This window comes from Podarcis cretensis, assembly GCF_951804945.1.
Source record: "Podarcis cretensis genome assembly, chromosome: 1".
Taxonomy (NCBI): Eukaryota; Metazoa; Chordata; class Lepidosauria; order Squamata; family Lacertidae; genus Podarcis; species Podarcis cretensis.
In genome coordinates this window covers 90,468,091-90,756,448 of record NC_137170.1, presented here as the reverse complement: position 1 = coordinate 90,756,448, position 288,358 = coordinate 90,468,091, and the positions used below count along the sequence as shown (strand labels likewise).

At 42.5% G+C, this 288,358-nt stretch overlaps 1 protein-coding gene and 1 long non-coding RNA gene across 16 annotated transcripts; one reads left to right on the top strand and one right to left on the bottom strand.

The window, feature by feature from the left end:
* Positions 1-170,023: 170,023 nt before the first annotated feature.
* On the bottom strand, positions 170,024-287,799 carry BIN1 (bridging integrator 1). Of its 15 annotated transcripts, XM_079968871.1 has the most exons (21): positions 287,559-287,798; positions 239,672-239,752; positions 231,709-231,763; positions 230,395-230,489; positions 228,692-228,787; positions 222,709-222,816; positions 220,067-220,159; positions 214,452-214,537; positions 214,143-214,218; positions 211,682-211,764; positions 206,877-206,921; positions 204,664-204,814; positions 199,128-199,256; positions 194,674-194,784; positions 193,346-193,369; positions 190,564-190,683; positions 187,203-187,322; positions 182,438-182,539; positions 181,316-181,426; positions 180,530-180,631; positions 170,024-178,921 (listed from the first exon to the last, which is right to left on the bottom strand). In XM_079968871.1, exons 1-21 carry the CDS (start codon positions 287,637-287,639, stop codon positions 178,814-178,816), a joined length of 1,977 nt encoding a protein of 658 aa, XP_079824997.1. In that variant the 5' UTR covers positions 287,640-287,798; the 3' UTR covers positions 170,024-178,813. The 15 variants fall into 15 exon arrangements, with proteins under 15 accessions (XP_079824997.1, XP_079825005.1, XP_079825006.1 ...); XM_079968879.1 differs by lacking the exon at positions 206,877-206,921 and having other exon boundaries at positions 287,559-287,799; XM_079968880.1 differs by lacking the exons at positions 193,346-193,369; positions 194,674-194,784 and adding an exon at positions 197,773-197,853 and having other exon boundaries at positions 287,559-287,797.
* Positions 199,265-203,035, top strand: LOC307212506. Its single transcript, XR_013837021.1, has 2 exons — positions 199,265-200,751; positions 200,798-203,035. It is a non-coding gene; the product is annotated as an uncharacterized lncRNA (long non-coding RNA).
* Positions 287,800-288,358: the final 559 nt, after the last annotated feature.

Here is a 288,358-nt window from a genome sequence, read left to right as displayed (position 1 = left end):
GCTGTTAAATCAAAGCTGAACTCCATGTAAGAGGTCACTTCTGCTGCCAGTTAAAGATAAGTAGGATTAATTTTGTTAGAGGCCAGCTGCTGCAAATCAGTTAAAATTTCTTGCTTCTGCTAAAATTATTATTTTTTCCTCTGATCTTGTCCCATGTCATTCAGCTTATCTTGTCATCTTGCTCAGCATCTTTTGCAAGGGTGAAGAAACTGTGGCCCTCCAGGTGTTACTGGGGTACAACTCCCATAATCCATTGGCCATGCTGGCTGGGTCTGATGGCAATGATTTCTGGAAGGTTGCAGATTAGCCTCTCTCTCTCTCTCTCTCTCTCTCTCTCTCTCTCTCTCTCTTTTTCTCTTTCTCTCCCCCCCCCCGTTCTGTTAACTTGCTTCTTGTTTCCTTCTTTTAGTTGGTTTGTGCATAGCCCTAAAAGAATAATTCAAAGACTGCAATAGGACCCAGCAATACTAGATGGGGTTATCTGGATAGAATCACCCCATAAAAGAAAAATAAATGTGCTCTAGGTTCAATATTTTCTGCAATATTTTCTGATGCATGTCCTTTAAAAAATATGTAACTTACATAGCTTTTCAATCTTTAGCACCTATCCATGAAATTCAGAGGGAAAGAATGGGAGGGAACAGTGAGGAGGACAAAAGACCCATCAGGGTCAAAAAGAGAAACCACAGGACTGTAAAAATAAGACGCTTCCTATGGGGGGGGGGGAGAAATGAGGCAATTCTTCATCTAAAACTACAGTGAAATGAAATGCTTTCGGCTGACATATCGGGAGAGTCTTGCTCCTCACTGTAGTATGATGGCTGAATATTTCTGATAGCTAGCACTTTCAAGAATAGCTGATTGTGGTCTGCAAGATGCTCCTGGCCTCCCCACCCCGCACCCCTCAGCATTTTATTTCCATCATTTATTATTTCATACACCTTCAGACACATGACATAATAAATATTAAGAAGATACCACCCTTATTGTTGTTTTGTTAGTGGGTGGAAGGCATGGGGGAGGGGGAGGCTAGTTTCTAATAGCAAAGCTTCAGAAATCAAACTGTGGGTTAAAGAAGCCCAGGTTATGTTTGCCAAGGATTTTTACCAGTCTCCAATGCTTGGTCATTTCTTCAGTCTGGTATTATCATTTTGGGGTGGGGGTACCAGCATTTAGCCTTGTCCAGGGCACAAAATAGCCTGGCTGATTATATGTTTCCTGTGATTGTAGCCTTTGAGCTTGGATAACTGGAGGCAACTTCTCACTTCTCAGGAGAAAGGTATCACTCAGGTAGGAGGTCTTAGCCTCTGACAAAGAAGCTGTGAGTGCAATCTAGGGCTGAACAGAATTTTCTCAAAAGGTATTTTCTTTCTGGTAATTTGTGAGATTTTTCTTTTCATTTCCCTAGAAAAAGGGCACTTTTGTGGCAGCTGCCATCCCTCCAGCCACAAACACACATGCATATGTTAATCCCCCAGAATGACAGTGAGAAGGGACATTGTGGTGGATGTAAAATGGTGGTCAGGCTGTTCCAGTTCATCTGCTGGATTACTTTAAAGGAGGATTAGGCAAATTCACTCAGAACAGAGCTATCAGTGGCTACTAACCAGTAATAGCTATGTTCTGCCTCCATGGTTGCTGAATACTAGTTGCTGGAAATTGTGGGAGGATAGAGTGTTCAGATCCTGCCTGTAGGTTTCCCACTGGGACTAAGTGGGTAATTGACCTGACCCAGAAGGGTTGGGATAAGCAGCCTCATATAACCAAGATGCTTAAGTCTAATTAATGTGTGAAGGGGTTAAGACCATAGAGCAAGCTGTACTGCCAGGCTCAGCTAGGTCACTCCCCCTCACCTTGGGAGGAAGCATCTTTGTTTTCCCATTCTACCATGTGAACTCCTAGAAGCCATCCTTGGTGTTTCTACACAAATAATTTAGAAACTCTCACCACTTTTGAATCGAAGTTTTACAGCCTGTGTTTTGTAGGGGAAAGCACATGAATCTGACTTTGCAATTGTTTCTCAGGTCTTTGAGGCCTTTAGCCATCCAGAGGCGAGCCCCTCTAAAACTTTATCTTTCCAAGAATGTTGTTAACTTTACTAAGGCTGTGACAAATCAAGCTGTGGCTCAAGAAAGTCTTAAAAATCTTAAAAATTATTTTCAGCCTTGCCACGTTGCAGCCCATCATGTTGACTCAGTCACTCAACCTGCATAAGTCACATTGTGTTAAGTTCTTCCCAACCTCACTGCAGTGCCTGGCACTTTGGATCTGCCTTAAGAATGGCAATTCGGCAGACAGATGTGACAGGAGGGCTTAGCTCTTTATCATAACATTTGCTGTGCATCTGTAAGCTCATCATTTGTCAAAGGCTGTGATCTGGTAGTTACCTTGATTATTGCAAAGGGAAAACCTTCCCCTATTCCTGGACTCAAATGACTTGTATTGCTTTTAAATGACTGGATGCTTTGCTGGTGAGGGGAGAAAGGAATGCTTTTATTGCCACCTTTAAGTAGTGGAATTTGTGTGTGTTCCCTGTCTGAATAGCTATAGACGGGAAATCAGCAAGGAAAGAAGGGATTCTTTAAGGTGCTGAAATTGACTGGAGTGGAAAAACTTTTAATCCGTTTCTCTTCAGCAAAGGCCACTGAAAGCAAGAAGGTTCTACAGCTTTCCTTGAACTCAGTTTTATTTTGTGTGGCGTATTTATTTTTTCTTATTTGCCTATGCAAAGAAGTGCAGGTGAGTTGTGTCACCTACTCATCAACCTGACTGAGTTCCAGACAGAGGTAATACCCGGAGAAGGTAGATCTTTGGTGGTGAATATGTTGCCAATTATTGGGGGGGAAATAAGTACTATGTATGAAAGAATAGGAACAGGCAATTTGGCTGAGGTGGCTAATGTAGAAAATATCACATTATATATGTAAAAAGGGCGGAACACCAGATAAGTGCAAAGATCTATTAAAACCTTGGCATAAATTTATTTTTATTGGCATAATGAAACAAAGTATACTAACACAGGACAAACTGCCTTGGAGTTTATTTAACAAGAAAGCATGATGAAGGCAATGATCAAAATGAATAATTCATGTAAGAACAATAGATCGTGCATAAATGGAATTTGTTGTAATACGCTATGGAGTATTTGCAATGGCTGTCATTTTCTTGTTTCTTATTTACACTAATTTAAATCCTTCCTTTGTTTCTCTTCTCAACAAATGTGCTCCAGCTCTGGAACTTCTTCCACATAAGTAGCTACATCACTGATGACCTTACATTATCTAACAAAGACCTTTCTGTTCTTCCAAACCATTGAGGGGCTTGGTCAATTAGCTCTGATCTTAGTATTATTCCCTGCTACCTCCTTCTAGTTTTATGATGTTTTCATTGTGTTTATCCTTTTAAAAACCTGCTGCATAGGCTTATCCATCATCTATTATCTTAGTGCTAAGCAGTGCAGCACTAAGATCACAGATAAACTCATCTTCTATCTTAGCACTGTGGTGCTTATGCTAAAGATTAGACATACCAAAGAAAACAGATCTCTGTGCCAGACATCATAAGACATCAGATGGCCAATAGCTAGACACGGTTTGCCCAAAATGGCCTCATGGGACAAATACTGAGTCTACGATGGAGGGGCTCACAGCATTAACAACCCAAGAGAGTCTTGCTTCTCCCATAGCCACAGCCTTGGATTCCACCAGAAATCAGGCATGGCTCTGCAAGTTTCAGCCTGCAGCCTTCCTTCCAGCTGCTAGCTTACACATACCTCAACCCTCAACTCTGGCCTTTGCCTTTCTAACTAAGGGCAAGTTGAGGGAGCAGGGCCCACCCATTTTCAGTCTGGCACAAAGCCACTTCCTTTGTCACCTTAATGGCCCATATTTGGAGGGCAATTACATCACTCAGAAGCTAACCCGGCTATTCCAGGAATTGAACCCATGCTGGGTCTTGGAATTAGAAGAGGGTTCAGGCATATAGCCTACTCTCCCAAACTCATAACATTATTGTATTGTGCTTGTGGCAGGAAAGCCTCAGAAAATTGTTGAGTGAGTTGATGCGATGCCATGGAACATTTGTGGATAACCTAACATCTCAAGGAAGTTTAAACACAAGAACAGATAGGGTGGTGAAGGAAGAGAATGTTCAAGTGGGCTTGAAACACCACACAAAACAGGAATGGGACAACTAGATGGGGCCAACTGGGAAAGAGTGGGAAGGCATCACAGAAGGTAAAGAAGTCAAGGGGCAAATAAATGACTAGAATATGAAGGAATGGATAGCTGGAGGAGACTATTAAGTAGGACAACATCTCCTACCAGTTAGTGCTGAACTGGGAAAAGTTTCACCTATATCAGGCTGCTACTAAATGAGACAATCATAGAACCCAGAAACTGAAGGATGATGTGGAGGTGAAGCTGATTGAAGAAACATGTCAATTCTTTGATTGAAAGCTTCTAGTTTGTTTTACTTTATAGTTTACATAACAACATGCCAATTTACTGCATACAGACCTTTAAAGATGTGACTTCAAGTAAATATTGCTTGTAGACATCGTAACTAAAACATTTATTTCTGTTCTCAGTAAGAAATTCAATTCCCACAGCTTATTCAGTTTAATGAGACATTCGACTGGATAGTATAGTAGAAATATTTTTTTTGCAGACTATTTCTTTTTAAAACTCCACACAGTCAAAATCCCAATATGTAAAAACTCTTATTTTGACAAAATTCAGACCTCAGATGGGCACATACATACAAACTCTCTCAAAGCTCAAAAGTCAATGATCTGATTTCAAAAATAAGAGTGCAAAAATTCTCTTTCTGCTTCTGCATTTGAAATTTTGTTTTCTCAGTACTGTATAAATTTTTCTCTTGGAAACAGTACAACTCTATAGGAAACTTTGTCACAGTTTACAATAGTTTCTTCCCAAATGCATCTCAGTCATTGGTAGTAACAGTGTTTCCTCCAGAACTGAAAGTAAATGCTCAGAAGAAGAAGAAACATTCTATTATTCCAGAGGCAACATATACCCTACAAGAGCATGAGTAATGTCAACATCTTGTAGCTTGCCAGCTACCATATCTTATTCTAGTGATGTGTGGACAGTGGACTAGGAGGACTTAAATGTTCCCGGTAAATTAGAGTATTGAAGTTCAAGGTAACAGCTGTGGAAGAAGCTGCTGCGGTAACAGGTAGTTGTTACACAGGAAGTGGAATGCAAACCAAGGGAAGCAAATTGGTGCTGGGGAACCACTCAGAAGAAAAAGGTATAATAAGTAAAATTAAGCGGCAAGCAGGCAGCTTTTGTGAGGGTCCTTTGCGGGAGTCACAAAATCCCTGAAGTAGCCTGTGATCATAAATATTTAGCCACAAACATGAACCGCAGGATGGCAGGGATGTACCTAGGCTACCTATAGCTTAGCTAGAAAGCATGCATGCACAAGAGAAGCCCAAGTGATTTGATATGTGATTTTATTGCTGCAGTGCTGCACACGTCAAAGATAGACACTTTCAAAACTTCACAATGAGTTGTCTCATCAGAAGTAGGAACATGTGAACATAAAACCTAGCTCAGTATGTTCATTTCTTTTATTCTTGATTGACTTTATATCCAGCTTTCCAGGGTTTCAGATGGGGGTCTCTCCCAGCCCCACCTGGAGATGCCAGGGATTGAACCTGGAACCTTCCGCTTGAGCTCTACGAATGAGCCATGTCGACCCTTCCCAAACTGCTGTAGTGAAACCAGAAAGGAAAGTGGTTGTGATTGTATGTGTGCAGTTCTCCCTCTCATTCTCTCCCTCTTTCTATAATATCTTTAGATCCTGACCTTTGTAATTGAAAAGTAAGAGTTTAACAACTGCAAACCATTTTATAGCAGGTTTTATAAAAACTAAATTATAAATTAAGCAATAAATAGAAAATTAGATATAAAAATATTAAAATTTATCAATATTAAAAGTATATGAAGATGTACTGCCAGCATAAATCTAAATGCTGGAACTAATATCTAGAAACTCTCCCTCAAGCATTGGCGACCCTTAGCAGGATAGGGGTTTTGAAGCTGGGCTGTAATTGTGGAGAACATCTCTCTATGCACCTTAACCCAGAAATTAGATATTGTAAATGGGGATTTCTCCACAGACCTTAGAGCTCATGGTGGGGTTAAGGGATGAGGGAGAGAGGCAATTAGAAATATGGAAAGCCAGGATTATGCCAGGTCAGGCCATTTGCTCATTTAGCCCAGCATTAAGATAAAAAGGTAAAGGACCCCTGGAAGGTTACGTCCAGTCAAAGGCAACTATGGGGTTGCGGTGCTCATCTCGCTTTCAGGCCGAGGGAGCTGGCATTTGTCTGTAGACCGCTTTCTGGGTCATGTGGCCAGCATGACTAAACCGCATCTGGCACAACAGAACAACGTGAGAGAAACCAGAACACAGGGAAACATCGTTTACCTTCCCACTACCTTCCCACCTATTTATCTACTTGCACTGGTATGCTTTTGAACTGCTAGGATGGCAGGAGCTGGGACAGAGCAAAGGGAGCTCACTCTGTCATGGGGATTCGAACCACCAACTTTCTGATCGGCAAGCCCAAGAGGCTTGGTGGTTTCGACCACAGTGCCACTCGTGTCCCTTTACCTTAGCCCATCATTATTTACTACTCTCACAGGCAGGTTTCTTCCAGGGTCTCAGTCAGACTTCACATCACATGAGGACTTTCACATCACCTGCTACCTGATCCTTTGTAATTGGAGATACCAGGGACTGGGATATTCTGCATGCAAAGCATTTGCTCTACCATTTACACAGAATATTGACATGGGCCGCCTTTCTCTGGAATTTCCTAGCTTTTTGAGTGGTATCCTATTTGAGGTGGCCCATACATGCATGTTCTCCTCTGGATTACCTCAGCATCCAGTGGTGACCAGCATGTATGAATGGACACCCACACAGAGAGCTGTCCTGCTTTCCATGAGGTCAGGTCACACTTGTGATTCATCAAGTATAAGATGATTGAACAGAGAGAAATAAGTGTTATATATGCATGTAGGAACCAGCCCTTTAATTCTCCTTGTTGAACTATAAAGAGAGGAAACTTCTATCCCAAGTGAGTCTTTGTCCTTTCCTGGGGGAATATATTAAGATCAAATGAAATTCTTTCATGGGCAAATATACAGTAGAGTGAAATACTTAAAATGAAAGAAAGTTTTTCTAATCTCTTTATGACAGTGTGTTATATTTTGCAGAAGAGGCTGTTTAATAACAATGCAAAGCAAATTTGATGGGAAATGCTTTTTAGCATTAAATTAACTTTTCAACAAAATTTTAGCAATTTTAATCCAGCAGAGGAAAAGCAAAATCATTCATTATTTTATTAAATTTAATTAATTTACTAAACTCCTCATGGTTCATTGAATTCAATCCTGTATCTTGCGATCTTTCCTGGGTCCATTAAGCTCATGGGGTTCAACTTCATCTCTTCAAACTCATAAAAACCTCATCAAAATGGAAATAAAATGCAATTTTGAACTTGCTAATGAAGGGAAAAATGTTAACTTTCCAGCACGGTTGAATTAATGGATTATCTTTGCCAGCCCACTTTAAAGAGGAACTTCTGCATTTGGGGCAAACTTATAAAATGCTGGATAATTATACAAAAGCCATTTTCTGGACCGGTAATTGTCACTGCCTTTCATCTCCCATGATTTAGGATATTTATATAGGAAAGGCTGTATCTCCCAACTGAATATTCCTTCTGCATTTAGTCTAGAATGGGGAACATCCTTTCCTCAACAGCATCACATAGTTTTCTGCTATTGTGATTTAACTAGTATTTTTCAGATATCAAGGCACTACAGATGGTAGTTGGGTGGGGGGGACATGTTTTCATTCTGGTACTTGATCAGTTAAATAGCATATGCAATCTTTTGTCATCTCTACATAAGAACATAAGAAGGCCATGGTAGATCAGTTAAAGCATCCATCTAGTTTATCTCCCCCTTTCCCACAGGGGCCAACCAGATTATTTCAGGAAGCCTGTAAGTGAGTATCATAGCACTTATGGGTTTTCAACAGAGAGGAGGGCAAGGAGGACAATTGCCCTTGCCCTGGAATCCTAAATGTATTTTCTTATTTGTTTTGATATACACACCCAGCTAGTCAACAAGAGATTTAAAGCAATCATTCCTATTGAAAATGGCTGCCAGACTTGGACTCAGGGCTGGGCTATCCACGAGGCCAGGTAAAGTTCTTGCCTCAGGGTGGCAGGCTAGGAGAGGCAGCAGAGTTTTCTCCTGTGTTTGTTGGCCACCTTCTCCTCATATGCTGCACACACACCCAAACTCACACCCACACCCCTTGCCTGCCCATCCACTCATTCACTGCCTTCTCCTCCAATGTGTACCTGCCCACCAACTCATATGCTCACTGCCTCCTCCTCCTTTGCTACATGCATGTACAAATGCTTGCCGATGCCTCCATTCATGTGCACAGTCACCTTCTCCACTATCACATAATGTTCCTTCCTTGTGGGGCTCCATTTTGAAAATTCTGCCCTTACAACTTTGCCCAGCCCCCAAGGGACAAAATCAGGCTTCCTCAGCCTCAGCAACTCAGATGAGTGATGCCTGCAAATGTTAAAAGATCTGGAAAGCCTAGAAATGCAATGATAATATAAGCAAATGAGTTGTGGTTCCTTTTAGTTCTCAAGCGATGAGCTTGGGGATGCCGCTGAACTCAGCATGATAATGGCTGGCTGGCTTTCAGTCTAATTCCTAATGTTCCCTAGCAAAAATTATGCATTTAAAAATTGCACACTGAGTTTCCTGATGAGTCACCACAACTCATACATACTCATCTGGTATATATGTAAGTATAGGGAAGTGGTGTCTTGCCTCAATCAACATTACTTTACACTCACGTAACTTGAACTTCATTTGGCATTTTATGGCCCATTCACCCACTTTGGAGAGACTCTACAATTTTGTTCAGTGCCAGGTAGGAGAACAAATGTAGTCAGACAAATGACTACATCAGTGAGTAACCATGGAGTCCTGAATTTATTCACCAAGAGAAGGTGATGGCTACTTCCTGTTGTCACCACTCTATAAAATGCACATGTATTCTATGAGCATCAATGGGTACTACACATGATGTTTATGCTCTGCCTCCATGGTTGGAGACAGTATGCTTCTGAGTACCAGTGGCTAGAAAATGCAGGTGGGAAAAATGCTGTTATGGTTGGGTTCTGCTTGAGGATTCCCCACAGACATTTCATTGGCCAGTATGAGAACAGGATGCTGGACCAGATCACTGACCTGATCCAACAAGGTCTTCTTATGTTCTTAGCACTCACAAGGCAGAGGTCCACACTGCAGTCGTTTGTGAGAGATTTTGCCTTCAGATAAACAATCAAGCACATGGGGACTTGTCACTCTGTATAGAGAAATGGAAGAGGAGAATGTGGACTATTTGCCACATATATGCATGCTACTAAATAAGAAAACAGTTGTCATAAAGTGTTATTAGTGCCATTTCTTACCTCACAGAACCTGTGTAATTGTTATTCCTTCATGGCTTTCTCCGATGCCCGACTTATACTGCAGGAAAGGGAGCAAATTGTCTTGCACTAAGCTGAATTGAAGCTCAAGAATCTTCCGAATGCACAGTGCAAATATAGAGAGCAACCCAGCCCATCAGTCCCTTTCAAACACTCAGTATCTGTGGATACTGAACATGGATCTATTTGGATGTCTGTAGTGAGCCTTTGCAGAGTTTCCCACCCTGCACGGAGGACTGCAACCACACCATACATTTGTACCATGCCACTCCCCCACCCCTCAAAAATCCTGGGAACTGACATTTTGTTAAGGGTGTGGGGACTTGTAACTCTGTGAGGGGTAAACCACAGTTCCCCAAATCATTTGGGGGAATTCATGTGCTTTAAATGTGGTGTGCACACAGCATAGAGATCTATGAATATAGCATTGTGCATGGGGGTCTTTTTCAAATAGTTGAATTAAGATGGGTAGGTTGTGGGTGGCAGCTTATCATTGCTACACACCCAAACACCCAAATGTACGTTCAATGTCCATGGACACTGCACACCTGAAAAGATCTAGACTTAAGTACTGTATTTTTCGCTCTATAACACGCACCCAACCATAACACGCACGTAGTTTTTAGAGGAGGAAAATCCGTAGGCATGCCACCCGTAGGCATTCCCTCCATAACACACACAGACATTTCCCCTTACTTTCTAGAAGGAAAAAAGTGAGTGTTATGGTGCAAAAAATACGGTATTTTTTAAAGAGGCTGAAATCTATAGAATACAAAAGTGCTTAATTTGGGCTAGATTGTGACCTCATTTATTTACAGGAAGGGATTGGGAAGTGTTACAGATGTCTGTGTGTATCTATGTATCTTCACCTATCTTTCCTCCTGTTCTTCTGGCAACAAAAATATGTGTTCTCACATGCTCTAGGATAGATTTTCCATTATCTCTTAAAAGCTTCCTTTCTACAAGTGGCTTCTTCTTCCTCTCTTTAGCACGCACAAAAGAGGCGGAGGGTAAACTGATTTCTCTCCTGCTTCATAGCCCAGTGTGATGTAAATGCTAAGTCCAATTTTGGATGACTAAATATTCTCTTTGCCCTTTCACATTTACCTTTGCTTCCTAAAATATCATGAAATACCAGCCTAAGGACAAACCAAGCCTTCTACGGTAGCTCTCTCCATCTGAGTCCTTGTATATTTATTGAGGGCAGTCGAGTGCAATTTGGGGATCATAACTCTGCCAGCAATGAAAGTGCTCACTTCTGCCTCTATGGCTCCTCCCGGAGCCTCACACAAAGTCTTTTTCATCCAAACCTTAAAGAATTTCCAAGCAGAGTGATATAGCCTGTGTACTGGTAGTGCGTACACCTGGAGCACAAGCAATCATTGCTACCTGAGATCCAGAACCAAGGACATTTTTACTCCACAGACCTAAAACTAATTTGACAGCCATTCTTTCTTTTCGGAGAACCTTGAAAACTGTAATTCTATGAGAGCTAAGGCCTGGGATTGCTGCCTGAGGAGCTTTGGTATTCTCTAAACTGCCGTTCCCAGGAGTTTCTCTTTCTGAGACAATTAAAGGGGTATAAAACATACCAGCATTAGTGTAAATATGATAATGTACAATTTTCTGTGTTTACACTGTTACTGGACCAGTCTTGTTTCTAAGCAATGCAACAGAAATAGAAAGCAGGACACTTAAAGCAGCCTCGTTAAAACTTTATTTTCAGGTACTGTATTTTTCGCTCTATAACACGCACCAGACCATAACACGCACCTAGTTTTTAGAGGAGGAAAACAAGAAAAAAAATATTCTAAACAAAATAGTGGATATATGCTTTTTGTGGTTCATGCTGTGGCCACAGACATGTGATCTGACAGTGAGTTTGGAGTAGCCCAATGCAAAAATCCTGAGGATCCATGTGGATCCATGCTTTGTAACCACGGAGGAGGGAAGGAAGGGGAACCATGGATCCTCTGCTCACCACCGCAGCAGATCCTCCCCACCACCCGCAGGCATTCGCTCCATAACACGCACAGACATTTCCCCTTACTTTCTAGGAGGAAAAAAGTAAGTGTTATGGTGCAAAAAGTACGGTAATTTTGTTGCTGCTAGGTCACCCAAACCCCATTAGATGATAAGCTTCTCACATCTTATATTACCTTCTATAGACAAATCCCATGTTAAAATGATGAAAAGCACCAGAGCTGAAACAAAATCTTCCACATATTCAAAATTTTACAGCTTTACTTTTGCTATTAATGATTGAAGTGTGTGTGTGTGTGTGTGTATGTAATGTAAGAAGTTTACATTTTTAAAAAGTAAGGCTGCATTCCTACTAGGGTTGCCATATTTCTAGAAGTAAAATGAAACTCAAACACTATTTTCTCCTGTTAAATCACAGATATGTCCAGGAATTTCTGGACGTATGGCAACCCTATAACCTATGCACACTTAACATGGAAGTAAGTACCACTGAATTCAATGATGCATACTGAGTAAAAACAAACAGTAAACTTACTACACTAAGTCTAGTAGAAGAGTGTTAGAATTGAGATAATCTTTGCCCCCCCCCCCATGAGGTCCAGTGCCGAGGACCTTCTGGCAGTTCCCTCGCTACAAGAAGCCAAGTTACAGGGAACCAGGCAGAGGGCCTTCTCGGTTGTGGCACCTGCCCTGTGGAATGCCCTTCCACCAGATGTCAAAGAGAAAAATAACTACCAAACTTTTAGAAGACATCTGAAGGCAGCCCTGTTTAGGGATTCTTTTAATGTTTAATAGGTTATTGTATTTTAGTGTTTTGTTGGAAGCTGCCCAGAGTGGCTGGGGAAACCCAGCCAGATGGGCGGGGTATAAATAATAATAAATTATTATTATTATTATTATTATTATTATTATTATTATTATTATTATTATTACATCTCTTAAAAAGCATTTGCCTATGAAAGTTAAGGATGCTGTTTTATACAGCTGAACTATTGTAACAATTATAATCTAAAATACATGGTTGTCTGGCATGGTTTTTGACAATCCAATGATGCACACTCACTTTATCCTTACCAAGGTTCAAGAGAGCCACTGCCAGATAGAGGAGACAAGGATGTTCTCAACACAACTGGGGACCCTGTGGTCCTCTGGAGGTTGCTGGACTTCAGCTTCCATCAGCCCCAGCCATACTGCCAACCGTCAGGGATAATGGGGTCCAACAATACCTGGCGGTTCATCTATTCCCCTTCCCTGGTCTAGATGGAACAGTGATCTGACTCTGTGTAAGCCTGCTTGTTAGCACAGTAGAACCTCAAAGCCCCAGCTTTCCAAAATGTCTAGATTTCCAGTTTCACTCTGTCCTCCATGTACTTCTGTGTCAGCTTAACCTTTATCTACATAGTCTTATTGTTTATCTGAACTTCTGATTACCCCAGGCCATTAAGATGAATGAATTTATACTACATTGTATTCCTGCTGCCAAGCAGGAGAGCGAAGGTCACAGATCAGCACAATTTACTATGAGGATGTCTCTTTATGGCAATACAAATGGATGGCGTTCAGAGGACACTGCAACTTCATTTCTTCTCGTTTGTATAGAGGTCACAGCTCTGCTTTTCATAGCATTCCAGGAGCTATTTCTTTGGGAAAGGATGAAGACTATAGGGAAAACTTTGGCACCTACTTTGCAGCATTGCTGCATTCCACAAAGTCAAATGGGGGGAAAGGAAAGAGGATAAAATTATCCATCAGATGAGTTCCTTAAAATGAGTAGTTAAAAGATTAAGGCTCAAATGCAGCACAGTATTAGGTGTGCTTAAGCCACTGATTTGAATCCCTCGAGGCTTAACTAAACTGTGAGTTGTTCTTATCTGAATTTAATAAAATGTATAGACTGTTTGAGTGTAAAAAAACCTCAAAGTGGTTGAACCCCAGGGAAGTCACTTTGATGCTGCTAACATAGTGGCTTGACTTCACCCCTGGAGGTGCACTCCATTGTCTCTTGAGACAGATGCATAAAGTGATACCTTGGGTTAAGTACTTAATTCATTCCGGAGGTACATTGTTAACCTGAAACCATTCTTAACCTGAGGTACCAGTTTAGCTAATGGGGGCCTCCTGCTGCTGCCGCCCCACAATTTCTGTTCTCATCCTGAGGTAAAGTTCTTAACTCAAGGTACTACTTCCAGGTTAGTGGAGTCTGTAACCTGAAGCGTTTGTAACCCGAAGCGTTTGTAACCTGAGGTACCATTGTACATCCAGGGCTGGTGTATGGCAAACATGTGATAAAATAGTCATCTCTCTCCACCCATCAAATCAGCTTCTCAAGTAATCTACTGTTGGGTGATTCATTGTCCATATGCATCAGGGATGAGAAACCTGTGGCCCTCCAGATATTGCTCATCATCCTTCACTTTGGGCCATGCTAGCTGAGGCTGATGGAGGTTGGAGTCTAATTACATCTGGAGGGTCACAGGTTCCTCATCCCTGATACACATCCACAGTTTCAGAAATAAAACTCTTCTACCATTCAGTCTCAGCATTAGACTTTCCATTGCCCAACATCCTCATACTATAACCAGGGTGAGACATATCAGATCCCAAGAATTATCGCTGGCTGCCATTACCTCCCTTAACTAACTAAAAATAATGTTCTCCAATACCTGGCCAGCAAATTATGCCTGCTGCACCTGGGACAGGTGTCACTTGAAAAATAATTTCCCCTTGGCATTGCATCTGCTATTTATTGCAAGCACTGGCTATAGTGAACATTTCAGCCAAGTTAATTTGAACTGTGCCTTGATGTACTGTCGTTTTAAGACCATGACTATAAGGATAAGGGAAATCATTCTGGCAAGTGTATTATGCTGGTTAAAATGAATTACTCTAAATCATCATCCCTTAAGTTGTAGCTCCACAGTGTGTGAATATGTAATTTTATTCTTAGAGCATTGGGTAGTCAATGCTAGGGACTAGCCCAAATTGGGGAAATAAACCCTTCACTAAGAACTCCAATTCCCATGAATTTTCAACAATATTTTTCATACAATATTGCAGTGGCTGTTAGATGCTCCAACTCAGATGAAGAGCCATGGTTCAATAATGTGAGGAAGGCAACTAGTTTGTGCATGTTCTGCTTAGACTTGCAAGCAGCTGACAGAAATGGGGATTGGCAGATGAAGCTCCCCGCAGGAATCTTGTCAGGACTCAACCAGCCAGGTAGAGACATGGCCTTATCCACACTTAACTTTCCTCTGCACTTTCCAGGCATGGTTGATACTTTAAAGCTCCGCGTCTGAGCATTCTCTTCTTTTCCTCCAAAGCTTTCCCAGCAAAAACCTGCTCTTTACTGTCAAATCAGAGCAAACAGCAATCCATGGGAAACCTAAACTGTCATTTGCCATGCTTCAGCTTTAAAGAGTGGGTTTTCATGGAGAAAGCTCAGGGGGGAGGGCAGATACAAAACTTTAAAGCATGAGCCTGTGCCTGAAAAGAGCAGGGCAAAGGGTCAGTGTGGATAAGCCCAAAGAGAACAGGATAGGTGAGTCTGAACAGACAGACATATTATTAATGATTCTATTCTCACTGAGTAAGATATTGAAGAACAGTGATGCAGAATTAAAGAGACATATACCCAGTGTTGTTTTTTCTGGCAGTATGAGCGCGTATGCAGTACCAGCACATTTTATCCCCCAAATTTTGTGATGCCTGCAACAGGGCAAGGCTTCAAGCGCCTGCCTGTCCAGTACACACACCAGTGATGTGCTGTCAGTGGACTAGGGAGACAAGATTAGTCCCCTAAATGTTCCCCTAACGCCTCCTTCCCAAAGTTTGGGAAGCTTCTGCCCAGCTTAGGGAGGTGCAATGTTGACACACGTGCCCCCCCCCAATTGCCCTCACAAGCTGGCAACTCTGGCTCTAACTCTTCCCTTATGAAAAAATTCAGTGCACACCTCTGACACACACTGTCTTCCCACCCTTTGGTGGGCAGTGGTGGGCAGGGCCCAGAGCTTTTGGTGGCCATGGGAGGAGGGAAAAACAAGAAGCCTGGGGTGCAGTAGGTTGGGGTAGGGGTGGATGCAGCTTCTGTGAGCTTGTATGGCCAGGCGGCAGCACAGGCACAGTGCACCCCAGCCACTGTAAGGGTACAGGACAGGGCCGCAGCTGGCTGTTGGGCTCATTGGGAGGTGGACATTTCGGGGGATCTTACAATGTCCCCCCATGTGAAAAGTGGCAGCAGAAGGCAGATTGCCATGAACCTGGTGAGTACTGCCACCTTATTTTCCCCTAGAGGGACTGCATATACCTACATACCAAATGGTCCTTGTTTCTGACCCAATAGGACTCTTATGTTTTTAGGTACACAAGTAGTTAAAGACCACATCTTTTTAAAGGGACTTTTCTTATTCGGTTTATGGTGGTACCATTTATTTGTAAAGCCTTTTCCATTTTGGGCTTGCTTGTGGCCTACACTGGCGGAAACCGAATTATGTGGGTTAAAGTCATGGAATAGTGGATTCCATGTAGTCTAGAATCCAGACTAACCCGAACAGAATCTTTTAGAATGTTATGGACTCTCCTTCCTTGAAGGTTTTAAAGCAGAGGTTAGATGGCCATCGGTCATGGATGCTTCAGCTGAGATTCCTACATTGCAAAGATTGGACCAAACAACCCTCAGGGTCCCTTCCAGTTCTATGATTCTATGTGAATGTACTAGCTGGAAATTCAAACATTACTTTTTCAATATTTAAACAGCATATTTTTTACTTGGAGTTGTGCTTTTGAAATCATCAGGGTTTTGGTTCTTTCCAAAGGAAGTATTATTATTTGGTTGTCTTGTGCACTGCTTCCATTTTACCAATCAGCACTCAAATAGGATGCACTTTACACCCTCTGCTCTAATGGATTGTGCACACATTTATGTTTTTATGGCATTTAACTTGAAGTGCATTCATTTTACTCTAAGGCAGTGGCCAACTGTCCTCACATTGTGCTAGCTGTTACCCTCTTGTAGCACACAAAGGAGTAAAATATAACATTTGCCGAGTGCTAAGACGACTCCATCTCCCCAGAAATTTTAATGTGCCTTAGAGTTATGAAAGTTTTTGGTTGGGCTGCTTAACTAAATGTCAGTTTAAATGCGGTGTAGATTATGATGTATGGCGATGGTGATTTAGTCACTTTTTACAGAAAGAGAAAAAGCACAAGAATAAAACCAAAACAAGCAAAGACCCCAAAATGCTCTCCAATGATATGATATGATATGATATGTTTCAAATACAAATGTTTTACTATCTTGATATCTTTTAGATGCAGTATTTCTAATACATACACACTTTCCAACAATGCCTTCAGGGTTAATGCTGCATCTCTATTTCCTTGTGTGTGTGTGTGTGTGTGTGTGTGTGTGTGTGTGCGCACATGTGCCCACACACACAAAAAAAAATTCTCATTAAACAACCTGTCCAGTGCTAAAATATTTATGTATGGAGATGACACTGTTCTCCAGCTTCCAGCTAATGATGTTTGCTTCCATTTCCAAAACCCTCTCTGTTGAAATGACATGTATGATTGCCTAGCTTAATACTATTCATCTCTCTCCATCTTAATAAAAATTTGCCAAGCATTCTCTCCCTCAGAGCTTTAATCCTGCTAATATCTTTAATACGCTCGACCCATCATCTCAACTTGCTGATTCTGCTTTGGGCTTAAATTTGTTCTCCAGATGCTTAGGAAAAACAAAAACCCACCACCCGCTTTTCAAGTCAAGCAAGCTCCTGCTTAAACATCAAATAGCAACAATGCTGCTCTTAACTCCAAGGGGTGGGGCTGAGCTGGAGTTGCAGCTATTGTGCTTAAACATCAAATAGCAACAATGCTGCTCTTAACTCCAAGGGGTGGGGCTGAGCTGGAGTTGCAGCTATTGTGCTTTTTGTCTGTTATTTTATGCACACTGAATCTCTTCTGTAAGGCATCAGTGACTATCCTTTGCAATTGAATCACTGAAGTAATTATTCTGATGCAATTCTAGCAAAGACTATGACTGTAATCCTACGCACACTTGGTAGGACTTACCTCCATTGACCTTCGTAGGACTTGCATCTGAGTAAACGCACAGAGGCTGTAAGAGCTGCTTCTTGATTAACTTTTTGTGGTTTGATGTCAGTTGAAAAGGATCCAAAGATATCAATCCCTTGTTGCTTTCTTCTGGAAATGAGCATCCCTTTTGTAGTTGCCATTGTCACAAGAAAAGCAAGTTTACAAGATCCTTTGCAGAGTTACAGAAACATTCTCACATGAATCTAGGTACAGTGGTACCTCCAGTTTTGAACTTAATGCGTTCCGGAGGTCTGTTCTGAACCTGAAACCATTCTTAACATGAGGCGCGCTTTTGCTAATGGGGCCTGTAACCACCACGGCACTTCCGCTCGCATCCTGGGGCAAAGTTCACTACCAGGAGCATCTACTTCCGGGTTAGCGGCGCTCGTTACATGAAGCGTTCGTAAGGAGGACGGTATGTAACCCAAGGTTCCACTGTAATGTGCTAGATCAGCAAAGTTCAACTGCTTTCAAGTGGAAGCAGATACTCTTTCTCCTAACTTCTCAAAGGCCAGAGCTTTCTTCTGTAAAGTCACTATTCTCACAAAGGAAGAGTAGGGTGTGTGCCTCAAACAAGAATCCAAGAGCATCGAGCGAAACCGTGGACACAAATCACGTGTGCTTGTTGTTTTCCATAAGCATGTCCGACAAGAATCCTCTTGACAGCACTCATTCTGAATGATGCCAATATTTCCATTGAACAAACAGCCATAATTGTTGTGCCAGCATCAGGGCGAGTCTAGAGAGAAGCAGCTGAAGGGATAAAAATGGGAGCTGAAGAAACGTCAAAAAAAAAAAAAAAGTGAAGTAAATCCACAGAGATAGGATTTCTGGGTCTGAAAATGAAACCAAACACAACAACAACCTTGCCACATCAAGGCTGTTCTGCGAAGATGCCATCGAAGAGCAACAGCCCAGATGAAAAAGTGTCAAAGGCAACTCTGTGGAGAGGCTGTGTCACTGCTACGGCAGCCATGTCAAAGCTGAGGGAAATCAGGCAAGATACAATGTGCTCCCTGTGGAACCTTCAAGTGCTTATGTGTGAATTGGGGTGGGGTGGGGGGAATCTATCAAGCCTGGTGAAGCTTAATCAGTCTTTGATGAGCAGAAAATAACATTAACCCAGCTGTAAGTAAAAATGAATTCCCTTTTTAAACTTCACTTACAAAAAGCTTTTGGGGACGGAACAGGGGTTTTTGATAGAAGATGTTTTGTTTTCCAAAACTCTTTTAGAGGGCTACCACCTGTGGCATATGATGCAAAACCACAGAGCCTAGGGCTTGCTGATCAGAAGGTCAGCGGTTTGAATCCCCGCAATGGGGTGAGCTTCCATTGCTCGGTCCAAGCTCCTGCCAACCTAGCAGTTCGAAAGCACGTCAAAGTGCAAGTAGATAAATAGGTACCGCTCCGGCGGGAAGGTAAGTGGCGTATTCGTGCACTGCTTGGTTCGCCAGAAGCAGCTTAGTCATGCTGGCCACATGACCCGGAAGCTGTCTGCAGACAAATGTCTGCTCCCTCGGCCTATAGAACAAGAGGAGCGCCGCAACCCCAGAGTTGTCCGCAAATGGACTTAACGATCAGGGGTCCCTTTACCTTTTACCTTTTATAGACAGATTGGACAAAGGGTTCCCATTTTGATACTTGTTTTAAATAGAGAAAGAGAAGTGGTATCCTCTAAGTTTCCCACTGCTTTATGTTTCAGATTGGACAGGTTTTGTAGCCACATTTAGTCATTCTCTATCCACTGATATCATGCCAGGGGAACAGCACAGATGGCTCCATTTGGGTCCTATCCCTCCTGCATATTCCTTTTGTTGTTCTTGTGGCCACACACACACACACACACACACACACACTAAAGCTGATCTATGTCTGCCATTGAGTGCCTGCTGTATTCAAATAGGCCTTTCCTGTGATTTAGAGCCCTAACAATTGCATGGGGTTTAGACAAGTGAATAGGGTTCCTGGGTTATCTCTTTCAGAGCCCTCCAAGTTCCTCCCCTCCCTACAGATGGATGTAACTATCTTTATCAGTCTGCAAAGCAATGCAAGGTCTTTTGTATGGATGGGCAAATGGTCAATTTAAGTTTTGCTCCTTCTCTTATCTTTTTTCAGTCCTAAATTCAGTTCTCTACATTGCCATAGCGACTTGTGAGAGCATTTTGTGAAATGATTTTTGTGAGAATTTCTCATAAGGCACACATTTCTGCATGCAGCTTGACTAAGATACACATCTGTGTAAGCAATTTTCCCCAATGTATTTTTGCATGTTATTTTTACCAATCTTTACATTTTCATGCACATCTTCATGGGTGCTAGTGTGTGTGTGTGTGTGTGTGTGTGCGCGCGCGCACACACACACACACACAAACATATACACATTGTCGGAGAATTGCATCATAAAATTTGTGAAGGACAAATTTCAAATGATAATTTTGCAGGTGTTTTCTTATTAAAATGCAAACAAAATGGATTTTCTCTTCCATCAGTGTCTTGACAGCATCAGGAATTCTTCTTCGAGAAATGAAATAGAAGAATGCTCCTTTCTCCCATCAATTTCTGTAGTTTCATACATTCCTCAAAAAAAGAAATCAGAAAAATGAATGGAGGCAGGCATTTACTTTGCTTTTCATTCATTTTAGAAAAGAATGCACACACCTTCTTTTGTCCCGAGAGTTTTCAATGAAGAAGCATAAAAATATTTCCAGATATTTGTTTATTTATTTCCATCGATAGATTGCTTCCTATAAAACATCTTGAAGCTATTTAGCTATAAAAACATAAACAATTAAAACAACATTTAGAAACAATTCCAAACTCAATGCAGATACAAGCTGATATAAAAGAGCTCTCTCAAAATGTATGGCCAATCAGACCAACTCATGTTACTGTCCTTTGGGTTTTGATTGCAAAGCATCCTCTCAGGCCAATCCACATTTAGTCTGACCTGGGGGTAAGATTCTATTGTTTCCTCCTTATGAACCAGATATGTCTTTAGGCCAGAACAAGCCAGAATTGTCAATCGAGTCGCCAAGATTTATTTATTTATTAAGTATAGCATCCAATGTCCCATTTTTAGTCATGATCATCTGAGCCTTCAAGGATAATACAAAAGCCACACTCAAATTATTTATTATTTTGGAGCTGTTTTCCCACCTTTCAACAGCTTTTAGTTGTACAGTGGTACCTCGTGTTAAGTACTTAATTCATTCCGGAGGTCCGTTCTTAACCTGAAACTGTTCTTAACCTGAAACACCACTTTAGCTAACGGGGCCTCCTGCTGCTGCTGCATCGCTGGAGCACGATTTCTGTTCTCATCCTAAAGCAAAGTTCTTAACCTGAGGTACTATTTCTGGGTTAGCGGAGTCTGTAACCTGAAGCGTATGTAACCTGAAGCGTATGTAACCCGAGGTACCACTGTATGTGGTATTTAATTGAGGCAAGCCTGGAGAGAAAGTAAGAGAGATTAACCAGATTGTAAAAATTGTCAGAAACAATAGGATTTAGGTTGATTTGATTACATATGCAATGGACCAAGCACATGCAGCCACAGGGGACTTTGATGTGGCCACCGAGGTGCAGAAGTGAAGAAAGAAATATGATAGGGAATTGAATAAAGCTATGTAAGGAAGGGGATAATGACATCTGCTAAATATGCAACATTTTGATAATTTAGCATTTGGCATTTCAATTGTAACTCCCCTATTTGTGACGTGAGAAGAATCAACCAATGAATGATGTATGGAGCTTCAAACAGAACCATTGTCAGCAAACAAACAAAGCACAAAGTGAATGAGGAATGAAGTAAAGAAATGTTTCATTTCTAAATGCAGAACATCTGCTTCTGGAAACTTCAAAACATTTCCAGCCCAATTTCAGTATGAAACGGATATAATATGTTCGAGCGGTGCACGTCATACTGCTTAATCCATTAAGAGTTCTTTGATAAACTAAATCCAGTTTGCTTCTAGGAAACTTTCTGCTTTAGTCACAGTATCAGGATAGAATCGAGAATAACAGAATAAAAAGAACTCAAAAGTGCATCGCACCTTTAATTTCTTTGTTTTCACAAACAAAGATCATGACTAATTTAGCATAAAATAAATACAGTGAGATTATCTCTCTTATGATGAGTTTACATATAGAAATCAAGCATCCAAAGAAAAAAGAAAAGAAAAAGACACCCAAGGAAGAAAAGAAAAAGAACTCACCCCTTTGTCCAATTCAACACAATAGAAATGAGAATAAATTCCTCTTCCAACAAGCTTAAAACTGTCCCAAAACATTTGATGCTTGAGGCAAAGGAAAGGATGGTACCCTCCCCTCCCCCAGTTCCATGTGCAGAAAAATTGATTGGCGTGGCAATTCAATCACTGGCAATGGAAGGGCATGAGGGGTGCATGACATAGCTTTGATCTCCAATGGAGGGGAATGACCACAATATTCAGGAGAAATAGCCAGAAGGTTTGCTGCTGCTGCCCCCCAGCATCTGCCATTGGAGGTAGTTGCTTCACTCGAGGACTGCTGCTGCTCCAAACACTGGGCTACACAATGGGAACTGGGGAAGTGCCTCTTTTTGCCTCTTTAACACAGCTGGAGGTGGAGTGATACTTTGTACGCCATGGGGAAAGAACAGTGCAGAGCGCAGCAGTTTTGCAACTCCTCTCTCTCTTTCCCACTCCATTGCAATGGTAGCTAATCTTCCAGTTGGAAAGTGGCAAATTTTATAAACATGTATCTTTATGGAAGGATTAGGTCATGCATGAAGACAATGACCATTTGTTTCTCCCTAACGCCTAAAGGTTTCCCCACCCGTCATTAAGATCTGTTCCAAAAATGTTCAGTGAAAAAGCATCATGGAAGTCATTTTTGTAGGCAGTGTTTCTGTGGGGTGGGGGATTAATGTGGGAACTGATGAATTCCCTAATGTGGAAACTCAAGAATTTAGATACCCCTCCTCACAAATCTACATACATAAAATTATTGTTCCACCACTGAGCACATTACAGCAGAAATTTTATTAGCCAGGAAACTCCAGCAGAATTCACCTTTGATTTTGCCTGCTTCTTGACAGTCTCCTTCCAAACGCTCCAGCTTTCGTGGGCCTCCTTGGTCTGTGTGAAGATGAGGCAAGGCATCAAAGCTCCTGCCACAGTTTAATTACATTTGCAAAGCATTTAGACCCATGCTGGCAACAAAGCTTTGAAGACTGGCATTTTAATTTTACCCCTAAACTTCCTATGAAACTTGGCATTTAGCATGAATATTTTGGCAGGATTCAAAGCCGATCATCTCACCAGGAGGTTCATGAGACATAATCTCTTAATTTACCCTCCTATCATGTTCTCTGGTATTAAAAAGTCTTTGCTTGGGACACAGCAGAGCATTTAAGCATGTGCTCAAGTTCAACTTGTGTCACTAAAAAAGATGCTTTGACTTTACAAATAATTTTGTCTGTGTGCTTGGTGCAAAACAATGTGTTTTGCTCTCTCATTTTGAAAAGATGTTCTTTTTCAAGCATCTGCCTCCAGGAACAAAGTCAGGCTGGGGACTTCTTTTGGATGTGGAAAGTGCTATGATTCAGCCATCATTGCTCCTGGGGTATACATTCATTTTCCTGCCCACTCTCATCTGACCAAAGGTGCTATGTAGATCATATGAGCGGTATTTCAAAGGGGTAGCCATTATAATATGCTGCAACAAAGCAAACTTGGGGCACCTCAGAAACAGGTTTATTGTGTCATAAGCTAGAGTGGAGGAGAGTCCATTTCATCATTGATTTGAAATAGTATCATCATCTAGATCACTCCTCCTTAAAGTGCTGTTGTGAGGATTACTGAAAAGGGCTTATAAAACTTTCTGCTCTCTGAAAACTGTTGTCAGTCTCCAGTTTTATAGCAAGGCTATTGTTTAACATTGCTCTGAGCTGTTTAACAACAACATTATGTATTTTTTTTACAGATGATCCAGTTTATTAATCTGAAGGGTTCTTTCCAGGAGGAAATGGTACCCCAAGATGCATTAGGCCAGGCATCCCCCAAACTGGGCCCTCCAGCTGTTTTGGGAGTACAACTCCTATCATCCCTAGCTAACAGGACCAGTGGCCAGGGATTGTGGGAATTGTAGTCCCAAAACAGCTGGAGAGCCAAGTTTGGCCATCACTGCATTCGGCTATTGCCACTGTGGGTAGAAGAAGGCAGTAGCACCATGGTGACCCGGTGAAGTAGGATATGGGATAGCATCCTAAAGCAAGAGACTCATTGAGACTTCTTAGGAATGTGTTCTGTTTATTTTGCAGCCCAAGGAAGGCGAAGCCACAAATTTCACTGTTTCTATTTCCGGAATGCCAAGCAAGTACAGTCACATTGACAAATGCAACCTCTTTCTAATTGGCACCACTGGAACAGAATCTATCATTGTATTTGTGCTTCATGCCCTTTCACCCTAAGCAACATCAGCAAATGTGATTTTCTGCTCACCAGTTTAATAAGCGTGGCCTGCCTTGGCAAGGTTGTTTCTCCTCTGCTGTGTTTCAAGTCGCATTCTTACATTGCAGTATAGACCAGACAGGATGGGCATATCTTCATCCAATGTTCATTAGTGGATTTGTTATCCCACACCAAACCCCAATTCACTAAAGCTGTTATCTGTGCATGTGCTATTATCTGTGGATGTGCAAATGGCTGTCTGAAATGTGCTCACTATGGATTAAGTTTTCAATTCAGATGGAAGCTAGTTTGAGGAGAAGCACATCAGACTGGAATATTTCTCAAGAAACTGCAGGATACAGATGAAGTGTGGCATATGTGGTTTAAAACACTGGTGGTGGGAGTGTGCTAGAGCTGGAGTCAGTGGTAATGCGTACACAGCCTGCTTTAAGCAGTCACCTATGGACATGAGGGCAGGCCTCAGCCTTTAAGTCTTTCTGCTACATTAAAAGGATTTTAAAGTGGTTTTATTACAGCAGCTCCAACGCTGAGCCTGCTTCTTTTCAGGCTGGCAAGAAATAAATGCCATTTCCTGGATGGCTTTTTCCCCTTCGGCAATTTATGAAACTGCAAAACTAGAGATTTTAATAAAAACACCCCAAGTGCTAAAGAAAACTCTGGGTGGCTCATATTTTTCCCCCATGGAAATGTAGCTGCATCTGACACAGCCCCTTCGGGAGCAACTCAAATTGCAACCTCCATGCTATATTGCATTTACGCCTCTAATGGATCCTAAATGAGTATTTGCCAGCAAGCCTATTATGTGTCCATCATTCTCCAGCTTTGCCTCCTAGCATACATGCTGCTCCTCTCTTTCTTGTGACTTTCTGCCTCCCTCTGTAACTCTTCTTTCCGCCCCCCATTTCATTCACCTGGCAATCTCACACTGCATGGGAAAACAGCAGTTCTGCATGCTGATTGGGTGACTCATCCAACTTCTCTCTCAGAATGGGAAACCCTGGAGAATCAACTTCATGGGTTCTTAGTGGTTGAAGCCATAAGAGATTTCCCCACCCAAACCCAATGTATTATTCATGGGGCTGTAGAATCGGGGGGGGGGGGGGAGGTTTAGTATGCATGCATGGAAATAATGAATGTTGACATCAGAACAAAACTCCACACCATGATTAATCACTGGAGAATATCATGCAAGCCCTGTGTAGGCATTTATCTGAGAGCATGCAGGTAAGAATGGGGAGGGGACAAGGCAGGCATGCAAGCCCCACCACACAATGCATGGAGAGGGAAGGTCTAAATGTCTGAAGGGGGATTCTGAGCATATTCAGTGGCGTTATCAGGGTTGTGAGGAGGATTCTAACTGCACTCCCGAAACCTGATTAGACTCTCCCTTCCGGAAGGTATGAAGTGGAACAAGCCCACACAGGGACATTGGTGGTGGGGCTTGCATGTGCCCAACTGCCCTCTCCCTACTTTTATCCCACATGCTTTCAGACAAACAACTCATGATAGGGTAGGGGACGCCCTCCTACAAAACCACTCAGGTTCTCCCTAGAGTAGCAGCTTATTTTCATCCCTGTGGGCAAATCATTTTTTACCAATATGTAGAGTTATAATGCTAATAGGATAAAAGGTTAGGTGAAAGTTAACCGTGACAGTTATGCTCTGCCTCCACGGTCAGAGGCAGAAATGATTCTGAAGACCACTTATGGCTGTGCTCAAGTCTTGCTTATGGGTTTCCCACCAATTTCTGGTTGCTCACTGAGAACCTGATGCTGGACTAGATGGGACCAGCAGGCTCTTCTTATGCTTTTATGATAGCAATATGTCATCTAATATAGAGCTGCCTTTGAAGATGATCTAGAAACCTCAGCTGGTGCAAAATATGGCAGTGAGGGTGTTAACTGGAGCACATCATGCTGATCCTTTCTTATCTGCATCAGCTTCTGATGTTTCCAGGCTCCATTCAAGAGACTAGCTTTGACCTAGAGAGCCTTATTCAGTTTGAAACCTTGATACTTAATGGAGCATCTCCTCCTGCGCTTGGTAAGCAAACCATAAGGTCATCTACAAAGGCCCTTCTCCATAAGCTGTCTCAATGTGAAATTCAGAGAGACATCACAGGAGAAAGCTGCTTTTTTATCGGTTGTCACCCCACTCCTCAGCTACAGAATGCTCTCCTGGGAAAATTTGCCTGGTGCCCACATTACTGTCTTTTTCAAGACCAGGTTAACAGCTTTTCAAAACTGATTTTAGATCCCTAGAGCTTTAACGTATGTATCTGATGGCAGTTTTGATTCTGTGCTGGTTGTGTTTTTATGCTGGATGTCTCTTGTTTCTTGCAGTTTTATAGTACAGGGGTGTTTTTGTTACATTTCTATTGTCTTTTTATTTGCACAATGCCTAGAGAAATTTATTTTATAAGGCATCTCTCATAAATATGATAAATAAATAAACACACATCCCAACAACACTGATATTCTCTTTTCCACATGTAAGAAGCCATCTTTTGTTTGATTCAGATTGCCTATATTCATGTTTGTATAGGTAGAAAAAACAGCTGCTTTTGTTCCTCCAAAATTCAATCATGGTTTCACAAATCTGTGCCAAGATTCAAACTTGGGGAGAAATGCCCAGCTCCCTTGTTCTTGTGCCTTTTAAACGCCTACATGGAAATTTCACAGAAATAGTTTGTAATGCTGCTCTGAATAGAGCCCTGAGCGATTATTAAAGTAATCCATCTTAATTAGACTGAATAACCATGACTGGCCTAACATAATAATGCTTCATTTACAATTTCCATTCCTTGAGTAAAGGCTGCATACCTCCCTTTTGCAAACCAGTCATTCTTCAAAATGTGTATTCCCCCCTCCTTTACTATCTTTCTCAACACTTTTGTGACTGTGCAGCAGTTTTCAAAATGAAAGGATGCCTTCCTGTCCTGTTTAAGGTAGTTCTAAAGGCTTTGTGTGGTTGGTCTCCTTCCCATCATGCCTCAAACTTCGCAGAAGAGGGGTGAACAGGACAGGGTCAGGCAAAGAACAAGGCCCAAGCTGCAGCCATCAAACGAAAGCTAGTATGGTGTGATGTCAGACTGCATCCTAGGAGACCAGTGTTCAAAACCCCACTCAGCCACAATGCCCCCTGGGTGACCTTGGACCAATCATCTCAGCCTAATAATTCACAGGGTGGTTGTGAGACTAAAATGGAGAGGGAGGAAGAAACACGTCTGCTTTCATGTACTCCTTTGAGGAAAGGTGGAATGGCAGATGAAGAACCAATCCCCCAGCCCAGGCTGGAAAACTATTTGGAAACTCTGGTGCAGCCATAGGAAGTTTTTCAAGTCACAGATTTAATTCGTAACACTAGAATCTGTCAGGAACCATGTGCACCGTGTGTGTGTGTGTGTGTGTCCTAGGCAAGGAGTTGGGGCCAAGTAGGAGATTATTAACCACTTTCAGACCGACATCTACAGCTGGTTCCCAGTTTAAATATTTAAAAAATCTGCCCCCCCCCCTGTAGTCAACAGCTGCCACCACCCAAACAATTAATTCATAATTCATCCAATCCTTTCTACCCTTTAGGCATTTGGGGAAGTTTCAGTTCCTATCACATAAAACCAAACCATCAATTTACCAGCAACATTTAGTGCAGCAGAGCACTTAAGCTCACAGTTTTCAACCATAGGCACATTAATGCAATTGATAAAGATAAATTTATTATTAGGAAATAATATCACTTGGAACTGAATGTACAAGGATAGAGGACACACAAAGTTGTTTTGTTCCATGATTTCACCCATAGTACACTTAGGTGGTTTTCAAACATTCATATTCAGAGCTGAGGCTAAATTAACTCCAACTCACCTATGTGTCTTCCTTTTACAAAAAAGCCTAACCCATCAGTTCCATTTCTCCTGGGGACATGAATCCATCAACATCATACAATGTGACAAAGGCAGGGTCTGATTGGTGAAAAGCCAATCACAGAGTGTATACTAACAAGAGGTTCCATTCTTCATGCTAATAATTTGAATCTACATGTTTAATTCTTAGGTAGAACATGAAGGAGAGAATTTATATTTCACACCTTTGACCAGGAATTTAGGAAATCACCTAGAGCAATTCAGAGTACTTAATTGGGATTAGGTGGCAGATGAAAGGGGAAAAGTGAATAGATTTTTCCATATAAGCAATGGTCTTTAAAAAAGAGAGAGAACAGTCTGTCACAACTGAATTCCCAAAATGTGGGACTCATTGAAAATAGAAGTTAGGCAGGTTCATGAGGTGTTCTTAAAGGATGCTTTTACAGTTATTTCTGTGGGGTCCAAGATCATGGAATATGTGGATTTAAGTGACTAGAATTCGTTCCAAAAGGGGCCATGTGTACATCTCTGTGCACATTTGATACTTTCGTTTTTGCTAGTAGCCCCTCACATCTAATGGAGTGTGGAGTCAGAAGATCATCCCAGTTTCACAAGCAGCTTTTCAAAAGGCAGAAAGTGTAGCTATTTGAAATCTGGCTGGGGGGAGAATACTGCATGTACAGCTATTTGAAGAGCAGGAAAGAGTCAGGGTGGATTAGCTAGGGATGAGGAAGGTGCTACAAACCAAAAGCATAACCAGTGAGATGGTTAGAGCCACAGGTGATGGCTACTCTTCACTCTACTCTTCTATGGCAGCACACACTGCCAATCAGAATACATTCTGCATTTATGACCTCTGATATTCTGTTAAACTCCTCTCTGTATATTGTTCTACATATTCACAAATAATTCTTAGTCTGCTATGGTTTGCATTTATTGACTTCCAAGAGGCAGTCCCAAATAACAGCCATCTTGACATGTATTGCAAAACTCATATCTGGTCAATATTACACCATTGTCAATACTGATGTGAGTTGGGGGAAGGTGGTTAGGCTGTATGATTCTCGGGTCCTTTCTAATTCTTGGATCCAGCAAGGGAGGATTCCATTCTTGAACTAGGCAGGCCAGAGCCATAATGGCCCCTAAGCATAGTATAAGAAAGAAAATGGCATTGTACCAGAGGGCAAATGGATGAGTCCTTTGCCGCACCTGGCTAGTAGTGAGAAGGTCAATAGCAGAGAGTTGTGTGAGAGCTGAGCTAGAAATAGGAAGAAGCCTGAGTGTGAGAGCCATGCTTAATTTCTGATTAAACCCAAGGGCGTGGCTATGAAAGAAGCAATACCTTCTGGGGTGCTGATGCTGTGAGCCCCTCCATCATAGACTCAGGCTGTATATAGGTGTAAATAAACCATATATCATAAGGACACCACTGTCTCCACTCTCACTCATTCCAAGGAATCTGAACCCGGGGTAGGTGCCTAGAATCTTTGGAATCTTGCACTGCTCAGAAAGAGGGATGGTGTGCAAAAAATACTTTTGAAAGCCCAGATTTTTGCACTTCTGTGCTCTCATCAAGTTCCCCCTTCCCTCTGCCTTGGATTGTTCCATTAACTAACTCCGTTTGCAGGTCACCACTACTGGGTTTATGGATGGAGAGATATGCAACAATTGAAATAATTATGCCTCAATCTACGTACATTCAGAGACTGACACGAAATCCATTGAAACTTTTGAGGATGTCCCATAGTAATAACATGCTTCATTAGAAATGGGGAAACTTTCCCTAACAAATTGTTTCGGGAAATTATTGTGAGCCAAGGAACACAATCTGATCTGAAAGTGGAATGGCTCTTACTGAATAATGAACTGGACCACTTGTGCTAATGTGGATATTCTGATTAATAGGCAATCAATTTTAATACCCTATTGAGTCTTAGTTTTTGAATTCTTGCCTCATTTATGTTCAAAAAGGCTGTGGTGAAGCCTAAACGTAGAGCAACATTTCCCAAGATTAAAGCTTAATTAAGTCAATTACTCTTCTCCTGCAGTCCCACAGAAGAAAAGGTTAAGGTAAATTTAAATAGGCCACCTTGATCTCCACATTATTCACTGAGTCATTGACATATGGAAGTTGTGGCAATCTGTGGTCTTAAATACAGCCTGGGTATTATCCTCATCTTGGCCTGACTTTTCTGAAATCAGATGAATTACTTCAGCATCAGCAAGCCTGTAATTATAGCTACCCATGTGTTTTGATCTGTAATTCAACCGGGCATGGATTTACAATAGAAATCTCAAGAACTGTACTACTCAAGGCACAAATCAGGAGACATTTTTAATTATTAACAGAATCTATAGCACTTTTCAAGGACAAAAGTCTTTTGAGGAGGTCATTGGTGGAGCACATGTCTTTTTCACAGGAGGTTCCAGCATCTCCACTGAGGGGGAGCAGGCTAGTGAAGCAGTAGTAAGAGGACTGGAAAAGACCTCCACTTGAGCCATCTCCAAACAGAGAATACCGTAATGAGCTAGGCCAGGGGTCAGCAACCCACGGCTCCGGAGCTGCATGTGGCTCTTTTACACCTTTGCCGCGGCTCCAGGGCGGATACTAGCGAGGGGAGGAGGCGCATTGTGCGCCCCAACACTCCCCACTGTGGCGGGTGCTGTACTGGCTGTGACGTCGCATGGGGGCAGTGCATGCGTTAGTCACGCTCCGTTCCGACATCACCTTCCCGCCCGCTGTCAGATCGCGGCTCCGGAGATATATTTGTTTTAAATGTCGCAATGGTTTTGCCGCTCCCAGTTTTATTTTCTTCGGAAATGGGTCCAAGTGGCTCTTTTTGTCTTAAAGGTTGCAGACCCCTGAGCTAGGCGGACCAATGGCCAGACTCAATATGAGGCAGAGAGAGAGAGGGAGGGAGGGAGAGGGAGAGGGAGAGAGAATGAATTTTGGAGAGGGACCATAGCTCAATGGCAGAGCACATACGGAACATAAAAAGAACCCTGCTGGATTAGGCCAGTGGCCCAATGTAGCCCAGCATCCTGTTCTCACAGTAGCCAATCACTTGCCTTTGGAAAACCAGCAAACAGGACCTGAACTCAATAGCACTATTCCCACTCATCATTCCCAGCAACTGGAAATCAGACAAATACTGCCTCTAGCAGTGGAGGCAGAACATAGACAGCATGGTTAGCTGATAACCTTATCCTCCATGAATTTGTCTTATCCTCTTTTAAAGCCATCTCAGTTGGTGGCCACCACTGCCTTCTGTGTGAGTGACTTCCATAATTTAACTATGTGCTGTGTGGAGAAGTACTTTGCCTGTCCTGAATCTTCCAACTTTCAACTTTTTGCGAGACGGAGAAAAATATTGTCGACCCCCATGTATTGCCTCAGGAAGCACTCCTGTCCCATTGTCCCCATTAAAGGCATGCTTTGACTTTGCTGCATACTGCCAATATATGTGCACATACCCATCTTTTGAAATGTGGCCACTGACCTCCTGAAATCTGAAGGAATGTAAACTCAGCAGAGGAAGTAGATCTGACAAACATTCTGCACCACAGCACAGAACCTACTAATGGTCCACTTGAAGGCCGAGGCTTTTGGTAGAAAAACTGACTTCTCTTCTCCCCTCCCTCAAACTTCTACTTCTAGCTTACTGTATATATATAAAAAATTGAGCTGAGAAGCAGAGTCACAGGATACTGATCATGTCTACTTTGACTTTTAGTTCACATAATAATCAGCATAATGATGTCTTTGGTCATAACTCATTGGTGCCCTAAGAATACAAAATTTATTTTTCAGTGTGGCTGCTCCACCACAAGGGAAACAATTTGCGCACTATGCAAAGAATCCCGTATTTCAGCATTCCACTGCAAACCCATGTTTAGATCCTGCCTGCTTAACAGAATGTCTTGTAATGTGGAGAACCTCAAGGCTACTTTACACAAATATGTGTGATTTGCTCCTAGGTGGTAAGAGGAATTGAGAGCGGGGGCTGGGTTAGTAAGCCAGGGATTTTTCTCTGGCTCAGATTTTAATTCATGACCTCATAGTGCTCACTTCTTTGAGGTGAGCATTATGAGCCCCTAAAGCTCATATCTGCTCCTGAGATCAGTATAATCTTTGTTGCCATTTCTCTTCATAACTAGACTGATAACATCAACGGATGACTTGCATGTATAAATGAATTGCCACGTAAACGTACTGCACTGAAAAGTGTTGCACTTCTGATGAAGTGAGCTGAAAGGAAACTTGCCAGTGGAGTCCATGTACACATTCAGCTAGCAGTCATAAGGTGTAAAGATATAGTATAGGCTATTCACGTGTTCACAGACATTTTCACAGTCACGAAGACTTCTTGTGTTTGAGGAAGTAGGATTACGCCACCATAAATGTGCTGGTCTTTACACTGTCATGCGATTTAATAAATCCGTTTTCAGATAATTTGTTTACTATTGAGATATTGCAAAATAATAGTGAGTAAAACACTCCAAGTACAGGGAGATACATGAACCTCTACATGCAAATGAATGCTGTGGAAAAACAGCCTCCCGCCCCCTTCAGACTGCAGCTCCCATTGGCCATGCTGGCTGAGGCTGATGGGAGACACTGTCACCATATCCTCATTCATTCCACACACACACACACCCCCTAACAGCCCTTAAATATCCAGGCTATGGAAGATCCACCAAAATGACGTGGCCATAAAAATGTATCTCTCTCGTCACAAATCCCACAGTTTAAGCAGCCATTAAAACCAATGATCCATGATTTGACTACTCAGCTCTACTTCTAGAAGAATTATAGGGTGGGTGTGGAAAGGAGGGGGGAGAAATAAAAAGATATACTTTGAGAAAGCAACAAAAACTGATTTCCTGTAGCATTCTTAATGACAGGTCAAGATCTCCCAGCAATCTCCCTATCTGCCCTGCAGGGATTGTCAGCCATCAAAGTAGTAATGAAGGCAAAAGCTTGTTTTGGAGAGAGAAATGGGAGGAGAAAGAATGAGCACATGCATTAGCAACAGCTCAGTGGCCATGTGGAAATGTGTCAGTCATTGTCAGGAGCAGGAGAGATTAAAAAGGAGTGAAAGGAATAGTTGCAAATAGGGAAGTAGGAAAACAACAATTGGAGCATCATGGTAGGTGGCAAATTGCTGGACCTGAAACTTAAGATCATTCTAGGCAGATCTACATCAGGGTCACCAACATGGTGCCCCTGGATACACATATCCCTACAAAGGCCTTCCTTAGTGCCCAAAGGAATGTTAAAGGTAAAGGTAAAGGTACCCCTGCCCGTACGGGCCAGTCTTGACAGACTCTGGGGTTGTGCGGCCATCTCACTTAAGAGGCCAGGGGCCAGCGCTGTCCGGAGACACTTCCGGGTCACGTGGCCAGCGTGACATCGCTGCTCTGGCGAGCCAGAGCCGCACACGGAAACGCCGTTTACCTTCCCGCTGGTAAGCGGTCCCTATTTATCTACTTGCACCCGGAGGTGCTTTCGAACTGCTAGGTTGGCAGGCGCTGGGACCGAGCAGCGGGAGCGCACCCCGCCGCAGGGATTCGAACCGCCGACCTTTCGATCGGCAAGTCCTAGGCGCTGAGGCTTTAACCCACAGCGCCACCTGCGTTTATTTAAAATGTTACTGTTTATTTATATGCTACCTTTCAGTCAAAGGACATTGCAATAAACCCTTGTAATAAAATTATTCCTTGCAATAAACCATTCATTCATTCATTCATTCATTCTCCCTTTTCTATCAATCTATCCTTACCATGGATTTAAAAATATATATTTATTTTAATAATTGGGTGATGAATACACATTGTGTTCTTTGTAGATGCTTCACACTGGTAGAACAAATGGGAACTGTTCTCTTTGTCACAACAGCCTTACTGCTTAAAAAGTCTCTCATTTTTCCAGATATTTTCCTCCTGCAAATCCCATTACATTGTCATTTATTGATACCAGAATAGGACTGTTGATAACCTTACTAAGCTTACAGCAACGAAAAACTGGATTTAGGCAACAGTGGCTCCCACAGTGGGGGAAATATACAACAATAGCCTCTTGGTAGTAGTGTTGTGGCTACTTACCAGGAGGGGGAGGGACAAAGTGGCGGCCAGGTCGGGGCTGCTCAGGTGCTTGGGGGGGGGTGTGTGTGCCAGATTGGCTTTCCAGTATCAAATTGCTGGCACTCTTAAAAAAATTCAGCAGATATTAGGGAACTCTGAAGAGATGGGATCCTGTGATCAAAACTATAAGGTCAAATTTAGGATTCAGAGAAGTAAAGCACAAGATGCTATTGTGAAATGAAATCTATGCGAGTTTAGGTTTTAAATGATAAAGGTTAAGCAATCTAGAACTAAATTACATCACATTTATATCATATGTAAATTATATTCAAATTGTATTCAAGGTTATTTATGGTAGCAGAAATATGCATGCCAATTTTGTATTAGCGTTACTGGGGTGTTTTGCTTTTTTTTAAAAAAAAACTTTTTATAAAAATATGTCAAACTAAATGCTCATACCCGTTTCCATATTTCCATATTTTTTTCAAACTAGAATATCAAAGCCTGTTAAATTATTTGACTGAAAATTTCTTCAGTGTATTTTTCATTTCAAGAATTTGAACTTCATAACGTTGCTCCTACAGCATTAGCTGGGGACATATTTGCCCCTCCTTTGTGCGTTCCTTGGGGGTCAGAATAAGGGCACATCCTTTTGGGGTACATGATGGCATAGGAGGTGGAGGGTGCCTAATTTAAGATTGGGTCACCTTACTCTCACCCTCTTTGCAGTGTGGTGCAAATGCACCAGCAGAGCCAATCTGGTGCTCCCACTGGTGCATTTGCGCAAAGCCAACCTCTCTCCATCACAGTATGTAGCAGTGATGCAGTCAGGTGAGCACTGCTGCCCCACCCACTCTGTCATCCACTACTGCAGGTAGGGATGGGCTGCAGTGAGAATGGAACCTTTGGCTATGTTTATGCCAAGTAGATAATGAAGGGTGCAGACTGACTTTTTGCAGGGCTGTGCCTTAAGACAAGGTGGTATCATCCAAATCAAGACAAGAGGACTCTCTCGCTCTCCATGTCTCTTCTATGTCTTTGAATGCAGGTTCCTGCCCACATTAGTTGGATGCACGTTTAACTTGCAGCAAATTATTGTTTGCTAATAAATAAACTTGTCTGATGTCATCGCCCTGGTGGTGTCAGCTCCCTGCTGACTTTACTGACTTTACTCTGCTAAGAGGTTGTGTTCAGTGAGCCTTAAGTCCACTAAGGGTGCCAACCTCGGGTGGAATAGCTGGCAAGCAATTACCAATTAGAAATATACAACTAAACATAAATTGACTTTGCATATTTGATAAGAAGTCAATTGAAACAAATCTATAAGAAAGATTTTTGAGGTCTACCTAAAAATCAGACTTCACATTTTTATTTTGATCCACAGCGTTTTGGGTTTTCTTGCATCGATATAATTCCCTGCAACAACCTGTGAAATCTTCAGGAGGCGACAATTGCTTAATCTTTGCACCCAAAAAGAGAGTGGCCACTTCTCTTCAACCAGTATCTTTATTCCTGCTTACAAGTTTTAATTTCATCCTTTTGCCTGACAAGTCAGGAATGGATTATAAGTGATGGATGGGGATGAGGGAAAGCAATGACCCCAGCAGATAGACGGCGTGAGAAGTAAAAACAAGATAGCAGAGTCTGGGTGTATTGGCACGTTTTTGCTTCAAAAGCAAATAAAAGACCTTTGAGCTGGACTACAGTCAGAAACTCCAACAACTAACAGTGATTAAAAAGACAACAGGAAAGAATCTGGGGTGATCAAACTTTCTAACAAGCAGGTTACATCTTAGTTATATTCTCATTGGGTTTTGGGTGGAAACAGGAATTGCTGTCATAGGAAACACAGTCAGCCTGCCATCAAGCTCATTGGATGGCTTAAAGATTGCATGCTCCTTTCTGTTCTTGTATTCAGTGAGCATGCATTTTATTCTAACTGCTTGCATGTGATAACAAACACAGAATTAGTCCCAGTTCATGCATTTGCCAGGGACTTGGCTAAAACAGTATAGTAAGTGATAAGTAAACAGCACTTCCCCGTACAGATGTATGAAGTGGTCCACAGGGGTTTGTCACACAGAAGTCTGGTCCACACTATTTCTCTCCATCAGAAAAAGAAGAGGAGAGAAGCAAATAAGAGTTATACAAACTGGGCTTCTGTATTATCAGAGTATCATGTGGAGTGGCCTCATTCACACAAAACAATATCTGTATTTAAGGAACATTCAGGTTACATTACTGTGATGCTACTGTAAACCTACTCTGAAACTTTCAGAATGCAGTACAGTACTGGGAACTGCTGCTATGAGTAGCAAGTCTTTGACTAGTTCCTGCTCCCCCCCTCCCCGGGTAATTAAAAGCGCTGGTTCTGACCTATGAAGTTTTAAATGGCTTGAGTCTGCTCTTATATGAACTTGCCCTTACTTTATGATAGTTTTCTGAGGTTCAGATCTGGGTGCCTCCACATTCAGACATTTGGCAGGTGGAGTGTAGAGACAGGGTCTTTTCTGTAGTGTTGCCCCTGTTATGCAGCACCCCCAACTCTCAGAGGCTGTTTTATTTTCTAAGCTTCTCATGGAAAAGTTCTTTTGATTGCTCTAGTGCTTTTAGAATAGACTTATAAATGATTAAATGGGCCAGTAGGAATGCCAATATAGTGGCTCTTTGGCTTGTCTCAATGACTTTGTTATTAACCAACAGCATCATCTTAACTATGTCCACTCAGAAGTAAGTACTCACACTGAATTGGGCCAAAAAAATGAGAGGCACAAATACAAGATGGGTGACACCTGGCTTGAGAGCAGTACATGTGAAAAGGATCTAGGAGTCTTGGTTGACCACAAACTTGACATGAGCCAACAGTGTGACGCAGCAGCTAAAAAAGCCAGTGCAATTCTGGGCTACATCAATAGGAGTATAGCATCTAGATCAAGGGAAGTAATAGTGCCACTGTATTCTGCTCTGGTCAGACCTCACCTGGAGTACTGTGTCCAGTTCTGGGCACCACAGTTCAAGAAGGACACTGACAAATTGGAACGTGTCCAGAGGAGGGCAACCAAAATGGTCAAAGGCCTGGAAACGATGCCTTATGAGGAACGGCTAAGGGAGCTGGGCATGTTTAGCCTGGAGAAGAGGAGGTTAAGGGGTGATATGATAGCCATGTTCAAATATATAAAAGGATGTCACATAGAGGAGGGAGAAAGGTTGTTTTCTGCTGCTCCAGAGAAGCGGACACGGAGCAATGGTTCCAAACTACAAGAAAGAAGATTCCACCTAAACATTAGGAAGAACTTCCTGACAGTAAGAGCTGTTCAACAGTGGAATTTGCTGCCAAGGAGTGTGGTGGAGTCTCCTTCTTTGGAGGTCTTTAAGCAGAGGCTTGACAACCATATGTCAGGAGTTCTCTGATGGTGTTTCCTGCTTGGCAGGGGGTTGGACTCGATGGCCCTTGTGGTCTCTTCCAACTCTATGATTCTATGATTCTATGAATTCAATGTGGGGCTTACTTCCAGGTAGGTGAAGTTAGGATTGCATGCCTCATGACAAATGCTCTGAAAATACACTGCTGCTTCCCCACCCCAGTCTTGCTGGAAATATTGCCCTCCCCACTCATGAAATCCTCTTGCCTCCACCTACGTTCACCTTAAATAGTACCTCTGGGCATCCATCCATATATCTCATCTCATCTAGTCTACAGGGACAGTACTTTATGCTTTTACCAAGCAACCCAATAAACTCACTCTCCTTCCAAGTCCAATCTATCAGAGGAGAACAAAACAAAGAATCCAACCTTCTCATCAGGCTGCATGACCAGGCCACTTGAGGGTGATGATAAATAATTGACATTTGAGCACATAACAAGGAATGTCACCAGTGCCCGTCAAGCCATAGACATTCCAGAAACATTTCCAAGCTGCCCTAAAGCTATAAAAATAAAACAAGGCCCTGTCTCAGCAGCTCAGAATGACAGACACACGACAGACAGACACAAAGGGCTGTCTTAAAGTGTCTGGTTACCAGGTAAGGAGTTCACCTTGGCTCACTCCTTCGCAATGGGCAAAATATTTCTAGTTAAGATGTCCAAGAATGGATTCTCATGACCACCAACACTTTTACCCCATTACACTTTGAAGATCTCAAAAGGCTTAAAATGTCAGTGTCACATGTCATTGAACACACACCAGCTTACCATATAGATTCCCACAGAAAGAATAGCAAAATATGAGTAGAGTATGAAAGAGGTATGGGTGGGTGTTAAAACCAATATTCTAAACAGGGTTTCCTTCCAACTGATCAGAAAGGAAGTGAGAAGAAAAGGAAGTAGAATAGATTAAGGTGGCCAGATGCAAGGGGAAAGCATGCCTACACATTTACTGGTTGAGCAAAATTTACTGGTTGAATTTCAGCCACTGTAGCCTGTGTTACAGGTGCTAAAGTCCTGTCATCTTTTGTATCAGGCCACCCTGAAAGAGTTTGACTTGCTGTTGCATCTTTAAGAAGCAGATTGATCTGCAAAAATCAGCAAATGAAACCTTCACAATACATGGATAACTAATGTCTGCAAATAGTGCTGCTGTTCAAAGCACAGCAGCTAAGATCAAATGAAAAGCTGGCAACTCTAACTCTAAAATGCTCTCTTGCTTATCCTTTTAAGGAAATGTGACTTCTATAAACTACTTATACCCAAGCTTCACAACCACTGTATGAGAGAAACCGCTGCAGCACAACACTGAGTGCCTTTGGCCATTCTACACAACGTTTGAGGTAGGGAAAGATGAGGAAGCAGTAGTGTGGCCAGATGCAAAAAAGGGGGAAGTCTCCTGCACCTTTAAGAGTTGCAGAAGAGAGGGAAATTCAGAGGTGCAGCTTATGTGACTACACCTGATAGATTTCCCTGCCCTAGACAAATGTTAAAGGTGCAGGAGCACTTTTTCACCAGGCCACAAGTGGTGTTTCATTTTCTATCACTTGTTTCTATCACTTGGTACGCAGGCTGAGACCCTACCTGCCTGCGGACTGTCTCGCCAGAGTGGTGCATGCTCTAGTTATCTCCCACTTGGACTACTGCAATGCGCTCTACGTGGGGCTACCTTTGAAGGTGACTCGGAAACTACAACTAATCCAGAATGCGGCAGCTAGACTGGTGACTGGGGGCGGCCGCCGAGACCACATAACACCGGTCTTGAAAGACCTACATTGGCTCCCAGTACGTTTCCGAGCACAATTCAAAGTGCTGGTGTTGACCTTTAAAGCCCTAAACGGCCTCGGCCCAGTATACCTGAAGGAGCGTCTCCACCTCCATCGTTCTGCCTGGACGAGGTCCAGTGCCGAGGGCCTTCTGGCGGTTCCCTCATTGCGAGAAGCAAAGCTACAGGGAACCAGGCAGAGGGCCTTCTCGGTCGTGGCGCCTGCCCTGTGGAACGCCCTCCCATCAGATGTCAAAGCAATAAATAACTACCTGACATTCAGAAGACATCTTAAGGCAGCCCTGTTCAGGGAAGTTTTTAATCTGTGATATTTTAGTGTATTTTTGGTTTTTATGGAAGCCGCCCAGAGTGGGGTACAGATGGGCGGGGTACAAATAATAAATTATTATTATTATTATTATTATTATTATTATTATTATTATTATTTAAAATATCTAAACCTCCATGTGCCCTCCCATGGGAAAAAGATGTGGAGACAGCCAGCATCACATCTACATGTAGACAGGAACATGCCCTGAACTCCTGGCCTACAAGGCAGTCAATCAGTGTGTGAAGTCCCCAGTCCAGGGTCAATCCACACGTTGAAAGTCCAAAGTCCCACAGAGATCCTGGAGTACCTAAGCAGAGGTCCATCAACATAAACAGCAGAGCAGACACAGCCCTTCAGCTCTGCTTCCCTTTTGTACTCTGCCTGCTGATTGCAGCATCTGGGCTTGAGGAGGCATGTGACCCTCACCTGTTCCAATCCTACTTCAGCTGATGAACCACAGCCCTCCTCCCAGAGCTAGTGAGTCCCACCTGGCCAGCTAGGGAGCTGGGCTGTTGAACCTTGCCTGCCTCAACCTCCTGGAGTGTCCCGTCCACTCCAGGAGAGCCTCAGAGTCCGCTTTGTTCATGGGCCCCTGGGTGACTGGCCCTGGTGATGGGTTCTGCTGCTCTGGTTCCTGTACACTGAGCCCCACCCCCTTGTCACCATCACTCTATGAGTATTTCCTACACCAACCTCTCCTTCTCCACCCCCAACTTGCCCCAGTGTGTCCCCTCGCCAGAATCCTCTTCCTCCTCCCTGTTGTCCTGCCAGTTTATGACAGCAAAGCTTTGAGCGTTTGACATAAGCCAGGGACATAAGGCACCATTATGGTGCTTTCTGGAGGTTGTCAGTCCACAGTTCCCATCATCCCTTCACCATTGACCATGCAGGCAGGGGCTGATGGGAGTTGTAGTCCAACATCTGCAGGGTACAATATTGTCTAGCCCTGGCATGGGCAATAGAAGAAACAGGACCTGCAGACATGCTTCCTCTGTCTCTTCTTGTTTGGAACATTCAAAAGGGATCCCCTCATGAGGAACGAATGCACAGAGGAGGGTTTCAAGGCTGTGTGTTATAGTCACACACTGCTGTCCCAGCTCACTGATGCCACACTCCTCCAATGAATGTCCATTTGGTGTTCATCAGAAAATGTCTTCTGTGCATAAAGATGTAGGTGTCTAGAGTTCCTGAAAGGAACCCTGATTATTAATGCTAATTATTATTATGGCCCTTTAGATTTTTTTTATCTGGCCCAGTGGTGTTTGTCCTTGTCTACCTTAGAGGAGAGGCACAGTGCATTGGCCAGCAGTGCCCCCAATGCCACCTTGATGAGTCTCAGCAAAAACTAGCGTAGCAGGTAGTAAGCTATGACAAAAGTCACAGCTCTGTAGTGTTTCTGTGCTCCTTGCTCTCAAGAAAAAATATTTTTGAGAGAACCTTTTAGGAGACTGAAGCATCTCTTTCCAAACGCTGCACTGCCCTCTGCAGGACATTTGGCCACCATGCAGGCCACGTTAGAAATGGCAAACAGATCTGGCTCCTAGAAACATAAATACTCGGCAGTGGCCTTTAACTCTTCAATGCTTAGCTGGAAACGTTTTTGTTTCAGATTTACAACAGAGCCATTCTTAATACAATGGCTATCTCCAAGGCACTTCTTCAGATGACAGCTCCCTACCCCCGCTTCTTGTTTTCCTCTCTTCTGATTTAAAGCTGTCCTCACCAGCCAAATTCAGGATCACCCCTTCCTAAGATGAGATAGAATAAGACAAGGAAGAGGGGAGAAAAACAAGGCTGAGTTATGGTGTGCAGGCTGCCTCCCTGCGACCCTGTGCCAAGGACACTGGATAATTACTCTGGATGGTTTTTTGACTATGGCTGCTTGCTAGGAACATTTCGTTCACTCAAAATTGTTTGTGGTTTATCTTGTTAATTAATTTCTGGGCCAAGCAGGATCCCCTGCATTTATGCACATGTACATGAGCTACTCTCTATATGTATTTGAGAGTCCTGGAAGTCCTACTCCCTACCTTGAAGGCCTTTGCCCACCTGTCCTGGAAGGGAGGGTTCTGACTGACTCTGACTACAAAAGCTGAGGCTTTTTTCTGGGGCTGCAGTGTTGTTTGGGGGGCTGTTGCTGTTGGTTTTTCTATCTTTATTTTAGATTTTGTTGTGATTTATGTGGAAATTGTTCGGTTTGGCTTTGTATTTTTTAATGTTTAATTTATGGTGTATGACTACTTTGGTTATGTTGTAGTTATGTATTTTTTCATGCTGTAAGCCACTCCTGTCAACCTAGCAGTTCGAAAGCACATCAAAGTGCAAGTAGATAAATAGGTACCGCTCCAGCAGGAAGGTAAACGGCATTTCTGTGAGCTGCTCTGGTTCGCCAGAAGTGGCTTAGTCATGCTGGCCACATGACCCGGAAGCTGTACGCCGGCTCCCTTGGCCAATAAAGCGAGATGAGCGCCGCAACCCCAGAGTCGGTCACGACTGGACCTAATGGTCAGGGGTCCCTTTACCTTTACCTTTAAGCCACCTTGAGCATGATTTGAACTGTGGAAAGGCAGCTTACAAATAAAATTATGGATGTATTTAGGTATGTCTCGGTCTTCAGTTTTATTTTCCCTATATAATCCTCGGATATACCAATACATCATCAGATCTCATTCTCAAAATATTGATCATAGTCTACATTCTACATTTAGCTGCATACAAAATCAGGATGCATAAATTAATGAATTTAGAAACCTGTCTGTCCTTGATTTCAGAAGGTTGAGTTTGGAAGGCACACGGTTACTGAGAAAATCTAACATTTGGTACCATATACATGAAAGCTTGCTTAGTAGTTGTAGTAGCAGCAGTAATAATTATTAGCTCCAGTAGTTCTTAAATACACATCCAGTTAAAGTATATGAATAGCAGACTTTGATCATTTTTGGAAGCTGGATCACTCACGGGTTGGACAAAGACAGCATGAGGCACATCAGATGGAAGCTGAAACTGCAATTCATTCTTGGACCAGGTGTGGAACCTATATATGTTGTTGGACTCCAAACTCTTGTAAGCCAAGGCCATTGACCATGCTGACTGGGGCTGAGTAGGGAACACAGTGCTACTGAAAAGTAATCTGGAAAAGATACAGGAGTTCAGACTAAATATCCTCCCCATAGTAGCTGCTGTCCAGAGAATGAGAACTTCCTCACAATAAAAAACATGAATAATGAGCCTCTGGGTAACCTAAGGGGACATTTTTTTTAATACTCCCCAGAACTTTCAACATACCTAATGCAAGTAAACACCCTTGTTCAGTTATGAATTAATTTTAGGAAAGTAACAATAAGGCATACTCCAGCAATTATCTTTCGCCAGTCATTGGATTAAATTTGAATTTACATTTCCTGGAAACCATCTCACCTTTCCCCAGGTAGGATGCCTTACTTAACTGGTTGTGAGTTCTGATTGGCCAAAGGTTCCTCATGACTTCTCTGCATTTCTACAGGAGGATAACTGAATTGTGATTCCTGTTGACACCTCACTACTTTTGCCTTTTGTCACTGAATGTAATTTCCATCCTGCCCTATAGTTAAGGAGATCACTCACTTTGCTTCAGAGCTAATTGCCGTCAGAAAGCTCCTTTCCTCTCAACTCCCACTTTGTTCAGTCCTGTGGGTGTTGTACTTTCTGGACAGCTCCACGCCACTCTTCTTCAAGCCTGCTCCAAGCCCACAGGTGCCTATGAGAGAAAGACAATTTCTTCACAGCTAGCTAGGTTCCTGATCTTTGTTTCCTCACTCCCTGTTGCTTAGCTCAGAATTAGTCAGGATCCTTGTGGGAAGCACAAGCCAGTGCAATCGGAAATGGAAACATTTTCTATTTTTGTGACTTTATTAGGAAGATGCCAAGAAAGCATGGATGGTGAGCAGACGTAGCTCAAGACAAGCCTACGTTCAGTTACAGCTTCATTGCTTGAGCCCAAAAAGCTGTTTTCTGGATGTTCACATGTTCAGTGTCAATGATAGCGAAGAGGCTTTCCTCACCATAGAATTCATGCCCAAGCTCTGCTAGAAATTCCAGATCCTAATTTTGCTGTCTCTGAACCCTCACAGTAGACCAAAACCCAGGCATTTGGATCCAAGCTTTTCTCCCCAGTGGAAGGCAACCTCTCCACCTATCTCTGTCTCTAATAAGAACTCCTTAAGCTTGCATTCCAGGCAATATTGTTTTGGGCATAATTTGTATAATTTGTATAATTTGCATAATTTGTAATCCCTAACCAACTTGCTATTTTATCTTTTTGTTATTGGCCCTTCAAGTAGCTAACTGGAGAGCTGATTGTACCTTTCTGCAGGGAGCTCCTGATTTCTGCTTGCTGTAGGTTGGGAAGCTGATTTTTGATCTGATGTTTATCTCATCTGGATGGCCTTGCAGTCTCTTTCAGCTATATGAATCCATAAGTGCAAGTTATTAGAAATCTTGATCCTCCCAATTCATCATATATCTCCCTCGGTGATCATGTCAACAGAACCCTCCATAACAGCACTTATCCGAACTTTTGATTGTTTTAGCTGGCCCCTAGGCTATTTGGATAAATTTTGTTATGCTGCATATGATATTGCTCGACAATATACAATTTCTCTGTCTTCCTCCATGCATACAGATTTTGATTTATAAGGCAATCTTGTGAATGGGAGAGGCAGGGGTGGGGGATTTGAGAGGTGTTGATGTAGCAGCGGAATGTGAAATCCAGAGCACAATCACATTTTCTTTCCCTCCTTTCTTTCATTCATCTCTGCTCAAGCTCCCACAGCACAAGATATCCACTGCTCATGGGGGAGCCAGAAGGCTGGGTGTTTTGGTCCCAGCAAATCTCAGCAAAGCAGATGAGAGAATAACACTTTGCTTTGCTGCTTTATAGTCTCCATAAGGAAACACATAATTCAGCCTTCCTACCCAGTGGAGTGCTGATGAGATTTATTGGAAATGCAAGCCATCTTTATGAACACACTGGGAGCCAAATGTATGGCTGTGAATTCATTTGCTGGGGGATACTCAAAGAAGAAGAAGAAAAAGGAGATAAATATCAAACATGTTGCGGAGGGGGGGGGATCAGATGTCTGAAGCCACAAAATGTACATAAATAAAGCATACAGCAAAATTGTTATGTCCTTCAGGTCCCTTCCAATGCTTGTCTGCGTTACAGAATCCCTACTGATAGCTTAGGATTTCAGGCATATTATCAGCTAATCTTCGTGAAGATCAGTCATAAGGATATTTCAGAACACGCACATGCCAACAAAGTTTCCCACTGGGCACTGTGGCATTCAGCAGAGGCAAAACTCATAGTTAAATGGCAGTTTCAAAAACAAAGGAAATTTTAGGCCAGTGGTTTGTAGCTCTCCATGACTGTGCCACTGAATAGGCAAATAAAAATGGGTGTTTTACTGCTGTGTAACACAGGAGTAAGTGGCTTATTCTAAATCCCCATTTCCCCCCATTTACAGCAGAACTCACTTACAACATCTCTGCTTAATTTGAGCACCCTAGAAATACAGGAACAGAGAAAGCTACCTTAAACAGAGTCAAGCCATTGGTCTGTCTATCCAGCTAAGTACTGCCTATACTGACCAGTAACAGTTCTCCAGTTTCAGACCGGCATCTCTCCCAGATCTACCTAGAAATGTCATGGAAAGCAGATGCTCTACCACTGAACAATGGACCTTCTTCATACATTCTTAAACTTCCACACACAACCAAGGTCAGTATCACTTATGTCTTCTTGTATTGAGGGGCAGCCGCTCAGTCGGGATGCCTATGCATCTCCATATTGACCCTTGATGGTTCTGCAGTGTGAGATGATGCACTGAATGTTGCCCATTTAAAGAGAGGAAGAAGGAACAAATATGAGGGCAGAGATGTTCCATGCCAATATGAAGACTGCAATTTGAAGGCTGCATCTGAAGGCTGTATCTTGCAACAGAGTGCCTTGGAATGGGTGGTAACTGCTTAACAGTGTTGTATTAACATCCTCACCTTTGCTCCTGAAAGTCACATGGATGCAGTTTACAGCAAACCCAGTGAACTCATGGATTTACCCATACTGTCAACCCAGAAGCACTGTTGCATGGCAGTCTTCTGGTGGCAATTGTACTGGTTCAAAACTGTGCAAGGAATAGATATTTCTGTTGCCTACAATAGCATACCAGTTAAAATCAGTCCATTCTGTTCTTAACAATGATTTATTGCTGTCAGGAGGCATGGCTAAGTAATCACCTATTCTCTAACTGCTTTATTTATGTTGTTAAGTAGTTGTCTCTTTTCTGCACTTCTAGGAATACTGTCTTCTTCCATGGCACCAGTAGACAAACTACTGTATCTAGGAGCAAATAACATTCTTCAAATAGTCATACATACAAACAATTACTATTCATTTAGCCATTTGCTTCTTACAGTGGGCCAATTTGTTGCATGTTAAAGGAGTGGGTTCTATTCTCTTTCCCAACTGTGTAGCTCTTTTGTGAGATTTAAAGCAGTGCTTTTCTTTACGTTGCAGCAGAAATGATGCAAGTATCATGTGCCTGCTGTAAAACATCCATGCAAGAAAGCAAGCTGCCTCCAGTGTCAGGTTTATCTATTTTATGCATAGACTAATCAAAGCTGGATGACTAGCTTTGCCCTTGATGATACAGCAATGGGAACCAAAGAAATTAGGTCCTCTTCTTTGCAGCTATTTGGGAACAGAGCACATGGGGAATTGAGAATATAGTGGCTGCTCTGCTACATTTTACATACTTCCTTCAAGTGCCTGATGGTGGAAACACATAAAGTTATTTGAGTGATGTGAAGGAGATGAATGCAAGCCCATTGGCCTTACTTCCACCACCACATCCCCATGCAGTTTAGAAACTTGGAAGATCAGGGTTTTAAATCACGTAGCGAGTCACCATGAGCGCAAGAGATTTCACACTGCAGATGTTTCCTTTCTGCTTGCTGTAGAAAGTGATAAAGCTGGCAATGGTGGCAAGAAGGAGGGGCTGGGGTCAACAGTATCATCCCTACTCTCTCCTCAAGTGGTGGTAATCGCGTCAAGGGACAAAATGACTGAAGGGGACTTACTGAAGATGGTTTGACAGAACTGACTTCACCCACAGTATATATCAGGGGTAGTCATCATGATTATCTCCCAGCTCTTATCAGCCCAAGCCAGCATGGCAAAGGTGAGGGCCAAGATGATGGGAGTTATACTCCAACAATATCTGGAGGGTACGACATTGAATACTCCTGGTCTTATGTCCTGTTTTCATCTCTGTTCAAGTACTATAAGGAGCACTTACAAGAACAACATAGTGATGAACATGTGCACACCATGATTCAAAACAACTCTGCTTCAGTTCTCAAGAAAGTAAATTATTAATATAATATTCCCCACCCATCTGGCTGGGTTTCCCCAGCTACTCTGGATGGCTTACAGCACATATAAAAACATTAAAATGCAGTAGTCTGGATTCAGCTCAGAGTAAACCCAGTGAATTGTATTCTACCAATAAGTTCCACCAGTGCAAGAATTTCCACTTGCATGACAGAGCTCCCCCAGCCTTTTCTCCCCCTGTTCATCCCCCAATCTGCTACATATGGTTGGGGAAAACCCTAGAACAAATTTAGGGGGCATAGGGCAGAGGAGAGGGAAAGAACAAGCAGAAATCTTAGCACTACATTGGATTCCACCTACTGACATTAATAGACATGACGGATGTAGGTCCATTAATAATTTCAATCAAGGAAGACTAGCATTTGATTCAATCCATTGTCTGCTTACAGCCTTAAGTCACAAAGATTACGTAGCAAGGCTGTGAACATAAATGAAATATTTGGGCAGCTAGGAAAAGAACCCAGTTCCTTTTATTCTACAACGGTCAGGTATCTGTAATACCAAAGCCACCCTTCCTTATTTTTCTTGAAAATTTGAAATGCTATAACATTTCTCAACATGTGCAGTTCCAAAGTAATTCTAGCCCTCTCCCAGGATCCTGAATACCATTAATGGAACCCTTTCCCTCCCCCCCCCTTCACCCTCCCTGTATTTTCTCCCTTACAGAAGCCAGACAATTGTCTAGCCTTGCAAACTTCTGCATTAAAACTTGTTTCCAGCCCTCCTAGAAAATTTCCATTTCCATTGAAGTTCAGGATCTATTGAGGACCAATTTAGGAAGCAGCCTCATTTTGACAGTGTCAACATCTGAAGAAAAATCTCTACTTTTCCTGGGAGGAAAAAAAACCCCAAACCGTTACAAGCAAAATTCATTTATCCGGGCTCTTGTTGTTTGGCTTGTCAAAAGCTGGAAATAAACATCACACTGGTGTAAAGACCATTATGCTGGTGTTTCAATAGTGCAATTTGTAGTGGTAAGGTGATACTGAAACATCGCTTAATGGATTGCTTGATGGACTACTTTTCCGGGTTGTCATTGGTTGGTTGGTTGGTTGGTTGGTTTGTTTGTTTGTTTGTTTGTTTGTTTGTTTGTTTGTTTAGAGTGTTTTACCCTGCTCTTCAGCCAAGAAAGGCTCTCAGAGTGGCTTACATAAATTAAAACAAAGCAGTCCAGGTCCACAGGGCTGCAATCTAAAATTATATGACACACAAGGGAAAGGGGACAGGGACGGAAGAGGAATAAAGCAAACTCGGGTGCAGTTCTGAAATAGGAGTTCTCATAATGACCAGCTGACATAGAAACAGCTCAGTGGCCAGAGCATTTGGTGGAGTCTCTGGTCAAAGAATGGAATGTCCTTGCCTCCCATCTCTCCCACTGAGGTAACCTGGTGGAATGGATTGCTCTTTCCATGGTGTGTCACATCATATTAAAAACACAAAATACCACAAATTATAGAATTATAATGTAAAATGCAACACATCTAAAAATATGATGGGTTATATCCAACTAAATCATACTCAGGGTGCCTTCAGACATGAGGGTTGTTATCGTAGTTTGTCTGCTATAGCTTCTGCCCCAATTTCTAATGTTCTTTTTACACTGTGTTAACTGTTGTGTTATGGAATTGCGGCTTTCTGATCGATATATGACTGTGCTGCACTAAATTCAAGTCACACCAGTGGTCTTGGAGTGACATGGCAGTGAACACCATTGGATCCTTTATGCCAAAGCATGCTTCTGTTCTCTCATGATTCACCCACGAAAATGACAGCAAATAACACCAAAATTTCAACACATGGAAAGAGCCATGAAAACCAAGGGGAAATTACAACACAAAATTCCCATGATATTTGAGCTTAAAGGGGATGCTTTTTGTGTGTGGAAGAAATTAGCACAGAACATCCATTAAATTCCACTAAATTTCTAGAAATAGCTTTTACGTGATGTGAAAGATCACATAAAATGCAGAAATCGTTTGGTAAGGAAACATCTGGAACATGGGGTGAAATCTGTCTGAATGCAGTCATTAGTCCTTTGAAAATAATGGACACGAGTAAGTTAACTCCATTGGTTTCAGTTGGTCTACTCTGAGTATGGCTTGGGTGGACACAATCCAATAACAACAGCTGAAAAGAATAGCAGTAGTAATAGACTTACAGAGTAACAAACCAGATAGCAGCAGGCAGAGTAAAATGCACTATATCAGAATAGAAGAATGGTGATGAGTCAAACCTTTGGAAAGTGTTGAATATTTCAGGGCCAGCTGTACCACTAGTCAGAGTAAAGTGGGTGCCTCAGGCAGCTGATTGGGGTGACATGAAAGGGCAACAAACTTGAATTTATTTATAATTATTTTATTTTTACCACTGAGGGAGGGTTTTCTGCTTCAGATGCCAGAATAACTTGATATATCTTGAGTACTGTATACCTTGTCTTGGGAAGGGATACCATTTGCCGTTCTGCCTCAGGCAGAAAAATGTATTGGACTGGTGCCAAAGCCGCTCCCGACCTAAGGAGGGGGGGTTGCGGGCTCATGCCCCCATCTACATTTTCACGGGGCTGACTCCAGCCCCGCGGGACTCAGGGATTCCCCACTCCGAGCAGTAACCCCTTGGGGAGCACCTAGGGATGTGCATCTCGGGGGCTCCCCCTGTTGGTGCTTAACCCTTCCCGGTTAGACCGGATAGTCTGTTAGGGCCAATGCCTAAAGCCAATACCACTCTTACCTGTAATCAATAAAGTTATGGCCATTTTCGCCCATTAACCTAAATTCTGGTGTCTGGTGTCTTTATTTACTCCATCTGTGGGAGGGGGCGGGAATTGCCACGCAAAATGTTAGGACAAAGACTTTTGGCAGGATTAGCCTAACCAGCCCCGACAGCAAAGCCTTGTGCTACAACTTCCACTTGTGCAATGGGGATTTCCCCCTTCCCCCCTGCACCCCCCCAAAAAAATGGCTTGCGGGATCAACAGAACCTCCAGAACAACATGGGGGGCAGAGGGGGGATTGTTCTATCTGGCAAGCTGCAATACTTGCACAGACAGAAGGACTGGAAGAGTGTGATGTTGAATTCCAACCTTTGAGCTAGATGCAAAAGGGAGGAAAAAATCACCCAAACACTGTAATTTCCAAAACTGACATTGCAAATGCAAATTTTAAGTCCTATGCTTCAACACATTAATACAATTCTGAAAAACAATATTTCCCTCTACATATTGCCACATACCAAAAAAAAAATGTTCCATTTGGAGAAATAGCAAGCTAGCTGTTAATTTCCCCAAAGAAAATAAGTTATTATGAATGTTTCAGTCTTCCTGCAGTTCCTCGCACTTGAATTTAGAGCTGTCAAATCAGCAGACACATTCCAGAGAAGGGAGATTTAGAGAAAGAAAAGCAGGGATTTAATATCACATTAAGGAGCTATTTACCCAAACAGTGAGATGGCTTCTTAAAATTGACAGGAAGCACCTCGTCACTATAAATACACAACCTGTTATATTTGTCTGCCCTCTAAGCCTATGTGACTTTTGAGTAGGCTTGGGGGAGAAATCTGGTTCAGTTTGTATTAAAGGTGATCCTGCCACTTCTGTCTAAACAATATATGAAACGAAATGCAGCCCTGCTTTGAAATCCACACACTTCCCCACATTTTGCAATATCGTTCTCCAATTAATGAAATGCTACACTAGTGTATGGATATGTTTATGCACAGGTGAGCATGAAGGTGCATACATTCATGAAAATCATGCAAGTCATTTGGAGAAATGGCTGTGCAAAAGTGGGTATATCTTGCAAAATTGCATACAAATATGTGTGTGTTAAGAGAAATTGTCACTATAATGTTGGTGAATTTTCACAAAGAAGTTCTTTTATGCATTTTATGTTTTTAAAATTGCAAACCAATGTGGAGAACTGAACTTAAGACGGGAAACGGAGAGAAACAAAAATGGGCATATTCAACCTCCTTACAGTGGTAGAAGAAGAAGAGAAGAAGAGTTTGGATTTGATATCCCGCTTTATCACTACCCGAAGGAGTCTCAAAGCGGCTCACAATCTCCTTTCCCTTCCTCCCCCACAACAAACACTCTGTGAGGTGAGTGGGGCTGAGATACTTCAAAGAATTGTGACTGGCCCAAGGTCACCCAGCAGCTGCATGTGGAAGAGCGGAGACGCGAACCCGGTTCCCCAGATTACGAGTCTATCACTCTTAACCACTACACCACACTTAACCTCAGGTTAAGTACTTAATTCGTTCCGGAGGTCTGTACTTAACCTGAAACTGTTCTTAACCTGAAGCACCACTTTAGCTAATGGGGTCTCCTGCTGCCGCCGCTCCGCCGGAGCACGATTTCTGTTCTCATCCTGAAGCAAAGTTCTTAACCTGAAGCACTATTTCTGGGTTAGCGGAGTCTGTAACCTGAAGCGTATGTAACCTGAAGCGTATGTAACCTGAGGTACCACTGTACTTCTAAGAGCCAGAACAGAAGCGTCTGAGTTTCTCAATTATTCTTATTGTAAAGAGTCCCTGAAATGCTTCCTAAACCTAGGGAGCACAGTACTGTCAACAGTGTAAGGGAGACTGGAGTATTACTATTTGTAAGTCTGTGGCTTGGCTGAGACTATGCACAAATGCCGCTTGGTGTTTACAAACTGATGATTACAGTCTAATTGGAAATAGATTTCTCTCTCTCAGATGCATCTTATGTTTCTTCTTTACAGCACCTGCAATAAACATGTCATTGGCAGGTTCAGCCAATACATCTCTTTCACCGACTCTGCAACACTTTGCTTTTTGCATGGTTTATCTTTCTTTCTTTTTTTCTGTGGGGACAAACAGGATGCTGTTGTGTGCCTGAGATGCCAAATGGAACGTCTGGCAAAGGTATTCCTTTTGGAAATGGTACTTGAGGGAAAGTCCCTTTCCCTTCCCTTCCTCGTCCCTGTTATTGGAAGTTCAGATGATCCATTACCTTCTACTGAGCAGGTAAAAGGAGTTGATAGAAGTACTATAACAGGTAAGCCAATAAATAATGTGTACATTCCTTTAGGGCACTATGAAAGTTTCACCGCTTAGAACGTCCAAATCCATCTTGTATATCTCATGCAATCTTTCAGATGAGGTGCCTCTTAAACCAAGAGCTGAAGGGCTTAGAATCCCTTAAAATAACTTCCCAGATGCCAGCCGCAGCATGCTGGCTGAAGTCCAGTTCAGCCTTCAGGTGCAAACATCTTCCTGCATCGCCTTTGCTGTCGTATGTCATCCTTACCTCGACTCTGTTTAAGAGCTTGAGGCTTAGTCATGCTGGATATCCTGGAAACACTTTAAAATCACCAAGTATATTGCAGAATAGGTCTTCTATTACACTTTGAAATGTGAAATCACTTTAAGAAAGAAAGAAAAGACTATAAGGGCCAAAAGCAACCTTGCCTCATAAGGCAGGAGTCCAGTCTCTTGTTCATTTTGGTTATTTATTTACTTTCAAGTTCTACAATGGATTTTTTGAAGTGTGGCACCCAGAATTGCACACAGTATTTCAGTAGTTTCAATGTTTCTTGTTATGCCTGCAAAAGTCTTTCAAAAGGCAATCTGTGTCATTAAGAGCACCCCATAATTTGAGCACCGTATAACACAATACAGTGGTACCTCGGGTTAAGTACTTAATTCATTTAGCTAATGGGGCCTCCCGCTGCCGCTGCACCACCAGAGCACAATTTCTGTTCTTATCCTGAAGCAAAGTTCTTAACCTGAGGTACTATTTCTGGGTTAGCGGAGTCTGTAACCTGAAGCGTATGTAACCTGAAGCGTATGTAACCTGAGGTACCACTGTACACATTCAATAGCATATGTTACTTCTGTTATTAGGAAGAGAGCACACCCAACTGAATCTGTGTATAGTTCTTCAGCTAAAGTGTTAAACCGCATATATATTACTTTGGGTTTGCAGCTAGAAAAAACATTCTGTCACTGCCAGCTTTTTTTCTGAGTCTAATTTATCAAATCTGGTGTTTCTTCAGCTTCTCATGTTCTGTACCTCTGTTCCTGATCCTCCACCTCAGCACTCTCTTCCACATCCCAGCATGTGTTTCTGTTACTACTAAACAAGTTCATTTTCAAAAGGTCCCATGATGCCGGGCTTCTTTCTCAAATGGCCATGCCAGAGCAAGGTGTATGTCCTAGCAAATCAGCAGGCGGTAAATGAAACAGGGTAAAAATAAATAAATCTATTTCTGTATTTCTGATCAGCAGTCACAGTGTTGACTGCTTTCATATATATAAAGCAGGCATGCATGTGTGACAAGACTCATTATCCATAAATCACTGGTTTGACTATCATTAATTTTCCCTGGTTACAAAGCTACAACAGGTTTCTGCACCCTCATTAGCTCAGCGCTGACACAAGCCGGAAGAAATACCACCTGCTGCGCTTCAAGGGACCTGCTGCATCTTTGAATCAGAGACTTTCTTTCTTAAAGTCATGTAGAGCAATGATGCTTGTTTATATTGTGTTCTTACTCAAAAGATCAAGCTGTCATGTGTCGCACTGGGATGTATTGATTTTGCACTTTTGTAAAAAGCACAGCACCTCCTTCCTTCTAACTTTTATTTTAAGCTTTAGAATTAGGCAAATGCCAGCAATTCATGAAGAAAGTATAAGACTCTTTCATTAAAATCATACTCCAAACAACCTGACCCATTTGCATAATCTCTAAAAGAAGTGATTTCATGTTGTCTGTGTTCTCCATTTGACTTGTCTACTGGGAAACCCATGCTCATCTGCTATGGATGGAGAAGGGGATTGTGGGCATGTTTTAATCAAGGGCTCGTGCAGGACACCAGGCCAAGAGTTGGGTCTCACCATTCCTCCTAGAAGAAACACAAAACATCCCTGCATCTTCAAAGTGCAGAATGGAATTAATAGCATTGGGCCATCTTTTCAGGTGAATTTGTGTCCTGAGCCTGTCCCATAACACAACAACAGTAGCTCTTACTTGATAGTAAGAAATACATCTTTATTTAGGCTAATAATGGTACAGGCTCAGCAGCAAGGTCCAGAAGTTGAGCAAAGCAAGAGAGGAAGAACTGAATAGAAGTGATGAAGATGTCCCAACGGTTGCCAAGCTTTTAAGAATGAGACAGGGCAAGCTCACTGGCAAAATAGTCTTACCCTATGAGATTGCCACATGTGCAAATGTGTGTTCCATCAGGCCTGGTGCATCTAATTCCACCTAGGGAGGCAGTGCCTACTTCTCAGTGGCAGCACAGTGTCTTTTCTCTCTGACCCCAGCTCCTCCACCAGCTCTTGCTGCTCAGCCCTTCCCATTGGACTGGTCAAAGTCTTCCCTGCTCCCCAATAAGGCTCTCTGCAGAGGACTAGGAAGGCAGAGAGTTGTGTGTGCCACAGAGCCAATCCTGCACCTCCTAAACTAGTCCTCTGCCCTCAGGCGTGGTGGAGAATTTTGCCTGTTGCCAAAGGCAGATTCAACTCTCTCTCTTTTATGTACCAATGGATTATTCTGATTATCAATGGGAGCTGACTTTCTCTTCCCCCCTTCTTTTTGCAATAATAAATCAACAACACCATTGCAACACACGCGCACACATGATTAAAAAGAAAATGTGGTTAACCACCCTATCATTTACAATCCAATTCATATGAAATACATCTAACTTTAAAACAGGCAATTCGTTCGCAGCTACGGCTATAGCGCTGAAGAGAAATCACATCCACTTCCCTCCTATCTTCTTCCAGAAGCAGTTGCCAGATGGCGCTGTGACACACATTTCCTAGTATTGATGATAAAATGATGGATGCTCCCTCTGCTACCTACGGAGTACATGAAGACTTATATTAGCCCAAAATGAATAGCACCGTGTCAGCTGAGGGCAAGTATTTATTTCTAGTAAGTTGCCGTTATTTTCTGCCATGTTGTCATATTATCTGCAGGGCCAGCAGCTACCTGTCTAATAGGTGAATCACTGTGTCTACTGCACTCTGTGAGTTGAGTTATACCTCTTGGGCTTGGGCTCACTCCTCCTACTGTTCTTACTGATCACACTTCGCATCAAATATTTCTAACACCTGGGCCTGGAGCTTCCTGTCACTTTTCATTTCACATCATCATTTGCATCTGTGAAGCACAAACGGCAAAGCTGCTGAGGGCAATGGAGAAACCCCCGCCTGGTATAGGCAGAGATTCACCACAGCTGCCATCTTTCTGAACACTGCCATCAGGGCTGAAAGGGGTCCCTCACACAGTCCAGTTCCTTGCCCTAACCCTGTAAGCTGCTTTCACTGCTAGTACAATACAGCACATTGGAAAGCTCATACGTGAATCATGTTCCTGGGCTTGAAACAATATCCCAATGATGTACTGAATTTCTTGAAGATTTAGTTTGGTCTGTCCTTTTAAGCAAACCAGTCTGGTTCACACTTCCTAGACCAATACAGTGGTAAAAAGGTAAAAGGTAAAGGTACCCCTGCCCGTACGGGCCAGTCTTGACAGACTCTGGGGTTGTGCGCCCATCTCACTTAAGAGGCCAGGGGCCAGCGCTGTCCGAAGACACTTCCGGGTCACATGGCCAGCGTGACATCGCTGCTCTGGCGAGCCAGAGCCGCACACGGAAACGCCGTTTACCTTCCCGCTGGTAAGCGGTCCCTATTTATCTACTTGCACCTGGAGGTGCTTTCGAACTGCTAGGTTGGCAGGCGCTGGGACCGAGCAGCGGGAGCGCACCCCGCCGCAGGGATTCGAACCGCCGACCTTTCGATCGGCAAGTCCTAGGCGCTGAGGCTTTAACCCACCGGGTTAACTACTTAATTCGTTCTGGAGGTCCGTTCTTAACCTGAAACTGTTCTTAACCTGAAGCACCACTTTAGCTAATGGGGCCTCCTGCTGCTGCCGCACCACTGGAGCACAATTTCCGTTCTCATCCTGAAGCAAAGTTCTTAACCTGAAGCACTATTTCTGGGTTAGCAGAGTCTGTAACCTGAAGCGTATGTAACCTGAAGCGTATGTAACCCGAGGTACCACTGTACAGGGATCGGAATGCAGTCATCATTCAGTTTTTGCACTTCTTTGACTTTTGCAACCAAGTTCTGAACTTAAAAATCCCTACCAAAATGCATATTAAAATGTATAATCTTCTTTGAAAGCCATCCAAGTTGGTGGTCATTACTATGGGAGCAAGTTCCATAGGTTAGCTGTGCACTATGTGAAGAAGTATTAATATTCCAGCATTCAGCTTCCCTGGATGAACCTTTCCACTGATCTGGAATGGCCTTTCTTACAGTCTTAAAAGCAGAGTGTTGTTGATTTTTCTTTCATAGAGGCACACATCTGAAGCAGAGAAGTATTGAAGCCTTTCTCTTGCAATTCCAATTTACACTGCGGTTCCTCTCCCCCAGAACTTGCTTTGGCCCCCACAGCATTCCAAAGCCTCTGGGTTTTCCTTTCCACTGAAGGGAAAGTTCAGTGAGTAATTTGAAGGGAGGAAAAGATGGGTGGTACAGAAATCATCAAGCATCAAGCATAAAGAATAAGGTTACCAGATCTGGTAACCTTAATAAAGCAGCCCCCCCCCCCCACTTCTGGCTCAAAATTTTCCCCTCCCAGAGTTGTTTTGCTCTACAAAAAGCAGATTCAGGAAACATATTCACATGCAAAGTGCACAAGCAGCTAGCTAACATGTCGTCTTAGATAGAATAAACACTGCTGTCTGCCTGACCTTGAAACTTGAGAAATTCCCAATCTCCTCTATAGCTGACAGGAAATACAAGAAAGAAGAAGCAGGTTTCTACTTCCCTTGTCATCTTTAAAGTGACTATCCATTTGATGGGTGTCACGTTTTCGTCTCCCTAGCTAAATCTCGGTGTTTGCGGGGAGTGAACTCAGTGAGCAAAACTAGTTTGCCTAGTGTAAATAAGAAGAAAGGGGGCATCACACGAAGTGTGTGTTTTCGAACGGGAGAATACAGGGTGAGGATATAAAGGAAGAAGGAGCTGAAAGTGAATTGCAATACTGGGGGAAATGGATCAGAGATTACTTCTTTCAAGGGACTCATCTAGGTAACTGTAAAGCATGCTCCGGCACAGCGGCTTCCTGTTGTAGCAGCTCTCCTAAATAAGAGTCCTTTACAAGTGGCTGTGGGAGAATATATACACGTGACATATATGAACATAAGAACATAAGACGGGCCTTGTTGGATCACACCCAAAGTCCCAGTGGTTTAAAACTCAACAGCGGCCAAGCAAATGTCACAAACAAGCAAAGTCACAAACAAGATAGGAAGGCAGCAGTCCTCTGTTGCTTGCCTCAAGCCATCGCATAGGTATACTGGTCCTAACCAAGGAGGTTCAACCTAGTTATTGTGGCAGATAAATAGAGGTTATCCTTCATCAACTTTATTGAATCGTTTTTCAAGCTGTCAAAGCTTGGTGATTCTCCCTAACCCTGGTGGTTGTGCGACACAAGAACCCATCATTAATTTCAAAAGGTCAGGGAAGATGGCCCAAGAGATGTCATTTTCTGTGGCAGACCCCCACCCATGAACACAGAGTTGCACCAGGCATCTTCTTTATGTCATACGCTGTCTTCCATTATATGCTGGAAACACACCTCTTTGCCCTAGCCTTTGACATCATGTGGACCTACCATACCCTTGTGACTGTAATTTATCTTAAACTGTTTTTACTACCATGTTTTAAATTGTTGTCGCCTATCCTGGTACCTTATGGTGATAAATTGAAATCTCAGGATGTCGATTGCATGAATCATACCCTACTGCATTGTGGGAAGTATGAGCAAGCAAGGGATCAACTGATCAAAACCTTACTAGCAAATTTACCAGGAAAATCTGAAGCCTCCCATATTAAATACAATCTGGAGGATAGGTCACATGATATTACACTGACAATGGTAAAGTTTCTTTCGAAGGTCACAAGAAACAAAGACCATCATGCTCTAGACATAACAAAATGACTACCTCGGTCTCTTTCGCCTGTTGTTTGGTTGTCTTAACTGTATCTTGTTTTGAAACTGTTTTGTGGGTCTATGGACCACAATAAAGATATATACTAATTCCTGAAATTGAAATCATCATCATCCTTTCATTAGCTCCTTTTGGACTAACAAAAATGGAGTTCAAACATTAAGTATCAGTCAGTTTCCTTGCCATTCTGACCTACTTTAACCTGGTGCAGGGGAAGTTTTTATCTGTTTTGCTTTTTGAAGAATGCATCCTTTCTTTAATGGCATTAAGTCAAAACTATGGTAACCTTGCCAAATGCACCTTGTGTACTGCTCATTCCACCTTGCTTGTGTCTGTTCAAAACATGTAGGATCAAGGACAACGTTCAGTTTCTCAGAAATAAACAGCCACCAACTCTTCAGATCCCTTGACCTTCAGCTTCTTTCAGTGTTCTCTTGGAGTTTTCCTCATCCTGTGAGAGAGTTTTTTATTGACAAAAAAGAAGGCAATGCTGCCGAGTTTATCTTCTCCATTCCACAAATGGCACCTTCCGTCTCGGGCAGAGTTTCGTTGTTGGTTTAATTTCCTTCACTTGGGTTCTCATGTTTAGCATACAAAGAGACATTATAGATTCCCTGTCAAACAACGGAACCCACTCCAGATTTGCTTTACTGTTGTGTCAATCACTTTTAAGGAGGTGGGAGGAAATCAGGAAACAAACACTCATTGTATTTGGGCCCAATAGAAATGAATGCCCTGGCCGCATTTATTTAGCAGCAGTTATTCCTCGACCCCCACTGATGACTTTGAAAGTACAAAACACAATGTGCCATATCTTGTATTGATTTTGACTGCTAAATGTTTTATGACGAGAAGTTGCCCAGCATGAATTCTGAATAGGAGATCAATAGGATGCTTAAGATATCGTGCAATGTCTGCCTAATTAACATGCTTCCTGTTCCTTTTTCTCGGACTGCTAGCCAGTTTTCATGTGTATCTGATGAGCACCATCACTTGCTGACCTTCTATTATTATCTTCTAGATTATAGGTTCAAATTCTTATTTTTCTTATTTTATAACTCTTATTATATCAGGTAAGCGGTTCCCAAAAACTTTCTGCAAATTTAGTATATGGGTCTCTTTTAAAATTTGATCTGGTAGAATATGAAACTCTCAAGCGGAGAGGGGAAATGTGTTGAATATTTAGTGAAAGTATGGCCTACAACACAAAATTGTGTGAAATGTTCGGTGTTCCAGCCCACCCGCCATACTTTCACTCAGGAGAGTTCATCAGTCATCTCCCTGCAGGCACTGTTTTTGGTTTCTCCATTACATTTGTTTCTAAAGATTTATTGCATTTCTGCAAGCCCTTGTGCTCTCCCAAACCTGATGATACTCTCTAGTTAAGGATACTCTCTAGTTAATATTTGAATGTGAAGATAGCCCATGAAACTGCAATGTGGCACCATTAAGGCAAGTACATAATTGATTTTTTGGCTGTTTGGTCTGGGGTAATTTAATGGCGTGGGACGCAGGTGGCGCTGTGGGTTAAAGCCTCAGTGCCTAGGACTTGCCGATCGAAAGGTCGGCAGTTCGAATCCCTGCGGCAGGGTGCGCTCCTGCTGCTCGGTCCCAGCGCCTGCCAACCTAGCAGTTCGAAAGCACCTCCGGGTGCAAGTAGATAAATAGGGACCGCTTACCAGCGGGAAGGTAAACGGCGTTTCCATGTGCGGCTCTGGCTCTGGCTCTGGCTCTGGCTCTGGCCAGAGCAGCGATGTCACGCTGGCCACGTGACCCGGAAGTGTCTCCGGACAGCGCTGGCCCTTGGCCTCTTGAGTGAGATGGGCGCACAACCCCAGAGTCTGTCAAGACTGGCCCGTACGGGCAGGGGTACCTTTACCTTTACCTTTAATTTAATGGCTGAGAGAATAATTGTATCTAGAAAAGGTCTAGACTACAGATTTTCAATCTAGCTTGAATCCTGAAAATAGGTAGAGTTTTATTTGGTCGGGGTGGGGGTGGCTTCATGGCCAGGAGGGCAAATGAGAATCGATCTCACTGACATAATCAAACCAACAAACACTATTACATTGAAATGTCACTTTATACTACTGGTGAGCATGGACTAATTCATCTGCTGAGCATGTGCAGAAAGGCTTTCCCTTACCATTGAGCAACTGCAACCTGTCTCAAGATGTGTAGAGCTGGTTACTGTTCTTTTTTAGAAATTTACATTGTAATCCTATGCACACTTATCCATTTAACTTAATGGGACTTTTCTCTGAATAGACATGCATAGAATTGTGCTGTTAAGCAACTTACACAATTGTTGGCAGCAGTTGTTGGGGTTCGGGTAGGTGTATCTCACCTTTATTTCAGCAACTCTGTTACGCTGAAAGAATATATGATTCAGTGTTATTATACAGAGAGAGAATACGAATACACACACACACACACACACACACACACACACACACACGAGTCATGCTGTGCTGAAACCCCCATGGAACACAAACAACAGAATTAAGCCTTTCTTGAGTCATCTCTCCAACTCTCCAAACAAATAAGGGTTTATGCAAAATGAAATGATACTTTTTCAACAGCAGGGAGATCTCCTGTAGCAAAAAGGCAGGAAACAACTGACTAGAGATTTAGATAATTTAATTCTCTTTCCTCTATCACTGTCTCCATGGAATCACTTCTGTCTCTCTTTTGAAACCTGAGTCTGAACATAAAAATGAAAGGTGCCTGCATGAGATATTTCCCTTCACAGCAGCTCCAAAGATCTCTGATTAGTCCTTATTAGGTTGACCGCAGCAGAGGAAAGTCCCTGTGTTCAGGGCTGGCCTCCAGTTTCATAATTTTATCATGATTCTGATTATTTCAGACATTTTGCTCAGGTGCTGAAATAATGAAAATCTTGCCTGTTGAGCTGCTAGCTGTCAAAAGGGGGGGGGGACATGCCAGCAGGACTACCTTGGTCTACTCTTTCACTGACCCAGAAACAAGATATTAATTTTAAAATCAACAACCATCACCTTTTGTGCAATTGTGAACCAATCTCATCATTAAGTCAGGAAGAAAAGGGGTTTTACATTTTTAATACTTAGGTTTCAAATTAGATAACTTTACAAAACAGAATGACAGTATAAATTATTCTGATCATAATTCCTATGCGTAACTGTTTGTACAGTTCAGGTATAAACTCAGGGTGGATTCTCGGATAACCTTCTCTCACACACACTCTCTGAACCCCAACCAATTATTTTTTCCAGTGACTGAACGCAGATTAAGATGATCTGCTAACTTCAAGATTTTGCACAGTTTAGCCAAATAATATGTCCAAGATGCTCGCCTTATGTTAGACTCTTCAGATGAATCCTTTGGCTTCTTTCCCATTACTCCATGACAGTGTCCAAGCATAATTTCTTCATGTCCGGTACCAACATTTAATAAGCACATACATACAAACACACGCAAACACTATGTTTTGAAAAACTGGAGGATTTGTTATTTTCTTTTAATTCTCTTGGTTTACACTGCTTTCATTTCCAGCTGCCTAATTTGTATTTATAGCCAGACATGGCATGTCAAATGCCCTTTAGCTACTTTTCTGTGTCCCCAAGTGTCTAGAGTCAGCTCTTCAATGTGCTTTCATAAACAGAGGCCGAACTCATTTGCTCACACATATTTTTGGACCTCATAAAAACCTATCAGTATCACTGGCTCCCACTATCCATGGATATGCTTCTGCCAATCAGCTACCACACGCTGTTGGCTCTTTGTGCCTATGTATTGGAAATGCAAGATGGAACTCTGGGACTTGTAAATTTATTTCACATAAGGAGGCACACATCTGACACCATACTATGGACCCTACAGCTTCCTATATGTGTTTCCTTTCTCTGTGGTCTAAAAGAGAATCTGAGTCAGCACAACTTCTGACTAGGTTGGTTCAATCAATCCCCATTACATGTAGAGAGGGCAAGAAGACCATAACTCCTGCTTCCAATGTCACACACCTCCACTAGTCCTGTCCCAATACCGAACCACATAGGGATCATGCCTACAGTCACTCTGAAACTTTCCCTTGGCAATATAGGACTCACTCAGTTCTACACTGAGTTCATCTATGTTGTAAGGACCTATTGGCCAATGCCTGTGCCATCAGTAGGAATCAGTGACAAACTTCCGCATTCCATGCTCATGTACTTATGAAATCATATTTTTTTAAAAAAATTAAAAATATCTGATTGAAAAGCTGAACACTCACTGTTGTATTACTGCTTTGGAAAGCTGCTTCTCAATTATAAATAATAATTTCTAAAACCTAGTGAGCACCTATAAAGCTGCATGCCCTCTAATCTCAATATCAGTGATGTGACACTCTTTTTTCTATATGGTTTGAAGCTATGCACTTCATTTCAATAGCACTGGTGTTCACTTATGCTACTGTTGTTTTTAAATGGTGATCCCTTTGTGCCTCTTCAAATATGTCCCTTGCTTTAAGCCTACATACACTCCAACATTTCTCTGATGAAAATTGAGACTTCCCATTCCATAATGATATTTTTAGTATTTATACTCTACACATCTTACTGTTTTACCCCAGCCACCCTGGGCAGCTTCCAACATATGCAAAAACATAATACAGTCGTACTTTGGAAGCCGAACACCTTGCGAGTCGAACATTTTGGCTCCTGAATGCCACAAACCCGAAAGTGAGTGTTCTGGTTTGCGAACATTCTTTGGAAGCTGAATGCCCGACGTGGCTTCTGTGGCTTCTGGTGGCTTGCAGGAAGCTCCTGCAGCCAATCGAAAGCTGCGCCTTGGTTGTTGAACGTTTTGGAAGTCGAACAGACTTCTGGAACAGATTCCATTTGGCTTCTAAGGTGTGACTATAAAACATTACACATTTTTTAAAAAACCTCCCCTATACAGGATTGCCTTCAGATGGCTCATGGGTCGGAAAACTCCATACCCTCCAAAAATTCTTCAGTGAAAATAGGGACATCCTAAGGAAAAGTGGGACATTCCAGGATCAAATCAGAAACCAGGACAGCTTTTCTAAATCAGGGACGTCTCTGGAAAATCGGGACACTTGGAGGGTATGAACCAACCTGCACCCCCACATCAAGAAGACTCTTACATCATTGTCCTAACTCTCATTCAGCTAGTTATGTTTCCTGCTAAGAGTTTCCCCATTATCTAGAAGCACCCTGAGGGTGGAAAGGGGGGGGGCAGCAAGTGACCAGTAACTGAATCAATTCCTAGCACTATCCATTGGCGTAAATGAAAAGGAAAAATAGCTGTCAGCACAGAGAAGCGGAAGCAAGATAAGGTAGCAAAATTCAACAATCTTCCAAGGCTTATAGAGCAGCAGAGCACTGCAATGACATCCTGTATATTTGCGCTGCAGGAGGCTTATTTGTGATTAAAGCACCCCAGTTTCTTTGTAACAACTGCAGATTATATTGCATGTGTCAGAGAGACAGGGAGAGGAAGCCAGCCTGCTACTACCACCTTTCCACTGTAGGGTTCTTCCCTCAAACAACATTTGTCACCATATGGGTGCCTTCAGTTCAGCATAATTTCAGCATGATGGAGACTGGCAAGAAGACTGGAGAAAGGGATGCCGTTGCATACTGTGAGCCTAAATTCCCACTCTTTCCTCTCTTGTATGTTAATCATCCTCAAGTGTAAGACAGAATTCCTTGCCGCTAAACAAATCGCGGGAGAAAGCTTGTAAACGCTCTCCTCTTCTTAGAAAGAAGCTCAGCTGCCACCCGCTGTGCATAATCCCAAATGGCCCACTCATCTACACTACAAAGAGCTTTGGCCATCAGTTAAATAAAATAATAAAGAATAAAGAACATGGCCTGTCTTCCCTTTCAGGAAGGGATAATGCTGCAGCCCAACATGGATCTCTCACTGTTGCTTCAAGTCCTGCTCGGTCACTGTGTTGTAAACCTTAATATGTGCCTTAATCTCTCCTCAGGGGTCTTTCTTCAGAGCCGGCAAATGTCAAGAGGCAATGGTGCATCTGGGCTGGATTTCTAAACCTCTTGTGTACATTTAATGACACCGCATTGGGGTTGTCCAGTCCCCATTCATTTTTGTATGGGTTGGTTCCAAATTATACAGGAGGATTCCAGAGCTGCTGCTCAACAGATTGCTCTCCCATTTATTGTTGGTGTGTCAGAAAGACAAACAGATGTTACATCATTTCAAAGCTGCTTTACTTCGCTGTGCTGAACTTCATTGTATTCTTAATTGTGTAAAATCTCATCTTAATGAGTAACTGGAAAAGCCAAATAAATGGTTTGCGGTTTCAGAATATAAAATATGTCAAATGAACCCAACTGAATGTGAAGTTAAAGCAGTGGTGGGGACCATGAATTTGCTTTTTAAAAAACTTTGATAACATTCCCTATCTAATTTACTGCTGGTTTCACTGAGTTTAATAAGCATTACAATGTAGCAGATATCACTATGGTGCCCTGGCTTATTTAAAATTGAATAAAATAACATGGAGTCAACTTCAAAGTTACTTTTACAGGAATTGTTAATTAGTCTTATTTTGTCTGCAAAGAAAAATAAATGTCAACTAAAGCTGATTAAAACCTGCCACTCACATCTGCTGAAGTTTTTTGGGGTTTTTTAATGGAGGAGAATTGCTTTATTGAGCCAGTGTGATATAGTGGTTAAGAGCGGTAAACTCGTAATCTGGTGAACCGGGTTCGCTTCCCTGCTCCTCCACATGCAGCTGCTGGGTGACCTTGGGCTAGTCACACTTCTCTGAAGTCTCTCAGCCTCACTCACCTCACAGAGTGTTTGTTGTGGGAGAGGAAGGGAAAGGAGATTGTTAGCCGCTTTGAGACTCCTTAAGGGGAGTGAAAGGTGGATATCAAGTCCAAACTCCTCCTCCTCCTCCTCTTCTTCTTCTTCTTCTTCTTCATTGAACTTCTTCATCTTTTATTGCCTCACTAATGTTAATAAACTTTAGGTAAGCCCAGGCAATATATAAACTTTGTGATCTAAACATGTAAAATAAAAAAGAATGGGTGGGAAATGGGCACAGCATTCTATATCTTGTGGGTTGTAAAATGATGGAACCATTCTTGTGAATGCTTCAATGCACATCAACATGATGACTCAAAACATCATGAAGAGCCTTCTGAATGAAGTGTTGCACCAAGATGTGGAGAAATGCTAACTGGGCATCTGCAGACATACTAAAACCCACTGTAACTGATAATCTGGATCTCAATAAATAAAGGTTATGTAAATCTCCCTTCAGAATCTGATGAAACAGGCAAAACCTCTCCTCTGGGGAAAGTCCCATTGATGTGTTAGCATCAATCCAATGCTCTATCTCCATGGGAACTTGGCAGTCCGTCTGTACCCATCCGTTTCAAGGCTCCCATGGAACTTGAGCTCAAACACTTCCATGAGAGTTATGACTTTGGCTTGAAAAACAGCAGCAATGCTAATTAGGCACTGATACTGATAACACACATTCCCTGACTGACAAGCTCAGTACAAGGGAACAGCACCACACACATATCTCATTAACATTCCCCTCACCCAAGAGCCATGTCATTCTCAGCTAGTAATTATTTAGGTAAAGCGCCTTCAGAAAGGTTTAGCTTGAGCACCATGTCATCATTTATGAAAGAACCAAACTTTTCCTCCCTGGAAGTCAGACATAATTTATCAGACAAGCTATTTATCTTTTAATCTAAATTCTAACCAGCCTTTCCTTTAGTTCATTTACTCCTTTTATCATTTCTTATCTGTGCTCCAAACTGAAAATTCATAAAGCCCAGGAATTCTGTTTCAACTTGCACATTGTGCCTCACTGACAAGCAGAGATGATCAGATATTCTGCAAATTTCAAGTTTTAAATTTTGATGAGATTTCTACAGCACTAAACTTAAGAAGGAAATTTCATGGCATCACTTTTTTTGTTTTGTTTTATATCTTCTTTTGTGTTTATATTCCTTTTTAACCAAAACTTACCCCCCCCAAAAAAAAACCCCTTTATATGCAAACAAAGTTTGATCATCATTATAAAGACTAACTTATATTGCAAAAAAGAAAAAGGAACATTAAAGAGAAAGCTAGAGACAAATGGTTTGCAGCACAATGTTTCATCTTTGCCACTCAACTACACCTCATAGATAATTCAAACTTAGGTCTAGAATAACAAGAAAGCCATCACTACCACCATGAATTGCAATCCTGTACACCAGCAAAGGGAGGGATGACCTGTGGCTATCCAGTTGTTGTACTGAAGCTCTGATCCATCCCAGCCAATGTGGTAAATGGTCAGGCAATGCTGGTCCTTCCATTAGGGAGAGGGAAACAGCAGATTTTTATAGTCATAAAAAGCAGCAAGTTCTGTTGTTGATGATGTTGTTGTATTTTAAGAGCCCAAGAGGGAAAGTCAGTGCTGGTGGATTTTTCTGTCCTTAATATCCATAAATAACTTGGCTGGACTTATGTATCATGACTTGATGGGGTGGGAGCACTATTTGCTGCACCATCACAGGCAGCAAAATAACTTGGGCCTCCCCTGTGATCAGGGATGATGGGAGTTGTAGCCAGTAACATATAGGGGACACAGACTCCCCACTCCTGCTATATAACCTCCTGGGAGTAGATCCCACTGAATTCAGTGGGGCTTACTTGAATGTAAGGACTGCACTGTAAAAGTCAGACACAAAATTTTGCACTTTACCTGAATTTAAAATGTCGGATTACCTTGGGAGAGGTGATTAATTCTATCTGACGGGCTCTGGCTTCCTATAACACTCTTGGTGCCTGGCTGTCAAAGAATAAAGCAGGAGGACTATAGGTCTGGAAATCCTGTTTTCCTTATCTTCAATATCCTCAAACCAATGTGGATACAAATGTCAACTTGCATTTGCAAAGCATGCAGTTTAAGATAAATGTGGTGGTTTAAAAAAATAAAATAAAACACTCTTTGTCAAACTCTCCAGGTTGCTGTTCACTAGAGTAAAATGTTATTTTGTCATCTCTTGAAATATCCTTACAGAGGATAAGGAAGGAGGAGGGGGCAAGGAGATCATTTCCTTTCTTTTGCCTGATAATTTTTATTTATTTCATTTCAAAAAAAGAGTTACAAACAAAACCCCGACACCCTGAGGGTCCAGGGAAGGATATTTACATTAGATCACCACTGAGGGTGGAAATGAAAACAAGGAATCCAACTGAGAAAGCAGTTGAAAGAAAACCTATTTTAGAAAACAGGGAGATGGAAGACTATCAGGAAGGCAGTATCAGGAGGGGAGAAAGGAATAGGCCACTTGTAGCTGATTGAGAAAGCCTGAGTGGGCCAGTGGTGAAACACATGTTGGATAGGGGAATACTTTTTTTTTCCTTTTTCAAAATCATACCTGTTTTTCTGCTACCCAACCCCAAGAACATTGCACAAGACAGGAGCCCCTCAGCTTTCATCTAGAAAGCAATGTAGGCTTTTCCCTTGGTGTTTTTAAAATCAATTCACAAAGGATAATATCTCAGCCAGGGCAATTTGTCCTACCATAATGTTGTGGAATTCTGGGTGAATGGGTGGCAAGAGCCCTTCTTCTCCAGTGGAGTTTTTTGATCCTGTTGCACAAAAACTGTACAGACCTCTAGGATCATAGCATAATATAATCTCTTGAAATAAGAAACTGCTGGTGCCAATTACAGGATAAGTAGTTAAAGTGCAAAGATCTTAGGGATACTTAAATGTATGGGATGCTGGGATTTGGGAATGAATTTGAGACTTCTGGAAAGAAAATGGTCTCCCAAGTGCAGTATGAATACCTTCCTGTATCCCAAAGCTATTGGTGATATCTGCCATAATTTTCATTCACTGCGGATATTTAAAAATGAGATTTGCTTGGGATTCATCCTAGAAGAAGAAGAACACAATTGGATGGTAGTGAAATAAGTAGTCATGTAACTGGAGCAGGGTGTTAAACTGGAGTGGGCGTAACTTGGATGGGGACCTTGCCCTGAGTTTTAGTAGGGATAAATAGGCAGATACATTTTTTGCAGTTTCTCACTGGTTGTGTCCTGGAAGCCAAAGTGCATTCAGATTTACTGGATGTTGTTTGTTAAAGGTAAATGGACCCCTTACTATTAGGTTCAGTCACAGATGACTCTGGGGTTACGGCACTCATCTTGCTTTATTGGCCAAGGGAGCCGGCGTACAGCTTCTGGGTCATGTGGCCAGCATGACTAAGCTGTTTCTGGCGAACCAGAACAGTGCACAGAAACGCCATTTACCTTCCCATCGGAGCGCTAACTATTAATCTACTTGCACTTTGATGTGCTTTTGAACTACTAGGTTGGCAGGAGCAGGGACCAAGCAATGGGAGCTCACCCTGTCACAGGGATTCGAATCTCCGACCTTCTGATTGGCAAGCCCTAGGCTCTGTGGTTTAACCCACAGCACCACCCGCGTCCCTTACAGTGCCACAGGAAAGAGAAATTGGGTTGCATGTGGTGCTGACTGGACAGCAATAGCCAGCAAAGATTTGGCTGAAGAGATACAGTCTGACTAGTAGGAACTAGAGCTTTGAGCAACAGTACCCATAAGGGTCCACAGTCGTTCTTAAACTCACACCAAATGTTACCAAACACTTCCCAAAGGCAGAGTCATCTCTATCATTGGCAGGATGAGGCAGATACCATATTTTTCCGTGTATAAGACTAGTCCCCCCCTAAAAAATAATGTCAAAAATTAGGAGGTGTCTTATACACAGATACATCTCCCCCCTTTTCTTAAATCTGAGTCCCCCAAAATAGGGGGCGTCTTATACATGGGGGCATCTTATAGACGGAAAATTATGGTACCTCAGACAGCAGATGCTGATGTAAGAGCAGCAGGAGACATCTCATGTGATCCTCCTGAACCCCCAACCATTCTTGCCTTCTGGAGAACAGCTGAGGGTGCCATGCAGCCTGTTCTGCATCCCATAAACCTGCTGCCTTCAGGACTGGTGGAGGATGCTGTCCCATTGCCAGTGCTGAAGTGAGATTCAGCTGCTAGTCCAGTCAACTTCTATATAAGGAATAAGGAAGGTAGCACTATCTTGTCCTTCACCTCAGACAGCAAAACTGCTTTGGCTAGCCCTGTCCAAAAGACAGGTAATTCAACATTTATACTTTTAACAACACCTGTTACTTATAATTGCTAACCTTGCTCAGGAATTCTAAAAAATACAAATGCAGTTTTGAAATCAGGGGTTAAAATCAATGCCGTATTGAAAGGCTCTGCCCTCCATCTTGATTCAAAATGGTGTCCCGCTGAATCCAAATGTAAACAAAAACCTGCTTCTTGATCGCATGCAAAATTTGGCTGCAATATCTTAAGAGGTGTCCAAATGCACAGCAAACAGAAAACTCTCCAAAATATAAAGTATATACATTCTTCACTTTTGCCATGTACATTTGAGACTGTGATCCACCCATGATCCAACCAGAAATACAAGAGGAATGGAACAGGTCACCTCAGCTTAGGCGGCAAGCGTACCTTTTCTACAAAGCACAAGGACAGTGACAACCTTAGCTAGCATATCTAGGAAGAGGTGTTACAAACAACTGCATTGAGGCATCCACCTTTCCATCAGGCAAGCCGTTCATTTCATCTACAGGTTAAGAGTCTTGGCAACAGTTCCAAAGAGGCTCCTGCTGCTGGTCTCTCTGTAAATAAATGGGAGACTTGTGTTTCCATGGTGATGGGGCCTTTTTCTACCTCCATAAGCAGCAACACATGCTAACAAATTAAATGCTAAAAATACCAAAGAGAATAGGAGAGCAAAAGGTTCCATTTTCATTCCCCGTCTCAGGCTAATTTAAATGCATTGACGCTACCCAAGAGGGAAGCGGGTCTTTCAAGTTCAAAGATTTCTAACTGAACTAATAAAAGAAAACACAGGGACTTCATAGCAGAATGAGGCGTGCAGGGCTTGTTGATGCAAGGTTGTGCCTGAAAGAGCTAACGAAGTACCTGGATGCATAGTAATTGTCATTCTTATTTTAAGTGCATGGCTTGGTCCCTTTTTCTCCATCAAACAGGACCCAGCCAGGGGGATGGGATTTCCAAATATAGCTGTGGCCCTGGTTCAGTTTCTTCAAGTGAAGCTGTGAGTAAGCGTTAGATGAGGCAAAGTTTCAAATGAAAGCCTAACTGGCTACCTCTGAGGAGTGTTCTCAGCAAGCAAAGTGATTTACAGGCCAGAAGGCTGGCACCTGAATGTGATAACAGGTTTCCCCACAACAAACTGGCTGAGATTATAAAGCTGCATCACATTGTAATATGTCAGCCGTTGAGACCATAATCCCCCAGTTATGTCCCCCAATTCCCACAGCAGCTGGCAGTTTCAGGGAAATCCGTGTACAAGGTCATTTCCCTTGTGAGGAGACAACTTGAGAAACTTAAGACGCCTTTTGTAATAAACTGTTTATTTATAAATGTTGAGTTTGAAGAGCTGCAAGAACTCATAGGCCTATTGGAGGCAGTTTCTGAAGCAGCATCCATCCTCAAAAGCAACAGCAGCTCTTACAAGTAGGCCTAGATCAAGACATCTTGCTGCCTGAAGCAGAGTAAAATGGCATCCTCCATTCCCCAACACTCATCATGCAAAGTACACAAGGTATTTAGGCACCTGAAGTACTAAAACCCAAAAGCACCACTCTCTTTCTCTCCCTGCCAGAAACAATGCAACATTATTAAATGGAATAACTAACACTTTTGTTGCCCTTTCATAACATCCCAGTCTGCTGCCTAATGTTAGGCCCTGCTTGCCAGACAGCTGCAATCAAACTTATTTCTCTTTGAGTTGGAGAACGCATTTATGGCACTGCGTGGGAGCTGCTCGGAATGACCTCCACAGGGCTTCATATTCCCATCACAGCCACATCACATCTGTCATTGTGGAACCATCACAGAGAATTTCTGTATCAGTGTTGCCCCCTCCATGCCACATTCCATAGCTGTAGCAGGGCTTTGTCATCTCATGGAAGCTTTTACCAGCAGCCTATGTGACTCTGTGTTCCATTTATTTTTACCATATAAAAGCTGCCTCTTCCTCCCACAACCCCTCTCTTGTGCCCCTCACACACTTACACATCACTGGCTTCAGCCCCCAATCTGGCAGGCTGGCCTGACCTGCACTCCTAGATCGTTCTGATTTCCCCTTCATCTGCGGTTAATGGCAAAGCTAGTCAAGAACCATGCATGGACCAAACTACACAGTCCATGCATTTATGTGTAACTTTAATAATAAATAAATGAGAAGACAACACAGGCAGGCTTCAATCTTGAGTGGAAGGCTGATGAGGGAAAGGATTTATTAATCTTTCCCCTCAGGCTATTATTGGCCCAAAATCACAATCGTTTTCCTCACCATCTGTCCCCATGCCCCCCCCACACACACTATGAAGAGGGGAAAGGGTAGTTTTTAGCTGCTGGCAATAGCCATTTTTGAACAAGAAATTCCCAGACTGGGTGATCTGGGGAGCCCCATTCTCTTAGTCACCTGTGCTATCATGGTTGCCGTACCAATCTAACTATGTAAACTGAAACCCTGTGATACCTATAGTGTTGTTCCTGAAGGAACAACTTTCCGTCTTTAAAAAATAAACCATTCTGGGATGACAGCCACGAATGTGGTCTCTAGGTACACAAAAATTGTACAAAAACAAGAATCTTGTAGTGCCTTAAAAATGCACGTATTTGTTAAGACACAAGTTTGCATCAAATGCATGAAGTGTTCACCTGAGTTACAGGTAAATACATACACAGTGAGGTGGGGTTGTAAGCAGTGAGGTCCAGTGACGTCAGAAAGAAATGATATGCAGAAAGTACAGTGATCATTACATTATTAATATTAATCCAAAGGGTAGCCCTTCTCTTTTCTCAGAGAATAGAATTTTGCCTTCTTGATAAAGAGAATGTGTTTAAATACAGCTCCTAAGGAGCCAGAAAGTATAGTTTTTAATCAATGAGAGAGTTTATGAATGGGAATTATTGCTCAGTGTATGGGGGATTTATTCAATACAGACTTTACCCTTGTCATTTCAATTACACAAAGTAATTACATAATCCCCACCTGATAGCATAAAGAGAAAGGCTTAAAATGGAAACTGACATTTCATACTTACGATAACTACCGGTAATAAGGGCCATGTTTCATGGAATGGTAATCATAGCAGCTCCTGTTGCTTCTTCATGAAATGTTGTTTACTCCAGATGAAATGGCCTGGAGATGCCTCACAATATGTGGGATATTTATCATATGTGAATCAGCAACTGCTATCACAACCCAGCATGCATGCATGCAACAAACTATGAGGATTATATCACACAGACCATCATGTACAAAATAGCTCATGGGTTTAAATAAGGCCAATTTGTGATCACGTGAAATAGTACTAAGAATCATTTGAAGACTGGGTGACAGAGGCAGCCGGTCCACAAAGTGGACTGAAGCAGCTGCCTCAGGTTGTGAAATCCCATAGGGTGATGCCCCTATGGGCACCCTGCCACCACCACTGGGGTTGCACAGCGGTGACTTCCAGCGAGATCTCGCAGGATCTAGCAGAATTCCTGTGAGTGCCCTGTGAAATCTCACGAGATCTCACCAGATCTGCAATAGTTGTTTCTGCAAGTCAAAATGTTCATTAGTACAGGACAGGTAAGTGTGTGGAAACAATGTTTGAGGAGTGCATATGCTTGAACCATATTGAGAATGTCTTTCTTTTAAACCTCATTAAATTGCTTTTGCAGCCAGTATTTGAGCATTTAACTGTCCTACATTGCCACAGCAGATAGAAAGTTGAAACTGACACATACGTAGTAGAAGGCACTCTAGTTGCTAGAAAGTCAGGAAACAAGACATGGGTAGCTTTCTTTCTCAAAAGTTTGTCTCATAACAATGGCAGGTGCCCTGCACAGAACAACCCATTTGGCTACAGAGGTGCCTACCATCACACACCAAAATCAGCCTCAACAGAAGGGGAATTGATTTGTAGTAGCAGCTAGGACTATGCGATAGTTGCAGCTGCTGCTGGTGCTGCACCTCAAGGTTTCCCAGAACACGAGAAGCTTAAAAGGGAATCCTCTTCTCCCCTTTCCATAGAGAAATACTAGCAGGAGGACCTTGTGCATGCTGCAGCTGCAGCCATTGAGCTGCCAGTGTAGAGTGGCCATCTATGCATCTCAAGAAGAAGAGGAAGAGGAAGAAATACATCACCAAAAATTAGAACAGAAGAGGACAAGTTTTGCATAAAATTTGGACATACGTCTGTATCTGCACATTAGAATTTAGAAATAATTGATCTAATGTAAATGGATCACCTCACCACAGTGGGGAATACTGTGACTTGTGTCTGCTGTTCAAGTGCTAACTGTTGATAGGCAAAGTCCCTGTTCTCCCTACTTGTGGTGGTTCTCTTTCTCTAAACTAGACTTTGATTAGACAGCCATTCAAACAGAGGACTCCTTCAAACAAAAGACTGCCCTCTTCTGCCACTATGGAACATAGTGTAACCCAGTTCCTTAACCCAGTAAGTACTGAGACTAGTACATACTTAGTAGCCTTGGCTGCTGTGAGGCTCTTCTGGACACATAAGTACTCAGAATATGACATTTCAGGCATGGTGGTTTATTCCAACTCTACACATACACACACACACATATTTTTATGGGGGTTGGGAGTTTATATGGATATTAGTGGTTGGCTAGGAGAAGCTCACATATTAGCATCTTCTTGCATTTCAAGCATTCCCCTTCCTGACATCATGCTGAAGACCTTACTACAGGGACTTACTTGAAAGAGAAGGTTTATTTCAATTACAGTTTAAGCTGAGCTCTAATAAACCTCTTTTACTAATCTTGTCCTCCCTTTTTGTTCAAGTTCAGTATCTTCAATTAGATTTAATGAGGCCTATTCCATACAACTTTAAAATATCCCAGGATTGTTAAAAGCACATTTATTTGAGCTCTAATAGGAGACAAATCCACTTTTCCTGTAAATGTCTGAAAGTAACCCAAGCGTTAACTGTATGAATGTATATTTAATGATATAGTAACTTATTTTTACTGACATTGAAAATGCCAACATCTCTCATTCAACAGTTTTTGCCCATGGTTATCATTAGGAGAGCTGTTTGCTTTAACCTAATTGAAATCAACAACTTAACATTTATCTTCATTTAAAAGCAAGTAGAACTGCTAAGATACTTAATGTTCAACCATAAATCTCCCTTTATGTCCTCTGTCGTGGTCCCTTCAGGTGGAACCTGAAAGTCTATTGGCTTTTATGTGATACTGGAGGATACCAGTAGATGGCAATGTGTAAAACAATATTAATCTCTTCTGTTGAATGCTTTGGATTCTGTGATTTCCTAAAAATCCAGGGGCAGAAAGGGGTGTATTTATACGTTTCCCATTGTTTGTGTAGAGAGAAAGTAATAAAAAGCTGCTGCAGTAGCTCCAACTTGCAATAAAAGGAACACACAGAACAGTGTGATCTACTTCCATCATAGGCTGTTTACAAGCATGGAATGATTACCCACCCACACCTCTCTTTATTTTTTAACCGGAATATCCTTCCCTTTTTTACTTCCCTCTCTTTATCACCATTGTCCTCTACTTTCATGAAAGTTTGGAGTTGATCTATTTCAGGTTGTTTAAAACTGACTAGAGGGAAGGTTAAACTAGTGGCGGAGAGGAAGAGGGATGACTCACAAACACACTTTAAATGTTCTCCGAAGGGATTGATTTAACTATAAAAGCAAAAGATGGGGCAGCTATTGAACCAGCTAAAGGGGCTGGGGAAGGGACAGGAACCAAAAATGTTGAACTTATGTTTGACTCCTTCAGCACTGAGACAGAGCTCACAGCCTGTAAGAAAGTACTTTTATTCTATTTATAAAGGTGCCTGAGGTATTATTTATAATATAGAGTCAGATTAAAAATGGCTGCTCAATTTATCATCCCTGCAACTCATTGCAGAGCAGTGCAAGACACAGATTAGAGGGAATAGCTTGATGAACAGGACCCTCCTTAGATGAAAGTGATGAAGCAAATTTAGTCTGCAAAGTAAAATATGTAAATCTGACCACCAACAATATCAATTGATTGTTTTGTTCATTCAGTGGAGGTTAGCTGCATTCACCTTTGTCACTGCACAGTGTCTGGCTTCACTCATCGTTCCTTTTTCAATTGTGTTTTATTTTGAGGTGTCTTGCCCATTTTGCAGGTACATTAAACTCCGTTCTCTGCACCAGGTGATGCTGCAAATCACATTCTTTGACATTTCAAGATTGTGTGTGTGTGTGTGTGTTTAAGACACAATCTGTGGCAGGTTAAGAAAAAGAGAATTATATGTGAGACAGATGAGCAAACAAATTTCTATTCCTATGGGACGGTGGTTGCTCTCAAAGCCCATCTTTTGCAGCCCAAATATATAGAAAATTCAGGTAGAGGCATACACAGAGGAAAATGCAGTCTCTGAAAATAGATATATAGAATGGAAAATTAACATACCCAGTTCTAACCCTTTGGATCCTTTCCCCAGATTCCTGAAGTTGGTTGGGTTTTGCTTGAGGCATAGGCAGTGGTGGATCTTGGGTTTGGGGTGTCCCTGAGCAAGAGATTTATCTGGGGCTTCTTAAGTGTATGAAAGCAAGCATAACATTTCACTTAATTCTATATATGAAGTAAATACAATCATTAACCTTTGAATAGAAAAACAACTTGCATTCACTCCGTGGATTATACCAGCCGCCCAACATTTGTTACTTGATACTTACCATTGTGTAGATTTTTGCCCCTTAATGTATCTGTTTGAATCAAACAATAGCTGTCTTCTTGAGATATGTGAACTGCCTATTTTGCATGGTCTGGAGTTAACAAGGTCGGCAAACTACGGCCCACAGGCCAGATCCGGCTCAATTGCCCTTTGGATCCAGCCCGCAAATGGTTCTGCAATCACCGCTTGGACCAGCGCGATCACAACTTTTTTTCAATTTTTTTTGGGCGCCATTTCTGTGATTTTTTCCTCTCCCTCCCTCACTGTGGTGGCACCACCTCCCTCCCTCTTCCTGGCTTCTCCCCGCCCTGTGGAGGAGGGGGCTGGGCTTTGATAGGAAGCCTCGCCACCCTCACCCACCAGCCTCTCCCCATGGCCGTGCTGTGGGCTGGAGCTTGGCGTGCCTGCTGGCCCTGCGCCTGGCGCCCAGGAAAGCTGGCCCAAAAAGGAGAGGCACTGCCACTGCCACTGGCTCCCAAACGCAGCCAGAGCGGTGGAAGAGGTAGGCAGGGGGAGGGGAGAGGCTGGAGGAGAGGGGGGGAGAGAAGCCCCCTTCACCGTGTGCGCATGCGCTCCCGTGTGCGCAGTCCAGCCTGCCACTAGGTCTGGGGGACAGTGCACCAGCCCCCTCCCAAAAAAAATTGCTGATCCCTGTTCTAGCAGAAATATTGTCGTGTGTGCCATCCTGGGCCTAATGAATTTCTATTTTTTCCCCTCTATCATCCAAATAACTATCACATTGTTGTTGATTCAACTAGTTGTGTCTCCTAAATTTCATCTTTGGGACCACATTTCCATTGAACAATTTCAGGCAGCCAAACACCTGCATGTTGTCCTTGTGAATTGGGGGCTATGGTTTCCTTTTTTTGTGTAACGAAAGTGCATTTCTCTAAAGCAGCTTGCTGCTTGCCAAGTCTGATTGTCTTGCTGTGTTGGTTTTTCTCTTTGTTTCCGCTGTATTTACCAAACAAGACTTTTTCTTTGGACAAGTCAATAAAGTACTGTCCCGAGTCCAGCAGATTTATAGGAATAATAATCTCAATGTGAAATAGAAGTGCAGCTTTCAAATATTTTATCTCATTCCTATTGTTCTACTCTCAGTCATTGCCTTCCCTTAACTACCAATCAGTTTCTTTGCAAATGCACCAAAATCTTCCTTTTGTTATTCAAGTGGTTTTAAGGAGCAACCAAAATAGTGCTGTTTATAGCTGAACTCATGTGTATTGTATATCTCTGTATTAATGGCTCCTCATGTTCCTGGCCATTTAATCTGTCTTGCAAGATAGCTGTCCTTTCACCAATATCCTTTCATGCAGCCATGGAGAACCTGTAATAGAAGACCTCTGCAAGGTCTCAGACCCAGTTGTTCCAAAGCAACTTATGCAGCCTTTTTTTCCTAGAAAACTGTTTTAGAAAGAAAAATGTCCTATTTTTACAGTTTAAGTAGTTACTTGTAAGTGCAAATAAGGATTAAACTAAATAAATCTAGATAAATTAATCGAGATATACGTATTCAAGACTGTTCCCCTAACCAAGACAATATTAAATATGGTTGATATCAATATCAAATTATATCAGCCATTGTTGTTGTTGTTGTTGTTGTTCTGGCCATCTTTTCTGACCCTACTATACTCCATGTGACATACAATTTGCCACTGTGCCCTTGGACCAGTTGATGGACCTCTCAACAACATCCTTTATTAACAGATGGATGAAGTCATTTAGGGCTTCCCTTCACTCCCTGTTTTTGGAACTTATTAAAGAGGAAGAGAAAGCATGTGAGTAAGGCGGGAGGAAAGAGATCACTGTCTCCCTGCAAAGAGGCCAGCATGCCTGCAATGAAGAGTGTTAGTCACATTGTTAAGAACACTCCAGGAAACACTTTGACACTGAGTGATGCTGACAGCTGCTCAAAAGAAATTTAGACCATACATCAACTGGTGCCTTGTATGATAGGTAGGTATTGGCAAAGTCCATTTGTGAATTAATTGCAAAGCAATTGAATGCAGGACATTTCTAATTTACAATGTTTTTCTTCCAGCTTGTTACATTGTAAAAAAAACAACTTTAAATTCAAGAAGGGGAACCCTGTACCTCACGGCTTTTTCCTCCCTTTCTCCTGGCCCAAGTCACACAACGATCTTTACCCCTTTTTCTGAGCATATGTAATTAACCCTTGGAGGGAGTGGGAAAAGAAAACTGGACTGATTTTAAAATAATGACATTGTGGTTACAGTGTTCTCTCCCCCAGCAATGTTGCCTCTATCAAACGCTGCCGCAGAGGGCGTTGAGATGCATAACTAGGCCTCCCAATGTTTTCATTTTTTATTCTAGAGCATGTGTAGCAAGTCAGCACTGGTCCATCCATGAGGCAAGGTGAGGTAACTGCCTCAGGCAGCAGGATCCAGAGAGGCAGCAGATCCCGATGTAGAATTTATTCCCCCCCCCCCTGTACCTGCTCACTGCCGTGGCTCCCACCATTTTGCCTCGCCAGAATTCCCCATATGATGTATCTTGTGCCACTGAACCAATCACGCAACATTCATTGCCTACTAATAAATCTACAACACTTAAAATATAAATCTGGGGACATTAAATGAAATCTGGGGACATTCTGGGGAAGGATTTTGTCCAGGAACAAATTTGTAAATCCAGGGACTGTCCCCGGGAAATGGGGATGTCTGGTAACCATAATTTACACCCCTCCCATCTGATTGGGTTGCCCCAGCCACTCTGAGTGGCTTCCAACCTATATAAAAGCATAATAAAATATTAAACATTTTAAAACTTCCCCATGCAGGGTTGCCTTCAGATGTATTCTAAAGGTTCCATAGTTACTTAGCTCACTGATTCAGGGGGAAAGCAGGACATTCCAGAATCAGATCAGAAATCGGGATGGCTTCTGTAAATCTGGGACTGTCCCTGGGAAATAAGGACACTTGGAGTGTCTGTGATTCACCTCAGGTGCCAAAATGTCTTGAGTTGGCCCTGTGGCTAGTCCCAAATTTGAGCAGGGCAGCAGCTAAACAGCAGCTTTGGGGAGGGGGTTAAAACACTCTCTCCCTAAACTCTTCCACTCTGACTAGGTTCAGAGCCCTCTGTCACTGCTTTGAAATAACTCCTTTGAATTACAACTACAGGACAGCCAGTCACAGTCACAGATCTCCCACAGATGTGCTGTTTGGCCCTGAGCGATGCTTTTGCTACCATGCTGCTTCTATGAAATCCTTGGTCTTTGGGTTGGCTGTTAAATAACTGAGTGGCAGGCTGGTACTGCAGAACTGATTGAATATAAAAGTCAGTGCAGAGTGACACAGCAGAAGCCTGTATATTTACTACTTGCTGATGGAGGCATTTTAATCAGTGGAACATTGTGAATAGAGGATGCTGGTACTTAAAGAAAGAGTTTCGTGCAGCCTTGAAGGACTTCCCAAAGCATAAAAGCTAAAGACTTTTTAAAAAACAGAACAAGGCTTGGTGTTAGCAAAGGAGAACATCTGGTTCTGTGCACTGATGTGATGCTCCTTTACTGCGATACGCTGGCTTATTGCTTGTTTTATTATTTATTAGATGGAAGCAGATCCTTCTGATTCTTCATCCACAACTGAAACAAAGCCAAAGGGCTTAGCTACATATTGCTTTGCTTGCTCTTCCTTCCAAGTCTGAGCACAAGACTTGACGTAACATACTGGACTGACCATCATTCAACCTCAATGGCCAACAGCCAATGATATCAAGTGGATATCATTCAAAATTCAGTAGAATGTTACATCATATGCATCCTATATCAACATGTTTCAAGGAAAAGAGCGGTGGGAGCACTTTGCCTCTTACAACATCTGCTTAAGTACTAATTACATGAAAAAGCACCTGTTCACATTAGTCTTCAGTGGTGAAGCGAGGAGATTTTAGACCCTGGGTTGTATTCAACATGACACCAAGCAGATAGTTCTGTCAGTGAAAGGATTTCCCCTCAATCTATTCTAGGGGTTCCCCCAACCCTCTGGAGCACGTTTGGAAAGAGCATGCAAAGTGCACATGAGAAATCCTGTTGCTCAAGTGGAAATCCTTGTGCTGGCAGAAGGTATTAGCTGAAGACCACTCCCTGAACTTAGTGGCCTTACAGGGGTGGGGCAGTTTAGATGGCCAAGTGTATTACTTCAGTTGTGAATAACCCAACTGAGAATAAGTTATTTTTCTAGCCATGTTTGAAAACTAGATTGCAAGTTGCCTAGAGAGCGTCCTGGATTTGGCAGTTATTATTAATAAAGCAGTTATTATTTTAGGTAATGGTTTTTATTTTGTTACTTCGTTGCTTTTGTCATTTTAAAAACATTTGTGTAGGAGTCACCAGTGCTGATTTTGTCTAGAGAAAGGTGACCCCCAGATGCAAATTCTAACAAAATGATAACTATCAGCACACTGCTTTTCTGAGCTAGCATTAATAGTAGGAACTGAAACAAAATGTTGCAGTGTATCTTCAAGGTTTCAGCCAACTGGCCATGTCCTCTTCCAGGCTACTCCCCTACCAGTTTTCTGGTTTTCATTTTCACACCTAAACTCATCATTCTGTGACTGCTTGCCATGCTCAGTTCTCTGTATGATGTTGCCTCCTTCACTTTTCTTAAATGTACTTTTGCAAAACATGAGATTCCTCCACAAATGCTAATCCTGCCCTCTAGTTTCTCAGTGGCTTAGTTTTTGAGCTCACTATTGGAGCGAGTGATGGGTTCTATGTTTTGAGAAAATAAACCTTCTTGCTGTGGTTGTTTCTCCTGGTGGCCTACTTCTCAAGTGGAAAAGCCCTCTATGGGCATATCCTAAGGCTACCCACTTTTGCACTCCCTTGAATTGTCTCCCTCTCTATAGAAACCTATTTCACAGTTAATTTGAGAATTGTAATATAGGTGTTGTTACAGTTAATATCAATAGTTGGCACTAGTGATAATAGAGCTATATAAGATGCAGCGAGAGAGAGTAAAGTATCCTGTTAGTCAGCAATCTCAGTGCGTCTCTTCATCTTCCACAGCATTCACAACAGAACATTACAAGAATAATTTTTGTGTAGAGTTTAGTTCTAGAGTTGGCCCTAGCCATCTCTGCCATAGGGACCCCAATCTATTTTTCTCAAAGAAATTCAGCTCTTGAGGAGACACACACACACACACACACACACAGAGAGAGAGAGAGAGAGAGAGAGAGAGGCACCTTCGCTATAGATTATGAAGGTTTTATGACTTTATAAGAAGTCTTTGTTGGTTTATTTGAGTTTTCTGTATGTAATGACTCATTTCTGATTATTAATGGATCAAAGAAAAGCAAGATGCCACTTCACAAAGGAGATGGTGCTACATTGCTTGTTCGTTCAATCCAAAATGTGATCTTTTTCATTAAAAAAGAGTTTCCAATTCTACTCAAGATAGATGATGTGGTTTAAAGTAAGGTAGGTAAATCAGAGGAACAAGATCTTGTGTCATTGGCCTGTTTTAGGGCATTTAGTTCTGCTTTGATAAGAAAAGTGAATTTAAATTAGTGGCCTCCTCCAGCCCCAGTACCACCCACTATGCATTTAAATGTTATTGAAGCAAACTGTGTGCTTAGAGTTACCTAAGATGCCTCCTATGGTATAACCTCATAAGCATGTGCCTATTAATCCTATACCCTCCAAATGCCCCGATTTTCCAGGGACTGCCCCAGAGTTATGAAAGCCACCCTGGCTTCAGATTTGATCCCGGAATGTCCCTATTTCCCCAGCCGGTGCTTACACCACCAAGCTCAGGGAGGAGGGTGAGCTGGCACTTATCCTGAATGGCAGCAGCAGCAAGGGAGCATCCTGTTGCCTCTTCATGGCCTCTCCATGGCCGATGTTGCTGGTCTCCTCCCTTGGGCAGCTCTTAGAAGCTGCTGGAGAGCAGACAAGAAAAGCTGTTAGAAGGATGTTGGAATAATATTATATGATTTTAGCAGGAATGATATAAAGGATTTGGGAATAACTGACTGTTAATTGGTGAAAGGAGGAAAAGTAAAGTTACATTATATTAAGATAATTTACAGCACTAAAATTTTAAAAGAGGGAAAGGATTTGCTGAAATGGATAATTGATCTAGAATACAAAAAAGGGAGGTGTGAGGAGGTCAAGGAAATAAGCTAATGAAAGATAAGTAATGAGAAGATTTGCTGTATTTTTCTTTGCGTTTTTGTTTTTGTTTAATGGATTTTATTTTTCTGTTTTTTCATATTGTGATGTGTTGTTTTGTTTTTGTTTAATGTGGTATTTTTACTTTTTCTTTCTGTAACCTTTAAAATTTTAATAAATATTATTTTTTTTAAAAAAAAGACAAGAAAGAGGAGGCCTAGTCCCATGTGACGTGCCAGTTCTAAGGGGCAAGCAGAGGGCAGGGCTGCCCTGGGTGGGGAAAAAGGGGGAGTGGAGCACAAGGAGTCTTGATTTAAAAAAGCTTTCATCTATGCTTGCCTCTTTCTAACATTTATTTATTGGTATGTTTTTTCTTTCTGTAAATCTACTGTCAGGGAACTGACATCAGAGCGAGAGGTGGAGGCAAGGCTCCAAAACGATGCAGGAGAGGGGACCAGCAGGGGGGAAGGAATTCAGCGTAACACCAGTGGAGAAGAGAAGGAGATGGAGGATTTGGAGACAGGGCTCCAAGACCCTTCACCAGAGACTAGTGGAGAAAGCGCTGACATGCCTCTGCCTTCCCCTTACTTATGCAGACATGTTCCGCGCAGGGAAAGTAGGAGGAGACTTGGCGTCAAACAGCTCTTATGCTGGAAAAGGTTCAAGAAACGCCCACTGACGGATTCTGCAAGCGACTGACCGGCCACGGAGTGTGGGCTGTCAGCCAAGGCATGGTGAACCAAGCAATCTAACTGAAATTGAAGGCAACTTACGTACAAGTAACCCCTTACAACCATTACATCTACCAAAGAATAAAATAAATAAAATAAAATCAGGATTAAGGGGTCTTCTTGGAATGCTGGAGGGCATGTGTGCTGGGCCCCGTTGGTGAAGTGATGGGGGCACGTGCCCTTCTTCTGATTGGAAATGTTCTGCAGAAGGGTGGGGGCAAAAATGAGGTATCAAGGAGTTGGGGGGAGTTAGAAATATCCCTATTTTCATCTGAGGAATGTTGGAGGATATGTAATCCACCTACCTTAAAGAATTATTCAGAAGGTTATTTATGTATGCCACTACTGCGGCTCGTGTTTTGTTAGCCCAAAAATGGAAATTGAGCGAAGTCCCACCTAAAGAGGAATGGCAAATTTAAACTGATGGAATATGCACAGCTTGCGTGCCAAACATACAGAATAAGAGATCAAGAAGAACATATGTTTAAAGAAGACTGGAAAATGTTTACTGAATATATGGAAAATAGTGTTTATTTGAAAACGTGGGCAGCATTAAGATAAATTCAACAGTGTAATAAGTTTTGATAGATGTAATAATGGGATACTGAATGGTTTAGTTTATATAAAATATGCAGGGATTTGTGTTTTGTAAAATGAACCAGGGAAAGAGAAGAATGGAAGTCTTCTAAAGAAGGGGTTATTCTAAAATGTAAAACAGAAAATTTTATTAAAAATATAGAATAATAATAATAAAAAGAATTATTCAGAGCTGGCCTGAAACAAGAGTTGCCGACATGACTGCCAAAGCTGATATAGATTTCATCCCAGAATCCTTGACAACTATGTGATAGCAGCCACCCAGACACTGTGTGCAACGGAAAGCCAAATGGGACATGACACTTGTCATGCTGTTTGCTCTCGTATGCCTCTAAATGCCAATTGATGAGAAGCACCAGTGGGAAGAGTATTGTTGCATTTGTGTCCTGCTTGTGAGTTTCCTACAAGGCATCTAGTTGGCCACTGTGAGAACAGGATGCTGGACTAAATGGACCACTTGGCTGATCCAGCAGAGCTCTTCTTACATTCACAGCTCCACCCCAGAACCAACGTCTTGAAGGCCCTCATCCTTGAGAAAGGGTCACTGTCTCCATCATTCTCCCACCCACCTTGCTATTCATTTTTGAAGAGCAAGGCATTCTAGGAATATGGGCCGGAACCAACAGTTTAGCTGCTTCTTCAAGATGTAAGACTTCCAATGTTTCTCTCAGGAAGTCAGTTCCAGACAACTGGTTTTATATTTTGCTTTAAATCAGAAAATATATGGAGAATGGAGAATAATTAAGGAATATATAAGATTATATTGTACAAACGATACCATCTTAGCAGAACTGGAGTGATACCTGTAAACAAAAATGAATGAAATGAATACTTTGGTGGAATACATGAAAAAGGATATAACGTAAAGCTGTGCAATCAAATCATGATTATATAAACAGTATAATGAGAACGATTGGAAGTTTTATGCATAAATTTTTATTTGATGGATATGATTCTGTATAAATTCTTGGTTCTTTTCCTTTCTTTTTTATCTTTTTATCTTCTTTTTTCTTATTCTTATGTCTTGATGGTTTTTTTTCTGTATTCAATTCTTTTATACTTACCTTCATTGTAAATGATCATTTGCATCTGTATTTTAAACCAATAAAGATTTACCATGAATATATATATATATATATATATATATGTCTTGCAGCCTGCATAATGAACTGATTGGTCGGTCTCTGCTGAATTCGCAAGAGTAACCAATCTGCTTCTATACACTCAAAACAGCAGATTTGTTAAGGATTAAAATAGACAATGAGAAGCATATCAGACATTATGCAGTCTGAGCGGGATCACAATATTCAAGTTGCATTGTAAGCATAAGATTATGCCACCGTCATACTTAAAACAATACAATACTTACAAAGGCAAGCTATCACACACACACACATATGTATTGTATTGCGCCTTCTTAGGGCTGATTTGCACACTCCTGAACAAGCGCCTGTGAACTTAAACAGGCGTCAGCTTGAGCTGAAAGTCTGCTTAGAAATAAGCCTCTCATTCAGTGGTGCTTGCTGCCAAGAACGCATGCCTAGGATTATGCCCTTTGCGAAGGAGAAAAGAGAGTGCTTCAAGGTACAGCAGCTGTGTAAAAGGCAAATTCCACATTAGGGATCATTAGGAAAGGGACTGAAAATAAAGCTGCCCGTGCCATAATGCCATTATCGAAAACTGTGATGGCTGCACTTGGAATATGGTTCTGGTTGCCTCACCTTAAAAAAGATAATGTAGAGTTGGAATAGGGCAAATGAAATGATCACATGCCTGGCTCAACTCCCCTATGGAGAAAGGTTGTATCTGAGGCTTTTTTTAGCTTACAAAGATGAGCAAGGGGAGACATGCTGGAGTGTGTAAGATTGTGCTTAGTGTGGAGAATGTGGATAGAGACACTCTTTTCCCCCTCCCTTTCTCAAAGTACTAGAAGCCAGTGAAGCTGAATTTTGGGGTACTCAGGCCAGGTAACAGTAAGTTCTTCTTCACACAATCCATAAAACTATGGAGCTCATGTCCATACATTGTACTAATGATTGGATGACTTCCAAAGCAGTTTAGACAAATTTATGGAAAACAAGTCTATGCCTACATGGCATGATGGCTAGATACTACCTGTCCTGCCAGAAACAGCGTGGCTCTGAACACTAGCTGCTAGGAATTATGAGAGGGGAGAGTGCTGTCGTGCTCATTTTCTCTGCTTGTAGGTTTTCCACGGGCATCTGATTGGCCACTATGAGAGCAGAATGCTGAACCGGATGAGCCTTTGAACTGATACAGCAGGACTCTTCTTAACATTATGGTTTGATCAAAGATTGTCTGCAGTCTTGGATCCAAAATTGCTCTTACAGTCCAGCATATGTTGATCTCTGGCTGAAATTCATCTCCACCCATACACACAGCCACAAATCATTCTAGACACTTCTTCCGTTTAGGGGACTGGCAAATTCACACAATCTAGGATTTCTGTCCACCTCCTTCCCTTCCCTTCCCTTCTCATCTCTGCAACCACCTACAGAGAGGTAGAAAAATTGTAAGAGTAAAGGTCCCGAGAAGCCAGATTGAGAGTGTCAGGGCATCCAAGTCATCAGGCTTTGTCTGAACAAATGATGCCTGGACACTAAGGAACCTAGCCAGACACCCACTGACTGGCTTTCACCTGCCAGATATGTGCAAACTGACTCAGGATGGCTTCCTGCTGTGTGAAGCTCAGCAGGTAGCTCTGAGAAGTGGAAATTTGTTTATAACATGAGTAACAGAAGGTCAAATTCCAGCATTTCTTGGTTCAGCGGTTTACAGCATTTTCCAGAGGACTGCTGAGAGATGCAACTGGCTCCTGCGTTGCATGTACAGCGTGGGGGGGCAGGGAGGACATTAAAAAATGTATAATTTCCTCCCAACCTAACCCAAAACTCTTAATTGTCTGATGCTCAACATGCCTTGCTGAGAAAATCAGTAGTGCACCAAGCACAGAAATAAATCCCATTGTAGGAACGCAAAGATTGGTGTATATTTGAATGCAAGGTGCTGAAGAAGAAGAAGCAGACCTGGAGAAGGAAGGCAGTGTGTGAAAAATAGCGTGAAAAGTGGAAGGCAAGTTTTTCATATTGCTTTTCACACAATCTCAGAAGCAGAGTTCAGCCTCAAAAATGAGTGGGGAGGGAATTCAGCACAGATCTATTTACCATAACCAGCTAGAGAAACAACTGCTACTAAATGGGACACAGCATTTTTTATACATATAGGTTTGTTTGTTTTTTTAAAAAAAGAAAGTAGTTTGAACATTAAATCACACATTCCTTCTCCGCTCTTGTAAAATGGATGGATGCACCGACAGGTCTCCTTCCTCACCCTCTCAAATAGTTTTATCCTGCATTATGACCATTCCAATGCCCTTGAGAAACAGCATTGCTGTAATGTGCGATAATCCATTATAAACCCTGTATGTAACCACCAGAGCCCAAAGGAGATAGATTGCTCTTATTAACACAACCAAGGGTTCCATTACGCAGAAAGGACTGTAGAAAATGGGGCTTTCGGCATGTCCAGCGAGTGGAACAATTATAATGATTGTGATAAAGCAACAGGGGTAAAAAGAAAAGAAAAAGAACATGATTTCAAGACTACAGTGCTGGCTTAGCAGTAGCGCCAGGAATTTGTTTAATAGTTCCACTCATCACTGAAAGTTTCAATGAAGTTTTGGGAGCAACATTCAGTTGATAAAATTCTCTGGACAGGGTTACCCATCAGTCAATGTTATTGGTTCAAGCACTGGCCTAAATATTGATTGAAAAAATTCCTGGCAAGTTACATTCCCATAGCAATAGTCTATTCACTGACACAGTCCATCAAGACACTCTCCTGCCTATACATTTCCCGGGACAAGGTCCCTGAGGGTACTTGATTCAATCACTTTGCTGAAGAAGCTATGCAAGTCTGGGACTAGTCCATGCCTGGATGGGAGACTGCATGTGTTACACCATTTCAGTTGCCAGGAATGAAAAGAGGCAGGATATATATTGTATCAACAAAACACCCTCCACTGAAGTGAATGAGTGCTGTACAAGATTAAACTGTACCCAAAGTGAGTAGCAGCTTAGTTGCTGGTTGTCACTACAGCTGAAGAGCTCAACAGACATGACTTCATTCTCCCTTGATCCTAATTTTCAGGTAGCAACAGTATAAATCAGTGATGTGACAAAATGTTGATGTGCCTGGTAGAAAAAAAATTGCTTGTCCCCAACTTAAATGTTTTTGCTATATTTCTGTGTTACAGGTAGGAAGACGTGTTGGTCTGCTGTAGTCAAAACAAAATTAAAAAATTCCTTCCTGTAGCACCTTAGAGACCAACTAAGTTTGTTATTGGTATGAGCTTTTGTGTGCAAGGTATCTGAAGAAGTGTGCATACACATGAAAGCTCATACCAATAACAAACTTAGTTGGTCTCTAAGGTGCTACTGGAAGGAATTTTTTTATTATATTTCTATGGACACTTTTCAGGTTTTGAAACCAGAAGATGCAGACAGGCTTCTTGGAGAGGGAAGGCCTGCCACATACATACCCATCGCCTGTCCCTCCTGGCCACACAGAGCAGACAGTGCAAGCCTAGCCCCTTGGACAGCAGTGAGTCCTAGCTTAATTAACTACCAACCCCAAAATCTGGGATACCCTCAAAACAGGTGCCAAAGTTTTGCAATCTTTTTGCCGCAAAAACACGTTTTGCAGCACCCCAGAACTGGAGTAATTGAGACATCACAATGGGGTTCATAGTTAATGCCAAAAAACCCAACATTGTCCGAGAAAATTGGACAATGTTTGGTTTTCGGGTGACCCCATTACCCCAGGTTTGAGTGCCTATTGCTCTGTTTGTGGAGCCCTGCAAAATACGGTGGGTTTGCTGCAAGACACTGCAAGACTTATGCCAAATTTGGAGTGAATCAGACAATGTTGCATTTGGGGGCATTAACTACGAACTCGGGGTTGCTGTATCCATTACTCTGTTTGTGGGGTGCTGCAAAACACAGGTTTTTCTCTGCCAAACACTGCAAAAAAACTGCAAAACTTGACACTGGTTTCAAGGGGATCCTAGATTTTGGGGTTCATAGTCAATGAAACCCTGATACCTAATGCCTCTCTGAGAGAGAATTCATCCCAGCCCTTATTGCTTTCTCTTTGACTTAAAAACAGCCATTCTGCCTGTCTGAAACATTCAGTTTCTGAGCAAAGTGTTTTGAATGTATCATGTGGACCCTTCAGGTTTCTTGACTTTCCGCACTCACTGCCCCTCAGAATGTTTCTTTGTGTATTATTACAAGGTGTTTGTTTGCAGAGCCCTGTCATGCACTGCCAGAAAACTGTTCACAGTCCACTCACTTATTGATTACAAGTAGGAACCCACAATGGCATGTTGCTCAGATTAATTACTTTAGTGCCCTTACACAACCTCTTTTCTCTCACACACTTTCCTGTCACTGTTGCTGGCTCCTTCACTTCCCACTGTGCCCCCTGTTTCATGTTTCTCTCCTTTCTTCCTCCTCTGTACTGTTGCTCTGCTATTTGTTGTGGTCGATAGTTACATTCCTAACCCTACTGACACTCCAAAAAGTCAGCAGAGGCTTTATAGAAGGGACGGGAGAACATTTTCTGCCCAAGGGCCACATTCTCTTCTGGGCAGCCTGACAGGGGCCACATGTCAGCAGTAGGTGGGGCTAGAGGCCCAAGTGGCCAATGAGTGTGAAGTCAACTTTTGCACAGGCGACTAGTTTCTGCGCATCCTTGCACACCTCCTTTTATCCTCAATTCAGGCAAGTGAGAAACGTCATCAGAATTCGAGGACAGTTTCCAGCCAGGCAAAAACATCCAAGGAGGCTGCAAATGATCAATAAAAGGCGTGGTCCAGATAGAGGATGTATGTCTTAGAAGGATGTGTGGCCTGGGGTGGGTTCCAAGGGCCTGATAGAGAAGGCTAGAGCAGGCATAGGCAAACTCCAGCCCTCCAGATGTTTGGAACTACAGTTCCCATCATCCCTGACCACTGGTCCTGTTAGCTAGGGATGATGGGATTTGTAGTCCCAAACATCTGGAGGGCTAGAGTTTGCCTGTGCCTGGGCTAGAGGGCTGCATTTGGCCCCTGGGCCTGAGGCTTCCCACCCCTGCTTTACAAAGTGGAGTTGGATGAAATCATGGACAATATTTTCCAGATTGAGGACCTGGGATAACTCAGTCGGTAGAGCATGAGACTCTGAATCTCAGGGTCATGAGTTCGAGTTCCACATTGGGCAAAATATTCCTGCATTGCAGGGGTTGGACTGGATGACCCTTGTGGCCCCTTCCAACTCTACAATTCTATGGTTCTATGATGATACTTTTTAAAATTACCTGTAGGGGGGCATTTTAATTAATGCTCACTTCCTGCAAGAAGTCAGAGCCATGCACTGTGAGTACTAATAATTAAGAAGGAGAAAAATAGAACATTGTTTCCCCAGATTCATAGGGAAGCTTTATAATGCCAAACTGAGGAGGGGATGGAGGGGATGGTATCAACTGTTTGGTGTTAACTAACAAAGGACTTGATTTTCTAATAAGAAAAGGAAAGCTTCATTGAGAACGAAACAATTTTAAAATGACATTTACTCACAACCCCGCTGTATCCTGTACTGTTTGCACTGGGTAACGTGTGTGTGTTTTCATAGTTTGCTTTTGAAAGCCTCTGCAGATCACTCCTTCCATCATTCTTCATTACCTCACAACAAACCTGGCAGCGTGGGAACCGCTTCAGAAGTACAGAGAGGGTGATTCATATGCCGCTGCCTCTGACTGTGAGAGGAAAGGAGATTCAGTCTGCCAGCTTCTCCAAACAAGATTGGGGGAGGGGGGAAGGTAAAAGCAGCCAAAGCAGTTAGTTCCCTTACAAGTGAACATCAAGACGCTGAGACAGATGAGAAGATGGACAGCTCAGAGACACTGGTCACATCCGCACCACTCATTTAAAGCACATGGGAACTTAAGGGGATGGGAACTGTAGCTCTGTGGAGGGCGAACTACAGTTCCCACGATTCTTTAGGAGCAGCCATGTGGCTATGACACATGAGGGTGTGCCACTGCTGGCCACACGGTCCCTCATATGTGCTACCCTGCTTTCCTCCATGCACCTTTCCTGTCACCGTTAGCGAGGATTGCAAGAGATGCTTTAGTACATTTAACAGAAAGCAGCAAGTTGATTTAAGCTGATCTCGTTGGTTTCCAGATTCATACCAGTGGGTCCTGCTGTGGCTTTTTTTCAGTTAGCTACACTGAAGGAACCGTTCCAGCTAATTCGGTACCTTCTGTCACAGCGCTTGAATGGAAGGAGAGGCAGCATGGCTGACATTCTTCTATACAGCCATTAGGCACAGGGCTAGTGCCTGTGCCCCAGTATCCACAATGAATTGGACAGGCCTAATGGTCTCCATCATTAAGTGTGCAGCATGTTCAGTGTCTGAAGCTCTTCATCTCCTCCTGAGTTCCTCCTTCTTTGCAGGGTCACTTCCACTCCCTTTCATTTAAGCAGGGAGGAAGCTATTCAAATACCTTTCCTCTATGTATGGTACCCATTCATTGATCAACAGCAGTGAACAGCGGTGTAATTAAACCAAAGCAACTGCAGCCATCTAATGTTTGGTGAGCTTTCTTTTCAAGTCAACAGTGGCTCCACAAAGTCAAATATGGCAGAGACTGCCTTCGGATGCATTTTATTTCATTTCATTATTTCACTTTATTTTATTTTATTTCTTCACTTGGATTAAGCAAATGATTCAGCAGAGGAAACACAGCCCAGAATAACTAAGGAGATAGTACAAGAATACTTAGCTAGTTTAGATGTATTCAAGTCTCCAGGGCCAGATGAACTGCATCCAAGAGTATTAAAAGAACTGGCAGATGTGATCTCAGAACCACTGGCAGTCATCTTTGAGAATTCCTGGAGAACAGGCGAAGTTCCGGCAGACTGGAGGAGGGCAAATGTTGTCCCTATTTTCAAAAAGGGGGAAAGAGAGGACCCAAATAATTACCACCCAGTCAGTCTGACATCAATACCAGGGAAGATTCTGGAGCAGATCATTAAGCAAACAGTCTGTGAGCACCTAGAAAGGAATGCTGTGATCACCAATAGTCAGCATGGATTTCTGAAAAATAAGTCATGTCAGACTAACCTGATCTCATTTTTTGACAGAATTACAAGCCTGGTAGATGAAGGGAACGCAGTGGATGTAGCCTACCTTGATTTCAGCAAGGCATTTGACAAGCTGCCCCATGATATTCTTGTAAAGAAGCTGGTAAAATGCGGTCTTGACTATGCTACCACTCAGTGGATTTGTAACTGGCTGACTGACCGAACCCAAAGGGTGCTCATCAATGGTTCCTCTTCATCCTGGAGAAGTGGGGTGCCACAGGGTTCTGTCTTGGGCCCGGTCTTATTCAACATCTTTATCAACAACTTGGATGATGGACTCAAGGGCATCCTGATCAAATTTGCAGATGACACCAAACTGGGAGGGGTGGCTAACACCCCAGAGGACAGGATCACACTTCAAAACGACCTTGACAGATTAGAGAACTGGGCCAAAACAAACAAGATAAATTTTAACAGGGAGAAATGTAAAGTATTGCACTTGGGCAAAAAAAATGAGAGGCACAAATACAAGATGGGTGACACCTGGCTTGAGAGCAGTACATGTGAAAGGGAACTAGGAGTCTTGGTTGACCACAAACTTGACATGAGCCAACAGTGTGACGCGGCAGCTAAAAAAGCCAATGCAATTCTGGGCTGCATCAATAGGAGTATAGCATCTAGATCAAGGGAAGTAATAGTGCCACTGTATTCTGCTCTGGTCAGACCTCATCTGGAGTACTGTGTCCAGTTCTGGGCACCACAGTTCAAGAAGGACACTGACAAACTGGAACGTGTCCAGAGGAGGGCAACCAAAATGGTCAAAGGCCTGGAAACGATGCCTTATGAGGAACAGCTAAGGGAGCTGGGCATGTTTAGCCTGGAGAAGAGGAGGTTAAGGGGTGATATGATAGCCATGTTCAAATATATAAAAGGATGTTACATAGAGGAGGGAGAAAGGTCGTTTTCTGCTGCTCCAGAGAAGCGGACACGGAGCAATGGATCCAAACTACAAGAAAGAAGATTTCACCTAAACATTAGGAAGAACTTCCTGACAGTAAGAGCTGTTCGACAGTGGAATTTGCTGCCAAGGAGTGTGGTGGAGTCTCCTTCTTTGGAGGTCTTTAAGCAGAGGCTTGACAACCATATGTCAGGAGTGCTCTGATGGTGTTTCCTGCTTGGCAGGGGGTTGGACTCGATGGCCCTTGTGGTCTCTTCCAACTCTATGATTCTATGATTCTATGATTCTATGATTCTAAGTAATTGGGTTTAGGGAATTCTGGATCCTTTCATGAGCAGGTTTTCCTGTTCTTTCCGTCTTTCCTTCTTTCCTTCTTTCCTTCCTTCCTTCCTTTTATCACTTTTGGTTATGCCCCAGTTAATCTTAATTGCCCAATTATAATCCCCAACTGACCTTCAGAGTAAACTGTGACCTGCAATTGGCCGGCACCCTCTCCTAATCCTTCTACTAACATAAAACAACCATTTGCAAAAAATTGGATGGTCTTCAAGTGCACACAGTAAGGAAGTGCAATTGGCTTCATGAGCAATTTTATTTACATCGACAGCAGTAGAACTAAATTGAAAGGTCCATTCCTTCATTGACTGGAGCTGCTTCTCGGCTAAGGCCAATAGTCTTTTCAGTTCCAAGAAATCAATTCACCGTGGATTTAGCCCTCTCTGTTATTAACACCACAGTAATACCGGATTTAGATTTACCACTGGACTGAAATGTTGATGTCTCTTTTTGTGTCAGGGTAAAAGCCATCCAAATATTATTATTATTTTTTTAAAAAAATATCATTTTGATTGAGGACATGTATGTGTCTTTGAAGGAAACTTACTGAGTCTAAAGGTGAACAGATCTTAGTCTGGCCTGGGAAGGAACCTTGGGTTCATGGTAAATGAAAGACAAGACAACCTTCTCCCTAGCCAGAGACAGAAGGCCAATCCATTCCACCCTTTGCTTTATAGCAGTTGTGGCTGATGATGGGGTAGTAGCAGTAATGTCACCCTCCCAACACTGATGGCACTGCAGCTTACCTAGATGGGGTGCAGCAAGGCTACACTAGCAGAGCCAATCCAGAGCTCTTACTGGTGTGACCACACAACCCTGACCTTGCTGCCTGGTCCCATTCAAGCCCCTCCCAGGTTACACAGCATCTGTTGTGGCTCCACCACAGCACAGCATATGCTATTGTCTTGTAAGACCTTCTGGTTGTCAGTTCAGGGCAAAACTAGATGTCAATTTAATACTAGACTAAGAGAGCTCTCAGTTTTCACTGGGCCTGCAGCATACTTATAGCAAAGTTTTAACACCAATGGGCAACCAATGGTCCTCCAGATGTTGCTGGATGAGACCTATCAGCTCTGGCTGATGGGAAATGGAGTCCAGCAACACCAAGCAGTGCAGAGGCTCCGCAGCCCTGGTTTAACCTCTATGGCCCCAATGGCAAGCCCAAAAATAATTGGTGCTGTTTAAATTAGCCTCCCCAGGGTCTATTATTTATTTAACCTGCTGTAGATGCTAACTAGACACTAGACTCTCAGTCGCCCTGGCCAGTCATCAGTTTTGTTTTGTCTTAAAACTGTATTGCCGGTTAGAAGCTATTTCTGTGGCTGCATCTCCACGACGCTGTTGATAATTTCCACTCCAGTTGCAAGCAGAAGCAGGTGACGGCTGGAAACAAAAAAGTGCAACTAGTTCTGACAGGAAGGAGGAAAGGAATGATGATACGGGGAGAGAAAGTCACCGTAAGAGCAGTCTGAATGCACAGTTGGAGAAACAGGCTGCGTACACACTAACCCATTTGTAGCACAAAAATGTAGTTTTTCTCAGTCTGAAGTCGTTTGTGCTCATCATCCTCAATATGCTGCTTTCGGTCCAGATTGAATCTAAATCCTGATGTCCGCAGTGGTGGATTTGGTTACGTGATAAGCATGTGAAAACCCTCCCCTTGATTAGGTTTCCCATGCCTTTTTGCTTCCTGAACTTGCAGTAAGTGAAGGAAGTGGTGATTGCAATATTGGTATATGCCCACCAACAACACTGGGCAGTTGTAGCCAGCAGTCCATTGTCTCTCTTGTCACCTGTTTTCAAATGGACATACTACACAGTAATGCAGAATCAATCTTCATTAAGCTTCTATTTTTGGAACGAAACCAAAAATAGGGGCAAAATAATAATAATGCAATAGATCTAGATTGTGTATTGACTATGTGGGGGGGACGGACATATACATATACGCATTCTCCATTGATTCTAGAATTAAAATGCCACATTTATGCAGCCACAAACAGCTCAGAAAGCTAAAAGGTGTGGCTGAGCTCAGTCTTTTGTCAGGATTCTAGCCTTTCAGTAATGATTTCCTTCCCAAAGCTGCACTCTGATTTTGAAGAATCAAAAATCATATGAAAAATATCTGGGGGACTGCATGCAATCCTGAGCACCAGAGGAATCTCTGTGGCACAGAAATTAAACAGTTGGTGCTTGGAAAAGTGCTCTGCTTTGTACCTTACCTGCGCAACTACTTGCTTGAGCCACCTGAGTAGAGTCACCTTGAAGAAGGCCATCACAATATATACTCTCCTGAGTTGAAGATGGTGACTTTATCTGGGCCAGACAGAACTCAAACTCCAGGACTGGCAGGTGCAAATTGACAGCAGCAGATAAAAGGGCTTGATGGCAAGTGACAAAGTCCCTGTTGCCAAATGCTGGCCAGAAAATCTGGAGCACCAGTGAAAGGCAAAGGGGGAGGAAGTAAAAGCCTATGACAAAGTCAAATATGAAGAAACATCCGTTCTTGTTTTCTCAGACCATTCTGCAATCAGTTCTATGCTCAAGTGGTGTGAGTGGGGAAAGGATGCCACCTCACTTCTTTTAAGGCAATTTATAACAATTCTTTTTTCTTTTTTTTCAGATAGCTAAAACCAAGCTTGGCCTAACCCTCTGACTTCCTTTTCCCTTCCATTTGGAAACTCTTCCACTTCCTTTAAAATCATCTTTTCTCCCACTCCCATTTCTCATTGATCCAGCTTTTAATATTTTAGACAATGCTGTATATAATATGTCCTAAACACAGTCATAACGAGAGGTTATTTGTAGTATTTATTGAACAATTGAGCTTTTTGTATCCAGTACAGGAATGATAAAGTGAACAATGCAATGCAATGTGACCATACTCTATTTTGGAATGGATCTGAAAATGCTGGCTATAGAATTGCAAACAGAAGAGAAAGGAGTAATCAAAAGTAAAGAAATTTGGCACAGATCCCCCTCCATTTAGAGCTCATTTACTTAGAGAGTGGAATGCCATGACACTGGAAGAGACAATACAGCACAAAGTGATATTACACTATTATGAGATGTTTTCTCCACCAGGCATCCTTTTTTTCACCCTGAACACTGTCCACATTCTCAAGTCCCCAATGAAATTGGAATGTTAGCAAATATCTTGCTAATTTCACAAGCTTGGGCTTTTCTCCTCTTCAGGAATTTAAAAGAAAAAAAGAGAGGTTCATATGCTCTCCATCAAAACACAGATGAAAAGTCTTTGTCTGTTTCAGCAGCACTGATATTTTTTCACTTTCAAGAGATCATGTATTTAAACACCAGTGCAAATGAGGCATCCATGAAATTCATAATTTTTCCTGGTCAGTGTCAGTTCTGGAGTGGGTGAAGAGAGTTGATTGGAGAAAGAGGGGAACCTATTTTGAGTTCAACAAAGATTCAGCCTACACACACACACACACACACACACACACATACACACACACACACCATATGTGCTCTTCGGAGCTTTTTTTCACCCAGAACTCACCAGAACTCAGTTCCGACACCACTCAGGGGGGCGCCATTGCCATTCTAAGAGAATGAGGGAGGTGTTCAAGGTACCTCATTTTCTAGAAAAATAGCACTGGTGTTATTCCATATTCCATTCCCTCCTATTCTTTGGTCATAGCAAAAGCAGCACAGTGATTGGGGAAAGAAACAAGAGAAAGGAAAGAATGGCTAAATTATGGACAATGAAGAATAAAGGATTGCTGGGGACAGCTCAAACAAGCTCTAGTATTGTTGATTTTAACAGGCCAATTAAAGTCCCTGCAGCATCAAGTACCATTCATTGGGATATAGGAAGAAGGGGGGGTATCTTTAATTCTTTATCCCTTAAAGAAGCATCAACAATGAACTCCTTTCTCTGCTGTCCAATTATGCTATAATTAAACTGAAGCAGCTAGTTGGAGCATCAGCATGAGAGAAAAATGGGCACTGGCAGCAAACAATTGAGCTCAACACAGAATGTCTTTCTTTAGTCTGTAAACTAACACAGACAGACCAGAGTCTTTGGGGAGTCAAGGAACATAATAGATGAAACTCACCAGCTTCCAAAATGAAAACACTATTCCTTCCGCCACCCCTATTTCATCCTTACTTTTTTAAAAAAACAACAACCAACCACATTGTCCACCTATCTGTCTGAACTAGATGACAGAGAATCGAGAGGACAAAGAAGCTGTAATTCTGCCATCTAGAATCTGAAAGCTTGGCTGAATCAGAAAATTTGTAGAACAACCTCTAATCCAGAGAGAGGGACAGGTGGACTGTGATCTGGAGAAGGGATAGCAAACTGATAATCCATGAGCTGGATCTGGCCCTAAGGGCAAATGTTAATCAAGGCGCAATAAAATTTTGCACAGAGCTTTGCTTGTAAGGCTGTGAAGCTTGTGGGCCACACTTTGTAGACTATAACAGTCCTGAGAAATTGAAAATACCATTGTTGACCATCTCTAATCTGGATAAAGTAAAGCTTACATTGATTTATATGCAATGCAGCCTTCCATCAACCTGGGACCCTACAGCTCCCATTAGTTCTAGCCAGTATGGTTCATGTTTGGGAATGATGGGAGTTGTAGTCCAATCATCTGGAGAACATTGAGGAAGACCATAATAGAAAAATTGGGGGTCAGTGGACTCTGGCAGCTGTGGAAAGGAAGGTGAAGCCCATGACTCTCATCACAGCAACCAGCAGGGTGAAAAAGCAGGTCAAAGGAAATCTTGCACACATTTGGATCCACTCCAGGATCCTCAGCATCACTCCCTGGGGTCAAATAAACATAGAATTGTAGAGTTGGAAGGAACCTTGAGGGTCATCAAGTCCATCTGCCTGCAATGCAGGAAACTCAACTAAATCATGCATGATAGGTGGCCATCCAACCTCTACTTAAAAACATCCAAGGAAGGAAGGCATCCACAACCTCTCATGGAAGTCTTACTGTCTTCTGCAAACCAGCCTCAGCAGCATCCTGACTCAGCCAATCCATGACAAGTAGAAGCCATTTTAAGAGGAAAGTGGGCAGGGTGGTCAGGTACCAATATGCAGAGTTTTGGTTTTAATCAGTGCTTTTGTCTATTAAAAATGTTTAGGGGTACTCTCATTTTGACTCAAGAAAATCATTCTTTTATAGTTCAAATTGGGGAAAATAAATACAGTAAATGGACAAAAGTACAAAGATTCACAAAATTTTTAGGGATATGCAGGGATATGTACCCCCAGAAAAAGCACTGGTTTAAATACAAAATGCAGGAATCCTGTGATTTAAGGTACTAATAAAGATCCTGCTTCCTTCTAAGCAATGAGCCATCTTCAAGTTACCATGATGTATGAATAGCAAGCCCTTACCAGGCTACAGATGAGCAGTGATAAATATTTCCCTTATGCAGCTGAAGTTTAAGAAGGTATTCTATTAAAGTGCAAAGAGCAAAGCAAAAGTCCCAGGTATGGTAGTCATGCATCCTCTTTCATAAAGGACAGTTTGAAGGGCTCTCAGAGGCCAGTCATGTATCTGAAGGGCTGCCCAGTCCAGTTCTTAGGAACCCTAAGAGGGGAGAGCTGGAGGGGGTCTTAAAGTTGGCCATCTACTGTTAGCACCTACATGTTAATTAGTGTATGTATATGTATATATTTTCTTTTCTTTTTCTTTCTTTCTTTGGTGATGTGGGTTTTCCCTCTTTTTTTGGCAGGGCATAAGTGACTACTCAAGCTCCCCGCCCCCAGCACATCTTCTTAAATAATAGACTTTTCTGGGAAGATTCACTTTTCTCCATGCTTTCAGTTTTTTGAACTCTGCACTTTGCTCCAAGTCTTTCCACCCAACCAATCAGCAATCCCTAAACAATGCACGGTGAGGACTCTGGCCCTGGCATTCAATTAAAACAGCAGAGGCAAGAAAATTGCCCCTTATTTGCTCCCCCAGGAGAATCTCCTTTGTTGATTGACAGTTTCTCCCATCCTTTCACACTGGAGAGTCCTCAAGGGGTTGGATAATAATGCTGCTGAGAAGCAGCTGTGTGGAAAGTGTGAGAGGCTACACGTTTGCCTTTGCTCCTGTCACACCGTGCATGTTCCAATCAGAAACGTAGCCATCTTCTTCAGAGCTAGAAAGACTTAAGAGTTTTCCACAAATCTGCTGTTTCTCTCAGTCTGCAATGATTATTTTGGTTTTCAGCTGCCTGAAGTGAAGGCAGGTAATGCAAAGATGACTGAGTTTTCAGACTAGTGTAAGAAAACTTTCACTGGTGACAATCGGCACAGTCACTTATAGTTTCAGACCAATGTGAGATGTCTCCTCCACCATCTCTGAACCTGCAGATTTAAAATGAATTTGCATAAACCAATCTCACCCACCCATCAGCTCTTTGTGCTGTAGTTTTTGCACATGCTTCTGGTGTTCCTCTTCCGCTAACTGGCACATGATGCAGTCACATTACCAGTTCCAGCTTTGCCATGCAACAAGGTAAGGTAACCCTACCACAGGCAGTGCCATGAGGGCGGAATGGGTGGAGATAGGAATGGTTGTCTGTGCAGCAACACTTCAGCCTGGGTCCTATCAAAGAGGGTGTTGCCATTTGGGCTTCACTTCACACAGCAAAATTTCATGGTGTGTCCAGCACTGCCCCTTCCTGAATTTAAGCAGGTCAGGGTCTGGTTGTTACCTGGAATGGAGATCATCTGAGAACCCCCAAGCTTGTACCCTTGAGCTTCATGAAAGAAAAATGGCATCTAAATCCAGTAAGTAAGTAACTATTACTTATAAGATAGAAATAGTGCACTTAAATTGTTCAAAGCACCTCACCAGCATAATGCAATATTTCATTATTTTCTAATCCTCATGAGTGGAGGGATCTTTCTAATGAGACTGTAACTTATCCTAAAATGTTTGCAAAAGAGAAATAACATTTTAAGACATGGAGTTGTGTGCAACAAAGTCATTCTGTTTGTGCAAGGGCTTCTGCTTGCACAATGGAGGTTCCCCCATACCCCTATCCGTTTCCCTGTTTGGTGGGTATAAATCCTTTTTTTCAAAGGGGTGCACAAGGAGAGGAGGGGGGAGGGAATTCCTGTTGCACAAGCAGAAACCCTTGCATGAATGAGACAACTTCACTGGGTCCAGATATTATATAGGCACACAAAAGTATGAAGCAGTCTTGTACCTGGCATTCCTCAGGATCACTAAGAAACAAACAAACAAAAAAAGTATAGTTCTTACACTAGTGGTTAAAATCAATGCAGCTTTGAAAGGTTAAGTCAGTAGACTGAATCAAGGTGGTAGATTCAAAATGGCACCCAGTCATATCTGAACATAGATGAAAACCTGCTCCTTGATCTCAGGAACCATCATGCAAAGTTTGGATGTTGTATTTAAGAGATGTCCAAATATAGATCTCCCTTCCTACCACTGCTCTCAAACATTTGGCAGCCATGCATAACACAGTAAGTTGTGAATGAGACCCGATAATGCATCAAGAGGTTTTCCAGATGGTTCTGAGAGGTAGGAAAAGATTTAGATGTGTTTCACATGAGCCCTCATGACATCAGGCTCAGAGTCTCAATACATCAATGTCTCACAGCAGGTGCTGGCTTTGCACAGAGCTGCTGGGATGTATGGGTCTTCTTCAGGCTGCAAATCCAGTTATTTCGCTCCCTTTTGCCACAGCACAGATGCAGGGTTTGTGTTTTGTTTTTGCAAACTCAGCCAGCACAGAATAAATGAGAAATCCCCGAGGGCAGTTGCCATCAGGATGTGCAGCTGTGGTTTCATTTCTGAAAGCCTCTTCCCTATCTACTTCCATCTGCCAAAATGTTGCGGAGCAGGGGGTGAGCAACACTGCAGATCTCCTGCTGGCTCTTGTCCAAGCTGACATCCCCTAGTGCTAAGTCAAGAAACACACGCTACCATACCAGAGCCTTCAGGGCAATAGGCTGTAGATTGCTTGCAAAGAAACTTGAGCTATTGTCAAGTTGTGTGGTGCTACACAAGTCACAGTGGGTGAGCACACACAGGTGGAAACTATGATCAAGCATCAAAAACACGTATGAAGCAGTCTTGTGCCAAGTTAGATTATTTGTCCATGGAGCATGGCATTCTCTGAGTGGCAACGGATCTCCAGAGTCCCAGGGTAAAATCCTTTCCATCACCTGCTACCTGATCATCCTTTTAACTGGAGATGCCATGAGCTTTGCCACTAAGCTATGGTTAGTCTATGAAGTCATAATAAGCAACCATATTTGCAGGGGGGTGTCGTATTCTTTGGAATGTATGAGGATCCTTCATTGTTATTTCTCACATGGGTATTTCATGGGCATACATATTTTATTCTCATCACAAGCTGGGATAAGTTGAGTCAATGCCCCACATTGAGTTTCATGGACAGGGACTGAAGCAGATGTTACGAGCAACACAAAAGGAGTTTTCCAAACCAATAAAACTTCCTGAAAAGCCTTAATGACGAGGCGGGGGACATTTAAAGCACAGATTTTATGGGCTTAGTCATTCCCCCAGCAATCCCCACTGGAATTGCAGTGACGGACTTTGGGCTTTAAAATTTTAAGTGGCACACTGTGTGATGCCAACATTCAGTGTCCTCCCCACCTCTTGCCTTCCATTGTTGTTGCCTCTATGGCACCCTCTCAGCTCAGCACCCAGTGTGAACCAGTCACAAATCCACCTCCAGCAAATGCCTACACCTGATCTCTCTTACCAGGTTGGATCCCAAATCCCAAAGACTGGTTTGAGGAAGAGGCAGCGTCTGGGAATGGAGCTTGCCAGGGGGAGGGCGGGACAGCAGGTAGTAAATGGATCAAGCATTCTTCTCTTCCACCTGTTGATTATCCCATGTTGGTCTCTTTGCCCCCAAATTTTCAGTGAATGTGGAGTTGAAATCCCAACAATGATGAAGAGGCAAAAGACTCTCCCCTTGATCTCCACTGCTGCCACTACCACCAAAAAAAGAAGCCTGCAGGTTAATGCCCCGTCTCCACCCCCACTGCTGCAGCTTCTTGGCTTCCCCTTCCTGGGGTGGGGATTGGAGACAGGCCTTCCTATGTCACCCACCTCCTCTAATAAGGAGAACTCGGCATGGTGTGGGGTTGCTTATTAGAAGAGGTGATTAGGCCATTGCCAGCCATAGTGATCAAACAGCAGGAATGTAAAGGAGGAGGAGTCAGACCCTGACAGCAGTGAGGTATGGGAAACTGGCTGGGTTCAGCTTCTTAAAAGAGGTGCAGTATTTGCCCTATATGTGTTGCCACAAAATTCTAAAATCCTGCCTCATCATATAGCACACACTGTAGTACCACAACTTTTTTCCTTTACCTTACCACAACTCTGAGGCTCCAATCCTAACCCAACTTTCATAGGTGTAAGCCACACCAAAGTCAATAAAACTTACTTCTGAGTAGACATGCTTAGGATGGCACTGTAAGTCCAACTTGTCATTTGCCATTGCCATTCAAGATTTCCCTCTATTGGCTTCACACAGAAAATCCATTATCATCTCTGGGTTGCTTAATTTATGAAATTCGGAATGTCAGTTGTTTCCTGCATCACTGATCTCTCAATGAATAGCTTCAGATCTTTCATAATGCTACAATGTCTGTCTTCAAGTGATGGATAACCCACTATACGCTGAGTAAACTGTGGTCATGATGAAGCGATGGCACTGCTTATTAATGATGTAGCCATCATTCCAGGGATATCAGCTATTGCCATTTGCAAGGAAGGAGGTTTAAAAAAATCTGTTCCCTCTTACTTGAAGGAAATTTTGTAAACAGAGAGAGAGAGAGAGAGAGAGAGAGAGAGAGAGAGAACTAATCCTCTTTCTCTGCAGCTGATCTGCCCCTTACAAACCCAGGAGGGGGCTTCTTCCTCACACCTAATTGCCATCAATCTCTTCTTTTTTAATTATGTTCTGGCAGTGCACTGTTCGGTGCCATCTGATATTGGAACAAAGATTTGGATTTTCTCCCAGCACACTCTGGCAAAATTAAAACTCCCTGTTTTGTATAGCACTAATTTCAAAACACACACACCCAAACTCACTTGCAACTTTGGGGTTGTCAAACTGCAGCCTGACACGGTGTTCAGTGATACCGAATGGCACGGCATGTGTGCATAACATAAGCAGTTATGTGTCACTGATATGTGTCAGGTTGCTTTGCCGTATGCAACAGCGTTGACTGACTAAGCAAAAGAAGCTTGGGAATGGAGACAGCTTTAATTACCATTGCAACCAAACAGGGAGGGGGGAACTGCCATGGCAAATAATAGAACTGTATTTGGGGATGGATTAACTTGTAATCTTATTATTCTGTATCAAAGAGATAGAACAGGCAACCAATATTCACTGTCTCAGGATTCCAGTCAGGCAGTCTACCAGCTATTCACTTATTCTATCTGTCTGCAGTACTTTCCCAGCTTCCCTATGGTTATGACCCTCTACAACAGAGATAGTATAGCAGGAAACAGGTGTGAAGGAAGCAAAGGCTCCACCCAAATTGACCTAGCGGACCAAAGATGGGGGAGTGAAAGAAGTGAACCAGGAATTGTGTGTATCGTCCTATATACATAGAAGTGTAACATTGTTATCACACAGCCCTCACCTGCTTGGATGACCCTAAGTTAGACATGTGCATTAACTTCAGCAGGTCCACTCTGCATAGAACTAACATTGAATACCACCTTTAATCTTCATGCCAATGGAGATCAGGGCTTTTTTCGGTGGGAACTCACTGGAACTGAGTCCTGGCACCTCTCAGGTGGGCACCATTGCCATCATAAGAGAACAAGGGAGATGTTCATGGTGAGTTCCAGCACCTCTTTTTCTAGAAGAATAGCACTGATGGAGATATATTTCAGAGGGGTTAAAGTTAGTTGGGAGAAAATGTTGGGCTCTTCTCTTTTTGCATTCTGAGTACTTCATGCCTATCAAAGGGGAAATAAATCACCTCATTTCATGCACTTTTGTGAAAACCAGCATTAAAATACATTTCTGCCAACAGCCTTCATCAAACAATTCCTCCGCAGAAGTTGAAATAATCTTCCTGACCTGTGGAAGGACATACAGATGATGATGTAATTAATGATGGAATCTCAGTATGACAAGAAAGGGATAGATGGAAACCAATGTTTAATACTGATATTTTTTATATATAATTTTAATTAAATTTTCTGTTTTACAATTTAAAATACTCATTTTACATCCTTAAGATATCAAAGACTTCCCTTCTTCTCTTTCCATGGTTCATTTTACATATCATAAATCTCTGCATATTTTACGAAAAGTATACCAATCAGTATTCCATTATTGCAGCCATCAAAACTTATTTACACAGTTGAATTTATCTTAATGCTGCCAGTGTTTTCAGCTGTACACAATTATCTCCCATGTATTCAATAAACGTTTTCCAATCTTCTTTAAACATATGTTCTTCTTGTTCTCTTATTCTATATGTTAAGTCTGCAAGTGGTGCATATTCCATCAAACTTAAGTTGACATTCTTCTTTGGTTGGGACCTCGCTCATTTTCCATTTTGGGGCTAACAAAACACGGGCCACAGTAGTAACATACATAAATAAACTTTTTTAACAACTGGGAATTTCAGTCTGAATTATCCTCAACAGAAAGGACTCTGGGTTTTTTGGGAAAGTACTTTTAAACATTTTTTTCAATTCGTTATAGATCATTTCCCAATACTCTTTTAACCTTTTACACGTCCAGACGTTTAATACTGATATTTAGTGTGGCATCGCTACACTTTGGAACTTCCTGCCTATTGATATCAGGAAGACCCCTTCACTGTGCTCTTTTCTGTGCCTGCTAAAAACATTTTTGTTTAGACAAGCAAATCCAGATATCTAGAATATTGGTGCGTCTTCAGTTTATAGCTTTTTTCTACTGTTTTAACTCCTTTTACTAATAATTTTATTGCTTTATTGCTTTTATAAACCCACTTGAGGGTTTTTTATTATGAATCTAGTGGTATGAAATAAATAACCATGTGTCTCCAATCAAAAATGCAAGAAGACATTCCACTGATGCTTCAGCATTTATTTGGCTTGAATATTAGATTGTGGAGCAGTGTTCCACATAAAACCAATACAATAAAACACAAAAACAAGGATAAAAGTAGCAGATGAACTATAAAATGGGCTACAAATTGCTAAATAATTTCCATTTAAACCTGGATATTTAGATCCTGATGCTACCACCTTGCTAAAGCTAAGCAGGTCTGATGTAGCCCAGCTTGGGTGGGAGAGGCAGATGGGAGCATCATATGTCATACTGAGTCCCCTCGAGGGAGAAATGTTGGGTATAAATGTACCAAATGAATAATAAATAAATGTTTTTGCCTGGTGCTGAAATGACAGTGTGTTAGCACCAAGGACAGCAACATTTCATAAGTGGTGCACCTCTACTGAGAAGGTCCTCCCTTCTCTCTTAGATATGATCATCAACAGAGAGACCACTGGTAATTATCTTAGAGCCTGGGCTGATTGATATGGGATGTGAGCATCAGCACTAGTTGCCAACTGTATTTGGAGAAGGATTCAATGTGCTAATTTTATCCTAACTGTATTAGGGCTAGGGAAGAGGGAGAAACCTAGTTTGGTTTAAATTTTACTTCAAACCTACCTAATTTGCATTCACCAAAACAATGAAGACAAAATACAGCTGTCCTCCAAAGATAACACTCCCCCCCTCAATTTTATGATACACTTCTCCAACAGCAGCAAAAAGAGTGTATTAGGGAACAGGGTGCAAAAAAATGCATATATTATTTTTTTAAAAATGCATTTGATTAGGGAAATTTACCTCCAAAACTGTGTATACTAAAAGCAACACACACTACTGCTGATGAAATTTCATAAGTATGTTTCTTTTAAAGTTGGAAACTGATAAGGAAATGTGGGGAAACAAAGAAAACTTTAAACTGACAGATTTGTCCATCCTTAATGTTAAGGAGTAACCAAAATGCCACAAAAAAATGAGTTCACAATTCTGTGACATTTTGACTGGCTCTAATAAAAGTATTGCCCTCCTATGGATTTTGGATTTTTCTTTTCCTGTCTTTCTATAAAAGACAATGGATTACTGTACTTTGTGGATGATAGGGCATTTATAAAGTACGTTGTACACCATGGAGACGTGGGGTGGAGAGATTGTGACATATGAAGGATTGTGCTAAAAAAGGGCAATGTTTGTGAGGTGGGAAGGGAAGAGGTTAACAAAAAAAAATTGAGTGTGAGAAATGTCCTTATGAAAGGTCCCTGAGCATGCCTTCTTGGCCCAGAGATAGGGAAGTCATTTTGAATTGTAGCACCACAGATTTCTTTGCATCCACCGGAGTCAGGTCCGAGAAAAGGCGAGAGGGGAATCTAGGCAACTGAGAGCTTCCTCTGTAGGTTTTTTTCTCATTTTTCTTTTCTTTCTATTCTATATAGAATGGAGGGGGGTTATTTTTAGGAAATCTGTCCTCCACCTGGCTCATTTGGATTTCAGAGTCTTTTGGGCGTCTTTCTCCTTCTGATTCTTCCATCATGGTTAAAGGGGTGGCTTACAATGGAACACTGGAAGGTTTGCAAAGGAGTTCAACAGCAGGATCATCTCCCTGAAGCCAGTGATAAAACAACCTTTAACCCCCAATGTCAGGGCACTGGCTGGGCTGCTCAGGTAACAGTGCCTTTTCCATCCTCCTGTCAAGGAAGGCTCCACATGCCTCCCTTACCACTAGGACAGCATCTTCCTTATCACACACCTGCATAAGGTTTCATTTTCTCATATACTGTCTTCTTGTCACCGTGAAGAATTCCTTCACGGTCTTTTCTTCTTTCTTCTATGCTGTTAGCATGGAGATCCTCCACTGAATAGTTCTTTGAAAGCAATCTCAATTTAAAAACACACTCACATTTGCACATAGCCAGTTATGCAACCTTCTTAGACATTGTTAACTTTGGTATCAGGCTCATGGGCATACCTGATGTAACCTGCTTCAGGAAGCAACATTACGGGGGCAGAGGGTACAGGTGATGGCAAGAACTGGTGACTTTTTGTAGTGCTTAGGGGGGCATTATTTGGATTTCAGACAAAGAAACAACTTAGATAGGTATTGACTGACACACTTGGGTGTCTCTTCCATTGGCTGCCGTCAGGGAATGGTCGGAACAGGAAGACTGGTAAGTGTGCACTCAGTCTAATCAGCTTCTCTCTGAAGGGGGGGGGGTGTTTTGCCTCACTTGTCTCCAGCAGTTTCAGGAGGAGAGGGAGAGAGATGCTATACCATTTGAGGAGGAATTGCCTAGTTATGAGATAGTGGAGGAGGAAGGTATGATAGCATAGACGGCAGAGACCTCCCTGGAAAGTATGGGGGATCCTCCGTCTCCACAGGCCCATCAGTCCCTCCGCATCCTAGAACAGAGGAGGCAGAGGGGTGGGACTCCTGGGACTTCCCATTGGCACTCAGGATGTTGTTGGGAGTGGAAGAGGCAGGGCTCAGAGTAGCCAATGTCTTTCTTTGTGTGGAGACATGGATTCTTGTCTTGCAACCAGATGACTGAATAAAAAGGATTATAAAATACAAACTGCTTGTTATTATTGCCTGGAGGGGGAGAAGACTCTCCACGTTTGACAGCCACTTCCTTCTGAAGCAGAGCTGGTGGCAAAGAGTGAGAGTTCTTTGTGATGGTGATATTTATGTGGAACTTTCTGCTCCAAGAGGTTATGTCATCTCTGTTTGTGTTTCACTGGCACAAGATATGGGGGTGGTTATGGCCTTAGAGGGCTTCAGAGGGACTTTAGATGAATTAATGGAGGACAGGTCTATCAACAGCCATTGGAAATTATAGCCACATGGAACCTCTATGTTCAAAGTCAATATATCTGTGAATGGCCACCATTGGAGGGCATGAGCATAATACAGCTGTTTCATACACTGGCTAGCCACTGAGAGAAATTGCATGCCACACAAGATGGATCCTTGGTCTAATCTATCAGGACTCTTCTTTCTGTCTTATGGTGAAGTGGGCAAAAGTAATCCCATCTCCCCAATAGCAATGGAGGCTGTGCATACACCACCACCTTTCACACACCTAGATCATTCTTGTTCTCAATTTGGATCAAAGCTGGATTGGAAGGAAGCACCTCAGAACACAGTATCTCATAATAAACCACAGGATAGATTCATGATATGAACTGTGGTTAGCAATGCTTGCTCACTGCTTCCCAAACCAGTGGAATGAATGCACTGGATGTAGAGTAGATGGGACTGTGTTCACAGATGGAGAAGCTTCCATTATACCCACATCAAACTGATGACCAAATCAGCACAACATCCACCACTCCTCCCATTAGTGTGCTGTACTTGCCTTTGTAGAATCACAGTATTTAATCAATGGATAGTCCACCCACCCAATGAATTTCAATTATTGGTACCAACAAAAGCTTCTACTGATATATAACTAGCCACACCAGAGAGGCATATTTTTTTTGTCATGGCAAGGGGAGAAATAATTAAATTCACCATCTGTCCACCCCCATATGTCCTTAAGCCTGTTCAGCATCCCCCATTGTTATTTATGTAACCAAAAAAGCACATTAATCACATGAATTATTGTTGCACATTTAATTAATAACACATTAAGTTTGGCCCTCAGTCCATCCTGCCCAGAAAGTTCATCTTCAAAGAAGCACATTTGACCCTCTGTTTATCATTAAATCTTTCCAAGTATATAGCTAATCTTCTGCTGTTTTGGATGCTTTTCGGGGGGAGCAGCCAACAGCCTAATTTCTTTGTCTGGTGCTGTGTGTACTTGTGATAACACATATCTTCCTATGATTCCATCTTATCATGCTTCTGCAGAAATTAGCTACCATGTTTGACCTCTGCAAGGCCTCCTTTCCCTAGTATTTTATAGGATAAATGGCATTCATTGTGCATTCTGTGGATTTGTTTTCCACAAGAGGCCTAATGAACATCAAGGAAATTGGTGGCAGTGGAGAGGGGAGTGAACAAGAGGTGGGAAGAAACATTTTAAGTGGTGGAGTTAATTAGATTACATTGGTGTTCTAGCAAAGCAGGAAGATTCTACAAAAGCCTATAATAGAGGCTAATGAGAATTTTATCATGCTTGTTAAACGGGACATTTAATTGTGCAAAGGGGCTGTTGAACGTAATGTAAAAACTGGTTAATAAAAAGAAATCTTAATTGCATACTCAGTCCCATAATGTCTAAGCTGTCCAGTAGAATGGAATAGCCTCAGGACATAGCAGTCAATGCTTTCTTCATTTTTCACTGGCAAATGTGCAATGCGATTAGGGCAGTTAATTTTCTCTGACGGGCATGAAAATTAATGAAGCCTGGTTGATTTACACGGGGGGGGGGGTTGTTGTCATTATTCCAATTGATCCTGGTAGAAGTTAATGGTTGTTATTGCTTATTGGGAAGGTAGCAGACTTTGGTGTGGCTTACCCCCTTCTCTCTCAGGTCATTGACACAGCTGCAGAATAAAGCTCTGTTAGAAAGCTGCAGAGGCAGAGGCAGTGGTTAAAAAATGAGCCAGGAAGGGTCATTACCAAAAAAAAAAAAAAAAGGTATTGGGTTTCTGAAATCCTTAAGAACACTAGTGCAAGGCATTTTTTAGCAGAAAAAGTGCAGGGGAAATCCCACTCAAGTTCTCACAAATTCCTACCGGTGAACTCAAAATTTCATCCCCTGCCCATACCTTTTTAATTCTACTTGCTAAGGGTTGTTGTTGTTGTTTAGTCGTTTAGTTGTGTCCGACTCTTCATGACCCCATGGACCAGAGCACACCAGGCACTCCTATTTTCCACTGCCTCCTGCAGTTTGGTCAAAAGGGTTGTTAGGGAATCCCTATTCCCCCCCCCCCCCCGAGAGCTACAACTCCCAAAGTGGCTTAGCAGTCAGTCCCTCTTCCTAAGGAACTCCGAGAATTGTAGCTCTGTGAGGGGAATGAGATTGCCTAATAACTCTTGGCACCCTTAATGCACTACACTTCCCGTGATTCTATGGGGGGAGTCATAACTGTTTAATGTGGCATGACACTGTATAGGGTTGTATTCAGTCAAGTCCTACTCAGAGTATACCCATTAAAATGAATGGGAGGAATTCAACATCTTGCTCTTCTGGTCATTCCATCAATGCAATGAATGCTTCAGAAAGAATGACACCCCTCTCTCCACCCCCTGTGTGCTCTTCCGGGGATTTTCACAACTCCCACCAAGCTAATTTTGGGGGGAAGGATAAGGAGATAAAGGAAACCTGTTGCACAAGCAGTCCTTGAACAGTGAAGGACTCATTAGTTGAATCCCAAGAACCTAAATGAAGCATATGATCCATTTACATCAGTAGGGCTACTCTGAGTAGGACTAGCATTGACTACCGCCCCATAGGGCAGACGTGGCTTTAGTTGGCTACAACCCGACACATTTTCATGTTCGAGTTCATAGAATCATAGAGTTGGAAGAGACCACAAGGGCCATTGAGTCCAACCCCCTGTTTTCTTTCAGGATGACAGAATTAGTGGTTCCTTAAAATGAGCATAATGATTTTTACACATATGCAGAAACAAATGATGGGATTCATTTCAGCAACTTCACCAAATAATGTTGCTGGCAGTAATTGCAGGCATTTGGGGGTTTCAGAATTCCCCCCACCCTCCAGACAGAAAGAGAAAGCAGGCTTCCTTCATTTGGATCCCAGGCATCGTTCATTACCAATGCAAATACTTTGAAGTCACTTGAAGTACCGGTAAGTACCTCCTTAATTGAAGCCCCAATGTATTTGAAACAGTTGTTATAAACAATAACTTAAGCAGCAGGGGTAATCACAGGATGTTAAAACTAGAGAGATATCAATCCCTCCCCTGGGGCTTGCATGGTGATTTTCGTCTCATGAACCCTTTCCTCAAGTTCAAAAAAAGGAAAAGCCATAAAATTTAAATATGGAAGCTTGCAATCCTGAGGGTGGAGCTTTCATTCCCCTCTACACAAATTCTATTGAAATCTATGGACCTTTAGGGCAAAGGCATAATGGGAAGTGGTTCTTCTGCTTATTGGTGACTGGATCACAGAAAAATATTTCTGTCCTGTGCTAGATCAGCTCCAGTTCACGCAACCATTTGCAGAAGATTTGCATGAAGGTTTGAACTGTGCAAACACTCATAGCATCTGTGGTTTTAATGACCAAAGACACACCAAGATGGCCTTCTGCATCACTCCAATGTTTGGGGAAAGACCATTAGTACAGCATCTGTCTTGCGTGAAGAAGGTTCCAGGTCCAATCCTTGGTGTCTGCAGGTAAAGCTGGGGAAGGCTCCTGCCTGAAAACCCATAAAGCCGCGGGGGGCCACTAGGTGGCGCATTGGAAGATGGCTGACAATAACATCTCTCCGACCCACACGAGGTAATTTGGAGGCTATGATGGGGGTAATTAGCCTCCTTAACCCCCCCAGGATTATGGGGGGGACGGCCCTTGCCTGCTGTGCCCTATACCACCCCCGAATTTGTGGGGGTGGGGGCACTAGGCACAAAGCCCTCCTGTGGGATTTTCGGCACTCCTCGACGCCGTCCCCGATTCACGCCGCTGGTTGCAATGATCTTTAAAAGAAATAATTTGGACATGATTAATTGCACATACATCAAGGAAAAAGGGGAGTAAATACTGCTGACAGAAGAGATCTCTGATAACAAGACAACAATAAAATACGAGAAGAACGTCAAGATACGGTAATGACTGAGGGGGGAGGGGGGGGGAAACCTGCCTCTACCTTTTTATGTGATTTAACAAGAATCCCCCTCCCCTAATGAGTCAGAAATTAAGGACTTAAGCTGTGGATTTAAGGCTGTGTGGAGATAAACTTTCGATCCAAAGCAATGTTTCAAGATGAAGCTGGAAAGCTAAGAGTTTTGGAGTGACGCAGTCAGGAAAAAATGTCGTTCACCATTTTGTGAGGCATTGTGGGAGCTCTTGGGTCTGGGAGGAGAAAGAGAGAAATAGAGTTGTTTACATATCGTGAATCAACTCCTCGGTGGGACTTAAGAGCGACAAATGCCAAAATTTACGATGGATAAAGTGATGTTATCTACGAAGGAGATATATGGAAACCATCTGGACTTAGTGGAGGAACGGGAAATCCACACAGGATTATTACACTTGCTATCGGCTTAAGGAGACTAACAGAAGAGATCGTAAAGGAAAAAGAGAAATTTTACGAACAAGATATGATGTGGCAACACCAAGATAAGACTGGATAGAATTATGAACTTTGTTTGGACTGATTGGGACTGATTTGGACATTAACACAGTAATAAGAAGATGATCTGAATTCCCCTTTGGATCTTGAAGTATGGGTTCCCCCAACAAAATTTAAAAATTTGGCTTTGTAATTCGGAATTTATATGATGTGATTTAATTTGATGTGATTGGCCAGTTAATAAAAATTATAAAAAAAAAAGAAAACCCATAAAGCCGCTGCCAGACAGTGTAAACAACACTGAGCTAAGAGTTTGTTATGTACAGTGGTACCTCGGTTTATGAACTTAGTCCATTCAGGAAGTCCATTCTTAAACCAAAACCATTCTTAAACTGAGATGCACTTTCCCTAATGAGGCCTCCCGCCACTGGTGCCCTTCCACCATTCGGATTCCATTCTTAGACTGAGGTAAAGTTCGCTAAACAGGACACTACTTCCGGTTTTGCGGAGTTCATAAACTGAATCGTTCGTAAGCAGGACTGTTCTTAAACCAAGGTACCACTGTATTCAGTGATCTGTGTTTGCCTGAGCTTGAGTCTGGACTAAGGATTCTGAGCCCCTGTGTTCTGATTCGATACATGATATCCAACCACAGAACATTTCAGGATTTGGGCATCTGCCACTGACCCTTAAACTCTGAGTTATGATTTGCAGCTTGGGAGTTTAGACAGCCAATCACGTTGAGAGTGGGAGTGGCCCAGGCCTTCAGAAATGCATATAAGCAGTTGCTTTGCCCGATGTCCAGTTCTGTTCATTCAATAAAGGTTATTGATGTTATCACTGTGTCTTGCCTCATGGGAATTCATCTACACTTCAGAGTTGTTGCTAGACTGGTGTTAGTAGTCATTAGGCAGCTTCCTCGTGACCTCATGGGCTTCAAATTGTTGCCATATTTCCTGTTGCAAGCAGTTGCAAAATGGACACCTTGTAAAAACTCCACTTAGCAATGAAGAATCAAAGATAACAGGAGTTGAACAAAACTCCACACCCCTTTTAGGTGTTACAGTACCCAAAGCCAGCCAAGTTGTTGTTGTTGTTGTTTTACACCTGAGTGGGAAATCCTACAAGCACTGAGAGCATGGAAGCAATGCCTACAAATGAGCTGGTCCCAGTTCAAATGATCTGATGATCATGCATTTTTAAGTTCCTGTGAACAGACTCTGACTAAAAAAAGACAGCACTGGGTTCCATCCAACACTGTTGCTCTGCTCACACAACAGATGTTTGCTTACCCAATGGAACTTCCCTCTTCTCTCCTCTGCAGTGCTCCACATACTCTCCAAATTTGCTCCATAGAGTTGGGAAAACCTCCAGAGCAGATTTTGGGAGTGCACAGGGAAGGAAGTCCAGTTTTACAAGCGAAACTCTGTGTGCAGTGTTGGATACAGCTGATTGGTCCCTGATCACCACTCCTACTATCAAGATTATCTTATGGGCAGGAGCGGGCATTTATAAGAAAACAAAGGTGTTAACAGCTAAATATCTCTATATATATCTTGGAGATTTTTCCAATACCACTGTACAGGTGTGGAAAATCCAACACCAATCTAAGAAATTGTTGCAAATTATCCATTTAAATGGTTACTGTGTGAGCATTTTTGTCTCCAGTGATGGAATGTTGTGGAATGGAATGTAGCCACTGACACATCACACACACACACACCCCAAAAAAGAGGATACGGGGGGGGGCCGCTAGGGGCGCCTTGGAAGATGGCGGATACTAACATCTATCCAGCTCGCATGAGGTAATTAGAGGCTGATTACGGGGAGTAAATCAGTCTCCCTCATCTCTCCAGGGGGGAGAAATGCAGTTTTCACCCGCTGTTGCCATAAATCACCCCCGAGTTCGGAAGAAGGAGGGGTGAGGCACTGGGTGCACAACCCTCGGCGGGCCTCGGAACTCCTCCGATGCTGCTTCCAGGTGCGAAACTAGTTGAGTTACTTAAAAGGAAAAAAATTGGTGAAAGATAACGCACATGCTTCAAGGAGGTTTTTATCTGCTAACAATTTTACCACTGAAATGAAGAAGACTGAGATGGAAGATTACATCAAAGTACTACAGACACTCTGGTATGTGGAATGGAATGCAACGGAGCTGAAGGGGGGGGGATGACTTTTTATTTTTTTTTTGTTCTATGTGATTAACTAATAACCCTCCCTCTTAGAAGATCCGCCACAGCAACTAATTGGCAAAAAGGGACTAAAAAGGAACCGTGTGGGAATAATATGAACTAAAAGGTTTTACTCTGTAAAGGATTTGGAAAGAAGAAGGGCTCTCTCTGTGACGCAGTAAGAATGGAGATTTGATATGAGACCTGTGTTGCAGGAGGTTTGGTCTTGGGGAGGGCAAGCCGAAGATTTATTATTTTCGATGAGATTGCGAACTGGAAGGGGCAGCCCTCCTGGAAAAAGACTAATTTATGATGCAACAGGTCGGGAAAGTTAAAGAGCAAGCTTTTAGACTGTATTTCATCGGAACGACAAGATGGCGATTGCTTGCTCGAGCGGAAATGTCTGGACTATTGGATGAGAGTGATTTACGAGAGAGCAGTACAAAGCCCACACAGAAATACAAATAAGACTGTTTTTTTCAACCCACTTGCGGAGCAACTCGGAGGTGAATGTAAAGGAAAATGTGTAACGACAAGGACTGAGAAAAGGGGACTGGAAATATCATGCTTAATATGAAAGCAGCAGAAATATTTGAGGATTGGACTCCTGCCGATCAAGAAGCATGGGTACCCCCCCACACAAAAATTTATAATTTGGAAAACAATTGGATTATATGATATGTATTGTTATAATTAGGATTAATTGGTTTGATGTGTTTTATTTGATAATATGAAACTTAATAAAAATTATTTTTTTAAAAAAAGAGGATACAGATTTGCATTAAATTTTCATATGCTAATTTATATGGAGAGATGCAAATTCATAAAAAATATGTTATTAAAATAGAAATGCAATGCATCACATCATAGTGGAGAAGACTGTGACCAGGTGGCCTCTGTGCCCTACCAGTAGGCAGAGTGAGCATCTCAGATGGCAGATGCTGTGGAGCAACAGCAGCAAGGTAAAGGAGGTCAGAGTTCTGCATACTATGTGGTGCACCCTGCATCCTCTAAGCTAGTTTGCTATCCTTAGGTGTGGTGGAGGATACTATTCAGTTGTTAAGTTGGAGGATACTATTCATTTGATAAGTTGATATTCCATAAGTCTGCCAGGGAAGGTTTTCTTGCTCAGATACAGTAAAAATAAAAGTGTATTAGAGGGCTTTCCACACTTCCATTTGCCCCACCACTTTTCCCTGGGGAAACCTGATCTTTAGTGCTGAATCGGAACAAAGGACAATTGAGTTTTCCACAGATTACAGTTTGTTCCAATGTAGCACTAAAGAGTGGGTTTTCTGGGGCAAAGGCAAAACCAGTAGGATTCATGTCTACAAAGAGTAGGAAAAGTAGAAAACCTCTCTGACCCATGCTTTCTAGGCATGGGACAAGCAGAAGTGTGGATGAGACCATAGCATGTCTGTCTTACGTGTGATTTAGCATTCTCCATACCAAAATGCTGTCTACATTGGCTTAGAAAAGTAAAAAATAATAATAATGCAGCAGTCTACATAATCTATAAACTCAACACTGTAATTTAGGATTATTGTTCAAACCCTTTATGGGAAACAGCATGTGTCTCACAGGGATGTAAATGACTCGTCTGAGCTTTCATTTGTTGCTTAACCAGCAATATGCAGCAATATGTGTTGAAAGAGACGAGCAAGTAGAGGCAATCTTGTTTTGCTTTTTAAATTAAGGCAGGGGAGTGCTGGTGTGGTTTGTCCATGGCTTTATTGATTAATTCATCATGCCTTTGTTCGCATTTGATTTGCGGTGATTTCCACCTCTTTGTGGATTAATAAACAGACATGATTGCAAAGAGCCGGGCTCTGACATCCAGTCATTACAGTGCCTCGCCCCTGTGTCATTTTTTAAAATATATTCTTGGCCGCTGTTATTTCCTTGGGCAATTTATCAACTGTCAGTTAACAAAGGTTGCTGTTCAGCTATTTAAGCCAAACACCGCATAACAACAGATTTTTTCCCAAATGCTAATGAATGTGCCACCTATGATGAGATCTAATGGGCTGGATCAAATATAAGACAACGGAGGGAGGAGGAATTCATATGCTTTTATTTCCTACAGATGCTGGAAGACCATCCAGGAAGTTCAGGTTAGTAGCTTTTCCACAATATGGAGGAATAAAACAGCACATGTGTCTGTATGTTCATTGTGGTACAACCTCAAAGCAATTTACAAAAAGAATAAAACAATAAAACTGTCAGTAAAAAAAAAGGTCAGAAACAACTGTTTAAAGCATTCAAAAATAATTAAGATCAACAATAAAGCTGAAAAACAGATTAAAACATATGACAACATTCTACATATCTGGATAGGCTTAACTAAACAAATATGTTTTTAGCAGACGCCAAACAGAGTACAGTGAAGGCACATGCCTGTTGTTAATAGGCAGGGAGTTCCAAAGCCTGAGTGCTGCCACAATAAAATATTGATTTCTCACAAATGTGGAATGAATATTGTATGGCACCTGTAGCGGTGCCAGTTCCTCAGATCAAAGGAGTTGTGTGGCCATATATGGAGTAAAGTGATCTGGCAGGCAAACTGGCCCCAGGCTTCATACACACATACATTTCCAAGCACAATTGGTTGGTGCTGACCTTTAAAGCCCTAAATGGCCTTGGCCCACTGTACCTGAAGGAGTGTCTCCACCCCCATCATTCAATCCGGACACTGAGGTCCAGCGCCGAGGGCCTTCTGGCAGTTTCCTCACTGCGAGAAGCCAAGTTACAGGGAACCAGGCAGAGGGCCTTCTTGGTAGTGGCGACTGCCATGTGGAACACCCTCCCACCAGATGTCAAGGAAATAAACAACTACCTGACTTTTGAAGACACCTGAAGGCAGTCCTGTTTAGGGAAGTATTTAATGTTTGATGCTTTGTTGCTTTATTATTATTATTATTATTATTATTATTATTATTCTATTGGGAGTCGCCCAGAGTGGCTGGGGAAACCCAGCCAGATGGGTGGGGTATAGATTATTATTATTATTACTACTACTACTACACATGCATACTAGAGATAAAAACACAAAGTTCAGAGACACACCAATGATGAGGCCTGTAAGATGTTATATATATCTCTCTCCTTGTGTTCTCTCCTGTACTTTTAAGTAATGTCCAAATGACTCCTTTGACACAAGACAGAGAACTCCAAGAGGCAGGGAGGAGAAATGGCCATTGGATCTGGTGGAATGGTGCTCAGATCAGAAAAAATGGAAGACACTTGCTGCTCCAAATGTATTATTACTTTACCATTTTAAAATCACAAGATTATGAGTGAGAAGCAGGGGTGTGTTTGGGAAATTGACTTTGGCAGGCATGGCATGAGTCTGGACAAGCTACTTATCTATAGCATGTAGAAGAAATAATGGAAGAAGGGTAAGAAGCTTTTGTGATTGTCAGTCTCACAACAGGGTTTTTGCCCTTTCTCTCAGTATGCCCATTGATGGATCACAGCTGAAAATGTGAGCATTCTGGAACCTCTTCTTTGGACGGACACACATAAACACACGCCAAGATTTAAAAAGGAGATGTGACATATTTTTTTCTCTACTTGTAGGAATTATCTGTTTTGGTTGAAGGATTTACATATGAATATGACATTGTATTTTTCAGAATTCATGATTTAATTCCCTGCTATGCAACTGCTCAGACACCATTAGCTACTTGAATATAACTTTATTTAACCAACCACATAGCCATCCTCCCTTAGTGTGCAACTCCATTGTCTTTCTCTTCTAGCCTTCCTGTATAGACATTTACTGCTCTCAAAGTGACAGTCACGCTTTCTAGAACACACACATCTATGGCATTATACCACATGACTACTGCTCTTTTGGAGAGCCACTTACAGAGCAATCCAAAATAATGAAACCCATTAACTGGTGTGAGTCATCTTTAGAACAACTTCGTCATTGTTCACCACTTCCATGAGAGAAAGAAGACAAACTCTGCTAAAACAGTTTAAAAGTCTAAAACCAGCAGTATTTGCACAGCAAATGTGTGTGGATGGTAACCTCTAATAGTTCCTTCACCTGTTCGATATTGACAGTCACAGCCCAGCCCAGCCCAGCCCACAACCTCAGAAATACCCCTTGATTTATTTATGCATACTAATGTTGCATAAAATTATGCCAAGTTCTTTCCCTGGGGGAAAGCCCAAAAATCCCAAAGAAAGGGAAGCAGACGTGAAGAGTATAGGCTCATTAATCCAGTACTGGATGGGCAGACCTTAGCTCAAGTTACTCAAAAAGAGGGTCTGACCACCACCACGTTAAGAAATCATGACACCTTTGCTTGAAAACAATTGCTTGAAAATGTCCTAAATACAATCTGAACAGAAGTTGGGTGGACTCTTTCCTTGTTGGCTTAGAACAGGCCTGCGCCACCTCTGACCACCACCACCCCATGCCAGAAGTAGCCCATCAGCTATATAGTGTGGCCCAGCAGAGGCTCAATATACCTCTTACAGTGCAATCCTATGTATATCTGCTCAGAAGTTATCTCAGTGAGTCCACTGGAGCTTATTCCCAAGAAAGTGTGTATTGGATAAGCTTTAGTTTTGTTGCCTGCCTTTGACTGAGAAAGGAGAAGTGCTGGCAGTAACCTGGTAGGCAGTCACCTGGCCAGTCAGCTGATTGGTAGGTCACACATAGCAACTTGTGCACACCTCATGTAGAGACACACTCATATATCTGCCTTGATTTAAAGACAGGGGTGAGAAATCTGTAGCCCTCCAGGTGTTGTGGACTCCAACTCAAATCACCCCCAGATGATAATGATGATTATGATGATTTATATACCACTCATCCGACTGGGTTGCCCCAGCCAAAGGCATAGGAAGGTCGGGTGGTACCTGGTGGGGAAAATTTATTGTCACACACCCCCTCACACACATACACACATTGATTTATTTATATATATATATATTGCCTGCAAAATTATTTCCTATTTTCTTACAAAGGAATGCGGATTCTGAGCCTCTGATAACAAGTAGGCGACTATGGACAGATACTTAAATCTACAGGATGGATTGTGTTTTGGTTTGTGTTATTTTATTTATATTTATTTTTATTGTTTATTTATTTAATAAATTTTATTTTAAAAAACCTGCAAAGTTGTTTACCAAAACAAAAAACCACAGCAGTAAAATTAACAATCCTACTTTAAAACATACAAAAGCTAAAATAGTAAGATTAAAATTACTTCAACTTCCTAAGCATCTAGGTATGCTTGCCTAAAGAAGAATGCTTTTAGCAGGTGCCCAAAAAAAGTCTAGCAAAGGCACGTGCTTTGTTGAAGTTTCAGCCTTCACAAAATAGGAAAACGGCCAAGTTAACAGCTATTTTCACGGAGGAGGGTCAAGATATTAACTGATATGCATGAAATTTCATATGTAGCTATATAATCCCTAGTGTAGTAAGATAAGACCTTTGGAGCAGGCATTTTCAAAAAAGAAAAAAAAATCTGAACCTCCCTAGTAGGGCAGTAATTGTTCCTTGATAATTTGTCACCCCTCTCCATGATGGCACCTGGGGCAAACTGCCCCCACCCCCCTTTCCTTCACCCCTTGCCCCAGCCACTCTGAGCAGCTCCCCCCAAAATATTAAGAACACAATAAAACACCAACCATTAAAAACGTCCCTGATGGTCATATTATGGGAGTTGTAGTCCAGCAACAACTCTAGGGCTAAAGGTTTTCCAACCCTGATTTAAGCATAATTCAGCTCTCCTGCAAAGCTAGCATTTTCACCAAGTGAGCCAGGCCAAAAGGAGTACATTCTGCCTCCTCTTCCTAAACCACAGGAATTTGCACTCTGTGGCAATAAACAGTGGAACGAATAACCTTTTGTTGAAGGCTAATATTTATTGGTCCAGTGAAGCATTTTACATTGCCTGCCAGTAATGAGCTACCCTGTCATCAATAGTCAATTAACTCTCCACAACTGTAAATCCACTGCAATAACCTAGGGAGTGCAGCATGTGTTTCCCAAGCACACACTTCAGGCAAAAGTTCGAAATTGAAACTAACTAGACGTACACTAAATGCAAATTACTAAGGTTTTCCCCCTTCCATGTTATGGTAGTTTTTTCTTTCTTTCTTTTAAGAAACATGCATTCTATCCCCATGGAATGCACCATTTATAGAGTTTAAAGTTTAATTACTCTTTTTTGCCTTTGGAGCATTGGATAATCAGTCACCTATGAAGAACAGTGTTTAAGAAGGCTTTTTATTCATTTACAACACTCTGAAGCAAAGACTGCTGAAGCACACAAGAAGGGGTGTTTTGATGAGCTCCGGAACTGTTGGTCGGAATTATTTCTTTATTCGCCAACAAGGTTATGATATGCATAATGTATGCTGACAAAGGCATCAATAAAGGAAGGGAAAGGGAAGCTGAGGTGAACTGAGAGACACTCCCAACTGAGGCACTTCATGTCCAGAATAATTTCTGAAGCCAATTTAAGGTGCAGAACCTAGCATATGGTATCCAAGGACTAGTGTCAGGCTCCTGGGGCCTAGGCATTTGTTGTTGTTGTTTAGTCGTTTAGTCGTGTCCGACTCTTCGTGACCCCATGGACCAGAGCACGCCAGGCACTCCTGTCTTCCATTGCTTCCTACAGTTTGGTCAAACTCATGTTCATAGCTTCGAGAACACTGTCCAACCATCTCGTCCTCTGTCGTCCCCTTCTCCTTGTGCCCTCCATCTTTCCCAACATTAGGGTATTTTCCAGGGAGTCTTCTCTTCTCATGAGGTGGCCAAAGTATTGGAGCCTCAGCTTCAGAATCTGTCCTTCCAGTGAGCAACCAGGGCTGATTTCCCTCAGAATGGATAGGTTTGATCTTCTTGCAGTCCATGGGACTCTCAAGAGTCTCCTCCAGCACCATAATTCAAAAGCATAGCCATTGTCAGGCTGTTGCCAAGGCAACACACTTCCATAGGATTAAAGGCCCTTTGCCATGGGCATAGCCAGGATTTTTCGGGGGGGGGCAGACATTTGGTAGGAAGGGCAGAACCTCAGATTTGTATTGACTTTGTCGTGAAGTAGTTATCCTTTGATCAAGTACTGCTGGGTGGGACCCCTCAGGAAGGTGGTAACATTTAGTCTCCCAAAGTGGGAGCATGTGATGGGGCTGGCTAGTTGCCAGCACCCCCCAACCCCTATAAATCTACGAGTTAACCAGTGGGGGGAAAGAGAGAAACCATGCCATGTTTTAGACACACTGTTTGATGTTCTGTAGCTGGTGCCAGAGAAGAAACCAATAAAGCCTGGTAACCCGTTTGGTGCTTGCATGTGATTGATTAGCAGCTTAGAGGGTGGACTCTGGAAAGCAACTCTCTACCTGACAGACTTGTATTGATTTTTATTGATTTAGGGGGGGCAGGTGTCCCCCATGCCCCCCCATGCCCATGCCCATGCCCCTTGCATAGCATTAAGCTTCCTTCTGAGTAAAAATGTTTAGGGCTGCGCCGTGAGCATCTCTGGAGACAGGAAGGCTAGCCACATAGCCTGGCCCATGGAACACCATACTAGAATCCATTGTGTGCTTGCTGCAAAGGAGGGTCTTTTACCATTTATGGTGGCAGGACGAAGGGAGAAACATGCTAAGAGGAAGGCATGTTTGGCAAACCCTCACCGTGATCAACCAGAAGCCTATGTCCCAACGGTGGAAGGATGTGCGGCTCCAGAACTGGTCTCCACAGTCACTTACGGACTCACTGTTACTATGAGTGATTGCCAAATAAGAAGAGGGCTTTCCAGTTAAGCCTTGAGGGAAGGGGCAGTGGGTGAAATCTGAAGCAGAAAACCAAGGCTCCTTCAAAAGAAAAAGATTTTTTTAAAAAAATCCCTCCACTGCAGGCACTAGTAGGTAAAACTGAAGCATGTACTGCTTAATTATCCCATTGAAATCAGTAGGACAAGTATTTGCCTTTGGCTAGATTATACCCCTATTTATTTCTTTTAATGGGCATCAGAAAACGCTCTCCTTTCTGTGGCACAGAATTGACCTCCTGAGGTCAATTATAGTAATCACTAGTTTGCTTAGATTCTAATTGAACAGAGACAAAGCTGCACAACACAAGGTCAAGAGTTCATTAATTAATTGGTTTACTTAAGCACATCCACATGACACTTTCAGAAGCAATCAGCTAATAAAAGCACTCTCCTATGGAGATATATATATCCCTCTGGGGTTATCAGCGATGTCACGCTGGCCATGTGACCCGGAAGTGTCTCCGGACAGCGCTGGCCCCTGGCCTCTTAAGTGAGATGGGCGCACAACCCCAGAGTCTGTCAAGACTGGCCCGTACGGGCAGGGGTACCTTTACCTTTACCTTTTACTGGGGTTATGCAGGTGGTCAGTCTTTTTAACTCGGTTGCAGAGAACAAAGATGGATTGGGTCCCCTCAGAAATGCAAGTTTGTGTCTGCTCCTCAGTTTCGCAGGAATAGGGAGTGGGGAAATTCACTTCTATTTGCATTTTAATATGAATCTACCTAATTCTTACTTCCCAGAACAATATGTGAACTGAAGCAGTTATCCTTTCAAATGCACACCGTTCCAAATTTCATACTGCATTTCTCCAGGAAAAGAATCTACACCCCAAAAAAAGTAAACTAGGGGGAAATGGGCATAAGAATGAACATGTTAATGAAAAATTCAAAATTGTGCCTATTGGGCAATATTGTGCCTATTAAACAACAATGTATACAAACATGTGTATGTTAGGAGAAATGCACACTAAAATCTTGACAAATTTCCTTGAGCACTTTTTATTTTGAGGGGCGGGGAATGCAAACTGATGTGAAAATGTGGTAAACTAAACTTAAGATTGGAAACATGGGGAAATGAGCATGTAGAGAGTGGTGCTCCATGCCAGTTATGGCACTTAACCATTTTTGGATGTTGATTTCTCTCTGAATCTGTCCACTTCCTTCGCTGCCTAAACAGGCTTCAGCCCAGGTTGGTTCTTGTTGGAGGCAGTACAGCCTCTGAATGCCAGTTGCTGGGAATCACAAGCAGGAAGAGTGCTGATGCACTCAGTTCCTTCTTGCAGGCTTCTCATAGATATCTAGCTGGCCACTTTGAAAACAGTGCTTTTATTATTTTTATTGTTGTTGTTGTTGTTGAAGAGTTTGGATTTGATATCCCGCTTTATCACTACCCGAAGGAGTCTCAAAGCGGCTAACAATATCCTTTCCCTTCCTCCCCCACAACAAACACTCTGTGAGGTGAGTGGGGCTGAGAGACTTCAAAGAAGTGTGACTAGCCCAAGGTCACCCAGCAGCTGCATGTGGAGGAGCGGAAACGTGAACCCAGTTCACCAGATTACGAGTCTACCGCTCCTAACCACTACACCACACTGTTGTTAAATTTATATACTACTTACATGCCAAAATCTACTATATATTTTGATAACTGGTTTGTCTATTTGTCCATTTGTCTTTCTCTCTTTTCTCTATAAATTCAGCTGTCACGTGAGATATTGTCACCAATCTCAGCCTGAGAGTTCCCAAGGGTGAAATGGTGGTCTTCATCAATGTTTGGACTTGGGGTGCCATTTTGAATCAAGACAGTGGTCCAAAATGTGACTTTGGTGTGACTGCCTAATTTGGGGCATGATGTGTCCAAACTCTGCAAATTTGGACAGCGGTGGAGATATCATCGCCCAGTTTGGTGTGATGGATTCCAACTGTGCCAATTTGGATGCATGTTGAGATATTGTCACCCAACTTGGCATAAGTTCCCAAAAGGGAGGTGGCGGGCTTCATTTGTGTTTTGTGGATTAGTCAAACCAACCAAACTACACTTAGTTTTTACTTCCCAACGTATTTCATGCAAAAGATCCTCCCAAGAACAATGGGAATTTATTATTGTTTACTGAATTTATTATTGTTTATTTATTAAATGTACAGTATATGCATTCAGCCCAGCATGTAGACCAACTAACCATACAGATTGTTAGAAATCCTCCATCGCCATGTCCCCTATGAAATACCCCCCACCCACCCAGTCTCTGGAGTTCCCAAGCTCTATGGAAGACCTGGAATGCAAATGCTCCAGACTCTGGTGAACTGGAACACATAAATCAGAGACTGAATTCCTTCAACATTTCAGGAACTCATTCTCAACTCAAGGTTTTGTGGTTCCTTCACTGTTTCATCACAAATTCTGAAAGGCATGTATGTGTTCTGTAATATTTTATAGGTTGCGGAAGTGTTTGAGCTCTAGTCCTCTGTTTTATTATGCTGTGAACTTGACATCAAAAATAGCTGTGATGGCTTCACTACTGTGAGGTCTTTTATATAAGTATGAGAGTTAGGAAGGAAGGAGATCAGTGTTCTTATACCGTCGACAAAACTTTATGTGGTCCATTTCCTTCTGATTAAGGAGAGAGAATACTGACAGTAACACATTCAGCTATGATTACTTAAGTATATGTTTTATCTTCTGTCTGTATCATTTTGCTTCTTCAACTGTTTCATATTGAATCTGATCTTTGGTCTTCTGCCTAAAGAAGCAAGCCATTCACTTTTCATTTAACCCAATCACCATTTATTTTTGATCATCCAGAGTCAGGGCAAGGAAACTCCTATGGCTATACATATATCATTTTTAAAAATTATTTTTCTGGGTTCATGATAGAAACACAGTTGTTCTAACTGGTGGGAAAGATGGAAATCATACACGGCAAAGAGCTAACAAAAGCCTATGAGAACAACAGGGTCTGATCAAAGAGGTGCTGTTAAAGCAATACTCAAGGAGTTCTTTTTGCTTTTAAAAATCAAGCATGGGGTGACCTTTAAATCCTTATTTCCTGCAATGTGCTCTTTCTGATAGAAGTTATTACATCTGTCACCCAATAGGAAACAAATAGGACTCTTTCAAAAAGAGTGAGCAACACCTTGATTCCTAGTCTGGAAAATGTACTGCCTTGCACCAGTGCCACAAGGCAAAATGTCCATGTGTGAAACAGGTTTGTTTTTGCGCTTGGATCAAATGCAATAATTGCCGGCCTTTTTTGGCCAGAGGGCCACATTGGCAGGCAGCTTGCAAGGGTCATACAACAGTGGTGTTTTTGGCAAATGTATTTATTCACTTGTGCATGCTGCACATGCAGGACACACACACATAAACTCACAACACAGCACACTCACCAGACATGCAATCTCACATACATGCAGTCAAACATTCATACATGAACCCTCCCACAGACATGTAGAGGCAGGGCCATCTTTAGCATATGCGCTGCTGGGATGCAAAGATCTGCCCAGTGCCCCTAAATTTAGTTTAGCCCCAAATTAACTTTTATTATGCTTATGTCACTATTATCATTTGATAAATAGCGCTCACGCCTTCGCAGCTCCAAAAGGAGTTTTTGTGTGTGTGTGTGTTTTGTTTAAAACCAGCTTTTCTAAAGAAGTCATTGGGAATCAGTGTAAAGACTCCATGCATGTGCTAATGGTCATAAGAAGGTGTCTGAAAGATGAAACGGGTGGGCATTGTGCACATGCGTGGAAGCAACCTTATTTCTAGAGGAGCTGGGAGGGCCCTTGCGAGCATGCATATACGAGTTCTTCTTGGGAAGGTTCTGGAGCCTGTACGCACTCCCATTGCTAGATAGGTGCATTTTCTTTCTGTCTGTCTCTCCCTCTTTCCTGTCAATTTCCCTCCTCCTGGCTTTGGTGAGCGAGACTTTCCAGAGAGCTCTCCCTGCAGCAGCCTTAGCTTAGGTAGTGGCTTCAATTCAGCGCCTGGGTGCCCCACACCATTTGCACCCCAGGGGAAAGACGGCCCTGTGTAGAGGAATAGTAGAACATTCTAGCATTGGCAGTGGGAACCCCCAGCCCAAAGGCCTAATTCAGCCCTGCAGAAATCCATTTTCACCAAGCCTAACATCATATACTTGTAGGGCAAGTAAAAACACACTTGCAAAGAAATTATTGGGAGCCTTGAAATGCACTCCTGATTGTTCCTTAGCAAGTCTGGCTTGCATTTTGCATCTTTGGCATTGGGTGCCAAAAACAAGCGCTGCTGGAATTGGTGGCTGGAGCTAATTCCTGTTGAAAGAGGGATTTCCTTTCATCAGTTCCATAGTTTCTGATCAGAAACTTCAGATTGTAAGCATATCTCTGCCCAAAATGTAGCTTGAAGACAGCGCCAATCAGCTGACCTCAAGCCCTGCTGAAATTAGCTGTGCTGCAAAGGAAAAGGAGTCACCTAAGGTCATGCTGTCAGGTGATTGTCACATGAGCTGTCAAAGTGGCCTGCTGGGGTGGGACAGATACTGCTTCCCACCCCTGCTTTAGTATAAATGTTTTAAATGATTTAAATGTTTTAAATGATTTGTTAACTATGGATTCAAGGCAATGGCTGTGTTTGCTATACCATGTTTATCAATATGAAAATGAGCCAAGACTCCCCCCAGGCTCACACAGTCCTCCTCTCCTTCCCCAGTGTGGCTGGCACAAAGACATTGGAAGCATCTGCTTGAGTTTTGGATTAACCACAGTTTAGCATATCACCCAAACCCTAAAATGAGGCTAATTTTCCTTGATAAAAACAAGTCTGCTTCATCAGCTATGTTTTAAAGTTGACCTATTTCAACAAACCATAATTAATTAGCCACAGCTTTTATGAATTCAGATGATATGGCAAGCTGCAGTTTAAAAAAGCAAAAGCTTCCAGCTTCTTCTTTGTGGCTGCCCCAGTAGAGAACAGTGAGTACAGAGGGCTAGGCTTATTCTCATAACACTAAACTATGGCTACATCCAAACCAGCCCACAGAGAACATGAAAGCATTATGAAAGCATAAATAAAATGTATTCTTTCTTCTTCTTTTAATGTGTTGAGCTGTTGATACAGATTGTAAAGATAAATTTAAGGCAGTATCATTATCGATGTACAAATAAAGAATGTTATTGGAAAGTGTCACATTTGTGCCACGCTGTGAGAGAAAATTGTGAGGTTGTCAGACACCCCCGATTTGAATTTCTATGTGCTGCCATATAAATCGTAATAACCCCCTGAAATCGGTGGTATTAAACTCCAAAAAATGTTGAGCAAGCTGCATTCTAATTCGAATAAATAACAGAGAAGATGAAAGTAATACAACCGAATTCTGAACTGTGTCACTGCGAAGGAAGACAATAGAAGTCCATTTCAAATAATTATGATCGCATTGGTTCCTGTCAGGGTCTCTAATACTGGTTGAGACAGAGTGCTCTCATATACAAGTAAAGTGGTTACTACTAGCAATAATTTATTTTGCACTTTAAAAATTTAGCAAAATGCTCTGTAAGTCTTTATTACCTTTTCCTTCGTAGCTGCCTTGGGAGGTAAGGATGTAAGAAGAGCCCTCTTGGATTAAGCCATAGAGCGTCACTTAGAATCAGCATCCCTCGCCCCACTTGGGATTTCCCGAAACTGGCATTCAGAGGCACACTGCCTCTGACAGGTGAGGGAGAACATAGCCAGCATGGCTAGTAGCCAATAATAGCCTTATATCCTTTATGAAATTGTCAAATATAATAAAATAAAATCTAAGAACAAGGTAGGTTGTTATAATTTACCAGCTATGAACATGAAAGGAAAAGATTTGCCCTTAAGTGCCCACAGGCATTTTAAGGGGAGGGGTAGTGTGAAACCAGTATTTTAACCTTCTCCTCTGTTTAGCCATTTTAGTGCCTTTTGATACTGTTGTTTTTATTAATTGGCGTAATATCCAAACTGGAGTAATGTCCAAATAGGGTCTCCAAAGCCTTAGTCCAACACTCTAACCCAGTGGTTCCCAAACTTTTTTTGACCATGCCCCATCTAAGCATCTCTAAAATCCTGATGCCGCACCCCCACCCCACCCCCCCACCCCCGGTGACATATAATTCTTATTATTCAAAAGGTGAACTCCTATTCATGTGGAGGATGCCTGAAAGGCCATTCACTGTTAATAACTCATTCTCAAATTGCTCCCCTTAAAAATCAAATTGCCCCCTGTGGGGCATGTGCCCCACATTGGGAACCAGGACTCTAACCACTACACCTACCTGGCTTTTTATTAGGCTCTAAGATGGGTAGGCAACCTAAGGCCCAACCTAAGGCCCAATCGCCTTCTAAATCTGACCCGCAGACGGTCCAGGAATCAACGTGTTTTTACATGAATAGAATGTGTCCTTTTATTTAAAATGCATCTCTGGGTTATTTGTGGGGCATAGGAATTCGTTCATATATTTTTTTCAAAATATAGTCTGGCCCACCACATGGTCTGAGGGATGGTAAACTGGTTCACGGCTGGAAAAGGTTGCTGACCCCAGTGGCAGAGCATCATGCACTGGGGGGCGGAGAGCAGGTGGGGCTGGGGCACGTCCTGGGGGCACGCTGCCCACAGGGGCGTGGTGCACATCCTGGAGGTGTGGCATGCCATCCGCAGGGCGTAGAGCTCATCCTGGGGGCAGGACGCGCCGCTTGCGGGGGCGGGGCACCCTGCCGGGATCACGCTGCCGGGGGTGGTGCGCTCCCCCTTCACTCCTCTTCCTCCGCCACTGGCTGACCCCCTGCTCTAAGTGGAGTGGTTTTAGGGTTGCAATGAGCTATAGAGACACGACAAAACAGTGAAAATATCTCACTGATTTGCAAAGTTCTTTGAGGCCCAGTGCAAGTGATGGGGAATATCCCCTCCTGCTCTTTAACTCATGTGTTCCTGTGGAGTTTGGCAAGCAGCTGAAGAAAACTCTCTGCATTTGTACAACCTCATCCTTCTGGAAATCTACCCCAGTACTACCAGACATCCCTTTTCACACTGGCTTTTGTTATTCATTGACAGTTTAGATTCATATCTTCTTAATTTGTTTCTCAAATTGCCATCATTAGACACTTACTCCAGACGCTGAATCAAGTTGTTGACATTATATAGCCTTTTTCCTGCCCTCCTTTAATCTCTGTTTCACTGCTTTTGTATTCTAATAAGGTTGGGTTATTACCCAGAATTTGTGCCCATCATGAATTCCGGCAGATCAGAATGTGTCAAAACAGTTCGTGGCGTTAGGTGCCATCTAATGCTTTTCAGCTGACAGAACATAAATATACAGTTTTCTCATTTCAGTGAGTCCTTTCTAATACCAAAGTTCAGCTTTATGATGGCATTTAACATGCCCTTTTCGCATATGAAGCCATCGTGTTGCGTCTCATCAATCATTGTTTGATTTTGGAACAAGCTGCAAAAACAGGCAGTGCTCTGCACTTCTTTGCAAACTTTAGCAATTATAGTCTTTGTTTTGCTCCGTGTCTAAGTGCAAGGCATTACTGAGGGGCAGCTAACCTTTTGCAAAATTTATACTCGCAGAGCAAAAGAGATTGTGAAAGGAGGCCTGCTTCAACCAAACTTCTTACAAGCCTTCTAAAGTCAAAATACGACAAAGATAAATTAAGATTTTTAAAAAAAATGAAAAGGGGCTAATGGCTGCCATCAAAGCTGAAGGAGCAGTATTATCAACACTCTCTGACAATCTGTGATAAGAATGGCTGGGGAATAAGAAAAATGGCATTAAATCCAATGGAAATCTTAGCAGAAACAAATGTGCACAAATGTTGGGTGCACATATGAATAGAATAATATAATAGTATTTAAGCACAATTTAATGTTATGGTTATTATAGAGGGAACTAAGTTTGTTATTTTATAAGTCAGATTTGACTTTGAAAGGGCTTTGATGTGAAGGTTTCAGCATGTTGCCTTTATATTTCTGATTTCATGAAGTCTAATGAATATGTGTCAGGGCTGCCTCTAGGTCCCAGCTCACAGAGGACCAACGCTAGGCTGTCGTTATGTACAAAAGTCTTTATTGAAGATTAGTTTCCATTTCCAAGCCGTAGCGCGCAGCTCTACGTCTTAAAGCCTAGACCGGCGAAGTACCGTCTGAGTCTCCTCCCCATGACACCAGTTTAAGATCCTAGCCCGGCTCCACCTTTTACGCTGCTCTCTCCTCCTCTGGGTCCTCCTGCCCGCTGGGGCATTGCCCTTTCTGGACTCTTCCGACGCTGAGTCGCTTAGCTCCTCCCCCTCCCTCCTGCGGGCTTTAGGACCCGGTTCCCAATCCTCACTCTCTGCTGTCCTGCGCTCCTGTACATTTGAACTTGCCTCTCGTGCCAACCCAGTGACCTTCCTCCTGACCGTTACACTACTTCTGTCACTGCTTCCCTCTTCCTGGATACTGGCCGGATCTGACCTCCCCTCCGTTGTCTGACTCTCCGATGGAGGTGTGGTCAGCCCTGATCCTTGGGACTCTTCCCCCCCACTCTGCTCTGGTGGGGAAGCTGGTCCTGATTTCCAACTACTGCTCTGGGAGTCCCTGCTGCCCCCTTGCTCCTGGGACGTTCCCCTTGGGAACCCCCTTGCCCTGGCCACTGGCGCCCCCTTCTGTGAATCTTCCGATTCGCTGGAGAGGCTCATGGAATCCCTCGTTCCACTGTCCTCTTCTCCTACGCTCCCCTCGGATTCTTCCCCTTCGCTCTCCATCTCCTCTCTTCCCTGTGCCTCTGCTCCTGAACCCCTGACAATATGATACATGATATATTAATTCAAAGCACAGTGGTTCCCAAACCAGGCTTTCACGTGAACACAAAGCCTACATGATGGCTAAAGCTGAAGGTAATTTTGTCCCTGGGTGTACACACACACATATCATCACTAAGCATCGGCAACATCAAAGCTTTCCTCATTGTAGATCCATCCCCATCAAAGATTTCTTGTGGCCTTATCCTGGAGATGTGATTTTACACCTTGATTATTATTTTTAATCTTTTTTGCTTTTTCTGCTTTGCAATCTGCTGTTCAGTCTATTCGAATAAGGTTTCTTTGTTTCCCCAGCATACCGCTAACTTCCTTACCACATTACACGGTGCATTTAACATGAACCTTTTGAAAGAGAAGGTTGGAGATGCAGCCAATGACCTTCCAGGATGATTGAAATATGCTTCTGCTGAGATTCAGAATATTTTTTTTTCCTTCTGCCTCTTTCATCACATGGCTCTCCTTTGAGGTTCATCATCCACACTGGGCCTTGGGCAAGCAGCAGCTTAGCAAGGTCAGGAGAAAAGTGATGAAGAACACAGCCAGAACATTACCCCATAGAGGGGAAAGGACCAAAAGAGCAAGCGAGGGGAGCCTAGCCTTAGACTTGGTCTTCATTAGGTTTGTGAGCTCAGATGCTTCTTGCACAAATAGAAAGAACAAGTAGAGCTGGAGGGGAGGGAGGGGAGGGAGGGGAGAGAAAATTTAACCAGCAGCCAGGATTTAAGTACTGTAATCTTTCCGATTGTAAAAGGTTTTTAACTCATGCATGAGAACACTGACTTTGTATGTCAATGACAGATTTGGGGACAAAGTTGCTCCCTCTTACAGATACCTGAGGAACGTTGGTTTTGCAGATTCTGATACAAGCTGATCTCATCTGCACTTCTCAGACTAATGCACATGCGCGCACACACACACACACACGAAACTGGAGGCAAAGTGGCAGACTGGAAAGGCAGAGAGAGAGAGAGAGCCATGCCTGATTTCTGCTGGAATCCAAGGCTGTGGCTATGGGAGAAGCAAGATTGGGTTGGGGTGGTAATGCTATGAACCCCTCCACTGCAGGCTCAGGTTGTATATATAAACCATATATCATAAAGACATAGTCCCATTCCAAAAGAAAACGTGAACCCTGGCTTAAGCGCTTGAAACTCCTGGAATCTCACACTGCTCAGAGATTGGGGTGAAATGCAACTCTGTGTGTGTGTGTGTGTGTGTGTGTGTGTGTGTGTAATAAGCACCAAAGCCTTAAAGAAAGACAGGTATTTTATTAAGCTGTGACTTTTACTACTGTACCCATTGACTGAGAGAATGCCTAGATCGTTTTTTTACTTTTAACACCGAAACCAGTCAAACACACAAACAAATAAGAGCATATATTCCCAGACCAATAACCTGTGAATGCAAAATGTCAAGGTAGTCTCTAAATTTCAACACAACATATAACTTTCAATCAGTTGCTTCATAAAATAAATATCATAGGTAACAATGGTCCAGGGTTTCATCTCCATTCACATTGTACATTGACCAAATCATTCATCTAAATATATTATTTGGAGTGTACATAAAACATTCTAGATAATTTTTAGACCAGTTATCCATATGGAACAACATATACAGTGTGCCCTAGGCAGATATCTTCTACAGGCAATATTCCATAGCTAGACACAATTCCACTGAATATCATAAATATATTTGTACAGGAACAAAGGTGGCCACCACAACTGTAACAACAACTGTGGAATCTCCCTGCTGAATGCTGTGGGGAAAGCCTTCGCCTGTGTAGTTCTCAACAGATTACAGACACTCACTGACAGAGTCTATCCTGAGCCACAATATGGTTTTAGAGCTCAGGGGGTCAACAGTTGACATGATTTTCTCACTGTGCCAGCTACAGGAGAAATGCTGAGAGCAGAGATGCCCCTTGAACATCCCCTTCATAGACCCGACAAAGGCCTTTGACCTCATCAGCTGAAAAGTACTCTTCACACTGCAAAACAAGATAGGATGCCCACCTAAGCTTCAAAAGATGGTTGTGTGCTTCCATGAGAATATGTGCGGCACTGTCCAGTATGATGGCTCATCCTCAGACACCTTCCCTGCAAAGAGTGATGTGTAATAGGGCTGTGTTCTTGCCCCAACTCCCTTTGGCATATTTTTCTCCCTGTTGCTCTCATATGCCTTCAGCTCATTGGAAGACAGTGTGTATTTTCATTTGAAGAGTGCTGGGTATCTGCTCAACCTGGCATATCTCCACGCCAAGACAAAAGTGTGGTAGGTCCTCATCTGAGAGATGTTGTTTGCAGATGATGCAGTATTGGCACTCCAAGGAAGCTCCACAGGGACTGATCAACTGTTTTGCCCAGGCCTGCAGGAAGTTTGGCCTTACCATAAGCTTGACAACGCCCAACATTCTGGGTCAGGACCCTGCCAGCACTCCACACATCAACATTGGTGACCACATGCTTTTGTCTACCTGGGTCCCAGCATAACCAGCAACCTCTACATTGATGCTGAGCTGGACAAATGTACAGTGGTACCTTTGGTTATGGATTTAATTCATTTCGGGGTGCCGTGCACACCCTGAAAAATCCATAACTAGGGGTGCCGCTTCTGCACACGCACATGGTACTATAGAGCGCTTCTGCGCACGCGCACAGAGTGCTTCTGCACACACGTGAAACCCGGAAGTATACACTTGTAACCTGTAACCTGGAGGTTGCACAATTCTGTAACCTGGAGGTTACACACACCACGAGGTAAAACTGTATTGGCAAGGCAGCAATGGCAAGGGCTCACCTCTCCAAAAGGGTATGAGAGAGCATGATGCTAGCATCCAATAACAAGATGAAGGTCTACCAGGCTTGTGTGGTCTACCACGCTGCTGTATGGAAGTGAGTCATGGGCAACTTACAACCACCAAGAGCCCTCCACATGCGCTGTGTCAAGTCCACATTTCCAGTATGTTTGCACACCTCAGCAACAAACTTTGTGTTACAAAGATGTCTGCTAACAGGACATGAGGCATGGCAACATCAATACCGCTATGTGGAAATCCCTTGCAAACGACTGCAGTGCCTGGAGACAGACAGGTCATGCATTCATAGCTGTGAGCAGAGGATGAATGACTGCTGGGAGGAGCACAGAGAGAAGAAATGACATGGTGTATCTGCATCAGCACAACCGGACACCTTCATCTGCCCCAACTGCAACATAGCATGTATCTCCCTTATCAGTCTCTACAGCCACAGCAGACACTGCAATATCCCAACAGTCTGACCACCCACCAAAGGTACACAACTCCATTGTCTTCTGAGACAGATGGATGCTAACAACACATCTGAGCTTTGTGGTGCCTTAACATACCTTTTTTTCTCCTTCCATTTCCTTCTAAGTCAAATTATAAAATCTCTCGCTGGTTCTACAGCTGTTTGCAGCCATTCTGGGAGAACTGCACATTATCTCAGCAAATGTTAGTGAAAATGGCATACAGAAATGTGTTGAAAATGCTTTTCAGAAATGTATAAGACAAAATTGCTAGAAACTAGCAGGTTTAGGAGAAAGTCACACTAAAATGCTGATGAATTTTCACAAGGACTTTTTTATTTTTAAAGCAAACTGATGTGGAAATGAGGAGGGCTGAACTTATTAAGACATGGGAAAATGAGTGAAACCAAAAGTGGCAGACTGCCAGCCATGACTAGTCATCACCACAACACTTCACAGAGTGGCTCTGCCCTCTCATGTGTACCATATTGCAGAAGCTCCTGCCGAATCTAAGCTACTGTATTTTTTGCTCTATAAAACGCACCAGACCATAAGACGCACCTAGTTTTTGGAAGAGGAAAACAAGAAAAAAATATTCTGAATCCCAGAAGCCAGGACAGCAAGCGGGATGACTGCGCAGTGATCCCGCTAGCTGTCCTGGCTTATGGGATAGCTGCGCGCAGCCTCTCCTGGCCTGGGAAGCTGCGCACAGCTAAGCAAGAGCTTGTTGGGGCTGGAGGGGGAAGCCCCGGCTGCTCTGCCGGCACCCGGGTTTCCCCCACCAGCCCCAAAGAGCAGCTCAGGAGCATGCCGCAGTCCGGCAATTTAGCTCCAGGGACCACACATTCGCTCCATAAGATGCACAGACATTTCCCCTTAGTTTTTAAGAGGAAAGAAGTGCGTCTTGTGGAGTGAAAAATACAGTAGTTCCTACATTACAGCAATTCTGTGCAGCTGCTTTGCTCTGAGCTTGCCTGTATGGCTCTATTTCCCCTCCCTCTTTTTGTGTGAGAGTGGAGGAAGCTATGCAGCTGCTCCTCAGACAATCTCATGTGTACCTCATGTGCGCAGCAGTGCCACAAGAGTACTGTGATCTGCAACCTAAATGAAACCTAGGACTGCAGGAACTGAGGTGCAGTTGCAGTTCATTTCTCAGGATACTCAGCCCAATTAATAATGCTGCTAAATTCAATCTCCAGCTCTGTGTGTCTCCTTGAAGCACACAGACTCTCTTTTGATGTCACTTACTGCTCAGAAATGTTTGCACTATCACAAAGTGTTCCAAGATCTCTTGCTCTTCTTTGTTTACATTTCCTGAAAGCAGATTCCTTCTGGGTCAGAGAATGGGAGAGCCTGCTGTGCTGGTTGTATACTACATTGCATCCCATTAACTTTTGCTCCCCAAAATGAAATATTTCAGAGTCTTTGATCCATTCTGTTATGGGCGCACGAGTGGGATTTGTTCTCATATTCTTCCCAGCCAAGCAACATGAAGCCATTAACATTTCTTCCAATTAATGGGACTGCCGCTGAAAATAAACCAAGCACCTGCAAGTAAAAAAAGGAAGCAGCAATAGGTATGTTTTAAGCAGCTTCCCCTCTAAAACTTTGGGGAACCCTTAATGAGCAAGGTTGCCCACAATTATACCCAGGATAGAATCACAACTAGGGAAGCCAAGGTATGAATATTTAATTTTGCAAATATTTAACATGTACTAAACCACAGTAATGAATATTTTAACATGTGAATCCCCCATCCAGGCAGTTTTTCTGAACGTCCATGTTAAAAGCAAAACTATCAAGATATTTCCTTTTGAAGCACTTTAACAGTAGATGTCAAAGCGATAAACAACTACCTGACATTCAGAAGACATCTTAAGGCAGCCCTGTTCAGGGAAGTTTTTAACGTGTGATATTTTACTGTATTTTTGGTTTTTATGGAAGCCACCCAGAGTGGCTGGGGAGGCCCAGCCAGATGGACGGGGTATAAATAATAAATTATTATTATTATTATAGTAGATTCTATCCTTACTACTGTGCTGTTTGCATCTGGATATTTTCTACTTAGCCTGATGACAGAAGCAGAGTCCAAGCAGGCTTTGACACTGTGCCCTCTGATGGGCTACCTCTGACACTAGTTTGCTTACCAAGCAGCAACAGCATACAGCCATACCTCGGGTTGAATGTGCTTCGGGATGAGCATGTTCGAGTTGCGCTCCGTGGCAACCCGGAAGTAACGGAGTGTGTTACTTCCGGTTTTCGCCACTTACGCATGCGCAGACTCTCGAAATGACGTCATGCACATGCGCAGAAGCGGTGAAAAGTGATGTGCGCGTGCGCAGACGTGCCATAGCTGGTTATGTTTGCTTCTAGATGCGAACGGGGCTCCGGAACGGATCCCGTTTGCATCTAGAGGTACCACTGTAGCTGCAGACTCTCCAACATTTCTCTGATGAAAATAGGGATGTTCTATTCAACAACAACAACTTACCCTGCCCATCTCACTGGGTTGCCCAGCCACTCTGGGTGGCTTCCTATATATAAAATGCTATTTTATATATGAAACATTTTTTAAAAACTTCTGTATACAGGGCTGCCTTCAGATGTCTTCTAAAGGTTCTATAGTTATTTGTCTCCTTGGCTCAGGAGTCACAAAGCTCTATACCCTCCAACATTTCTCCAATGAAAATAGGGACATACATCCTAAGGAAAAGCAGGACATTATGGGATCAAATCAGAAACTGGGATGGCTTCTGTAAATCCAGGAATGTCCCTGGGAAATAGAGACATTTGGAGGGTCTAACTGGATTTTGGAGCTGCTATTTTAATTACCTACAATACCATGGAGCAACAGTGCATCAGGACCAATGAGAGAAATTTAAATGACAGATCCCAGACCCAGCCAATTTTTAAAAGGTAGGCATGGATGGCAGACTCTGCTGGGGCTTGTCATTTGAATTGCTCACTCCAGTATTTGGGTGTGTGATTCAAAAGCATCCTTCTTTTCTATTGCCTTTATGTCCCTTCAGGTGGTGTTGCTATTGCCTAAATGATCCTGTTTCATTTCTTCCTGGCGCTTTTCATCCTGCTCTCCCAGCATCGTTTCTTTAGCAGGGATGAATGAAATGCACAAGTGAAGTTTGTGTTCAAGGTTTCTGAATTAACAAGGTGATTGACTTCAGGCTAAAGTTTTGCAATTTCCCATCTGACTTTCATTACCTGTAAGAAGATAGCAAATCAACCTGAACTAAAAGTAATTACAGAAGCCTTGGAAAATGGGGGGGGGGCATTTTCTTTTAAACACATAATTGTGAGGACAGGAGTGCAAAATTCAAATTATCTATGCAGTGATCAGCTGCTTAAGCCCCACTCTGAGGCTGGTGCTTATAAAAGAAACTGAGATGTGTAAGCTTACAGGCAAGTATCAGTTCACCAAATTATGTTATCTAGCATCCTCCAAAGAATCTTTCTGTTTGTCTAACATTGTCTAATTGGTAGAGCCTTACTCACAGTTACAACCTCAGCCAGAAGTGGGATAAGAAGTTTACTCTGGCGGTTTTGACTGTGCCTCATATCAAAAGGTGTCTCTTTGAACTGCTCCAAATGAATGATTGAGGTATCAAAGGGAACCATCAACACAGATTATAGCTCAAGCTGAAATATTTAAAACACTTGTGAGAAAAAAGGGGAGGCATAATTGACTGAGTTACCTCCCTACCTGTTCCACGCAGCTTTCCCACCCTACAGCTTCCCACAGCTCAGATCTGTTGCCTTTGGTTCTAGTTATTTATTTATTATTTCATTAAAAAAATCATAGAATCTTAGAGCTGGAAGGGACTTCAGAAGTCATCTAGTCCAACCCCTGCAATGCAGGAATTTCAGTTAAAGCATCCATGGCAGATGACCATCCAGCCTCTGCTTAAAATTTATATACCGCTTGATTGATTGATTGATTGATTGAAAGAAAGAAAGAAAGAAAGAAAAAACCTCAAAGTAGTTTACAAAAAAGATAAAACAAGAAACATCAAGAAAAATTTGCAACCATACTTTAAAACATGCAAAAGTTAAAATGCTAAATCAGATTACAATTACCTGAAAATTGTAAGCATCTGGGTAGGCTTGTCTAAACAAGAATGTTTTTAGTAGGCGCCAAAAAGAGTACAGTGGTACCTCAGTTCTCAGACTTAATCCGTTCCGGAAGTCCATTCCAAACCCAAAGCGTTCCAAAACCAAGGCGTGCTTTCCCATAGAAAGTAATGCATTCCAGACTTTTAAAAGCAACCCCTAAAACAGCAATTTAACAACCAGACCATTGATCCATAAAATGAAAGCAATAAACAATGTACTGCAGCCACACAATCAATCAATCGATCAGTGGCTGGACTGGGTTCCACACAGTCACAAAAACAAAACAAAAAAGCGGCAAGAACAAAAACTCAAAATAAATGGCAAAAACAGACAGACCTCAGCGTAAACTCAAAATGGAAGTGTGGCACTCAAATTGGAAGCGTAACATTCAAAACAGAGCATGTTTGGTTTCCAAAAAATGTTCACAAATCGGAACACTTACTTCCAGGTTTGCTGTATTTGGGTTCCAAGTTGTTTGAGTACCAAGGTGTCTGAGAACCAAGGTACCACTGTACAGTGAAGGCCTGCTTGATCTCAATACGTAGCATGTGCCAAAGTGCAGGTGCTGCCACACTAAACAATCAAGGATTTACCAATGCAGAATGAGAATTATGTGGTCCTGTAGTAATACCAATTCCACTGAGCGAAGCAGTCAAGTGGGCACATGTCTAGTGTTTTAAAAGGCATCAGAATCTGCCAGAACCAAAGAGGATGCATGATGGAGTGGGCTTGTAATTTAGTGGATAGATGTTGCACATGCTCACATTCTTTTTTTTTTTTTTAAATTATTTATTCCAGTTTTAAAGATTACAAAAAGAAAACACTAAATTAAGCAAGAAAAAACAAGACAATACATCACCATAAATACAGACAAGCAAAAAATAAAAAACCCAGAAAAATACAAACAATTAAGAAAAAAAAAAACAAATCAAACCTTCCCATAACTTATTCTTCATTTGCTTGTTTCCTTGACCTCCTCACACCTCCCTTTTTTGTATTCTAGTTCAATTAGATATTTCAGCAAATCCTTTCCATCTTTGTTTTTATCCTAATAATTTATCTTAACATACTGTAATTTTACACTCTCTTCTTTCACCAATTAACTATCCATTTTTACTTAATCCTTTATATCATTTCTACTAAAACCACATTACTTCATTCCAACATCCTTCTAACATTCCTTAATTTTACAATGTTTCTGTAAATAAACTTTAAATTTCTTCCAATCTTCTTCCACCAACTCTTCTCCTTGGTCTCGGATTCTGCCAGTCATTTCCGCCAGTTCCATATAGTCCATCACCTTCATCTGCCATTCTTCCCGGGTGGGTAAATCTTGTGTCATCCAGTACTTTGCAATAAGTATTCTTGCTGCTGTTGTGGCATACATAAAGAAAGTTCTATCCTTCTTTAACACCAATTGGCCGACCATGCCCAGGAGAAAGGCCTCTGGTTTCTTCTGAAAGGTATATTTAAATACCTTTTTCATTTCATTATAAATCATCTCCCAGAAAGTCTTAATCCTTGGGCATGTCCACCAAAGGTGAAAGAATGTACCTTCAATCTCTTTACACTTCCAACATTTATTTTCGGGCAAATGATAAATTTTTGCAAGCTTGACTGGCGTCATGTACCACCTGTAGATCATTTTCATTATATTCTCTCTTAAGGCATTACATGCCGTAAACTTCATACCTGTGGTCCATAACTGTTCCCAGTCAGCCATCATAATGTTATGTCCAACATCTTGTGCCCATTTAATCATAGCAGATTTAACCGTTTCATCCTGAGTATTCCATTTCAACAGCAAGTTACACATTCTTGACAAATTCTTAGTTTTAGGGTCTAACAGTTCTATTTCCAATTTTGATTTTTCCACCTGAAAGCCAATTTTCTTATCCAAATTGTAAGCCTCCATTATTTGGTAATAATGAAGCCAATCTCGCACTTTGTTTTTTAGTTTTTCAAAACTCTGCAGTTTTAATCTGTCTCCTTCTTGTTCCAAAATTTCCCAATATTTCGGCCATTTGGCCTCCATATTGAGCTTTTTCTGAGCCTTTGCTTCCATTGGTGACAACCACCCTGGAGCTCTGCCTTCAAGCAAATCCCTACATCCCATCCAGACATCAAACAGTGCCTTCCCGACAACACGGCTTCCAAACGCTCCATGTGCTTTGACCCCACCGCACCACAAGTACGCATGCCATCTAAAGACATCACCAAAACCTTCTAAGTCCAAAATGTCCGTGTTTTCAAGAAGCAGCCATTCTTTCAGCCAACAAAATGCAGCTGATTCATAATAAAGCTTAAGGTCTGGCAGGGGAAATCCACCTCTTTCTTTAGCATCAGTTAGTATCTTAAATTTTATTCAAGGCTTCTTGCCCTGCCAGACAAATCTAGAAATATCTCTCTGACACTTCCTGAAACAATCCACCCCGTCCAAAATTTGCAGTGTCCGAAACAAAAACAACATCCCCGGCAATACACCCATCTCCATTGCAGCAATTCGGCCCAGCAACGACAACTTCAAACCCGACCATATCTCCAAATCCTTCTCCACTTCCGTCCAACATCCCCCATAATCATCCCTAAATAAGTTCACACCCTTAGCAGCCACGTCAACCCCCAGGCACTCCACTCTCTCAACCAATGTCAATCCTGTCACATGCTCACATTCTTGTGACTAACCTTTTTCTTTTTTACTGTCACACTCTATTTATTTCTTTTAAAATTAATTTTAGTATATACTTCATAAAACTGGCATCTTCTGATTAGTAAAATAATATACGTTGTAGGATAATAATGGGTTGTTGTAAGAATTACAACTGTATTATGCTTGAGAAGCACATGAAAACGTTATGGAGTTGTGGATGATAATGAGGATTCATTTTGTGGTTATTCTTACACAATGCACAAGCTCTCTGATGGTGGAACACTGTGTGTTGGGAGCATTCGTTGATCTGCAGCCAGGGATTAGACAGCCCTTTTCAATTATTTTGATTTCCTGGCATTTTTGTCCCTTCAAACCTGCCCTCTAGAAACTGCTGCAAGCGCAGAAGTGAATTCTGCAGTAAGGTAATCCAGCATCTCCCCCCTCCCCCTCCAAAAAAAGTTAGTTGAATTTTCTTCAAGTGATGGAAGTTGTGCCCAAGGACTCCAGATAACACAAAGAGGGGTTTTGACAAAAGAAATGCAAGCAGATAATACAGGATACAGAAAAAGGAAAGGAAAAATTGAGGCGCATATAACTAAAAGCAAGAACCAACAGTAAAGAATTATTAAAATAGATAAGAAGCAGGAAACCATCTAGTGAGATGGATGGATCCTTGGATGAAAGGGAGTTAAAAGAAGAAAAGTAGGTTGCAGAGAAGCTAAATGAACTCTTTGCATCTGTCTTCACTGTGAAAGATGTAAGGGCTTTGGGTAGGAGTTATTCCATTCTAAAAGTTGGACTATTAAATAACTTTTGACAGTCAGTCACCAAAGGGTCCTGGAAAAAAATGTGTCATTTGTGGGATAAAAAGGCAGGTCCTTTATATGGGTTGGTGACCAGGACCAGAGCAGGAATCAGATGCTTATGTAAGAAGTGGATTTCTTCAATGATCTGTTTTAGGACTGGTGTTTATAAACTTATTCATAAAAAAATAATAATCTTGAAATGTGACACAAGGAGTTGCAAATACAGTCATACCTTGGAAGTCGAACGAAATCCATTCTGAAAGTGTGTTCGACTTTGGAGACCAAGGTGCAGCTTCCGATTGGTTTCCGATTGTGCAGGTGCGCCAAAAACAATAACGGAAGCCGTGCCGGATGTTCGGCTTCCGAAAAAACGTTTGAAAACTGGAACATTCACTTCCGGTTTTCAATCTTTCAAGAGCCGGAATGTTTGACTCCCAAGGCATTTGGGAGCTGAGTTTTGACTGTACTGTAATTTGAAAAACATGATGCATGACTGAGCACGATTCAGCACAGCAGTAGAATGGTGCAGCACAAATGGCCAATGCTAGGGTTGCCAAATGTCCTCTTTTTCCAGGATGCAACCTCTTTTTCCTGGATATGTAAAATGAGAGTCGTCATAGTGATCTATACTTAAAAGTAGAAGTCAGCAAATCTGCCTTGCTTTTTGCTCTTCAGAATATGGTGACCCTAGAATGCTCTAAGTCAGGCATGTCCAAAGTCCATTTTGGGGGCCTAATCTGGCCCGCCGGTCAGTTCAATCCAGCCCCTGTGGCATGTTCACGTCATCAAATCTGGCCCTCTTTGAAAAAAAGTTTGGGCACCCCTGCTCTAAGTGGAGAATCATTTCCAAAATTCAGAAAGTAACAGTGCCACCACAGCTGGAAAAAAATATTAGATTTGCTGCTAAGAATCTGTAAGTTTAGTTAAGCCGTACACTGGTCTGGTACCATGAAAATTGATCTTGGGGGACTTCCGGTTGGCGCCGGCGCTAATGGCGGCTCGCTCTCCGTTCTCCGGAGAGAGAGCTGCTCCGCGAGTTCGGGTCTGACCGCTACGGCGAAGCGGGGACCCCTAAAATCACAGGCGCGGAAGCCTGTGAGCAAGGAGACTCGGTGGGCATCGTTTGCGCCCCCTTTTACTGCGAAAGAGCCTTTTTAAAGGCTCCGGAGGAGCATCGGGGGAGCGCAGAGCTGAGAGTCGCTACCCAGCTCGTGGAGTGAAGCCGCATCGCCATTAGCGGAGAGCGCCGACTTCTTCCTGTTATTTGGACTGAAAGAGATTCCCGTGAGTAGGATTGGCAACCCTTTCGGGACTTTAAATTTAACTTCTTCAAAATTTGGCCGAAAGTGGGGATGGTAAACAAAGGAAGTCTGCCTTCCCCAGATTGCATGACTGCTAAAGCAACGGACTTGGTAAGCTGCAATTGACATCTTTTAAGGGAAATTTTAAAAAAAGGATTAACCCCAGCATTGACTTAAGTCCTCCCCCCTAGGGAGCAGGAACGGGGGGGGGGGGTGAAAAAGAAAGGAAACCTGCAGGAAAACTTTTTAAGGGACAATCTACCGCAGACTCTGTCTCTGGGAACGGACTGCCTGAGTGATACACTTTGACAGGGAGCTGTCAAAGACATTGCAAAGAGGAGACTTTATTTGCTACAATTTATTGAGACTTTGTAAAAATTATACGGTTGCAACTAAAAGATTGAGAGAAGTTTTTAGTAACTTTTCCCTCTGAGGGCTTTTGGATTCATTGTTTCTTTGCTATATTGAAGATCTCAGCTCCCTCTAGAGGGCTGGAAGTAACAGTTGCAACACCATTGTTAGTCACTGGTTTTTTCCATTCAAACCTGTTCCTGTGAGAACGACCTTGGGACATGAGCGGCCCTGGAGACGAGATAGCAACAAGATCCAAGTCCAAGGCAGCACATAAGAAAAGGGGCTCCTTATCAGGACTATTGCCAACAGGCCCAGGTGGACAGGAAAAGGGAATAAGTGCATTCATGGAGTCAGTGACGCAGGCATTATTGAAGATAAATGAATCTTTAGAAAGATTGAACAAACAGAGTACAGAAAATACTAAGCAATTGGCAGATCTAACGGCAAAATTGGAATTAAACACGAAGAGCGTAACGTCTAATACACAGATTATACAACAGTTGGTAGAGGAGAACGCCACAATAAGGAAAATTGCAGAAGAGGCTAAATCTACTGCGGAATCCACACAGGAAAATTTAGTTCCTGTTTGTAGGAGGCTTGACCAGCATGAGGCGACCCTTTCTTTATGGGACATGCAGCGTAAGGAGAAGAATTTAAGACTTAGGTTGGTTCCTGAGAGTGAGGGGGACAACCTAGTGGACTTTCTCACAAAAGAAATTTCAGACTTCTGGCAGGAAAACCTAGAGGGAACAGAATTTGAGATTACAACCGCCTTCAGATTGGGTAGAAGGCAAGGCAGGAAGATTCCAAGGGACTGCCTGATTACATTGAGGTCGAAAGAGGAGAGAGACAAGATACTTAGTTTGCATTACCAGAAAACACTCCAGATTCAAAACGTCTCTGTGCAAATCTACAGGGATATCCCAAAATATATTTTGGAGGTGAGAACTCAGTTCAAGACTTTGGTGGACCTGCTGAAGAAGAACAACATACCTTTCAGGTGGGAATTTCCACAGGGTTTGTCTTTCAACTTCAAAGGAAAGAAAGTCAAGATAAAAACTGTACAAGATAAAGAACAGTTCCTACACAAACACGGAGAAGACCTGGTGAAAGGGGTCCTCAACTCAACTGCAGATACAGACTTGGGGAATTTGACATTTGGACTCAAATCACCAATGGACGAAGAACAGCTGCAGGGTGCAGTTGGAGGTAACTAATTAACAATGTCTCTGAGAATTTTAACTTGGAACTGTAATGGACTGAACCTTCCCAGAAAAAGGCGTGAGGTTTTTCATATTTTGAAGAAAGAACAATTGGATCTGATTTGCTTACAAGAAACCCACGTGACAAGAGCACACAGAAGACTACTTATAAATAAAAGATTGGGACAAGAATTTATTTCATCAGATAAAGTTAAGAAAAGAGGAGTGGTGATATACGCAAAAGAGAAATTGGCTCCAAGACAGATTTTCAAAGATGAACAGGGCAGAATCTTGGCAATTGAGATACAGATTCAAGGAGAAAAAATTTTGATATTTGGAATTTATGCACCAAATGAAGGGAAGGCAGAATTTTATAAGAAATTACATGAGACATTAACAAATTATCTGGATTACAAGGTGATTTTATTAGGCGATATGAATGGGGTTGTCTCTACAAATATGGACAAAGCGCAAAGACAGGTGATCTCCAAGGACGGGAGACTACCTAAGACTTTTTTTGAAATGACTGACAACTTGGACTTGATTGACATTTGGAGAATAAGAAACCCCCTCGAGAGGGAGGGAACATTCTTTTCAGAATCACAGATGACCTGGACAAGAATAGATCAAATATGGATTACTAGTGGGATGGCTCCTAAGATAAAGAAAGTGGAAATCTGCCCAAAGACATGCTCCGACCACAATGCAGTAAAGATGGAAATGAAAACAACAACAGCTGGCTCTTTCAGATGGAGAATGAATGACACCCTATTTAAAGATCCAGAGGTGTACCAAAAGGCCCAAAAGACTTTGAAGGACTATTTTGAGATAAATCTAAGGACAGAAGTGGAGAAACGAGTGATCTGGGACGCAAGCAAGGCCGTGATGAGGGGTTTCTTGATACAGCAGAACTCCTTGAAAAGGAGGAAACAACAGGAGAAGAAAGATAAAATTTTGGAAAAGATAAAAGACAGTGAAAAGAAACTGAGATCCAACCCAAAGTCACATGAGATCTTGAGACAAATCAAATTGTATCAGAAGCAATATATGGAATTGATGAACCAGGAGATTGAATGGAAAATTAAACGAATGAGACAAAAGACATTTGAATCGGCAGATAAATGTGGGAAACTCCTGTCATGGCAATTGAAGAAGAGACTGAAATTGAACACAGTTACAAGTTTGGAGGTAGATGGAAAGAATATTTTGAAACCAAATGAGATCAGCAACTGCTTTCAGAGCTATTTCAGAAGATTGTATGCACAAGGGCCGGAAAACGAAAGAGACATTGAAGAATTTCTTAAGAAATATGGATTACAAAAAATTTCGCAACAAAGTACAGCGTTTTTAAATGAGAAAATAACTGAACAAGAAATCGAGGGTGCCATTCAAAACATGCAACTGGGGAAATCTCCAGGGCCAGATGGACTAACCTCCAGATATTACAAAGCCTTGAAAGACTGGATAATTCAGCCACTTAAGGAGGTTTGCAACGAGATATTAGAGGGGAAAAGGGCACCTGAGACGTGGAAAGAAGCTTTCATCACACTTATACCAAAGACTGAGGTTGATAAAAAACAGATCAAGAACTACCGCCCTATATCACTACTTAATGTGGATTACAAAATTTTTGCAGACATTTTGGCAAAAAGACTAAAGAAGGTGCTGGTGGAGGAGATCCATAAAGACCAGGCAGGCTTTCTCCCGGGTAGGCATATATCTACCAATGTAAGGAATATAATTGACATTATAGAAATGCTGACAGTGAACATTAATACAAAAGCAGTTTTAATTTTTGTGGACGCGGAGAAAGCCTTTGACAATATATCTTGGAAATTTATGAAAAAGAATCTCCATGGGATGGGGGTAGGCCAAAGGTTTGAAAATGGTATAAGTGCAATTTACTCTGAGCAAAAGGCAAAGTTAATTGTAAATAATGTGGTTATGAATGAACTTCCTATAGAAAAAGGGACACGTCAGGGGTGCCCAATATCCCCATTACTTTTTATATCGGTCCTGGAGGTCCTGTTAAATATGATTAGGGGAGATCAGCTGGTAAAAGGGATTCAGGTCGGAGCCAGACATTACAAATTAAAGGCCTTCGCAGATGACTTAGTACTGACTTTGCAAGAGCCAGACACTAGTACTAAAAGAGCTTTGGAATTAATTCAAGTATTTGGCCAGGTCGCAGGATTTAAGTTGAATAAACAAAAAACCAAGGTATTGGAAAAGAACTTAACAAATGTTGAAAGGGAAAGATTCCAAGAGGAAACTGGGTTAGTGGTGGCAAAGAGTGTAAAATACCTGGGGATTAACATGACATCTAAGAATGTGAACTTATTTAAGGACAACTATGATAAGTGCTGGACTGAGATAAAGAAAGATTTAGAAATATGGTCAAACCTGAAGCTTTCCTTGTTAGGTCGAATTGCTGTGATCAAAATGAATGTATTGCCTAGAATGCTATTTTTGTTTCAGACATTACAAATTGTTGATAAACTGGACTGTTTCAAGAAGTGGCAGAAAGACATATCGAAATTTGTCTGGCAGGGCAAAAAGCCCAGAATTAAGTTTAAGATACTTACCGACTCTAAAGAGAGAGGGGGGTTTGCCCTGCCGGACTTAAGACTTTACTATGAATCGGCAGCTTTCTGCTGGTTAAAAGATTGGCTACTTCTTGAAAATGCAGACATTCTAGATCTGGAAGGATTTGACAATAATTTTGGTTGGCATGCATATATCTGGTATGACAAGGTTAAAGTGTATAAGGGTTTCAAAAATCATATTGTCAGGAAAGCACTATATAATGTATGGATACGGTATAAAGACTTATTGGAAAACAGAACTCCCAGGTGGCTTTCACCCATGGAGGCTAAGGAAGTAAAGAAACTTAATATGACAACCAATTGGCCGAAATACTCTGAGATTTTAGAACAAGAAGGTGGTGAATTTAAATTACAAAGTTATGAGAAAATAAAGTCCAAGGTACGAGATTGGCTCCATTATTTTCAAATAATGGAGGCTTTCAAACAAGACAGGAAAATTGGTTTCCAGGTGGAGAAATCGAAATTGGAAACAGAATTGTTAGAACCCAATACTAAGAATTTATCAAGAATGTACAACTTGCTGTTGAAGTGGAATACAATAGATGAGACAGTGAAGTCTGCTATGGTTAAATGGGCACAGGACATAGGTCATGACATTATGTTTGCTGACTGGGAGCAGTTATGGACCACAGGTATTAAATTCACGGCATGCAATGCCTTACGAGAAAACATTATGAAAATGATTTATAGGTGGTACATGACCCCAGTCAAGCTTGCGAAGATTTATCATTTGCCCAATAATAAATGCTGGAAATGTAAAGAGACTGAGGGTACCTTTTTCCACCTCTGGTGGACCTGCCCAAAGATTAAGGCCTTCTGGGAAATGATTTATAATGAAATTAAGAAAGTGCTTAAGTGCACCTTTAATAAGAAACCAGAGGCATTTCTCTTGGGTATGGTCGGCCAGTTGGTGTCGAAGAAGGATAAGAATTTCTTTTTGTACGCTACTACGGCAGCAAGGATCCTTCTAGCAAAGTATTGGAAGACACAAGAGCTACCCACGCTGGAGGAATGGCAGGCGAAAGTGATTGACTTTATGGGACTGGCAGAAATGACCGGCAGAATCCGCGACCAAGAGAAAGAGACTGTGGAAGAAGATTGGAAGAAATTTAAGATGTATCTTAAGAATTATTATAAAACTGAGGAGTGTTAAAATGCTGAGGGAAAAGAAGACGTAGAATTGCAGCGATAATTGGGTTTAAAATTAAGGGTGGAATAGAGAAAGAGGACAAATTTATATTTAATTGGGCAAGATAGGTTGCTGAATAATGGTACTAAACTAAGGATGCAAAAAGGGAAAGGTATGGGGAAGTCCGGGAAAAGAGGGTTATGAAAATAAGGTTATGAAAAGATGAGTTTTTTATGTTTGTCTGTTCTTTTTGTTGTTTTTTGTTTTTGTTAAAAATTGGAAATTAATAAAAATCTTTTTCAAAAAAAATAAATGAAAATTGAACTTGACTTCTAAAACACTGATCTTGGTGGCAAAGACTTTATTTTTCTAGCCTTGCATCCATTGCTTCATCTCTGTGAACTTGAATGTAAATATTTGGATTCGAAAGACACAGGGAGGAGAAAGCACAGCCAGCTGCATCTAGAGTAGATTGGTGCTGTTGCTCCTTTAGCTTCCAAGGAGTTGTTGTTTTCCCAGCAGAAGAAGAATGGAGAAGCCATGTCAAATAAGAAATAAAAATGAGGGATGCCTATGAAAGAGAGATATCATGAGAATCTGCCATTTAGGAATAATGAAAGGCATGGGCAGCTCAAGACAATTATGCAGCCTTACTAGAGGCCTGTCAGCTTTGATAACAAAGGCAGCCATCAATTTCTGTAAAAGTGGCAACAGTGTGAATTGGAAATTCTGAAGCACCATTTAAGGTGGAAATGAGATTTTCTTCTGAACACATTTGTCTGTGTGTTCCTGTTGCACTTGAAACAGATCAGAAAGGAAGTGAGATGGTGAAAGTGTTGGGTGGAGCTATGTTGTTGTTGTTGTTGTTCCTTCCTCTTCCCTACTTGAAATAAGTGCTTTTAAATGCCAAGGTTTAAAAGAAAACAAGCTACTTCCATCCACAAATGAGGCAATTTAAAACCAAAGGGGAGAATCTCACTGAATTTCCTCAGAATGCATCACACACTGTGATCAACTTCTACTATTTAGCTGTCCAAAAAGGAGCATTAAGCCCAAGTATTAACATCTGATTAGTTAGGAAAAGAGTTGGAAGTAGCAATCTTTTTTCATTTATTTGTTGACCATGCTTAACTTTTCACATCTGCTTGGAGCATCTAAAGTTGCTCTTTTAAGGCAAAGCAGTGGATCGATTAAGTAGCTGCATGTCTGTACTTAACAAGCGTTTGAGACATTTCCATACTGAGAATGGTCAATGTTTGGGGCAATCTTCCATGCAGAGTGATGGAGGCCCTGCCAGCTGAGCAAAAATAATCCATAGAGTCCATTTAATAGAATAATGGGAAATTGCAGAATTAGCTTAAATTAGTTTATATAACATGACTTGGGAAGCAAAGGCTGTTGGTATGCACAAGACTTGTTTATTTAACAGCATTCTGATTCAGATTTGAGAATGTTTCCACAAACTCTGTTTTCAAAAAATGCAGTTTGATTTTAAAAAAAACAACAACAGAAAATTGAGATCCTTTTTTTTATGTGTGCATGATTGGCATACAGTGATCCACACACATGGAGTTTGAGTCTTCCACTTTTCATAGCTATACCACTCTTTCCTATCCACAACAGTGAGCGGTCCTCGATGGAAGGTTTCCATCTCCCTTCAGAAACTACTGCCCTGCTTTCCACTACCTTATCCTGGGCATGCAATCAGATAGTTGTGTACCTGTGCAATTACTAGAAGTGTGCAATTACTAGAAGTGTGCAATTACTAGCAATTCATTATCTTATTTCCGTTTACTAGTTTCGAAACTGTAGCACTGGTTAGAGTCTTGTTACCTGTAGGTGAGGTAGCCTTTATTCCCTAGACATGCAGCCTGCCAGGAAAAAGGTGTCTGGTCAAATAACAAAGTAAGAGGTATCAAACACACTGACACTTCCCTAGTTACTTCAAAGCCATGAGCGGCAGAAAAGAGACTCTCTCACAGTGGAAGCAGTAGCCACCTTTTTAATTATGAGAATGTGGATTGGGAAGTGTGTAGGAAGTGAGAAATGGCAGCACAAATTTGAATGCTTGCAGATTATGCTACATCAGTGTTGCTGCAGCAGTTTGGGGGAAAGTGTCACGGGGTCTCTTTAAACCAAGCCTGCACATCCTGTGATCAGACCCACCAACTGGAAGTGAACACAGGACAGCAGCCACATGCATGGCCTACCACATGCGTGATCATCTTCCAGTTGATCAAGCCCCTGGTGGGAGTGGGTGCTTTGTGGATGAGTTTAAGCAAATGTGTTTTAAACAGATGACATAACAAAGCATCGGTGGGACACACAATGCAGTGAGAGACCCTCCTGTGGATAGTGATGTTGGATGGAAATGTTTCCATTCCTATCATTCTTCCATGGGAAATTTTCCACTTGGAAAAATGAGTGGAGTGGGAGATCCGCAGGCAGAGAAGGAGGTCTCTTTGTGGCAGGTGCTGGAACTTCTGCGGCCATCTCATTGGTGCTCTAACAGGCATAAAGATGAAGGGCTGTGTCGGGGCACTTCAGGAAGGTTTGCACACACAGGGTTCAAAGCCCTTCCATCACACCCTCTGACAAAGAAGGGAAAATATGCCAGCCTTGGAGTTGGCATCCTTTTCCTCAGCCCACCCTCTCCAACCATTCTTTCCCCACTGACTGGTAAGAAACTAGCAAAGCTGTGGATTTGGTGGTTCTTCTGCCATGTCAGGAGTCCAGTTTCCCAGCTTGATAACACAGTAAGCGTAGTTAATTAAAAAGGATGATTTATTTTCAAAACAAACAGAGAGCTCCAGATGGCTCTAACACAGCCTCCGACATCATCAATCAATATGACCCTTCTGAAGACTCCTTCCGTTTTCTTCTACAGAAGATGGAGAACTTTTGCGTCTTACATCTCTTCTTTTGTTTCTGGTCTAACAGCCCTCCCTTTAGCCAACTCTGAGGAGGGATTGGATCAGCTCCCCCCTCCTCCCTTTCTGACAAACTACTTCCTCTCTGTTCCCGCTGCTTTGAACTTCCCAAGAGCTTTGACTGAGTTCCAGCCCACTCTCAGCTGTTCCCTTTATTGCCCGGCATTCCAAGGGGAAGGGGAGTTGGCACTAGCTGCTGTTCATCCTGCGTGAAAGTTAATTCTGTTCCTGGCTGCTTTCTTCCATTGGCTACAAACCTTCAGTGGGGGCTGGCTCATTACTGACATGCCATGAATTATCCCTCTTCCAGCCCCACAACATAGCTCTGCCAAATAGTGGCACTTTAGCCCCAACCACTAAACCCCACGGAATTTAGATTAGTCATGCCTGACATATTGCATGGATTTCAATAGTACCAGTGCATGGCTAACTTAGGACTCGTCCACACTTCCACATGTCCGATGACCGGAAAGCATGGGTTCAAGTGTTTTTCTGCTTATCCCATGCTTTCTAGGCATGGGTTCAAGTAGTTTTGCCTTTGGTTTGCCGCTTTCCCCCAGAAAACCCAGACTGTAGTGCTAACTTGGAATAAATATCAACCCATGGAAAACCCCATTGCCATTTGTTCTAATTCCATGCTAAACCACGGATTTTCCCAAAGAAAAGCAGCGGGGCAAAGAGAAGAGATGAGCCTTTAGTCTGGATCCAACCTAATAAACAGGTTTATTAACAAATAAATACAGATGAAATACAGTTGCTGATACAGGGCATGTCCCTTTAAGCCTCCACCTCCCACGGTTCCCGCTGCCCCCGCCTGTTTTGCAGGTCATTGGCCCATTAAGTATTGTGTCTTTTTCCCTCATACACACTTTTAAAAATAAAATACTTTGCAACAGTGACAGGCAGCATTAGAAGCAATTGCAGCAGAGATTTAAAAAATACTTGGGAGTTTAAAATCCTGGGAAATCGTATTGAAAGTGTGTATATACAACACTCTTTCAATATGATAAAATTATGGTTAACAGTTTTCAATGCCTTCAAATATTCCCTTACCTTTAAATAATGTAAGGGAAGTGTATTCTGTTGAACTGTAACATCTGCAAACATTTACAGGTATTTCCATAAAAATAATTTTCAAGTAAAGCTTTGAATTTGTTTGAATATAATGTTAAAGGCCACTAACATTTAAGTGTGCTTTATTAAGGCTCCCCCTCCTGTTGTTTCGAATATTTCCGTGCAACCACATTTGTGTGCTATGGTGGAGAGGAAACCTTTTGAAATATTATACAGCAAATGGAATTAGCCAATGTACATGAAAAAAAAATGTTGCTTACCAGACATAAATCAAACACACCAAACCATTAGGTCCCAAACTATTTAGGGCAACCTTTGCCACCCTGGTGCCCTTCAGATGTTTAGGCTAAGGCTGAATTAGGGCATGGAAAAATTGCCAGGAACGTCCCATCGCTGCCTGGGTTGGCCCCAGTGAAATGAATAGAATCTGGGCAAGAGAATCATATTGCACAGGAAAACCTCCTCTGTTGGGTAGAGTTACCAACAGCGTTCAGAAGAGTGGACTTTGACATCAAGGAAAATGGAAATAAAAGCTGCCATGGAGTCTCAGAGGACCGAAAATTCTGGGAACTACTCAAGTCCCAGTCCTCGCTCATCTCGAAGTATCAACTTCAATGATTAATTCATAGTGCAACCATTTCACAGCTTCCATTAAGCTTTTATATTTAACAGGAAATCCTCAAGGAGGAAACAAACCTCTCAGCAAGAATTTAAAGCCAAAATCTACAAAATAAAGTCAGTTATAATATACCCCTTTATCCTGTCTCTCAGGAGTGCTTTCATTCGCTGCCTTTTCAGGCAAATTTGAAGCCCACTATCCCCCAGTCCCATCTGGACCAGTTCTGTCACTTAACTCCATTAACATTTCTCTTTTTCCAGGGCTTTTGCTTTGATGGGAAGAACCCCCCTAAAACCTTCAGTTTTCACAGAATCACAGAAATCTGAGGCAACTCTTTGACATGTCACTCTTTTGTTCCTAGAATGGTGCCTGTCCATATCTTTTACTCTGCTCTCACTTTACTCTGCTTCCTCCCAAATTGTGCTGTTCTTCACACATTTAAAGCACATAACTCCCCCCCAAAAAAATCCTGGGAACTGTAGTGTACCTCTCGCAGAGCTATAGTTCCCAACACCCTTAACAAACTACAGTACCCAGAATTCTTTGGGGGTGCCATGGTAAAGGGACCCCTGACCATTAGGTCCAGTCGTGGCCGAATCTGGGGTTGCGGCGCTCATCTCGCTTTACTGGCCGATGGAGCTGGCGTACAGCTTCCGGGTCATGTGGCCAGCATGACTAAGCTGCTTCTGGCGAACCAGAGCAGCGCACGGAAACGCTGTTTACCTTCCCGCCGGAGTGGTACCTATTTATCTACTTGCACTTTGACGTGCTTTCGAACTGCTAGGTTGGCAGGAGCAGGGACCGAGCAATGGGAGCTCACCCCATCGCGGGGATTCGAACCACCAACCTTCTGATTGGCAAGTCCTAGAGCTGGTCCAAAAAAACATTTTGCCTCTTGCCCATCCCTACAGCAGACAGGACTGTCAGTTGAATCTTAGTTCTGCACGAGTGAAGAGACAGTATCCTGCACCACACCAGGGGGCAGCAAGCTAGCTTAGCATGCTGCATGGTGCACACACAGCACTGTCTTTCGACAGAGTGGCATGGCCAGGGGGCTCAAGAGGAATCTCCACTACTGCTCCCACACAACATGGGTACCTCACATCCATTTCCTGAGACTGCTGAGTCCCCGTACCAGCCTTGACCCTAACCAGGAATGGACTTTATGTCTTTTGTACCTGGCTCTTGTTGGTAGATCTTGAGGTTCTATGAACAAAGCAGCAAAGCATGGAATCTGCCCACACCCTATGTATATGATCAGACCTTCAAATTAACAAAAGTGAACACTCATTCCCGCTTCCACAGCCTGCAACAGATTGCTGGTGTGTCTAGGGAAGCACCTTCCCTTAACAGCAGGTCATGAAGTCCATTTATAAACCAACTCTTCATGCAGGAGTCAGTCATAGCTTGCCAATGGACATAGCCTGGTGTTTTTTTGCATTGCCAGCTTCAGATCTCTCTAGAAGGTTTTGCTTCGATTAAACCCTCCATTGGACGGGAATGGACAGGAAAAGCTCCACTGAACAGCTTTCTCAGTGTGCATGAATAAAGATACATTATAAAGGCTCCCTTTCCTGACTTCTCCTAGCTTGCCATTTCTTCCTGCATTTTAGAAGGGCCAGGCTTCCTTAATAGCAATTTTGAAGGACTAACTAGACATGGTATTTGTTTTCATTTAATGGGAGCCACGAGGAGGTCACTGGGCCCACAGCACATGGAGAGGAAAAGGGTTAAACCTTCCATCCCATCTCCTATTAAAAACTTTTTGCGGTTTCTAATTACGCATTGAGCAAAGTTGTGGGGAATCTTTTTTTTAGACCAAGGGCCATATTCTCAAATGGGAAAGCTTTGGGGGGGGGGGCACGTGAGCATGATGAGCATGGCCCGAGGCAAAAGTGCACAGAGCTATGGCTATGACTCTTACCTTTGTGCAGCCAGGCCAAAGTCAGAACTTTCTACACACCCCCAATGTACTCCCCACCATCTCTCCATTCGCCATCCAACAAGCAAGAAGCAATATCCCTGTTTAAGGACTCACTCCAAAGCAGAGCCAGCAAGGGATGAAGCCTGAAGAAAGACCAAAGAGTTGAACAGAGAGGCCTTGAGGGCTACCTTCCTGTCCTCCTTGCCCCAGGCCTGAGGTTCCCCAAGCATCACATCTACTTTGGCCCAAAGTGATCATCGTGGAGGAGAGGCCTATGGATGACTACTAGTCACAATGGCTATGCTCTGTCTACACAGTTGGAGGCAGCAATGCTTCTTAATACAATGGTACCTCGGGTTACAGACGCTTCAGGTTACAGATGCTTCAGGTTACAGACTCCGCTAACCAAGAAATAGTACCTTGGGTTAATAATAATAATAATAATAATAATAATAATAATAATAATAAATTTATTTATACCCTGCCCTCCCCAGCCAAGACCGGGCTCAGGGCAGCTAACAACCAATAATAAAAACAAGTTGGTTAAAATACAATTTAAAAAACAAGAACTTTGCTTCAGGATGAGAACAGAAATCGCCCTATGGCGGCAGCAGGAGGCCCCATTAGCTAAAGTGGTACCTCAGATAAAGAACAGTTTCAGGTTAAGAACAGACCTCCGGAATGAATTAAGTTCTTAACCTGAGGTACCACTGTACCAGATGCTGGAAACTGCAGGAGCAGGGAAAGAGCTCTTCACTCAGACCTGCTCACTAGTTTCCCACAGGCAATTGTTCAGCCACTATGAGAACAGGAAGCTAGACCAGATGGGTTCATTGGCCCAATCCAGCAGGTGCTTCTTATGTTCTTTTGTTGTGATAACTGACTGCAGGGACCATAAACTGCACTAGGAAGCTGCAGGTGATCTTTTTTGTCACTCGCCTTTTGAAATATTGTCCGGATGAGTCCACTCCATTCACAAAGACTAAGAAGTCACAGTTTGCTTGGTACTCAGTGATCTAAGATGTATAATTGAGATGTGAGTGACCACAGCGATGCTTGTGCCCAGTCACTTGTGATACGTCCTTCAATAAGCAAGCTTTCTTAAATGACCACTCCAGAAGTACACATCCTAGGAACATGACTAAAGTTCCAGATCCTACTTAGAACAGGATGATAACAGGTCTCACCCACATCGTCAATTTAAAGCGCACAGATTCCCTCAAAAGAATAGTTCTGGTAGTTTACCCCTCACGGAGCTAAATTTCTCAGTGCCTGGGATTCTTTGCGGAAAGCATAGTAGTTTAAATTAATGGATGTGGCCATGGAAGACCACATCTTCTTCAGCAGTAAGGAGATAATGCAGCACCATCTGCTGGCTGGAGGCGCTACATGCCTAATCACTGCCGCAATCATTGCGGCATGTTGCGCAGCCCTCAGCCTTTTTATAATGATCTGTTCTTCAAGTGACTTCAAATTAAGACCACCCGTTCAAGACCAATGCAACATAACAATGGAACCCATACCCCCTGAATTTAACCACAAGGCTATTAAGGTAATAGGCATTAGTGTAAGATCTTTCCCTGAGGAGCATTTATTTCATTTTGTGGTTAACAGTTTCATACTGTATTACAGCCTGCCCTTGTCTTGCCAGCAGCCTGCCTCCTTCCAAGCTGACAAATTTAACTCTGCCTTCTATGGTTTCCTGCTCTTTTCTGCCATTAATAAGGAAATTCTGGACAGCTTTCTGTTCTTTTCCTCCCTATGTCCTGGGGGGAAACTGATGTTTTTAAGTGAAGGGGCAATTTGATCTAGGGAGAAAAGGGCAGAGTAAACAGTTAGGCAAAATACCAGAGGACGAAGGAAATCGCATCCTCTTAATGACAAAATGCTGCACTTTAATTAGGAAAATGCCTCGCAAGTACCTCAGGATTGCTTATGGCTCTGGAGGTAGTTTAGCATTCTGTCTCCCGTTGCTTCCATTAGCCCTGCTGATTTGAGAGACAAGGTGAGAGGAAGAGGGAGAACTCCTCCCTGCTCCACCAGAATTACAAAAAAGGAGCCACCGCCACTGGCAGAATGTGGCTGAGAGTCATTGATAGACCTATTCTCCACGAAGCGGTCTAATCCTTTTTCAAATTGTGGAAGCGCTTCCTTGAGGAGGCGGAGGGAAACTATCTGAACCTCCACTGCACAATACATGGGCAATAGATGCACTTCGTTCCTCTTCCATAACCCTTTTCTGGTATCATTCTCCTGTGATTACAATCAGGCAGGAGCGAGAGGCCATTCTTCCAAGCTCCACCCTCTCTAACCTGCCTTTCCCATATCAGAGTGGGAAGAGTTGATGGCCTGCTGTTCACAGGTGGGATCCCCATAAGGTTAAGAATCCTGATCGTGTGATAAATCACAGCACTCTCACTCTGTTCCTTTCAAATATACCCAAGGACTCCTGTACAGGGCTGAGTTCTGGGGTGGAGGGAATGATTCTGGAGTTTCAAGCAGAAGCTGGCTGCCCATGGCTCTTACATTGTCACTACCCACTCACCCTGGAGAGGTTTAGCACTTAAAATAATAATAATACAGCAAAGGTGTATGGATAAACTCATTAAAGTTATATGGACATTTTTTTCAAAAATGAAGGGGGACAGGTCACCTGCAGCAGCACATGGGAAGTTGTGTCAAGTGCTTGATTTGCTGGTCTGGATGAGGGTGGTCATGTGACCTACTTTACAAAGGTCAATCCTCTAAGGTGATAATAAGAGCCTCCCGGATCAGGCCAATGGCCCATCTAGTCAAGCATCCTGGTCTCACAGTGGCCAACCAGATGCCTGAGGGAAACTCACAAGGAGCTGACTGCAACACCACTCTCTCCCACTACCTGTGATTCCCAGCAACTGGTATTCAGAGCCATACTGCTTCCAACAGTGGAGGTAAAACATAGCCATTCCCCCCCCCCCATAAATTTGTATAATTCTCTTTTAAAGCCATTTAAGCTGCTGACCAATCACTGCCTGTTGCACAGTGTGAAGAGTGCTTTCTTTTGGAATCTTCCAAAATTCAGCTTCATTGGATCTCTCCAAGTTCTATATAATGAGAAAGGGAGAGCAGGGTCTCCCTATGCACTTTCTCCAAACCATGAATAATTGTACAAATTGCTGTCATGTCACCACTCCCTTGGCTTTTCTCTAAACTAAAAAAGTTTCAAACTCTGCAAACCTTTCCTCATAGAAGAGACGCTCCATCCCCTTAATTGTTTTGGTTGCCCATTTCCAAACCGTTTCCAATTCCACGATATCCTTTTCGAAATGAGACAACCGGGACTGTACACAGTACTCAAAGTGCAGTTGCACTATTAATTTGTACAATATCTGAAGGTGTCCTCTGTTTGAGGGCTGTCCAGTCCAACTCTGATTTAAAGATAAGAAACCCTAAGAAAGGAGGGCGAGCAAGAGGCCTAAAGTAGTCTGTCAACAGCTAACAGCACTGGTCAACAGACTGAGGAGATACACAAGTTATCTGATGTGTTTCCCGCTTTGGAGAGCTGTTATTATATTTGTATTTAAATTATAGGAAATATATTTAAATTTGTGTCTATATCTATACATTGGTATATGCAAAATTGTGTCCTCTCTTTCTTTTGGCAGTACACCCTATGCCTGTCATTTCAGTTGTGAAGTCAGAAGGAAGCCAGGGCCCACACCGCAGCTTGAGAACTTGCTTTGAGCTCTGTTTCCAACCTCCATCTGTCTTCACCCACAGTGTCCCATGGATCCATTACATTGTTAACCCAATGCTCAAAGCAAACTCTCAAGCTGTGGTGTGAGCCTGGCTTCCTCCCGACTCAGGGCAAAATCTCTGGCAATGAGCATTTGCAATAAATACAAAACAAGCAAGAGCGAACTATTCTAACCATGAAGCAACAGTGCCACCTTAAGATGCTTCACCTCAAAGACAGCTGTATTTTTAACAGGACAAAAATAGCCAATTTTGCCATTTTCCTGGTTCGCTTGAACCAATGTGGATTTTATAGCAGCTCTGAGGGCTGTTTGACTAGTAAGAGAAATGAATGCAGACAATCTCCTTATTGTTTTGCAAGGGAGCAAAGCCTAAGCAGAGGTTGTTTTGTTTCTCATGCCACAGCTGAAGATGGTTGGGACTGCTCAGAGAGACAAAAATTTTATGGCAAGAACCTGTCCATTGTAGGAGGGAGGAAGAGGATGGGCCTAGCTGTGTGTCCCAAAGTAAATAAAGGGATACCTGGCTGAAAGGGAACTGAAAATATACACTTTAACCAAAGAATGTGGATTGCTCCAGACGGCACACAAAGACATTTAAGGTTGTGGGAGATGTGGTACCTCAATGGAGCAAGCAAGACTTTGGAGCAAGATAATGGAGCAAGTCAGTTGAGCAAGTAGGGGAGCCCCCAACACAGCAGGGTTGGCTTCACATGTTCTGAAAGAAGTGAAGTAATAAAGGTAAAGGTACCCCTGACCATTAGGTCCAGTCGCAGACGACTCTGGGGTTGTGCGTTCATCTCGCTCTATAGGCCAAGGGAGCCGGCGTTTGTCTGCAGACAGCTTCCAGGTCATGTGGCCAGCATGACTAAGCCGCTTCTGGTGAACCAGAGCAGCACAAGGAAATGCCGTTTACCTACCCGCCAAAGTGGTACCTATTTATCTACTTGCACTTTGATGTGCTTTCAAACTGCTAGGTGGGCAGGAGCTGGGACCGAACAACAGGAGCTCACCCCATTGCGGGGATTCAAACCTCCGACCTTCTGATTGGCAAGCCCTAGGCTCTGTGGTTTTAGACCACAGTGCCACCCGTGTCCCCACCAAGTGAAGTAATACAATACCATTTAGAGGTCTTCCTCATTCCCACCCAACCTCACCTCCATCCAGTTTAGACCAGTACCTCCTGAGTCTAAAATGCCCTGATTACATCACTAAGAAACAGGAGTCAAAATACAAACTTCTGAGAACCATTTGTGTGTGTTTTCCCCTGATTATGAGTTGGGAGCATTTCATTCTTTCAGTGATTGGTGCCAGTTTATTTTCCTTAACATCCTGCCCTCCCTCATAAAAAGTCCCCATCTGTAAAATTGTATTCTTTTCAGGAAAAGACACCATTTTCTGCCCAGCTTGGGGGTCTTCTCTAACGTTCACCTGGAATTATCACCCATGGCATTTTAACATTTCAATTCAGCACATGCAATGTGCTGCTGTTCTGTGTGCGGGTCCGGTTACGACCCCCTCAGAAAGGATATTGTATGGCTAGAAAAAGTGCAAATAAACCACACCCAACAACAATCAGTTTGCAACCTCACTGACTTAGAAAATCGTGGGAGTTTCGTGCTATGATTTCCCACCATTTCCATGATCATACCATGTGACCAAATACACAGCGTTATTCTGACATAGAGTTCCTGTCCTCCATTTTCATGGATGAATCATGGGAAGGGAAAAATGCATGCACAGAAAGGGTAGCAAAATGTCCAATTAAATCCACTGTTGTTTCACACTATGCCTACTAGTGTGAATGAAATTAACACAACATTGTGGTATATTGATTTAAAAAACCACTGTTCCATAATGCAACATGCAGTGCAGCATAAAAAGAACATTAAAAACTAGGGCAGAAGTGTTCACGTTATAACCAGGAAAACTAATGCAATAATCCCATGTGAATGCACCCATTCTGTAGCCTTCTAGAGAAATCTCATTATTTATAAAAGCTCTAAAATGTTCTCCATTAAATATTTTTTGGCCACCCATAATACTCTCAATTAAGATAATCTCATGTTATTAAATATTAAGATGTGCATGTTCGCTCATCTTTGAATGTTCAAAGAGCTGTACCCAGAAATAGTCTGAATTTTGTGAGGTGTCTCCTTTAACATTTCCAAGGTGGCTCTCAAATCTGATCTTACATTTTACACGAGTCATGAGATTTTAATATTTTATTTGGAAAGCACATATTGGCTTGTGTGTATGTGTGTGTGTGTCCCTTGGCAATGTTATCTGTGACATTTACCTACTCTCGGCAGTTAACATTACTGCGCTATTGTATTATCTCCCTTTTAAATGCAGGGAATACTAGAAATGCCACACCAAAAGCGCATACCAAAATGGGTAGTGAATGTCAAGCTAAGCATCACTCAAATAGCTTTCGGGTGAATTTTGCAGAGGGTGAGATTCAAGAAGCTTGCTTTTATAAAATGGCAGTAGCCATGAGATTTCTAAAATGAGAAAGGGTACTTGAGAGGGTGCATAATCTCACTCACGCAAGTCTGCTACCTTTCTCTTCCTTATCAAAGAAGCAAAAGAGAGAACTGTCTCTCACAGGGTTGGTTGTTTTTTTAACTAGCAAGCAGCTTAGAAATACCTTTTAATGGGCAGAGAGAAGTTAAACACCCCCTCACTGCCACTTCTCCTTTTTTTAAAAAAAAAAAGACACCCCTCTTGAAACTGCTTTGAGGTGAGGGTTACTTGCATTCATTTCATATGTAACATACAGTTCCACTTCAGAGATATCCCCTAATCATTTATACGTGCCAGACTTGCATTCATGCTTTTCAAGTTTCCTTTACCAAAACATTAACAACCACAACTACAACTCGCCCTTCACCCTAAGGTCCCAGGTTGGGTTGCAAGCATTTAAAATTCGACATTAAAAACAGTTTAGAACAACTTACCATCACAAAAATAGGGTGGGTCCTAAAAATATACATCTCAGGTGTCAAAGGTCAAGGGGGAAAGAGATAGGATGTCAGCTTCCCCTTACCCGTGACCAGAAGGAGGAGTTATCTGATGGTTTATATAGCTTGATGTACAGAAGCCTGCCAAACTGCTGCATCTGTAGAGCATTTCATAGAATCAGATAGGAAGTGACCGTGCAAGAAGACAGCAAGCTCCCTTGTGTTGGTGTTGGCACTAGATCCCAGATCCCATGCAAAGTAGGAAGCAACCAGCTGTGCTACTATGACAATGATTTTGTTTCCTCCTTCCTGCCCCAGCAGTGCTATGCATGAGTTGTACACAGAGTGGCAGAGGTTAATTAATGGAAAGGAGGTATATCATTTCCAAATCCCTTTATTATTCTTAACCAGGCTGGTGTGGACCCAATGCATTGAACCATTCCTGGATCAAAACAGCCATGTCTCCAGAAAATTAATGGTGATAAGGGGCAGTGTGCTATCATGCACAAGACATGTGCCAATGTGGCACATCATTCAAACAAATCTCAATTTCTCCTTCTCCCTCCCTCCCTCCCTCTCTCATTCCACCTCCCCATCTATCTATAGCAGCTGATTGCAGATTTTAAAAATGCTCATTTTTTCAGGCCCCAATCCTCACTGCAAATTTTTAAATACATAGGTGGCCTTTTCTCCCCATCCTTTGCAGGTAGATGATCAGCCTATTGAGGTTAGTGCCACTTATATGCAGAAGCATTAAGACAAAGAGCGATTCTCTTAATGAATGTATGCTTCCTTGATAGGATTTAATTGGCACCTAGCAGGAGATCTGCACTTGCCAAGGAGGTAGAAAGTTCAAGGGAGAAGGAAAGCAGCAGAGAGTCATTACAAATTTAACCAGCTGTGTTAAAGCCTGAAAGCTTAGAATTAAAAGCTTTTAAAAAGCTCCAGTCTGTCAGGCTCATAGAGTCATCAAAATTTAAAGGCGGAATGACTCAAACATGGATGTTAACCAGGTCTTTAGCTAGAATAACCGTAAAAGAAAGTAAACGGGTTGGGAAGAGAGAGAGCGCGTACATAAGAAATCCTGATAGGGATGTGTTATTGATAATACTGTTTATCTATGCAACTATTTCAAGGGCCCTAGCCCCCTTAGAACTGGAATCAGTGTCTCCTGACTAGGGATGGAGGAGAAGCTTGGTTCAGCACACATTTAAAACTGAATCTATCAGATTTGCACTTTCTGAAACAGACTGCACACCAAAACATAGCTACCTATTGAAATTTGTGTTTATCCAAATTTTGCAATGCAAAATTTTCATGCACACTTCCCCTAATATGCACATTTTATGTGGAATTTTCCAAGCAATTTTCCTGTAACAAAATGCCTTTTTCTACATCCAAAATGCATTTTGGACGTTATTTCACTAATAGGTGCATTAAGAGTAGCATTTTTATACACATTTTGGGGGTAGATTGCATCGCAAAAAAATGGAGAAGTGCAAATTTCGAAGGAGAGCTGTGTTTTTGGTATGTGCATTGGTTTCGAAAGTGCCAGTTTGGTAGTTTCTCATTAAATTGCTAACTGAACAAAGTTCTCCCCAACCCCACCCCTAGTAAAGATTCAGCAAGCTTTGCATCAACATAACTTGCAAATGCAGCCAAATAGACAAGAAATCTACCCTGTTGCCACACTAGCCCTGGTACATTTTTCTTCTATTTCCCTGAAGCAATGGGAAGCTGTTAACTTTTACAGTACTATTATTTATGACAAGTGAAGTGTGCCATAAATGCAGGGATGGAATGAGGCTGTTCAGCTGGAGTAAGATGCTCTTCAGATGGCTTCTCGGGGGAGAGTGAAATGTTTTTGCACCGCTAATTGCCTCATAAATTGGTTTTATTCTCGTGGCTGAGGCTAACCTCCCCATTTAAAGTTCATAAAAGGACTCAATGTGCTAGTTGTTTTGGTCTCAGCAGTAGTAGAAGCTGGCTGTTGGACAGGCGGGCTGGTGTAGCAGCTTCAAGGTTAGGGGACAATGAGCAGCATGAAGGTTGTGCTAACATTTGCTCTGATCCAGGTCTTGAAGAGGTGATAAAATCTAAACAGGAATCTCATAAGGACATCCATAGTTCAAATCCCATCTGAGCCACAAACCCATTAGATGGCCTATTCTCAACTCCCGATCTGTAAAATAGGGCTCTACTTTACAGAGCTGTTACAAGGATTAATGAAATAATGTACAAGAAGTGCTCTGAACACTTGAAATGTCCTATAATTTCCATTATTGTATTTTAGCCTTGTGAGCCACCTAGGGGCAACGTTGGCTGAAAGGCATAGAAATGAACCGTAGCATAATTTGTCTAACAACTGCATTTGCGAAACAGAACAAATTGCAGTTCTGAAATGTAGAATCTGGAGCATTTCACTATTTTATATTTCTAGGCTTGCTGTGGAACCTTGAAGTCAAAGTTCAAGAATCTTGATGGACACACCCACTGTACCGCATGCTATGCCAAGATGTGAACGAGAAAGGTCTTCCACTCCAGAGCTTGAAATCTCAGTGTGGTCTGCTTCGCTTCACGGTGTTATCACTAGCATAATTGCTGCTGCTGTTTTACAGCTATGGCTAGTGAAGAAAATCCAGTAAATATCTCCCCATAGATTATGCTCACCAGCCTTTGGATTTAAAATAAATGTTCAGTTGCAATAGCGCAGAGATTTATTGCAAAATTAGACCTGAGCAGGCAGATAGAACAAGAGTGTTCCACTGGGCTGCCCTGAGACCTCCGAGTATAGGGCGGTATATCAAATCAATAAATAAAGAATAAATACAGGGATGGGGACCTTTGACCCTCCAGATATTGCTGGACTATAGCTCCCATTGTCCCTGATGCTGGCCATGCTGGCTGAGGTTGATGGGAGTCGGAGTCTACAATATCTGGAGAGCAACAGGTTCCCTATCCTTGGACTAGTGTAATGGCAGTTGAACTCACTGCCACGCATCAGAAGCCTACGTTTATGCAAACTGAAGTGGCTTCAGGATTACTTTTAAGACAGAGCACAATTAGTTGCTGCAACCTTGGGCTCATCTGCACATCTCTGCCCATTTATATGCCATGAAATGATACCCTTGTGATGCATGGGTTATGAAGGTCTGCTTTCAGGCAGCACCAACGCTGCTTCTCTTTAATTTGGGTAGGTATTTTTTTTTATGATCCTGACTTAACATATATTGTCTCAAGCCTGTGACAATCCCAGCGTTCTCTAGAACACATTTTGAAAACTACTGCTCTCTAGACAATAAAATTTGCATTTGCAATACAGACATAGTAAAACCAAACGGCACTTTTTTTAAAAAAAAAAACTTTTTTAAAACCCACACCCTTAGCTGTATTTAATTTTATCTAAATTGCATCCCATATTTTCACTAGATTCTTGAAACTCTTTAGCGCTAACATCAAGCTTTTGAATGGGAAGGGAGCTGTAACTACTTATTTTTTGCGGGGGAGGGGAGCTCAAATGCCTTGCCCATGGACTTTAGGGGGTACAATCATATCCTCTGATTGAATCCCAATTAATTTCATTCTGGTGGCTGGCTGGGCTTAATTAAATAAAAATGTGAAGCAAGTTTAAGTAAGGGCAATTAAATGGAAATGCAGTGTGGCTCGATATGAATGCTGATTAACCTAATAACAGACAGCAATGCAGTTTTATGGGAGCTAAATGGTTTGTTTAATGGATAGAATGGCTTATAGTATATAATATACAAAGTCCTTAACAATAAACATTTAATTAGCAACCCCTCTTCCGTTTTTCTTCAATGTGCAGAGCAAAGCGGTTAATAAAAAAGTCACTGGATTGGAGTTATTTATGTCTTGGTAAAAACTAATCTCCAAACTGCACTGGTAGTAGCAAATAGAAAATGCCTATTTATCTGAGACTCTGTGGAGGGCTTGAAAAGGCTTGTACTTTATCGCATCGTATTTCACATTCTCCACGGGCAGCATGCATGCGAGTCCTCTTGTTTCCTACTCACAGCAACCCTTGTAGATAGGTAAGAATGAGACTTGCTCAAGTCCATCTATGCATGTTGGAGCTCAAACAAGCTTACCAAGGCAGAAAAAGCCATCGCCTTCAGCACTGAAGGTTTCCCCCTTGAACGTTCAGCCAGAGGAAGCATGCTGTGCAGGCCCAGATTAAAGCAAGTGGAGGCCCTGGACTAGGGGACCTGGGGAGGCCCAAACTTAATAGGCTCTGATCACGAGAAACAAAACCCCATTCTCTTCTTTAGCTACTCAAGGAAAGTAGAACATAGCTGAAATTTTAGCATTGATAAAACATATCATTGGCCGCAAGAGTCCTAATAGCACAAGGATGGAAGACGGAAGAAATTCCAACTAAAGAATCATGGCAAGAAAAATTGATAGACTATACAGAACTGGCAAAACTGACACATAAGCTACGGGACAAGGATAACTGTGACTTTAAAGACGAATGGGAACCCTTTAGAAAGTATTTGAAGAGGCAACAAAGTGAATTGGACTCCTTGGCAGGTTTTGAATAAACATTCACAAACTTTTTATTGACAATAATCAGTTAAATAATTTAAGGATTTATACAACTTTGTAACATGCAGAGAATAGCATTCACAGAGAAACCAAAGACTGGAACTGAGGGAAGTCGGGGAGTTGGGGGGGGAGGAGGAAAAATGGGGGGGGGAATTAAGGATAATATGTTTTTTGATAATATGTTTTGTTTAAATCTTCAATAAAAATTATTTTTTTTAAAAAAAGATAAAAATTATTATTTATAAATGAAAACATTCATATACAACATTCATAGGGGAATCATAACTATGTTGTGCCATTACATTATATACAAAGTTAGAATGATTTCTTTTGAGCTCTTTTGGATGCAAACTTATCAATTATATCATAATCAGTAAGTCATAGTCTATCATTTTCTATGCAGAGAATGCTTATTGACTGTAAATCATTCTTTATCCTTTTCAGTCTAGAAAATGATATTTTGCCAACACAGTTTGCAACCATTAAAAACAGTAACAATCTGAAAATTGTTTCCACATTTGGAAAAGCTGTCTGAATTTTGTCCTGGAATATTGCTTGATACATATCTTGGCAGCTGAAATTTTCTGTTTCGGGGTAAGCTTGTTTGACATACAGATGAAGGAGTTCGTTGACTAGACCAGAGGTTCCCATACTTATTTGGCCTACCGCCCCCTTTTCAAGAAAAAAAATATTACTCTGTGCCCCCCTGGAGTTCTACCTTCTTTAACCGAATAGAAATATGCAGTGACAAATTTGTATTCTTCTATCTATCTGTATTTCTACCTACATCCTACAACATCGTAAAGAAACTTGTTGTAAATAAGACTCATTGAAGCTTAAAATTATAAAATATTTATTAAAATCAACCATAGCAACATTCACATTACACACAGAAAATTAAGATAATGGATATTAAAATAAAAATTGTGAATAACATTAAAAATAGCCCTAATGAGAAGGATGAACCTGGTGCACTGCTATCAATTTATTAATATTCGGCTTTATTTTTGTCAGGAGCATTCTTAAATCACTGTGATTAGCTATTTGCAGTCAGTTTCTTTTTAATAGTTAACAGATTTGTGACCACACTGAACCCACATTCCATTAAATATGATGAAGGATTTGATCAAGCAGGCAGGCAAGTTGTGATCAGTTTCTTTGGCCTGGGTGACGCTGAACCAGGGAAGGCGTTGTCACTGTCCCACAACAATGCCAGACCTAGAGTAAGTGTCATTACACAACAGGTGAAACATGTAAGAGTGGTTTTTCAAAACTTTCTTCTTCTCTTCTCTTCTTTCTTTATGCTTCTGCCACACCCTTATTTTTATTCAATGTCCCCCATTGCACCCAAGGCTACCATCGCCCCCTGGATCATTCCAGCAACCCCCAGGGGGCAATATTGCCTGCTTTGGAAAACACTGGACTAGATTAAGGTCAACATCCTTTGGATACTCTTTTATCAACCTAGTGACGCCATTGTGAATCTCTTCCTTGGTTGCTCACAGGTTCACAAAAAAATGAAAAATTGCAGTTATGTTACTCTTCTGTCTAAGTTGGCTTCAAGACCATCCATGACAGGGATAAATGGATTTAACATAAAGTTACCTCATGGAGAAAGTTCATGGAGGGAAGACATGAATATTAGCTGTATTTTAGTGAGCAGTCCAACCACCTTACTGGCTTGGTGTATTCCGGCTAATCACAAACCAGCTAGCTTCATAGCCTTGCAACAGAGATGGGTAGTCCTTTATTAGCAGAAGCAGTCCAAGGCAAAGAGCCTGATCTTTAAGTGCCAGCAGCAAGTTAATGAATCATAGGTTCTTACTAAGCAGCTGCCCCAGTCTGATTTATTTATAGCCTTGCAAATTGAAGAGAACACAGGACAGACTGATTGCCAATCACACTTGGGAGTTCATTTGGGCTGCTAATGAAGAGAAAAGGGACATGGTGGCTCAGTAGAAGCTGTGATCTATTTGGCTTCAGGCACAAGTCAAAAGCTGCCAGCCCCATATCTGCAGCATCATTAATTTATGGTCCTACTGAGTGTCTTGCTTTGGCTGCTGCCAAGGACACTCTGTGCGGAGGAGGTATCGGCATCATAAGGAGGGTGCAGAAGTTGATTGATTGAGCAAACATTCAATATTACTTTGTGACTTTTATTGCATTAAAACATAAGTTAAACTTAATTATAGCACACCCCAAGTTGCAGAGAGATGGAAGTTAGTTACACCCTGAGCTGGTGACGAAAGATAGAATTGTTTAGTGTTTAATGAAGAGCAGCATGTGGAGCTTCTCATTGGAAAATCCCAAAATTCATCATCCTAGACCACAAATCTCACAATGAGAGTCCATTGTAGGAGGTGGCAAGTAGATCCCCTATGTAATTCTTATTATAGATTTGCCGGAAGCTGGTTAATCCAAAATCAAGGCCAATTCACATGACGCCTGGTGTGCACTGAAATATGGATTGAATGTGGCACTTAAGGTCAAATGTCAGTCTCCAGGTCAATTGCTTTGCCACACTGGTTAGCTCCAGCACTGATGCACTCAATCCACATCTTGGCATGACTCCTACTAACGTTTTGCTTTAGTTTTGTGCTTGCTTTATTCAAGGCTATAATTTGTAACAGGTCTGTGTTGCATAAACACACCAATTTCTGGCTTTTGGTCATAGCTTCTCTGAGAGGTTGTGAGTGATGTGGTGCTTGGCAGCATGCCTTGAGAAAACATTCCTGATCGAGCCACCATGAAGTCATGTTAGCAGGTTGCAGGACCAGTCTAACAAGTGTGCATTGAAATAATGGGAAGCTTTAAAAATATATATTCCAAGTGTAAGGCATCAGGATTTCGGAAGCAAGCAAGCAGAAAGTGTACGTGGATTTGTGAATGTCAAAACAAAATCAGCAGATAATTTCAGTCTCAAATAAAAGTAAATGTCATTGTTTCTTAGCTTTGTGAACTGGAATAATCTTCTCATACTAAAGGGAAGGAGGAGACTGGCCCACTTCATCAAGGGCTTTCTGTGTGAATCCAGAACTGCATACCTCACTCAGCTTCCATGACTATGTTCTCCCCAATACACTCCACTGTTATTTCTTATTATTATATTTCTTCTTATACCCCAACCTAATACAATTTACATTAAAATAAAACCATAAAACCACCAGTGACTAAATAACAGTAGCAAAGAACAGCAATACAAGAGGGGAGAAGACGTCTTCTTGACCAAAGGCCTTAGTAAAGAGTTGTCTTGACCAATTGTCAAAGAGCATATCATGATGGCACAAGACATACCAGAGGGGCAATCATTCTACAATCTTGTGGCCACCACACAAGTCTTTTCACACACTGCCACCCCTTGAATCAAAGGGGGTGGCGGTATGACCAACAGAACCTCCCCTGCTGACCTTAATACTCAGGCATGTTGATGTAGAAGAAAGCTTGCTTTCAGATATTTGAGGCCTAAGTCATTTGCATGTTTTATATGCAGGTGTTCATGCCTTAAACTGAGCTTGGTAGCGAATTGGAAACCAGTGCAGATCTTTCAACCTTCTTATTCAGACAGGCCTTTGAAAACTTGGTGCATATGACTTGGGAGAAAACTTGAGAGAAAGGCAGGGCATACATATATTAAATAAATAGTTACCATTTCCAAACTATCCTAAAGGGCAACCCCACTTAGAGCACATAGCAGTAGTCCACTCCAGAAGTTGATAGCTAGTGCAGCCAACGTTCTGACAGTAAGAGCTGTTCGACAGTGGAACAAACACCCTTGAGAGGTTGTGGACTCCCCCCCGCCCGCCTTGGAGGCTTTTAAGCAGAGTTTGAAAGGCCATTTGTCATGGATGCTTTAGCTGAGATTCCTGCATTGCAAGGAGTTGGGCCAGATGATCATCAGGGTCCCTTCCAAGTCTACAATTCTATGATACTTTGATTCTATGAAATCCATAGATCTGTGATCTTGCAAAGGTTGACAACAACAGTACTTTGTGCACAGGTATAAAGATATGTGTGTAAGAGACAATGCAAAAACAACAGTACACAAGGAAGCAGGATGACACAAAATTATATTTCTGAACATACGGGATAAATAAATCCATAATTCCATTAAGTACATGTCACTAAAAGTAGGAGTCACAGTTCTCAGTACACCAGAATCCTTTTTTTCTTTTCTTTTTGCAGAACAAAAGGAAATGCCACCCAAAATATCAGGTGTTCTGTGAGTTACAGGATCAAAGTGGCTGAAATAACAGAAGATTTATTTTTTTAAGAAAGCAAGTACAGAGAGTCAAACTCATTGAGTTAGAGGGGTGTTGGAAAGCAGGGATACGATCCAGAAAGCCTCAAATATGAATATTCTGTCTGGCTGCAGGCGACAGAATTACATAGGCAGTAGAGGTCAAAATATAATTGCAATTTCCCATGCATTTGTAATTTTCTAACAATACAGAATCCCCAGCTTTATTGGGTGTCCCCACAGCAAAAATAAATAGGGGTGACATGGAGGATCGAAGCATGACATGTTAAAAGGCTATCAACTTTTTCAAGACAGAGTTTGTATACCTTATACCATAGCAAAGGGAAGAAGGAAGAGTTTGATTTACTGCTCAGGGAAACTCATTAAGCAGGGAGACATTCAGGCCAAGAAAGATTACCTAAACCTTATCACCTTGTCTCTGGTTTGTCCAGCTCTAGCTAATATAGCATCACCCCATTCACTTCCACCCAAAATCCACTCTCTAAATGCCACATTTAATATATCATTCTTTCCCTAGGAAGCTACTCTGATTGTTGGTACCTCCACACATTCCAACCCCTAACAATGGGAGTTTTACTTTTTATCTTATTTTAACCATGTGTATATGGTTCAGAATGGCCTGGCCATTCATATGCTACAAAGGCCATGAAGAAGCCATGTACCAGTTGGAATGCTCTTCTTCACAGCCTCCCTATATTGATATTGGGAAAGCTAGACTCCAGTTAGCAAAGATGCAGCCATGGCTTCCAACTGAGACCTATCACAAGTATTATGTTTTTCTTCCAAGTGAGCAGAAGCAAATAACTCATGTCCCAACCCTAGGATGTAGCTTTCCAGAGGAAAAATCCTCCTTTTTCCAACCTGGTAGCTTCAAAACATTATTGAAAAGCTGGTGTTTTCTAGAGCACCGAGGGGAACTGTGAGAATCCATTCTCTGATGCTCAACATTAAAGAGCTCTTGCAATCCTAAAACACTGAGGCTGTACTCTGCCCAGTCATTATTCCCTAAACTACTCACCTGCAGCAGATGGGGAGGACCTTATTTAAACATGGAAATTGGCTACGTTCGGTGTTCAACTCTTCTTGACCTATGAACAGCGCTCTTAAACCACAGCTGAACTCTTGGGCTCATATAAAGGCTGGAATCCCTAATCCTACAGCAGTCATTTTTAGTTACCTTTTGCCAGTAGCACAATATGCTCACAAACTATTGATCAGTGAAGGGTGGTTCTCAAAAAAAATCCTATATTGAAGTCACTAGGGAGTTTGCAGTGATATTTGACGAAGGAGCCCAACAAGAGTAGTTTTCCAATTTGTTCCAAGACTAAAGTTGATTCATATGCTCAGCAGAGAAATTACATTTTCCTGGAGTCATTATAGGAAGCTATTTATCTTTAAATAGCCGTTTTTCACAAGCCACCATGCTTTTTTCTGAATACATAGTGCTTGTAATGCTCTTTCGGAATCTTTAGAGTTATACCACTGGCTAAATGACTCACCTTTTACCAAATTTTCCTATGGTATATCTACAACCTGGCCCTTGTTGTGAGAGTCTGAAGTCTGAATGATATGGAATCATGCTGTGCCAAGAGGGACTTGTTTCAGGGAGGTGTCAGGTGACTGTTGAGAACCTGAAGAACTTTCGGCTTCTTCAGGATGCAACAAGGCCCAAGCATAGATAGTGCTTTGTAGAAGGTGGTTAATGCTGCAATCCTATACATATTTTCCTGGAGAATAAGTCTAACTGAAATTAATGTAGCTTACTTCAGAGCAGGTGTGTATCAGATTGCACCGAGCTTTAAATACGCTTACCAAAATGATGCCACCATGCCCAAAATGCACATTAATTTAATTGCAAGTGTGAAGATTGCAATGAACACATTTGAGCAAGGGATGCTGTCAATTCTCCTTTCCCCTGGAAGCACCCTTTTTACCCCTTCAGGCAATTATCACAATAATGGTCAAAAGAAATATACAACTACATCACTTATTTTCCTAACTTCACTTTCTCATCCATCAGGACATACTAAAAGCCCACACAAGATACAGCAGCAACTCAGTTAAAGAAATTTTGAATCAGTGTACGTTTCATTCAACGGGTGGAATTGGCATTCCTGCATCAAGAAGAGATGATGCAGGAATGAGTGTCATTGCAGGCATCATCTCAGAGGAAACACCCTTCCTGTGTAGGAGAGGACGGAAAACATCTCTTTTGGAACTTAATCCGGACAAAATGGACATGCTGTGGACTGTGAAATCTGCAAATCTGGATGGTGGTACACAGCTGGTAGTGGATGGCATTGCACTCTACCTAAAGGTCCAAGCACCAGAGTTTGGCCTTTAGATTAACTGTTCACTTCTGGGGTGAATTTACGGTTCTGCTATGCTATTAACCTTTTAAATGCCTGAACGGTTTGGGACCAGGCTATCTCAAGGACTACCTGCATCCATGTGTCCTTGCCTGAGCTTTAAGATCAGCATGTGAAGTCCTGTTCTCCAATACATGGCAAAAGTTGTTAGGTTTCTGGGTACCCAGGACAGGATAAACACTTTTCTGTTGTGGTCCTGTATCCTTGGAATAGCCTCCTCATGGACATACATGTGGCCTCATCTCTCTTGGCCTTTACGAAAGCAGGTCTACATTTGGGTGTTTCTATGGTTCCTTTACATAAGAGCTGTTTGTTTCATCTCTTGCTGCTATTTTTGTTCTGTCACTTATGGCTATATTTGAAATGTTAATGTTGTAGTGTCTTAATATTGCGTGTAATCCACCTTGGAGAGTAGACACCCTAAAAGCCAAGGTTAAAAAAAACCTACTTAAATAAAAAAAAAACAGAATGCTTCTTTTGAGATGGTGCTTGGCATCTGCAATATATAATATAATCTGTTGCATGATTGATTGGGGGCACAATTTTTAGTCAATTAAAAGTATTTTAATTGATTGCTCTAGCTGTTCAATTAAGCACTGCATCCCTCATACATACGCCCTCCATTATAACACTAGTCTTGATATCCATCACTATGTGATATCAAATTTCCTTTGTACCATTATTTCTTCAGCGGGACATGAAAGCTCATCAATACTACAAGAGAGACTTAACAGGTCACAAACATTCAGTACAAAGGAGCCATAGTGAGTTGCTTGCAAATTAAGAATGAGCCCAGAGACTAGCAAACTGAAAGTATATTGCCTCTCTCATTTTTCTTTTCTCATTTCAGCACATCTGAATAGGGCATGTTGTGAACATAGCAGTCCATGCATTCTAAAAGCTAAATCCTGCCAATAATCACTTCTGGGATGTGAATGAATAGTGGGGTCCATAAGGGAGCTTCTCACCATCCTCTACCATAGGTAGTAACTGCTAAACTCTTCTCCTCATGCCCACCCCTTACTGATTTACAGTAAATAAATTATCCTGCTATGGAACAGGAAACAGTTCAGTACTGCCCATCAGTGCTGTGTGCATCACCTTTTGGTAGGTGAGGCAAGCAAGGATATATTTCATGCTGGGATGCTTAAAATAATGAAAACACAATTCCTGCTTCTTTGCCTAAGCCCAGATAAAATTTCCACACTGCATTTTGTTTCTAAGACACCGTGCGTAGGAAGAAGCATCATTTGCTGAGTGTGTGCCTACCTCTAAGCATCTCAGACCAAAATAAAGCTAAACTTTTTTTAATTAAAAAAAAAGGTTTTGTTTTTTTAATAAATGGCAATGCCTTCTGATGACACTTCCAAACTGAACAGAAACACATGACCAAACATAACAAACCAAGCTTCTTATATTGGCATCATTTCTGTGTTAGAAACTACCCGTTCACACCATCATTTTTGAAGCAGATGTGTCTATTACTTCATGCTAATCGGATACAAATTGTGGCCTCCCAGAATTTACACAAATAGCCAAAAAGATGTATGTTTCCTCCATGTAATTTCATCCATCAAAAGGATATCATATCTAGGAAAAGTACCGTGTGTAAAGCAACCTTATAAGTAAGAGCAAGCTGCACATCCAACTTTTAACCAAGGTGGGAGGAAAATGTTGATAGCAGGGGCAGGGAATGTTTGTAATTGATTCAAAGCATTGGGTTGTAGCCAATGGATTGGTACCATTCTTGCAATGACTTGCACCTGCACAACAAGACTTCATCTTCCTCCCCCCACCTGCTTTGGTGGAAGGCTGCTGATACCTTTAAGAATTCTTCTTAAAACAAATGCATGGTATATTTTTCCATTGTGGTGCCCTCAATATGCTTTTGGACTCCACTTGGCATCTTCTCTGGCTGCAACATCTGGAGGGCACCAGAGTGGCTACCCCCTCTTCTAGGGATTATGATAAGGCACATAAAACATTTTCTTTTCTGGAGTTGCATCACATTTGGAAGTAGCCCATGAACTGTCCTCTTCCTAGGGCATATTTACACTACAGAGTCCCTTAGACCAGTTTAATAGGAATTCCTTCTCTCTAGGGAATTGTAGGACCCGTAGTTCTGGAGGGAGGGCACTGGGAATCTCTCAGACAGAATTTGCAGCATCCTCAAGAAATTATGTATTTTGGATGGTTTGGGCAGGCTGTAACAATTTAACTGATATGACACCTATGGGTTATCTCCAATGAAGTTGCCCAGTTAGTATAAAGAGTCTCAGAAGAACAATGGGACTTCCTTCCCCCTCTGCCAAAAAAACCCCAACAAACCTGTTCTGGGGTTTCCCCTCAACCCTCTGGAGCAGATCTGAAGTTGTGCTGAAAGAGAGGGAGGAGATGTTCCACTGCTCAAGCAGCAACCCTTGCACCAATGGACAATTTTATTGGATGCAATCCAATACATATTTTGGATATACCCTATCTGCAGATATTTTTGAACAGTCAGGATTTGTCTAGTTTTCCCCAATCTTTAAAACAAATGGGTCATTCACTAGTTGCCTGTTTACACTGGGCAAATCTATCTGCCTTTTCTTTCAGGGTACCTGCTGTCCACAACCATTTAGTAACATTGCTGAGCATTGTGTGTACAGTATATCTTGTAGAAGATCCAGGCCATATGGTTTTTATTTAGTTGAATAACTCCCCCTTTATTGAGCAGATTTCTTCAGGAGCAAATAGTGATCAGTGAGACAGACCCCTTTCCCTGTTGCAGCAACTGAAGAATATTTAATAAGACCTGAAAACTACAAGCTTATCAACCGTTCTTTTAAAGGCTAAGAGCTATACCATTTTGTACAGCTTCAGAATAAAGCATCATTAAAGACATAATACAGTACTGGATGGCTGTTTTTCCACAACAAAATGAAAAGCTGATCAGAAACGTTTTTGCAATACTTGCCTGAAAAATCAAAACACAAAGACCAAACAAAAAGAGACAATGATTAGAAGTCTACACAAATACCTATGCACTAGCAGCTACAGAAGCAGTTTAGCAGTATAATCCTACACGTTTACTTAAAAGTAGGTTCCATTGAATTCAATGAGGCGTACTTCCAGGTAAGTGAGTACAGGATCACAGCCTAAATGTTACACCATGAATCTGGCAATTATCTTTTTAAAATAAAATCCACAGGGTTGGGGTTCCCCCCCTTGTTTCTTCATAAAAATAGATTTTACAATGAGACCTTCCTTACAGGATAAACGTATTTTTAAAATTGATATTCCTTTAGATATGCCTTCCAATATTGCCCTTCAAAGGAGGACAACTTGTTTTACAAATGCATAAAAATATATAGAGTTTTTTAGGAGAGGCTGTAAATGATGCAAGAATTGGGATATGCTACTGCAACCATCAACAACACAGCAACGTACAACCTTGTGGTGGACTAGTTTTAACAGACAGCAGCTCTGGAATACAGAGGAATTTAAACAATGCAACTTTGGCTGAAGGAAGGGAGCATCACAAAATCTAGAATGTGTTGGGGTGGAGGGTTAAGACCCACTGAGCCATTAAAAAAAAAAAGATTCAAAACACTGTTATGAAGAATAATTCCATGAGACACAGATAAAGTGGTTGTAACTGCATATGCAGTTGTGACTAATCTACAACACACACACACACACACACACACACACACACACACACACTCCCCATATCCTTGGGGGTTTTTGTGTGCACTCTTGGCTGTGCAGCAATTCTGGATAATGATTTATATCCACAATGCAAAATTGGACCATTCACTTTTTACTGGGTGAAAGAAAGCTTTGCACCTGAATTCTGTCACACACCCTCTGATTATATAAGCTAAGCTGGTCTGATTTTTTTACTTTTATTTTTATATATATATAAAGTAGTGTAACTTAGCATACCATGCTTTGCTAAAAGCAGTTTATCTTTTATAAGATTAGTCAATACAACAGATTCCAATGTATTCCAGTGCAGGAGGAGGTAGCCTGTTCTAAAGCAATCCCTTCAAGGCAAATAAGAAAAAAAAATAGAAAAAAAATCCAAAGTAGAACTTGGAAGTAAATGAACCCAGTCATAAAAGGATGTGAAGAGCTCAGTAGCTGTGTCAGCTATTCAAGTAACACTGCAGGATTCAGTTGTATCGGGAGAAAACCAACTTGTTGCCACTAATATGTAGAGGACTGTTAACAATAAAAACTGCCTAGCAACTTAGCAATACACATAACAAAACAAAACAGGAGCAATGGAGGCAATATGAGGTCAACTGTATAAACGGCAGGAGTGGTTTTCCAACTGTCTACCATGCAGAAACTTTTTCTACCTTTTATTCGGCTACCCCTGCATATATGCTCTGTAAGCCCATGGCCTTGCAAAAAAGGGGGGTCCAGGGCACGTTCTAGGGTGCACATCCAATTCAACAGTGCACTTGGCCTGGCATGAACTGAGAGTGCACCCTAGACAACACCCAGCTCCGCACTCTAATTGTGGGCAAGCTGACATTGGCCCTCTTGTTATAGGCCTTCCCCCTGAAAAACTCATGGCAGCCTTCTGAGGAACAGGGTTTCCTAAAATAAAAATTGAAAAAGTACCATGCTGGCAGGTTATGTTGCAAAGGTTTAAAAATAAGAAAGTTCAATCCAGTGTGTGTGTGTGTGTGTGTGTGTGTGTGTGTGTGTGTTTTAAAAAATCATGCATTAATATATTTTCTTTTCCCACCATAATCCTATGAGCCATTGCACTGGGAAATACATGTTTAGGATGGGTGGAGTGCAATAACTGCTGTGCCAGCAGTTTGCTTTCCACAAACAATGATTCTGCAAGAAGTGGTAGGAGGCTGCAACAGCAAAAGGGCGTGTTACTTGCCTCCAGTGTCAAGATTGCTAGTGCACAGCACAGGTATCAGAGACATGGCAGGTGTAGCACTGGATCTTCTTTATCTTTGTGGCTGCCCAGAAGGCCTCCGTTCTCCAGAGCCAGCCACACTAGTAAAACTGTATGGACTGGTATTAACTTCTTATTATGGAGCAGCAACTGGTAGGTGACACAGCTGCTTGGATTTGCCAAGCGTAGGGCAGACATCAGTGCAAGTTACTACACACAGCTGCAGCCGCTCAAAACTTCTAAGTTCAAGCTGTTCAGGCTGTTCACAAACTGCAGGTGAGATAAAACAAATGAATGGGGGGGTGAGGGATGTGCGGTTGCCTGCAGAGTTCTCCAAAATATGGAAGAAACAAAAACTGTAAATGTCTTTCCCTATGTTAGTATTTTACAGCGCCCTCTCTCTCCACCCTAGCCTTTCAAATGCAGTAAAATGATTTTAGATGCCCATTCCAAACTCAGTTTAACAAAACAGCAACAGAGTGGGTTATTTAATAATAATTAAAAAATCAAATGAAGTCATATTTATACTTTTACAGTATCTTTTTTCAAAGAAAAGGAAGTGCCAATATACTATATCAAAACACATATATGAAAGGAGCTTTGGATCAGGCGTCACTTCCTCCTTTTTCTTTCTGATGTGCATCTGCAGGTAATTTTGTTTGCATTATATGTAGAAGATCACAGTTCTTGTTGCATCCCCCCCAAGGATGAACAAACACACACGCACACACACGCGCACACACACACATATATATAATCATAATTTGTGAACACTGTACACTAAATATTTCTTTTCAACAGCATGACAGGCATTGGGCTTATGGCAGCAGGTGTGAATAATGTGCAGGGTCTGAAATGTAGGGGATGCCATATAAGCAGCCTCAGACACAAGACAGGTTGACTGCACCTTCCCACAAGGTAAACTTAAGAGTATGTCATTTCAGAGTAATGGAGCAGTTAGTATTTTGAGGCTTATGATGCTGGAGTTACCCTAAGTCCAACTCACACAAAACGACGCAGCCACTTTGGTGGCAAACCTCCTGAACACCAACACTGTTCAAATTAAAAGGGGGGGAAAGTTGTTGTTGTTTTTCAACCTGTCTTTCTTTATTACCTATATATTTGATAACAACACTTTGAATTCAATGTACTTCTAAAAGCTTGTTTTCTGTGAAGAATCCAAACTTTAGGCTTCTCTTCCCTTTAAAATTCTCTCTATTACTTTTAGACTTTCCCCAGGGCAAGAGGGAGAGAGGAAACACCTCTGCTTTCTCAATGCAGAGAAGCCACCTAGAAGCCTCAGGACCTCACTGCACCCGCTCCGTGAAATTCTCTGGGAAAACTCCTCGGCATTGGTCAAGTTCTTTGTGCTGAAGCCAATCGGATTCTTTCACACCCATCAGCCATCCTTCATCCTGCCAGGGAGAGAAAGGGAAAGGCAGACAAAAGGTTTGTACAGAGTGAAAAACAAGCAGGAGGGCAGCCTAGGATTCTTAGGTCACTGATCACAACCTTGTGCAAATAAGGCAATCAGTTATTTATTGGTGATAAGTTTGTTATCATCTATTATTGTGGTTTTGAAGAATCACTGTGCTGCTTTTGCATACACTTGAGCTTTCATTGAACTTTGCACATTTTCCTCCTCATGGGTATATATACCTGTCAGCTGAGGACAACACTCCATGCTTCTGAAGAAGTGAACTCTAGGTCATGAGAGGTAACAGCACAGTACATTTGCTAGTCTTTAGGGCGCTGTAAGATTCTGTTATTGTTTCTGGATACACTGGGTTGTATCCAATGCTGTGCAAGCAGAGTTCCGTTTATGCAATAGGACTTCCTCTTCCCTCTAGGAGCACCCAAAATCTGCTCTGGAGGTTCCCACAATTCTCTGGAGTAGATTCAATGATGTACAAAGAGTGTTCAAGCAGAAGTCTGTTGCGTGAGCAGAACAGCAGAGCTTAATATGGCCTATTATCTTTCCTAAGCTCCATTGATTTTGGTTTTTTGCCTGTCTTGAAATTTGCATTTGACAAATTCAAGCCTTATCTGAAGATGAAGGTAGTTAGCTGCACATGTAAGGTCCTGCCCACCTGTCAACGTTGACCCACAGAGGATGGGGGAATTAGGGATCCAGCCTGCTGCCTAAATCTAGTTCCCCACTCCTGCTCTAAAGTCACTTAGGAGCTAACTACAATAGAGAAGAGAAGACATTTTTAAAGGTGCTATTTGCTAAGAAGAGATATTCCTAATACGTTATCACTTTAGGAAGAGAGCTTGTCTATGAACAAAATAAAACTCTCTCTCTCTCTCAACACTATGGCATCTCCTAGGAAGCTGTTATTGTGAAAAACTGAATATGATTACATCTTGGTCATTTCCGCTCATGAGGTACAAAGTGGCTCTTGCATCAAGAGTATCTAAAGGCTATTGAGGCCTTGCATAAGAAAATGTCAATTGTTTGCATAAGGCACTCAGGAAACAGGACTGAATGCTTCCAGTTTCTAGAGTGATCTGATCTGCTAGTGATGGTGACACACAAGAGGCACATAGGGTTGTGAGGGATTGAAGACCCACTACTATTTTTGTGGCAGAGTCCCACTCTCCAGCACCCAGGAACCACCCAATCACAACATAATTTAGCCCCTGAGAATAACTCTTCTCACCCTTTGTGCTGATTGGAGCCTACCAGAGGAGAGGTTTGAAAAGTAAGGAAGAGGTGCCTTTGTAAGGAGCTAGCAGGGCCTTTCACACAGCTTTGTAGGCTTCAGCTGGCTTGTGGGCAGCAGGTTGGCCACCCCTGCTCTATACTAATCATTTCAAAGAATCAAGCAGACAGTTACTTCAGAGATTCTGGTTTTGCAAGACATCATCTCCATTCATCTGCTGGCAGCTTTAAGGTCACACACACAGGAAAACGGGATTTTCAAACAAAGTCTTTCTGGTTCAGATCCAGTGTTCTACATACTATATGACACTGGTGTGTGAAGCAAAAAAAGATGATAAATCCCACATGCTCTCCTTACCTGCTCCTCTGGGTTGTCAAATGGAATCACCAGGACAACATCTCCAGCCTTCAGTTGTAGCTCATCACTGTCAGTGGCTGCATAGTCATGCATGGCTTGTGCCTGCAAAGAAATAATGACTCCAGTGAAGGGAGAGAGCTTGCTCCATTTCATGAAGAAGGGGTGATGCATACAGCTCCTGTCCACTTTTACCCAAACCAACAAGTGAAAACATGATTATCTATCCGCTATCCCACCTCCTCTTGTCCTGCAAAGTTACTGTTTTGTTTGCTAATATGTTTTGTATTTCTGTGTTTTTATATTGTAAGCCCCACTGTGATCCTTAAAACAAATGACATTATAGACATTTAATAAATAAAAATAAAATAAATTTGAACCAGGGAAGCTCTATGGTAGGATGATTCTCTCCGAAGGGTGTAAAGGAGGGGAGACACAACTGGTTGTTTTCTTTTGGCTATTTCACCAAATAAGTTAGAAAAAGAGATGCCTGGGACAGTGCTTGAATTATAAGGGGGCAGAAATGGTCCAGCTCATGTATCTTTTGTGACAGTTCTCTATGCTACTATGAAGGCTATTGAGGAAACAACAGATCCTAACTTGTTGGAAGCCACCCATACTATGGTGCACAAGGTTTCTCGATGCACTAAATGATGCTTGATCCTGTCTCTTCCCCCTTTGGCTTGCCCTTACTCTTCACTTAACTGACAAGGAAACACAAATTCATTTTAATGGACAATGGTGTGGAATGTGTGCTCAGCTGAGGTAAATGTTCTTCCTCACACTCACCTTAAAAAGGAAACCTGGTGGCATGTCAGCCCTTTCAGAAGCGGCTCCACTTTCAACTGTTCCATTGACTGTGGCTGGGAAGGTCTCCACAACTACAGCAGGCAGAGAGCTCTAAGCATAGCAGTGAAGGGAGGCAAAGAAAACACAAGAAGGAACACTTGAAACAAGACACTTGGCAAAATGAGACCCCACTGCACTAAACTGGTTCACCCCATTATTCAAAAATTCATCGCCAATGCATTGTGTGTTTTTCCTCCACCACGTGGATGTTACAATTTATGGCCCAGAGTAGCCATTAAGGTGAAGAGAATGACTCATGACAAGATGGGAATTTTAAAAAGGGAATCACAGACGGTGGCAAATATTAGAGGGAAAATTAGGGTGGTATAAAGATTATGGAACACACAGCAGGTGTCTGTCACAAGGGTGAGAGGAGATATAGGTTCATAGTAAGAGGCAGAAGTTCTTCTAAATCTTTTTTTTTTTCCTTTCCTTGATCTGAAATTGCTACCTGTCTTCTTCTTGGTGGCCTCTGACCTCTACGTCCTCAGCATCATTTTCATGCACAAGAACTAACAACTCAGTGACCTTGTAAGAGCAACAAATTTGATGCCTCTGGCCAAATTTCTTAGCAGAGGCAGACATGGTGAGAAAGTGGAATCAAAACTTAGGGAGGGGAAATGAGAAAGGGTTCTGTGCTTTTAGCCTTCATGGTTTGCCTGGAGGGATCTGTCAGAGCAACAAAGGCTGTTGGATGACATGAAAGAGCCAGGGTGGTGATTAACTGGGACTGGGGAGAACAGTGGAGATATTCTTTCTGACTCAGACCACTTGCAACTGCTGCTGCTACATGCTTAGCTGTTTGCATCAAAGGGGACATTTTTCTTCTGGAAGACCACCTGCAGATAATTAAAGGGCTTTGTTCAACAGTCACAACCCAGCAAATTGGGCCCCTCCATCAAGGATTCTGTACTACTTGAAGAACAGAAGCTACAACAGTGTCGCTTTGACGGGCTCCCATCTGACTGAGTTAAGTGAAACAGTGATTATATATTGTGTGCCAGCAACATGGGAGAAAGAGATCCCACCACCACCACCCCTCTCCCTTGCCTATGGTCTTACTGAGGCAGATCCTGAGTCAGTTTCGGTTTTAGCTGCTTCAGCTCCAGCTGCTGCTGCTTCTTTGCCAGCTGCCTCAGCACCAGCAGGAGCGGCTTCTGTGGGCTGCAACACAAAAGCCAGTTAAACTCCTGGAACCCCAGCATGCCCAGGAGAGCATGACCTGCCACATCTTTAGGCCTTGCCAGAATTATGAGCATCTGCAGCTCAGTGCTGAGCGGAGTCTGAGTCCTGAGCTGGACTGCAGCACCCACACTCTTAAAACAGTCAGGTATCGGCACCAGTTGGGTATCCCAAGTCCATGTGCTGGCACAGATCCAAGCTGCACCACTTTGAGGAAGAGTAAATGACCCTGGGCTGGAACGTAGCCTGGAGCTCATAGAGTTGGCTGCTTATTAAGTCTTTGTGGTTGCGCTATGTGGGTCAGTCTCACCCATCTCAGATATTTTTCATGAGTCAAATTTAAAGGAGGCGCACCTTTGAGGGGTTTCCTGCACTATTTGCGTTAAATCAGATCCTCTTCATGGAGGGTACGCATTGCGATCGGGCCTCCGAGCATCTCCCATCTGCTGGGGTGGGCAGGGCTATGGTCGTTTTGCATGTTTCCTGGACCCTAAAGCCAATGGCTTGGCTTAGGGGGTGGTTGCAAAACTTTATTTATGCCCTGCGTGTTGTTTGCTGGTCCTCATTGCCTTCGCGCAGAGGAATGCCCACCCGCTGCCCTTTATCTTGGTGCACTTGGCCTTGCTGTGGACTTTGTTGGTCACCTGTTTTGCAACAGGGGCCTGGTAGGAATTTTTCCATTTGGCAGATTGGCATGGCCATTTGGTTTTTGCCTACCACGTAGCAATTGTCACAACTTTGTAAAGTCTGGCAGTTAGGCATTGGATCAGTAATATGTGGGGAGGGGGGTGGCCATCACCTGCCCCTCCAAGGTTAAGGGTATCCCATTAAAGGAATCAGTGGTTGGCCTGGGTCTTGTTCGAAACCCCGTGGTAGGAGCTAGGGCCATACCAGGACCCCACGGAGACACCGGGGGAGCTCAAGTCGGTCCTCACTGGCGGGGCTCCCTCTGGCCGTGTTTCACCCTTTTATCAGATTCCCTGTGAAGCAGATGGGAGTCTGATATAGTCGGGTGAATCCAATGCCTAAGCCAGTACCACTCACATTCTGTATTTAATAAAGTTGTGGCCTAAATTTTGCCAATAACTTAAACTAAAATCCTGTATATCTTCATTTGGGGGTGTATGTTTGGGGGTTTTGAAGCGCAGCTTGGGTTATGAAAATGATCCAGCTAATAAAGGTTTTGAATTTGCATTACAAAGCAGCTTGAAGCAAGACCTATTTAAAAACCTCACATTTGAAAACAACCTCATGTTCTCAAGTTTTCCAGTGCTGACCCTGTCTTTTGCCAAATAAGCCAACAGTGTGCCCAGAAGGTTCTAGCTTCCGCATAATTGCATAGTTTCTACTGTTTCTTTTATGGCTGCGAAAAACTGCTGTATCTCTTCATACAGTTGCATAGCTTCAAAAACTGACGCACTTCACCTTGAGTAAAACGTTTGAACGTGGCTGAGAAAATTCCTGGTTGCAGGACTTGGAAAGGAAAGTCTGATGAAATCTGGCAGTGCGCTTCCTAATAACAGCAGACCCTTATGACAACAGAACAACAGAAGCTGCCTTTTGGACCAGGGTCAACTGGTCACCAAGTTCACCGTTCTAAGTCAGCAGCAGTTAAAATAATAGACCATCAGATCAGATATGAAGATGGCATACACCCTGCCGATCAGTTATACCACATAAGGCTGTGCAGAGTTAGCAGCATATAGTGAGAATCAATGTTATCAAAGACTGCCACCACCTGGCCACTGAAGAAGAGACTAGTAAGAACCCATCCAATTTCCTACCTCTCAGCAGTTAATCAATAGGATTACATGCATCTCAATCTTACAGTAAGGCTGCATTCACACAGCAGTTTATTATATTTTCCCTGTGTTTCCTAGTTGATTTCTGCCATATATTTTAACTTTCAGGTGACATTAAAACCGTTTCCAGAAATAAAGCAGACTATAACACAAGTTTAGCACTCATTTCTAGAAGAAGAAGAAAACCATTTGCAAATAACGCAGAAATGAGCACTAAACTCAAGCTACATTCCACTCTGTTTCTGGAAGTGTCTTTAACGTTGTGTGAAAGCTGGAATATAAGGCAGAAATTTATGTTAGGGAAATGTCAGGAAAACAAAATAAACTGCCGTGTGAATGCAAGCTAAGAAACATTTATCAGAGATTAAAACAAAAAAAGATTGATAATGGAGCCTATGGAACAGAGGACCTGACATGCTGAAAGGTTCACCTACTGAGGTGAACAGTTCCAAAATGCTATTTAAAGTGATTTTTGGCTTCTCTCCTACCATTTGCATTCATTTGTTAAAGATAGAAGTGCAGTTTTCAATGCATTTACATGAAGTTTCAAAAAACGATTGCCTTGAAGGATGGTGGATATACAGATCATATTTCTGTCTTCCTGCCTTTCCCCCCCTTTCATCTATGAACAGAAGCTTTGCAACTGAAGTACATTTTTTCCTTCCTCCTTTTTCCCCATGACTTTGGGCAGCCACACCATGGCTGCCCCCTTCCCCACATCTCTGGGGAAACTGATAAGATCAGGGAAATCTTTGTTGATGCTACCAACATTTCTTTTCTTCAGAAGAATAAAATATGCAAATCGATGGGGGTATAAACAATAATGATTATTCTTTTTTAGCAGAATAATAATAATAATAATAGTAATAATAATAATAACAATACCACTGCCCATTAATGAAATAGATAAGGCTTTCTTCTGGGCTTGTCATTTTCATGCTGACCCAAATGTATATTATTTATCTACATAGTGGAGTATGAGGGAAATGGCAGTGGCACAGGTAGAAAGGAATATTATGCACATCATTAAAGCTGCCCATTCTGCCTCCCAGTGTATGAATGAACACACGTCACATTTCCTTTTAGTCTACAAGGGCTTTAAGAGCATATGCCACTTGCCACCATTGATTGAAACTTACATATTGCCAATATAGGATAAGTAAAATCACATCCAAGTGTTGCTCTCAAAAGGTTTCCAGTACGGATCTCTGCACTAAACAACTTGACTAGCCATTGTCCAAGATGGCACTATTCCTAATAGGCCTCTTCAGAGAAGTCATTATAGAGTCTTCTTGTTGAAACACTACAATGGAAGTGGCACAAAGCTAACTGAACTGCCTATATATTGAACTAGAATATATAGGAGCAAAGAAGATACAGGCACTGTGTAAGTGCTCTTACAAAGCCACATGCTACCTAAAGGCAACATGATGCAGGATAGATATGCTCTGATGCACAAGACTGAGAGAGTCTATTAAAAGGGAATTCCAAAACCCTTTTAGCAATCACTATTATTTTACATTGAAACTGCAACTATTTTTGTTTAGCTTCCATATGAAGACCCTTGCTGGATCTGACCAGTAGTCCATCATGTCAGGCATCCTGTTTCCCATTAGCCAATATGGGAAACCTACCGGTATATTCAGGTCCTAGCCCCCTCCCAATGTTGCTCCCCAGTAGCTAATATTCAGAGATATCCTATCTTTAAACCTGGAGGTTTCATATAACAATCAAGGACTAGTCTTGATTGGTTTCTCAAATTAATGGTGTATTGTATGAATAAGTATTTAATAATAATAATTTGTATTAATAATTCTCCACCTGTCCCAAGGCTTCTGCCCATCAACATTGTCAAGTGATCCCAAGTATGATGAGGGAGTACTCACAAGTATGATGAGGGAGTACACACAGTACTCTCTATCCTGCTTCTCCACACCTTGCAAAATGTTCCCCATTAATTTTCTTTTTTCTAGACTACCAAGCCCCAGAAAATGCAGTCTTTTTTCCTTGTAGGGGAGGAATGAAACTTGCTAAGTGATAAATGCTCCAATTTTGCAAAAACATTATTGTCAGTGTGCAGAAAACGAAATCTCACTAAAAGCACACCAGCTTATTCCAATGACTTCAGGAGAATCATACCAAAGAATACACACATATTCCACACTTGGTATAAATAATTGTGGGCCACACTCCACTGAAACAAAGCCACACACAAGGAACCAGTATGCATTCTGACAACAGGGAAACTAAGCAATGCAGGATAAACAATGCCTAGGTAAAATTCTCCCCCTCACTCCCATCCCACATGCAGCAGGACATAGCAACCCTTGCTTTATTTGACACTTCTAACAGCAAAATCTCCCTTGAACAAATTAGGAATTGATGAACTTAATAATAATTCTATTATTTATATGCTGCCCATCTGACTAGGCAGCTCCCAACAGACTATTAAAACACATCAAAGCATCAAATATTAAAAAAACTTCCCTACATTGAAAACACAAAGAAAAGACAATTATCAGAGTGGTAGGTAGGCAGTGGGTAAGCCTTTGTTTGTTTGGATGGAAGGGAGGTTGTAGTCTCTGCCTGCCTGCCCCTTCTCATTAATAATAATAATAATAATTTATTATTTATTATTTATTATTTATACCCTGCTTTACTATCGTGCATAGGGAATGGGTAAATTCTAATTCCTTTGGAAGAGTGCTGGGTGCAAGAGGTCATAAATTTGCCCCGGCCTAATGCATTCCAAAGAATAACAACTGAGTCAGGCTTGTGCTAGAGCACACCAGCCAGAACAAGACAATTTCAAATGTATGATCACTTCAAATACTTTCACTTACTTGGCTGATCTTAGTCTCAGTGGGCTGGTCAGGCCAGTCCACCTCGAACGCACTATTGCTAGGATTATCGGCCGGAAACTGATCCATATATTGACCGCTGCTAGATGGAGTCTTTTCTGGCTGATGGGCGGAATTTGAAGGAGGGAGGAGAGAGAAACAGAGATGGGAGGAGATAGTCGTAGGCATGGTTACATGAAGATACAAAAATGAGAAGAGTGCAGTGAGAAGTAAGACAGAGTAGACAACGAAATAATCCCAGAGTAAATAGAACTGTTGAACAGGTAAGAGTCAAATGCGCCATAATTTTGGATGGATCCTGGGGGGAAGGTGGGGTAAACATTACCCCTGCAGCCAATGGTCTGACAAAAGTGCCTCCATTTATTGGCCAGGGTAGTTCACCTTGGGATGCAGTGGATTGTTAGGGTGCAGATGGAGCTTCCATGGATACAGGCAGTGCAAGTAGAACTGCCCTGGAAGACTGCCAGTGTCAAGCATCAGGCAGCACCGTTCTCAGAGGATGCTGTCCTGGTTTAGCCTTGTCAAGGCATCCCTGGATATTTCTAAAAAATCCCTCCTACATCATTAAGTACCTCTTGCTTTCTCCCTCACTTCTTCTATGCACTGCCAAATCCATAAAGGCAGTGCTGAGCTGTCTCAGTGACACCTTCTCTGCTGCAGAAGATTGGAATGGGGCCACATTTTGAATTTTGTCACTGAATTTAGCATCTCAGTAGATTTAATTCCATAACACAGAAGGAAGTGATTATGTCCTTTAAAAATATATATAAAAGGAATAACCATTGCTGGCAGAGGGTGGGAGCAAGGGTTTAAAGAAGGAAAGACCACTAAATGTATTTGTTTTTAAGCTACAGACAGATATGTAGATACTGTATATAGATATAGATATATGATCTATAGTGAGCTAAATTAAAGCCTGAAACTGTGAGGTGAATTTGAGTATGGACTTAACAAGCTTATCTGATATTTTGGTTTATCTTATTTTATAACATTTGGGGTAATTTATTTTATGTCATAAAATATTCATTTCCTTTTATTTGGACTCTAACTGTATAGCTTATTTTGTTGCAAAAGTTGTATTATAAATATTAAAACCCCTATCTCTTCTTTGTGTCTTTGGATCAAACACCTTCTGGGGGAAATATCAGAATATAGGAAGCCATCTAGCTCACCATTGTCTACCCTGACTGGGTTTCAGACAGCAGTCTCTTCCTGCTCTAGCTGGAGATGCTGGGAATTGAAAACTGAGACCTGCTGCATGCAAAGCTGATTCTCTGATTTATGGCAGCCCATATCTGCATCAGTTACATTTATATCAGGCTGTTTGATTCTAAAATAGCTTTCCCATCCCACCAGTATATGGGTCTTTGATGTTACAATATGTATCACAATCCACAACCCCGGCTCTCTTCAGGAGGAAATAGCATGGGAAATCAACTTGTAGAGTAAACATCTGTGTGAACAACTGGTGCAGGTGTGCATTTGAATATTCATTCCCTATACACACCCTCAGCACCATGCGCATCAAGGTCTCATTGAATTGTCTTTTGGTGTGGGTGGGTTACACAATCCCATCCAAGGTAGCTTGTTTTGCTGTTGTGCAAAACATAGAGCTGGATCTACAGAATACCCTCTCTCAATGGCTTTGAGAATATTTAACAAAGGCAAATGCTTAACTAACAACAAAACACTGCTAGAAAGACTTCCAGACTAGCACGCTCAGTGTCGGGTCGTAGTTTGTGCTGCTGCCATCTTGAGACAGACGAGCAGCAAGACGAAAGAGAAAGGGATGCAACAGAAGGCGAAGTTGCCCCTAGACCTGGCTAGATTTATATGGCAGGGCAAAAAGCCAAGGATTATGTTTAAACTGTTAATGGGAGTAAAAGACAGAGGAGGGTTCACACTGCCAGACCTTAAATTATATTAAGAGGCTGCATGCTTAGTATGGCTCAAAGAATGGATACTACTAAAAATGCCAATATATTAGACATTGAAGGCCGGGACAATAGGTTCGGCTGGCATGGTTATCTTGGATATGACAAAGTCAAAATGCACAGAGGATTCTTTAACCATATAATAAGGAGATCACTTTTTACAGTATGGGGGAGAAATAAACTATTGGAACCCAAAAAACCCTTGATGGTTGTCTCCAGTAGAGGCAATAGCAGTGAAAAAGAAAAACATGGAAATTAATTGGCTCACCTATAAAGAAATATTAGAAGAAGAAAATAACCAATTAAAACTTAAAGGATATGAAGAACTTAAACAGACAGGGATGAACTGGCTACAATAGTACCACCTAAATGAAATCTTTAAATTAGATTAAAAAACAAATGGATTTCATACAAAGATGTAAGACCTAGAAAAAGAATTAATATTAAAAAATAGGAAGACATTATCAAAAACATATAGATTATTATTTGTAAGATGGAAAAGTAAAGGAAGTGATGGTGAAGTGGGCTCATTTCGGCTACCCAATTGAAATGGAAAAATGGGAAGAATTATGAAAAAAAAGATTTAAAATTTATAGTGTGCTATCTGATTAAAGAATACTTTATGAAAATGACCTACAGATGGTACCTGACCCCATCCAAATTAGCTAAAATTAATAAAAACAATAGTAACAAGTGTTGGAGGTGTAAACAAACCGTAGGAACCTTTTTCCACAAGTGGCAGACTTGTCACCAAATTAAAAAAAATTGGGACATGATTTACGAGGAACTCAAAAAAATGCTAAAACATACATTTGTAAAGAAACTGGAAGCATTTTTATTAGGCAGTTTAGCAGTAAATATTCCAAAAGAAAATAAAAGAGTGTTTCTCTACAGCACTCTCTCACCACCTGATACCCATTCGGACTTCCCCACAGTTAGTCCTTTTCCTTGGGAGAGAAGGAAACGGGCAGAGGTGGGCTGGCATCAAACCCTTCAAATATTAAGTTGAACACTCAGAGAACCCTCCTCCAATGTTTTCTGAACATTCAGCTTCAAAAACTCAAGGGATGCAATGCATCTCTATTATGGGTACACGGCTGCTCACCAATCCCTAAAAACAGTGATAAAATAATTCTAGAATTTCCGTGCCAAGCTATTACTTTTAGTCACTAGACCACATCAGTTTCCCCCCAGTCCAGATAAACGGTTAAGGAGATGTGCTTTACTATTGTGCCTAGGGAATGGGTAAATTCTAATTCCTTTGGAAGAGTGCTGGGTGCAAGAGGCCATAAATTTGCCCCGGCCTAATGCATTCCAAAGAATAACAAATGAATCAGGCTTGTGCTAGAGCACACCAGCCAGAACAAGACAATTTCAAATGTATGATCACTTCAAATACTTTCACTTACTTGGCTGATCTTAGTCTCAGTGGGCTGGTCAGGCCAGTCCACCTCGAACGCACTATTGCTAGGATTATCGGCCGGAAACTGATCCATAGATTGAACGCTGCTAGATGGAGTCTTTTCCGGCTGATGGGTGGAATTTGTAGGAGGGAGGAGAGAGAAACAGAGATGGGAGGAGATAGTCGTAGGCATGGTTACATGAAGATACAAAAATGAGAAGAGTGCAGTGAGAAGTAAGACAGAGTCGACAATGAAATACCATATTTTTTGCTCTATAAGACTCACTTTTCCCTCCTAAAAAGTAAGGGGAAATGTGTGTGCGTCTTACGGAGTGAATGCAGGCTGTGCAGCTATCACAGAAGCAAGAACAGCAAGAAGGATTGCTGCTTTCACTGCACAGAATTTTTTTTCTTGTTTTCCTCCTCCAAAGACTAGGTGCGTCTTGTGGTTGGGTGCGTCTTATAGAGCGAAAAATACAGTAATCCCAGGGTAAATAGAACTGTTGAACAGGTAAGAGTCAAATGTGCCATAATTTTGGATGGATCCTGGGGGGAAGGTGATTAAGTCCTTAAAAAAATATATTAAAGAATAACCATTGCTGGCAGAGGGTGGGAGCAGGGGTTTAAAGAAGGAACGACCACTAAATGTATTTGTTTTTAGGTAAATGCTTAACTAGCAACAAAACACTGCTAGATAGACAAGAAGCAAACTACATACAGTGATAATATCAGCATGGATTACATGACCTTTCATGGAAAACCGTTCCACTTAAAAACGTCTATATTTTGAATCTGAAATTAATGAATTGTTCAGCCAATAATGGTTTCAGCAATAACTACAGAAGCACGCCGTCAGCATGACATAAGAATATTACAAAAGCAAGCAGAGCAAATAACAGCAGAAGATGTCTTCGGTTAAAGGTTGCAGTTCAGAGAGAAGCAATACATTGGTGGTTCGTAATCTCTATCTACTTTAGGGTAGGCATTTAACATCCTATACCACAAGTAAAGCTAGGAAAATATAGATCACATTTGTTTGAAGAAATATGGTGCTTGTTTCCAAATTGCACCATTTTTCTGGAGTAGTTGTACATACACTATGACTGGGCAAGAGAGGCCACAGCACACTGGCTTTCCATTCAACAACCACAGTTGCTCAGGCACAGCTACACGGGTAGTCCACTGCAACCTCTCATCTGATCGGGCTGCTCTCAACTGCACAGAAAGGTGCCAGGCCACAGTACCCCACACAAGTAGCTTACAATGCTTTTTCTCACTTCCTGCCTTTAATGGTTGGCTTTACTGACAATACATTTTGAACAACAATGCCTTCTGTCGGGCTTCATAAGCTTTTTAACTAGGGTGGCAAGCTACTGAATCAGCAGCCAGAACTTCTGTTGAGTAATTTTAACTAAGGTGAGACTTGTCATACTTCTTTATTTGGGGGGCTGTCTAGCTTCTCTGTGTTGCTTTCATACAGAATGAAATGAGTCAACTTGCACTTCCCTTGCACTGAAGTTTTGGTAATACAGTACTCAATGATGTTTAGATTTAAATCAGATAATTTGGTGGTTGAGCTAGCAATTCTTTACTCACTGGACTGCTATATGTTTTGGTGCAGTTAAACCCTGCTGTGTGATAATTTATATTTTCAATGAATATATATATTCATTGAAGGAAAATAATGGAAAATAATGGAAAATAATGGAAGGTGGGGAGATTCATACACATTTGTTTGAATAAATATGGTGCTTGTTTCCCCAGCGCACCATTTTTCTGGGGTGGTTGATCTAAATCTAACGGCTACCTATCCTGAGGACACAATCTATTCACTAAACCTTTACATGAGGAGGAAAGGGAGGGAAAACAGCAGAGAAAATGCTTAGGAAGAAGTAATAGTGAAGGTTCTTGGGTCAGGAAAGACAAGGGAGTCAACTTCTTGAGACAATTTGATGAATTTACAATGGGAAACCAGTGTAGGCCAATTCTTTTTAAAGGCCAATCACACCTCAAAAGACATCTGATGGCAGATAAAGTAAGCCAAATGAGTAAACTTAAATTTTAACTTAGAAAGTAAGAAGTATCCTCCTGTGAAGATATAGAATTAATAAAGACATCAGGAAATGCACAAAAGCAAAGAATAAAGGTTACTTGCTAGCAGGTGGACTCAAGCAAAGCTATATATCTCAACATGCCCAAAATGTTATGAAGAAAGTCTGGAAACTACAAGCCATTGGCTTTTTAAACTGATTTATTACAGCGTAATATCTGGCAGCATAATAAGAAAGAAGGAAAGGTTCATTTCTCCAGCAGTACTGCAGAGATCTCCAATCTATGTTATTAGTGAACCACGGCAGCAAATCAGCAAGCACAGCATTATACTAAATATATGTATAGAATAAGGAATTGTTTGGTGGTAGTTGAGAAGTATGCATACTACACAATCGAGAGGTAGGAAATGGCATGCAGGGGTTTGACAAGGTAAAAAGTAGCAGCAAGGTCTACAATTATTGCAGCAAGAAGGTTTGTGCTTCAGTCAATGCCATCAATAATAGGCAATATCAAAGCACAGGGGCTGGAGACTTCTTCTCAGCATGACAGACAAAGGGCAGAAGAGGTTGCAACTGTACCACACCACTTTAGTTCATAGCACTGAAGAGGATGAGAACAGAAGGTCAAGACAAGAATAATCATCTTTGCATGACAATGACAGAAGGAAGTACTCACACATGCCAAGCACCACATGGTAGAATTTATTGCACTGAAAGCTATATCAATAGAAATCTTACCTCCCATAAATCCCAAGGCAAAGACTAAGCATAGCAAAGAGCAACAGGAATAAAAACACATTGAGACATCATTAATTCAGCCAACACAGAAAGTGCAAACATACAAAGTCTCCTTGTACCACTCAGAGGATTCCTCCAACAAAGATATCCATCAGTGGAAGAGAGAGGGAGGCAATTTTCAATTACCCTTGCTCTCCCTGTAGGAGCCTCCTATACTATCAGTAACATACACACATGCTGAAACACACAAAAATCCCTACTCTGGAAGGGATTCGAAGAGGAGAGTAACACACCATAAACTGCCTCCCGCTCAGGTCCAGCACTGGATACCACATTTAATAATATACCATTCATTGACATTAATGCAAGCTTATTGTGTGATATTTTGAATTATCCATTTCATCCCTCATGTTCTTTAATCTAGCTGCTACTAATTTACACTGCACGAGATGGCCAATTTTCATCTCACTACGTCACAATTTCTGCATCTGCCAGATGAGGGTGGATTCCTGTGAAGCTAAACAGGCTCAGCAGATAATGTGCTGTAGGAGAGCCATTGATTAAATTAATTAATTACCTTTTGCATGCAACTCAAGGCAATTTACAAATATACCATAAAACAGCTAAAAATTAGTTTTAGAACACTACAAAACTCCAGGTGCAGATTGGTTTAAAAACAATACGAAAGGAGACCTTTTTACATCCAGCTGGAAAAATTCATCAAAACAAAAAATGTATTCAGTTGTTTTTTTAGAAAGTAGAAGAGGAGCAGCCACACTGAAAGTTCTGTGGAGCAGACTTCTGATATGCTAGGTACCTGAAGGAGAAACTCAGCTGCAGAATGCAGTTACCTACTGGATATTATGTATTATGTGTACAGAATCCACAGATTACTTTCCCAGTCGAAATAATAATAATAATGGCTACAAGGCAACGAGAAGCCTACCAAGGTTGACTCATAACTGATTGCAGGAAATCTGTGGTTCAAATCTCAACTCAGTCATGGACTCCTAGATGGTCTTAGGCAAGTCAATCTCTTCAAGTCTCAGCTCCCTGATCAGCAGTGTAGTATAAACAACACTGGGCTGCTCTACAAGATTATTCTAAGAATTACCAAGTTAGTGTATATGAAACACCTAAAAAGCATAAGCTACGGTTATTAATGCAAACCATCAGGAAGAGTCATGTGAGACTCTGTAGATACATTTTGTAAATCTCCACATGTACTTCTGTTGCTATGAATACATACATACACACCCATCCTCATCATGACTGATGAGGTCTATATTGTCTAACATTTCATGAAAGAATGGCAGCAGTAAACCAACCTGGGCAGCAGGCGTAGGCGACTTCCCTACAGGGCTGTTATCAGGTTTAATGGGATCAAAATCAAAATCCAACAGGCTGGCTCCCTCCTGGAAGGGCCCAGGGGCATCAAACTTGCAGCATTAAGGAAGAAAAGCAGTATTGCGTATTAGTCAGGTATAGGGTGCAGGCTGGTATGCAGAAGATGTTACCCAGGAGCTGAAGGTGCAAAAAAAGATGCATACAACTCTATGGTACAAGCAATGAATGCTCACATGTGTCCAGTGGCCACAATACGCTCAACACTTTTGCAGAAACGCAGCCGTGAAAACAAAGCATCAGTATTCCACAGAGCCTGAGCAGTTTTCGTGTTACCATGCATCTTATTTATCAGGGATCTTCTTGAGGTCACCATCACCTGTGATCTTTCCAGACAGGGTCCCTAAATCCTACCCAAGATACTTGCACATGCAACTTTCAGCACAGCTAGGCCACTACTTTAGGCACTTCTTAAAAGAAGGAAACTATGTATGATGTGCAAAGCATTTTCAGTGGAAGCCTCTCTATGAGCCTCACAGCAGCAAATCTGTATCATCATAGTCAGAAACACAGTAGATTCCTTGTTTAAGATCTTAGCTTTTGCAATCTGTTTCCCCTGCCCATATTCTAATGCTTTCCATATTCGGACGTTATTTCCAATATTAATAAATTATTCCAGTTCTCTATTATTATATACATTTCAAGTTATATATCTAGCCAAAAGGTCCCTTTTTAGTCAGGAGGTTATCTTATTAACTAGAAGCAATTCTATTGGGGTTGCAAATTAGAACATCAGTGGCAGCATTCAAATTTTGACTAATGTCCATATTCCTAAAAAGATGATTTACAAGGCACCCCTTTTTTCCCAACTTGCTGTTTCTGAAAGGAGCTCTGTCCAGATATTTCAGCAACTTCTTTGATAGTTCTTCTGGTCCTAAGGCAAAGTAATGCAATATAACCTTTCTGAACCAAACCAAGGCACAGCAGTAAACATTTCTGAATTATTAGAATATCTGGTGAAAACTAACGTAAATGCACCAACTGAGGAAAACTAAATTGCTGCTGTTTCCAAGCAAAACCCTTTATCAGTTTGATATATCCACATACTTTCAAGAGAGAAACTTCCAGCACATTCTTTTCCACACAGTTTCCAAGCAGCAGCAGTTTATATTTCAACTTTAACTTTTTTTGTGTCATTCACTAGTTCCTACCAATATCAGAACAAGCTTTCAATGAAGGCGGTTTTCTGCCTCATAATCTCAACTCCAATAGATTTAGATTTTAAAAGGTTACACAATACTCACAGCAGATCACCTAAGTATTTCTTATGTAGGTTACCACTGAAGCAAGACCTTCTAGGTATTCATTTTCTGTGCTTGACTAAAAAACAATTCAGGTCAAAAGGGTACAGCCATGCTAGAAGCTTACCTGACACCCCAGAGTTACCTGCACCATGTGCCGAGGGTTCCTCTTTCTTGTTAGTTTGCCATCCCTCTCCTCCCAAATAATTAGCCCAACACACACACAGAAAAAAATCACATATAGTACATGAAATACATTGATCATAGGTTTTTCCCTATGGTTTCTGATCTAGGACTCAAACCCATCCATTTGAAACCTGTACATGCCAGGTGTCCTCCACACTGGATGCGTCCCAAGCTGAATGCTCTGTTTAGGCAAGTGTTTTTACACAGAAACGTATGATATAAAACATGGTGTAAGAGTTGTTGAGGCATGCTACAAGGAAAAGATAGGTGTGGACAAGGATGGGAGGTTGCTCAGTGGCCCACGGCTTTCTCAGATAACAAAATGAACGGGGGATATACAGGCAGAATTCCTACACTGAAGGCAGCCCCTTGGTTCCCTTGACCAAAAGACTCTACAAAGTGCAACTCTTCTCACTTTTAGTCTCTGCTTTCCCATTAATGCAAAGCCTCTGCTCTCCCTTCTTAGCTCCCCATGGTATCCACTGCTATCTCTGAGCTCTTGTCTTTAGGAAGAAAAATCAAAAAGAAAAGGCAATGCTTGTTGGTACGTTTCACTGAAGCTATAAATTCGGCCTATTGCATGTTACCGACGATTAACCTCTTTAAAACCACACCGCCTACATATCAGGATTTTGAGAAAGAAAGAAAAGTGCCACTAACAGGTGGTGAGATCCTTTTTGCATGGCTAGCAGCGCATTTAAGATTTTTCTGCTTCAAATTCCATTCTCCCACCTCATTAAAATTATACTAAATTAAGAATAATTTGGATAGCCTCTAATGCTGTTCAGAACCTGCCACATGAAACAATAATCTTGCAGTACCTCATGGTGAGACTAATTCTACCTTGTGCTCATCATTGATTTTGCATTTCCACATAACATTTTTCTACAGGTGTTTTCCCACAGGCATTCTTCCAAAAGTCCCTTAGTCTAAGATATCCTAGACAGGCTCATTTACTTCTCTCTCTCAAATGTAAACAAATCACTGCTCCCACACACTACTCCCAACAACCTCTTTTATTTTGTACTACAAGCCTTTTATTCCCCCTACAGGGTCCTCTTTTTTCCTTTGTAGTTCCTTTACTTCTGAACCTTCCCTTTGGTCATCTCTCAAGAGGTTTCCACACATAAACATCCCCCTTACCTATTAAAATCAAGTCCTGATGGAGAGATATTGTGATCTGTTGATTTTTGTTTCCACCCTTGCAGGGGTGAGGAACCAGAAGTCCTCCAGATGTTTTGGACTCCAACTCCCATCATTTCCAAAGAGCTCCACACCCTGTTCTGCTAGAACTGGCCCATAACTGGCCCATGGTTGCTACTAAATGGCCAGACAGAAATCCACACTTGGTGCTCATTTCTGTGTTAATTTGTTTCAGAACATTCCAATAAATGTTTCTGGTAATGACAAAGACCTACTTTTTTTTAATTTATTTTTTTTAAAAAATCAGGTTTAAAGCTAGCTAAGTGGCATCTTAATATCTTCCTTTGCTCCCCACCCTCAATAAGGAATCCTAATCTGTTGTAGAACTATGACCTGTATCCCCACAACTGTGAGGTAATCCCACAACCCTTGTAACTTGTGGCCTACACTTGCCTTTTCTCCCAACTCCAGGCCCCTCACGCAATGTTTCGGCCGTCGAACAGGAGGAAGAGGTAAAAGCCGCAGGCCACCGCACTGAGGTAGGGAAGGAAGAGCGGAATCAGGAAACAGAACTGCTAGAGGTGTCATTTTTTATGAATAATGGAAAAAAATTATACATCACAATGTTGTTGTTGATGATGATGATGCAAGTTGTGAGAATGTAGCCAGAAAACTGGTCAGGCTGTTGTTTCTTCCTTCTTCCATCACAAGGGCTAGAATTAAATCATCCCCGGGAAGGGACAATGTGGTGGATATCATCCATTTGCCTAGTCACTACCTCAGGCAATTAGCTACAATAGAATACTTTGTTTTCAATCAGTTTCTCAAGCTTTACAATAGTAGCTTGAGAGGCCATGAGACTCTGAAGAGGTGGCAGATGCTAGTGACTTTAAAAAATATTAAGGGCAGGCCCAGGGCCAAGAATGACCTGTCTAGGGTTGATGCATGAAAGCATCCAAAGTCACTAACACAAAACCCATCTGTCTCTCAGACTCTTATCAATAAGAAAAGAAAGCACTTCTTTCTTGGAGGCAGCTAAAACCACACAGGTGTTTCAAGTTACCACTGTGAGGCATAGCCCACATTCATATATTTAAGAATCTCACAATTCTTAATCCCCCAACCATGTGAGGGGATGTAAGGTACGAGCCAGGGTGACCATGCTAGCACCCAGTTATGAAGGGGGCCCCATCCAGACAATTCCTCCTCACTCTAAGAAAAATTATGTGGGCAGAGCTTCTAAACTTTACCCTAGATTCTGTGCGCCATCCACTTTTGCCCAGGCCCCCCCCAAAAAAGCTCCCCAGAAAGGAATGTGGGCCTCAGGAGAAAAGCTTGTTCTAAAGGGTGGGGATGGATGCCCTTGATCCAAACCTCATTTCCTCCACTTGGCTGCAGAACTGGGACCACTTCACATGAGGGTGTGTGGGTGGGGATGGGGGTGTGTGTACACAATGTCCTGAAACAATAATGCCTTCCTGCCTCACTCTCCTATTTAGCTGGGGAGAAATAGGTTTGATCTCCATGGCCTTGATGAAAGACATTGGAAAATAATGGAACCTCTCCACGTATTCTGCCTCCATCTACCTCAGACACAGTTTCTGAGCCAATAATATGTGGTGGGAAAACTCACTGGCCCTTTTGCCCAGTTCAAATCACATTGGGCCCCCCATACATTCATGCACTGAGCAGTTTTCATGGCCTGACACCTCTAATAAGGAAAGGACCAAAAAAAAAAAAAAAATTAGGTGAAGGTGAAGCGGATAGAGGAAGGGACAAGGGAGGGCAGGGAAGAAGGAGAAGCTAACCTGTGAGGGGGTTGTCACACTGATCTCTGGGACAAAATTGTCATCAAACAGGTTGATGATGTTCTCCTGCTTCATCTCCTTGGATGGAGTGAGTTTTGGAGGTGGCGGCACGGGAGGACCTTTCCGCAACTGCATGCAAGCGAACACATGGCGACGGCACAGACAGCAACACCCAAAAAACCAGAGACAGGAACCAGGTTAGCAAAAACTAAATACAAAACACACACACAACTAGAGAGGAAGGAGGTCTAGGGGGGTTGTCCACACATGGGAGGAAGGAGAAACAATCACACACTTCCAAAAGAAGGCTTCGCATCATTAGTTACACTTCAGTCGTGGGCAGGTCTCCCTTCTGCAGAGGAGAAGCGTAACACAATTAATATGCATAAGATAGGTCATGCATACATAATTAGAGTCTGTGCAACCTTCTGGAGGACAAGGAGGGAGTTTACATACTACGAAAAAAGAGCGCTGAGGAGCCAGGAGAGACAGCAGCATTACTCGTGGCAGCAGTACCTGTCTGCCTACAGAGAAAGAAGATACCCAAGCCAGCTTTACTGATTCCTAAAAACAGGCTTCCCAATATATTAAACCCATTCTTTATAAGTGACCTTGGTTCAGCGTCACAAAGGCATCCTAAATATGGCTGAGATACAAACCAAAAGAAATCAGGGTCCAATTCTTTTTGGAGTCACAGCATTCCTGTGAAATAACCACAAATGTCACAAGAGTAAAAATTATGCTGGTCTGGGAATCCATATTCTCCTACGACAAGTTACATTGCGGCTCTTATTTTTCTTTAACATCATAGGCCACACTTGGGGGCCGTACCATCTGGATTGGTTACGTCAAGATTTTCTTCTCTTCCTTCTCCTTTCTCAGATGCTCACTTGGTGTCATGCTTTCAACCAAACATACTAAGAAACCTAAATTAGCTGAAATGCGTCTCATTTCTAGGTGCAATATCAGAGCAGTAGGTTGGTTTTCAATTGTGTTGTGCTACTTGAACATTCAAAAAATGCTTCCCAGTGAAAATATTGTGCAAAACACTTGTCATGCTGCCCCTGCCTAGCAGAAAAGATCTAGTTTTCCAAACTGTTGAAGACAATTAAGCATGAGCAAGCTAAACTACATACTGGGGTCTTCAACAGTCAATCTGGCTAGTTTCACAGGTCACAAAAGTGCCAAAAATAACAGATTCACAAAAATAACGTGATTCACACACTTTGCTTTTTAGTGTTTCTTGTAACACAGTGGCTTATCTCTGGGTGTAACTCTTTTAACTGCAGACCTACATTTAATGCACAAGATGGTGCTGCCATTTCATACATATGTTTATCAGCTGGCTGATAATCAAAAGCTGCAGAAATTCCAGCACATGCAGAAGGTAATTTCAGATCAACTAGAAGATCTCCAAGCAAATGGCAGCAGAATGTCAAGACTAATGTAATGCTCCTAATTGCTTTAACAATAGCAACACACTAAATATAACTGGTGGAAGGGAATCTAAATTAGGCTTCTGAAATTGGGGGTTGGGGATGTGGGAGAAAGTTTTTAGTGGGTTTTTAGAAATGGACACATCCATTATTAACAACAACAGACACAACCTACATTTTGGCTTTCAGTATAGAAAGAACTGGCATGCCCAGGGCCCAGCACTCTTGGGAAAGACCACTGCCTGATTTCATGAGGCAACATGGGTGTTTATCTGCACTGCAATCTTCCCTCTCACACACCCTACTCATGCTTTTTAAAACTCTGGAAAGTAGTGTTACGCCTTTCTCCGCACTACCTAACAAGCACTTTTTCAGCACCTACTGGGATCTAAAAATCAAATGGAAACCATGTCTTCTCAATAGGGCAGTCTTTTGGCTGCAGCTGAGCAATGTCTTCCACAGTTCTGGAGAAGGGGGCATGTCATCTAGAAGAAGACCAATAGGCTTAAGTTTCCTCACATGCCCTCTTCAAATGCTGCTACATTCATTTGGAGAACTTAAGAAAATATTTTTGCACTGTGTTCAGTGAAGTCATTCTAGATTTCCAACAAGAACACACCTTCAGCATGCAAGTGATCAATTCTTATTCATACACTATTGCAGTGACAGGCAGATTATCTAACTTTGAGACAGTGCTGTCAACTCGTTCCTTTAGAGTTCAAGAAGTTTCCCTTTACGGAAGTGGATTTTCCACCTTCCCCTACATTCTGCCACACCATCTGGACATAGCTTATTTCTTCCCCCCTGTGGTCTGTACTTTGGCTTGCACTTTAACTTTTAAAATTTGATTTTGTTAGGCAATAGGTTGTATTTTTCATTTATTCGCATCCACCGTCTACTTTTATGTGCCTCTAAAAAAAAATCTAATGTTGCTTTATGTTTTAATGGTGGATCCTTCCTATAACTTTCTATATAAACTTATTTCCACCTGCACAACTCAAGATTTCATGGGCAGGCGAGAGAGCTAGCAACAGACAAGAATGCTGATTTTAGGAGAAAAATACTGTATCTCTCATTACACAATAATGCACAAAAGAACTCTTAGGTATAGAGCAGGAAGCTGATTGCATTTTAAAAATATTTGGTGCTGTTTGCATGAGGAGGTGGGGTTAAGAGCAACTCATTGCTGAGCTGATTAGTGCTTAGCTAAACTCCAGTGTGTCAACATTGTCAAATCTTCTTTCAAAAACTCACATTAAAGTTCCAGATGTCACTTCTTCCTCAACACACCCAACTTAGTCATTTATCTGCAAGTATAAACCACTGAACTGTGGAAGAGGGTTTGTCAGGAATGCTTCTTAGTGAATTATAGATTTCCTGCTGAAATGCCTTTACTACTGCATGCTTATATTTCATTTTAAAAATATTCTGGGAAAATTAATGTGCCCATCTGCTGGTTTAAAAATACTGTTTTATGCCCATTAGGATCTGTCTCTGATGTATGAGCATAATAAATGAAACAACCAACCTGCAATGATTAGCTGAACTATGCATTGAAAAAGAACCACCAGCTGATGGCAGCATTCGCCATGTGTATTTTCTGTTAATGCACTACCTTGGCAAGTTCCCTAGATCAGCCTTTCTCAACTTTGGCTCCCCAGGGACTACAACTCCCATCATCCCTAGCCAGCAAGGCCAGTGGTCAGAGATGATGCACACTGTAGTTCAAGAACATCTGGGGACCCAAGGCTGAGAAAGTCAGCTCTAGATACTATAGTAAACCATGTTTCTTTTGTATTTCTTTGGGAAGGGGTAGCGGGGATAGAGAGAAGTGGAGTTTTTTTTCCCCCCAGAAACCTGAAGGCGATATTTTAATCCTTTGTGGGATAGAATGTTTTTAACCCTCCTTTTTAAAATATGAATGAGTTTTAAATTTTACTATGTCTTGGCTGGTTTTAATGCATGCTTTGTTTGTTGTTGTAAGTCGTTTTCAGCCACACAGGTGGCACTGAGAGGGTGAGGCTGTGGTTTGCTCCAAGGAAGAAACAACTAGCAGCAATGAGGAAGAAGGGTTGCCTTTCCTGAGAGGCCCAACCCCGTATCAGCTAGAGAAAGAGAGCAAGTAGCAGTGGTTGCTGGTGTGTCATAGTGAGTCAGGAGTTAGGACTGGGTTAGTGAAAAGCCCAGGTAGAGGTACCTGAAAGGAGAGGCACACCCTGTGAGGGGGGCAGGGAGGGGGGCTTAGAATTTCTTGTCTGAATTAGAAACAACTGGTATCCCAAACATATAGATTGTGGGTCAGCAGTGCTTCAATTCCTTGCCCCCAAAATGCCTGGAATCACATACATACACCAGCAGAGGTTCACATCCATATACCTAACTGGATATGGAAATCACTCACAGAAAGAAGGTGCTGCAAGTAGAATTCATCTCCCTGATGTAAAAGTTGAGGCTTTACTTACTTACCCCTTTTTTAAAAAAACCCTAAAATCCCACCTATCAGCTGTTTGGAGCAGGATGCACATCAGGGAGCACCTCAAGAGGCCATCTGTAAATTCCTTTTTACAGCAGAACACCTACACTGAAACCTCAAGTTTCCATATATCCAAGTTTTAACTGTTTTCCAAACCACCTCCTTCTTGGACCTAACATATCTGAGATGAGATAGAGGTTACTCTCAGAACATACGATATTTCCAATTAGAATTTCCACCTCTTCTTTGGGGCATATTATTTAGGGCCCTATTCAAAAGACAGGATGTGGTTATTTAAAAATACTGCTATATACAAAGAACACTTTCAATGGTTCTGGCTAGGTTCTGTTTGGACACTAAGGTTACCATCCAAGACACACTTACCTGGGACCAAGCCCCGCTGAATACAGTGAAAGTATGTAGAGGGTTATACTGTAATTCCTTCTCACAGGCAGCCCTTACATAAATCTACAGTTACAGTAAATATTATGAAACACGCCCTACATTTGATATACCACAGCCAGAATTCAGCACCCATGGGTTAACATTCTAACAAGCACAATATTCTCAACTTAGTGTTTGGTGCTTTAACTGCTAGGACAAACCTACCATTCTCGGGGGGGGGGGGAGGATGGGCACAGAAAAGGCCAAATAAAAGCCACTCACACTGTATGTACATCTGAGAAAAATCAAAATAACTCCAGCAATAGTAAAAAGTTAATGTTTGGAACATAATATAAATATTTTGACATTTGACATTTTCCTGCTGTAACTTTTTTGCTAGGAGAGAACCGCCATCTTTGCTGTTCAGCAATTCATGTACAGTAATCCTCAGCAGTTGCTTGGGCAACCATGGGACATACCAAAGACTTTTCAGGTAGTCTGTTTCGCATAAAGCCTACAACTGTCTAACTGCCAATGTACAGGCTGTTCTCTTTGCATGATTGTTGTGGGTTTCAACTGGCCATTATGGCTGCAAAGCTGACAACCCAAAAATGCTGTCATTACACTTTAAAAGTCAAGATCAGGTTTTGTGCAATAGTGCATCTCATGCTGAAGAAGAAGAAAACAATATCCAAAATGCCATTCTTAGTATCATTATCTTATATCTGGTCCAATTCACTTACCTGTTTCTTGTCCATTGAGGATGGAAGAGTTCATAATGCACCTTTCTTAACTAGCAAAACCATTTGCCTTTTAAAAAAATTCTAATTAACTTCCATATTCTACTTCCTGATTCAACTGATATCCTGTGCCACCAGTTGATCCAGAAGCTGTCCATGCAAATACAGGTTTTCTTAGTTTATCTATAGCCTCTGCTTGTCCTTAAGAACAGTTATGTACCATACCTGTTACACAGCAAGACCAGCTTGGCCTACATAGAATCCCTACTGAAGAGGAAGTACTGTCGTTTGTAGATAAAGAAACTGGATTAGGCAAGAACAACATTAGATGGAAATGGAGAGACTAGTTGATACACGTTGCCTAGAACTGTTGGTGAACATAAATGGAGAAAAGTCCATTACTCTCCATAGAGTAGCAGCCAAGGAAACCCAACCATGAATGACATTGTCATGTATGTCCTCAAGGAAAAAACAGCAGCAGCAGCAGCAGCAATCCTCACTACCTGAGATGGAGACTTAGGGATGCCTCCCCCAGGTGTTTCCAAAGTGGATGGCTCTGGCTCATGGTTGATAGCCTTGGTCTCAGGGCTGGTGATGGGAGTCCCATCAGGCGGAGATGAGGGGGTTTTGTTTGCTTTTGCTGGGGTACTGTCACTGCAGAGAGAGAGAGACAGACAGACGGAAAGAGAGAGAGAGAGAGAGAGAATATCAGCATTTGAATGAGCTTTTAAGGGATGAGGGAAAGTACCCTCTTAAATTATTATTTTGCAACAGATGCCTGGCCCCATTACTGTAATAGCACAAACTTTTAATGCAAGAAAATGTGTGACAATAATCATGTAGTTTGGTGCAGAAGTTATCTTCAAAAACAAACAGCAGCTGCGTTTTTGGGTGGGCACAGTACACATAGGGTATATTCATTTAACTCTTGCCTCCCACACCACAATTGCCAAGAAAAATTCACTCGCTCCGTAAGCTGCTGCCTCTCACAGGAAGATGTCCATGGGAACTTTCTTCCTATGTCAAACAACAGCTGCATGGGGAATAGATTTCATCAGGTCTGTGATGTGGGAGGGGAAGAAGAGTTCATTCTCCTTGCATTCTGTGGTCTTGATCCTGATAATGTAATACCAAACTGTATGTTTAATGCCACGTGTAGTTTGGCCCTTGCATACAGTAAGCTGTTATCCCCTAAGAATTCAACAAGAAAGAATCTGACTTTTAGTAAATGTGATATTTACTAAATTAAACAGGGCCCCTAATAGATCAAGCATACAACCTTTAACCCCACCAATGTCTTTCACCCTCCCACACCATCCTCTATATTACGCAATAATTATTTCAATCACCAAAGCCACTGGTTAGCTGTGATAGCTACAGGCACATAACAAGATAGGGGGCAACAGACCATATTGAAACAACATATGAGTATAAAGCTCAAGTTTGGAGCAGACAAGCTGTTTTGAAATACATTGTTCTTGGAAAGCAATCACAAGAGCTGGATTTCCACACCACATTGTGTCATCTCAGTATTTAGAAATCGTTGAGAATGTTTGAAAACTGTCTCTAGCAACAGAACAGGAAACACATGCTCAGGGCCTGTCTATGGCTGAGCATTCATACTAGGAAGTAAATCCCACTGAATCCGGTAGGACTTACTTCTAGATAAACATATTTGAAGCATGGTTTTAAGAGGGGACCCTAACCTGTTTGTTTATGGGAGCCTCATATGGGAATTGCAGAAAGCAAGTAATGAAAGGTGGGTCACCAACTCACACCTCAACCATTCTCCTGCCTTGCATGTATCCTCACAGGGACTCTTGTTTCAGCAAGGAGGTTGAAGGTCTTTTAGCTCTCAGATCTTATCCAAGGACATACACAGCGGGAAGGAAGCAATTGAGAGTTCTCTCTGTAAACTCAGAGTTACACAGTAATACCAGCCACCATGCAATTCAGCAAGCTAGTTAGTATATAAACACAATACAACCAAGCACCATGTCCCCTAAGCATCCACCCAACTTACATTATCATCCAACATCTACACTATTTTTAGGAAGTATAAGGGAACAGGTTAAAAGACTGACTGGCTCCTGTCCTGAAAAGGACAAATTTCAGTTGAAAGAGGAATAAAAACACAATTCTAAGCTGCCACAGAATATAGAAGAAAAAAAGGATATGAGATTATTTTTCTTTAGACTTTCAAGAAGGAAGAACAGGAGACCTAAAAAATCATCTTCAACAAGGTTTGAGGGAGAGAAGAAGACTGCTCCCATTTTTTCCATCTCTCCTCCCACCCAACCTATGTCTGTCCTGATCCACTACAAGTTTTCCTGAAGTTCCCTGCACTTGAAAGGAAATGTGGCCTTGGCACACAGCTGCAATTTTCTCTCTTAAGCAACTTCCAGTAGTTAGGTCTGCAGTACATGAGTAGACCACAAGATACTCATTTATTCTTTGGGAAATACAAAGGTCCATATATCTTCTGTTGCCAACTTTCAAAGGAGGGTGGAAGTGGTTATAAACATTTATAAAACGCTATTAGGATTATTCAGAAACATCAATGCAATCCGTAATTCCAAAACAAAGCAATTTGGATCATGCAGAAACTCCATTTCAGTCACCAAGCTAACAATGCACTAAATGCTGTTAGAATACAGCCTGGCTTTTGGCTTTTACATCCAAATCAGAGCGGGAAGGGAATGGAGCTTGCTGGTACCTGCTCATCTTTTTCCTCAGCCTGGAGAACAGTTTAGTTTTCTTTCTGTTGAGGACGGCACACGAAAGTGATGTCCATTACAACACGGCTCAACCAATGTGAAAGAAAGGTGAAGATTCCGTGCATGAGCTAATGTACATAGTTACCATGAAGAGACTTATTCAAAGAGGACCTATGGGGCCATCCCTCAGTGTGCATCTGATTAGCTTGGCAGAGAGGGAGTCTGCCGGACATTTTCAGTAGAAAAATATCCTTTTAAGTGCTGTGTGAATGTTCAGGAGGTAGGAAGAGGAGAGATCAATGGCTCATTGCTTTCCATTTGGAAGCTACTTGCCACCATTGATCTACCAAGTTACCTCAAAGTTATATGGAGGGCAAAGGTAGAGGTTGAAAACTAGAAAGCTAAGCAATCCAGCAGGTGGCTGAGTGAGCCAAGGACCACTGGCTATCAATCAACATATCAATAGTGTGAGGCTACAAAAGATAAGTTTGTGTCTTCTTTAAACCTTGCTCTAACTTCATGGGAGTTACCTCCTGAGGGTATCACCCTATGGCATATTGATCCTACCATGTGCACCCACCCACCATCCCGCCAAATGTGCAAGTCCTTTCCAAAGTATCTTCACCCATGGCCTTAACAATGCAGCAATATTTTCTTAAGGTCTGAAGCGATCATTCCACCAATGATGTTGTACCGTAAGATGGTTGAGAACTTACCCCCACAAACCAATAGGGGCTGAACAACCACTGGGGGGGAGTTTTTGGGTGAAATCAGAAGCTCCTGAGAAGTATTTACTTTCATGTCCTTCATATCCCATCACAAGTTTCTTAGGGTGGACTTTCCTGCCTTTTGCACAGTCTACTGCAGGGATGGCTGACCTTCTTCAGGCTGAGGGCCCCATTGGCCCATGGCCAGCATTCCAAGGGCCACATGTCAAAGTGTATAAGTGAATGTGGCATTTTAAAATTAAATAAAAAGGATATTTGAGTGGTCCAGAAAGCATCACAAAAACCTTTTGATGTCATAAAATCACAGCCAGGAACCCTCAGGAGTGGGTTTGTTTTTTCAAAAAAAATAAAAAAGTAAAGTAAAATGTATGGGTGGAATTCAGAGGAATGCTAAGAAGGATATATGTGCACAAAATGACTCATGCATGTGCCCGCTAAACCTGTTCTGGGGGTTCCCCAACCCCTAAGGCAGGGAGCCACAGAAGCAGTAAAAGAAAACTTCTATCATTATTGAAAAAATAAATTTTACAGGCACAAAAACAAACCTCTTGCAGTGTGGGGTGTGCATATACGCTCCATAGGCTAGCTGCCCCTAGTCTACTGGCTGCTCTGATAATTTTTTCATCTCCTGTTATCTGCATATCTTGGGGGTGGGGGTGTTACACTATATATCAGGGTGTTTTAACTTTAAAAATAAATTCTTGCGCATATCATTGTGCATAGTGTTGGTACAATATTGTATAGGGACCGCCTGCTCTTTTTACCATCTCGCCATTTTCTCCCAAGCTTCAAACTTATTATCAAGTATAAACTGGTGTCATTCTGGCAGACCTCATGCAAAGAGCAACAGGACAAAATAAAAAGATTGTTTCAATTATGAGAGCACTCCTTCCAAAATGTCCCCAGAGAGAAAACTGTAGTGTTGAAATGACATCTGAGTTGAAGTCACTATGAACCTAAGGATGAGGAAGAAATGAACCTTAAAATGGAAGGCGTCCATCTAAATTGCTCTCTCCAGGGTTCCTATACATTTAAATCAGAGCTGGCTAACCTGTGTCCCTCCAGATTTTAAAGGACTCCAACCACAGGCAGATTTAGGGCAGCATGACCAGTTTGACTGCACTGGACGCTGAGCCTTGGGGATGCCACTGTGGATGCTGCAGCTATGATTTAGAATGGAACAAGGGGAGGCACCAAATTTTGGCATTGCACAGGGTGCCACTGAAATTTGAAACCCCAAGGTCCACCACTACTCCAACCTCCATCAGCCTCACCCAGCATGGGCAGCAGTCAGGCATGATGGGAGATGGAGTTCAACAACATCTGGAGACCAAAAGCTAGCCCTAGCATCTTCTTTCTTTTTCCTCATGGCACGATACATCTAGAGTGGTACTTGTTTGCATAAACAAAGCATACTGATAAAACTGTATCCGTGTTCAGCCTCTCCCTCTCATTTGTCTTATGTATTGCTCTTACTTAGCATTGTACAGAGTTGTGTTCATGCATGGTCGATACGAAAGCACTCTACATCTTGGGGGTTACACAAAGTGCTCAGCTCATTGCTGAAAGTATGAGAGCCACGAGCTCCCTGGTGTCTGCTAAACATTTTGCCTTAGCTTCTACATTTAATTTAATTCAATGCACCTACAAAAGAGTGAGCGTAAAGCAGTTGGGTTTAAAATATCATACTGACCTCCATTTGATTTTGCCAAAGCAGGGTGGAGTCAAGCCACAGTTCTCCTTCTGCCTAATGCAGTCTTGGCACATTCAACTCATTACTGCTAACACAGCATGTGGGACTCAAAGCAGCTGGGAGTCCAAGTTCCCAAATTGCTTCATCACTCATGCATTTGGGTGAGAGCCAGAGGCCATCTCATCCAAGGAGTGAGGCCTACCTTCTCCTTAAGAGCAGAGGGTGAGGAAAGAGAAGTGTGCGTATTTACACAACCCTAGCCAGTTCCTCCTTATTCCTATTTGTGCCCATAAGCTGTGCTGGGTTTATTCAAAACAAAACTCTAAGATACAATGGATTTCTTTTACAAATGAAAAGGGGAAGTGAGTCATTGAACGAGTCCTTAAAGTGTTAGGGCAAAAACAGAAACTGCTAGGTGGCCTTGATTGTTTTTCCTCCAGGAACCCAAAGGTTTTCCTACTTCTACAGCAATCCAGTCATGAGTTTATCAGTTCCTGGACCGCAGTGGATAAGCTATCTCAGTCCATGAGCAGCCTCTGCTGTCACATCAGTCAAAGTTGATAAAAGACTCTGCAAGTCACTGAGGCCATCTGAGCCTCAAGCAACAAAGATGGACCAAAGAGCATCCCTAGACTGCAACCTGATCCTTCAAAGAGAGCGCAACCCCATCCAGAACAGGCAACTGACCTATCTCTTGGAGCTGGGAGGCCACTCAGCCACAGAGTCTCCATCTTGCTAGGATTCAAGCTCAGTTTGCTGACCTACATACAGCCTACTGCTGCATCCAGACACTACCCCAGGGCTCGCACAGTCACACCTGATACAGATGTTATGGAGAAATGAGGACACCATGCTCAAAATCTCCGTTTCCACTGGCTTTATATAGATGTTGAACAGACAAAATTGTACCCTGCAGCACTCCAAATGATGGTAAGTATAGTTTCTGCCCACCCCAAATGCTACTCCCTCTGAATGTGCACACAGGATTGGAACCACTGCAAAACAATGCCACTGATACCCAACATGCTGGGCTGGGTCAACAAGATACCATGTCAATGAGAGCAGCGACAAGATTGAGAAGAAGGGGCAAAGCTGAAAGTTGGTTTAATATCCTGCCTTGTTCCAAAACTGGTAATCACAGTTTCCCATTTCAGACAACTTGCTGAAAATTGACTTCAAAGGGAGGTGTGAAGGGGATGGATGTGCAAAAAGGCTCATAAATATTGTGGGCTTATTAAGATGAGATAGTGATTGTCTAAATGCAATCACTGTGTGGTTAGATGCCACAGCTGCATGCAGAATGGAAAAAGAGCAAAAAACCTGTGATTTGTATGTTTAGCTACGCAGCTCTCATCTTAATGACTGACAATTAGTTTAACTATATTAATCCCTTAAGGCTGTAGAACTCAATTTTTTTTCCTGAACCCCATCCATTTTTACTGAACATACAAGTGTGTTAACATGTGTTTCACAGGGACCCTCAGCTTTTAATAATATGGACTGCAAGGAACAGAGTCAAGGAGCCCAAAGGGCCAGCCTTTAGCCCCAGAGCTGAGAATAAGGTTTATTATTATTAATTTTTATTATTATTATTATTATTTATATAGCACCATCAATGTGCAAGGCATTTTACAGAGTACAAGAGAACAAGTGTCTGCCCCCAAGGAGCTTACAATCTAAAATGTGACACAGGGAGGAAAAACATAGGAAGGGGAGGAAAGGGGGGGAAGGGCAGGGGTGAAACAGGGAAAGAATATGTGATTAGTTCAGGTACACATACTTAGGTTTAGCTACAGGCTGAGTATGAACAGGACACAAGGACAAGGGTATTGTGCCAAAGGTTGGCTCCTTTTTAAGTGGACTTGCTCTGGTGCCTTTAAAACAGCAGTCTGACACAGAGAAATTTCCTGTTCCTACCACTGCATGACATACCAGGAAAAGCTTCAATGGTTAATTTCTGTGTGTCAGTCAGCTGTTAAAAACACAGGAGCAGGGGCAGAGAAAAAGGAGGTTTCAACCATAACTGAGAACTCCATTCATAAAAAGCATGAGAGATGTTTGTTGCTTCTCACCACTCCTATGCTCCCCACCCCTCTCTGCCCTTCAGTCACTACTGTTTTCCAAAATGTTGCTTTTGAACAAAACACACTATTTTTTAAAAAGTGCACAAAATCACCATAGTCAACAAATGTTAAGAACCATGTGATGTTTGGTGTGCAATGGGAGATGGCACCCTCACAGTGGCTGCCGTATCTGCAACAGCACACACAAAGAAAAGCATTCAGTGGGCCAATTCTTGGGCTGGCGGGGTAGAAGATTAACAACCAGTGTATCACCGACCTGCCCCGACCTTCCCACAATGCTAGATATAGTAATGACTAACCTTGGCTGAGCTTTAACAGGATAGGTGCTTGTTGCTTGCGCTTTGTCTAGATTCACAAGGACATCATTCAAGTTTTGGTTCAGCTGAAACAAAAAATTTAAAATGAATAAATAGAAGATCAACAAAGGAAAGAATTAAGCTCACAATTTTTATACAGTGGCACCTCTGGTTACGTACTTAATTTGTTCCGGAGGACCGTTCTTAACCTGAAACCATTCTTAACCTGAGGTACCACTTTAGCTAATGGGGCCTCCTGCTGCCGCTGCGCCACCAGCACGCGATTTCTATTCTCGTCCTGAGGTAAAGTTCTTAACCTGAGTTACTTCTTCCGGGTTAGCGGAGTCTGTAACCCGAAGTGTTTGTAACCTGAGGAGTTTGTAACCCGAGGTACCACTGTACAAGAGCTTATAAAAAATGCATGAAAACCTAGAGGATGGGTTGGGAACAGGATCTGGCCAGTGGGTCAAATTCTACCCTCCCCCAACAAACATACCCTAAAGGCCATTTTGACAGGTGGTGGGGCCTCCCACCTGTCAATTGGCTGGTGTCATATTGATGTCAGGTGACCCAAAACAAAACAGAACCTATTTGCAGACACAGCTTAAACCAGCAGAGAGAGGTATTTTGCATCACTGGCTTCAGTTCAAGCTGGCAATGCAACTTTCTCTTCTGACAAGTCCCACTTTGGTGCTTGCTATAAGTACAGGTGTCAGTGGGTTTCCTATAAGCACCAATCAGCTGTTTGGTGTTATAGGATGGGACCAGCTGTGCTACAGAAGTTTCCAGTAGACCTAATTAAGCCCACAGGTTGAAAGTTCCCCACCCATAACATTACAACCCAGAAACTAGGCTACGGGAAATGGTCTTCCATTCATTCCCACTGATTCATGGTCACAGAAACTGAAAGCACCAAGTCCTGTGAGCATCATTTGACTTCCAGAAACAGGTGCCGCATAAGCGAAGCCTGTGTCTCATTAGGGAAACAAATTCAGCTCGTGTTTCTACTGTTTCCTGCCTTTTCTCCCCCTTTGCCCCTTCTATCACATACTTCCACTACTATGGGCCCTTGTGTCAACACAGGGTCTTTGTTCCTCATTGCGACTTAATGCCTTCCTTCTGCTCTCTCTTCCCATCCGTAGCCAGGAGCCTTGCTTGGAACTGCAGCAGCCTTGGTTGCTATGCAATCACAGTTTGTCACTAAACAAGATGCTAGGCCAAACTTAGCGTTCATGCCATGGGGCGGGAAGGGGGTGACGGCAGCCATGTGTTTTCCACAGCAGCAATTCAACCGACCTCCCCCAGGCTCTAATAAATGTAGATAACTGCAAAGGAAAGAGACCTTTCACAGAAATAATCTTTTGCCAAAAGAGGGAAAATTGGGATACAAAATCTTGTTACCAAGTAGTAACAGGCTGTCCAAATGTGTTGGATGAATGCATCACTGCTAAGCAACATTTTACTAGTTTGTCTGGCCCTGTCTTATTCTGCATTCGCTGCTTTGAACCTTAAACTTGTTGGTTCCCTATTTTGGGATTTGTGCAGAATTCAGGGGAAGAGAAGATATAAAGTCATCATTCCACATGCAGGCATTTAAATTTTCTGAAGCAACTGCACGGCCTATGTAACTATATGTATTGGACATTAAACGAAACCTTTTATGGATTGGTACCAATTCAACAGCTTGACAGAACAAACTATGCCATAATAGTATAAATCAAGGCTTCTTACTCACAGGTGGGCTCACACAAGTAAAATGGAAATAGCTTCATTCTTCCAAAGCAGAAAAAATACGAGCTGGCTGAAAGAACTCACTAGGTATAGCTAAAGACAAATGCAGTGGGGACAGGATGAGGGACCAGGGCCAAATGAAATGATGATTTATTTAATTGCATTTTATGTCCCACTATTCTTCCCCAGGGAAACTCAATGAAATAGACATGGTGCTCCCATGCAGAGCTGCTATGTTTCAGCAAGGCTGCTGAACTGTGAGCTTCTGGTCATGCTCTGGAACTGAAGCAACTGGTCAGGTAAGGGCAGAGCTGCCATGCTAGCTTGCCGGCAAGTGGGTTGTTGGTGTTTACTGGAAAGAGGAGGGATGGACAAAGCAGTGGGGAGGCTGGCACACTACTAGGAGCACCTGATTGGCTCCAGAGGGACATTTCCACCATGCCAGCCTCCTCATTGCCCCACAGCCTCCCCTTCTGGTAAGAAATAGTGAGCCATGGAGCTGATGTTGTGGCCCCACCCAGCATGTCACTTCTGTTCTATAACATCATGAAGGGATATGCCAGTGAGGAAAAATGCCCTAATAACAATGGGAGGTGGTACCATTATCCCTGAGCACCAACAGCTAACATAGCTACACCTCTCTTACAGTGGATGAGGAAAGGCATGGGGGAGAAGCCAGATTAGCATCAATGGTCCCCAAAGGGGGAAGAGGAAGAATGTCACCCATTGTTACCTTGCTCATTTCCTTATGGAAGTTCTCTTCTAAACCTGCGATACTCTGGAATGTGTTGACGTAGAAACCAACACGACTAGAAAATAAAACATAATATAAGTTACTGAAGACATGGGCAGCTGCTTTTCTTCCAATTATTCACTCGCAGAGCCATAATGCTCAGTGGAACTGAAGCTTACGAGTTTCCACTTAGCAAAAGGAACTGAGTGGACCAAGACATCATGGCCGGAATCAGTCAAGATATCTTTACCCCTCCCCTCTAACCACATCCCCCATGAACACAATTTGTTAACTACTGCATGTGCTTACCTATTCCATAGTGAAGGCAGTTCTTCCTGAAGATCAATGTTCATCTCCTCAAACACTTTCTGGGCTTTTACTAATTCTTCTTCAGCCTAGAGAGGAAGGATGGGGCAATGATATGCACAGCCTCTGGGGTACAATTCAGGGGAAGGCTTACATGAGCTTGCTGCTGCATGCTCCGTAAGCGGGTCAAGACTAGGGCATTCCAAGAACTGGGTTTCTATAGATCTTCTGCCCAGGAGCCTCTTCCCATCCACCCTACAATCCACCTCTGTAAAGAGTGTGTGTAGGAGTCTCATCTGCAGCCCGGAGCTGGCATAGGGAAGCCCTAATGATCAGAGTGGAAGAAACTGGCAGTGACCTCTGAGACTGGCTTTAGATGTGATGTGGATGCTGAGGAAGCAGAGTTTCTGTCCCATGCACTTCCTGTTCCTCAATGTCTGCATCGTGTTACTTTGTGTTACTTCCAAAGCCACTCTATGCCTTAGACTTATGGTACCCATCCATATAATCTAAGCAGTGTGATCGTAGCAATTTGTGAGTTTTCACAAGCAATTCAATGGTAGCATTCCAAAATCCTGCTTCCCTACATTGTAGAACTTCACACACACGAAAATAGCTCCCAGGCTAAATATTCTAAGCTCAAAACCTGCTCCCCACAGAAAACAATTGTGTTATGAAGTAACATCAAAGATATTAGCAGGGTGCTAATTCAGACTGAAGGGTATTATTAGAAATTTCCCAGTGTTTTCCAGGAGCCCTATGACACTTCCACTCCCCACCCCCTGCAAGTTCAGTTTATCTTTGCAGGAATTTGTAATTAATTTCCCTGACTCTTGATGACTTCCATTGTAGAGTCTTGGTCACCTTCTCCAATCATTTTCCAGTTAGGATCCTGAATCTAAATTAACTCTAATCTCACAGTCCGTTGTTTCTCTTTATTATTTTGATCACAATACTTATTAATTTTCTGCATGGCCTTTCACTCCTCCCCAGTAGTGATGAGAATGCCAATGTGTAGCTGCAGATTCTAGGAAAGTGGTACTCTAGGAAAGTGGTGGATACTGCAATAATTGTCCGAGTGTGAATCTGAAATTATTAGGCAGAGCTATCACTGGCACAGTTATAATGCATCTGTTTCATAAATGTAATTTGGTGCACCAAAAAGCCTAGCACAGCTGGGATGAACAATGAATCTCGAGTCTTATCTATTCAGCAGCTTGTGTTAACAGAAAAAAAATGCAAGCAACTTACTCATACTCCACCACAAGAGCAAAAATGTCACAATGCCACAAGCCTCTATAGATCACTTATAGAAAGCATCATTGTCATGGACTGAACCTCTGGATATTTGTATTGTCAAAGGAGGCTTGTATTCTGGACTTCCTGTCCTTGCCAACAAATATAAGGGAGATTGCAGTGGTCTAGGATGCTAATATAAAAAATAAACTTTTAGTTGCTAAAACATAGATTATATTAGTAATAGTAGTAGTAGTATTTCTTACACAAGGTGTTTACTATAAAGCTAGCCTGAATCAATGATTTAATTAATTTACTCTTGCTCTGGGCAGACAGACAGAAGCCAAAAACAGATCTATCTTTATGTTGAGAAAACTAAATTAAATTCTGTTTAGGGGTTACTAAATTGATCATAGGCCAAAATTCAGAAGTAGGATTATGGTGTAAAAGTCTGCTAACTTTAGCAGTCTGCTAAATAGTTTTGTCTCTTAGTACTGTACTAAACTGCTTCTATACTCTTGCCAGGTAGAACCATTTGTGCTCGACAGCTCAGAGAATCAAAAAAAGCAATTGATACAAGTGTGTACTTATTATGACATCCCAATATGCACTAACAAAGAAGCACCCTAGGCAACATTCACTCTAGAAAGAAGCAAGAAGAGAGTTGGGGGTCCAGCCAAGATTCTAGGGTTTTCCCATGAGGAGGATCATGTGGGTAGCACAGAAGCAGCCAGATGACATTGCCCAACCAAATATTTATATTTGCAATAATTTGCCACTTTGGAAAGCTCAAAGCAAACTGATACATAATGGAATTTGAGGCACACCTATCCACAGGGAAGGACTTTGGCTCAGTGGGAGATCACCTGCTCTGCATACAAGAAGGTCCCACGTTCAATCCCTGGCATTTCCAAGTAAGGCTGAAAGAGACCCTTGCCTGAAACACTTAAATGCCCAAATTATGATGTATACGACAGCACATAAAAGCAGTTGTGTCAGTCATCTGCTTTTCTTGGTTCTCCTGTGTCCAACTAATCTTTAGGAGATTAATTCTTCTAGTTGCTTTTTATTGTTGTGTTGCCTTTTTTAAAATACAGGCACAGTGCTTTGTGGTCAAGAAACAGCATCCTTTAAGGCCTGCTGCTAACTATCTGAGGTACTTTCACCCTTCCAACCCAATAACCTGCTTGCAGATTCTTAACACTGGGCTTCAGAATTCAGTCAAATTTTAGACTCCAGTGTGATTTGATTAGATTTTGCCCCTATTAAGAGAGCCCCCAACTCAGCAAGATGAAATGGCAGCATATCCTATCCAGCAAGCTTCAGGAGTTTGCTTGCCATATCCACTTTGAGATGTGCTGTTTCTGGGCCTGTTTCATGAGGCAAGCTTCTGTGTTGCTTCTTAGTCAGCAGCATTTCAAGTGAGTTGTAGGAGGGCAGGAATTTGCTGTCCTAAGCAGTCAGCATCAGTCTCTATCCATTGCCACCCCACCCATCACCCTCAAATCTGAACACATTCCAGAAGAGAACATGCTGCTTGAGAAGTAACTTTGGTTCTGGCGTAGCTCTCAAAAAGCTCATCTCCCACATTTATCTTTAAAGTGTCCACATTCCAAGTTTAACTGCTTGAGGAGCAAAGGGGCCTCGGTCTACACCAAAGAATTCGCTTTAAGACTCTGATTTAAAAGACTGAAATGATAGCAGAAAGCAGGAAAGATCTGTGGAATGTAGTCCAACCCATGGGTCAGTAGCTGACAGGCTTAAGATGTTGCACAAACTGAGGCAATTTGTACATGAAGAAGTAGGACTAAATCAGATCTTGAATCCTGTCAACAGCCTGCTAAGTATCTCCTGATACAGCAAAGTGGGCAGTTTTACACACACACACACACACACACACACACACACACACACCAGCCCAGAAAGAAGCAAATGGAATCCTTTTGATCGTGATTTTAAACTTTACATCAGAGGAAGATCTCTAGTAAACCAAGAAGCTGGTAACTCAATTAAAGATTTGGAAGTCTCTGTTTTGAGGTCTTAATAGTTCACTGAAGCCAGACTGTTCTCACTAGGCCAAGCCTAAAGATATATTTTGCAGCTTTTCACACACCTAGTAAAACATAAAATCCCCAATTCCCAAACCAACAAATGCATGGAGAGCTATTTCTAGAAGCTGCCCCCAAACATTTCAGCAGCCTCCTATAAAGTTCTGAGTAGCCAAATGCTAGCTTTTGTGGTAGGGGTAGCTAAACATTTAAAGACAGGGGGTTGCACTGACCCATGGTCAGCCCTCTGAAGGTGGACGGAATATCAAAACAGGCATTACTGAAGAGTGGGTGTGCCCCTTCTATTTTTAAGGACAAGTTGTGGGGGCACAACAACCTTTTGTCACAACAGAATCACAGCAAGGGACCAGTCAGAGGGAAAATGGACAAAGTGGGGGCTTGGAGGGCCACATAATTCCATTGATTTGCAAGCTTCTTGGTATCACAGTAGGGAACCTATGGGAGCTGTGTGTGTGTGTGTGTGTGTGTGTGTGTGTGTGTGTGTGTGTGTAAGAGAGATTGGGGAGGGGCAAAGAAAAAACTCCAAATTTGTAAGTAGCAATTAACTCAGTAACCAGCTCCTTGTGAACATACAAGAAATGTGGTTCCTTCCAGCCAAGCTAATGAGCTATTGTCCTCCAGCCCTTTAAGAGAGTATTTGTTTTCTTTCCTCTGTTGCTCAGTTCCTCATCTACCAGTTGCATCATCTATCTTCCCCTCCCCACTCCCAGGAATGCCTTGTGCCAGAAGGGTTTCCAATAAGGAGGCTGAAGTTTCCCTCTCCTTTGACAAGTTGGGGTCCAGTGACTTTCATTAGTTTATTACAGAACTCCTCCCCAAACCAGTCCATGAATCTTAAGGATTATCGCCAGGATTTCATTTTAACTGGCAACTGCCCCCCCTTCTGATGATTTTGGAAAACTAGAAGCTAGAAAAAGCTTCAGAGTTCAGTCCTGTTTCTAATCCACTGCAGAAGGAGTGGAAATATGTACAATCCCTCCTAGAGCTTGCTCCAGATCCAGTTACAAAACCTCTGGACTTCAGAGGAAGCTGAATTATAAAATAAGATGTATGATAGCCATCTTCAAATATCTGGAAGCTTGTCATATAGATGAAGTTAATTTGTTGATCCAGATGGTAGGAGCCAAACCACAAGACAAAGTAAAAAATTAATGACCTATTTGAAAATAAAACAGATTCCCTTGGAAAGTGGTGAATTCTCCTTTATTAGAGATTTTTAAGCAGAAGATGGATTGCCACCCATCCAAGATGCTGCAGGAGTAGAATTCCTAGAATGACTGGGGTGCCTTTGCAACTCTAAAATCTATAAAAGGGAAGCAGGAACTGACAAAGGATATTGCAGGCAATCTAAGAAAGGGAAACTAAGGAAAAGAGACTCTCTTCACCCCAACTTGTCATATGCTTAGACCAAATGAGCTGGAAGGGAGGCAAGAAGAGAGGTAGCAGAAGCATCAGTGCTATCATCCCTGGGATGCTCAAGCAGAGAAATTCTCATGAATTAATGGCCAGTTTATGGGGAAGGAGAAGAATGGCTGTGGAATGGGAACCATGGACAAAGCGACAAGAAGGCTGATGTTTCAGTGAGACCGGAGCATTTTTTAGCATGGGAGAGCAAATGGGGAGAGGTATTGCTGTGAAGTTTTTTCTGAAGATTTTTATGACAGGAAAACACCTGAGTGACAGGAGAAGGGAAAACTATATAAGCAGCAGAAATCTGCATGTCACCTAAACATCAACCTTATCTCCCATCCATCCATGTATTGTCTCAGAAACAAGAAGCACCATACCAAATATAATCAACTGGAAGCTCCATAACCAACTCATCATTCCTGATTAACTTCCACCAGTTGGCATCCATGTGTGGAGGAAACGATCCTTAGGGCATTGGGTCTTGAGGCCAAGAAAGGGGTGGAGCTAACCCAACACCTCTCAACCTATTCTCTAACTGGTTGTCGCATAAACAATCTGGCTGATGTGCAAGGCATTGCACTATAATATTGGTGGCAAATTTGTTTAACAGCAGGAATAGCCGACAAAGAAAACAAGTTTGGGAAATTACAGAGTCTTTTTAAAAAACAAAAACAAAAACAAACATTGCTCTAAGAATAAAATGCAAGTTGGTTTGGTGTTGTCTCCTTGTATTACATTTTTATTCCAATGTACTGAAACCTAAGTCACTTCTTTGGAGAAAAGGAGTGCCTTACAAGGATGCTTAGCAGAGTGAATGCTGCCTGAGGGTGAAGAGCACAGCAGAGGGGTTCAGCCAGGGAGAGGGCATGCAGGGTTAGAGAGCAAGGTGGGCTCGGCTGTCACCTGGTTCCGCAGCAGATTAGTCTGAGCTACGAGATGTGCTTGCAGCTTCCCTTGGCACCACTGAGGCGCAGCTTTCTCAAGCAACGAGACAGGCTGTGTGAGAGCGTTTTTCAAAACAAAGACAAGAAAACAAACGGGACAGATTTTGAGAACTTTGTTTTTTAAATATATATATATATATAAATCTCAAACGGTAAGAGGGTTATCAGGCCAGGCTGAGACAACAAACCCTGGCAAACAGGAGAGAAAGGAAGCATTAAGAGATAAGTCAAAGGGTGAATCCTACGTGGCATGCCAAGGCTAGCAGTAATTAATGCTCCATGGTCAGAAAACACCAAGGCCAGCAGCGTTTACGAGCACTCCAGCTGCAGAGAGCAACAGAGGAGAAACTGTTAGTCATTTAGACAGCAACAAAACCCAGCTTGGAGGAAGATGGATCCCCCTCTGTGAGACACCAGCAACTTTTAAGAAAAGACAGGATTAGGAGACATCATTATTACAGCCATGCGGATTATTCAGAATTTGCAGCATTTTTAATGTTACATTATAAAACACAGCTGGAGAAGTCTGCTCTTTAGAGTGATTCTTGTGCCTTTAAACATCAGGTTGGTACAGAGATGCCCCTCCTCTCTCTGTGAGTAGATCTTCACTGCCACCATGGGCACCAGACAGGAGGGCCAAGGGGCCTTGCTGCCAGCAAAATTTTCAAGGAGGGGGCTGGAGCCCCTCAATATCCCACAATGACATACACTTGCCATGAGCGCACGCCACATGATGTGCTCACATCACTCATGCATGCCACGAGACACACTCACGAGACGTGAGCACAGGAAATGGTGGAACAGAGGTGTAAGTCCCTGAGCTCTTATTAATGGAGGCGGGTGACCTTGGCAGGTGCATAACAGTGACACTACAAATCTGATTCACCTTTTCCCCCCGAAGGAAAAATGGCATCAATATACCGTATTTTTCGCCCTATAGGACGCACTTTTTCCTCTCCAAAAATGAAGGGGAAATGTGTGTGCGTCATATGGGGCGAGTGCAGGCTTTCGCTGAAGCCTGGAGAGCGAGAGGGGTCGGTGCGCACCGACCCCTCTCGCTCTCCAGGCTTCCTGCACCTCTCCGCAAGCAGCGGGAGCCCGGCGCTGGGCTCCCGCTGCTTGCGGAGAGTTGCCTGCATGCTGAAGCCTGCGTGCGCTGAGCTCAGCACGTCCAGGCTTTGCAGACCTCTCCGCAAGCAGCGGGAGCCAGCGCTGGGCTCCCACAGCTTGCAGAGAGCTGCCTGTTTGGGGGCTGGGGTCGGGGGAAGCTCGGGCTTCCCCCGCCCCTGCCCCGTGCCTGGGGGGGAAATAATTTTTTTCCCTTTATTTCCCCCCCCCAAAAAAACTAGGTGTGCCTAATGGGACGGTGCGTCCTATAGGGTGAAAAATACGGTACTCTTCTCTACAGTCACTGCAATACTGTGTACAGTTATGCAAACGCACTCACAAGACGTGAGCACAGGAAATGGTGGAACAGAGGTGTAAGTCCCTGAGCTCTTGTTAATGGAGGTAGGTGACCTTGGCAGGTGCATAACAGTGACACTACAAATCTGTTTCACCTTTTCTCCCCAAAGGAAATATGGCATCGATCAATATACTCTTCTCTACAGTCACTGCAATACTGTGTACAGTTATGCAAAAGTTTACATTTCACTGAATACAGTGGCACTTACATGTGAATATGCATAAGATTGTGTTCTGCATTGTTACTGATAGCAAGTATACAAGAAGGCCATGAGTATGAGAATAGAAGAATTATCCACCAGTAATTATATGTCTATCCCTTTCAGAGCAAAAAGAACATTTATGAAGAGAAGGTGAATCAAGAAGATACTGAAACCCAGTTTCTAAGCAGGTGTTGATGCCATACTCATAAATCACCCCACATAACACCCACAATTTGCTTCATCAATAACAGTTGAAGTGGCCTTTTATGGGAAAACAGAGCTGCTCCTTATTTCAAGGAGGACAATGTACCCAAGAGCATATCTAGGGCCTGGGAACAATCTGCTGCTAGCTGGTGCTTCAGCCTGGCGCCAGGACATGATTTGTCCAATCAGAAGAGCATGGGCTCAGCCAGAAGCCCTAGATGCTTTGACAATTGAGAAGAAAAGGAGACCACCAAGGAAGGGTAGCTCCTGGAGTCATTCTCCCTACTGAGGCTGCAATAGCCTCCATCCTCCGAAGACTTCCCTTTCTTCCTTTACATAATTCCTTCATCTCAGTACAGCCACGGGCACCTGTTGACATACCATCTGTGCAGTAAAGTATCAGCTTCTGCACTGCTTTTCAATCACATTTTTCAGGAATTGTGTATGTTCTACCATTTGCTTTTTTGACTTGTAACAGGATACGTTCTCTGACGAAAGAAAGTTAGTTTATTTATTATGAAATGCTCTGAAAATGGACATAGCTAGAGACATTAACATATTAATACTATACTTTCTTCTAAGGGAAAATAAATAGTAGTAGTTTCATATTTGAAAAAACAAAACCACCAACAATATCCTAAATTACTTAGTTAAGGAGAGAGAGAGAGAGAGAGAGAGAGAGAGAGAGAGAGGTGATTTAGGATGTCATATCTGATCAAAGGCACTTTACCTTGGCAATTTTAGCTTCATCTTTTTTCTTTGCAGTCTGTAGAGATTCATAATGGTGCCTGGCACTGTCGTAATCTACAAGTTTCCTTCCCCGCTTAGCAATGCGAGACTGGAAGAAGGTGGAGAGGGGAAAGAAAGGAAGAAAAATATCATTTGAACACCAAAGCCATGCTAATTAGTGGACTAATTATCTTTACAGTCGTCTACAGCTCACATACATACTGCTCAGGATGCCAACACTCTGCAATTGTTTACACTGAAACATTCTAAAGTGGCAAGGTGGTCAGTAGAAATCAAAAGACATCCATTCAACCTTTCCCTACACAGGAGTTATTACAGAACTGGAGAGTTTTTAGAGAGGGAATTTCAGGAGGGTTTCCCTGAAAAATAAAGTTGTGTGTGTGTGTGAATACTTCAGGGTTACACAGAGTCTGATAGTGCTTCTCTTTTGTGTATCAGTGGAGTGATTTTGGCTACAAACTACATAAATCTTGAGCATGCAGTGGCGTAGCGTGGGGGTGCAGGGGGGGCCGGCCGCACCAGGCGCAACATCTGGGGGTTAGGGTTAGGGGGCGCAAATCCACGGGTTAGGGGGCACAAATCCACGGGTTAGGGGGCGCAAATTACTTGCCTTACCCCGGGTGCTGACAACCCACGCTACGCCACTGTGAGCATGGAAAGACTCCAATTAGCATTAGTATAGCAGCATCCTTAACAGGCAATAAGCAAGGAAATTTCACTATTTAGCAAGAATGCTGTGTAATTTTCTTCGTCTTTATTCATGCATTTTCAGTAGTAAATGTCAAGCGGGTGCTGCGTTACGGGAATTCGGTGGCTGTGGAAACGTACCAGACGGATTATACAATAGTAAATACAGATAAAGAACCCCCTATTCCCCTTTCCCTGACCCCACCATTCATTGCATGTGTATATACCATTCGCACAGAGGTAAGTTGTTCAACAAGATTGTTTGTAAATATTGAGATCAATTACAGGCATTAGCCAATATCTCGCTAACATTGCTTTTAAGTATCCATTTTATTACACAATCGAGGATGATCTCCAATGGCAACTTCCCACATAAAAAATGTTCCTTGTCATTCTGCCAAGCAGAAACTCTTTTAAATCCACCCTTATATGGTCAAATGTCAAAAAAGGTTTTTGTTTATTTTTCAGGATGAAATTAAATAAATCTGACCATTCAGTAATACTGAGCAAGTAATACTGAGTTGTGATTCTAAATTCATGTTAGCAATTGAAAGAGCACTAGCAGGGGTCAGTAGTTTTTCCCACACTGAAAGTGTCTGGAAGTCAAGGAACAATCTTCAGAACACAAATTCACACCAAATGCAGCTGCTTGTCACCCCACAGACCCTGAGGACATTGGCACATAGAGAGGGGGAATCAGCTCTTTGCACCAGAAGGAAAGGTCTGATTGACTCCACGGTCCAGTAACCTCCATGGGATACAAATCCTTACTCAGCCTAACCTAGCCCATACAGATTGGTTTTATTTTTATGAAGCATTCGTACCTCGGCCTTTCCTTCTAAAAGGCTGGTGAAAATATTAACTATTTAAAATGTCAATTACAAAAACATCAAAACACTAAACACAATAAAACAACAACATTATACCCCCATTAGCAGTTCATCACATTATATAAGCTATAACCATCTTCCCACAGCAAAAGTGGTCCATGTTCGTACATTCAGTTTCCTATTACAGTAATACCTTGGAAATGGAATGGAATCCATTCCAGAAGTCCGTTCTACTTCCAAAACGTTCAAAAACCAAATCGTGGCTTCTGATTGGCTGAAGGAAGCTACTGCAACCAATCAGAAGCCGCAGAAGCCCCATCGGATGTTCGGGTTCCAAAAGAACGTTCACAAACCAGAACAATCACTTCCAGGTTTGCAGCATTCAGGAGCCAAAACGTCCGAGTTCCAGGGCGTTCAGGATCCAAGGTACAACTGTACACCACTTATGATCACAAGGTGGTTCCAAACGCTAATAAACAATTTAAAACCAACATTAAAATAGCATCCATAGTACAATAGAGAAAGCAGATGTCAATTCATAGTTAATCTCATCCAGATTAACTTCCTCCAAAAGGACATGATGAAGAGGTAATTCTTTAACGGGTGCTAAAAACATCAAATCAAATGATTGTATCAGACAGCCACTGTCTCTACTGCCTTTTCAGCATCTGTTGAAGACCCTCTGTTTTCTACAAGCCTTTTGACATGGAGATTCTTATCCCAGACTCTATCTGCACTGGGCTTCTATTCTATTATTCATCAATTCAAGGTGTTTCATGGGAAGCAATACACAAATGAAATAAATAAAATAAATGTGGCAAAACCCACTGAAGGTAGATTGGACATCACATTCCACAGTCAGAAGCCGCCCTCTTCAATAACTGCTAAACTTCTTCAAATAGTAGGTGACAATTCAGGAACAACTGGCATGAAGTGTTACGTTTGCCAAGTCTAACAACAAACCATGTAAACACTTCAAGGAATTACGCAGTGTCCTCTTTTAAGAACATGTGGCTTTTGTTGCATCTATTTCTCAGTCTGTCCATTGTGCACACTCTCACCCCTTTCCTGGGCTTGCCAGACCAGCTGCAGTTCATTCATGCTTCATCCATCTCTGGTTTAATTAAATTCCCAGTACAGCACTGAATGCAGCCACTGGGCATCTTTCAAGAACTCAGCGGAATTAAAAACACCAGAACAGATTCCAGATGCTCTTAACAAGGAAGCCACTTTAAATTAAAAAGGCCTTTAAAGCCACCAGAAAGATTCACCTACTAACATTTCAGTGGTTATGGAAAAGATGCATGTAAAACAGCTGGTTATTTCACCTCTACTGTCTGAAACATTCTCAACTAATAGTAAGAAAAGTGAGTGGGATGGAGTGGAGAAACTATTGTACATGGACAATAGAGACCTGGGTTCAGGACCCATATTAGATGAACTTGGGCAAAGTCTCAACCTGACCTATCTATAGGGTTGCTATGAGGATTAAAAATGGGATAACCCCATGTACACCCTCCTGAGCACATGTGATAAATAAGATGAGGGTGGAGAGGGAGGGAGGGAGGGAGGGGGAGAGAGAGAGATGAAATGCCATGAAATGAGGAGGCCCCTAACAGTGCAATATGATGTTTTCTCAAAACTAAGTTCCAATGTGTTCAATTGGGCTTAGTCTCAGGGAGTGTGTACAGAATTATGCTGTGCTGCTGCAAAGCTACAATCCTATGCGCACTGAACTTTGGAACACCATGCAAAATTCAGTGGAACTTATTACTTCTAAGTAAACAACAATAACAGTGGAAGTCCTTCCCACTATTTAGAGGAGCTCAATGAAATCTCAAGATCCTTTGGAACACCAAGGAATTAATGTAGCTTCTGCATTTCCTTAATTAAAATACAGATGTTTTAATACCCTGCAACCACCCAAGGGTGATACATTCATAAAAACACTTTCCCATACCCCAGGCAGAAGGGGTCTTCTGGGTGCAAATTAACTAGAGTGTGAACTCTAAACTGAGGAGGGGGGAGCCCTCAATTTCTATATATATAGTCTGACAGCCACTGACTGTTGACAGAGTTATGAAAAGGAGGCTCTCCTGAGCTCTAAGCTGTTCCTGCTGAAGAGTTTCCAGCAAGTGGCCAACCAGGGCGGCAGAAACTTACATATGGCACTAACTAAAGAAAAACTACAGCCACAGGTTATCCGTGTAGCTGCCTGATACTAAATGGAGGAAAAAACACATAAACACAGTATCTTTTGCAGAATGGATTAATTGAAGGAGGAAGGGAGGCAGCTTGCTTTTGTCTCCCATTTGGGATTCAGCTAAGGGGGTTAAACGGGGTATCTGATTTCACTGGGAGAAAGCCAAGCTGACCTTTTCCATGTGGGAACGTAGTTACAAGTACTGCCATATGGCAAATACATCTCCTTTTTTCAACCTTCTCAAAGCCATTCAGGAATTGGAAGAGGAGCAGTCACAGGATAGAATCCAGCATTTGGGAAAGTTCTCAAGAGAGGACTGGAATTATCCCTAGCAAATCTATGCCTTTTTTAAAAAAAAACTCCCCCCCCCCAAATAACTTTGCCAGATGCAAGCCATCCCTGAAAAGTACATAGCCAGCAATAATGGATTCCTTGTTATGATGTTTCCTTCAGGGGAGAGGGGGTATTAAAGGAAGGAGAGAAAGAATAAGAAGCCGGACCCTTCTGCTGAAAATAGCTATATCTTCATATATTTACAAAAGAGAATAATTCATCCACAAATGCATTATTTATTTATTTGAAATTTTTCAAATGAACTTTCTTTAATTCACATCTATATATATATATTGCAGAACTGCATAAATTAAATTAAGATTTACATAGTCTTTGTTTACATAATATATTCTACATGCACAGCTTCAGCTCTTGTGATGCAGAGCAAGTGATGTGCAGAATGTGCATTTTTGCACAAAATATGCACAGTCCGATGTTGGCTTTTAGGACTTTTGATTTTTTAAAGAGCTTTAGGCAAAGTAAAGAAAAGGTACCACTTCATTATACATGTATTATTATTATTATTATTATTATTATTATTATTATTAGAGTGTAGAAATTAAATGAGACCAAAAAAAACCCTGAACAGATCTTGTTCCCATGCTAATCTTATATATGCTTAAGGCCATCAGATAAATGGATCAGAATTGGATGCAGGGGGAGAAAATTATGTATCTGAAAGAGGAAACTATAAAAGAAAGTATTTGTGCATGTTACATGGGGAGGGGCAGTGTAACACAGAAGTTAACATCTGCCAGGAAATTGAGCAAGGAATCTTTTTCATCATACTGAATAGTGCTTCCTGATGCAACACACATTCTATAATGTTGGCAAACCTCTTATTGCAAATAAGATTCATCTAGCCCCCTCCTCCCTAATTCTATCTCTGGTGCTGTGCCAATGATTTCTCCAATGTGTCTTTTTTAATCATCCTCTGTCAAATAATGAGGAAAGAAAATGAATTTGAAATTTATAAAAAAAAGGACAGAGAAAACTTTAGTGAAATGCTCATGGGTGGGGGTGCAAGGCTTTTGTGGTGCTTATCTTCCCTTTTGAGGTGGTCAGTCAGTGTTTGTCACTGCTCTTTCTTTCATTCTACAAATCATCTCACCAGTGGTTGCATGCTGCAGCCTTCCTGGGTGCCCATGTCCTACAGAAATGTTTACTGGAAAGAAACTGCACAGACACCCTCAGCCCCTGAACAACAATAAGATAAGATCAAAACCCCACCCACACTGAAAATTCTAAGGGAATTCTGCCCTGAGAATGAAGCAGGGGAAAAAGGAAATCTGCTTCTCAGGGAAGGAAATATTTTCAGAATTTGGAGGACACATTTCAACACACTAGTTTCATGAAAAACTAGAATTGTTCTGGAGGGCTTTTACCCTCCAACATCTAGTAGAAACACTGCTCCCAGATTACTAGTGTGGTTTTTATGTTTTTAGTCACACCAAGGCTAGCAGTATGTTAATTATTGGTTGTGCGTTTTAAAATCATATTGTATTTGTTTTCATGTGTTTATGAAGACAGGCAAGCTCTGAACTAATGATTTATTCATTGCTACGGAAGACTGTGTTTTTAGAGCAAGAAGTCCTCTCTAGGGCTCAAGGGAGAGAAACAAATTGTATTGAACTCGGTTTCAGTTGTTGCCATCCTGGCAAGTAAAGATTCATCTTCAAGTCTTGCGCAGTGGTCTACTTTATCACTAAGGTTTGAGGGTGAAACCTCTGCATCACTCTGAACGACTCAAAAAATAGATAAAATCTGCTAGTCGTTATTTCCACCATTGCCCAAAGTAGACAAGATAAGATCCCACAGAGTTCCTTACAAAACTCTTCCTTGATGCATAGTTCACATAAACTCCATTTTTTAAGAAAGGAACACAACAGAAAGTAAAGGAAACTGCATACTTTTATGTCTGGGAACTGGCCGAGGTAGGTGTCCATAGTTAGCAGTGCCTGATCCACCAGCTTCTGATGAAAGTCTGTCCACAGCAGGTCACTGTTCTAGAAGAATATAAGGAAACATGTAATCTATCAGCAGCAACAGTGCAAAAACATGGCAACACTATGCTTCCTTGTGGCTCATTTCACACATTTGTCTGGAGAGCAAACCCAGACTTAGCAACGAGCTGCCATTGATCTCAATACACTGATAGGAGTACCTGTAAGATACATGTCTCATACATGTCACAAATATGTTTGTTATGCTTATATCTACTTTCTAAAGAGGTGTGCGTTTAAAAAAAACAACAATGGAAACTATGCCTAACCTCTTCTTTTTCTTCGCTTTTACAAAGCTCCTGTAACTTCAAATGCTACACAGACCTCCTGGAATTCAACAGGTAAAGAATTCATTGTCACTACATCTCCCATCCAGCAAAGGAGAGCTGGGTCTGCAGAATTTCTGTCTGCCATGCTGCAGGTGGGGGCCAGAAGCAGTCAGTAGAGAAGGGAGGCAATGCATACCAACAGCTGCATCATTATAGCTTAAGGTGAAACATTATGCTTTTCTTGTTACAATGCAGAATATTTAAGATCACATGGCTGGTGTAGTGTGGCACAGAATGCATTGGCCTGGTTCCAATGACATGACATTATAAGAACAAGCCTGCTTAAGCCATGGGCTCATATGTTCCTCCCACTCCACTCTCCCCCTACTTCCTCTGGTGAGGCCACAAGGAGGAAGCACCCACTTCCTACTTAAACCTAACAACAGTTTTTGGTTATAGCTGAAAGGGAAAAGCTGTGGTCAATTTCACTATACAGTGGAACCTTGGTTCTCAAATGGCTTAATTGGCAAACAAATCGGCTCCTGGATCCCGAAAACCCAGAAGTAAGTATTCCAGTTTTCAAATGGTTTTCAGAAGCCAAATGTCCAATGCAGCTTCCGCTTGAGTGCAGGAAGATCAGCCAATCAGAAGCCGCGCCTTGGTTTTTGAACGGTTTTGGGAGTCGAATGGACGTCTGGAACAGATTACATTCAAGAACCAAGGTTCCACTGTAGTTTACTAAAACATTTTCAGTCTTAATGATAAATCATGGACAAGCAAGATCGGGAGCAGTCAGTGGCGAGGGCTGCTACTGCACACCTAGCCTCCCAGCAGCAGAGTTCCTGCTGCTTATCAAGAGGGAGATGTGGTGAAGAGGTTGATACTGTGTAGGCACAATGGCAGGAGTGCCTCCTCACTGACCGCTCCTGTACACAGGATGCCTCCAACAAGTTCCTTGGGACCACACTGGAGAAGGGGTAAGGGGCAGTGTGCATGCCAGAGGCTTCAGCAGATTTATTCATAGAATCATAGAATTGTAGAATTGGAAGGGACCACAAGCGTCATCCAATCCAACCCCTTATAATACAGGAATCGTTTGCCCAATGTGGGGCTCAAACCCACAACCCTGAGATTGTCACTTATTCTACCGACTGAGCTATCCACAGGTATCACATTTTGCTGCATTGGCTGGGATACATGCACTGATAGATACAGTGGTGTTGTCCAAACCAGGTCACTGTGCTATAACCCCAAAATCAGTTCAACAGCTATAGTCCCTATGAATGAATGAGGGAATGCAGATCATAATACATAAGTGATGCTAATGGAACAGAACCTCACCTCTGATATTTTGTTAGTATCATCTCTTCCCGGCCAATCTGGCTCATACACTTCTTGCAAACACTCTGTCAGTTTCTTGGAGGCTTCGTGCATTGCTTGGAGATAGAAAAAAAGAGACTCCAAATTTTCAATGACACAGTAGCGTCCCATCAAGTACCCAACCCAAAAAGCGAACAGGGGAAATGTATCTTCCTTATTGACCAAGGCCTTATCCCAAACCCATGACAATTCTTTAAGAGAATGTTTCCAAGGCAAGCAAAGCAGGGCATATAACACAGAGGCAACACACACACACACAGACCAAGAGCCATTATATATATAACATATATTCCTCTAGTGCAGGCATTCAAGAGAGAAGTATAAATTTTTGTTTCAAAAATGTGTAAACCAATACTTTTGGAAGTGGCCAATTTTTAGATCTGAACATAGATAGATAGGTGGGATAGGGTTTGCGTTTACATTTTAAGTATTTACTTAGTCAATTTTTAAAATGGACTGGATTTCTTTTTCTCTCCCTTCTCCCCTCTCTATAATCATAGAAAGCATATTAGAGATCCTATATATAAACAAAAATATTAGAAAGAGAAAGGGGAGAGAGGGACCAACTGAGAAGATAAGCTTCCCATTTCGATTGTTTGTCTAAACTCCATCCTGTATCAAAGGAATAAGTGCATCTTATAGAAGATGCCACTTACCGGTTACTGAGCACATGAAATGCCACAGAGGGCAAATCCCTTGATAGCAAGTGATCCCAGCATTTATAAACACCACTGGAGTCTTGTCTGAACATTGTGTTTTTGTGGCATGCACCCAGGGGATGAGAACTTCCCATGCTACATTAGAACAAAGTAGCAGCTGCCCCTGACAGATATTTGCTGTCCTCCACTGAAAGTTCCTGTAACTGCTTAGTTCTGTATGTGAAGTTTTCTCTAGTTAATGCAGACAGTGCCTCTTGGCTGGTATACTGGAGTGGCCAGTGTGGTGGGGCAGAGCACTGCTGCTTACCTGAGCAGGGTAGGGAGGGGTCAATGCCACGGTGTGGTTGGGACTATGTAGGCACAGTGGCATAGCCTAATCCAGTGCTCCCTCTGGTGCACCCATACAGCCCTGACCTCACTTCCACCTTACCCCATCCCAGAACTGTCCAGGTAAGTAGCAGTAACTCCGCTGTTGTGGGAGGGCAGTTCTGTGGCATCGCCCCACCATGCTGGCCACTCTTGACACCATGAATAAAACACACACAAGCCCTGAGAGCATTTCTAGAATTGTCTTCTGTGGGGAGAATGACATCACAGCAATTTTTCCAGGTGTTACCTTTTACTGAAGCCAGGTATGTCCGGAGATCCTTCTGCAGCTTGCTTCCCTCTGTCTGAAAAGACAGTAAATGGAACCAGTAAGTAGGCTGCACAACAGCAAAATAAAATAAAAGGCAACAGTTTGTTTCCAGGCACAATTAATCAAAAGTGCTGGTGTTGATCTTTCATGCTCTCGAGACAGGGTGGGGAACCTGTGGTCCTCCAGATGTTATTAGCCTCCAACTCCCATCAGCCCCAAGCAGCATGGTCAACGGTCAGGGGTTGTGGGATTTGTAGTTCAACAACAACTGAAGGCCCACAGATTCACCAACCCTGCTGCAAAGATCAGGATGCTTAGAAGAACAGCCTTCTCCCCTGTGAACCTGCCTAATCTCTAGGATCAGCCTTTCACTATGCTTTCACCATGGGAGCAGCAAACAGAGAGAGGGCCTTCTTAGTGGTGATGCTCCATTTATGGAACACTATCCCCAAACAAAGCCTTCACTTATGTGCCAGGTTAAGGACTTTTTATGATGTCATTTTATTAATCAGAGAGTGTTCCCTTATTTCAACAGTCTAGTGCTCCAACCCCAGTGTTTACAGTAAAAGGAAAGGAGCAGGATGGATAAGGTTGTTTAATCAATCCCAGCAGCTCACAGTTGATTCCCGAGAACAGATTTGCTATTTAGACAGTTGATACGAACATTTTCAGCTAGTAACTTTGCTGCTTTAAGGAACCCTTTTCCATTTTCGGAATCCTCCACCCTTCAATCACAAGAGAGGCTCATTATTCCTACACACCCAAATGTCTCTGTAGCTAAATGAGTACCACAAAATAAAAAGTTAGAAGGGGGGAGTGGAGAAAGAAACTGGCTTCCCCAACCTGGTACCTTCCAAACATTCTGGACTATGGCTCACATCAGCCCCATCCAGCATGGCCACTGGTTAGGAAAGATGGTAGTTGTTGTCCAAAACTCTGGAGATACCAAGTTGGGAAAGGTTGACCTATGGAGAGCAGATGAGCTATTGCTTTGACCAAAGTAGGCTGTAACCATATTCTCACTTCTCTAACCAACAGAACAAGTCCATGCCCAACATCATTTCTAGCATTCCTCCCTCCCACAGAAGACCCTAACTGGTGCTCTGTACTCAACCACAACTCTCTCTGTAAGTCAAAAGAACATGCTGGGAATTATTTTTAGCATTGATGCTTTCCCTGCCAACCACTCCCACAAGCAGGGAATGTCTGCATATGCAGCCCACCTGTTCCCTGCCAGCAGAGCAAGGCTGCTTCCCTGCACAAGCGGAGCCTTCGAGCAACTCCAGGTGTAACAGAAAGAGGCATGAGAAAACTGCGCGTCATGTCAGCAGCTGCCATGCATGAAACCAGGATCAGTTCTTGATAAGCATCCATTTGCAAGCACTATAATACATAAACATTATGTGCCACTCTTAATAATATACACCCCCGAGAAGTCTGCAGTGAGAATTTAAAAAGTGAATGCAAACTTAAATACAAAAAGTAAATGCAAACACACACTCTCTTGAAAGGAAAGAGTAGGCTATGCAATAAAACTACTGGTATTTATGAAGAACATAATAGTTACAAGTCTGGTACCTAAGAGATAGCAAAGCAGACACAAAGCCAGTTTGATGGAGGGAATTCTACAATCAGTGTGTCACAGATGAAAATTCTTGCCCCTGGTCACCACCCACACTGTGAGCTACATAGGAAGCTACTTTATTCAAAGTCAGACCATTGGTCCCTCTAGCTCAGCATTGTTTACACCAGGGTTTCCCAAACTTGGGTCTCCAGCTGTTTCTGGACTACAGTTCACATCATCCCTGACCAATGGTCCTGCTAGCTAGGGATGATGGGGACTGTAGTCCAGAAACAGATGGAGACCCATGTTTGGGAAACCCTGGTCTACACTGACTGGAAGTGGCTCTCAAAGATTCAGACAAGGGTTCATCTCCTAGCCCTGCCTGGAGATGCTGGCGATTGAACCTGGGACCTTCTGTATTCAAAGCAGATGCTCTACCACTTGAGTTATGGCAATCCACATCTCTTTCAGCTGCATTCATATCAGATGCTGGTATCTTACATTGAATATATCTTAAAATAGCTTTCTTGGATCCCAGAATGAAACCTGGGATCTTTTGCATGCAAGCCTGAAGGAATGCAGTAGGTCAACATCTGGGGAGGCTGAAGAGCAAGTTTTCCTTAAGGTACATACTTTTACCATAATGCTAATGGGGCTGAGGTAGTAGCAGCTTTCATGTGACTACTAAGCTTGTGCCCAAGGCGAGCTTTGAACTGAAAGCCAATTTGGTGCCGTAGCTGAAGAAAATGAATTGTGAAGCAGAAGGCCCTTGGTTCAAAGCTTGCCTTTGAGCAATGAATTTATAAGTCACTCTCTCAGCCTCAAGTTGCAGTGTCCCCATCTCCCTTCAATACAGGGATATCACTGTGAACCAGTAATACCGATCTATGTTCCTAATAGATGTGAGGAACTCTAGACATGTACACAAACAGTATTAATTGGCCGTCACAGCAGATACTTTTTGCCACTATAATGCTATGTAAGCTATCAAGAGCCTATCACATCTGAGCAAGCAATTGCAAGTGAGTCAGTGCCACAGTTGCATAGAAAACTAGATCGCCCAACAATGCATAAGGAGGAGCCAATATTGCCCATGGATTGTCAGCTTCAGCTTGGGAATATTTTGTACTTGGAGCAGCTTGTTTTCTGTTCTTTTGGCTTAACTATTCATGTTTCATTGCATCAATTCTGATATAAGAGGTGAACATTAATCAAGAATTTTATAAAAGAGCAACAGGTAGATGCAAATAGCTACTGGCTATTATGTTTTCTAAGGGACGTGGGTGGCTCTGTGGGTTAAACCACAGAGCCTAGGACTTGCCAATCAGAAGGTCGGTGGTTTGAATCCCCACGACAGGGTGAGCTCCCATTGCTCTGTCCCTGCTCCTGCCAACCTAGCAGTTCGACAGCATGTCAAAGTGCAAGTAGATAAATAGGTACCGCTCCAGCGGGAAGGTAAATGGCATTTCTGTGCACTGCTCTAGTTCACCAGAAGCGGCTTAGTCATGCTGGCCACATGACCCCAAAACTGTACGCTGGCTCCCTCGGCCAATAAAGTGAAATGAGTGCCGTAACCCCAGAGTCAGCCACGACTGGACCTAATGGTCAGGGGTCCCTTTACCTTTACCTTTATTATGTTTTCTGAAAAACAGTTCTTGCTTCTTTTTCCCTGTAGCCCTTGGCACAACCCAAAATCTGCTCTGCACCTAGTCTTGATCTAGTATTCTGAAGTCTATATACTGTCTACTCTGTTTACACTGCTGATCGTGGGTCTTTTTCAAAAATCCTGCTGTGAAACATCTTTTCTCCTCCCATGCCCCCATTTTTACCATTTTACTGGAAATCATTTCTCTGAAGACAAGTTCTGGGAGGCTCAGAAGCTTGCTCACTACTCTGTGACATTTCAGCTGGGTCTTAATAAAATGTATTTATACACCTTTTGCTCCAGGGGGGAGGTTCTAATGGCGAGAGGAAGCATGCAGCTATCTGCAGGTTTTTGTACAGCAGCTTATTCTGATGGAAGTAGTGCAAAGGACAGTAACTGAATGCAGATCATCCTAGGAGGCAGAATCCTCCTCCTCATGACATCCCCAGTTGTGCTGCTCGTCAAACTCCAGAGGGGCCTGAGACCACCGGAATGTTAGCACCGCTGCCAAAAACAAGTCATGTTCGGCTTGTGTGTCACGTAGCAAAGTCAGCCTCTAAGCAAAGAGGGAGGGAGATCTCGTGCCATTCGCAGAGTAAAAAGGAAGCACACTTGTCGTTCTCTGAATGGACATACAAGGTATTTAGAACAAGATCCCCCCCCCTTCCCTCCCCATTCAGGAAAAAGAAAAAGATGACAGCGCTGTGCAATGAGAGAGACAGCTAAGTTTATATCTCTTCCACTTTCGCAGCACACCATGTGCCTGCATGGACTGTAACAAAAAGAGACTCTCAGCCCAGGGCAAATCAAAGACAGCTGCCTGTCTTCACAGGAACACAGCAAACAATCGGTCCATTTTGCAGTGGATGCCCAGAAGCCATTTCCATCCTTCCTGGGATACCAGCTTGAATACAGAAGGCTCTTTAGCTGCACCGGATCAGCTTTCTTTGGTGCTCTAGTTGCCCCAACTATAATTCCACGGTTGTGGAAATAGGCTGCTGCTTATAGCAGCCTAAGTGTAAGCAACTGGCTTGATGAACAATGAACATATACTGGGCTATTTTATACTTATACTAGCAGAAGTAAATACAGAGACCTGGGCAATCAAGCAAAAAATTATCCACAGAGATCCATTTGTGGAGTGGGAATTGTGCCCCTTTTTACATGTAGAGGAGAGGGAGAGGGAGAAGAAGGACTGGGTAGCCACTTATGGTATGACCACAGTTGGGAATGTAGGGCAGTACCAGCATCAACAAAAGCCCTTGTTGTTTGGTTGTTTGTTTTTTATACCCCAGCTTTTTTTCCCCCTGAAGGTACTCAATGCAGCTTACAAATAAAAACAAGAATCACTAAAAACATAAATAATAATTAAAAAACAAGCAAATGTTAACAGAACTAAAACTATATATATATACATAAAGTATGTTTAAAACATACAAATAATCACAGAAAAGCTGCTATTTGGCACCAGAGGGAAGCTGACATTTTTTTCCTATTCATTCAGAACCTTGTCCACACCATTAGTTTAGAACAATATATTTAGTGGTGTTCTTACTAATTTGCTGCACATCAAAATGGAAGTGCTCATGTTTCAGAATTCTTGCATTTTCCTACCCATCATGCAATAAATACACCAGGCAATAAATACAGTTCCTCTCCCAGCTAACACCTCCATGACTGTCCTGGATCCCACTTGCAGACGTAATACTCAGACTCTCCGCTTGGTTATTACAAAAGGTTTTATTCCAGAATTTGCTACATGACCTAAACATATATCAAGTTGGAAGGTACACACTTAGCAGATTAAGACTTGACATGCCGCCTGAACTACCCTTCTGAAGAGGAGGGCGGGCACAATCATTCACAGAAATCCCATCCTGAGCCGTGAGAATGGGCAAGGAGGCATGCTTGTGGGTCTGCTCATGCCACCGCAATGAGCATCACATCCTTGTAAGACAAAGTCAATAGTGCGAGTTCACTGTCTGACCTAGGGGGGAAGCACTTTGCTAGCAAGAGACTGGGGCAGAGCCTAGTTCAAAAACCTTTCTCGTGGCACTGAGGACATCCACTGTCACTGAATTTCCTCCTGGCAAGCTGCTGGGCCCCTCCCCAGAATTGGTTTCCCGACTCACATACTATTCATCCTTCCCATCTGACCAGCCCTGCCAAAAGGTCTCCATAGGGCTCATGAAAATTATTACCCTCAAACTGAATTACTGTGGTACCTCTAGTTAAGAACTTAATTCATTCTGGAGGTCCGTTCTTAACCTGAAACTGTTCTTAACCTGAGGTACCACTTTAGTTAATGAGGCCTCCCGCTGCCACCATGCCGCTGCTGCATGATTTCTGGTCTCATCCTGAAGTAAAGTTCTTAACCCAAGGTACTACTTCTGGGTTAGCAGAGTCTGTAACCCGAAGCATTTGTAACTTGAGGTACCACTGTACTAAAACATGCTCTTTATGGAAGTGGGCCCTTGGGTCTAGTCTGGAAGCTGCAGCTAGACTGGTGATGGGAAGAAGCTACTGCCAACATATTATACTTGTGTGAAAACACCTGCAATGGCATCCTACTTGCCACCAAGCCAAATTCTAGTACTAGTGTACAAAACCCTTAATAACTTAGTCCAGGTTTCCAATCTTTTTGGGTCCATGGCTCCCTTGACCAACTCCATTCTTTCTGTGGCACCCCGTGGGGCTCAAGAGTCCCATTATGTCACCCCTTGCCTGCAGAGCCAACAGCCCCTCACCCATTTTCGAGCTTCCTCCCTTGGGGAGTGTTCCCTCAGCCTTCTCCCTCAGCCTTCTCCCTCAGGGCAGCTGCAGCTGCCATCCCTAGTCTCTTGAGCTTCTGCACCCCACCCCAAAGAGAGATGCCTCCTCACACTGCCCCACAGGGGCCTGGGAAGCACCCCTTAGCCAGCCCCAGAAGCACCATTCACCTGAGGAGCTTGTAGCCCGGGATGCTGCAACAAACAGCTGTGCAAGCCTTTGGGAGGCAGAGATGCGAGAGGGCATCAGAGGAAGGGAGGGAAGGAGAGAGGAACAGAGACTAGTGTTGCCCCTGGCACCCCTGACCATCATTCAAGGCACCTCAGGGTGCCACTGCACACTGGCTGAAAACCATTGACTTAGTCTAAGGTCCAGGACTTGTTTGTCGATTGTTGAGACCATCTGGGGAAGCACTGTTAATGGTCCCCCATGGACCAGAAGCATGACTCATGCCAATAAGTCATGCTTTCAGGTGATGATGGACAAGCACTGTTGAGTTTCTGGAACTTTGTTTAAACCATCTTATTTTAGGAGGCCTTTGTACCATGACTGCTTCTTTGATTGTGATTATATGCATTTGCACTTCTGATTTTTTTAATTTCTGAGGCTTTACCTTTTTGGGGTTTAATGTTGATTTTAAAATTTTGTATATTTATGTGATTGTATGCTGTTTTGAGACCTAAATACTGAAAACCAGGATTTTTTTTTTAATAAATACTATTGCAAGTACTGCATGAAACAAGTCTGGGATATATAACAGCAGGCACCTGCCAGATTCACATTACTTGTCTGCACTGCAACGTCCCTGCTGCTTTGTCAACATTTGTTCATAAGGTTTATAATAACCACAGTGGCTGCATATTCACACAGCATGTGGCACTTTAATACTGAAGTCTTCATCTACTTGAAAAAGCCTTGCAAACAACAAGGTCAACCCCCCCTCCCACGGTTGCCTGCCATTTCAGGACATTGTGAGGCAAATTAAACATTCCAGGCAAATGCACTGAATAAAGCCCCAACATTTAAATCATCATCATATCATATCCTCAATGAGTTAGACAATACAGAATAGCCTTGGGAGGCTGCTATTTTGAGTCAAGGGAGGCCTTGCTGAAGCCTTCCTCAGCACACACACACACACACACACACACACACACACACACAAATGGTTTCGCTCAAAATTTCCAAGCTGCGTTTCTACATGAACTTATAGGTTCTGAAAGAGGCTGGTTTTAGCTTTAGCTTTGGGGTTTTTTAAATCATTTTCAGGGCATTTTTACATTTTACATTTGCATGCTGCACACGCATAACAAAAAAAACAAAAAAATCCCAATGGATTTGACTAAAGGTCCATCTAGTCCAGCAGCTTTTTCCTCACAGTGGTCAAACTACCTCAGACAAAGCCACAAGGATCTGTTTACTGTTGTTTCTTTGCTATTTGTGCTCTCTGCCATTGTGCAAAGCCAGCTCAGAAGTGCTTGTGCAACCCCACTGAAGGAGATTGCTAACAGCTTCATGGTGAAGGAGGGACAGAAGAGTCTGTTGCATCTTGGCCAATAGCCAGTCTGTTGCACTTCCATGCTGTTCATGGAGGAAGGCCCCTTTCTTCCACCAATTGTTAGCACGGAAGCCAAGTTAGTTGGTGAAGGAGAAACAGATCACACCATCTCTCCTTTGCCAGCCTGGATGAAATTCCATATATTTCCCTTCACTGTTAAATATGGAGGCTGTAAGATGGGGTCCCATTTCATAAAAAAAGATTAGTAGTACTGGCTTAAAAGTATAATGTAAGAATATGGTGAAATTTGAAGTTATGTTAATAGGTCTTCCTCCTACTGATATCATTCTCACCCAGCCTCAGTTCCAACTATGAGTCTGCCCATAGTATGTGAAACCCTTTCAGGAATACACTCATCAGGGATTAAGGAATGGTCAAGACTGTTCGTATATTTAAAGTTGCTTACCAGTTGCTTGTTGAAGTTATGCACACATTGTTCAAATTGCTCGTCTTTTGTTTCATCAGCTTTGCCAAGTTTCTGAAGGACCTGCACATGCACAGAAAAAGAGAACAGAGAAGGGTATTGAAGTCACAAAATTTGAACATTTGTAACCAATGAAAGACAATTCAAGAGGAGGGGGGGTCACAGTTTCAGCTTTACTGAGTGGCAGAGAACAGGGGGCAGGTTCAAACCCTGGGAATGTCACTTTTAAAGATCTCAGGAAACACTGCAGGAAAACCCCTCTGCTTGGAGAATTTGGATGCCCACTGCCCATTGCAGAAGACAGTACTGGATGAACAGAGTGACTGCATGTCTTACTTTACTGTGAATAGTCCTCCAGTTTTAAGGGCTTTGAAGGAAAATGAACCATTAGAAGGGAGATTGGACCTTGGACAGCAGAAACCTTGCCTTTGCCCCTCAACAGCACTGAACAGCAAGCTGAGCTGTCACACAGATCAGTCCCTCTCATTATCATGAAATGTATTGCATTTCTATATCAATTATAGGAACGTTTTCTAAATTTGCATATAAGTATATGCAAATTATATGCAAACAAGCACCCTCCTTTTTTGGTGATGCATAAATGGCCACCCTATGGACAAGATAGACCAGTGGTCAGTCTTGATATAAGGCAGCTTCCTAACATCAGTAGTTTTCTCTGTGGTTTTTTCTCCTGCATCACAAAGTCAATGTTTGATAGTTAGAAAATTTCAGCTAATAAAGTGGTACTAAATACAAAACTATAGAGTTGCACTTCATCTACTTAATTTTCCACTGCAAACCAGTTTACCAACTCTTTGGAAATGCAACATAGAAATTGAAGGGGGTTCGGATGACTCACAGACTATATTTCTCATGCAAAACTTATTTGTCCAGCCTTTGGCTGGAGAAGAGTGGTACTGAAAAATCTGCTGAACAGACAATATAAACCACTGTGCAGGTCCCCCAAGAGAAACTTCAGTTAATCTTTTCTCACAAATAAACTATTTTGTGAAAGAGGAAAATTCATATGCTGGAGGCATAAATGTTATCTTCAGATTTAAAAAAAAAATATTAAAAGTTTCAGCCAGAACTGGAACTAGCTTGGGAGAGAGTCCTGTTGTTATCATTATGCCACCAGGAAGGCTTGGAATAACCATGGCAACCAGCCAGGCCTCTCTTAGTACCAAGAGTCCTTTTTAACAATCAAGTTCACCCACCATTCCAGGCGGAGCAAATCTTAATCAAGACACTTTATTTATCAGCCCTTCCCTTTTAACACTCTTGATTCAAGTGGGTCACTGAAAGTGGAGTTGCCCACACAGCTAACCCAAGGCTGTTCAGCTTGAGTGACTGAAGGGGGGGGGGAGCAGCAAAGGACACAAACAGTAATGTATGTAAACAGCTTCAGCTGCCACAAATCATGCTTAGGGCTGCTTCACACTTAGGGCTGTTTCAGATGTGCATGTAAAATATTTTACATGGCCACCTAAAAATGTTACCTGCTGATGCAGCTCATGCATGAAATCATGAAGTTCCACTCATGAGGGAACTGGCATGGGCAATAATGTATGGCACATAATATTTGTAACTGACCTATGGAGAGAAGAAAGTTTGAAGAATCCAGCAAGATCACACACAAGGCCTCTCTAGTCTGGTATTCTGTTTCCAACAGCTTGCCAACCAGATGCCTGTGGAAGGCCCATAAGCAGGACATACTGACAACAGTCCTCTCTTGCTGCTCTACAGCAACTGGCTATTCAGAGGCATGCTGCTTGTGATCCTGGAGGTAGTTTATAGCCATCATGACTAGTAGTCATTTAAAACTACATGGATACGTTCAACTGATCCATCAAAGCTTCCTGGTTTGCAGGGGAAACTATAGTTTGCAACTTTCTGAAGTACCAACAAACTATGGCTTCCTGTTAACCAAACATAGAAGTTTCTAATCTCTTCCAATTACATGCAGAGGAAGGGGGGAGTCATTGCCAGTCCTCCGCACTACGGCTCAGACTTCAGAGTATCATCTGAGTGCAGCCATTCTCCTTAGGGTGCATCAGTATTCCTGCTGTTTAGAATGTGTGTGTGTGTGTGTGTGTGTGTGTAGCATTCCTGGAGGGGAAAGTGGGGTATCAGTATATAAAGAACCTCCTCATTCACCCAACACTGATAACAAATACAGAAGATGGTGGCTACCTCCTTGTTTGTTGGCATGACAGAGCTCAAGACACAACCCACATATCAACCAACATATTTTTTGCTCTATAAGACTCACTTTTTCCCTCCTAAAAAGTAAGGGGAAATGTGTGTGTGCGTCTTATGGAGCGAATGCAGGCTGCGCAGCTATCCCAGAAGCCAGAACAGCAAGAGGGATTGCTGCTTTCACTGCGCAGCGATTCCTCTTGCTGTTCTGGCTTCTGAGATTCAGAACATTTTTTTTCTTGTTCTCCTCCTCCAAAAACTAGGTGCATCTTGTGGTCTGGTGCGTCTTATAGAGAGAAAAATACGGTATTTAGGCCCTGCTTAGAGATACCTACTTCAAACTCTAAGAATCCCTAGTATACAAGCACTGAATTTAGAAAGAGATCCAAGATTCCCGTTCATTTCACACGGTCATTTTGAATTTAGTCATACATGCACACACGTATAGACAGCTGATTCTCTGTAGCATTGCAACATGCATCACAAAGCACTCAGGTTTCAGAGTATCATTCTGTCCAAGTGTGCAAAAACATCACTGAAGACCAGTATTTAATCACTGAGTGGGTGGCTAGCTAAGCAACACCCTCTGCAGAAATTGGAGCTCTCCGAACTCAACCAGTCTGGAAACACAGAAGGCTATGTTAGCAGGGAATGTGATACGCACTTGGCCAACAACTTGTGTTTCCACCACGCCTGTTATTAATCCACCTAGCCTTTTGGGGTTGGGGGAGGAAGTTCTCCTGCTCAAGGCCTTACAGACCCCTTTTTTTTTCTTCATACTGCCCTTTGGGGGCTAATCTAAGCTATCAGATGCCATTATTCCAAGCTAAATGGGTTATTTTGTTGGTATGCTAACTTGTTGGAATCTGTCGTTTCAACTGTTTTAGCTGGTTTTGCTGTTAAGATTTTATGGATTTGTATTTGCACATGTTTGTAAACCACTTTGAGAAGCAAATTGGCTTTAAAAAGCAGTCTAATAAATAATAAACAGAATGCAAACTGCACATTTTGAAGACTATTCCTGAGACAGCATTTTTAAAGCTGCATTTTGCATGCATACCATGCATAAGAAATCAAGGGTACACAATTGTCTGCTACTCCTTTTTTAATATCCTGCTACCCATTGGAGGGTAACAATTCATGCTGTGCACTCGATCTCTCGCTCTCGCTCTCTCTCTCTCTCACACACACACATCACTTCTATCCATCACAATTGCTTGCAACCTTCACCAAGGTTGCAAACAGCCAGGCAGGTGAACTCAGCACTATGCAGGATCAATCTGCCAAGTCTTTTTTCATTTGCTCCACACATCCCCTGATTAGGCTGAGAAGATTAAGGTCTATCCGCACATATTTAAAGAGCCCTCTAATCAATTTTCTCATAGCAATACAGCATTACTTGACAAAATTTACATTTGCAAAGAGGGAGCAGAGCAGGGAAGAATTGGGATAGTTAAGTGTGTGTGTCTTCACCTATTATTCCAGAATGCATTTGAAAAGCCAAATCACAAAATTTCAATCCTTTCTAGGAAATGCACAACTCTGGATAAGGGGTCTAGAGAGCTGCATATTCCAATAGCTATCGCAGTGAGAGACAGTAAAATCAAACTCCAAGAGCAAATTCTGGTAGCTCTTTCAAAATATTGAGGTGGTCATATTTATAGTTTCACACTAAATACAGAAAGTGTAAGAGTAAATGGCAAAGCTGAAAGGAAATAGAATGTGTTTTTAAAAGATTTTTAAGCTTTGCGCCATAGTTCTTCTAGGCAGCAGTTTGGAAAACCCTAATGCAGAGTCTTTTTTGAGAACACAGAAGGAGTTGCACACTTCTTTGGCTCCCAGCTACCATCCTCAATTAGAACAAGGGAATAGCTAATACAAAGAGCTATTTGAAAAAGCATAGGCTGACGCACAGGTAAAATGATCAATTCTAAACTGGGGAAAGGGTCATTTAACAAAGATAAGAACTCAGAATGTTACAAAAGCTCAAAGGTGACACAGAACAAGCAACGCATGTAGAAAATGCGGCCATAAAAACAGGCATGGAACTGTCTGCTGAAGGTCTGTCTAGGGCACATGTGTATGAGCTCAAAATTTATGTGAAGCAATAGTTCCCAAGAAGTCTGATTAATTAATTACTATGTATTTTTAATAGTTCAGTTTTGCAATGGTTCAACTCAGAGGGCCAAATGAGATAAAATATGAAATTGATCTTTCTGTTTTAAAAAATGGATGGTTTTTTTTAAAAAAATAATGAAAATTGGACTCACAGCAAGTGGGAAAGAAGGAAATTAACCTTTTCCTCCCCTGCCATGCCCCTAATTAAAATCATTTCTGCAAATCGTGCTCTTTGGCATTCCCATGGGAAACTTCCTCCTAATGCAAAATAGCAGTTTCTGAGGAGCAAGTGCAGAAAAAGAGGAAAGGGTTAAATTTCTCTGCCTGCTGCAAATTCACAATAGTTACCAACCTCCTGTCCCAAGAAACTATCATTTACAAAACTTCAGGACTGGGTTCAGCCAGCTTTAACCAAATACTGAGTGTAACTTCTCCACACTCCAAAACAACTAGGACCATGGTGATTTGGATTCAAATTCCTACTCAGCCATGAAGCTAAACAGATAACCTTGCTCTCTAACCTACCTCACAGGGTTGTTGAAACAGGCAGTGGAGGATGACACAGAGGATAAAAAGAGGGTTGAGAGAACCACCATATTTACTTGAGTCTAATGCACCTTTGAATCTAATGTGCACCTCAATTTTCAGAACCTTGAAACCAAAAAGAGTATTTGCTGGGGAATGTAAATGTGCCATCAAATCTAATGTGCACCTTAATTTTCAAAATGTAATTTTGTCCCCAAAAAATGGTGGCCATTAGATTTGAGTAAATAAGGTAAGTAAGGTGCCCTGAACTTCTTGGAGGAAGGGTGGGATAAATCTGAAATAAATACGTATTTTAGTCATATTCGAAAACAGTGTTAGAAACTCCAATATATAAGCTAGGCACCAAATGGCTCCTAATAATAATAATAAAAATAATAATAATAATAATATCTTTATTGTCATTGCCCCCTCTCGGGGACAACGAAATTACTTGGCTGCTCCATCCACCCAGGTAGGGCACTCCACTCAAAATCAGAGTTAAGGTTACCCACAAAGAATGCCTAGTTGCCATTTTTGGGCCAGGTGGCTTGAAATACTTATTTTTCAATACAACTTTTTGGTTCCTTGAATTCATTCTCTTTGTGCGGATACAATATAATGGATAGAATTCTTCAGGATGTGTTGCTAGTGTGGGAAAACAGTCAAGATCCAAGGATCCCCAGACACACACCTTCAGAAGATGGAGAGGTCAGGCATCATCCTGGCACCTGGGCATCTTCACTTGGTTACAAGTGGCTGATAGCCAGGTGCAAAATGCACCTGGTGAATTTTGAATGCTGTCTGAAAACTGCACAGGCTATACCACTTCTTACAACTGTTGACTTTCTAAGAGACAGAATTCAGGCTTTATATGTTACCAGGTTCTTAAAAGGAGAGTACACTGTAAGAGTGTGTAGATCAGAATGTATAAAGTGCTGCTTGTAGGCATGCATGATGTGCAAAAGCCCTGAAAAGCCTTGAATTATGGGGGGGGGGGCACAGTTAAATAGCTCTTAATCTCAGGGATTTCCAGCAACTGGAAGGTACTATTCCAAACCCTGTGCCTCTGTGATGATGGTCAATGCCTTATATCAGCCTCCCCCAATCTGGTGCCTTACAAGTTATTTCTCACTAACCACAGCTAGCATGGCCAATGGTCAGGGGTAGTCAGAGTTGGAATCGCATAACATCTAGAGGGCATCAGATTGGGGAGGGCTGCCTTATATTACAAACCATCCCAATTCAAGCCATTGCCATATTTTGCATGTGGAAGGGCTTTCTATGCAGGATCTACTCCTAAAAAAATTCAGACAGAATTCAAAATCTCTGCAAGGGGCTCCTCTTGGAGAGGCAGATGATGCAGCAGATATTTGGCTCCAGCATCAGGAGAAATCGCCATTCAGAGGGAGGGAAGGGGTGTTTGTTGTGCTCACACCACAGCAAACAGGGATGTGGTGTTGGCTGTTGACAAGAGGCAGCACCCAACCCCTGGGAATTGGAACAGGACCAAACCCAAGATGAAGTGGAAGACTTCAACTGACCTTCCCACCCAAGTGTGTCCAAATCAGATCCAGACAGATCCTCAAGAGAAATGCTTTGGTACAAAACCTTTTGCTGAAGCAGCAGATGGCAAAGAACACAAGCAACATCAGTCATGTGTGTCCGTTTTGGCCACTAATGAACTGTGAGCTCATAGGATGACATCCATCCCCTGGAGAAGTAAGTGCAAGTGGTGTCAGATTAGACCGTTCGCAGGCAGCTATTGGCGCTCCGCTCTCCCCCATCCTCCCCCTGCGTAACGCCATCGCGCTTAATCTGTCGGATCATTGCAAAGCCAGATAAAGTTAGTTAGGATTGAAACTTCAGGCTCTTTGCAGCTATAAATGGAGCAGATTTGCCCAAAGACAGTTGATGGAAAGAACCTAGCAGAAGTCAATGTAGCACCCAGGATCAGCTCACAATGGCAATAATTTGTTGTATGGTTGGAGGAGGAGGAGGAAAGGGAGGGGAAACACGTGGGAGGCTGAACCAATGATCTGGTTGCATATAAACTGTTGAATAACCAACAGCTCCTTCCTTCTGCCACATTCCTCCTGGTACCTTCCATTTACCCAGAGAACTGCTGGCAGTTTTAACACCCAGAGATCAGCAATACAACACAGAGCCTGCAACAGCCCCCATATCATAGATGCAGTGTGAAAAATAATGCTATACATATTTTGCAGATATGGAAGTCTATTAGCAGGATATGACTTTTCACCTCCAATATCCTGGAACATCCTGGAATTTTCGATATGGGTTTTGGCAGAGACTTCCATAGGTCAGTTTTTTGTAGTGTTTTGTTTTACCCAGGATGCTCATGGTCTAAAACCAACATCAATAGCATAAGAAGCTGAACAGAAATTCCACCGATGCAAATAATTAAGAGAGACCAAGACAGCAAGACACCGGCATCTTCACAGACATTCAATAGAGACAAAGGAAATTAATATGGGAGAAGGGAATCACAATATGGTGGCTTGCTCCAACCCCTTACCTAGAACATCAGAAGAGAGCCTACTTGGGTCCACTGAAATATATCTAGGGTCCTATCTATGCAAGCAAGATTCCCACATAAGCTATATCCACATTTAGGTGAATACACAGGGATCAGAACGTTCAGAAACTTCAGCTAGTGCAGAATTCAGTGCCCAGGTTGCTCACAGGGGTAAGATGATTTTAACATATTACACCAATCCTGGCCCAACTGCACTGCTCTACTTTGTTTCCGAGCCCAATTCAAAGTGATGGTTTTCACCTATGAAGCCTTAAATGGCTCAGGACTGCCATACAGTGGCGGAGCTTCATGCTCCGGCACCAGGGGGGGAGGAGAGCAGGCGGGGGGGCAGCCATGATGGCACCCTGCCAGGATAGCACTGCCAGGGGCAGTGCACTCCCCCCCCCGCACTCCTCTTCCTCCGCCAGTGCTGCCATACCTCAAGGATCACCTCTCCCCATATGAACAGACCCAGACCCTGAAATCGTCACCTGTTGCTCATCTTTGTGTGCTTCCTCCATGAGAGGTCTGGAGAGTGGCAGCACAAGAATGGACCTTTTCTGCCATGGCTCCCCGCTTGTGGAATACTCTCCCCCCCTCCCGGGAGGCTCTCCTGGTGCCTTCATTATATATATTTAGGCAGCAGGTGAAAACATTATTTGCCCAGACCTATGGCCTTTTAAATGTGTTTGGGATGTATGGGGGGTTGTTATTATGTTATTTTTTTAATTTTATACCATAAACCACCCTGTGAACTTTGGATATAATATAGTTATATTATTATTATTATTATTATTATTATTATTATTATTATTACGCTGTTATACACACACACACACACACACACACACACACACACACTTATTTCATCCAGATTGAACATCTGTTCGTTCAGGCTATCAATATTGAGTTAGAGGGTTTGTGGACTGGAGTAACAGGATCTTCTGGCCTACTGCATCTACTTCTGGGATAAAAAAAACATCCTTAAGAAAATGTGGCACAGAATTCTTCAAGTGAAGAAATACTTAATATGAGCACACACCTTGAATAATTTCACCCTTAAAAGGCTAAGAAGCTAGACTGAAGCTTTATTTTAATTTATTTTCCTGACTCAAAATAATAAACCATTGTATCTTCTGAGAATATCTTCTGTTACAAAGATACAATGTGAGGATGGCAGCCATTTCTAACCATATTGATGGTATAAATATTTTGCTTGTCTTATCTTACAAATGAGTGCTTGTTAGCTGTATTTTGAGCAAACAATAATTTTCTGGAATTGAGATCACCACATAAACATCAAGGCCCCAAGCTCAAAATATGTTGTTGTTGTTGTTGTTGTTGTTGCCGTCATATTTATTTATACCCCGCCTTTTTTCCTGGTAGGGCCTCAGATGATTATCTTAGGATGTTGCAACGAGCATCTTGTGGACAGTAACACTAAAGACTAATGGATTTGTTGTGGCATAAGCTTTTGCAGCAACTATCTACCTACCCAGTGGTGGGACTTTCAGAACAGCTTCCTTTGTCACAAAGACTAAACCCACAGAAAGGAGAGGATCAACTGGCCTTTTGAAAGATGCCACAAGACTCAGGGTGCACTCAGACATGGAGATTATTGCATGCGTCTTCCTAGTTATGATGTTAGCACTTTTGTTTGCTCCAGTTTCTAATGCTCCTTGTACATTACATTGCCTGTTGTGCTGTGGGACTGCGGCTTTTTCATAAGTGCATAGCCATGTAGCACCAAATTTCTTTCACACCTGCGGTGTGACACCATGAGACATGTTGCCACCCTTTATGGGCATGTGTGTTTCTGTTCCCCAACTCATCCCCATGATGGAAAAGAATTGTAGGCAAGAATACTACCCAACTTGGTCACATGCATGGTCCAAGAAAACAGTGCGGAAATTACAGTGCAAAACTCCCACAAATTTTCCTGGTTAACAGAACTGCAAGCGAATTCTTTCTGAAAGCAATTATCACGGAAATGAGCAGTAAACATCCACTAGATTTCTGGAAGTGGCTTTACGTTGTGTGAAAGATGACATAAAGCATGAAAAATATCAGGAAAGACAACATTGGGAAGATGGAATAAAGTGCCATCTGAACACAGCCTCATTGTGATTTGTAACCCTGCCCTAGTTTTTCGAAGAGAAAAAAATCAATCTGAGCATGACAAATCTCTTCTGAACTACATTTTCAAACAGTATCTTTCACAGCTTTTGAACCAGCAGGTGTGTGTTTTAGATAGGAATAGCTGCCGTCTTTTTCTGGGCTGCTTCAGCACAAGCAGAGGGCTCTGTCATAAGATATGAAGCCTGTCCAACAGTGCACCTTTCACCTTCATAAGGGCCTCAATCCATCTTGTGTAGTTTTCTGGCAAAACAAATTTTATCTGGAGAAAAAGCTTCAAGTGGCCTTTAGGTCATGCCACAGCATCAAGGTAGCTCGTCAAGTGGCACGGAAAGAACATTAGGTCAGACAGGAAATTAGTCCCTTCGTTTCACCCGCCTACTTTGCCCTCCCTTTACCTCCCTTTAGCTACAAAATACAGGGATTCCTTCGGAGGGTGACCACCACAATGTCTAGGGCTGCTGCTGCCCCCATCCCAGGAGACAGACAGTGAGATTCAACATTGTGCTATGGCGAATGCCCATTGGTGCAAAAACATTGCAGCTTGCCAGTTGAAATAACCCCCCCCCTCGCCCATCCCACTATTAGGGGGGTGGGGTTTTTCTGACACCCCCCCCAACCCAATTTCAGGGGGCATGAAGAGGAGGGGAAAAGGCCTGCTATGCAAGTGGGAGCTCTCATGCAGGCCTTGTGCTGACTGAACTTGACAGGTGAATCCCACTCAAAGCCACACCGGAGCAAAAGGATAACACATCTTCTTGCATTGCAGCCTGCCGCCACTTAGTAAATGATACAGCCCAGCTATTTATTTTGAAAAGGTGCAATTTCCCCACCAATTCAGATGCCCAACCGTATAATGATCATGTCTCTCTGGAAGTCCCTGTTGCTCAAACATATAATGGCCTGGGTTCACACATCACATTAAAGCAAAGGATGGCCAATGTTGAATGAGCAAATCTGCAGCTGCACAAAGAGAAACTATTAGGCTTAAGGGCCTTTTTATTAAAAGCAGATTGTGTGCTTTCTCAGTCGTCCAAGTACAGCTAACATCTTACGTACTAGAGCTGAAGTTAAGCCACATGGTCACTATTCTTCTAAACCTACTCAGTGTAAATCCAGTTTCAAATTGGGACTGATCAATAGTACACAAGTGATTTCCTAGTCAGGTAAAAATGAAATCTGATCAGGCATTCACAGATTAAACACTCAAACAATTTGTTCTAATTAAAATGCATCGTTGTTTCTACACTGTGCAAGCAGGAGCTACTTGCGTGCTGAGGTCCCCCAAAACACCCCTACCCCAATAACTCACACATCACTCATAAATTTTTGTTTAAGGTTTTTGGCATAATTTTGGCCACAACTTTATTAAACATACAAACTGTGAGTGGTTGCTTAGGCATTGGTTATGACTATCTGCCCCCCCCCGCCTTGGGGGACAGCACTGACTCCCGGATTCCAGCGAAAGCCAGTGTGGAGGAACAAGATCAGGGATAACTAGAGCTGCGGCACAGACCCTCAGCTTCTCCCCGCATGCTCCCAGGGGCTTACGCGGCCCGCACCCGATTCCAGGGGTTTGGACGAAAGGATGGTAAGCCCCTGAATTCCTTTAACGGAATTCCCGTGCAGCAGCAGCATTGGAGGGACAGGCACAGCCAATCCATACCCCTCCACCAACCAATTTAAACCAATGCCTAACCGCCAACCTTACAAGTTGTGACGATTTGCTACACAGTAGGCAAAAACCAATTGGCACACACTAATCAGCCAAAAGGAAAAATTCCTACCAGGCCCCTGCACCAAGGCGGACGACCCCATGACAGGCATAGCAAGGTCAAAGCACAAGCCCAATCAAGGGAGGGCAGGCGGGTGATCCGGTGCCCACAGCGAAAGAGAAAGCAGCTTGCTGTGAACCTTGTTTAAATAACCTCTGTTCCCACCCCCAAATTGGCAACATCAAATTTTCCCCAGCAACACCAACCACCAATCCAAGCCAGGCCCCTTCAATCTATCCTGCCTGGCAACTACAGTGGTGCCTTGCAAGACGAAAATAATCCATTCCGCGAGTCTCTTCGTCTAGCGGTTTTTTCGTCTTGCGAAGCATCCCTATTAGCAGATTAGCGGATTAGCGGTATTAGCGGCTATTAGCGGCTTAGCGGCTATTAGCAGCTTAGAAAAAGGGGGGGAAGGGAAAAACTTGCAAGACGTTTTCGTCTTGTGAAGCAAGCCCATAGGGAAATTCGTCTTGCGAAGCGCCTCGAAAAACGGAAAACCCTTTTGTCTAGCGGGTTTTTCGTCTTGCGAGGCATTCGTCTTGCGGGGCACCACTGTACTGGGTGCTTTGCCTGGCCCCATCCGCAACACGTGCTCTCCTTTAGTGAGAACACGCTTTGCTATCAACGGTCAAGTGTTCTATAACCTGAATTTCCCAACTAAGTGCTGTTCAAAATTCAGAAGCAAGAACCATGTAAAAATATAAAACTTTTTGAAGGAGATAGAAACAACAAGCTGTAAACAGGGAAAGGAGAGAAAACCATCTTTCAATATTTAAGTGCCAAGAAGACAGAACAATGTGATTACCTACACCCACAGGTTTACAAAAGTAGGAAAACGTTTTCTATTGAGGGCCACATTCTCACTGGACAATGTGTTACAAGGAGCATACTGGCAGTGGGTGGAGGAGCTAAGCCAGTGGGCGGCACCCACTTCTTTATCCCAAAAACTTTCTTTAAAAAGAGCTATTTTGCAAGTCCTTTCATTGGGAGGTGGGGGGATTGAGATTGGCAGACTTGCAGTAATGGCCACATGAAATAAGCAGAGGTCTCTTCTGTTTCTTAATGAATATTGAATACCAAATTTAGAAAATTAATGGAAGTTTCGACTTAAGTGAAGTTTCTTGGTAAGAAGAATTTCAGTTCCAGAATCCATATCAGTTTTCTGTCTTATTAGGAACTCTAGTAAGTTTCTCCTTTTTGCCAGTGACCACTAAAATAGGCTTGTTGCTGATTACTGGAGAAAATGCCTTATTTTTCCAACACCGGCCATAAGAATGGTAAAGGCAGTAAGCAAAAAAGAAAAAGGCTGTTTTAAGCCTGTGATCTTGTGTCAAATTGGTTTTCTAAATTAGGCATTGACATTTCCCTGAACCAATGTCAGTCTCTCAGGGAAGCCTCAGTTACTAGGGCTGTTCACGTTGCATCTAATTATAGTTTTTAACTTTGGAGGGAATTGACAGAAGAGGATTACAGAGTGGTTTCTGGTGCTTCCTATTCAGTTTTCTCACATGCTCAACATGCAGGTCCTCTTCTGGAGAATAATCTTGATTACCAGCTGCCAAGTATACTCCTGATTGGGGGGGGGGGGTATCCAAAAAGCACAGTTCCCCAATCAGTATTATTATTATTATTAGTAGTAGTAGTAGTAGTAGTAGTAGTTGAATTTATATACCACCCTCTACCCGGAGGTGCAGCAACATTGTTTTCATAATGAGACAGAGAGAAGGATTCGAGTTTACCTAGTGTCACCTGAAAAATATGTTTTTATATGTGTTGGTAGCCACCCAGAGTGTCTGGGGCAACCCAGCCACATGGGCAGGGTATAAATATTATTATCGTTGTTGCTGTTGTTAATTTATTCCCATTGTTACAATTTTTCACTTTGGTACACATCTCCCACCTTAAGCAAGCATTACACAAACAAGCATCTCAAACACATGCCTGTAAACTACAACTTCATTTCTTTCATGAAACAAGTGGATTTTTATTGACACACATTGTGTTTGCCAGCAATTAAAGCAAAAAGTCACTGCATTCTTCATCCATGCAGGTACACATTAAACATTAAGCTATAGCTGCATCCTAATGTGATCTGCTATGTGAGGGCAGTTTACAATATAAAAACACAAAAGTACATAACATAGTAACATATAGGGGCACCAACTATGGAGGGTCATGGGGGCCAGGGGCCCCAATACTTTCAAGAAGGGGGCTGTCCCCCTCCCATTTTCCCAGTGATTCTCAGAAGAATGCACCAGTACAAAGATGCTTGGCCCTGCCACATCCTTATTAGGATTGCCAGGGACCCAGCCTGGTGAACCATCTTCACCCCATACATCCCTTTGATGCTCACCAGAGCTCCTTCCTGCAATAAGTAAAATTGATTTTGTGAAAGGCTGGACACACACATGCACACCCTTCCAAATCAGTGTTTTCAACATTTACAATTCTTGCTAAGAACCCTAAAGAAGCATGTTGCAAATCCAGCATCTCTCCATTTCCTGCCTTCTTCCTGCAGGCCCAGTTACAGATTCACTCACTTCTACTCTCCATAAATATTTTGTGCTCTCAGATAACAGAGATCTGATTTAAAGATCAGCAGGTTTTATTTTTGACAACACTGGGAAAGGGCTCGATTACCAAGCTTGGACATGAAGCCTTGTTTGCTCAGTTCTGGGTTCGAAGGGTGGTGACAGATGCTGAATATATTACATGCAAGTGGACAAGAGCTGTCATTGCCGGATGGACTGGAGCAAGACACAATGGAAAGCTTTTGCTGCTGCAACTCAATAGGAGCTCTGTTGAGAAATCCCCAGTATAGTTTCTCTTTATCTCTGCCACCGCACTGGACATATTCATTCGGGCTTGCTGCTGTTGTTGTTGTTGTTGTTTAAAAAAGGCATGTCAGAGAAACAACAGAGAAACAATTACATACAACAGAAGAGGTAGACGAAAAAGCTGAAGAGCTTCATGAACTTCTCATAATATGGATCTTCTAAAGAAGCATGAACCTCAAAGGCATGGTTTCAGAAGCATGTGTGAAAGTGGAGGGGAAGAGGTTGTCCTGATCTGTCTAACTTACCTGAGAGGGAGACAAAAAAAAACTTCTTTGAAATATTAGAGATTAGCTGTGATCTATCAGCCCTGAGTGCTCACTGGAAGGACAGATTGTGAAGCTGAGGCTCCAATACTTTGGCCACCTCATGAGAAGAGAAGACTCCCTGGAAAAGACCCTGATGTTGGGAAATATGGAGGGCACAAGGAGAAGGGGATGACAGAGGACGAGATGGTTGGACAGTGTTTTTGAAGCTACCAGCATGAGTTTGACCAAACTGCGGGAGGCAGTGGAAGACAGAAGTGCCTGGCGTGCTCTGGTCCATGGGGTCACAAAGAGTCGGACACGACTAAACAACTAAACAACAACAAATCCTCACCCACAAAGGAACAGTACAATGTTATCACTAAAAACCTCAGTGTGAATGCTCCGGAGGAATACAGCAAACATGAGTGAATGGCAGGATTAAAACGATTATGAAAATAAGCAGGCATAAGCCTCAATCTTGCACACTCCTTCCTTAGCTTCCTCTACATAGGAGGGGAGCTTTAAAGCCCTCGCTTTGAGTTAGCCACAAGTCATAAGTGGTCTTTACGTCAGAAAACAAACTACAGTTATAGTTTGAAATTAGTTTTGATAGCCAGTTTTTTTCTTAAACTGTAGCTGGTGATCCTAGTCTATAGGCAAACAAACCATAGCTGACCACTGTGTCTGAATGCAGCAAATTACAATTTGCTTGAAGCATGGTTTGCCCACAAATCAGGATCTGAAACTACAGTTTGAGCCTGGTTTGGGGACAAACCATGGTTCAGGCAAACCACAGTTTGGAAGCAATTAAAAACTATGATTTGATACTAATTCAAAGTAAATGCTTCTAATCTTCTCTCCTCCATTCACAGGAAACTAAGAAAGAAGTGTGTTAGGCCAAAGATTATGCCTGGTTGTCATCATGGCAACACATATTTTGTCATGTCTGAATTCAGCCTCCTTGAACAATGAAGCCCTTTGGGGGGGGGGACAACTCATTGGTAACATGCCAAAATATGTTATGACCTCTATTCTGGATTTAGAGAGGTATCGCGAATACATCCAGGTCTTATTTTGGATTAAGAGGGATGACAGCACTTCCTGATGTGGTTCTAGGAAATGCCCAGAACTACAGTAACAGCAAGCTAGGACAATCAATCAATTCTTCAAGTTTTCACCTACATGAGACCATTACAAACTTATACATTTGTATTTTGGGGCACCATATAAATTGACATCAGAACTAAACAGCATAATCAAAAGCATGCTGGATGAAGAATTCTGGCTCACAAATGTGCCAGGAAGACTAAAGAAACAGAGATGCTGAATTACATTGCCCTCAAATGAGTTTAGACTCTTCCCCCAAAAGTCTAACGTAATGTTATAAGCTGGAGATACTGCGTTATCTTGATGGACATCATCTGACAGCGCAAAATGTCCTTAGCTGTGCTTCAGTTTCTTACATAAGGGGCAGGAAGAGCTCAACATAGGATTTTGAATGTTCACAATATAAAATTGTTTTTGTTTAGACTGTGAGGTTACAAACGTCCATTAGACTATCTCTGTCCTCAAGGTACACGTATTGGGGCATTTACACCAAAGTAATTGCCATCTTCCCTGTGATTATGTGCAGAGAAGGATGCAGTCATCACATGAAAGTGTCCTGATGTAATCTAAAGAGTTGGCTCAGATTAAAATAGAGGTGAGTTTGTAAGGAAGGAAAGGAAGCAATTCCTCTTTTTGGCATAGCAACAAGGAAATGAAGCAAAATGCAAGGAACTAAGCTGGCTACAAGATATATTCCACATACTATTCACCTTTCATTTACAGCAGAGGAAACAGCACAGATCTTAGAACTGACTGCAGAACACCATGCTGTTGAATTTTACTTCCTTATTTATTTATTTATTTATTTGTATGTAGCTTACATGCCAAAAAAAATTCTTTCTCAATTCTAACATCAACACAGTGACAAAACTATGTAGGCTAGGGAAGGCAGATGGCAGCACAGGATCTACTGGGAAATCTTTGGGTGAATTGGGAGTTAAGAAATCCTTGCCCAATCTTTTTTAACAATGGCAGCTATAAAACCACATGAGCTATACTGCTGAAATGAAGAGAGCTGGGCAGTGGAGTATCCAGGAGAGGATTTATGTGTGGAAGGACTGAGAACTCAGTTCAGATGGGGCATTTGGAACAATCTCCTGGAATCCGAACTCTTTCAATATATGTATTTTGTACCAGCCTCAAGATTCTACAAAGTAGATCATGCAAAGCCAAAGTCTGCTAACTCCTGCTTTAGATTAATCCAAAAAGCACTTGAAGAAATATTGCTGTCTTATATCAAGTTTGACCATTAGTCCCTCTAGTTCAATACTATCTTCTCTGAAAGGCATTTGCTCTATGAGGTCTCCAACAAAAGTCATTCCCATTCTTGGTGCCAGAGATCCTTATTACCCAAGATGCTGAAGACTGAACCTAGGATCTCCTGCATGCAATGAATGTCCTTGGGCACTCAACTAAGGCCTCTCATCTTTCCATCAAGGATCTATCCTTCTGACTTCAAAAATTAAAGTCTGATTAATACCCTTAAGAGAACTATATACAGTAAGCTGCATACGTTTCTACCATGCCTGTGATAGCTCAGTCGGTAGAGAATGAGACTGTTAATCTCAGCATCAGGAGTTTGAGCCCCATATTGGGCAAAATATTCCTGCATTGCAGGGGGTTGGACTAAATGACCCTCGTGGTCCCTTCAAACTCTACAATTCTATGATTCTACCACTTAACACATAACACACAGCACATCTGCACACAATCTTTGCCTCTTGAAAAATGAAGAAAGGTCATGCCAATATAAGACTGTACAGCCTGTATCGTTTGTCACTTCATTTTAAGCTCCTCCTCCACCACATGCAGAAAGCCAGTTGGAAGACAGATTCCATGAAGGACTGGGGGGAGGAGAGGGGAGTTTTCTTTAATATCCGTTAGCAGAGAAGCCATTTCCTATAAGCCCCACTATCAATTTGGAACAGGTGACATGTAATGGCCTCTCCAGGCACTGCTCCATCACCCTGTCCTTTCAAAGGCTCAGATCAAAAGTCATACAACCAAGTAAAATGCTGTGGATACACTAGACGCTGTTTGGCAGGCAGTCGGGTATATGGTCCCATCCAGCACCAGGTGTAAATCCTTTATGCCTCCAGATGAGGATGTGCAATAGACATTCCTAAAGAGTTTGACGACACTCATGGCAAAGCCTGACAAAGAACATGTTACTATTTAAAATGCCATCCCCCATACAACTCTCAAATTTCTTCCATTAAATAGAACACCCCACAATTGCTCACTTTCAGGCCTGGATTGGGGGGTGGGGCATATGCCCTAGGAGGCAAGTTAGGGAGGCAACAAACAGCACCCTGTATGTGCAAAAGATGAGATGGGCATGCTGCAGTCACAGCACACACTCAGTGACTCCTTGTGTTCTGGCTAGCAAAATGTGTCGGTCCAGCACTGAGCATTTTCGCCCTTCCTCATTGGCTTTGTGGTGTTCTCCTTCACTTTGTCTTACTACTTGGCAGTATCTTGTTGAATTCTAGATGCAGTTTATTGTAAGAGAAAGCGAACAATGGCTTTGTGTGTCCACAGGCAGACACTATGGAATGAAGGTTTAAGTGATGCTCTTGAGTGATTCCTTGGAGACCAGTAATGGTACAGGAAGCCTTCCATCTTTATGTCACCACTAAAAACCTAAGCCATGTGACCAAAAAGTTACTGTCACAGGATGTTCATTCATTAGCCTAATATACGTGAAGACCACAACTCTAAAAGAAATGATTCACGCTAGAACATCCACGTCATAGGAACAGAAGAATCTCACTTTTATGGGCATATGGGCATATGTAGTTTAGCCAATAGTACTGGAATGTCAGCAGGGAGATGGGAAGACCAAGCTGATGTCAGAGTTCTATTCCAAAATAGATCCTGAATATTAAAAATTGTTTCAGCTCTCCAATTGCAAGATCTTTGCCTTTCCTGCCAGGAATTTCTCTTTATTATAGACCTATTCTTTTCTTCTCTCTTTTTTTACACACATACTACCAGCATCTAAAATTGAACTGTAAAAAATAGCTGTGATTGTAAATGTCATGGGGACTAAGCTACTGCTAGGAAGACAGTGGAGATGTGTTGCTGTCAGTCAAATGCCCAGTCGAGAGGGTGTTGCTGTATCGGACACCATTGTCAGCTGTCATCTTTAGAGCCAAGTGTCTATTCTCAGCCATCCTGGTTCCTGCCATCATCATTCATAAGCACCGGACAGTCACCATACATTACCATACCCACTCCCAGATGTCGTCCCTGCACACACAAGACAACTCACATTACACATCTGGGGGTGGTTAAATACATTTAAGAGTGGAAGTCTGAGCTGGCTCACAACAGAAAGCAATTGTGTGGAGGACTGAGAAGGCATAACCCAACACACTAGCACTCTAACCCTAAGCACACTTTCTAAAGAATGCATCTATTGAAGTCTGTGGGACTTTCAGAGTAAACAGGAATAAAATCAGGAAGTAAGGGTGCTTATACAGGGCTACTGAATTTGGACTCTTGCACAGAATACACCTGCTGAGCTTCTCAGGTTGCAGTTGTTGGTTTAGAAATAAATAAATGTTCTTGGTGCTTGTGGATTAAAAAATATTGAAAACATTTAAGCTATGTTTGCCAAAGGGCTAGAAACTTAAAGGGATCCTGGGAAAGTTCAGAGAAAGTTCTGCTGGGTGATGACTTCATGAATAGGAATAATAGAAAATGGAAAGAATTTAGTATTATGAGCCATAAGGTCATGTGCTTGGGGGATGTCATAGTTTGTGATTGGCTGGGGATTTGACAGCTGAGATCTAAGTGGAGGAAAGGTCTGAGGATCATGGCCAATTGCCATGACAACGATGATGTTACGTGACTGCAAAGAATGCAAGTGCAGGATTTTTGTGGGTGTGTGATTTTTGCTGTTTGCTTTGTTTGCAGTGTATTCAGCATGGAATTTCCAAAGAGGGCTGAGAAGTAGGCAATACTGGTGAATTCCATTTCTCATCATTATTAAATGATACATTTAAAACACACAAGCAAAGATATACCAGTTCATAATTAAATGGCTTCCCTGTAATACAAGGCCATGCTGGATGAAGGTGCTGAGAGTTGGAATCCAATACAAATACAATACCTTGTTACGCAGATGAAATAGTTACAACATATGAACATAGGTTATATACCTTGCTTAAGGATTGTATATGGTGTACATCCTGGACTTGATTCATATGTTAGGAACTAACCAGTAAAGAAATTTGTTACAAACATTACCAATCAGCCTGTTGTGCTCATTATGTTGTAAGAGTTGGAATCCAACAATTTCAGGAGGCCCACATGTTCCCCATGCCTGAACAAGTGACTAAATTTATGGATGCTATACAGTAGCCATCCCACATATGCACACTGACAATGATTCAACATTTCAGTGTAAATTCTATACTCTTCATGTTCTCAGCTTTGATTTGCCTGTATATTGAAATTACAGCTCATTCACCACTTTTTAAATAGTGGTGAAGCCATTACAGATTGGCTTTAGCATGTGATCTCTAGATGATGAATTTCTGTTTGAGTTTTGTTCAAAAGAGGGAATGAATGAATAAAACTGAATGCCTCCAACCTATCAAAATCACAAGCCACCAACCTGTTGGCTCAGCCAAGAGTTTGGCAAAGTCACAATCTCGGCACAAAACTGTTCCAGCATTTGCAAAACCCACTGCCTTGACAAAAAGCCAACGCAACTCACACAGGATCTGTGAAAAAGATCACCACAAAAATGTGTGTGAGAGAGAGTGTGCATCTCCCTGAAAACTATACCATGATAAGGAATTGAGAGGCCTCTTATTAATGTTGCGTCCTCAGCACATTCAGCAGCTTAGTCATTTCTGTTCCAGCATTTGTTTCAAATCAGTGGGAATTTAGAGGTAAAGGTAAAGGTACCCCTGCCGGTACGGGCCAGTCTTGACAGACTCCAGGGTTGTGCGCTCATCTCACTCTAGAGGCTGGGAGCCAGCGCTGTCTGGAGACACTTCCGGGTCACGTGACCAGCGAGACGAAGCTGCTCTGGCGAGCCAGCACCAGCGCAGCACACGGAAACACCGTTTACCTACCCGCTATAAAGTGGTACTTATTTATCTACTTGCACGGAAGGGTGCTTTCGAACTGCTAGGTGGGCAGGAGCTGGGAACGAACGATGGGAGCTCACACACACCCCCCCCCGTAGGGATTTGAACCGCCGACCATGCGATCGGCAAGTCCTAGGCGCTGAGGTTTTACCCACAGCACCACCCGCTCCTTTAGAAGGAGGAAGATAAATCACAAGTGCCCTTTTGAGGAGTTCAACAGTTTGCTTTGCTTATCATTCTGCAAGTTAGTTCCCCAGCAGAAGAAGCTCAAAGAAAGCCAAAAATAACATGCGCCTTTAAGCATAGCTTTAAATGGCTAAGATGCTGTTGTTAAGCAGATAACTGGAGGATATAAACTGCATGGTCATTTACCATTTCAGTGGAGTAGCAAGACCTGATCTATGAAAATGTATATTAGCTGCAAGAATCCTTAAGACCTGCACACATGTCGTCTGTGGGTGGGTGGGTGGGTTGGTTGGTTGGTGTGTGTGTGTGTGTGTGTGTGTGTGTGTGTGTGTGTGTGTCCTGCTTTAAACTACAGTTTCCCATCATTATAAATTTTGTCAAATAAATAAATACAGTAATCAGCTACCTGATGCGAGAGACTGTACAAGGGACCACTCAGATGCCCCTCAATGAAATTGAGAGCATGTGCAGAATATTTAGCCCTTTTATAATATTTTGAGTGTCCTCAATACACTACATAAATTATCAGGAATTCTTACAATTACAACCTTGCAAGATAGGTGAAAATTTAAACCTCCATATTGCACATGGAGAAAGCAGCTTGTCTAAGATCACTCGGTTAATGGACTACTTACATGGCAACGTTATTTGGAAGAAATATGTACAGTATAGCAACGTTAAACATTTGTATCCAACCAAGCTACAGTTCACTTACCCAAAGAGTATACAAGTAGTATATTTAGTCACCACTGACTTTAATGATAGCAGCACAGACTCAAACTCTAGACGCTTTGGCTTAGCTACATTGTGGAATGCCAGCTGTAGTAAAGTTAGTCTCTGTTTAGAAGCTGTTCCTTGGTCAAGCAACAAGAGTGAGGCCTTGTGGGTAACCAACAAGCCACAAGGACCATGGGAAATAAGTCTTGTCCCTTTAACCTCAGACTAAAAGGCTCCCAGGGTGTGAGAGGTTTACTATGGGAAAGGAAACCCCTGATTTAATGAAAGCTTTGACACCTGGGTCCGAAGTTATGTGCATTCCCTCAGTGATGTTATCTGGCCTTGATTGCCTGAGAATGTGCATCTGCATAAACGCCACGGAAGGGAGGAAACCCCTTTGATTTAGGCTCTGGGTTCTTAATGAGACCAGCTGCCAGAAGTTAGATTGATTAGCCCGCAGACTGGTCATTGGAGAATTTGAAAATAATCAGGAGTTATGATTGGTTTCGGGGGTTCCGACGCTACGGGGCAAATTGGGGATAAAAGATCATGGGACTGGCTGAGAAGGCGCGCTCTGCAATCCGCAAACCGCCCGGCTGCTGATGTTCCATCTAAGTAGCCGTCCTTTCATCCTTTGTGATGGAGAATTGCGAAAGACTCTGAATGCGGAACATTGAAAGGACTTTAACCATTCTATCTGTCTCTTAGTCGTGAGTATGTAAATCAGTTAGATTTTACAATGTTCTTGTTTTTCTTGCTTGTAACTTACTAAAGAAGTGCCTGCTATTTTAGCATGTTTTCTTATGTTCTTTTAAAATAAATTTTTAAAGAAGAAACTGTTTGGTTTATGTGCCTTTCCGGGGGGGGGGGGGAGCTAATTCCTAGCCTTACGCTTAGTTACGCTCTACCGTGGAATTTCTGTCTGCAAGTCTGTGGATACAACTTGTGGAGTGGAGATAACTAGTAATAATTGGGCACAGTCTTCTCCCTGGGTTGTGGCTCTGAGTTCCCCAGACCAAAGGGAGTGGTGGCAGCCTTACCGGTTCTAGTTTGTTCTGTTTTGTAAATGTAAACGTGCCTGCCAACCCTGCTCAAGAAACCTGGTCTGGCCGGAGAGCAAAGACAGGTGAGGGAGGGGCGAGTGGTTGGGGGCAAGTTTACCACACCAGCTTTAATGCATTAGTGTACAGAGTACAAAAACAAAACAAAAAGACTCCAAAATGTTGAAGCCAAGTTGTAGCATCAATCATCTTGGTGCTTTTTGCCACCCCACTGCCAATGTTAATGCTCAAGATGTTGGAAAGAAACTACTTGCCCATAGCACAAGAATTTAAGTAGAAAGAACAGCATAACCCACAACAATAGACAAGTGCAGACAAGCTTTGCAGAGCAAAACAGTCTTTCTCTCAGAGCATTAAAACCCACTTGTGAATAAGGACAGCTGCACATATTTATATGTAGAACATTTTATGGGTGAACCCCAAGAACAGAAATCTATCTTGAACCTTCTGTAAATGTTAACTTACTCCAGAAAGCCCTTAGCACTCTGCTATAATTTGTTATTGTAGTCTATACAGATTAGGAGTGTCAACTTCTTCCCCACTGCCATATTGAAAACCAGAAAGTGGACATAAGCTGTGCTTCTTTGTACTACCGAAGGTGCAAGTTTGAAGAATATGCATATGCAAAGCTTGCAGATCCTTCTCTTGTATTTATGTACTTTATAACATTTTGGTGTTAACAAAGATGCACACAAGATGCAGATATTGCTCTACAAACATATATAGGAATAATTGTTGGTATTCAAAAAAGGAAGAAGAGTCATCATGGGAGAAAAAACCACCACTGAAATAAGGAAGGAAAAGTCATCAACAAGGCTAGAAAGAGAGCAGCACCACTAAAGGGCATGGGTAGGCAAACTAAGGCCCAGGGGCAAGATCCAGCTGAATCACCTTCTAAATCCAGCCCGTGTGTTTTTACATGAGTAGAATGTGTCCTTTTATTTAAAATACATCTCTGGGTTATTTGTGGGGCATAGGAATTCGTTCATATTTTTTTTTCAAAATATAGTCCGGCCCCCCACAAGGTCTGAGGGACAGTGGACCAGCCCCCTGCTGAAAAAGTTTGCTGACCCCTGCCATAGGGTAACCCTATGCTGTGTGCTTCAGAGAAGCCAGACTCACTGATCATAACTGGACAATATTCAAATCATAAAGAAAGCAGGAATTAAGTTATGGCCCCTACTAAGCCCCAGATACAAGACTAGGGTTGGCAATTGAGTCAGAACAAGACCAGTTGACATAGAGCAGGTCAAGCACCTCAGAAGCATACAAGCACATGCTGAGCTTAAGAGAGAACAAAAAAAAAGAAGAAGAAGAAGCAAGCCACAATATCTGCTTGATAGAAAAGAACTCTATTCTGTCGGAGCAAAGTCACATAGGGCTCTGATCACATGTTGGTACTGTTTGTATGGGCAAAAAAGTACATCTACTTGGGAGCAAAATATGTAGGCCAAGCTATATCCAGTATACCTGAAGGAGCGTCTCCACCCCCATTGTTCAAACCGGACACTGAGGTCCAGCGCTGAGGGCCTTCTGGCGGTTCCCTCATTGTGAGAAGCAAAGTTACAGGGAACCAGGCAGAGCGCCTTCTTGGTAGTGGTGCCCACCCTGTGGAACGCCCTGCCATCAGATGTCAAAAAAAATAAACAACTATCTGACGTTTAGAAGACATCTGAAGGCAGCCCTGTTTAGGGAAGTTTTTAATGACTGATGTTTTAATGTATTTTTAATCTTTTGTTGGAAGCAGCCCTGATGGGCGGGGTAGATTATTATTATTATTATTATTATTATTATTATTATTATTATTATTATTATTATTTCTGTGGCCATGGAGGTTTGGATTATTAAATATTTTTCAATGCAAGCAGAGAACTGGTACATAAACAAACCCCTCTGGCTTTCCTGGTTCAGTCTTCTTTTGAGTCTTCCCTTTGCATATCCATCTCAGTCTGTGATCATTGTTGGTGCATGCACATAACTCCCTTTATTTTCTGCAACGTACAGAATAGTAAGGAAATGCTTCAAGAAGCAATGGAGAATGACTCAAGGCTAAAGCGACCAGGGAGTAATCAAAGCAGCAGAAAATGGATGCTTGAATTAACAAAAGAGAGTTGCAATGGCGTGTTGAGCAAACCCTTGTGTGCTGCTTAACATGCTGTTCAAAATTAACTGGAATCAGCTCCAAAAGCATTTACCAATTCAGGTCCATCCTCTCCCCAGATAGCCCAAGCCAGCCATGTAAGTATGCAGATTTGTGCTGCATTAAGCAACTGCAGCTATTCCTTCCTCTTCTTACTTCTCCCCTACAATGCTGGCGCAAACCACACATGCTCAAAGCTCACAGCTGCCTTTTCCAACAGCATTACATTAGCCTCCCAAGGCAGCTCCCATAAATACTAATTTTTGGCCCGGTAGGGTTTTATGAAAGTGAGTTATGGCGGCTGACCAGCAAATGTCCTTCCACTGCCTGCCTGCGTACTAGTAACACAAAGAACTGATGAGCAATACACATGGACACGTCACCACATATGTCATATAACACACACACACGCACACAGATGTCTTTCTGTTAACAAGAGGGGGAGGGAGTGAAGGGATCATGAGACCCTGCATCTGGAAAGCAGAAGAAAGCACATCTCTATAAGAAACTGCTGTTCCCCAGAGCAAAAGGCTACTTTTTTCTCAGAGAGAGAGAGAGAGAGAGAGAGAGAGAGAGAGAGGCTGGTTTCCTACAAGCAGCTGAAGCTAGACTATCTTCTCACTTAGGAGAGGGTGTGTGTGTGTGTGTGTGTGTGTGTGTGTGTGTGTGTGTGTGTGTTGATTTTGGCACCTCAAAATTTGGAATCCCTTCCCGTACTCGCTGCATTCTGTTTCACTGCAGTTACTACAGGAGGAAATATTCACTCAGAGCAATGTTGTAAAGATTTGCTTACCCTAGACTCCCCCAACCACTACTTCGTTTAACATCCAAGCCCCTTGCAGTTAATGCTGTTGTATTCTGGCCAAGACATCTGGGAATTAACTGGACACATTTCTAATATTTTATTAACCATCTCCTGCCCTTTCTCTCACAAGAAATAACAGAGCTGCCTGAAATATTCGTAGCAGTTTACCAAGGGCTGTATAGAGAAGGGCAGTAGTTTGGTGAAGCCCATGCTTTGAATATATCATGACCCAGGTTCAATTCCAGGCATCTCTGAGTAAGGCTCCAAAAGACCCCTGTCTGAAATCTGGTGCCCTATTGCCAGTCAGTGTAGGCGATAATACTGAGCTAGGTGGAGTAAAGGTCTGACTCTGTATAAAGCAACTTCCTATGCCTTTCCAAGTATTTCTGAAATTTTGCATTACTAGAAACAGCAATATTCAGCACACCCCACAAACTGGCATATTCAAAGGAACAGCAGCACCGTACAATTGCATCTTGCACACAATTAACTTGCACAATTTCAACCATGTGTGGTTGAAAGGCGGCCAGTTGAAATCCCACAAATTGCACACAAGGCAGAGAATTTAAATGTTTCTTTTGCTCCGGGTTTCCCTGGTGCAAAAAGAAACTTTTAAGCTCTCCGCCTTGCTTACCAGGCTCTGTGGCGTTCTCATGAGATTTTGCAGGATGCTCCCACAAGATATAACAAGGGCATTCCAGAGTCTGGTAAGCAAGGCACCCTCATGCAAGACATGATCATACAGTTTTGTTTGTTTGTTTGTTTGTTTGTTGAATGAATTGGGCTGAGAAACTAATTGGCAGCCAGTGCAGTCAGGCCAGGATCTGCTCCATCTTGCCACCATGAGCAACCTGGCGACTGAATTTTGCACTAGCTTAATTTCAGGCATGGCCAAACTTGGCCCTCCAGCTGTTTGGGGACTACAATTCCCATCATCCCTGACCACTGGTCCTGTTAGCTAGGGATGATGGGAGTTGTAGTCCCAAAACAGCTGGAGGGCCAAGCTTGGCCATGCCTGCTTAAGTTTCCAAACCATCTTCAGAGGCAGCCCCACATACTTCACATTGCAGTAATATAATCTGCAGATTACCAGAGCATAGACAACAATAGTTAGGCTATCCCTGTCCAAATAGGGGTGCAGCTGGGCCACCAGCCAAATCTGATTGAAGGCACCTCGCGCCCCTGAGGCCACATGAGCATCAAGTGGCAGCAAAGGATCCAGAAGTAGCCCCAAGCTTCTTTAGAGGGAGTGTAACCATGGTCAGAAGATCTACACAGATTCTTCCTACTAAGTGCTGTGGGGAAAGCAGCCATTTCCCCATAGTAAACCTACATGCCAGCCAATCTGTAATGTGTCATCACACAGTCACCGTATATATTAAAAAAAACAAGTAAGAATCCTGTGATCCACACAGGACCCTAATCTCTAATTAAACTTTGAGAGAGGAGCAGAGTTGCATGCGGCGTGCAGTTCGCCCTTCAAAGTAACCAAATCCCTATTATTAGCCACCAGCCTGACATTTGAGACACCATCAAGCTGCAGCTCTCCACATATTCTCTTACTGCAGTGCTTCATAGGGTGCCCACTTGCACATTGCCTAAGAGGAAATGCATCACACGCCAAAAAAAGGGCAAGAGTAATGAGGAGAAAGAGCCAGGGACAGAATTTCTGCTTAGCATTACATAGCAGCTGAACAGTACAGGTGTGCCATCTTGCAACAGGGGAAGAAATGGTGCTTAGAGCTAAAATGCAGAGGCTGTTTTGATACAATATTTGCCTCTACCAATTTGCCTATATTTGCCCCTACCAATACCATGTGTGGTAGCATACTCTGCAGTTCTGCAGTTAGAAATGTTGTGGTCCAAGGCAACCCAACATCTCTTACCACACCATCTTCCTGTGTAAATTTGCGATCCAGTGTAATGTAAGCAACCTACGGATTTGTGCTGATGTGAGACAAACAGAGCCTACAGTCCTGAACCTTAGGCTATGCTCTCCATTAACCAAACACATGGTATTAGCAATTTCTCATAGAGAAGGATAAAGAGAACGCTTGAATGATGAAATAGATGGCTGTTGGAAAGTAGAACTGCACTTTTGCAGCCCGCCTTTGATTTGCAAATCTGCATTCCCTTCCATCATTGGTCTTGCAAAACAAAAATCGTTTTGCCATTCTCCCTTCCCTATTTTCTCAATATTTTAACAGCAGCCAAGATTTCTCCAGCTTTCTACTTTTAATAGATGTCTTTGCCATCATCATAATTTGGGTTTAACTCAACACCCTCCACCACCACCACTCAGCTGTGGTATTCAGACTTGCATCAATTTGCATGGCAAATCATGCATTCCTTCATCGCCTGAGACTCATCTCATCCTTTTGCCACTTCCATCATTCAGAACTTCAGCATCCTTAGAGCAGAGAGCATTCTCTACTATGAAGATCTTTAAAGAAAAAAATATTTTCCCATTCTTGAATTTTCTTTAATTACTAAAAAAAAATAGCCACTTCAGGCTATAGTTTGTTTCAGGGAAATATGAGCACCTATTTTGCTGAAGGAATGGCAGTGACTACAATGCAGCATCATATGCTACAGGCAATAGAAGAAATCAGTAATTCTAATCAAGAACCTCCACATCAGGATGATAAAGATGATATTACACTGGCACACATCCTCTCTTGCAAGAAAATAAAGGACCACAATCTACAGTGTCCTAGAGGAGTGCATCCAGGAGTTTGGGCCCTCATTCATGGTTTGCTCTTGTTTGGACTATGCAAAGTGTTCAATCTGAGCAAAGGACTGAAACGGGGGGGAGGAAGAAATCTCTCCACACCAACTAGGTGTATCAACTGCCTTAACTTGGCCACTGTGCATCTTGGAATGCAGTGGTTTTCCATGGCACACGTCTTCTACCTACAGCTTACTACAGTTACTGAAATGGTATCTATAGGCTTCACAAAGCATACCTTCTAATATTATTGTCTAGAACAATTTTATAGAAGAAACTTCACTGGGGCATAGCAACCACCCAACAAGCAAATGCGTCAGGTCCAGGGGTACCTAAAAGACCACCTTCTCCCTTATAATTCTGTGCACATCCACACATGTAATGGGAGAGACCTTTCTCTGCATCTGAAAACTGGAATCAAGTTTGTTCATGAGTGCTAATGAGAAAATAATTTGGCCAAAATCTAGGAGGGATTGCTTTAATGTCCTCCAACTCATCACCTCTTGGTGTTTTCCTTCTGCAAATGCCTAACAAGTTACAAAAGTACATACAGTATTACCAAAAACAGAAAATGAAAGCAGAACTGATAACGTTTGAGCAAAGTGCAGGAAAAGCATCCTAATAATAGCTGAGGAAGAGGACCAGAAGTGTTGCAATGCTCAGCACTACCGACAACAGCATTATAATTTCAATCCCACCTCAAGTATTAGCCTGGTTCGCACATCACAGTAAACCAAACATGATTTACTGTAAATATGCAAGTGCATGGGCTCCCAGAGAGGAAACTGGCAGCTTTGCTCCTCCGAAGTAATTGGCATGATGTGTGAACCAAGCCAAAGTTTAAAGTAGGAAAGGAATGGTAACATTAGCTTATAAGCAATTTTTGTACCTGTTGGTGGGTTTGTCTTAGCATTATGTACATACCCCTCAACTGTCCCGGGAAAACCAGGACATCCTGGTTGTTTGGGGCCATTTTCAATGCTGCGATTTATCCCCAAAAAGCACATTTTTCGGGGGCTTGATTTCGCCCAGGTCACATGACTCCAGGTCACATAACTCCAGGAGGCTTATGTCCTGGTATATGGCCTAGATATATTGGAGGCTATGGTTGTGCAAACCAGCCCACAGTTTTGCTAAGGGCATTCTTAGCTGTGGCCCCTAAACTGTGGCATGAGATCCCCTTTGCACATAATTAACCTATGGAATTCACTGCCACAAGATGTAGTTTTGATCACTACATTAGGAGGCTTTTTGTTTTAAAAGGTGGACAAATTAATGGAAGATGTCTGTCAGCAGTTATTAGTTAAGATAGCTAAATTAAACAAGGTCCAGAGGCGGGGGCGGGGGGATCTTACCAGGTGTATTTATCTAGCCACAGTTGACAATTCAGTTCTTTCATTCATACTGCCAACATTCATTCATACAGCCAACAATTCACTAAGCCATTTCAGCATTCAAACAACATCTTAAGGATACATGTGATTTTCTTGAACCCCTGCAGGCAGATCAGAAGGAGTGTGACCCAAGATCACCCAGTAGGGATAAGTAAGAGTAAGAATTTTAATCCTATCTTCCTAGACCAAGTCATGCTTTGCCTATCCCCTTCAACAGGCTGGCATTTTAGTAAAATACCCAATTCCATTGGAAGACAACACCATGCAAAAGGCCCATTTGGACAGGAAAGCACTAGAACCCTATGTTGGAAGCGTATGTTGAAAGTAAGGGGGCTTTTTTTTAAAAAAAAAAAAAAAAGCCTAAATGGAATTAACTGAAAAGACAACCTGAAGAAAAGATAAAGATAAACGTGCTTATCATTTTACAGTAGTTTGAGACAGCAAGGCATCCGTAACAGCTAAACAGCCTACAATGATGGAAACTCAGGAAAGAGAGCAATAAGAACAACTATGAATCAAAAGCAGTGGGGGCCTTAAGGCAAATGAATGTACACAGATTGATAGGAATGATTTAAAATATCTGTTTATTTTCAGAAAGATGTTATATAGTGGCTTGTAAACATGTTTTGTTGTTGTTATATATATATTTCTTAACCCTTTCAACTGTGGATGTATTTATTTACTGCCAGAAAATAAAGCATGAGAAAGACATGGAAAAGGTCTTTCCACTGCACAAATTCTTAAGTCGGTTATCTAAGCATGAATACAGATTCTCAGAAGGAAAAGAAAATTATTAGCATACTGTAATATCAAATGTGGGCAATTACCTCTGGTTAACTACCCAAACCCAAATATGTAGCTAGGGTGCAGCCGATCCACATATTATGCTCTTGAGTATGGAAAATGTTATGTAAGTAACACATTACTTGCGGAAAATAAATATGTGATCAGTCAACATACAGTTTTCTCTTCAAAGCTGGTCTATGGAGGCATAATTAACTATTATTCTAGATCAGGCGTCAGCAAACTTTTTCAGCAGGGGACTGCTCCACTGTCCCTCAATAGCCAGGACTGACATAACTTCAATAGCCAGGACTGACATAACTTGCAGAGTGATTCATATATGCCTGGATGCAACCTTGTTTCAGCAAAGAGGGAGAAAGCTGGAGGGAAGCAGCATGCAAGATTATTGACAGTTACCAGGCCTGAAAGCCTCCGGAGGAAAGCTGGAATGGTTGCTAGGCAACTACCATCATGTACTTTCCAGCCTTCTTCCTGAAGCAAGCAGCACAGCTGATCTAGGGCCTTGCAAGCTTTCAGAAAGGGGGGGGGGGGCAGAGAAGAACAGCAACAGGTGGCAGCACGCCTTTGGTTATGCAAGATAACCAAGCTCCTGTTCTTTTATCAGTTATACAAAACGAAGAAAGAATTTTGGCCAGCACAGCTGGTCCTGCATGGGTGAGAAAGGTTAAACTTACTGAACTAGCTCTTCCTTACAGCTATTAAAACACCCACCTTCCTATTACTCTGCTATGAATCTCCCAGAGGACTGACAGGTAAATGAAATGCCTGGGGAAAGTGAATTCTAAATTCCATTTTTTCAAAGTAAGTGGCAGTGAGCTTTTTCCAAGGAGTACCTCTATAACATTGCAATGTGGGTCTGAGACAGCAGTAAGAGACCATTTGATGTGCAGTCCCGGAACAAAGCTCAGCATTATAAACTGCAATGAGACCCAAAAGCAGTAAATATTAGGCACATCAATCTTCTTTCTGTCTTTTTCAAAGCAAAAAAGGGCTTATCTCACACTCATTGTCCTAGGAAGAGAGAAGCAACCTTTTTCTTGTTCTTTTTTTGCTGGTGACAGGACTGGATTAACAATTAAGCAAAATAAGCTTGTGCTTCATGCATCAAGGGAAAAGGGGCACCACAGAAATTATGTAAGATTAGTTTTGAGGATCTGATCAGAGACTTTGCAATTAGAAAAAGTAGGAATTTTTTTGAAATATAAATAAAGGGGAAGAATATGAAAACAAACATTTTCCATCTTACTGTAAGTTTTGTTTCACTTTGAAAAATATTTTTTTATTTTACCATTTATTATTCTTTATATTTTGATTTAAATATATAGGGGGGCACCCAAATCTTTTATGTGCCTAGGGCCTCTAAAGATTTTAATCAGGCCCTGGCTGGTGTGCATTTGACAGTAGTTTGAATGTGCAAATTTATCTAATGAGGCTTTGCTTACCATGTATTTCCTTCGCAGGAAAAGCTGCTCTTGCTCATTTTATCGGTGTCAGGGTGCTGTTAAGTGCACAGCACCAAGGCCAGTAAATAATCCTCCTGAGAACCTGATCCTATGGTTACATATTGACTTCAGAATTAAATTGCACTTGGTCGAATGGAGCCTTAGAAATGTAAAAAGTTCAGAGCTAGGACCGATCTGATGATCCCCATTTTTGATTAAGATCCTACAGCAAATAGAAGATAAAATGATTCTGATCTACATCCTGCTCAGACTAGAAGGCCTTCGTGCTGTTGTAGGCAAGCTCTGCAGATATTCAGGAAACTAGAATATTAAGTGCACAACTAATAGGGCCAGAATAGCATCACTTAATTCAGCTTGCATCAATGTCACATTCCATGCCCTGTAACTTCACAACATCATAAGTCTCCGGCATTTGGGTAGGCATTTAATATGGCTTAGTTAAACCCTATCTATAGCTAGCTGTAACCCTAGCAAGAGGCACCGTGAGCAAAAAATAGTGCAGCCTGCACAAGCTCCACATCCCTTGACTATCTCTTCTCCTTCCATTCCACTCTAAAGCAGTCATCTTAAATTGCTGGTTTATCTACACAGGGTTAGGGTTCTGTGGACACAAGTGCAATAATAAACTAAAAGATGAGGCAGAAGATGATAGAAACAGAGACCAGGAAGAAGACTTGGGGGAGTAGTGGATAGCTCAATGAAGATGTTGACCCAGCATGCAACAGCTGTTTTTTAAAAAGGCTCATTCACTGTTAGGGATCATTAGCTTCCCATATCACAATGCCATTGTACAAATCTACGATCTGAGCACACTTCAAATACCAGGTACAGTTCTGGTCGCCTCATGTCAAAATGGGTACTGTAGAGCTGGAAAAGATACAACAAAGAGCAACCAAAAATCACCAAGGGGCTGGAGTTATTCCTCTAAGAGGAAAGGTTACATCATTTGAAGCTTTTGTTTTAGAAAAGTGTGAGTAACAGGGAACATATACAGAGGTATATATAATTATTTATGATGCAGAGAAAGTAGATAGAGGGCCTAAAGACCTCTCCTCACCACCAGTAGCCCTATGATTGCTTTATTATTTGAAACAGGGACATTATTGTAATGTGCTCTCTTCATGGGTCTCTGTCTCAGAAGTCTCCCCATCCCAACGTTATTCAGTGCTGGAGGCTCCATTTGGTTTATCTGTTATTACTCTGTGCAATGGCCTGTCCTGCTCTAAATCTGAATGCACCGAGGCTGTTATAGTGTCTTCAGCTTAGCAATTCAAAATGAATCTCACCAGTTGCAAGGTGTGCAATGGCAGGCCACAGTGTGTTGTGCACCAGTGCTCAATCATACAGTGGTACCTCGGGTTACAAACACTTCAGGTTACACATACTTCTAACCCGGAAGTAGTACCTTGGGTTAAGAACTTTACCTCAGGATGAGAACAGGAATTGTGCGCCAGCGGCGCAGCGGCAGCAAAAGGCCCCATTAGCTAAAGTGGTACCTCAGGTTAAGAACGGTTTCAGGTTAAGAACGGACCTCCAGAACGAATTAAGTACGTAACCAGAGGTACCACTGTAGTTGTAAGCACCTGTCAGGGATTAAACTTTAAAGAATCAGGTAAATGGGCTAAAACTGAACAACAACAGCTCCAATAACCAACACTGAAAACATTTTCTTTAAAAATGGGACAGTAGTATGCCAGCGACAACATATCAGAAAAACAACACTGTTTGTCCTCTGCCTCACTGGGGACTACTAGAGGACATGGCAGAGTAAACATTCCACTGCATTCTGGAGCTGCAGTATTCTGAACAATTAATACCATTATGATACATTGGGCAGTGGTGTTAAGAAAGAATAAACAATTCTTTAAAACAAAGGAACTGTGGAGTAAGAGACTTTGCCACTATTCTACAGTAACTCTTCAGGCAATGAAGAAAATGCTTGAGAAGTGTTAACTGTGGTTAATAAGTCAGCTATTTCCTTGAACCTCAAAACATTTGCAGATAGCATCTGTATTTAATGTGTTGCTCACAAATCAAAAGCTAATATTAGTAACCTTAAATAACCCAATTGTTACATCAAAATAGTATGCTGCTTTGAAATGTTGAAAGTGCCTTTCCGGCACTTTTTAGACAAGCCTTTTAAAAAGAAAAAAAATCACAAAACTAGCACCACTGTCATAACTAGAAACATATCTAGAATACAGTCTGTTTACATGCAACATGCTTATCAGCTATGAGACATGCAGTTTCACACCATCCCTACAAGTCTGGTCATCGTTCTTATTTTATATAGATATTGTGATTTGCCCATAGCCACTACGTGAGAACATTGTCAAGAATTATTTGAGCCCATGTCTTCCAAAACCAACATATTCTGTCCACCGAACTACTTCTCCTCTTTTGAATCTCTCCATGATAACAGAGACAAGACACCACAATCAGATTATTGTTGCCACAGGCACAGCTAAGCTGCATAGTTTTGAGGCTGAGATTCACTTATGTGCAACAAGGGCACTCTAGAAGATGTTGAACTGATTTAGATCAGGAGTGGGCAGAATGAGAATCTCCTGGTAGATCTCTGGGTGTATTGCAGAGCTCTGGATTTTTGAGCCCCAATCATCTAACGATAGTAGTAACAAAATGACTATGATGATGATGATGGTCGTGATGATGATGATGATATGCAGAAAGCTTGGAGTAATCCAGAGTGGCTTTTTTAAGTGGAGAGACTGAGCTCTGTTCACTTCTGGTACTCAGAACAAACTTCTGGGTCCAGAAGGCAAATTCAACTGAATAGTATCACTAGTGGGAACCAACCCAACCAACATAACACAAATCCTGCTTGAGCAATGTGGGCTTCTCTACCCTCCTCTCTGCACCCCTCCAAATTAGCTAGAGGTGTTAGGACAGGGGTAGGCAACCCAAGGCCCAATCGCCTTCTAAATCTGGCCCACTGACGGTCCAGGAATCAGCATGTTTTTACATGAGTAGAATGTGTCCTTTTATTTAAAATGCATCTCTGGGTTATTTGTGGAGCAGCATAGGAATTCATTCATTTTTTTTCTTCAAAATATAGTCTCCCCCCCCCCACATGGTCTGAGGGATGGTAGACCGGCCCACAGCTGAAAAAGGTTGCTGACCCCTGTGTTAGGGGAACCTCCAGAACAGTGGGGGGTGAAAATATTCAGTCTAGCAAGCAGAAATGTTTGCACTGATGGAACAATTGTTAATAGTGCAGTGCTTAATTCCTCCCAGAATTTTTAAGTATATGCGTGAGTCTTTTGTACCACTCAGGATTTTAATAAAAACCAAAGTAGCTCCCACAAAACTGAAGCCTGCCCATCCTTCTGTGCTGCCCACTCCTGACGGATTTCTGGTAAAAGACTCTTGGTCCTTCATAAAGTTAGATGCAACTAGAGTACAGTTCTGGCATTAACACTTAAATCAACAATGGAATTAATCCCCATGAATACATGAGAAGGTGCCATGTATCAGGAGGCATAGAGACACAAAAAAGGGATACATTTTGTATTATCTAGCTATGAACAAAAACCCCACCTAAAATACACAGAAGCAATAGAAGATTATTTCAGCAATCCTTGAGCTTAGATCTGAAAGGTAAGGTAAAGGGGCCCCTGACCATTAGGTCCAGTCGTGACCAACTCTGGGGTTGCGGCGCTCATCTTGCTTTATTGGCCGAGGGAGCCGGCGTACAGCTTCCGGGTCATGTGGCCAGCATGACTAAGCCGCTTCTGGCGAACCAGAGCAGCGCACGGAAACACCGTTTACCTTCATGCCGGAGCGGTACCTATTTATCTACTTGCACTTTGACGTGCTTTCGAACTGCTAGGTTGGCAGGACAATATATCAACTGAGGGATCCCAAGACCTTCAGGGAACTGAACATTGTGGACCATGAGAGCAAAGACCTCAGGATTGTGAGAAAAATGCGAGTGGCATTTTTATATACTCGCTTTCTTACCTTAGGGTTAATCACCAAATATTATGCTGTATTATTTATTAAATTAATTTACTTTTGTCTCGCCATTCTCCAAGGCAGCTCACAAAAAGCATTAAAAACATATACAGCTTTCAAGAAAAAATAAAAAAATAAAAGTTACCATATTAAAAACCACGCTGAATCAAAACAACTTTAAACCATTTCAAAACGCAAGAGAAGAAAATATGCAACACCCACCATTAAAAGACCCTGCTAGAACAGCCAGTTTGAACAAAAATGGTTTTGCTTGCTGGCAAAAGGAAAGCAGAAAGGCCATGGAAGGGAGTTCCACAGTTGGGAGCAGCCACCGAGAAGGCCCTGTCAAATGCCCTCACCAAACATGCCTGTGAGGGTGGCAGGTCTGAGAGAAAGTTCTCCCCTTAAGTTATCAAAACTGAGGCAGGCTCATATAGAAATAAATGATCCTTCAGATAGCCTGGACCCAAGACATGCAGGGCTTTGGTGGTCATAACGAGCACTTTGAATTGTGCCCATAAACAGACTGGTAGCCTGTTATAACAAGGGGTTTCTGTTCTCCCTGTACCTCGTTCCAGGCAGCAATTTGGCCGCAGCATCTTGTTTCCACTGAAGTTTCTGAACTCTTTCTCATAGCAGCCCCAGACAGAGCACCTCACAGCAATGTTAGTGTTCTCTGGTCTTCAAAACAATTCTGTCTGCAGCTGGAGGGTAGGAATTGGTGGCCAGAGAGGCAACTCTGCTACCTCAGCCATTACTAGTCTACTCAATCCATAGGCAAAATATATCTAGTTCTGCAAGTGGAATTTTTTTTTTCCTCTCCCTAACTGTATGTCAAGAAGTCACTGGCATATACACACACAAAATTCACATATTGTTCCCCTATTATGGTCATGCCAATTCATTTTTTCCTACAAACTCTGCTTCTGGCTTTTGTATGTAATGCAGTGGGAGCCAAACAGATAAAAGTTGGCACATAAAACAATTGGCTGCTTCCTAAGCAAAGCTCCTTTTTCTGCAGATTAAAACAAAGATTAAGTATTTCTTGCCATGTGTATAAGTTTTCTTCTCCCTTCACTGTGTTAAATGCACAATAAGCAGCCCCTAGTCCTCAGTTTCCTCTGCTCCACTGACATAAGCGCAGGATATTTTAGCATACCTACTTCATGTGGATGACAAATCACAATCCAAAGCTGACAATTTGATTCTTGATTTTGTGGTGCAGAGGGGCATCTTGCAGAGAAGTGGCTTCTACTCTGCCCTCACACCTCTGAACTTTTCAAAATGCATTATGCTGAGTGACAACAGGAACATCCAAAGTTGGTTGTCTTCCTCCAACACCTCCTTTGAAACTTATACTGGGGAAAATTATGGTCCACAAAGTTTTCTACTTATTTAAAATATTTCTTACCCATCCTTTATTGCAAAGCAATGGCAGAATAGGATACACGAAAATTTAAAGCCATATATAATAAAATACAAACATATATATCCCTTAATCTACACAAAATAAAACATAATTCAGACTCAGACATTAATAATCAATCCTCAGCTTTTGGGGCACACACACACACAAAGTAGTTCACATATAGAATCATTAAAACAATAGAAGTATAAAATATAATTAGCTAGAACAGCAACAAGCATGATCCAGGCATTACTTGCAAAATCTCTTATCAGTAGGTTGGCCACAAAAGGTTCCTCTAACACTTTTGCAGGAGAAATTCAAGCACATAGCCCAACTTTGCGTTTGTGCCATTAAACATTAAGCACTCTGCCACCTTAGCACAACAATTTGGAAAGTGATGAGGGAAATAAATTGAAAAGTGGGGGGTGGGGTGGATGAATGTAAATAAATAAAATAAAATAAAATAAAATAAAATAAAATAAAATAAAATAAAATAAAATAAAATAAAAAGAAGAAGAAGAAGAAGACCTCCCCATAAGCAAATCCAGATGAAGGCTCATTGTCACATATTTGCCCTGTATACAAATCAGACCACTCAATAAAACAGGATATCGTCTAAATACTAGGTAAGCTTTAAGCAAGCAAATCAGGATGAATGCTGAATAAACAGATCATTTGGGGGAGCCCTAAGTCTCAATCAAAGGCAGAGTTCACATTCTTTAGGAGTATTTGTTACCTAATTTGGCAATTTGCACCTCATTGATGGTGTAAAAATTAATTCACTGCCCATTTTCCCATAATTGCACAGACAGATGCAGGTGACACTTTTCTGCTTCTAGTCCTCATCATAAAATGAGATCTAAAATCCAGGCCCCTCCATTATAAGTTTGTCCAATGAACTCTATGAAGTAAAGAAACATTTCATGGATCTGACACAAGATTGTTTGCAAAGACACCCCACAATAGAGGGGAAATTGCAGAAGCTATGGCAAATATGAGGACCGTGAGGTCAGAAGCACAAACATTAGAGGGCGGGGAAAGCACATGTCTGTGGCAAGATCATTGTAAACAACCCCTGGTTCATTGCCTAAGTGAAACAGTTGCCCATTTGTAATCCATTATAAGTACAAAGGACACAATGCAAAAAATAAAAATCTGTTGTTGTTAAGAAAAATGAAATCATAAACAAATAAAAGAGGAGATAACTAAGGAATCTCAAAAGCTTGTTGAGCTTGGTCTTATTCCCTCAACCAGAACTTGTCCACATGATCCTACCTTACTTAACATTAAGCTTTACTTTGTGCAAGCAGAGGGGATGCTGTTGCTTCCAGAATACTGGTTGTGACTGCCCCCACACACTAGCATGAACAAACATACTCAGAGCTTGAAAACACATAAAGGTAAAGGTAAAGGGACCCCTGACCATTAGGTTCAGTCGTAACCGACTCTGGGGTTGTGGTGCTCATCTTGCTTTATTGGCCAAGGGAGCTGGCGTACAGCTTCCGGGTCATGTGGCCAGCATGACTAAGCCGCTTCCGGCGAACCAGAGCAGCACATGGAAACGCCATTTACCTTCCTGCCAGAGCGGTACCTATTTATCTACTTGAACTTTGGTGTGCTTTTGAACTGCTAGGTTGGCAGGAGCAGGGACCGAGCAACGGGAGCTCACCCTGTCGCAGCGATTTGAACCACCGACCTTCTGATCGGCATGTCCTAGGCTCTGTGGTTTAACCCACAGCGCCACCTGCGTCCCTTGAAAACACATAATGATGCCTAAATCTAGGATTTCTTCCTCTCTTCTGGATCTGGAAGAGACCATGACAAAACACTGAACATGGCCCAGCCACAGTCCTACTGACTTCCATGGAAAAGCCAACATGCCTGCTCATCTTTGAGCCAGATCATTCCATATTATCTCTTGCTATGCATTTTCCTTCATAGGTTAAGCAGCATGATTGAAAATCAAAATGTTTGGTAAAAAAAAAAAAATCAAATAAAAAGAGCCAAAGGATCCATGTGTTACTTCTAGTGCCAACCAGGTGATGCAGTTTTGTTTGTAAATGATCTATGCTGGTACCAAGGTCTATACCTAAGCAGGGCTATATGCATGCTATATTATTTTAGAAACTCCGCATCAAGAAAAGCTGAATGTCTTTATGAACACGTTGCATGTACACGCGCATTTTCATACATAAATGAAATCAATAATAGAAGTGGGGACCCAGGACAGAGGATGCCCTCCATGAGCCTTTCTTCAATGAAATTGGGCCAGGTCCAGTCTCGCTCCCTTCACAATTCCTTCTATGCTCCAGGGAGCAATGTGTGTGCATTTTCTCTGCTACAGACAGGGATGCTCTCTAGTGGCATGAGAGTACCACACAGATGCATCTCTCACCTGCAGTGGCTTCTGAACTTTTATTAGTGGCTGGGAGAGGGGATGTTCTGAGCCCCTATTTTTCTACAGAGGCTGGGTATGGAACCCCCTTCCCCCCACTCTTCCTCTGCTCCATGTTTTCCACTACTTCCTCTCCAAGATTTCCTCATATGGGCTCAGGATTTGGAATGGGGCTTACACAAAATTCATTTAGCAGGTTTTATTTGGATTTATGGAGAAAGGTACAGATCTAGTCACTCTCACCCAACTCCTTCCACAAGGAACAGTTCTGAACAGGCACAATCTGGGCATGACTTTGAAGCTGATTTTAAAATCTGTCGATTTCATGTATAGTTTGGCATTTTTATTTTGTCTTGTCTTCCTTTTTCAAGGTCTACTTTTCAATGAATATTTTATACAATTTTACGTGAGCCACACAAACATTTTTTTTTTATTTCGGTGGCAACGTGCGCAGCAAGCGTACGCTTTGAGCCCTGCCCCTGACACCATGTCCTCTTTCAACAATTGCACAGTTGTCTGTGAAGAAAGACCATCCTGCTCACAAGTCGGGACTCTGCAGCTGTCACTTGCGCTAGGAAGAAGCCATGGGAGAAACAGCAACAGAAAAGCAGCTGATGAGGACACATCAGCAGAGCCAACCCTACCATTAGACAGAGTGAAGCCTCCTCCTCGGGCAGCTGATTTTGGGTGTCCTGAAAGGACAGCAAAATGCCATTTTTTTATTATTCTATTTTTACGGGCAGGGAGGAGGAGAGGCACTTGTGGGATGTTCTATCCCAGGTATCAAAATAACTTGGGCCAGGCCTGCGGGGCATTATTATCAGGGCTTTGGGTGGAAATTATGACATTTTGCACTCCAAGTCTGACGCAGTCGCATTCTAGAACTTTACATCTGGACGTAATACTCTAACATTCTGGAACATTACAAGAAGGACGCAATGTAATACTCTAGCATTCTAGAGTATTAAAACAAGGAAAGCAGGCCAGGGATTTACAAAGGGTTTATTTCAGGATACAAATAGTCACCCTGAACAAACACGCATTAAGCTCACTGTCTCATTATTTATAACGTTTGTGGAATGAATCACAGACAAGTCATGGTGAATCTAGAAGTTCACTGGGAAGTGCTAAACAGTTTTAAAGACCTAAAGATCTGTGGATTTTCAGATAACTGGATGAACACTGGCAATGAGCAAGTTTTCTAAACATGCCACATGTTTAGTCGGTGGGCAGGGGAGAAAGAGCTCTGTGGCACTGAGGCACAAATCAGTTGTGGCAAGTGGGGAGGCCCAAAGCCTGTCCTAGTCAGGCAATCCTCTCAGGATTAACTGGAGGCATCCCAGAGTGAGGCGTAGGCATGGGTGGTCCTCCCCCCAGCTTACCAGAAGTTCTGGGTGTACTGAAGCTCTGTGGGTCCCCCAAAACCTCCTCTGCCTGGGCTGCTGCTAAATTCAAGGAAATTCCAGGCCCCCTTGCACAGGTGGCTTGGGTTATTATTAATTATTATTATTATTATTATTATTATTATTATTATTATTATTTTATACCCCACCCATCTGGCTGGGTTTCCTCAGCCATTCTGGATGGCTTCCAGCAGAATATTAAAATACAATGATTCATCCAGTATTAAAAGCTTCCCTAAACAGGGCTGCCTTCAGATGTCTTCTAAAAGTCCAATAGTTGTTTATTTCTTTGACATCTGGTGGGAGGGCGTTCCACTGGGCAGGCGCCACTACCGAGAAGGCCCTCTGCCTGGTTCCCTGTAACCTCACTTCTCGCAGTGAGGGAACCACCGAAAGGCCCTTGGCGCAGGATCTCAGTGTCTGGGCAGAACGCTGGTTCCCCACAGATCCCTCTGATGAGTTAGCAGAAAGCTCCATCTCCCAGAAAAGGCTCTCCTCCTGAAAAGTGGGCCCATTCCGCCATGTTTCAGCCTTTTCCTAGGCTTTCCTCCCAAGCACTGAAGTCCAAGACTTCCAAAGAGCTGTAGGCCCAGGCGAGGGAAAGGGTCTAGAAAGAAAAATGGATCTGAGAGGAGGGAGGGAGAGAGAGAGAGAATGAAAACCTTCTACGGAAAGCAGAAGGGAGCTGAAAGAGGATCTAGGAAGCAAAGACAAAGCAAGAGAACAGAAGGGGGAATCCCTTCCAATATGGCGTTTCTGCCTTTTTCTTTTCCCATGCCTAGAGCTGTCGAGAAATCTCCTACCAATGATGAAGGCAGGAAATAGAACTGGAGTTGGGGGGTTGTCTTGCCCCCAATGTATTCCTCAAAATTTTAACTTCCTGCCAGTGGTGAGAGGGGCAGAGACAGCCCACATCATGGATCCCAATCTCCCCTACAGGAGAACAGATGCATTTCCCCCCCACAGATGTACACAGATCAGTGAAGACTGATCGTGGTGGTGCATTTCCCAGGGGTGCTTATCTTCTATTAATGATCTTCTGACTGAGGAATGAGGAATCGCCTCACTGGGAGAAAGACCATAGCCCACTGGAGGATGTCCTGCATGCAAAAGGTTCCAGGGTCAATCCTTGATATTTCTCAGTAGGACTAGGAAAGACTCCAGGTTCAAACCCAGGAAAGTTCCTAATGATCTGGCTCAGTGTAATCATCTTGGTGTGTAACAATATCTGCAAGATTGCTCTGCAACTAAATTGACACAGATTTCAAGTCTGCTTTTGTCAAGGAGATCAATGATACCCATGGGGTGGGATCCAGCATTGCCTTTCAGGGAGTGGACTGAGATCCAAGAGAGGAGCCCACAGCAGGAAGGGGAGAAGTGATTTTAACAAATTTATCCTCCCACAGCAACACTTCTGGCACTATTCTGGTGGTCCTTCCAGCCCTCCAGAGTAGCTTTCCAGGAAGCACTGACACCAACAGCAGCAGATTTCCATTGTGTGCCATGCATGCTTTTTTCACGATTTCGTTTCCCGTAATTCACATTTCCCTTGTGTCACATTGCCTGCAAAATGCAGGCATCCATTGCAGGCAGCCTTGGGTTCCCACAAGGTTCTTGACTAACCATCTGTGAATTACTGATAGTGGACACCTGTCTACAGGATAAATATAGCAGAGACATCTAACATATGTTACACAGATCACTTTAATAATGAAAAAAAAACCACCCTACCACCTGTCAGAAATCTTTACTCACAGTTACCCTGAGCCTGCACCTAGAGGCTTTATTGTCTTATTCCCAAAACACACAACAAAGTTATTTGTTTCATATCTCTGGCCATTAAAGAGAGAGTGATAGAGAGAGCACCAGAAATAAGTCCATGACTTTGTTTGGGAAAGTCCATACAGGGCATCCACTCCAAAAGCACTGTTGCCACAGTATATGAAGGCTGAATCCCAGAATCCTGTTTCCAGTACCAGAGTTCACAGCTTCCAGGGATCCCCACCCCCACCTCGGTACTGCAGTTACCTGGTAATGGTCATGTTCATGCAGTATGTGCATGTCCTTGCATCCTCACCACTGAATAAGTAGGGACAGCAAGTTAAGATTGATTTTTAAATGATGAATTAAGCACAAACCCACCCACACTGCTTTTCAACCATAAACAGGACTATGGACTCCCATACTTGGCACTTTGCTGGGAGGATTTGCTCTCTGGTAACGTCAACCTTAGGAAAACTGTTGTCGGGTTTGTCACATGGCCACCTGACTGTATCAGCCACAGATTCCAGTGAAGCAGCTATTTAGTCAGTAGGAAGAAGACAAGTTGCAAGGCAGGGCAAGTTGCTCCTTCTTTGTGTTCTATTTACAAAATGAAGCAGTGCCTGCTCCTCCCATCTTTTCCACCCAGGGGTTGGTCAGGTTGGTACCCACCAAGGGGGCAGGCCCAGGGGGGCACAAAAACCATGCCTCTCCACTCTGCCTCAAGGTGGCTAGAAGCCCACCAGCCCATCCATACACTCCCTGGGCCATTCCTCTGCTGCTCTGGGTGGCCGGGCGAGGCACTCAGTCTCCTCTGGGCAGACAAATCCGGTGACTGGCATGGGCTGTTGCAGAAGCCCTGTGGAGGCTCCTCCCCAGTCAGCTGGCACAAAGGACAGAGGGGCACTGATAATGGGGTGCCAATACAGCTCCTTGTCAAGGGAGTTTAGGTAGGTATGCCTCTGTTTCCATCTCCATGTCATTTTCCTAGTAAAGTTTTCTTTTTTTGAATCCATCCCCTTCAGTCATACTAATATTGGTTCTGAAAGGCTAACAGGATGCATGCACGATTTCTTTATTTGTGGCAGGCTAATTGAGACCACAGGCTACATACTTCTAAAATATGAAGATATGGAGAATCCAGCCTTGCTGCAAAGCACAGGGTGAAGTTCCTTCTCCCTATCCAAATATTATTTTTTTAAAGTAAATAAAAAAAGATAGCTTCTCTTTCTAATTTGTGTCTAATACTAGTAATTTTGTTAAGAAAGAGAAACTTCTGGTAATTTGAATTTTTAAAATATATTTTGGCTTTGATATGATACTGTAACAGAAAATGCTACATATTCTCCATTTCAGAAGTCAAAGTTGTGTTTCTAACAACAACAACAAAGTTACATTTTGTGTGTTAAACTGTAAATTATGTTACCCTTGAAATAAGCCACTCACAGGAAGAATTCACTTAAGTGTGACACTATGTAATGTGTTACAACTATAAAAGCCAGAACAATAAAGAAAAATAACAGCTTGCTTGAATAAAGATTTTAGAAAAGTTCTTCTTCAGGCTATGCAGGCTATGGACTTAAACTGTGGTGATAATTGTCCCTAAGAAAGAAAGGGAATTGTGTGTTTGAACTGGAGAAAGGGGACAAGTAAAATAAGACAGAATGCTATTTCCTTGCTTGATCCAGATAAAATTGCTCCAAGGCAAATCAAGAACTATTTGCTCCAAACTGCTCTGGAGCAGTGCAGCAGCCATGTCTTCCTTTCTGAGCGTAAGGTGACACTTTGCGCTGCATAGCAACTTGCCACACAGGCAAAAGGGCTCTGCTGTAAATAGACCTACCTCATTTAGAAACTTTACCCCAACCATCATCAGCTAGGCGAGGCTGAAATAGAACCTCTCCTCCTACGCCTGGATTCTCGCACATTGGGCCAAGCCCCCTTGCAGAGGGGCAGGTGTGCAAGACACCTCCAAAGGAAGGTGACAAGATTGCTGGAGGTCTTGCAACCACAGGGGTCAAAAGTCAAGCACCAGCTGATGGAGGCCCCCTCTCTAGGTTTTGAGTATGTGCTTCCTTCCCCCCTCTGGTCCTCTTCTAGAAAACGAAGTCCTGATCCCAATCAGGGCAGAGTTAGTGACTGGAAGAGAGATGGAACCTGGAGTGGGAACTCAGCAAGCAATTGGCCTAGCCCTAGAGAGCTTCCCTCCTGCCTTTCTGCCAGGACTGGCTCCTTTAACCACCCTAACCTGGAGTTCCTCTAAGAAACAGGACACTTTCAACACTGGACCATCCCCAGGGGCACATGGAGAATCCCTGCACAGTCGGGTACTGAAAAGGTAACTGGTGCTTGATGTAATGCTGAAGGCACAGGAGGCCCCAAAGCAGACCAGGCTTAGAAGGCTGGCAAGCAACAAAATGCTGCGGGCAAAGAGAGAGAAACATTGTCCCAGTCAGTGGCGTAGCGTGGGGGGTGCAGGGGGGGCCGGCCACACCGGGCGCAACATCTGGGGGTTAGGGTTAGGGATAGGGTTAGGGGGCGCAAATCCAGGGTTAGGGGGCGCAAATTACCTGCCTTGCCCCGGGTGCTGACAACCCACGCTACGCCACTGGTCCCAGTGGTCAGGCAGAAAGCACAATCGTAAGAGAAATTGTTCTAGATGCTTACTTCATCCTCCAGCGACTTAATCCTAAAGTGTGTGGAATGAGGCTACTATGGTGAAAAAATGCCATCCGGCAGGTACAAGGGATCACTTTGGGAATTATGCTTTCCATGGGCTTGCTCGGATAGCTCAGTGCGTAGAGCCTGAAACGCTTAATCTCAGGATCGCTGGGCAAAAGATTCCTGCATTGCTGGGGGTCGGAACAGATCTCAGGGTCCCTTCCAGCTCTACAGTTCTATGATACTATGTTGGAATTGGCCCACAGGTCCGAAGCAGCAACCCCACAGAAAAACAATAACAATAATGAGCTTCGGGGGTTGCTGTTGCTGTGGGAAAGGCAGTCTGGCAGCAGGCCAGTCAGACCCTGAGCAAGAAGGCAAGCGTAAACCAATCTGTGTCTCCAAACCCAGCGAGTAATCCGGTGAAGAAGCGTGGCGCGCAGCAGCACTTCCTCCGCCTCTCCACGCCTTATGCAGCACGCCTGCGGTCTCTTCCACACGACCGGGGCGGGGGGGGGAGGCAGAGGCAGCGGCTTTCATCTCCCCCAATCCTAGCCCCTCTGTGTCTCTCTCTCGGCTGGAACTGCAGGCAGGCAGCCCTAATCTCCCGCCGAGCCGCTCCAGAAAGCCGCTTTTGACACAAGCCCGCTCTCGCAGCAGCCCGACCTATGCGCGCCTGTCAATCGGGAAAAGTGGCCACAGCAAAGCGGCGGGGAGGGGGATGGAGAGACAAGAGTGGATTAGGGGAGAAGAGCCAGCCAGATCCAAGGCCAGCCACAGCGCCCGCCTGCCTTGCTTTTCCCCCGCATGCGCTCAAGAGGGAGGGAGATGGAGAGACTGCGAGAGCTGCCCACGGGGACAGCAGGGAGATTTCCAAGCACGGGGGGGGGGGCTGGGGAATTCGGGCTGAGCTCTCCGTGCTCTGTTAGGCAGGAAGAAGAGGAAACGACCCACTGCTGTCCTTGCCCTTTGCAGGTGAAGGAGCTGCAATTGAAGCATCTTAACCTGCGGGAGGCGGGGTGGGGAGGGAGGCGGACATCTCACGCGTGCGTAAAGGGAGGAATCTCGTCCACATCTCCTCTGACGTTGCAGAGCGGATTTCCAACTCCCCGGGACCCCCCCCCTTTCCTTTCCCTATTCGAGGTGGGTTTTAACCCTGTGCGGTCTTTGGGACGCGAAGCCTCTCCCCCCCCCCCCCCCAACACAAATGCATCTTTATTGCAGGCGTAAAGTGGGCGCCGTGGACCCCCGCCAGGGGGCAACCGCAAAGCGCGCCCTTCCCTATCGAGAGCCAGTCGATCCGTCCGCCCAGAATCCCATCCCAAGGCCTCGCCATCTCGTCCGGGCTTCGGGCCAAACCCCCGGTAGTGGCGGTAGGTTTTCTCGCGCTGACCTTCGCCGCTAAAAATAGCCGCGGTGTGTCCGCACGCACAGCGCGCGTCGCTTTCGCCCTACAGCAGACCTGTCCCGCTTGCAGCGCTGGAAGGGAAGCGGATCGAGGCTGAGGGACACCTTACAAACACGCCAATATAGGAGAGATTACGGGGTTGGGAGAGAACAGAGGGACATCATCCCGAGGAGAGGTCGAGTTTCGCTTCCATCCCATACGCCATAATGCCTTTGCCCCTAATAACCTTCCCCTCGGCTTCACCAACTGGGCAGGAGTCTCCAAAATAAGCCGAGCCACCATCCTACACCCTTTGCCGATCTCTCTCCCCCCACCCTCTTCCCACGACCCAGGCCAGGGGTGCCAACTTGAATAAAATATTCGGGGGGGGGGAGGTAAGCAGCGCCCCACATAATCGATTACAAGACACGGCACACGCACCCCATTTGAATGGCAATGGCCATCAACTTGGGGGGCAGCCCCCTCAAATATTTCAGTAGGGGCAGAAGGGTCCTCGGCTCGTAGGAGTTGTCTGCTATCCCAGGCCCCACGTTGCGCTTCCGAGGCTGTGATTTGAAGCCCTCGTGTTGAAGGCAGCCGGACTTCCACTTCCGAAGCAGCCTACAAGCCAGGAGCGAAGACTGCATTGCCCTGCTCCCAAGCCCACCCCGGGGGATCTCGCAGCGTGGGCACCCCAAAAAAGTAGCGTGGGGGGGACAGGCAAGGAGGAGACGTGGCCGAGCTGTCAAGGCGTACCAGGGATCCTCCGCAGGGACGGCACTTCCAGGAGAGCAGGGGAGAGAAGGACGCCCCACTGAATTGCATTGCGCCACTCTCGCCAAAGCGCACCCGCCCGCCCTGCTCCTTGTACTGGCGACCCTTTTCCCTCTCCCCGCACCCATGAAGCCCCATCAGCGCCCCGGGGAACCGCAGACGCGACGCCCGGCCCGCCGGCCCGCCCAGCCCCTTGCCTTTTCCGCCCCGCGCTCTCCCCATACCTTCTCCTGGGCCCGGGTGAGCTTCTTCTGCATATTGCTGGCGATTTTCCCTGCGGTGACTCCCTTGCCCATCTCAGCCATCTTGCTGTCCTTTTTAAAATATATGTAGATGTCTTAAAGCTGTGCGGTGGTGGTGGTTAAATTGATCAGACCCGGAGGAAGAGGGGAAAGAGCAGGAGCGAAACAATGGCCATAGCCCTCTTCAAGAGCCGGGGACCCGCAGGATACAGCCTTTTAAAGAGACAGTGCAGCCCAGGCGCGGCGGCCTCTTAAAGGGACAGCGCGCCCTGCTCGGGAGCAGGACGAGGACGGGAGCCTAGCGAGAGCAAACGAAGAAGCAATGAACTTAAGCTAAGGAGCCAATAAACGTAGGCTAAGCATGGAGGAGAAGCCTATGGGCATCGTGATTTGAAAAATAAATAGATGTACAATGATTATTGCCCCATTTGCTTTCTGCAAGGATGAGGGTTAAGTCACATGGTTTCAGCTGTGCATCCGACCACCTTTTTCGGCAACTTTTAAATTTTTGTTGTGTTCAAAGATAGAAACGCACGATGAGTGTCAAGTCATTGATTCCTCTGGGCGCTGCAGTTTTACGATGAAATCGCAGTGGCCCTCATCATCTTTGAACTTTATCAAATATCCTGGGTTTTTATTATTCTCCTCTTCCCCTAGAGCAATGTGCATTTCTCTGGTTGAAATTAAATGCACCTGCCGCTTGGCAGACTTCTTAAAAGGAATCTGGAGATAATCTTAATAATAATACATGAATGTTGGATGATGGTGATGCAATCACATAA

What these genes read in the sequence shown, in the direction of transcription:
- BIN1 (XM_079968871.1), bottom strand. Translation starts at nt 287,639, where the DNA reads ATGGCTGAGATGGGCAAGGGAGTCACCGCAGGGAAAATCGCCAGCAAT. An exon ending in ATACCTGGCTTCAGTAAAAG is followed by an intron (nt 230,490 to 231,708) that starts GTAACACCTGGA and finishes TCTATCTCCAAG; the next exon opens with CAATGCACGAAGCCTCCAAG. An exon ending in TCCCTAAGTCTCCATCTCAG is followed by an intron (nt 199,257 to 204,663) that starts GTAGTGAGGATT and finishes GCTTGCATGCAG; the next exon opens with TTGCGGAAAGGTCCTCCCGT.